We start from the raw sequence: 288,358 nt of genomic DNA, 5'->3' as shown, positions 1-288,358 counted from the left end.
CAATCTATCACAGGACTAATACAGGGACAGACAACCATTCATCCTCATGTTCACAACACTATCTCGCCACACAGCTCTTTCACATTAGTACCAAAAATCTTTTACTCCCTGGTTTGTCCCCATGCTATTCATTAGTTTAGGTAGTTTTTAGTGTTGTTTTCATCCTCTGCCTTCTCTGATTTCATTTGGTTTTCATGTTATTTGGCTTTTCAGGTGCTTACCTCTTGCCCGTGTTTGGTTCCTCCCTCCTGTGTGTTCATGAAACACTATGTGTAGGCAGGGAAAATACTTGTTCAATATACGTTTTTCCATGCTATTGCAGGTTGCTATATTATAAATCTCATGTCTTTGCTCATGTCATATACTCGCTGTTTATATTTGGTAACCGTTGTTTATTGCCTATCGCAGCCAGTTTTACTTACGTTAGTAGTTTTCCATCCTTGCGTTAGTCCTGCCTGTGCTGTTTTAGTCATTTCCTGTGTTATTCTGTTTTATTTTACACTTCGCTTGCTTGCATTTGCAGCCATTGGTCTGTTTACTACAATTCTATTGTCAGACCCGTGTTCAGTTATCCAGTCAACCTCAACAGTATATATTATTCCCAGAGGCGCCGCTTACCATCAAGCAAAGGTGGCAACTGCTTCAGGGCCACAGGCCAGGTTTTGCATGTGTGTGTGTGTGTGTGTGTGTGTGAGGAAGTGCCCCTCCTGATTCCCCTTGCACATGGTGAGCAAGCAAACAAACCTTATGACAACAGCAAAAGCCACAACATGAAAATTAAAAGGAGCTATCCATCTGGGAGTGAAAAAAGAAGGACCAAAATGTTGTTAGTCCAGTCTTAACTAAGAGAGTAAGACACTTAAATATTCGCATTTTTGTTTAGTCGTTTAACATTAGTTAACTTTGCTAGTGCACTGTAAAACCCAACAGTGCATCTTACTAAAAGAAGTAAGTTGTTCTTACTCAGTTCTGAAAAATAGTTAAAGTAACTTTCATGAAGTGTGTTAGGTAGACCCAAAAGTATACATATGATATAATAACTTTATTGTAATAAGTACACATTATGTTTTTGTAACGTTTTAAGTACTGTTGCTTTAAACTGTTTAAGTTGTGCTAATTCATTTGTATTAGTCATCATCCACAGCCCCGCCCCCAGTGTTTTGCCTGGACTTGTCGGCCATGAGACAGGATCCTCGTCAAGAGAGTGGAAAGTACAAGATAAAGTTATTTTTATGTTTTTTTGTTAATGCTTACTTCTAGCATACAAAACGTACATTTATCAGACTGCTTTGTTTTAGTTGTACTTCGTTGTAATTTATCAGACTACTTTGTTGTAGTAGCTCGTAACTTAGCTTGCCAGCACACAATTCCCGCCTAGCGCTGTATGGAGTCTGCCTTCACAATTTAAAAAATTAACGGTTGGTGGCTTGTTTCAATCAATAGTTGGTAAGTAGTCTGATTTTTGCAAACTGCATGCCACAAAACCTTTGGTAAAATCAGTGTTTACGCTTTTCTGACTCTGACCTTTATCAAGTTCAAATGTAGCCTACTTTTGACACAGTGAAAATAGTAGAAAATTTATTTAGTGTTAATTTTAAGAGTTTAACGGACAAGTTCGCCTTCACAAATTTTGAATATGATGGTTAGTGGCATTTTAGTCGCGAAATAATTTACCTTTTCAAAGCTGCACTGCACCAAACCTAAACGTTTCTGACTCTGTACTTTCCAAGGGTTAGCCTATTGTGTACTTCACTTGTGTAAAATTGCTTTATTATTTTATAACGTATAGAGTAGTTGACCAACCTGAATTGAAAATGAACTGTAGTGCAAGAATAAATCTTACTGTTTTCCAAGCTTGTGTTATTCAGATTGACTGTTTTTAAGTGAAGTAAAAGTAAAAACTGTTCTGCTAGCTTTCTGTCCTCATGGCTTTTGTGTTATTACAGTCTGACGATTGAAGGAGCAGTAGCATGCCGAGAGATCATCCAGCACTGCACTAAAGACAACCAGTAAAGGTGATTTTAAAACGATTTGGTATCAAAATGTGGAATTGCAAGTTGTGTAGTTTGTCTAGTTTTTCTACTGCCATAAAAGTCATGTTGTTGAAGCATTATCGGCTCAACCATGGTCAGTACTCCACAATTTCACCCTTACCCTGTCTCTACAACACATGCATGTGTACATTTAATACATTTAATTCATTAAAGATACACATGTCAACAATGCACACTCCCACGCAAAGAAAAGACGGTTCTTATCCAGATTTGAATAATTATGGATTTTGTTGCTCTATGTGTAATTTTAAAAAGCCATTTATTGAAAGCCAAATGTTTATCCATCTGAGGGGGCATTTAAAACGAAAAGAAACTGTTCCATGTCCTTTCAAGAACTGCAATTTTAAAACCAATGTCTACTCAACCTTCAATGCCCACAAATGCAGAGACCACCAAAATTCAACAAGTTACGATGAAGGCATTGTGCAAAGTGTTATAAATGTAGAACAAAAAGATGACATGCAGCTTGATTCAATAGAGTCATCAGATGACAATCAAGTGGCATCCACCAGTGAAATCAGTGGAATTGAGGGTTTAGAAGAGCAGTTGCAATACAATCTGGCTGGATTTTTCTTGAAAATGCAGACCCTTCTCCATGTGTCCCAGAGAGCAACACAGGAGATTATTGAGCATATTGATCAGTTGTTTTTGTTATCACAACCTTTGGTTAGAAAATCAGTTGTAGATATACTGAAAAAGCACAACTGTACATATACGGACAAACTGGTGGATGAGATTTGTCAGGCAGTTTCTGATAGTAATGTTTTACATAAATGTGTCACATCTGAAGGACCACTATCTACAGCAAAGAGGAGGAAATCATATTATGAAGAAAATTTTCCATATGTCAAACCTGTGGAGTATTTAATTGAATCGTCAAAGCACACTTATATGTATGTGCCTATTCTCACATCTTTGCAATTGTTGTTGAAAAAAAATGATGTGCTTGAAGAAATTAAACAAGCACCCACACAGATTCCTGGACATTTCATGTCATTTTGTGATGGATCCTACTACCAGGAAAATGTTCTACTGTCACAAGAGGGACAGAAATTGTCAATGATACTTTATGTGGATGATTTTGATCACAAACCCACTTGGTACCTCAAAGAAAATACATAAAGTCTTTGCAGTTTATTGGACACTGGAAAACTTTCCAGTTAAATCTTGTTCTGCTCTACACTGCACCCAGCTTGCTCTGCTGTGCAATTCCAATGATGTACGCCAGTTTGGGTGTAAGGAAATGCTGTCACCACTCTTAAATGATCTGAAAACTCTTGAAGAAGTAGGTGCCTACATTGAGACTCTTGGTGAATGTCTTAAAGGCACTGTCTACTCTGTTGTGGCAGACAACCTTCTGCCCATGGACTTGCTGGTTTCAATGAGAGTTCAAATTCAAATTCAAAATTCAAATTCAAATTTTTATTTGTCACGTACACAGTCATACACAGTACGATATGTAGTGAAATGCTTGGACAACTGCTCGTGACCTAAAGAAAACAAAAAAGGAAAAGGCTATGAATAAGATAGGAAATAAATATGAAAAATTAAAAAGGGTAAATTTAACTAGGAAGGAATAAAATATAAATTAAGGTTAAAAATGAAATAACTGTACAACACAAATTAGAATGAAGGGTAAATTTAACTGGGAAGAATAAGATAAAATATATAAATTAAAGTTGAAAATAAAATAACTGTACAACAAAATACACAATATAGAACTATATAAGAATGTATGAAGAAATCTAAATATAAATAAATATATACACAATAACAGCAGCTGTACAAGTATTAACCGGAAATGAAGAATATAGTGACCAGTGTTGTGCAAAACCAAAGTCCAGAAAGTCCAGTGTGTGTGTAAGAACCATATGTGTGGGTCAGTACTGTGTGGTGGTGTGATTGAGAGACCGTATCGCCTGCGGGAAGAAGCTCCTCCTCAGTCTCTCTGTGTTGGTCTTCAGGGAGCGGAATCGCTTTCCTGACCTCAGCAGAGAGAACAGTCTGTTGTTGGGATGGCTGAGGTCCTTCACGATCTTCCTGGCCTTGGTCCAGCACCGCCTGCTGTAGATTGAGTGCAGGTCAGGGAGCTCGGAGCGGATGGTGTGCTCAGCTGACCGCACAACCCTCTCTAGAGCTCGTCTGTCCTGCATGGTGCTGTTCCCGAACCAGGTTAAGATGTTTCCCGCCAGGATGCTCTCTATGGTGCACGAGTAAAAGTTCCTGAGCACCTTGGAGGGCAGTTGGAAGTCTCTCAAGCGTCTGAGGTGGTAGAGACGCTGTCGGGCCTTTTTCACCACGGTGTTGATGTGACAGGACCATGACAGGTCCTGCGTGATGTGAACTCCGAGGTATTTGAAGCTGTCCACTCTCTCCACTGGGCACTCGTTGATGACGGGGGTCTGGTAGTTCCTCTCCTGCTTAGTGCTGAAGTCCACTATCAGCTCCTTTGTCTTACTGACGTTTAGAAGGAGGTTGTTCCTCTGGCACCAGTTCTCCAGATTCCTAATCTCCTTCAGGTAGGCCGTCTCGTTGTTATCAGAGATCAGGCCCACCACGACGGTGTCGTCAGCAAACTTGATGATGGTGGTGGAGCTGGTAGTGGCCACACAGTCATATGTGTACAAAGAGTACAGCAGGGGGCTCAGAACACACCCCTGGGGGGCTCCAGTGCTGAGAGTGGTGGAGGCTGAGACATGTCCGCCCATCCTTACTGCCTGTGGTCTGCCAGTTAGGAAGTTGGAGATCCACTGACACATAGATGAGCTGAGTCCCAGATGCTCCAGCTTGGTGGTGAGTGTGGAGGGAATTATGGTGTTAAATGCAGAGCTGTAGTCTATGAAGAGCATTTTAACATAATTCCCCCTTCTAGTGTCCAAGTGAGTGAGTGATGTGTGGAGGAGATGAGAGATGGCATCGTCTGTGGAACGATTTGGACGGTAAGCGAACTGTAGTGGGTCCAGTGTGTCTGGTAGTGAAGAAATGATGAAGTCTCTGACCAGGCGTTCAAAGCACTTCATCACTACTGAGGTGAGGGCTACAGGGCGATAGTCATTGAGAGAAGCAGGGTGGGGTTTCTTCGGGACAGGAACAATGATGGACTCTTTGAAGCATGTGGGGATCACCGACTGAGATAAAGAGATGTTGAATATCTCAGTGAACACAGGAGCTAGCTGGTATGCGCAGTCTCTGAGGATACGACCTGGGATGCCGTCTGGTCCTGCTGCTTTCCTGGTGTTCACTCTCTTGAAGGCTCTCCTTACTTCATGCTCGGAGATGACGAGCACGTTTCCAGTGCTGGCAGTATCTTCCTGGTCTACATATTTCTGTAGGTTTTGTCATGCCACCCAAACAGAAATGCAAACAGAAAATGCTGTTACAGGGAATTATGTAATGAGAACAAAAGATGCTCATGATAATTATTGTGCAAGAGCTTCAGAATGATGACATTAAGGAAAACTATGGTGTTAAAAACACCTGTGTTCCTTCTGACCATCTCTCTTTCTTTCATCCTGTCACAGGCTTCCCACCTGACTTCCTACACGACCTGTTTGAAGGTGTCATTTCAGTGGAGTTGGCACATTGTTTAAAGGTTTGATTTCTAAGAGATATTTTAACTTAGAAGACTTAAACAGAGCAATTCTGCAGTTTCCATACCAACATTCTGACAAAGTTAATCGCCCTCATCCAATAACCTCAAATTTTGCCAGGCGAGGGACCATGGCCAGCACTCTTTCATGAGACACAGGTAAGTACAACTATGTATATAACATTTGCTGCTCATATAGTATGCTGTGTTTTGCTTATAATATTTTTGGAATTCTCTTCAGCTCTACTTTGAATTTCATCGGATCACCAATCAGAATCTGCCACATGTGTTTTATGCTGTGCTGGATGATTATGCTCCTCAGCTGACTGGACTTTACAAAAAGAGGAAAACTGGACGGGTCGGTGAAAGGATGGAGCAGCTTTTGTCGGCATATGGAAAACAGGTATTTAAAAGATACTAATTATTATTCTGCTTGCTTGGCAGTTGCCACTGTTATGTGTTTGTTTATTTATATATATATATATATATATATATATATATATATATATATATATATATATATATATATATATATATTAGGGCTGCCACAAACGATTATTTTGATAGTCGACTAGTCACCGATTATTTTTGCGATTAGTCGACTAATCAGATCATCATCCACTGAACGTAAAAGTACAGCTTATTGCACCAGCAGCATCTGCTCTTATATAACTATCATTAGCTTACAGCTTTAAGTGTTTAAGGTCTGTGCTAACTAAAAATAAAGACAAGATGATAGTTAATTGAATTCTAATTAAATGTGCAGATTGTTTCGGTGGAGTTTAATAAACTCAGCCGATTTACTCAGGAACAAATAAAATACTGAAAAAAGCCAAACAATAACATTTTTAAGTTATCTAAGTGACTTGTATATGTTTAACCTGAGTAGGGCGGTGGGTTTGAAAACGATCTGCCGGGAGTCCGGTGCTCTCATGGCCCCCGGCTAGCTATCGAGCTAGTGGGTAACAGACGCCTCCGAAAACGTCGGAGCGCTTTTGAAAATATGTGGTGTCTTGATAAACTGAGCAGATATTTGAGGTTTACACAGCTACATTCTCGCCTGAAAATATGTTAAACGTTTATTTTGTGACCCAGAAAGAATAATAAGAGTAATATTAAAACTAACTAGCTGCCGCCATTGCTGGGCCGCGCTATGAATTCTGGGACACAGTTTCTTCTTCTTCAGGGTTTAACGGCAGCTGGCATCCTTGTACATGCAGTACTGCCATCTTCTGTTTCAGTCCGTTATTACACTCTTAAATCCTGCTACTTATTCCTGCTTTTGGGATCTTACAAAGCTTCAAATGACGCGTCGACTATTAAATCAGTCGTCGACGATTTTGATAGTCGACGTAATCGTGACTAGTCAACTAATCGTGGCAGCCCTAATATATATATATATATATATATATATATATATATAAGGACACAAACGACATCTATGCAACTAGAACAGCAGTTCTGGCCGGCCTACCAATGTACCTCAGAGATTTTCAAAACATGCAAGGTACTTTGGTATTACAATAATTTGCACATTTGAATTTAAAAAAGGTTGAAAGGAGTTTATAAGTCATCTGGACTTGGGTTGAAAGTTGAAGACGTGAAGTTGAATGACTTATAAACTTCTTTCATCCTTGATTTGACTACCTGGATGAATGAAAAATGAACCTTCACTGTCAACTTAAAACATGTTATGATATATAGAATTTGAAAAACTGAAGAAAGGTGCCTGAACATTTGTATTTATGCTTTTAACAGAGATATTACAGATGAATAATTGTGCACTCTGTATTATATCTTAGGGTGAAATTGAGTTCTATGAAGCCATAGAATTGCTCTGGTTGCTGATGTCGATGAAGAGGAGGTGCCTGGAGGAGTTCCTTTCTCACCACGCCAAGTGTTCATAGACCTTGAAGATCAGTTTGTTATGACTCATCACTCATGGACTGATGCCCTGGTGTCTTTGTTTGGGCTAATCTATGCTCTGCATCTGAGCTATCCTATGAAGTATACTGGCTTTTTTGAGTTCATTCAAGTAGTGTTGCTGAAGCTAGACGATGAGAGAAAGCAACTAAAACCAAAATTGCAGACACTAAAAAATGAGCTTGTGCAGATGATGTTTGTTTTTCACTGGTCACTATATTCGTGCTTTTTCAGTTATCTGTGAATGGCTTCAATAGTTTTATTTGTTCTGGGTAATTAGCTTTCTAAAAGGCAATGTGGAGAAAGCTAAGAATAAGGAGAAAATCCATATTTGACGTTTTGTTTGTGATTGAAAAAAATCTTCACATAGTGTGTAATCTTAAGCTTATTTCTAAAAACATATTTTAGTTACATGGAAATCTTTTGCGAGATAACTGATAATTAGTCAATATGTACAGTATACTTTCATGCTTTATTTTTTAATTGTGTGATGAGTGCCAGTTCACTCGAGGTCTGGGCAAAACTGTTGCGAAGCCACAAATACCTTTGAGAATACTTTTTGTTAGTGACATCCTTAGTTCAGCTGTTTTCTATAGTTGCATTGCTGTAGTGCATGTGATTTCATTATTATACTAAATGTTACTTAAAATTGTGATTGTTATGGCTCTAATTGCCTCTAGACTATTGTTTTTTTATGATGTACACCTATGTATCAGGTCTACATGACTAAATTTGTGTTTTGTACATTTAATCGGTTTTCAAAATGCTACAAAAAACATTCAAAATTCCCTAAAAGTGCAAGTTTTAAAATGCCTAATTATTTGTTATTTGATAATGGCTTTAGCAGTCATAGGTTATGACTGAAAGTATGGTTGTATTCATTCTGTATTTTCTCTGCAGTTAAAGTTAATAAAAACTGAATGGAAAGAATAATAGCTTGGTTTTGCGTTAATAGTACTTGAACCATTTGGTGCAATCGGTTTCCCCAATTGGATTAAGTTGTTTAAATACAACTATTTAAGTTAATTTAACTTAATTTGAATATGAGCATGTAACACTTTAAATAAGTTTGAATAAATACAGCATCTTAGTACAAGAAATTTAATGGTTTAAGTTGAAACATACTAAATACAATGAGTAAATAAACATAATGCATTTGAGTTACATTATCATATTTGCTTTGGGTTCTTGGGACTCTAATAAAGTACTTAAATAACCCCAAACTGTTTAAGTTATAAAACTTGAATCAATTGGTGCAATCGGTTTCCCCAAATCATTTGAGTTAACTTAACTTGTCAGGTTTTACAGTGTGTAGCAAATATGTTAAATGCTTATAAATTTCACCAAAACACCCATTTTTTATTAAATAGTTTATTTTGTGTTTTAATCTCCTGCCTATGTGTTTTGAGTCTATGTGTATTTGTGTGGTTGTGAAATGCATGATGACGTAGGCGTGTGCATGTGTGCCCCAGTCACAGCTCCTTCCAGCGTGGCCGGAGGAAAGCCTAGCAGACATACAACACACACAACTCATGGTTTTCTGTATTTCCATATGTTACAGTGATTGACAGTAAAGAGCCCAGAGATCCAGTACTGTCTCCTGCCTCCTACTTAAAGGCCAGACCACAGGTGTCAGGCAACAGGCGTAACAGGGATTACACTAACATAGCTGCCTAGTTTGTCCAGCAGTCAGGTGACCAGGAGACAGAGCCGGGACACCAGCAGTTGACTTGTAGCTAGTGTAGCAAGCAGGCTAAAAGACTGTAGAAGCTCATAACTACAGTGTTAACATTTCATAAGTTGGTCTTGGGCTTTAATAAACATGGTCTCTGCCATTTTTAGATTAACATTTTTTTCTAGATTTGAAATCAGTTAACTTGAACTGTACTGCTTTTTGATTGTTAAGTGATGTGATTAAAGCTGTGTCGAATTAATGTAACAGAACAGAATTAATACTCTGGTGATAAACGTTAGTTGGATGGCTCACCTGCCTATAGCCCCAAAAGACTAATTATGAACTCTTGCAGTCATATTTTAGAATTCCTCATGTTGTTTCCTTGCTTTTCTCTATTGTGTTGCTTTCCTTCTGTTTGCACTTGTTGATTGTTTCTTTCCCTTTTTCCTGCTCCTCCTTCGAATTTGTTTGCTTCTGTCTGCACGCTTGTGTATGACCACTGACTTTTTCGGATTAAAGATAGAGAATTTTTGGATGTTTATTCTACATTGAATTACACCCATAATTGTTATACTTCAACTATTCGTCATATAGACCATCCTTTAGTTTCTGTGGGTGAGGACAGTCTCCAAGAACCCCATCACAGAAAATTCCAAGACATGTTTACAGATTTTGAGTATTTGATCTTAATGACAGACAAGAGATACAAAAGTCTCCAACGTACGTGTCAAAATGTTTTCATTTTAGATTTTAGCGATACCCTGTTCGCTCGATTTTGTTCATCATAATAGGCAACTTAATGAGGTAGTTATTGCTTATTATCCAGGAATCACTGAAACCTTATTCAACATTAAGTTGAGACTATCAACTGAAAAAAATCTGTATTGCAAGTGTTCCATCTTCAAATTGGAAGAACATTACTATGCAAATGGAAAAAATGGATCTAGTGTGGGTTTTTGCTCCTACATGAAAATGTACAGTAATTTGCATGAGTAATGTGCTTGACAGCTCCCTAAATGAGACACAAAATAGTGTTCTATTTAACACGGTGCATGTGCTGTAGTGTTTTAATGTACATTATGTTTGATTTATAGTAGGTTGAGCTTGAGTAAATGAGGATTAATTGGAAATAATTAAAGTTAACATGGTAAAAAATAAATAAATGAATAAAACCACAGCAGAAAGATTTCCTTCAGGTGTAGAGCTCTTTTCACCGAGCTAGGTGTTTTGCAAAATGTCGTTTTTCTTTCTGTTGCGGTTGTCTATAAATCCAAGTGAGAGTTTCCCTGATTTGTGATTCAGGCAAAGCATGGAATGGGCCAACAAGTCAGCTGTATTAATTATTTTAAGACAGCAGTCTACACTGAAGAACAGTTATTGCTCTGCCGTATGGCTCAATAGATTTTGGCATTAATATGCAACACTCTTTTAACTTTCATTATTAACCTCTGGGCAAGACCAGTGTGCGGATGACACATATGAAAGAAAAGAGACCCCATCCCTCATGTTGAGCTTGAGTGAGAAAATTCAATAGTGAGCTTAGGAAATGAAAAGAGCAGCTTGATAAGAGAAATGACTAGAAATGATTATTTTTTCTATCCCTTATTGTGAGCTGTCTCTATGAAAGGCCACGAGTGCCTGTCACGAGTAATTCTGTTTTCATAGAGAGGTCTAATCCAGGCTCTCCATACTGTCAGGTCCACTGCCTCTCATTGTGTTCACTGCCTATCTGATTATCTACACCATTACAAGTAGCCAGAATCACATTGCCTTATTGTTATGAGTATAATACGTTTCGGCCAGATCTGAGCTTTTCAGAACCATGACGATGAACTTCTTTGAATGAGTTCACCGCCAAGTCCATAGAGGGGCCGTAATGACATTCATAACCTTTCTCTGTATCCACTCGTCATATTTACCTTTGAGCTGTTACTTTTAAAGGACTTTGTTTACGTTGATTGGTAGAAACTGTTGGTGTGGACACTTTGACATCCTGAAATATGAAATACTGTACTACAATTATTGTGGCGATCAGATATTTTTTCTAAAGGGAACAAAACAGTTTCTGAACACAGCTGCAGGAACACCATCTGCTGTGTTTCCATGGCAGAAGTTGATTGACATTTAAGGGCTATAATTACAAAGAGGTATGGTCTGGCTGTGGTCTGTTATGGACACTGATATTTTTGCTAAGATGAACACAAAGGCCCTCAATTGCTTCAATCCGTAATTACTAAAAAGCAGACATTTGCTCAGTGTTGTAATTGTCTCACAAAGAAATGTGAAGGTCAGGAAATGGCACGTATAAAAAATTATGTATGTAACACAGCCAACAAACTGCGCCTAAAATCTGTGTGCTGCAATTTAAAAGCCAGGTTTCATGCTGGCTAATAATACAGAAAGAGTCACCTACCAATAATGCAAAAAAAAAATTGAAACTCCATCAGTATGACATATTTGCTTTTACTAAGAAAACTGTGAAGATATTTTTTTAAATAGTTACTCTATCCCAATGGGACTGGTCTCTTAAACATTGGAGACATTTTTCAAGAGGCTCTTGACAATGTCTGACTATGGGACTACTGATGAAGTATTTCGAGTTGGTGAGTTTGCAGTGTTTTTATTGTTACTGCACTCATCTTTGATCTCTGATTCCTGCAGTTTGATGGATTTTGATGGCTGAGAACAGTGTTAAGTGTAGCTCCCAGTGGGGCATTATGGCTGAAGCTGTTGTGGCAATTAGAGATCTCTGACCGGTCTTCATGCTGAGTGCATATTAATATTGAATCAAATAGTGGTCCTGGAGATGTTTGCTGCATGAAACAAGGGCTTTGCAACTGAAGGATGATTCGGCTGCCTTGCCACACTGTCTTCTGTGACACAAACAAGTACCCTTAAACTTTAAATATCTCCACCTTAAGTGTTTGCATGCTTCATTTCATGTAAGGTTTTTGAGTGAAAGAGAATGAGAGACACCGGAATTTCATGCATGTAAGGTCCCGGTCATGCACGCCTAAATACCAGTCGGTTAACTTCTAGTTGCTAGTAATGAAATGCGTCTCCAACTGGTTGGCTTGTTGGCCTTTCCGCTCCAATCAACACATTTCAAAAGATGAAACTTTTATTTTGAAGGCAAACATCTGTTTTCCAGATTTCTTGTTAGGATTTTGAGTTTATTTTGAGTTTATTATATTATTTATCATTTCTAGTCTTTGGTTTCTTTGTTAGAGTTCTGTCTTATGGTTTATGTCTCTGTGTTCTCTAGTTGCTCTGTCTCCCCTGTCAGCTGTATCCGCTTGTCAAGTTCGCATCTCTGTGTTATGGTTCCTGTTTTACTTTGAAAGTCCATGTCTCATGTAAATGGGTCTGGTTTTGCTTCCTTTGTCTCGTTAGGCCTGATTTTGCCCAGCTGTGTTTACCTCCTGTTAACCATTCCCTGATTGCTCCCTCTGTGTATTTAAGCCCTGTGTGTGTTGTGATTGACTCTTATCTAGTGGTGTGGGCTGTTGGTGTAAGGTCACCTTGGAGTCTCAGTTTTGTTACTTTTTGGAGATTTAGCAATCAATCTGAGTTAGTTACTTTCTGTCTCTGGAGTCTGCACTTTGGGTCCTTTTCCTGTCTGCACACAGCCATTTCATGACATTTCTTTACAGATCATCTTCCATGCAACTATAGGAACCAAAGCAATCATAAAAAGTCTTTTGGTGCAGCCATTTATACCGCTTTGCTATCAATTTTCATGCTAGCGACTGAAGCCTAAGGAATAAGCGACAGGACCTCATGCTACCGTTCATCATAATAAGGTTTGAGGGTTTCACTAGTGATGGGCAGATGAAGCCCCATGAAGCACTGAAGCTTTTCATCCAATTGGTTCACCCCAACGCGAAGCTTCATGAAGCTTCATTTGCTCTAGCAGGACACCTACTGGACGTAAAAATAATAGCTGGCATGAATTTGAAGAGTGTGGCATTTTGCACACAGCCTGTAAATGTCAACAACAAAAGGAGTGTGTAAAACATGTATATTGTAGTGATGGCAGTATACTGTGTATATTTATAGTGGCAGTATGGGAAATGATCATTTGGAAATGCTTGAAATGGAAATGATCATTTACTGTGAGGTGAGGTGTGGTTGGGGGTGTGGACAGTAGTTGTGCTTTTGTAACGTTGAGGTATGGACAGCTACACACTGAGGCTTTGAGCCTCAGTCCTGCCTGTTCACATTTTATTCTGTAAAAACTAAATTTTCACTGCTTTTACGTCCTTTTTAGTGGGGAGAACATAGCTGGGATTTAATGATTTAACAAATCTTTTGAATCCTTTGTCCTCCACAATGCTAAATGGCTGGGAGTCCTCAATCACCATGCTGACCAGGTCTTCATCTATTTGAGATTGTTCTCCTGAGGAAAGACAATAAAGACAAAGCACAAATATAAATATCACATACGTAACTTATAACAGTTGTATAATATTGTTATATTATTTAGTAACATTACTGCATGCTATATTATCATTGCATTTGATGGCTCACCTGGTCTTGCTCCACAATCGGTGTTCCTCTTATTCTCATGCAAAGCTCTGTAGTGCCTAAGCATGGATGAGGTGTTGCTGTTATATCCCAGCTCCCTGGCACATAGCAAACACTTCACCTTGTACAAAAGTCAAGACAGCTCAACATAAATTGTATTGCACCATCAGTATCATGACAATACATCTTCTGTAGAAATTTACATACCTTGTTGGGAGGAATAAAATCAAAATGTTCCCACACAGGGGAGGACATCCTCCTCTTCTTAGCTGGCTCCATTCTCTCCTGACTTTCTCTCCTCACTCTCATAAACCTCCAAACGGTCTCCAAACTCTCTCTAACCGCAACTCTCCATCAAACACCCACATTTTGAATGAAGTCTGAGGGGTTTATATCGCTGTCATATCTCGCGGCAAAGTTCGAACCACTTCATGAACCAGTCACGTGGTACAGCCGGGCAGCGAGGCTTCGGACGTCATCATTTTCAGCTCCTCCCATAAATGAAGCAAGCCTCGATACGCGCTTCGCGGAAACGCCCCCTCCATTACTCGACACACGCTCCGAAGCCTCGATACAGAACGTCCCATCACTAGGTTTCACAATTTACAGGTATTCCTCAGAAGGTCTAGAAAGACGGAAGAAACTCAGTGTTGGCATGAAATTATGTCTCATTTTGTTCACTTCTCAGCAAATGACTGTATTTTCTTCCAGTATTTCTTTATCTGAAAATTGAAAGTTTGCAGAAAAACATCCTGAAGATGGTAACATTTGGTCGTGCAGAGAGATGACTAATGTTTGCAGTCTTAGATGTCAGCGTGACGATATCACTATCTTTTGTGGTGATCACTCAAAAATGTCCAAAATCCTATCTCTCATTTGCCACAAGTTATTGCTCACACCAGAGTTTGGAGTTGGTCTCGTCACCATAACAACCTTGTTATTCAGCCTGATCAGCACACAATGGGCTCTGCATCAATGGCAGCGAGAACATTAGCCTACTCTGCAATCAGCCCAATCACTGTGCAAGCCTCTTATCAGGCTGCATGCACTGACAGGGCCTAAAGCACAATTAGATCCATCTCATGAATGAACAAACCCAGACGCTGACTGCCACATTTAATTTGATTGGGCAAACAGTGAATTAATGGGAGCTCACTGGGAGTTAGACTTGTTTGGAACGAATAAGCATTAGAAAACCTGGTGCAAAGTGTGTTATGAATGATGCCTTTGCCCCTTAAAGGCAGTCATTAGAGCACTTAATCATAAATTATTGCTCCTTGGATACCTAGCAAGTCCTGCTGCGTTGGTACAAAATTTTCTCCCTGGTGTACCTCATAGCCGAGTGTGCACTTTTCACAGTATAAGATCTACTTATAAGACACTATAACAATTTTGCTCTCATCATTTGTCATGCCTAATTTCCTGGAATATCTCTTCTGCAAGATTTCAAATGATGGAAATTTAAGTATTTATTTTGCACTTGTTTCATAATTCAGTGGCATCACAGGCTTGCCACTGTAAAAAATAATCATTCAACACTATTTTCTACACAGTGTCATAAACCTCAGTTACATGAAGTACAACATTTTAACAGTGATGAAATCGCGTTGCTATCACACAGGGAAAAAAGTGTTTGCAATGGCCTTTTCATCAAAAGACCTAAATCCCCCAGAGCATACTTTAAGCTTAATGCCCAGAGCTCAGATTTTGTCAGGAATGGCAGCACATTTGAAATCAAACTGATGATGTTGCATAATCTATTTTTTACCTCAGGATAGGAAACATCAGGGCCTCTCCCTAAATATGTATATTTCAAGATGCAATATGCTTTAGCGAAAAAATGACATACGGAAAATATATTTCATCATAGTTTCAAAAACTTCCGTGGTTCCTACCAATTAACGGCCATCACAGAAGTTGCACTTTGTTGTCAGGACGTGATGCGCATAATCCTGGGAAGTAATTGTCTGGATTTACTGCAAAACTGTCAAATGTGTCTTAAAAAAGGGAATGCAGTTCATTCTCCACATTACAAAGTAAAATGATTTTTTAAAAACATAATAAATATCCAGTATAGATTGTAGGAAATTAAAGCTATGTTTTTGCAACCTGGAGATATTTTTTTATTTTTTATTTTTTTTACTTCACTCTTTGATGTCGCCTCAGTCTATCGTTATAATTGCTGAGACTTCCTGCTTCCTGTTATGGTTGCTGCTGAGCTTCTGTGGTTGAATTCAAATTCTCTGAATCTTAATTAAAACTTCTTCAGTTTTTCCCTTTTGTGAGAGGAGCACCATGTTTAGCTGCATATTCATCATGCAGTGTATTGTGGCTGATTGATCAAATCAAAAAGCTTCCTGTGCACTCCTCTCCAGAACTGCCTGATTGCTGGAGAGTCATTCAAATGCAGCAGCACAGATGAGTTTGTCTTTGTTGCCTTGCAGCTGCCTTCTGCACTCTGATGAAGATTTTTTGTTTTGGTTAGGATATGTTCCTCTGGCACATTTCTTTTCATATTTTAGCCCGCGGAAATATCACAGCATAAGTGAATCGTAAAAGTAACCTACAGCAACATTAAATGGGCTATTTTTATTTCACATTGATCATGATAGTGCTCTAGGCGGTATCTTAAAATAATAATGTACTTGTCTCATCAGTACTTCTCATACAGCGAAGCCTCGGTGAGTGTTTACTACAAATTCCCATGTTAAATATAAAAACGTATCCAGTCAGCTGTAAGCTTTCACCACTAACAGTAGTGGTGGTGTACTTTGATCACTGCTCAGTCATTGTGGGCAATGCAAGGGTTTTGATTGAAATAAAAACAAATAAATAAACATAAATAAATAAATCTCTTCCTGCTTTTTCAAGCTGCTTGCATCTTCCTCACACTTAAAGTGAATACATTATTCATCGGGCTGTGCTCAGAAAATTAATGAGGCAGTGAAAAGGTGCAAAATCGTAATTAAGCACAGACCTCAAAACAAACACTACAACTAAAAAAAAAAATCTCCTCTGAAAACTGTTGCTGTGCTGAGCTCACTACACCTGCACATATGGGTCATAACAATGAGTCTGGCATCACCAAACAGCCAAAGGTGCTGTGCTCCAGGCTGGTTTCCAAGGTAAAAAACCTTCTGTTTGCTCATGATTTTCCAGGCTGACGGTCTCAATGCAGAGCCAATTATTTGAAATTTTGGGAATTATGTCTTATGGACTGCAGCAATTTTATTACTAAGCAAAATATTCTGATGCAGAGTGCCTTGAAATTTAACCTGCCCCGACTCTACCCAAGTCTTTATTCACAAGTTGTTAAATCACAAATTGAGTTAGTAATGGTTATAAATTATTTCCCCTCCGAAACTAAAACTTGAGCTTCATGCAAAAGCCTGTATTTATGAATAATGAAAATAACGTAGTTCATAAATATCACGTGTCCTGCAATATTAATGCAGTGACACTATTTTGGGGGGAAAGAGGGTGAATGAATCAGCAGGCCCTCGCCTGGCAGGACTCCAAAATACTGAAATAAATGGCTGCAGTGTGGCAGTGTGGATGATTCAGCACTGGCAGGTGATACATCTACACTTTAGCAAGCACCTGCATTATGCAAGCATTTGCATAATATACAAGTTTAAGACCAAAAACATGCAGCCTGGTTTCACATGTGCTACATCAATGAGAGGTTTATAGGACTTTGCTCCCATTCGTTTTTCTAGTATCAGCTGTTTTCTCAGTAGGGCATGGAGTAGTAAGGGGTACAGAAGATAGCTGTGCAATGTCGGTCTTGGTTAGTCCTTGTTTAGAAAAACAAAGCCACATGCTGCGTGAAGTTTAAATATGTGATCACTAGATGCACACATTACAACCGACAATCTGCACAGCCATCCTCTAGTCTGGGCCTCCAACCCAGGCTCAAGAAATACATCATTACAAATCTGAAAATTAACTTTTTAAAATTTATTTATTTTTATGATCCCTTTACGTGTTTCAGTATGGTGATAAGACCTCATCAGCCTTTTTACGGCTGAGGGGTAAAAACCATATATTATATATTCTAATAGATTAATTAGGAATAAAGGAATACAAAACCACACACAGGTGAATGTATAGTTTCATATTTTGGCCTCACATTCGTCAAGATATCACGTTTTTGTTTTGTTTTTTTACTCCATCTATCCATTTTTTCCATTCATCCAATTCAGGATCATGAGGTGGCTGGAACCTATCCCAGCTGTAACGGGGTGAGAGGCAGGGTACACCTTAGACAGGTCACCAAACACATAGAGACAGACAACCATTCACAACCATTCATTAGAATGACCAGTTAATCCCTCTCTATTTGTGTCTTTGAACTGAGGAAAGAAACTGGAGTACCCAGAGAAAAGCCAAGGCCAAGCCGAGTTAGTACTTGTCATGTTTTGCACTGGCAGACAGTGTGGGGTGAGGAAGAGGACCCAAATGAAAACATTTGGAACGAAACTATGATTTAACAAAAGGCGAGCCATTTATTTGTGGCTGGGAAAAGGCAGATGCACACTCTGCCTCCTGAGGCAAAACTAACTAGAACTAAACTGGGAAAACTAAATGCTAGACACAATAGACAAAGAACAAAACCTTGAACATGATAAAAACCTGAACATGAAAACATCTTGATGTTTTGCTAGACATATTTTGCCTGTATTGAGTAAGAAGTGGGAAGATGAGCTCTTATAAATGTTGTAAGGCAGAGTTTCTGTAGCATAAATGCACTTCTGGCTTTCATGGATCACAGATTGGAAAACAGAAAGAGCCCTTTACTTACCTCCCAGTTTAGCCTCAGCTTTTGCCATTGCTGTTTCAATCCTCTGTGATCCCAGGGCTGGGTCACTCACTGCAGGCCACTCAATCACTCCTTCACTCGTCGTGTTCTCCATGACAAATAGAGGTGTTCCTGCAAAACTCTCCCTAAACAAATGAATATGTTCTCTACAGTATACTTCCAGACCAGGCCTGCTGTTTTTGCTGAGCCAGGCAAACTGCCTCGCTGTTTGTCACTTCACTGGCCTATATCTCACTCGTCTGGTGATAGGTATTTTTCAGGAAGACAGACTGATACATCAGTCTCCTATTCGCTGCTTGCTGTTCTACAAATAACCTGCTGGTATCTATACATAGCGTTAAATGTACACTTGTTTCAGAAGATAAACTACACATAAGTAGGGTTCCCTTTTTCTAAAATTTCCTCTCCAGTTAGTTTGTATGTTCCCTCCACTATTGCACAGCGGAAAGATATGCAAGTTTAGTTTCATAATAAAAACATGCAAATATTCTACAGCTGTGTGGAAAATACCTCTTGGTAAATTATAGCTTTCATTAAATCGATTTTAAAAAATCTATTTAAATTAGTAATTAGTGTTTTTTGCAAGATATAACTCATTAAAGGTTGCTAGGACACCCCACATAACCTTTGTGACTGTACATTGATCTGGATTACCAAGACAAACACCCAACAGCACTGTTGTTTTTTTCATAAATACAAGAGAAAATCACAATCAAAGAGATCAGACTTGACTGCTGGCTCTGCAAGCTTGACCTGCAGTATGCTCAGACTAAACTTTCATATATTTTATATTCATTATATGAAGTGAAATATATCGAGCTTGAAAAGATTGTTCATTTATACTTTCAGTACTTGACTGAGGCTCCTTTGCCATGAATTACTGCATCAGTGCAGTGTGGCGTGGAGGCTATCAGTTTCCTGACACTGCAGGAGCCCAGGTTGCTTTGATAGATGCCTGGAGCTCATCTATAATTTTGGGCTGTATGTCCTCATCTTCCTAATGATAATAGGATAATACCCCTTGATAATACCCCCATCATTTGCTTATGGGGTTTAAGTGAGTTGGCAAATGTTGTGAAATCAGTTTCACCCCGGTTCTTTTTATTCCTTGGGCATCCAGAGACGACACAAAAAAACTCTTTATTCATCTTCATTCATCTTCATTTAAGCATGCATCTTCTAGAAGGGAAGACGTGCAAGGCCGGTGTCCCTCTGCAGATCTTCACTCCTTTGTCTGTGAAACACAGTTTTGTAGAAGCGACCCCATCATAAAACCCCCATGGTGTGCTGCAAACTCTGTGTTTGTGTGCGTGTATGCACGAGCACGTGAGTGCCTGTGTGTGCGCGTACCCGTGTGTCTATGTGAGTGCACGTGAGTGACTGTGCATGTGGGTGTGGGTGCGTCGTAACAGTCAAAGCACTGTGTGTGTCTCTGTGTACGTGACTTCCTGTCGGTCGTAAAAGTAATCTCCTCGCTACACCAAATTCCTCTACACAACAGAGAAAACAGAGTTAACATATTACAAACACTGAGACCCCCACCCAGGTCTCCCCTGGGGAATTTCCACTCAACATTAACTTCTCTTTGTCTTACTTTCACAGTTCAAAGTGGGGGAGGGCCTCCTAGAAATCTACTCCTAAATTCATGACACACTCAGGCCTTTATTGCATCCAGGGCAGCGTCAGTGTCTCTACAATAATTCTACATCCTACCTACATTTTTAAACTCTCAAATAAGCTACGCATATCTTCACAAACCAATCACCCGCAGTAAAGTATGGTCAGCAAATCACTTGGTAGTAGTTTTGGCACCATGGGTTGGTGCTATATTCTGCTGGAAAAGGATGCTGGCATCACTGCATCACTGAAGCATGATGTGCACTAAATTCTGCAGCATTGACGCAGTCGACCAAGCGCCACCAACACCAGCAGATGTCATGAGACTCCAAATCATTCACTTCAATGGAAACTTCGGACATTTTGGATTCTAGGTGTCTCCACTCTTCATCGCGATCTGGGACCTTGATTTCCACATGAAATACAACTTTTAGTGTAATCATGTCAAGAACCGAAGTTCAACACACACAAGCTGGACCCAGGAGCAGAACACACACACAGCGGTACGAGAGAAAAAATAAACTTTATTATAACTGAGAGTGTCCCGGGAGAGTAGAAGGGAGAAAACGCACGGAACCAGAGAAACCGAGGGACCGGGAGAAGAATCGCGCAGGAAACGCCGAGAGCGGGACCGTGGGAGGCTGAAACAGAAAAAGAAAAAAGGATTATTGGGGTGCGGGTAAACCGGCAGCATACGAGGGGAGGTAGTGTACGCGTCTTACGATGATAGCGGGGCCAAGGGAACCGGAGGGAGGGGTGAGGGTCCGTGGGGAGAAGCTCCAGAAAGGGCGAGGGGGCTGGGGCTGATTGTGATCCAAATTCCAGACAGGCAGGTGGACAGGCTGGTGGCTCAAACACGCCGAGCTGTGATCTGAGTATACAAGGCAGAGTTAGTGTTAGTTCACACGGATAGGTTTACATAAGGGCTTTCCCGCAGGTGTACGTTACCGCTGAAGGACGACTACGGACTGGCGTGGAGCAGCAGGCTGGGCAGGATTAAATGGTCCACCTGGTGATCGCCTGGGATGGGATGCAGGTGTGGAGTCAGCGGCCACGCCCACGGGAGTGGGCATCCCATCAGCACCTCAGACACCGGGCCGCGGACCATGACAAATCAGAAAAGAGTCCTTTGGACCGCTGAACAACACTCCTGTTCTTTTTCTCCTTGGACCAGGTAAGGAGAATAGGCTGCCTCTCAAGGTTGCATTCATTGCTTGTTCACTTTTTCCTACCACACTTTTCCCTTCCAGTCAGCTTTCCAATAATATGCTTCAATACAGCACTCTGAGAACAACCAGCCTTTTCAGCAATGACCTTCTGTGGCTTACCCTCCTTGTGGAGGGTGTCATAATCGTCATCTGAAAAACTGTCAAGGCAGCAGTTTTCCCCATGATTGTGGCTGCTTGTGCACTGAGAGAGACACACAGTATGTATATGGGTTGAACAGCATTTCACTCAAGCTCAAAATGGAATATTCTAATAATTCGAGATACTGGATATCTGATTTTCATGAGCTAAAATCATAAATGCAAACAAAACCTGAAATTTCATGTTATGTGTAATGACTATCTAATATCTGAAAGTATGCCTTTTTGAATTAATGAATGAATGAATCAATGAAATACTGAACTTGTCCACAATATTAAAGGTTTTTGTGATGCCCTAATATGTTATGAAGCTATGACTATAACCTATTTAGATACCCGTGCCCTGCCAGAAAACAGTCAGGTACATAAACCTCAACAGAGATTAATCAGCAATCATATTGTGTTAAGTTCTAATATGTTGACAACATTATGAGATGAGATGAGATAGCCTTTATTTGTCAGTTGCAGGTCTTTTGCCCACAACCGAGATGACAGATGATTATGGTAGCTGCATTGTCGTTCCTAGAGATAGACTTCATGTTTACCATTAATCATAGCCTTAGAAAAGTTATTTTTCAGCATCTCTAAACATAAAATTTTATCAACGCACGTCTTCTATTCATAAAAGCACTGAAGAAGAGCTCCTCATCACCCTTTGGCTTTCCTTGGAGAAACTGCCATTTGGCTTTTAGGAGCCTTTTTGCAGCAATACATTCGTACAAAAAAGACTGATTAAAGCACAAGTTCTCGTATTTACTGTAGAAGACTTGTAAGTAAGCCAACTTTACACTGCCAGGGTTTCAGTCTAAAACTGGCAATTAGAATCATTGCCTAATATGCTGGATCCTTATAGGTCTCACATTTTTCCACTTGTGGGAAAGGTGTGGCTGAACTGATCGAGACCTCTCTATGTTTGCTATAGTTCATCATGAACTCTTTTACCTGAAAACAGTTGGGGGCTACATTTGTAAAACCTGAGCTGAGTTAATAACAACTAGTGTGACAGTTAATTAACAATATCCTGAAGATTCTACGTTTCTTTTATAGTATAGGTGTCAGGTGTCATGTAAAGAAACAAATACACAAAGAAAATCGAATCTGTGAGTAATCTGTTTTTGATATTGCCATTAGTTTTGCTCTAGCTCTCTGCAGGCAGTAGAATAAAAATGTCACTGCAGCACTGACCCCCTTTAAGTGAACACAACACTAATTATGTCATTATATTTAAAGCCTGAAATCTGTTTGTAAGAACAGTTTTCTAGCGCTGTGTGTTTCATCCTGTGTTTTCTCCTGTTCTTGGATTATCAAAGATTCCTTCTCAAAAGCTATGAGAACAGCTACAGGAGGTTATGTTTTTTCTTAAATTTTAAATGCACCATTTCCTTTTCATGTATCAAATAGACCTTGAAATTGTATTTCCAGTGGGAGATGTTATGTTGATAATATAGAGTTTTTTGATTTAGTGTTTAGGTTGGATGGAGAAGGCTGCTTTAATGTTGTAAAAACAATCTCCATCACTGTATCCTCTCAAGATGTTCCTAAATTAGTGATGTGCGATACCAGTGATTTCCTTTTCGATCCGATACCAAGTAAAATTCAGGGTGGTATTGGCGATACCGATCCGATACCGATACTTTTTAACATTAAGTTTTTCTACATTGTATTTCAAATTTTAGCTTCAAATTGATTACAGAACATCAGACTACTTTTTTTTTTACTGTTTAATAATGCAGAATTATTATATACATATAAAAAAACCTGAAGTTGTGTGCTATTTGAACACATAATTTAACATGTCATTTAACGTTTATCTTGTCTGGACATGTCAACAAAAACATTCAACATAATTTAACATGTCATTTAACGTTTATCTTGTCTGGACATGTCAATAAAGACATTCAACATAATTTAACATGTCATTTAACGTTTAACTTGTCTGGACATGTCATCAAAAACATTTGACAGTAACACTTTCCCTTATTCACAGGTTTTTGTTTAGGAACAACAGCATATTTACAGTTTTCCCTCTAAGTCTGCTCCGTTTTTTGCTCACAACCTCTCCTGCTTTTGAAAAGATTCTCTCTGCAGGTACAGAAGAAGCAACAATTCCTAGGTATCTCACTACAAGTCTGCTTAGGGATGGGAAGGTTTGTTCATGTTCTTGCCACCAAACCAATGGATTCTTATCTCGGGGAATCAGTTTTTCCTCTGAGTACCGGCGTATTTCAATGAGTACATCACTGGAAGCTGACCGGTGATGTTGGCTTGACACAACCTGCATGTCAAAATCTGTCCATATCCCTCCTTTTGTTGCAGCTGGACCTGCGGGTGGAGGACTCGGGATAGACCCTGAAGTAGAAGGCCCTGAGGCAGAGCTAACAATAGGCGTTGAGCTTACAGTTAGAGTGGGAGCAGACTGTCCTGTCTGATAGACTTCTTGCATTTCAGTGTGGAGACGTTTCTTTAATACTTCAACATTGTCTTTGTCATGAAAACCAAGGTGTTTAAACCTAACATCCAGAAATGTACTTGCAGCTAGACAGTGAATGCTCTCAATACCCCTGAATCTGCGCTGGCATTGCTGTGCCAGCTGTGTGGCAAGGGAGCTGCCCTGATGTTCACAGGCTGCTACAGCCCTGTGAATGAGTGACACAAGTGGAATCACTTTGGAGACTGAAACATGTTTTTCAGATGAAACTTCCTGTGTTACTTCTTCAAACGGCCGTAGTACAACAACTGTTTCCTTGATCAGGGATAATTCTCCCGCATTTAAGCATAGTTGATTCTTCCCTAAAAGGCAGAGGGCTGTGGTCACGGCTTCATTTTGCTCACAGAGCCGCTCCAACATGTAAAAGACAGAGTTCCAGCGGGTATCTACTGACTGAATTAGCTTGTGCTCTGCCACTTTCAACTGTTGCTGAATATCCTTAAGCTTCTCAGTAGCCTTTGTGCTGTGGTGAAAAAAGGACACAATCGCACGGCATTTTTCCAGCACCTGCACCACTTCTGGGACAGCTTTTACACTGTCCTTTACAACTAAATTCAGTGTGTGCGCAAAACATGGAAAATGCCTCCATCCAGCTTTGTGCACTGCAGCAACCATATTTGCACCATTGTCTGTGACAACTGCAACCACCTTCTCAGTTATGCCCCATTCTTCTGTGATTTGCTTAAGTGCTGAGCTGATATTATCTGCTGTATGCTGCCCATGGAAAGAGTGGGTTTCCAGGACAAATTCTCTCATTTGCCAGTTTTCAATGAGATGGCATGTTACAGTCAAATATGCCTCTGTGGACACTGAGATCCACATATCAGTGGTGAGAACAACACTGGAAGCATTTTGCAAAGATGCTCTTACTTTGTCTTTACATTCATCAAACAAATTTACAAGATGAGTCTCAGTCAGTGATTTTCTTCCTGGGAGTTTATATTTTGAGTCAAGAGCGCTCACAAATCCCTGGAAACCCTGGTCCTCCACTATGGACAGAGGCTGGAGGTCCTTCACAATCATCTCTACAAGGCATCTTGTGAGTGTTGCTGCTCTTGGGGAATCATCTACAAAGAAAAGAAAATACAAAGGGCAAAACAAAAGATGGGGTATACTGCACTGAATGTTTAATCTTTTTAGAGTCATGTATGCAGTCTGTTAAAATAGCCTAAGGGGAAAGGAATTGATAGTTTACATATACTTGCTGTTTTACATAGAATGCTGTGTGAATGAAATTGTCAGTATAATACATAATTAAAGGAATAAATAAGTTTGTCAATACCTGCATTTTAAAATATTCAAATAACTCAGCCAAAAAAATTAAACTGAGTGAAAATAATAATAAAGCTAATAGATAATAATAGTATCTATAAAACGTTTCTCTTATCTATGAAATAATCTTCAACTGAATTTTTATGTTTTAAAGATTACAATGCCTGTTTTACTGCAAGTACTCTGTATATTTTAATGCGACCTAGCCTGTGTACCCAGCATTTTCCTCCTCTGTACCTGGATAGTGCCTGCCTGCAGCACTAAAGGACTCCGCGAGAGACGTCTGTCTCGCCCTAGCAGCACCTGTCCCTCTCCTCTCCTCCTCTTCGGTTCGCCTCAACATGACCTGATCATATTCTGTGTTATGATTAATTCTGAGGTGTTTTACGAGGTTAGTGGTGTTGCCACAACACCTCACTGTCTTGCCACATACATCACAAACCGCGTCTTGGCTGTTTGTGGAGGTAAAATATGTCCACACATGACTTCGCTTGCGTTCGGCCATTGTTTTGAGTGCGCAAGTGCGCACGCCAAGGGGCTGCGAGACATTTATACAGCCGTATTTCGCACATGACTAAGAAAGGCGGAAGAGGAAGTAGTTCCTTCAAATGTAGATAATCCGAATGTTATAGTTTCTATCCACTGTGTTCCTGTTGATGATAAACTAGATATTTACCCTAAATTACTAAAATATCGATATTTTAATGGGAGAATCGATTCTAGAACATAAATGACTGGTATCGGAGGAATCGATATTTCAGGATCGATCCGCACATCACTATCCTAAATAGCCATCTGTGTTGCAGCACCACAAAACTGTCAGTGGTTGTTTAATCATAGAAAATTGGACGTTTTTATTAGTCAAACTCTAAATTTTGGATGACCCGGGGTGTAAGTAAAAGGTGTGAAAGTTTAAACAAGAAAAGATTGGAGCTGCTGATGCTATCGTGCATGAATGTATTACACCAAACTTCTCCTTAGATCACTGTAAATAAGTTATTGATTCCTGATTTATAAACATTGTGGAGGGAGTGAATTTTTAAAACCTCTGAAAGTGGGCATGCCAGGAAAAGTTTGGGATCAACTAAAATAATCAATGTTGATCCTCTGACCCCAGACTCTTTAAAATGTGATATAGATCGCTGTGACATTTGCTACTGATATTTTCCTCCAACAAATGATGATAAATCAAATACGCTGCAGTTATATTTGTCAAAGTGATAAAGAGATACTGGTTAAATTGGAGTAAAAATGGTGGCTTCACGGAATTTATCTATATTCAAGTAGTTGGAGTGAACAACTTTGGACTGTGATGTGATTGGACAAATCTGATGGGACCAACCTGTCTCCAAATAATGGTGGCTCTAAGACAGTTTGACCAAGGTTTGCAAATAATTTCTGTGACATGGACGTTAGCTCGAGGTTTCAACCTAGCTGGTTACAAAAATTGAGAGCTGCATCAGAAGAAATAACACCAAAACGGTGGCTTGCACCAGCAGATGTAACATCATTCACATGGAAACATGCAAGAAAAATATTTATATAATGTATTTTGTTATACAAAAGGAGTAAAACTTTTGCCAATGAACACCCTCGAGATGCATTTTGCACTCAAGCGACGCATCTGACTGTTTCTGGTTGATTGCAGGGAGCAGATATCTCGGCTAGAGGCACACTATTGTGTGAAGTGTATGCTCGAGCTCAATTTTTCCTAACCTCAGGCAAGTTAGAACCATATTTGGTGATTTAAATATACATCGAAATTGGCCTCTCAGTGCGTGGCTCTGAGATTGTGGAACCACATGGATTTTCTCTATCCAATCATTAAAGATCAGACTATGTGGCAGCTGACCAATCAGCAGTTACAGTAGATTAATTTTATGAAACATAATGTTTTAAATTTGTGCTAATAAATAAATGAAGTAAAATAAACTGCATCAGTGATTCATATGGCAACAAGATGGGCATTTCATGCATCATAAGGAAGAAAAATGTTTATAACACATATTGTATTTAACTACAGCTTTTGAACTCCCAAAGGAAAGTCAAGCTTTTCTTCTCTTATTATCACTAGATCTCTTCACTCCTCACTATTTATTTTGCATTCAAGCAATAGGCTACATGTCTGACTGTTTCTGGTTGACTGCAGTTAGCAGACATCCCAGCTAGAGGCATTCTGTGGTGTGAAGTGTATGCTCGAGCTCAATTTTTCCTAACCTGAGGCAAGTTATAACTCTTTCTTCTTTCGAGTTCCAGTGAACGTGACTTTTTATTTTGCAAAGCTGCCTTCCTAAGTCCCAGTATTTTTTGCCAAACTTTGTGCATATCCTTTATATCAGTCTTGACCTCAGCAGTGCTTGTTAAGTGAATCTTTGTCTAATATCTCTTCTTCCTAACTGTCCTCAACACACTGGAGCAGAGCAGAAAGGAATCAATTTGCTGTTGACACTACAAAGCATTCAAATTTAACTAATGTTGCCTGTTTTGTCCATGTTTGCTAATCCTTTTATCAGGTCTGAATTAAATCATCCAGTCATTTTAAACTAGAGCTGGGCGATATGAGATTTTTTCATATCACGATATGTTTTTTTCATTTCAGGCGATAACGATATCTATCACGATATAAGCCAAATAACTATATTTGTAAGATTTAAATGTGCCGTTGCTCACACGTAAAATGTGAAATAATCAGCAGCTTGTTTTTATTTAAATATTTATTTCCCATAATAAGTTCAACAGGGTAGATGTACTTAAGGAACATGAGACTTTTTCAGATAAATAAAGGCAAATATTACAAACTACACAAAAGGCAGCCGCTAAAGCGTTTAAGTTTCAAAATAGAACAAACGAAACAGACTACTAAATTGTCAATTCCACTTAGAAACAAAATATTAATTCTAAAAATAAATCTTAGTTTGTTTTACAGAAGAACAGACAAAACTGACTAACTTTTGTCAATATCAAATAAACTGAGAACTAAAAGGAAATTCTCAATCTCTCCTTGTTGTATAGCTTAGCTTTTCAAACAGTTTTAACAGTTACTTTAGTCTGACAAAAGCCGAATGACGAATTAGCGCTTCCAGTCAGAGACTGAGGCTACGTCCACACGTACACGGGTATTTTTGAAAACGGAGATTTTCCGTTTTCGTTTTAAAAAATAATCCCGTCCACACATAAAGGCAGAAATGAAGGAAAACGCTGCTATGAACATGCCAAAGCAGCAGGTGGCGCTAGATTCCTAACCGTGCAGAAATGTTGGCCAATCAGAAGTCTAGAAGCCTCGGTGGGAAAAAGTAAACAAAGCTGGGGCATAGAAGCAGAACCGAGTCTATGTGTGGACGGACAGTAACTGTGTATATGTAAGCATTTAAACACTGCAGAGAGTAGAATTAACAGTAACAGTATTGTAGAAATTCATTTCACCGAAACAATAACGTGGCGCACAGTGTGACACATGCACCAGTTTATTGTATTTCCAGACTTGCTTTCGGCACAATTTACAGTGCACACTACTCTGTTTTTTGTCAGACTTGAAATAGCCGAAATACCTTCACCCTACGGAACTTCTATGGCTCTTCCGTTCGACAATCTCTCCGGCGTTGGAACCATCATCTGTTTTCTCTTCGGTCACGCTCGGTTGATTTTTCTAGTCGGCACACTCATTTCCTCCATTACGCGCTGGCTCCATTACCCGCTGGCTGCTTCCCAAACAAACACACGTGCGGCTTGGCACTTGTGCTGTACGTAACAAGTCACGCGACGTGACGCTGCGGCTGTGATTGGTTCGGCTCTGCGCTACTTAATTTGGATTGGCTGACCTTTTTTTTTTTTTTTTTTTAAGAGGACAAGAGCGGCGAGGTCTATCGCGATAGCTTAATTTCTCTATCGAGTAAAAGTTATATCGCGATACATATCGTTATCGTTCTATCGCCCAGCTCTATTTTAAACTTACAGGACACCAACATGGATAATTCAACAACATATACTGTATAATACCTACAGTGTATTTGTGTTAATGAAAGCCTCTTTACATCAATGATTAGAAGGGAAGCGATAAACTGAGGTGTCAAAGACCCCAGCATTGCTAGAACTTAGTGGATGGTTTGTTGATGCCTGGAAGCATTGAGTAAAAGTAGCCATTGTTTAATAAATGACCTGTTCTTTGTTTTTACTGGCAGCAATCTGTCTGGCCCTTGGCGTCTTGCTGAGGTGCCTCCAGCCTCGCCCAGGGGCTTTTTTTGTTGCTGCTCTGCCAGATTTGCACTTCTGAAAAACTTTTAATTATACTCTGTGGTATGAAAATACACCGGTGGTGGTCTAACAGTACTTGCAGGGTAAGTACCAGTTAAATATAATAACCGTGTGCTTTGGCCCATATGTCATAATTTATGCCTTTTTATTTTGAAAACAAGATTTGTTGAGGAAGCATGATTTCCTGCTCTAAACAGGTTGATTCTTGAGGTTTTATTTCATCCAAGCTCACTGGCACATCTGAAATACTCGCTGATGACTTCGAGAACAATAATATTAATGGAGTCAATGATAAATAGCTAATCAGTAGATAAAGAATGAGTGATGATAGTCATTAAAGTTTCATGACAAGGTTTTGACATTAGGAGATTTCGTCTATTGATTTCAGAGAGGTCAATGACATTAATTATGTAAAAAAAAAATCTAATGATTAAAATCACACCACCGAGCATGATAAAATTAGAATTAAACCTATATAGGTGAAATTAAATGTAGTCCAGTATGTGGTAGAGAGCGCTTAGTGTCAAGACTCTGGAATATTAAACTTGGATAACCTATAATATTCATTAAGATATTGGACAGCCAAATGCAGACAACTGATACATTTATGGAGACAAAACTAAAACCCTGAGAAAGTGTCTTAATAAGGTTCTTTCCAAAAGTTATGCCATCATTTACTGTTTATATGGTGGTGGTGGAATATGCTGTTGGTCCAAAATCCTTTCTGGTGTGCATTTAATGTGAGAAATGGCAACTGACATAGGCTAACAATATATTTTTATTACTTATGGATGAACCATTCTGAAATAAACCACTCCAATGAAGATAGAAATGTTTCCTTATAGCTGATCAGTCAGCAAAGACATGTACCCCTCACTGCAGGAGTCAAAGTGGTACATGTTTCCTTTAATTTGTCACCCATCTGTAGGTTTCATGTGCTCTTATAATTATGTTTCCTCTTGGCCTGTCATCTCTTACTGTAGCTCAGCTGTTTTTCAGTCACATGTGTTTTGCTGCCAAGACTACATTGCTCATATGGTGCACTATAGACATTTGGGTGTCTGCCTTCATAAAGCCATGGATCATAAAACTTAAGAGTCCCCTAAAACTGTGGCTGTTATTTAATTAAGATTTTTTAAAAAACAGCATTCCCCTTCGGTACAAAGAACATTGCTGCTGACACCAAATAGTCCAGACAGTTTTACCACAGATGCACTGCACTGCCATTCATTGTTAAAATAACTGTTTTTAACATTTGGTATGGGGGAATGCGTGTTTATGAGCAAAAGAAGCAAAATCAGGGTATAAGGCTTTTCGATTCACTTGAGTTAGAACTCGAGGTATTTTACCTTATTTGCAGCTCTCTTGCGACCTGCTGGAGCAGGGGGGCTAGGACTAGGAGGAGGAGTTGGCCGTCCAACTGCGGTCTGGAGTGTGGAGCCTTCCTGCTGCTGCGGAGTCGGGGCGGTCTGCCTCCCCCCACCGCAGGGAAAAGGGAAACACCACCTGGGTCTGGGTGCAGTTCCCCCCTCCAGGGGCGGGGGCACCTAGACCCGGTTTGTAGAGTACGCTTGGGGAGTGTGATCATGTGTACAACGTCTCTTTATGTCTGTCTCCACGTTGGTTGAGTGTGGAGTAAGTGCATATGAGAGCATGAGGGTGGGAATGGATGTTTGTATCTGTGTGTGCCTGTATGTCTGTGTCTATATGTCAGGTTGGGTGTCAGGCGCCACCTCTCTGGGGACATCTCTTTGAGTTAGAACTCGAGGTATTTTACCTTATTTGCAGCTCTCTTGGCAAGAAAACAGTTGCACAAATTAGATGCCATCATCACCGTGGACGGCATTGTAAATTCAGGCAACTGTGTTGGTTTACTGGAGGCTAATGACAAAACTGTGTCACTTGAAATACGTTCAGCAGCTAGGGTTCTATTATGCACCGGGTAATAAAAACAAAAGGCAATATAGCTGTTTAAACTTCATCATTTATCAATGAAGGGGCACTTATTGAAGCTTTAGGAGCAAAGTGGCACAACAAAGACACGGGGCTAAGAGTGAAGAAAAGAAGACTTCTTCAGTTACTTACTTCATTCAAAGGTATGTTCCATCATCAGCAGTGTGTGATGGAGGCAGATCTTTATGTGTGTGCATGTGTCTATTCATATAGTTCTGCCATACAGCATTGTGCAAAAATCTTGACCACACCTCTATTTTTCAGACTTTTGTAATATTTTAAAGTAGTACACCAGTAGTTCTCCAGGTTTTCTGAAGGTGTTTTAAAGTTCTTCTCTTGACGCTGGCTACTTTTTCACCCATTTTCATCCAGTCCCTGTACCAGACTATTTTCAGAGAAAAATGTAAAATGTAAAGGTTTCTTTTTTTGTGTGTGTGTGTGGGGGGGGGGCTGTGTGTGCCTGTGAATCATTCAGAAGGCACTTAATTTAAGGGATGAACCAGATTATATCTACACAGGACAAACAGCTTAGCAAAGAGCCCTTTTAAATTATGTCATTTGGCACTTTGTTCCTGATGCAAAACACATAATTTGTTCCAATGTCCTTAGTTGAATCTATGAAAAAGCAAAACTATCATCTGTAGAATGTATACACCATGTTTGACAGAAAAATAAAACTACTTTTCCACCAATGAGGTGACTTCCAAAAACGTATTAGCAGAATGCTGGCATATCTCAGAAGAGTGTGCCATGTGCCCTTAAAAATTTTGAGGAAACTGGACAAGTGGAGGACAAAAGAAGACGTGGAAGGTGTAAAAAAAACTATCTACAGCAAAAATGGGGAGAAAAAAATCCAAAGATCTAACATGGACCTAGGAAATGCATGTGGGCCTTCATTTGATTCATCTACTGTTCACTAGAGTCTCATCAGAAAGGGTCTCATTAAAGAATGACTGGCAAGAAGTTATTCTTAAGGAAGGGAAACAGGCAGAAAAGGCTGAGGTATGTCAAATTACAAAGAACTGGATTGAAAATCAGTGACAATGGGTCTTATGGTTTGATGAATACAAGTGTAAATTATATGTATTTTTACTCAAAATGTTGATAATATATATACAGGAGGTTGGGAGAGGGAGTTAGTGTTTAACAGTGAGTGTTTACAGCTATCTGTAAAACACAGTGGAGGTTCTGTCATGTTTTAGTGAAGTCTGATTGGCAACAGCTTTATTTTTCGGTATGACAATGATCCCAGACACACTGCCAACGCAGTAAAAGCACACCAGAATAGAAAAACATGCATTATTCTATATTTTTGAAAATTAAACATTAATTGAAATCTGAATAGCTAGTAGTAGTCATACTTCCTAGAGGAGCAGATAACCTATATGAAACTCTTTCAATATCTAAAAGACAAAAAGACGTAAATTATGATCTGAATGTTATTCCAGATGTCTTTCCAGGCATAATTTTATAGAATTAAAGTGATCAAATGTAAGGTTTTTTTGTATCTATATTTGGGTTTTAGACTGTTGTAATTTCAGTCAGAAAATACTGGTGCTTGTTTGCGCTTTCAAAGGCTTGTAAAGGTCAGACTTTAACTTCTGAATTCAGTTTGTGGTACGCCACTTGTCTGTGTACGACACAGAGACTCACACCAGGCTCTTATCAGACTCAGTATGCAGAACTATAGCCAACAGTGTGAGGCATCCTCCCTCCTCAGAGATCAAACAGGATGTGCCTATTCCTCTATTCTTGCCTTCTGTCGGGAGGGCACATGCCTTTATCTACCCCCTCAGCAACCCAGACAAGCCGATGGGCTGTGTCTGTTGACAAATGCTTCACTTGTTATAGATAACAAAAACATGTAAACAGGAAATGGCCAACGGGCAAACCATAGAAATTCTTGAAATCTTGGATTCATTCTTAGTGTGATCGTAATGTGATTGGGTCAACAGGGAAACACTGCTTTACAACATATTTCCCAACGCAGTCGCCAATTACATGATCTGCCACTTGTTCAGAAATGCTCAGAGTCTCTGTCTGATGTTTATCAAAGAAAAATTCTTAAAATTAGCATCTTCCAAACAGATCTCGGGATGTGATGCATTTTTATGTTAGAGCATCGTGAACGGCATATCTCGAAGTTTGAACTGAACTGGAAAGACAACACTGATGTCACTTTTGGCTTTTCAGACTGTCACATTCGGCTCGTGTGAAATACGAGCCAGTGTGTTTTAAAGTCTATTTAAAACACACTGGGTATACCTATAACATATATGCTTCTTGATATTTCAGTGTTTTTGTTAACACTATGTATCAGATGGATGGAAAATGACATACAACTAAAATACAAGCCAGGATATCTTTTTAAGTAAGGTAAAGCTGTAAATTATCCTTCTTTAATATCATGAGCCTTTGGCTGTGAATAGGTGATATTTGTGCATCCAATAAAAATAAGAAGGGCTTCATTGATCAGGTAAATAAAGTCATATTTATGTCTGCAAACAAACCAGGATTTAGTTGCATGGATATTTTAGCCTCATGTGAGAAATGACAAGTACATATTATGGTGTAGAGCTGCTCTGGCCAAAACAAACTATACGTCTTAAATTAAAATGTTATATATATTTTTGGCCAACGCACATCTGCAGTATGCTTCATAGTAGTTTTGAAGTGGGTTTGAGCAATACAACCCTGTCCCCTCGAGTCTTACTGCAGCATTGAAACTCTGGGGTTTCAATGCTGGGAGTAAAATGTAAATAACATATTTTGTATTCCTACAGAAAATCCTTTGATAGCATTTACATCAAAACCTTTTTCTTTCTTTTTTTTCCATGTCACTAGGCAATGCTTAGACGTGTCATTACACAAAAGGTGGCGGCAGCCGGGTCTAGTGCTCATTGTTGCCTGAGATCAGAGAAACCTGTGACATAATGACACTGCTACAGAGAAGGGCTTAGAACACCTGGTGTCTTTGATGGAGATGATGTGATTGCTGCTACTATAATGCAGGCAGCACAATGATGGCTGCTGAACACATTAACCTTCATTAGTGGGCTGACCAGGGCTTACCGGTATAAATGAAGTAATTACAGGTGACACGGTGGTGATTAATGGTAATCAATGGTTTTAATGTGAGGCATCTGTCAAATACATTTGAAGTTCTGAGCTGCTGTGTCCTTTTTGACTACATAATTTTCCATCCCAGAAATATTCCTGCTACATATTTACGACGTGAAACAGCAAATCAAGCTTTTTATTCAGGCTGATAATCAAGTAAGGAACAACAACAGTGAAAGATGTGTGTTGGGAACAAAATTAAAATAAAGCATTTGCATACACCCCCTTGTCATATCTGGTCCTTCCACAAGACGCTGCAATAATAGTGAGAAAACCAGAACAACCAAACAACCTGCTTGAGAAAGCACTTGGTGACAGTGGGAAGGAAAAACTTCCTTTTAACAGGAAGAAACCTCCAACTTCAAGGAGGGGCAACCCTTTTTAAATAATATTATTTTTGCTGGTATTGATTCGTGCAAAGTTTGAAGCTCTTTTATAACATCTGAATTTATGTGTACACAACTCAAACGTCCTCTTCTTTTCAAGCATAGAGTTAAAAATGCATGGAGGACTTTCACACAGTCTGTTTTGATTGTAGTGTTCCTCGAGATTCTAGCCAATTTAAATGGCTAATAAATGTCGTCTGAATTTTCATCAGAATACTGAATAAATGTTTTTAAATGGGAATGATTTTAATGAAACTTTTCAAAAAAATATTTTATAAAACCTGCACAAAACACCCGACAGGCAAAAATGGCGAGTGATTCATGAATGCATTGAAGAATTTAACTGTCAGAGATCCAGATGATTCTAGTGTTGGTTAGGAGAAAAAATGTAAGGAAGGACAGAAGTAAAGAAAGTGAATACTGGACCTATATCACTCCAAATTATTATTTTTTTCCTGAATCTGTCATCAACAGTAGTTCTGTGTGGAGTTTGCATGTTCTACCAGTGTCTCCATGTGTTATCTCCAGGTTTCCTCCCACAGAAATGGTAACTTTAAACTGTTGTAGATGTGATTTCTCTTTAAATCATTATTTATGCAGATTGAGGATCAAAGACTCATTTACAGAGTAATCTGCTTCAGTCAAACCATATTTAAATTACAACAATAAAAGAAACAATAAAATGGCTAAATCAAAAACAGCCAAGTTCCCAGTGGTGATTTTACAAGGTGTGTAAGGATTGTAAGCATAAAAGCTTGTTTGTCCTCTGTGTTGGCCCTGGGATAGACTGTAGACCTGTCCTGGATGTATACCAATAAGTCAGGCTTCTGGTTCAGAAAAAAGACCCAACACGTGTGTTTGGTTTAACATTTATTGACATGACAACTAAAAAAAACAATGGTCTTACCTCCCAACTTCGGATTCCATATATTGTCATTACTATAGAGCAGGGGTCCCCAATCCCAGGTCCACGAGGGCTGGTGTCCCTGCAGGTTTTAGATGTGCCCTTGATCCATCACAGCTGATTTAAATGGATAAATGACCTCCTCAACAAGTCCTGCAGTTCTCCAGAGGCCTGGTAATGAACTAATCATGTGATTCAGGTGTGTTGACCCAGGGTGAGATCTAAAACCTGCAGGGACAACGGCCCTCGTGGACTGGGATTGGGGACCCCTGCTATAGAGTTTCCACCTTCTCTTTTACATAAACTATGTTTACTGAAATATCTGATACTATCTATCTTTTTGGGAGGTCATTCTCTACCTGAGTACATTTCCAATGAGCATTGTCCTAGCAAAATTGTGTTCTAATCAAAAATGTATTTGGCAAGAGAGATTATAGTAAGCCTGCAATAATTTTTTTCCTAGTAATCCTGCTGTCTGGGCATTTTAATTTTCTCTCTACTTTAATTGTCTCTGAATTTATTCTCGACACATAAAACATAATGATGTACAGTTAAAATTCTGCCCTCGCTGCAGAAAGAATGCAGTTATTGTCATATCATATTCAGATATGCAGGCAAAATGCTTGCGACTCGATTTTCCATGTGATGCAATAGCGGTGAAACATCGCCAGTCATGGTCGTAGTGGGTGGTTGACAGTTATGTCCATTTTGAAGTATGGCACCATTAAGAACAAAAGCTCCACTCTGCCAGAAGAGACATGACAACAGTATCGCCACAAATCTGACTGGAGCACACATCTTTCCAATGTCATCTCTGACCTCTATATCTCTTAGCTCAAGACAGATGCATTTTCATGCCTGGCTTCAGGCGCTAATAGTCAATTGATTCATTCACAATATGGCCCAGAGCAGCCAGGTCTCTGATTATTTATTTTCCCCCTGAAAACACTCTCCCCTCTCTCTCTCTCATCTATCTTATTAAAATGTAATGGCAAACAAAACCCCAGTCTCTCTCTATCTGATGGTGCAGAGAAAAACAATTTTAAGGGATTCGTGACGGTTTATAACCCATGGCTCCAAGAGAAGAAAACACTCAGAGGTCTTTGATGAGATAGACCTCTAAATCAATCACTACCGCAAGAAGATTCCTCAGATTGATGTCGGTGCTGATTGACAGACTTCAGATTCTCAGTGGCTGTCAAACAAGCTAACCTTGACCACCTGCTTAGGCAGTCTAGACTCTGCACCCTACTGAGAGCAAGGTACTGAGGGTAGTGTGAAACATACGGTTTAGAGCTACAGTATTTATTTATTTTTTTAAATGTAGGGAGAAACAAGAAGTTAGAGTTATTATAGTATATACTCTAACTTTTACCAACCATTAATTGTGGTGTGGACAAACTTCTGTGCAATGTAAGACCATTTGAAAAGACTATTTATATCTCTGTCACAAGTTTCTGCCAAGGTCATTTTGGTCTTTTCCTTGGAATGTTACTTATATAATCAACTGGCATGTGATCTGAAAATCTAAAATGCATGGCTTTTCCAGACTACGTCTGCAGCTGGTGGTGCGGTTTAGCGTCATTATATTTAGGTGGGGAGGGGGTGATAATAGTTGACCACATTGGTAGGGGCACACCCTGGCAGTACTGAAATAACAGAGGGAAACCTGCCCCATACATTGAACGAGCACAATGTAGGGTGGAGTTATTTAATGTAATTGAAAACTTAAATTGTTCAGACAGAAAAAATTGGAATAGACTTTCATTGGCTTGAAAGTCCCGGGAGATGCATTGAGTCTGGTTATTTAGCCTCAGATGCAGTTAATGCTACAAGGAGAATTCACACAAAATTGCCACCACTGCAACCACCAAGTTGATGTCTAGCATGTAGAGAAGACCAAGGAACGATTCAGTGGAACCCTATTAGGAGGAAATATGTATACATCTGAGCCTGCATGTACCCTTTTGATGCTGTGGGGGAAATATAAAAGTACATCAATGCACCCTGGAAAGAGAATAATTCAAAGAAACCACTGGAAGCTCAAAATTACCATGACATTCATGTCCATGATGAGTGTATGCAATACCACTACCACAAATGTAGCTATAGCAAGATGGTAGTTTAAAATTAGCATATATTAAATGCCTCAGTTTTACCACTTATTTCAATTCTAATTTCAGCAGTATCAGAGCTAACCCCAATATAGATTTGATCAAAAACTACTTTAATAATACTTCTTAATTACTGTAAAATATTCACACTGCTTTGCAGTTTCTCATGTAAAATCAAACCGTTATATCCATCTCTCTGCTAATGGCACTAGATAGAAAGCTATGACAGGTAATATGATATACCATCAACCTATACTTCATTTTATAGAAAACTACTTGGAGGTTTAGTAAGTACAAATTACAGCATGTTGAGCTTTATTTAAAAAGAGGGAACAAAAGTAAGTAAGTAAAATCACACGGTCAGTAAAGTTTCACTGAGCACCTTAAAACTTGCTCTAAACATCATGGAAAAGAATTACCTTTGTATCTTGTCTATCCAGCAATCACTCTGAAGTAAGAACGACAACATTATGGTGTCATTAAAGGAAACATTAGAATGCTACCAAAGACACTTTGCATATCATTAAGGTCTGTGCAGATGTGTGTTCAAAGTTTAATAGCAAAGTAATTGTGAAGGAAAAGCAGCCTAGACCAAAGTGGTGGCTGGCGAATCCCTGGAGAAACGTTTACTTACTTGACTAAGGATTATTACATACTGCTTAATTGAAATGAATGAATTAAACATGCAGTGTAGTCTATCTAAATGTGAGCACCATTAATGACGTTTACTCACTAACTGTGCTCTGGGGTTCAGAGTATATCTGGCTGTTTTTGATTACTTTTGATTTTACCTTTATATTTCACCTTTAAAAACTATTTACCTTGCATTGTTTGGTATCATTCTTTTAAGCACAATCTCCCATGTCTGAATTCAAAGTTATTTTTCCATTTAGACATTCTGTATTAAAACAGTTTATCTAAAATCACACAAAAAAAACATTAAATCTAAGTAGGAAAATATTTTTTTACTGTAAAAACCACAAAAATATAAATTGTACATTTTAAAAACTTCCACTCAGAAACAGCTTTTACATTGCAGTCTGTCTTTGGTAGCTGTTGGACTAGCAACTGTGACATTCAGTAAGGCCCAAAATAAATGACTACACTACACAATCACTACACAAGACAGCACAACACACTAACTATACACTCCAAACATGCTACATGTCACAAGTCTCTCACATCTCAAAACACACTATTGCTATTGCTCTCCATGATTGTTCAACATTGTGCATTTTTCCACTAATAGGAAAGAGGTGTCATGTTTTTGTTGGGGTTTTTGTGAGCACTTTCCGTACTAAACGGCAGCAGTTGGGTTCCATCTGCTGCAACCCAACTGGTTACCCGGGACTCTCCACCATTTGGTCTTAGAACTGCTTCTCGGATGAGACGTAAAACATCTTAAAGAAACTTAAACAAGTCCAGTCACCTTTCTTTCCAAGCTCCTTAGATTAACATGACCCAAGAAGCTTTAAATTTAGTACAAATTTGAGGAACTTCTGGGGGGGGCAGTTTAGACAAGAAGCATGATGAATGAAAAACTCATGAAATCAAAACCAGAAGGGTACATTAACAATCGACCAAATTATTAATGGAAAAAATAACCCCAAATTTTATCCCTAATCAATAATCAGTTTTTGTTCAAACCGTTGTTGCCATCAAATGCAGAACATTTTAAAATGAGCTTCTTGTCTTTTATCCTGTCTTCCTTCTCTCACCCCAACTGGTTGCAGCAGATGGACGCTCCCTCCTGAGCCTGGTTTGGTTGTTTTGGTTTTTCTCTTATGTATCTTTGTAGGGTCTACCTTACAATATAAAGCACCTTGAGGCTGTTGTTGTGATTTGGCGCAGTATAAATAAAACTGAACTGAGTTGAACTCCAATCATCCCTAAGGAAATTATCGGTAAATTAATAGTTTTTAATACATATGTTGTGTCAAGAACCGAAGTTCAACACACAAGCTGGACCCAGGAGCAGAACACACACACAGCGGTACGAGAGAAAAAATAAACTTTATTATAACTGAGAGTGTCCCGGGAGAGTAGAAGGGAGAAAACGCACGGAACCAGAGAAACCGAGGGACCGGGAGAAGAATCGCGCAGGAAACGCCGAGAGCGGGACCGTGGGAGGCTGAAACAGAAAAAGAAAAAAGGATTATTGGGGTGCGGGTAAACCGGCAGCATACGAGGGGAGGTAGTGTACGCGTCTTACGATGATAGCGGGGCCAAGGGAACCGGAGGGAGGGGTGAGGGTCCGTGGGGAGAAGCTCCAGAAAGGGCGAGGCGGCTGGGGTTGATCGTGATCCAAATTCTGGACAGGCAGGTGGACAGGCTGGTGACTCAAAACACGCCGAGCAGTGATCTGGGTATACAAGGCAGAGTTAGTACTAGTTCAGACGGATAGGATTGCCTAAGGACTTTCCCGTAGGTGTGCGTTACCGCTGAAGGACGATTACGGACTGGCGTGGAGCAGCAGGCTGGGCAGGATTAAATGGTCCACCTGGTGATCGCCTGGGATGGGATGCAGGTGTGGAGTCAGCGGCCACGCCCACGGGAGTGGGCATCCCATCAGCACCTCAGACGCCGGGCCGCGGACCATGACATGTTGGGGCCCAGGGCAAAACTTCACAGCCCTCCAGCTGGCACCAAATATTGTGTCCTGTACAACAACAGGTAAAACATTGCTTTACTTAAACACTTTTACTATAGTAAAATTTCATCTAGAAATAAAAAAAAAATACTGAGATTTTTTTTTTTTTTTTTTATCCTAAACATAATTTAGAAATTTATTTTTTGGTTATTTTATCTAACCTTCATGCCACTAAATGGATTAAAGACCATTTGTTAGATAAAGTTGACATTTTATTGCTGCGTTTTGAATTACAGGTTTCATATTTTATTACAATCTGCCGATTTCTGTGTGAGGATCTTGCCAAGCATGACTCCCATATGTTAAAGAAAAGTATGCCGCCTGTTCACCAGGAAAATAATAAACAAAAATAGATCCGAATTTCTACAAAGCATTAAATATTATGAAATGCAGATGGATTGTACTGGCAGCACATCAACACGTATTGGAGAAAATCCTTTTTCAGTCATTTATTTCTCTTCCAAGAGCAGTTTAGAATTCCTTTTTTCTTTTATTGCATTGATTATATTTTATATTTGAATTTTAATTAAACCTTTTAAATAAAATTTGCACCGTCAGTCCATATCTAACTGCCAATCTGTTTAGTATAATGGCAAATTCTGCTTTCTAATTACCCTTTGGGGCTGAACTTGACATTTTGCTTCATTGGATGCTCTTGCAACTGCCATGAGAAGGACAGGGCCACAGTAATGATTGTGTTCTAATAGGTCCAGGAGTGCATACGGGGTTTCTGTTTGTTCGTTTGTCTCCTTGTTTGTAACCCATTTCAGAAGAAAGGTTAACTACCATTCCATCCAATCAGAGATGTTTAAGTTGGCCAGACACACCAACAAAAAGAAAAGAAAGTATTGCTTCAATCCTAATTTCTCTCTCTTCTTTCTCTTTTACGTCTGTGGTGCGACATGATAAAAAGAAAGTACGCCCTCCTGCAATTTAAAAATGTGTCAGGATGTAATAAAAAAAAAATCCAGCCCTATTTAAGGAACCAGGGCTAACCAAGAGCTTTGAGAGCGTTCGCTCTCAGTCAGTTACTGGGGTAACAGATTCTGTGAACTTGCTCACTGACTGGTTTTCTTCAACAAACTCCTGGAGCAAATTGATTTGCAGAAGTTTACTTTTTTTGCAGACATTTAAATCCTAGTTAGACATTTGTTCTTTTTTAAAGTTAACAGGAGTGTTTTTAGAATGGAGACAATGATTACACCATGTATTATCTGATCAGACTCTATATCTTTGTAATTCTGTAACTTGTTGGATAGTAATGCAGCTGCCAGGCTTTCAGCCAGTTCCCTTGCACTGGAACCAGCAGTCACTATTTAAATTAAAGTTATCTGTAGAAATATTTAGACACATAACACATTGATCAATGAGCAATCATTTGTCGTGTTGTAATTGGTCTCACTGATGGAAAAATAGGCGTATGTCTATGGACTGTGGATGTCGGAGTACCCGGACAGGACTCACGCAAACACCGGAAGAACATGCTCCACAGAAAGGCTCCAGCCAAGTGGTGGATTGGACCTTCTTGCTGTGAGGCAACAGTGCTAATCACCACACCACCATGAAGACCTTGTATGTTTGTATGTCTGTTCACTAACTCCTAACTTATTCTAAAAACAGCCAGGAAATATCAGCATCTCTATGGGTTATGGAAGTCGTCATTGTAACATTATTATCTCATGCATGTATGATAACACAACAGTAATGTTAACAGTGCCTGTAATTGTTTTATTTGACTTATACTGTGCCATAAATATGTAGCGTGCAAAGAATAAGAAAAATAAACATCATTAATAATTTGTTATTTAGATGGCAAAAAAGTCTGTTTATAATCTCACTATATACAGTGATACATAATAAATGAACATACATGTCTGTGTTTGCATAAATGAGCAAAGTGAAAAGGCTCTGCAGGCCTGGCAAAAAACTGCCCGGAGGGTGGAAATGTTCAGAGCAGAGTTGTCTGCATAGTGCATATAAAAAAGCCACTTTAAAACACGCTTTCAAAAACCTGCATTCAAAACGTTGTGTGATTCAAACGTTAAATGATGTCAAACCAACTTTTTTAAGGTGCAGTGTCTGAAAGTCAGAGCCTGAATAACAACCTATTTTCCACCGAAAATCACCTGATTTATTATCAGTGGGTCTACCCACTGACTCTGAACCCGATCAACCCAAGAGTTATAGATTCCACAATGGATCAGCAAACTTGGTCTGCGATTTGCATCATTTACCAGCTCATCCCGTCCATATCAGTTTTGAATCCATTCATGGTGGCATATTTTGTCCTTATTCAAAATATCTCATCTTTTTAAATTTATAAAGACACAGCAAAAGCTTTCTGACCAGCATATGGACAGATCTAAAAATATTTGCCTTTACTGAAACAGTTACTGTTTGTGAACTCTTACTATGAGTAGTAGCTCAGAAGACATCTCTGCTATGTCTGTGAAAAAGCCATTATCTATCAGTGAGGGCTGGTATTAGTTCAAATTATAAATGGTGAAAAACCGAAGCAGAGTTTTTCTTTAAATCTCATGAAGGATTTTTATCCAGTAATGGCTGAAACAATCAAATCGTCTATAGGAATGAGTTTGATACAGCCCATCAGTACAATAAATGTTTACCGAAATTATGGAAAAATGCGACTTGAGGGCAGATCTGCCTCTGGAGTCTTTTGCTATCCGGGTAGCCAATATGACAGGTCCATTAGTAAATGATGTGTAATCTGTTTCTCCTTATTTTTATCTCCAGTTGTTTTTTCAAATGTAAAATGAGGATTCCAGCTTCTAATGAAAACTGAAGCTGGCTATATATTGAAAAAAGACCATATAAAATAATTGTTGAAATACTTGCCAGAAAATTCTAATTTCTTGAAAATGGAAAAAAACAGAATAGCAAAATATTAATTTGCATATATGAATTTACATTAATAAATATTTTACATCAGTATTTTATTTTGTGTATGATAATTTCAGAGAGGTCCCAGCTAATTAAAATGACTCTTTTCGTCTCCTGCTGTTTCACTGTTAAACTTTATGACCCACACTGACACACATTCATATTCCTCCCTCCACTGGCTTTACCGGTTGCTGTGGTGAATCCTGGTGTTAGAGTTCCATCGATAATGGTTTTCCTTTGCCTCTCGCGCACGTTCTTAACTCTAGGTGAACTTATTAACTTGGAGATGTCACGTTTAATCAACCCAGAATTGATTCCAGGAAGCATGTTCAACATCTCGGAGTTTAAAATCTCGGAGATGTTGAACATGCTTCCTGGAATAGTGTCCAGCTCATAAACTTTGGTAGATACAACCACAGATGAACAACAACAACACACACCACAATGATCTTAAGCTACTGCTACTCGCTGCCACACATGATGTAAGATATATTAAGCTTCATTATTTATATTTTAACATATTTTAGTACTTAAGTTTTTAAGATTTAGTTTAGTATTTTTAGTAGTTTTTTTATAGTATTATACCTGTTGTTTGGTAAAATGTGACAATACCATAACCTACGAATCTGTGTTTCATTCACATATCAAATAGTTGAACGACAATAAAGCTGAGTCTGAGTAGCTGCTACTTACTTTCTTAATTCACGGGTTAAATTAGTTATAAAGTCATAAGACTGTAATGTAAGACATGATTCTTTCACAAGTGAGTGTCTAACAGGAGTGAGGATGTGAATCCCTGCAGGATATGTTTTATTACTGTAGCTGTGTGTTACAATGTTGCCATGCAGCATCTATTTATTTATTTATTTCACTCTCCAATTTTGCATGCCCATAGGAAATATTCTCACTATGTAGAAAACAGATATTTGTTCATAAACTGGGTACAACAGAAAATATGTTTGTGGTTTTAAAACGAAGGTGATACCAAATAACACCTAGAACTAATGAGTTGACCAAGTATACAAGAAGCCCTGGCCTGCAAAAGCACCAAACAAAAAGTCTTATAACAAAAATGGCCACTCTGCTCTCCTAGCTAGAGAAACGTGGTTTTATGAGTCAACATTATATACAATTTTCTATATGGCAACCTTGGTATTCCACATTCTGCAGTGAAAGGTTCAAAGGAATATTCAGTGAACAATAAACTGGCTGCCAGTTCAGGGTTATCTATGGTTATCTTGGACTATTATGGTAAATGGCCTGCATTTGTATAGCGCTTTACTCAGTCCCTAAGGACCCCAAAGCACTTTACACTACATTCAGTCATTCACCCATTCACACACACATTCACAATATTATAGGTTGGGGTAGGCGATTCAACATAACAACAAAACAAATGTAAATAAAACCTGAAAAATGCAAGAAAAATTAAATTACTTGTAATCTAAACCTGAATGTAGAATTGGGTTTTTGTTGTCAGCCTGGCTGCCAGCGGCTGGAATTACTGCTCTCCCTTTGAGACATTCTGCCTCAGGCGAATTAACTCTGCAGGACAATGTTAAGGAATACAAGAAACACAGGTGTCCACCACTGTAGGCCCCCTTCTTCATATACAAATTGCGATAAAGCGGCCACAGTAAGAAGCACCTGTTGCTAAGACCAGTTTCCTGCCTTGCAGAGAGCTGACATAAAACTTCAGTCTTCTGTAATGGAAGTAAAATTACAAACACAAAGACCTGAATACACCTAGGGCTTATTGGGACACCCGCTTTCGAGCAGACGTTGTGCCGGTGGCACTTTCTCTCCTAATCAATTATCTGAACCCCCAGGTGGCTAACAACTGGGGTAAAAATGTCCTCAGGCTCGTCTGAGTGAGTTTCCTAATTTACAAGAGAGAATTTAACACTAAGGGTAATTTATCGTGTACAGTAAAAGGAAGGGGAAAAAAAAGAGGGCAGCAAGTAAAGGACAATAAAGCTGGCAATTTATCAAAGGTGGACCTGACTGCTCTGCCAGACCTCCTATTAATGTTAGCCCGAAGCTCAGTCCTGACAAGGATTTTGTTGGATATCAAGCCTTAAAATTGTTTAGTTTTTGCAACCCTGCAGAGGGTTATAATTACTATGGCACCATCACCATGGGAGGCAAATGGGATGTAGCTGAAGGTTAAATGTTTTTCCACATGGCTGTGCATCAGCTAACAACAAGAGATCATGACTGAAAATAACCCACATATGTAAATGATTAAAGATCAAGTTATTCACTGTCAACATACACAAATCCTAATAACGTCTTGTATGGTTGAGGGAACAGCTTCCCACCAAACTGAACAAAAGACTTTCGGGTTCTTTCAAATGGAAATATCAGTGTCTCTCTCTCGGGATTATTTCTTTCTCTGCACCCCTATTATACAATATCTATCTATCTAATTCCTAGTAGGTGGATTTAGGCAGCCCCATCCACTATAAGGACACTCACGTAATGATAAGTAAACATAATCTAAAACACCAAGATCAGCAAAGCCCTAATATACACAGTCTGGATGAAATAAAACCTGACAAATTGTTGTTCCAAGTTTTTGTGTTCATTAAAATATTCCATATCAGTGACTTTACCACCACTGGTACTGATACAAACTCACCCACTGAAAAATCAAAGCTTTTGCTTACTGACAGATTAAAACTTGCATGGCTAAAGCTCTGAATGCGACCAGCACACATGTTAGACATTGCAGAAATGCCCAGAATGTTTTCCTTTCATTGAAATGATCAAAACAAGCATTCAGGTAGTAACTTGTGCTGTGGGGGTGTATGTTAGAGTAAAGGTGGTGGAGGTGGAAACTGGTGTGGCAATGATTTCACAAAGCAGTAAGGTCCAGCAACTTAATTAAGTATAGACTTCAGCAAAGCCAGGAACCTTGAAAGGTACTTTTTTTATTATATGAGTGTGATGATTTCAAAGCTTTATTAAGCAAGGGCTCTATTGTATCAGCTGTTATGGTTCTTATTTTTATTATTATGTAAGTAAGTAAGTGCTTATAAATATAAAAATGTATCATGGGTATCCCAGTTGGAAATCCTAATGCCTTAGTGAGGCCAAAAATGCAGAAGACTGGAGGTAAACTAAAAAACAAGCAATTTATTCAGGCTAACAACAAATGACAAAATTAAAAAAGAGTCCAAAAATGTAAAATTAACTAAAATCCAAAAAAACATGAGCAGTCACAGCAGAAAACTGTGAACCAGACACTTTAGAGGACAGTTTATACACAGAGGACCGAGGAAGTAAGAGTAAAGGAAACTACCTATCAGAATAAAACAGGAAGTACCCCAAAGATACTAAAGATGAAGACACATTAAAGATTAAGAGCCACATTAAACAAGAAAATAAAGAGTTAAGGAAATGAATACAGACAGAGGGAGAACGAAGCCAGGAAAAAAAATCAAGACATGAATCAAAAAAATTACAAAACCAAAGCAAAAACACTAAAGCAACTCAAAAGTCTGAAACAAAAACCAGACATCATGACAACATTTTACACTTTTGTTTATCTTTATTATTATTATTAATTTATTTTGTTGTGCAGGTAGAAAACATTGTGTGTGGAGGAATAGTGGGATCACTAGTACTGCCAACTTGTTCTTTTACATTACTGGGAATATTGCGTAGCAGTGCAGTTACTATCATGAAATATCTCCAGTAGATTACTTACATTAAGAATATTTTTCATTATATTGCAAGTTTTCTGGAACAGTATGCAAATTAAGTGTCATATAATATAACAATAAACCCTAAATTCAGCTATTCAGATTTAAAATTGTTGCCAAAGAAAATACAAAAGCCAAAAAGAGACCAAATCCATTTTTTGCCTTCTATAAAGGCTCTGAATGAGTCTCTGAATGATATATGAAAAACCTTGTTCTATAAAAGCCTTCAGGACACAAAGTGATAAAGTTTTCTTATGTAAGTGTTACAAAAGAGGAGATTTGTGGACCAAACTATGAGTAAAAACTCAATTTGAGAAAACAGCCTTAAGAGTTCTAGCACGATAGAAGAAGACAAAAAGGACAAGACAAGAACATTTTCTCTGTACTACATGAGATGCACAATTCCCCATTCACTCGGAAGTTATATTTAACCATGGTGCTGCACAAGTCAACCAGTGACAAAAAATGTCATGTGTTAAATTAAACACCCTTTTCAGGTTGTGTTAGAGACACTTGCTGAAAACGTTCACTTTGCAGCGGGTGCACCTTCACCTTTCAGCCTGCAGGATACTGCTCCAGCATGTTGCTTGATAAGGAAGCATCTACATTTGGAGGCTGGAGGTGTTTTGGTGGCATAAATCAAATGAAGACAAGTTCAGTACTTTGCACCCCATGTACTGCCACAGTTTTAAGACTTTGTTTTTTTTTGTTTGTTTGTTGTTGTTTTTCATTGCTTACTGTTTGGCTTGGTTTAGGCAACCAAAAGCTTGTAGAGACACTTATACAAAGTTAACTTCTTTATTCTTCTGCCATTTGCAGCACATATCTCTGTTTTCTTCACCACTGTTAAGAGTTCTGTGTCAGAGACATTGCTAGCCTCGAATTTCTGGCTGCAGTGTCATGTCATCCATTTAAGTCACTAAAGGGCTTCTATTGAAGTCCACTGGACCATTCTTTATGTTTAAATATGATGCTAAAGGGGTACATAGTGTTTTCAAGCATGATTCCCCACCAAATGTGAAGAGTTCAGAGTGAGAGCGAGTTTGTTATACTGTGTAATTTGACTGAGAATAGTCTCCTGTTTGAGGAGCTCTTAATGAATGAGCAGCTGAAGGGATGGTTTTGCTGAGAGAGCTAATCCTTCACTACAGAGTAAGATACAGAAACACATGAACATGAGCTCAGCAAGGCAATGTGAAAGCTTCAGTAACATGAGAAGGAGCATCTGTGGTGAAGGAGTTGCGAATGTTAGAAAAATAGCAATAATTTGGTAATAGTAGAGAAAGCATGTAGAGGCTGTCTATTTATTTATATTTGGATAAAATGTTGACATATGAAGCATTATTAACGTGATGCAATAGTTTGAGGTAATACTAATTTTCTTTTCCTTTATAAAGTCCATGCTGATAAGTTTTAACTGACCAGGGACACAGGTCAAGATTTTTTTGCATGGCGCTTAAAAGCCCCAAGAAGAACTAGGTCATTCATAATCAGCTGAGCTGGTGATGTTAAGCCAGTGTGTTTAGTTAATCAAACACAGGATAATTAGTTGAGCCAAGAAGGATTCATTAATATAAGACTATAAGCTAAGGTCACAGAGATGTGCACATTTAAACATAGGATGTAGAAGGTCATTCTAAAACGTTTACTGTGACAATGATGATTTAGTTCTTTTAACAGATGGAGGGTGGATGGATGGATTAATAGATAGCTGGGTGGACTTTATTGGATACACCTGCTTACATGCTCGTTAATCCAAATATCTAATCAGCCAGTAACACGGCACAAGTTCAATAAATTTAGACATATAAACATGCTTAATATGACCTGCTGAAGTTTAAAATTAGCATCAAAATGGGGAAAAGGTGACTTTAGTGTCTTTGAACATACTGTAGGAAGGTTGTTGGCTGGTCAGGTGAATTTCAGAAACTGCTGATCTAGGATTTAGAACTGGAATCTCTAGGATTTACAGAGAATGGCCTGGGAAGGAGAAAATGTCCTGTGAGTGTCAGTTCTCTTGGATGAAAATGCCTTGTTAATGCCAGAGGTCAGATGAGAGTGGTCAGACTGCTCTGAGCTCATAGGAAGACAACCGTTGCTCAAACGAACACTCAAGGTATGCAGATCAAGGTATGTAGAAGAGCGTTTTTGAACACACTACACTTCAAACCTTGACGCGGTTGGGCTAACAGCACGAGAAGAACACATCAGGTGCTGTTTTTGTCACCTACACCTACAACAAGATACTGAGGCTACAAATCACTTGGGCTCAGCAAAACTGGACAAAAAAGAAGATTGAACAACAATTCCTGGTCTGATGAGCTTCGATTTCTGCAGCAACATTCAGATGGTAGGGTAATAAAAAGCATGAAAGCATGGATCCACTGGTCATGCTGGTGGTTTTGGTGTAATTGGGTGGGAAATATTTTCTTGGCCCATTTTTGGCACCAAATGAGCATTGTTTAAATACCACAGCCTACCTATAGTATTGGCGCTAACCATGTCCATCCTTTTATGAATACACTGTACCCATCTTCTGACAGCTAATCCCAGTAGGACAATAGACCATGTGACAAAGCTTAAATCAACTGAAATTTGAACATGAAGTGGGTCCACTGTATTCAAATACCCTCCACAGTAACCAACCCTCAATCCAATAGAGCATCTGTGGGGTGTGGTGGAATAAGAGAGTCTCATGATGCATGTGCAGCCAACAAATCTGCAGTAATGTTTTGATGCTATCATGTCAAATTCTGTGAAAAGTCTCTTTCTAGCATAATTTTATCATAATTCTGTAGGCAAAAGGAGTAAGGTATAGCTGATGCGTATATACAGGTATCAAAATTCATGATTTGCAACTCAACTGTGACTTGAAGAACATCAAATAGGAGGTTGCAGCTGAAGAGGTAATAGAGGACTAGATGGAATTTATGAAGATGATTTGTGCTAAAGGTAATATCATCAAAAACACCAAAGAAGAGGTGGGAAAAAATTAATCTTCCAAGAAATGCATTTATTTTTAATGTGTTTTTCTACAACACAGCAATCACAGTTAAACCGTTTTAACTGTGATTGCTGTGTAAAAAGAGACGGAAAACAGAAAAAGAAGAAAACTGTGTTAGATCACTCATCAACTCAACCAGAAAAAAGAAAAGAAAATGAAAGAAAAAACAGAAATTTAAAAAAGGAAATATTAGAATCTGAGTAAAAAGAAACTGAGTGAAAAATGAGTGTCCTTTTAAGTTAACTCTGTAACTGTCTCAACCTTTGTTTGCACGCTGTGTAATGGTCTTACCATTTATATAGGCGTAGCATTTATTTCTTAACATGTGATGCTTCTTTATACTTGTTATCAAAATTAAAAATGGAAAATAGAAAAATGGGTGTGTGTTATTTGTATAATAACTATATAATAATTTTGGATAATAAGTGACACACTTAATGTTAGTTGAACCATTGAAGCAAATATGAAGAGGACAAGGAAATAAATATACAATAACTGCAGAAGGCTCAGCTATGCCAGATATCCTAGTCCCCACTGAAGAGCTGAGTATTCACCAAAATATAATCAGGTGGAACTCTTTCTCTGAGCCACTGGTGGAAAGCAGCACTGACTTCATTTCAGGTAAAGCGAGTTTGCTGAACATTCCTGCTGTTCGTGTCATCACAGACCTTCTGGTGTCATTTCTTTAGTTTATTCAGGATTGTTTTGGGGCACTGACAGATTGCTAAATAGAATTGCACACGTAAAAAATGGCAGACTGGCTGTGAGCACACAAACCCGCTGTATGGAGCGCATCCTAAAATTACATATCACCTTATCACAACAACCATGTCGAATGCAGAGTCCTAATGTTTGTTATATTGCATGCAAAAATTCCATGGCTTTGTGAATACTAATGTGCTTGGATGCCGGGGTGTTGTTACACCATGGAAATAACAGACAGCATCGCTGGCAAGGACTTTTCCTATCTGTCGGTTTTACCCATAAAAAAAAAGTGAAGTAGTAATTGTGCAAAATTGGGTAACTTAATCACATCTATGATGGGTCATTTACAAGTTACAGTTAGAAAATGGCGCTTTTCTTTTCATCATCTGAGAATAAATGCATTAAAAGTAAACCCGTCTACAAAAACAGCTTTAGAGAAATTGAAAATTTTTGACACCAAAATTGTTCTGAGTCACCCATGAGAAATTCCATCTGCCCTCCAAAGAAAAATGCCACTTTCTCGGCAATAACCCTGACACGCACCACTGTTAAAATGGGAGGCCTTTAGGTCCAGCCATTGTCCTGCAAATACACTGAGATGACAGATAATGTGTTTCAGTCAATGCACTTTGACACTGACACAAAATGAAAAGGTACCGTCCTTGCCTCCAGGCGAGCAACAACAAGACGGACTGAAACTAGAAGCTTTCTAAGCACATTGTAGTTATTGTGCTAGTGTGTAGTCACATATCCAAAGGAAACCTAACACTATATCTAACGATATATGCACAAAGATACTATTTCTGTTCTGTGAGCGATTTTCCTCAAATTTGTCAGTACAGAACTGTAAAGTTTCAGTTTTGACTTAATAGCAGCTCAAGAAATGGAAAGCAGATCAGTTCACAATGGTTATGTTTCATTTCATGTTAAATGGTTGAATTATCATTACTATATTCTCCCAAAGGACACTAACTTTGATTTATCCCTTGACTTGTCATTTGGCATGAAATGTCTCGATAACATCTGGTTGCAGATTTTTATGGTGTCATGATGCAAAGATCATCAACTTCAATATCCTCTGTGATTCCTGTAACATTCCCTGTAGCATCACCATCCAGCTGACATTTATAGTATCTTGGATGAACTTCATGAAGTCTTTTATACACATTTGTGCTCCTTTCAGCCCGACTGATACTCACTTTAGCTGATTTGAAGATATATTTTTATCTAATGCCATTAGATAAAAAGCTCATATATTTCACTTTTTTACAGTCCAATACTCTGGTTTATAATCAAAGCCAAGAAAAATTATTTTCTCATCAACCTCAGTTGAATTTTAGTCTTTTTCATAAAACTAGCATGCTAAACTAAATTGTGATGGTAAACACGGTTAATTGTATGCTAAATGGTATGCTAAGGCAAAGATTTAGTTTAGTAAACTAAAATTGTTTTGTAGCAGTTTTTATAAAACCCAACTGCTTTGTTTTTGGTTATTTTCACACTGATATGAGTCAGCTGAGTTTGTAAATATAACGCTTTTCCCCCCAGTTTGGTTTCTTATCACACAGAGCACCAACATGCAACACTACAAATCATGTGAGAACATTTAGTCCACTTATTTACCAGACACACATGTACCAGATGTGTCTGGAGTGGAAGCAACAAAAGTAAATACAGGGAGAAAGTGCTGTGGTCTTTGTGTAGCAGCTAACAATTTACTCCTAACATTCGTCTTTATCTGGGGAATATTTTAAAGTTTGTGTACTCTGAAAGGTTATGGCAGAATGGCAAAAGGCATATCTGGTTACAGGAAGGCATTCAGCTAAGCATTGCAGCACACTCCTAGTAGCTGGGATGAATTGCTGTCGGATCACGTTCTCACCATAAATGAACCTCTCTGGAGTTGACTTGGAACCAGACCCATACCACCTCCTCCAAAGGATCTATCTGCTTCCTTTAATGGTCCGCACCCCGGTGTGGTTACCATGTTCACATCTGCACACACAAAATGCACCAAGAAAGAAACCGAGGAAAGTTTAATTTAAACAGACAAAACAGTGAAAATGTAGTCTAACAGAAGTTATTAATTAACTTATTTTTCTCTCTCTCATTTTTCTTCATTACTAGAAAGCAGGAATTTAAGAGCTTTTTGCTTTAGTGGAAATAGTGTTCAGATTTGCAACCTAAAGAACAGACAGTATGTGGCATTGCTTTACAATAACTGAAAATTTAACCTCTTATCAAATCCCATTTGACAGCTTTTCTTTGAAGTAGTATTTCCTTTTTCAAATCTCCTTGGTTTACAACACACACCAGTTTTTGACTTAATTGCAAAGACCCAATGGAAAACAACACATTTTCTGACTCATTTTTATGTGCAAGCCAGTATTTCTGCTGAACCAAATAGGATGAAAAGAATGTGTCTGGTACATTGGCTCACTAATGAATCTTTAATGGGTATTATATTTGCTGCAAATAACTGTACTCACACACTATTTGGGTTCCACACACTCAACCTGAACAAAAGAAAGGCTGTTTCACACACATCACCAGGTCTCTCTCTTCCAATGCACAGTGATTCATCACACTGAGTATTATGATACTCGCTCATTTGCATATTTGATGCTAATGTGGTGTTTGTTTACAGTAATGAGTACTTGTAATTGGATTTTAATTAATTACACAAGGAACGGGCTATTGGTAGAAAAGGTTTTTTTTCTTAAATTTTTATGTCAGTGATGGCATCAATCGCAATCTCGGTGTGTTTCTTCGGCTCAGAGATGTTTATCATTTCCAGAGAGGCCTTGAACTAATCCGATATCAGTGAATGCGGTAAATGTTTTAGTAGCTGTTGAGGGTTGTCTGTGACTCAGTTCAATCAAATTGTTCAGCTCACGCGTTAAGTATGCCCCGCTTTGCGTTGAAACTCATGCGTCATTTGTAGATACAATAAACCTTTCTGTGCTGCTCAGTCGATGTAGCCAATCAGCTTCCAGCTGGTGTCAGATGAATGCCTCCACATGTGACCACCGGAGTTTCCACAGCATGGCAACAAAACCAGCAGAGATGTGTTGTTTTAAGAAAATAAAATCATTTTCTACTTTCTTTGGTCACCAAAGAAACTAAATTGTGTCATATTCAAATGAAAAAGTTTGAATATGACACAGTTTTTACTCATCTGGTATCAATTATGTGATCGAAATCATAACTGCAAAAAACAGAACAGTGAAGCAACATGTTACACTTTGGAAAACGTGCATATGTGCAGCCGGTATTCATTTTCTCTACATTTTCTACCTGAATTTTAGTGTGAAATTTTCTGCACAGACATAAAAACAGCACGAGTCTTATTTACTTTGGAGGAAAAAAAAGTGATGAAAAATATCTGCTAAAGTAAGAAAATAACAGGAGAGCTCCTGATGTCCCATTTGAGAGACATCAGGTAGAGTAGGGAATAATGGTAAAAAGAAAAATGGAAAAATTATGACCTAATATTGGCATAAAAATCCAGGTCCAGGCACTCCCGGTAGGGTTGGACAAGTAATAAAAGGCCTTTATTTTAGTGGGCCAGAGACATTAATTTCCAAATATACATTGACTGCCTGGACCTGGATTTTTATGAAAGTTTTCTTGGACATATTTTTTACATTTATCTTTTTATATCTCCAAAAATGTCAGAATATTAGTCTTAAGAAAAAGTGTTGGTGCATATCATTGCTTTAGCTATTTTTATATCTTCATGTATATTTTCCTTTCATTTTCTACCAGGTCATCCTGGAGCACTTTGGCTTGATGGTGATATTTGATTCCCTGGGTGCTTTATTTTACAGTTATGCAAGAACTGAACTGTATATAACTGAGGTGCTTTTATGCTACAGCTCAAAAGTTTGGGGTCACTATGAAAATGAGTTTGAAAAGAAGTATTTGTGCTAAATTAATACAAGATTACATTGATTACAAATATGGTACAAGGCAATTAATGATTGTTCATTAATCATAAATCACTAATGGTTTTTAATGGAAATAGCCGCGTGCAAATGATTTTCAGCAGCTACTATTGTGTTCCCGTGGTACACTGTTACCTAAAGTAAGTTTATCATGTTAAAAGGCTAATTGATGATTAGAAAAAACCTTTTCCAATTATGTTAGCAGAGCTGAAAACTGTTGTGCTGATAAAAAAAGAAATACATTTGGTTAATTGAGTGTCTGGAGCACCAGCCTTTGTGGATTTGATTAGTCTCAACAAGGCAAAGAAGAAAGAAAAAAGTTCTGAAAACTTCTTTTGAAACGTGTCGTTAGTTTGCCGCGAGCGTTCTTGAGACTGGCCAATAATGGGGAAAAAATTATGTCTTGAACAGTCGAGCCTGAGGTATTTGCATTTAGAAGACAATGATTTGGGAGAACAAAAGGAAATGCATTGAACAAATGAAAAGATGCTATCTGTGCCACCTGTCAAGAAAATTGGGGGTGATTTGGTGATCACAATTTTACAGAATAAAACGAGACTGTGAAGAAAGAAAACGTTATAGCTCTATATCTATGTTGTCCTTCATCAGCTTCTCTTAGTGAAAACGTTGAATTCATTTTAAATTTTGGTTTTAGCTTTAAAGTCTTCTTTTTTTTTTTAATTGTCTTTATTTTTCTCTTCACAAACAAACAAGTTTCAAAACAATTTAAGATATAGAATGCAATACAATAGAATACAATAGCACAGAATAGCACTTTATTGTCATTGTACATGTACAGTGGGGCAAAAAAGTATTTAGTCAGCCACCGATTGTGCAAGTTCCCCCACCTAAAATGATGACAGAGGTCAGTAATTTGCACCAGAGGTACACTTCAACTGTGAGAGACAGAATGTGAAAAAAAAATCCATGAATCCACATGGTAGGATTTGTAAAGAATTTATTCGTAAATCAGGGTGGAAAATAAGTATTTGGTCAATAACAAAAATACAACTCAATACTTTGTAACATAACCTTTGTTGGCAATAACAGAGGTCAAACGTTTACTATAGGTCTTTACCAGGTTTGCACACACAGTAGCTGGTATTTTGGCCCATTCCTCCATGCAGATCTTCTCGAGAGCAGTGATGTTTTGGGGCTGTCGCCGAGCAACACGGACTTTCAACTCCCGCCACAGATTTTCTATGGGGTTGAGGTCTGGAGACTGGCTAGGCCACTCCAGGACTTTCAAATACTTCTTACGGAGCCACTCCTTTGTTGCCCGGGCGGTGTGTTTTGGATCATTGTCATGTTGGAAGACCCAGCCTCGTTTCATCTTCAAAGTTCTCACTGATGGAAGGAGGTTTTGGCTCAAAATCTCACGATACATGGCCCCATTCATTCTGTCCTTAACACGGATCAGTCGTCCTGTCCCCTTGGCAGAAAAACAGCCCCATAGCATGATGTTTCCACCCCCATGCTTCACAGTAGGTATGGTGTTCTTGGGATGCAACTCAGTATTCTTCTTCCTCCAAACACAACGAGTTGAGTTTATACCAAAAAGTTCTACTTTGGTTTCATCTGACCACATGACATTCTCCCAATCCTCTGCTGTATCATCCATGTGCTCTCTGGCAAACTTCAGACGGGCCTGGACATGCACTGGCTTCAGCAGCGGAACACGTCTGGCACTGCGGGATTTGATTCCCTGCCGTTGTAGTGTGTTACTGATGGTGACCTTTGTTACTTTGGTCCCAGCTCTCTGCAGGTCATTCACCAGGTCCCCCCGTGTGGTTCTGGGATCTTTGCTCACCGTTCTCATGATCATTTTGACCCCACGGGATGAGATCTTGCGTGGAGCCCCAGATCGAGGGAGATTATCAGTGGTCTTGTATGTCTTCCATTTTCTGATGATTGCTCCCACAGTTGATTTTTTCACACCAAGCTGCTTGCCTATTGTAGATTCACTCTTCCCAGTCTGGTGCAGGTCTACAATACTTTTCCTGGTGTCCTTCGAAAGCTCTTTGGTCTTGGCCATGGCGGAGTTTGGAGTCTGACTGTTTGAGGCTGTGGACAGGTGTCTTTTATACAGATGATGAGTTCAAACGGGTGCCATTCATACAGGTAACGAGTGGGGGACAGAAAAGCTTCTTACAGAAGACGTTACAGGTCTGTGAGAGCCAGAGATTTTCCTTGTTTGAGGTGACCAAATACTTATTTTCCACCCTGATTTACGAATAAATTCTTTACAAATCCTACCATGTGAATTCATGGATTTTTTTTTTCACATTCTGTCTCTCACAGTTGAAGTGTACCTCTGGTGCAAATTACTGACCTCTGTCATCATTTTAAGTGGGGGAACTTGCACAATCGGTGGCTGACTAAATACTTTTTTGCCCCACTGTACAATGAAATTGTTGTTTTTTTGTTTTATTGTTTTTTTAGAATAGAAGTGAGAAAAATGTTGATGGTGTGTTAGATACAGCAGATTACCCCCTTAAATACCAAACAAAATAATAATTTCTAAGCGTACTAAAGCTGCAACACAATTCTTTTATCTAATAGTTCACAGAATAAGATTTCACATAAAAATTTGGATGTGCTTTTAAAATAACAGACACCATTATATCTGGATCACCCAGAATAATATAATATCTCAAAGCAGCTGCACCTAGACCAGAATGACCGCTACATACACTACATGAATAAAGTCTACTGAAAGCACACAGTGTTTTGGATTCATGTGTTTTCAGTCCCATGGCCACAGGTGCATAAAGTCAAACAGCAAGCCACGCAGTCTGCCTTTACAACCTCCTATGAAAGAATGAGTCATTCAGAACAGCTCACTGAATTTTAGTCTGGTACTGTAAAAGTGTTTTCCACTGTTGCAAAATAAAAGTATTGAGGAACCACAGCAAATTATACATGAAGTGGAAGATTGTGCCATCACAAGGGTTTCCATGGCTGAGCTGCTGCTGTAGTTATAAAGTGTAAGTCACAGAGTACTTTCATGCATATTGTGTCTTATTTCAACTGTAATAATGTACAATAAGAACATTACAAAGGGCATTTTTTATGAATTATCGTACTTTAATACTTTAAACAGACTAATTAGTTATTTATTTATCACGTGAGTATTTCTTTCACTGCTGACAAACACTCGCCCTGTTGTAACCAATGGCTAGACACTCAAGTTACAAATCTGAAGAAGCTGAAAAGTAATTTATTTGAAAAGCGTGTCTTGATTTTCATTTCATAAGTTTTAAAGGAGTCGAGCAAATCCTGTTTCTAGCATGAAAAGCTGCTCAACCCAGGGCAGGATGAATTTTCTCAAAGCAGAGATGACACGTGCCGATGAAATCCACCCTTTTAAAAAATCGTAACTGGAATCAGCTTATTTGGAAAACCTCGCAGTCTCTCATAGCTCTGATCATATCTCCTGGAGGCTTGCCCACAATACGAAGCGATGCTTTTACCCCCCATTTTCAAGAGAACACAATGGTCTGAACTCCCATCCTCTTAACAAGAGTGAGCAGGAGCTCACTGGAGTGCAATATCAAACCGGCAGCTCACACTCCCAGCTCATGTTGCCATGGCGATAATGGCAGAATCCATAGTCTCCTCTTTGCCATGTCGGTAATTCGGTTATTTTAGCGTGAGAGCTAGACCTCGTCAGTGATACAGCCGAGCTGCAGAGACCACAATGAAACGGGGAATTAAATTCTAATGATGAATGTGTCCGCTTACTACATTCAGCATGATTGAAAGATACAGCGAGAGTGAAGAAGTGTAAATGAAGGAGCTTTAGAAATAATACATTTAAAACTTCATAAATCAACTTCATATCTTCTCATTATGTTCGCTCATACCGCATTTATTGCGGGTAGAAAACACGCATCTCTTCAACTCATACATTTGCAACGGCTATTCCTTCAAATCCCCTGATACAGCACAGAAAACCGTGTTAAAATGCTGAAACTAACTTCAACTTTGAGAGCAAAGTGCTCCTGTTAGAAGTGGCTGTTGTTTGTTATGCATATACACTTTCCTTAAGCAGAGTTATAAAAATAAAATCATTGCAAATGATATTATAGAGATGATTTATGTTCATTACCTTAATGAAAGCCAAACATGCATTAGTACACTGGCATGACTATCAACATGTAGCGAAATCTAATTCTGGCCCAATTATATATAACCAGCTATCTGTGTGTAATCTAATCTTGGAGTTTATCACACCAAGTGATAAACTCTTAAATGCAGCAAATTCCAACTCAGTGTTTTTTAACTGTATATATATGAGGTCTTTACTGTTGAATAACGGTGCTTCGTGATTTACAGCTCAGTATTAGAATAGTTTCATGCACTGGCTGCTTTGTCTTTGTCATTCCCCTAATTAAGAATCCTATAGTTCTGTATTTCACTGTATTCAGTAAACCATGCCAACTTTTGACCAATCGTAAGTGAAGAGTTTAAATTCAATCGCTTGTGAATCTATACAGTAGTACTCACATATTGTATATCACGCTGAAACGTGTCAGGTTATATCAAGCTCGTCTTCACTCTTAGGCTTTCTTTGCCTTCAAACATTCTACACGCTAATCGACTCTTCTGGCAGTGCATGCACATTTATGCTTGGTTTGTGTGTGATTGAGTGATATTCCTTCATCTGCAACAGCCCAACAAGGTAGTCTGTTAAACTGCATGTTCCTCTGGGCACTGCGGCATATGGGAAAGAGGAGCCCCAGCGGAGCACCATATGCCAGGAAAACAAGAAATGCTCATAAATGTTGAATGTGTGGATGCAAAAGTTCTGTTTAAATCTAAATGCAGCAGCGTTGGGGCCCCACGGCTACTTCTGTCATACTGTAGATCTGTATGTGTGTGTTCTGTGAGGTACATAACCGCTGTGTGGTTGGTCTGGTCATGCAGGGTCAACATGCTGCACTGCTCAGTTATCCACAAGTCTCAGTGATTGAGAAAGGAGTCGTATTCTTGCAACACTGTAGGAATATACCATACAAGTGAAAGAATGAGAATGCTGCATCCATATATGCAAAGTTCTTGCAAACACTTGCCATGTAGTAGCCTCCCATGAGATGCCTTTGGGCACTTATTTTGGAAGCTATTTAGAGTAACTTTAATTTCAGATTATTTTAGTGCCATATCTCTTTTTTGTAATGTTTCTAATAAATTTGTACTCTCAAGAAACCATCTGACATGTCAGAAGTTTGTATTGCATTGTTGTCCCTAGTACATCCATCCACCCAACCATTATCTTCCACTTCACTAACGTTGGGGCACAATGGCAGCAGCATAAGCACACATTTTTCAGTTCCTTCTGGGCAAGCATGAGGTATTCCCAGGCTCAGGCCCAAAATATAATCTCTCCAACTGGTTCTGGGTCTTTCCTGGGGTCTCTTTCTAGTTGCTTTCTAATTACTGAGCTATTTTGACTGGCTCCTTTCGACACCCCTGTATCACCAGCTTACCGTGGTGGAGGTTTGTGCTTCCTTGTAATCCCAGGAGGTGTGTTGTCTGGGTCAGTAGCCTCTGGTAGGGTCTCAGACAAGGAGAATTCCTTTGACTTTGGTTAACCTCTCCCAGGAAACCAGAGCCCTCTGCTGGAGCCAGTCCCAGGAAGAGACACTCAATGGCAAGTATCTGGTGGCCAGGCATGTGTCTGAGGGGCGTCTTGAGGCACAGCCCAAATAATAATATGGTTCCACTGCTCTGTTGGCCTACCAACCACAGGAGCAGGTATTAGGTGCAGTGTGAGCTGGGTAACATGTGAAGACAGCGGCATGGACATGTGGACCTACAGCAACACAGACTGGTTTAAGTACAGTGCAAATAAACTGACCCACCCATGTTTTACTGTTGTAGCTCATTTGGTAACACTTAGGGGTCCCAAAGCATCCTGTAATTTCTTCTAAGAAACTGCAGCTGTGAATTCATCTGGAGGTCCTTTGGAAGAACTATGTAAAATAGTACTAATTACAAATGAATCTGGCACACTGTTTAATTGGTACACTTCCAGTTTTGTCTTTTGTTATTTATAGATAGATAGATAGATAGATAGATAGATAGATAGATAGATAGATAGATAGATAGATAGATAGATAGATAGATAGATAGATAGATAGATAGATAGATAGATCGACCAACATTTTGAACACATGATATTTTATTTTATAAGAATGCATTATATTGTCATAAGTGATAAATTGAGGTGAATACAGAGTAAATGCCTACATAAACCTACAATACCTGCAATAAATATCTGGCTCAGTTGCAAAATAAGATTTGAATGTAAAACATCCAACAATTTTAGGTGTATTACAAAAATCTAAACACAGTCTTTTATACTGCTAGATGTTGTTCTTACAAGCACTGACTAAAGCTGCAAAGAGAAGTGAAACACAGTAACCGAACGAAACGATAAAAAGATGTTATCACTTTCCACTTTCTTAATTTACAGTGGCAGCCCATCTAAACCAATAACCATTTCTGTTACAGGACTTGCCAGTGATGAGGCTCATTAATCTCCACTTTCCTTTCCAAAACTGTCTAGATGATTTAAATACACACTGACTGCAGATCTTACAATGAGCATTAGTATTCAGACACTTGTGTGTTAAATCTTATTTTAGCTGTACATGTGGTATTGTGGCTAGGTTCCAGATGTACATTTCATTTCCTTAAATTGAATTATAATAATTCAGTGAATGAAAAAAATTGATTTATATGTCACCAAAAACTAAACCTAAATGAATACCCTAAAATTAGTCAGCGTATCACAATTTTTACTCTACAAGTGAAATTATAAATCAAAAGTTGTGAATGAAAGATTTTGATATGAAATAGTTAGTGAAGCTGTTTGAAGTGGCCTCCTGCTGCATGCTCTACTGGCCCTGTGAAGCAGGCAGCGAAGGCAGTCCCCTTCTCCCTCGATGCACTTAAATCATCCAGCCTGATGAAGACAAAGCAGCATGGAACCTCATTGGAATTTTAAAACTGCAAGGTCCACAACCATAAACAAGGGGCATGGTACTTTTAGGGGTGTCAGTGGAGACGCTGCGTGAGCTATTACTCTAGGGTCCACCACTAACTGGCCAGCAAGTGTGGTTTCTCTTCAATTATGTTCAACCCTGAACCCTACGCTCCCAGCTGGGCGACAGCAAAGAGGATTTTACTCCAAAAGACTTAACAATAGAGTGCTTGCATACATCACCACACCATTCTTACATCGGGAGTTGGGCATTAGCAGCAGACTGCAAATGCTTCACCGGAAACCTCTGCAATTTTGATACAAGGTGCAACATTGTGATAGCAAAGAGAAGCCAACAAAGATGCTGCAAACGTGACAATCTCCATACGAAGCTGCCACCTTGACTGCACGGAATTAATGCGAAATAAATAAATAAAGCTGGTGTTTCGCTCGCAACCTCGCCCCCAAGGGACGTTATCTGTGCGACAGGCCCGGTTTCACGTTGTTCTGAAATGTCAGACACGCAGACTCCAGTGCTGTGGTCCATTCTTAATGATTCAGGACACCAATCAGGCTTGCTCTGTATCTGCCAAACTTCATATTCTTCCCCTGAAAACACACAATAGGCGTAGAGCGGCTTGCTAGCACAGGATAAAAGGAGAGAGAGTGCTAGTTTCAGAGCTGACATAAAATCTAGGAAATTGCCTCTATCCCACAGATCCCCTCAAAACAAGGAGGACCAGATGCAGACTAGGACAGCACTGTCACATGTTAAGTGCCTGCCTCTTCTCTGACATGATATGCTTTTGCAGCCCAGTCTGTGTGGTTTGAATGCATAAACAGGCAGTATGATGTAGGACTGCTAATTTGGGCAGTGTATAGAACGTCTGGGACAAAGCAGGGACAGTAATGAGAGCTGTCATAAATTGACTGAAACTAGGAGATGAAGCATGGGTTTCCTAGAGCTTTAATCATTCCAATTTGTCAAGATTGGGGTGCATCCTGCCGGATCTGTGACTCCTCTTTAATTTAGCACTATTGAAGGAAGCGCTTTTGGATGCTATTCCTGTCAGACTAAGCAGAGAGACTGCGACAGCTTGGCTCAGAAACAGCTGGATTAAAATTATGTCAGAGGGTCCTCAAAGCCTTGAAATGACCAAACTCGAGCCTTAAATCATGAATTACTCAGATGAAGCACACTTCGCTCACACCCACATGATAATTTATGCTTGCAGATGATGTGTAGCGTGGCAAGAGTGAGTGTGGTAACAGTGTGGCCTAATAATTAATGGCACAAAATCCAAAAACAGGGTCCTACTCTTTCTACTTTAGATCAATCTAGTCTAAAAGTTTAATGTCAGTGTGTGTTCTGTTAATATGACGATATCGCCAGGAAATAATCTGTTTATTATAGACGGGTCAAAAATCAGCAGCCTACCAACACGAATCTTTCTAAAAAGCTTATCGTAGCTGACGCTTGGAAAGAGCCTCATCGGTCTATGACACAGTTACTGTCGCAGACAGAAGGCAGCTTTTCTCACCAAGATCTAGACCTGTAGCCATTTTATAATCACCAACTAAATTAAATTGCATGTTTTTAGACTGTGGTAATGACAGAGAGCACTCAAGCTCCACACAGAAAAGTAGCAGGTTTGAACCCAGAATCTTTGTTCTGCTTTGTAACACAGTGCTAACCACTATGCAGTGGTGCAATAGAGTCATTTAAATAAATTATTAATATTTATCATTAAAATTATATCACTAGATTTCAGTTAGATACTTATTTGTGTATATATGTTTACATGTTTTTGCATGAAGGCATTCTACTCTAAAAAAATGTGTGTGACCTCGTTCTCACTCCTGCTTGCGTGCGCATGACCCAAGGGGAGAGGAAGAGAGGCCATGCTGCTTAATCCAGTCAGAATAGCAAACTAGCAAGGTCAGTCAACATTGTCTCAGAAAACAGTTCCAGCACAGTTTAGCTCATTTAAAGTTTATCTGTGGTCCAAGCAAGCTCATTCAGTACTCCATTGTTTCCTGTCTTCTCCTTTCAATCAGTGGCTGCAGCTAAGCTAAATAGCATGTTTTTTACCTTTGTAAAGAGACAGACTCCTGGTTGTATCGACAGACTGTGACTGACAGCTAAGGCACGCTGTGCAAACGATCGGCGCAAGTTCGGCTAAACAGCACCAACGGTGATCCAAAACAGTGTGATTCTGTTATTATTGATTTTGTCTGATGCTCTAAATAGAAAAATGATCAGATAGGCCACTTTCAGGGACTGTATGGTGCCTAATTCTAAGAAACAAGAACATTTAGGATGGCTTTGGTCAACATAGCTGATTAATGGAGGTGCATCTCCCCCACATGCCTCACTGCTCAGGCGCCTGTGTCTGTCAGCACCCCCACCACTCTCCCCAACCCCACTGTAAAACACATGTTTTCTGGTTACTGTAGCCCAAGAGATAATAACAGGACTTTGAAAAGTACCAAGCTGATTTGGGAGGCATTACATCAAAGTCATGGCAGTTGCAACTGTCTGAAACATACTTGTGTTGTTATTACTATTATATTTATATCTATGCATTTAAAATGAGGCTTTGAGAGAGGAGACATTTGGGGTTAACTTTCACCCTGCTGAAGCGCTGTTAAACATGACATTTAATTGCCTCCCTGATGTACGGCTACACTTCTGTAGCTCTTCTGACTCTTACCTCTAAAGTGCAATCTCTGCAACAAAAAGTGAAAGCGACAGGACATATTTAGCTCAACTGACTCTGCTGTTTTAAGCCATCCAAGTATACTACGACTTTACCTATCAGGACATTTACTCACCGGCATCATATCTGATACTCTGTGTGTCAGACTGGCGTTCAGATATTCTCACAATTCCCCCGTTATTATCAGAGACATTGCCAAATCTTGTTTAAAGCAAACCGCTCAGGAGGAATATATATAAATATGTCTTTAGATGAAGCAAGCGATATCTGAGTCTTTGAACATATTATATAAATAAGCAGCCTATTTTTGGAGACTGCCTTCCTCACATCATCCTTTCAGGTGCCCTCAAACAAGAATTACTTGTGAAAGTCAAAGGTATTCTCTGATAGAAGTACAAGGTGCAGTGTTCAATGAGCAAGGCGGCAAATGTTAGACGTTTGTTTATGAGAAAAAGTAGAGGAACATCAGTGGTATTTCTGCTGCCTTTGACTGCAGTATTTTTGTACTGGTACTGTGGGAGCACCGCGGTGCTGGCAGGATCAAATAAAGGGATTTTTAACATGCAGTGTGAATGGCATATTTGTGACACTTTGTGATCACACACACCTGAAACGTAAAAGACATGACAACCCTTAACTCCTTTCCTCAAGCGTATTTTCTGCACGAGGAGTTATTTCAGGAGCTCGTTTCCCAACACAAAACACAAAGGTTGAATTCTGGCACTTTGGAATAAATGCGTCATATAAAAAGTCAACAGCGCTGCGATTTGTCTCATGCAAATGCACAATGTCAAATTAACAGTCTGCAGATAGGATTTTCCTTTTGGAAAATATGTAAATGTTTGTATTTAACACTCACACAAACATAACCGGAGATTTATGTGTATCAAATTCTGCTTCGGTACTAGCAGATCAACGCTGTGCAAAAGAGTATGTTTAAAAATTCCTCTCACACTGTCTGAGTGTAGCTTAAATTTCAAGCGCACTGTTTAGTGTGACTGTGAGACAATGCAATAAACACTGCAAGGTAAACACGTTCCAAGTCCAGAAATAAGTATTTGCAAATATCTGTTGTTTTTCTTTGTATTTTATACTTGCCTATTACTTCAGTGCAGACTCAAATGCTGCCATTGGGATGTCCACAGGCAGTAAATCTACAATCGGCCGTCTAATATACACTACAGTTGACCAGCTGGCTGCAAGATTGTCAAAGTCACTTTTTTGGCCAAACAAGACTTCTGCACTGCTTCACTCTAATCCGCCTGGCCCTTGTGTGTGCTCCTTGGCCTGAAAAATGGGCATGTTATCATTTCTCCTCAGACCGCCGACTAGCTCTGCAGTCCAATTGGAGCAGGATCCCAGGGACCAACAGTGCTCCAAGTAACGCTACTAATGAGTGTGAGGAGGCTTGGTAGCAGGGATCAATGGTCTGAGCTGTTGTGTCGAGAATCAGCTGCCCGAGTCTGACCGTCTGCCGCCCTGCATGCACCACAGCCCTGCTGACACCGGCACTGTTGAGACCTTCTGGGTGACCCTTTGGGCCTGCAGATGTGTATGCTTCTATAATCACCTGTTATCTCTCTCACAGCAGCACCTGAGCCATTGATACACTTTACAAGTAGAAAAGAGGATTTCACATACCTCCTTCTCTCAGCTCTGCTGTCATTATCTACAAAGGAAGTTGTGACACAGTTTTGTTACAGATGTACTCGAATAAGTTGTGATACTGCAGAAAGCTGACAAACCTGTCCTTTGTAAAGGATTTTGTTGTTGCTCAAAAATTGGCCGTCTTGAGTGACGACTTTAAATGGAACAAAGTTTTTGTTTTGGCAAAGTGGTGAAAGGATGCATTTGCACAAGTTAAAAGGATTTCAACCTGAATGGAAAAACTGTGTCTCCGAGCTTTTTAAATCTGCTTTGTAACACTAATTTGTCAAGAGGAAGAGGAAGTGAGACCAAAGCAAAATAACATAAAGGAAAAGAACAAAAAGGAGAAAAGGAGTTTCTAGAGTTCTGGGCTCTGTTAGAAGTGATAGTCAGGTGAGTGACGCAACTTACATATAAATATATAAGTAACAATAAAATATTTCTGCAGATAAAATTTATATATAGCTTTCAAAAAGTCTTGAACCTCCCCTGATTTCTTTAGATTTCGCTTTCAAGGAGCTAGATGTGTGTAATTTTTAAACTTGTCTTGAGCAAAAGTTCTCCAGGCCTTTTTCTTCGGATTTTGGCTTCTTTTCATACATTTTCATTTCAGTCATCGTACCTGAAAGAGAAATATGCTTTGCTGCCTGACACTGGCTTATGAATCATTTGAGAATATTAAAGGTACCTGACCTCAGGGGTGAACAGTGTTGTGTCTTAAAATAAAAGACAACTTAGCTAAGAACCTGTTTTAAATTGTATCTTTAGGCTCTTTGTTGCCAGCAGCTTGTCAGAGCTTCCATAAAAAAATGAGAAAACTGGACACTAGACAAGATAGATATGTACAGGTGATGAATAATATGTGAAAGTCATGTCTTTAAGAAATAGGATAAAATCCAGAAAAGACCTGATACAGGACCTGGGGGATGCATATGGACCTTTAACTGATTTATCTATTGAAGCCATTTTTAACGAAGGGAAACAGATAAAATGGCAAATTACACAAGAGCTGGACAAGAGCTGAAAAAATTCATGGCAACAGATCTCATGAAGTGATATACATTTGTAAAAAAACATGTGGAGGCACTGTTGTGATTTAGGGCTGCATTTCAGGTAGTAGTGTTTGAACAGAGAAAAACACCATGAGAGTGGCAACAGCTTCATTTTTCAGCATGACAATGATCCCAAACACCCTGTAAATGTGGCAATAACACACCTGGATTGAAAAATTATACAATGTAACACTATCAGTCATGGATTGGCCTCCACAGAACTCAAAATTTTTTAAAAGGCAGCAAACACCCAATAAGAAACTCTTTAAATGTCCTTCAAAAAGCCCGGAGAACTATTGCTGCAGAGAAATTACAAGAATTTAGATTGTGTTGTAGAATAATGGTGGTTATACCAATTATTTACTTTCAAGTTCAACAAAATTGTACACTGTTTTTTCCTCTTATTTATGTTACAATAAATACCTGCACCTTTTTCCCATTTTTCAAGCAAAATTGGATTGTGTGATTGTAACGCTGCAGTAGAGATAACAGAGATAACAGTTTGTCGTGAGCCTCCATCTCAGGAATGCTTGCAAGTGCAAATCCATAATGCATTAAACAGAAAACCTTCATCTCTTCATATCTTCTGACAATTTTGACACAAAATCCAAAAACCTTCAGGGGAAATAAATGCACAAGGAAACAATAACCGTGCAGTGGATCTATTTTTCGTCATTGTTGCATCATGTGCTGTCCAGGGAATTTCGCACAAAACAAACAAGTGACTTTAAAGTGCAGTTTGAAATCATAAACACATAGTTGGTCACAGCATTATGTAAAAGCAGCCACTTGCATCAGGCCCAGTTTCAGAATGGATTAAAAATCTTTAAGCGCCTCTCAAAAACAGATTGTGATTTCACTGTGTAACGCCACTGAGTCATCGAGCAGCTCGAGCAGCTCACATGAGTGGGTGGACGTGGACTGCATGAGTGGACTCTCACATGGAAATGAGAGGGAGAGAAGCTTAAAACAGTGTGGAGTGATAATTGGGTTGTCAGGTCACCTTTGTTCAGAACATTTGTTTAATTGCATTATATGATGTACTTTGACATTTCTTGGCTGTATTAGTTGGATATGTTACTAACGACAGCATAAAACTCATTAGGAGATTTAGCAGAGTGGAAAACCGATCTGGATATACTGTGCTGAATCTCTTTATTGTTAACATGCTACAGATTTTGTTTTCTAACTAAATTTGATTGTTTTATTAATACATAAAAAAGTATCAAGGTTGATTAGCACACCGAATTATTTTTGTATACATTTTCTATTGTGAAGTCATCTGCACTCATCAAGAGGTGCACCACATGAGAACTGTAGACTCAGTTTCCTGTACTTAGCTGAGAGACGTGGCACAAGGTGTGGTCTTCTGCTGCTGTAGCTCATCTGCTTCAACGATCGACGTGTTGCGCATCAAGACTGGTTGAGTTACTGCTGCCTTCCAATCAGCTCAAAGCAGTCTGACCATTCTCCTCTGACGTCAACCAGAGATCCGCAGCTCACTGGACAGTTTTCATTTTTTGGACTATTCTTTGTAAATCCAGGAGAAGTTAGAGTAGGACAATTTCTTAAGCTCAGCAGATTCTGAAATACTCAATCCATCCTGTCTGTCGCCAACAGAGATATGAATTGGTAATCCGATTACTTTTTTTCAAGTAACGAGTAAAGTAAGGGGTTACTATTGCAACAAAAAGTAATTAGATTAGTGTTACTTTCCCGTGAGCACGCTGTGTTACTGTGTTACTGCATTACTAAACTGTTGTGATTTTGTTTGTGAGAGCGTTTCTACGGCCCGGCCCGGCCACCGAGCACGCCGCCACGGGAATGTGAAATCCACAGCGAAACCCCCCGGATCCCCCCACTGACATGACCGCTGAGGTACCTGGCAAACATCCACACGCCCCATGCTACTAAACAGGTGACAACAGATTTAAGAGCAACAGGACTCAGTGTTGCTGAATCTTTGATTTGATTGATTTTTTGCTGCGTTTAAAATAAATAAACAATTTTTTTCAAGTCAAAGACTGTTGCATAAAATGTAATTTTTGTTTGATGCAATGTGCATAAAGTTAAAAGATTAAAACTAATAAAACAAGTTTTACAAAGAGACTTTTTCATTTGATTACATTTTATATGATGGATTATGCAGAAAAAATACAGAATTGGCTGAAAGGTCTATTGCTTTATTACGTATTAAGGTTGTTTATCATGCTTTTCAAAGACTAAGTAACTAATTACTTTTGAAAATAAGTAATCAGTATATTAATGGGATTACTTTCTTGGAGGAAAAAAATAGTAACTAATTACTATTTTCAAGTAACTAACCAACACTGGTCACCAACAACCACGATAGAGTCACTTAAATTAGTTTTCTTCCACAGTCTGACGGTCAGAATGAACTTCAACAGGTAGATTTGATGGGTATGCACCTGATCATGTCCATCATCCATTAATTTGACATCACAACCAGTTCAATGATATATACAGGGAGTGCAGAATTATTAGGAAAGTTGTATTTTTGAGGAATAATTTTATTATTGAACAACAACCATGTTCTCAATGAACCCAAAAAACTCATTAATATCAAAGCTGAATGTTTTTGGAAGTAGTTTTTAGTTTGTTTTTAGTTTTAGCTATTTTAGGGGGATATCTGTGTGTGCAGGTGAATATTACTGTGCATAATTATTAGGCAACTTAACAAAAAACAAATATATACCCATTTCAATTATTTATTTTTACCAGTGAAACCAATATAACATCTCCACATTCACAAATATACATTTCTGACATTCAAAAACAAAACAAAAACAAATCAGCGACCAATATAGCCACCTTTCTTTGCAAGGACACTCAAAAGCCTGCCATCCATGGATTCTGTCAGTGTTTTGATCTGTTCACCATCAACATTGCGTGCAGCAGCAACCACAGCCTCCCAGACACTGTTCAGAGAGGTGTACTGTTTTCCCTCCTTGTAAATCTCACATTTGATGATGGACCACAGGTTCTCAATGGGGTTCAGATCAGGTGAACAAGGTGGCCATGTCATTAGTTTTTCTTCTTTTATACCCTTTCTTGCCAGCCACGCTGTGGAGTACTTGGACGCGTGTGATGGAGCATTGTCCTGCATGAAAATCATGTTTTTCTTGAAGGATGTAGACTTCTTCCTGTACCACTGCTTGAAGAAGGTGTCTTCCAGAAACTGGCAGTAGGACTGGGAGTTGAGCTTGACTCCATCCTCAACCCGAAAAGGCCCCACAAGCTCATCTTTGATGATACCAGCCCAAACCAGTACTCCACCTCCACCTTGCTGGCGTCTGAGTCGGACTGGAGCTCTCTGCCCTTTACCAATCCAGCCACGGGCCCATCCATCTGGCCCATCAAGACTCACTCTCATTTCATCAGTCCATAAAACCTTAGAAAAACCAGTCTTGAGATATGTCTTGGCCCAGTCTTGACGTTTCAGCTTGTGTGTCTTGTTCAGTGGTGGTCGTCTTTCAGCCTTTCTTACCTTGGCCATGTCTCTGAGTATTGCACACCTTGTGCTTTTGGGCACTCCAGTGATGTTGCAGCTCTGAAATATGGCCAAACTGGTGGCAAGTGGCATCTTGGCAGCTGCACGCTTGACTTTTCTCAGTTCATGGGCAGTTATTTGGCGCCTTGGTTTTTCCACACGCTTCTTGCGACCCTATTGACTATTTTGAATGAAACACTTGATTGTTCGATGATCACGCTTCAGAAGCTTTGCAATTTTGAGACTGCTGCATCCCTCTGCAAGATATCTCACTATTTTTGACTTTTCTGAGCCTGTCAAGTCCTTCTTTTGACCCATTTTGCCAAAGGAAAGGACGTTGCCTAATAATTATGCACACCTGATATAGGGTGTTGATGTCATTAGACCACACCCCTTCTCATTACAGAGTTGCAAATCACCTAATATGCTTAATTGGTAGTAGGCTTTCAAGCCTATACAGCTTGGAGTAAGACAACATGCATGAAGAGGATGATGTGGACAAAATACTCATTTTCCTAATAATTCTGCACTCCCTGTAAATGTAGAAGCTCAGATATTTTTTTATTAACACTTCACTTTTTAGGTTCCATGTGCTTTAGTGGTAATACATACAAGCTACAATTAGCTTTGGTCATTATAGTTTATGCATTGTGACGTATTATGGTGTGTTTTTCTATTAATTCACAGTATCTCAAACCCCCTTTGGGATGGTCATATATTTTCACATAACACAAAACAGAAGTTCATCATCACCACCATCATTATCTGAATAATTATTGTGCTACAATGATGTTGTTTTTTTCCTCGAGTCTGCAAAACAATGGCATTAATTCAGTGTAATTACTGTTCAAAAAGGGAATTAGCAGATAGTTGTTAAAAGGAGCACTGACAAATAGCAAACACTCACTGCAGTCTCTGAATCTGGGCGACCAAATGGTGAGCCAGTTGAGTACATAATTGAACCAACAAGAAACTTGTATCTACATAGGCTGAAAATGTCACAAGCATCTGTGCTAGATTTGTATCAGTTTAAAAGGATAAGAACTATAAATGGGCTTTAGACATCTGCTCACACGAAACAACGTACAAGCAAATATCTAGAAAATGTCCTCCACTGTGGTAAACAGCCATGTTAGTTGACATTTCTGATCCATTGATTTCCATCATTGGTTCAACCTTTTGGATGTCTTCAGTCTGACCTACACAGGCTCTGCCGGGAGGCACAGTGCCACTGAGATTTGCACAAAGCTGCCTCCTATCGATCAGCGCGAGCCTAAAAATAAAGTTAGGGCCCAGCAAAGAAAGAGGCAAGCAAAAAGCCTGTGTCTACTAATCAATGGTGACCTAGAATGTTATGTCCCGAATCAATAGATCATGTTTTCTTTATGTTTTTTCAAATGATCTTCTGACCGTGTCTGTCTCTGACACTCTCAGGAACTGTGGAGACAAAAATGTCAGGTGAAAACATTAGTGATGTCTCTTGTTGCAGCTTTGCCGACTTTGACAGCAAACCGTTGTGCTCCAATGTCTTTGTGAGTGTTTTAGGGACACATGAATTTCCTGAACTTTTTTGATAAAGTTGCAAAGACATGTGACCTTTTGAAGTGACATAAATATTCACGGTAAAGTGACAGATTTACAGTTTGGAGGTGTTACTCGCCTACTAGTCATTCTTTCATCCACTCATTCTTTATCTGGTCTTCAATAAATCTCTTTTTATATTCCCTCACACTCTCTATTTTTCCCAGTTTCACCCCAGCTTCCTCTCTTTCGCTATCTCTTTCTCTCTCCCTGTATCTCGCAGCAGGAGCCCTGCTCGCTCAAGGCTATGTGCTATCTCCCCATATTTCTCTCTGGTGAATATTTCATCTCGCCTTTCAAGTATCATTTTCATACCGAAACAGCGTGTGTGTGTCCTGCCGTGGTTTTTCCCGCAACCCTTCATTGTGAAACATCTCTGTTTCAGCCGAGGTGACGATCTGTTTGCGCATTTCAGGAGGGCTTTTGATCAGAGAACGCAGATACAGATTATGAATTTTTATCATTGCCCACAGTGACAGTGATTTAAGCTGTCAGACATTTCAAGGCTCCAAATTCTCAACTTAGTGACTCACATTTAGGATCAGGGGATTCCACTTGTTTGCATTTGACCAATTTATATCCCCAGGCTGCGTTTCCTGAATGCATGATGATAATAGTCCAATTCGTTTTTCGCAGATAGCAAAGGAGTGAAATGGAAAAAGAGATGGAAAATATGCTAAAGTCAGTGTCTATGGAATAATGGGTAAGGAGAAAGGAACGGGACAAAATCTCGAGAGCAATCTATGACCTATTCACGGTTATATTTAAATCAATATATGCCTTTATTCACAAATGTTTTATTCATCCGATGCATTCTCCATGGAATCGAGGATAAGCAATAACTTGCATTTGGCAATGCTTCGACCTGTGCATTAATTCAGTTTGACACTGCACATGTGTGTTCTTCTCTATGTGTACTTGACTGCATGTTTTCATATGTCCCGCCAGGAATACATGCCAGGGCTGACGCATGTCAGTATTGTGCGAGAGTTGATTTCACAGACATCCAGCCTCTGATCATTCATATTTCCTCTCTGGGATCACACAGGGCTTCTCAGAACTTATAGCATACATTGTTATTATCACTGAGATGACTTCTGAAGGGGAAAGCAGAAGAGACAAGCAGGGAGATCAAGACAGCAACAGAAGCAGTGACATAAATAAGATTTGGGTAAAAAAAAGAGAGAGAGAGATGGGCCATAAATCATTTAGTTTCCCACCACTCCAAGAACTGATAAATCACCCATTCAGCATTCTGTGGAGTGGCTAGCCAAGACACCAGATCTGGGTTGGGATTCAGGAGAGACCAAATCTGGGTTAGCAAGTAATTTAAAAATGCTGAAACCAGTGGAAATGGGCCTTTGATAGAATCACATGTTCAGCACTTACTGCTGGAAACTGGGATACACACATTGCCTTGCCATAAACTAAGGAGAATAAATGACCAAATAGATCATCTATTTTCATTCACACACTGACGTGTTGGGGCTGAGGTCGCCACTGTGTTAACGCTGACTTTACCTTTGGTTTGCTACAGCAATGGTTTCCAACTTTTTTCTAGTTGGCCATCTGTTGTCAGATAGACTAAAAAAAACCTTCATAACATGTGCTGTCTTAAACTGGCTCTGCACAACTTTCAGCTCAGTGCTTCTCAGTTACAGTTAGGTCAGCATTTCAATCATCCATAACTATTAGGTTTAAATTGATATAACTTTTGACTAGTATTACACTTAACCTCCAAAGTGACTAATTTCCCCCATCAATTTGATATGTTTAACTAAAATTTATGAGCATTTAGCTAATAAAGGGCAATATTTGTATATTTTAAATTAGCATTTCAACTGTTATTACATATTGTTTGTCAACAGTTTAACTGGTAGCAACAGTTATATATAATAATTTTAGGTAGCTACCAACAGCTGCTTATCTAATATGCTAATAAGCTAATAATTTAATTTATTTATCCATACTATTAGCTAATAAATTCAACTATTTCTACTTCCAGACCCTAATATTATTAAAATCATCCTCTTTTTTGGGGGGGTGGGGGGGGGGGGCATTTAAGACATTTATTACATGAGTAAATGATGCATTTTGTTCATTAAGTGTTAGCATTTTGCCAACTGCTATAGTAGAAGTTTGAAACCAGAAGTTACCATGCTTTTTTTAAGGAGTGGGTAGAGTGCTAACCTAACTCTCAGTTAATATTTGCAAGCTGCATGCATGAACTGCAGAGATGCATTAAACAGACACGTATCTGCAAAGAAAAAGATTAATAAATTGCTAGAATTCCACTCACCAAAACAGAAGTGACAAACACGGCAGAGATCCCATTCTGTGACTCCCATGGGTGGAGACGAGGTCTGACAGCTATCAATCAAAGAAGGCATGAAATTTAAAAAATAAAATCCCTGCCTTAAAAAGTTATGTGGAAATAAAGTTTTCACAGGGCTCTGCTAGGCTTCCAGAGGAAATAAGAGCTTAAGTAGCAGCCAGGTGTCACTTATCATGTGCTTGATTAATTCATCATCACCAAGTGTGAACACTTGTTGACATTTTAGCAGTTTGCTGATCTGGTGCTTTCAGCTGCATGTTGCCACAATGCCAACTGGGAAACGTTCAAGACAATTGCCAGTCTTCCCACGAGAGGACATTCCAGGGAATGCCCACTGTCAAATTGTGCTAATCTGATAGAATTTGCAAAAAACCCAAGAGCTACATCTCAAAATATAAAGGCCTCAGTTGTCGTGTTAATTATTAAAGTTGATAACAGTACACTCAGAAAAAGAGTGAATAAGTATGGTTTGTTTTGAAGGTTTGTCAGGAGAAAGCCTCTTCTCTGTAAAAAGAGCATGGTAGCACAGATTAGATTTGCAAAGTTGTGACTGAGCAAACCACAAGATTTCTGGAAAACCTCTGGACAGTAAGAACCAAGGTAGAGATGTCTGGCTGTGACTCGACATCTGTAGAAATCCAAGAACAGTGTATCAGCACAATCATCAAATATCAACTGTCAAGCGTGGAGGTAGAGGGGTGATGATGGGTGATGGGTTCCTCCACAATGAAGTGAGAGACTGATAAAATCATACAAAGAATAATTACTTCAATTATCAATTACAAGGTACTGAAGGTGGCAAAGTTTTTTTGTTTTGTTTGTTTGTTTGTTTTACCAGCCTATACTGGCCTATTTGTTACTCGTCTTTCCATTCATAAAGAACTACAGGACAGGAGTCATCTTTTTGCCGAAACACATTTAGAAATGTGTGTTGCTGTATTTAGAAATCTTTTCGATGTGCATGACATGACATAAAATTGCATGAAATGGAGACACAACAGTGAAGTACATTACCTCGAAGATTTTTAAGGTTTTAAAAATTCAGTATTATTAATTCCAACATTTGTCGCTCATTTAATCTAGTATGCGGCAGTCATGTTGCCATCCTGTCAGCCATGTTTTTTAGTTATGTCATGTGAATGGAAGTCTTCAGTCACATCCAATCATGCGGTTATGTGATAACTGCTGAGGCTGTGAAAACCATCAGCAGCGGCCACGCACAGACACACAAAGATTACAGCTGATATCTGCTAAAACCTGCTGCTCAACTTGACACAAATCCAATCTCTGGGCAGTTCTGTGACTGTGAGCATACACTGAAGCCATCAAGCCAACCGGCAGAGCAGCCAGCCCACGCCTGATGTTCCCTGGATACAGCGTGGAGCCGGGCTGAACGGCGATGACAGATGGGTGCTGAGATACCAGAGACCTGTGAGGCAGTCACTTTCCCCCCACAGACAGTATGTGGTGAGAGCAATGAGACACTTATAAAGCAGGAGGAGGAGACGAGGGTGGGACATGTGAAAAGAGTGATTGGTGGGATGTATAGTGCTAGGCAGCAGGCTTATGATTCACCCAGGGCTATCAGTTTCATAAGTCTCAGGCAGAAGCCGACTATAAGAGATTGTGCTTGCTGAGAGTGCCCTAATGTGAGAGATTTCCCATTTTGACCTGATTAACCATCTTTTCACACTAATCAAATCTGATCAAAATCTGACTCATATTTTATTACAAAGCTGCTATTTTACCTCTCAGAATCAGAGCTGAAATTGTCTTGTTATCTAAGAGCTGGTAATGATAGTTGGCCACAGGGAAATCATTGTGTGAGGTGACAAAATCATAAGGCAGCGATGTAACACAATGTTAGAACAGACTTTTCCTGTGTGCCGCGCTTGTGTCCATTTAGCTATTTTGCTGTCATCTGACAGTTCCCTTTGGGATTTGCAGTGATATACAGTGTGGCGAAGAATATTATGTGTTTAACAACAAAACAATCATCTGAAAAATCAGTGGTGCATCAAAGTGAATTAACCCGATTAAGAACCAGATATTTCTGTGTTATGCTACAGTCATGCTACGGCAATCAGTTTTTGAAGACTTCGACACAAGAAGAATTATTGAGACTGCATCCAATGAACTTGGAATCATGTTGCTTATGAAATAGTTGCTCTGAGGATGGGGACAAGTCTGCAACCACTCACAGATTAGCGTTAGTGGTGATAAAATGACAGTAAGATACATGGAGTGACCTGTCAGTCTGCTCACAGTTTGCAATTGCGTGGGGTCCAGGTGCAAATTAGGCCAATGCCTAGCATAAGGTTTATGCCACAACTGCCCCAAATGAATAGTCTTGGTAACTGTCAAAATCCTTTTTTTATTTTTCTGCAATGGTTAATCCACCAGTATGTGCAAGCTCTTTAATCGAAATTACATTTTTAATGTTCCAGAAAGATCCGCCTTTACCGAACGCTGATCCTGCCCATTCTACTATACGGCACCGAGACGTGGACAATGCTCAAACACGACCTGAGCAAGCTCGAAGTTTTCCAAATGTGTTGCCTTTTGATGCGTTCTCTGCATTTCCCTTCGCGACCGTCATTCGAATGACGCCATCCTCACCAGCTGCAGCAGCCAACTAACGATCGGCGACCTAATCCAGCGCCGCCGACTCCGTTGGTTTGGCCACATTTGTCGAATGGACCCGAGCCGCTGCCCCCATGGCCTACTCTGGTTGACCCGCTCCACTGATTGGAGGGTGCATCAAAATGCACCAAAGAAGACATGGATGAAACAAATTCAGGATGATTTGAAGGCCCTTCGACTTGACCTCGAGCAGGCAAGAACCATCGCCTTAGATCGAGAAGCGTGGAAGATAATCGTTGGTCAAGCAAGACAACCTGCGGCACCTACAGCAGCGTACTGGTTGCGCAGCCGACCACCGCCGCTGGACGCCCGCTAAGGACAAGAAGAATGTTCCACAAATAGTTACATCCGGTTAGCAATTTAACTGCAAAATGACTGACACTCAGCAACTTTACTTGTGTATATACTGTAGCAATACAACCAGAGTACAACCAGTTGGCAGTTAGTTGAGTCGTGACCCTATTGAACATAGATGCTTACGGCAGTCTGCATTTAACAATTATACACCAATTATTTGCCAGTGTGTCTGAGAGTGACTGCACTCAATCTGCATCAGACCACAAAAAGTTGGTCACCACAACTTAAGGTAATTGGTCACCAGTAGCAAAAGACTTCAATGTCATCACTGGGCAACCACAGAGTGTTTTTTTCCTAGTTGCAAGGACAACGCCAGAACTTGGGTGTGTGAGATTTAGAGTAATGGCTCCGTGTCAGATCCAATCAGACTTGAAGTATTACACTGTATATATTCTATTTCATGGCCACACCTAGTAATTAGTGACACCTACAGACATCAGTACAGGTTAAGTATATGATTAATTACCTCTGTCAAAGCGGTTATGTTTTTGGTAGCATTTGCGTGTGTGTCATTCTGTCTGTAAACACAATAGCTTGGAAAGTTTTGACTGTATTCTGTTAAAACTTTGAATATCAAAAAAACCACTGATTTATTTTTACAGGAAAAAATACATCTTTACAAATATATCACATCACAAATGTTTATTTCTATCTAAAAATAAAAATGCTAATTATAGCTTTCAAACACATTTAGACAAAAATTAATGACAATTTACAGCAAAACAAGTGTTAGCTTTGAGTTTTAAACAGATCTGCTTGTTAATTGGCAGAAATCGCCCAGCTCTAAGGGATTTATTGAAAACAGAGTCTTTGCACTGGCAACCGTTTACAATAAAGGTCTTGTTAAAAACAAAATACATTTCTGTCCACTAAAAATAACAAACAGTTTTACTTTTGAACATGTACTTTTGTATTTATTTAGAGTTTGTTCCCTGGAACTTCCCTAACAACACTCATGTCCTAATGAGATGTTCTGTTTGGTCCATATTGTTTACAGTTTCTTCATGTTGTGTTCTATTTAAATACAGCACAAATTAGATGACCAAAGCTATGAATGCGGTGCTTTGCTGGTCTGAAGACCTCTCACCAACCAGACGTATGTGAGCAGGCTGAAAATTAAGTCATTTTACAAAGAATCTCGAGCAATCTCATTTGTCTGTCTAATGGGTGATTCATCACTTGTTATGGTATAATGAGCATAAGACTTTAATTGCATGGACATGACCAATTGCTCTAGTCAAACATTGGCACTTAAAAATAAATGCCTGCCTCTAGTACAATAGATGCTTTGAATACAAGTCTGGTTAAATAAAGGCCTGTCATTTTTCTTCCGATGAAGAAAAAATGCCCAGGATACCATCTGAGGCAGTAAAGGAATAATTGCACTCTCGTGTGATTCTAAACCTAATTATTTTTATAATAGTGTCTGACAATACGACTTTATAGGTGTTGTTGCACTTTTAAAAACCCTTTAGTACACATTAACGATCTGAAACAATACACAAGATCGTATGTAGAAATTGCACCAACACACTGTTATTGAATTATTGAATGATTTTTTTTACAAAAGATTTTATTTGCAGTGTTTTTTCAGTATTTTTGAAGGGCAGCAATATGGTGTTTTTTTTTTTTACATTTCAGCATTTACTAACTGTGGATAAATAAGTGTATTCACATTTCACTTTTCTCAAGAAATGTATTCCTTTTTTCTTTGTAGTCCATGCACACTGCTTGAATATGCAATGCCCTTGTGTCAGAGATATACAGTTTTTTTATTGTAGTTAATGACTGGCATGTATATGAACCTGCTTTGTATGCCTGGACTCAACACTTATGCATGTAATTAACTACTATACTCTTTGTCAGTTTTTTTACCACCTAGTAGCATTTCAGTCAGGTAGGCAGTGGATGCTGCTTTCTGTTTCTTTATATTGATTTTTCTAGGTTTTGTTTGTCATCCAGTTCTGTTCTGAGTTTAAGGTTATTTTGTATCCCTGTAGTTCCCAAAGTGTTCTTGCCTTACATTCCTGTATCTGGTCAATTTGTTGCGTTACATCTGGTTATACTTTGTGTCATTGTTTCCTGTTTTATTTTTTGGTCGTTAGTTTTGAATTCACTGTGTTTGGTTTTGCTTCCCTTGTCTTGTTTATCTTGATTTGTTGCCACTGTGTCTTCCACTTCTCTCATTGTCTTGTGAGTATTGTCACATCGTCCACTGTCCCTGTATCCTCTTTAGTGCTTTGTATTTCCTTTGTTCAGTGTTTCTCATGGTTCTTATTTCCCTCCATGTATGTATTCCCTGCTAGTGTATTTCTGTTGAACTTGTTAAGTTTCATCAGACAGCAATAAAGGCTCACCTTGTGTTCTAAACGTATGTGCTGAGTTCTGCATATTGGGTCAAAAACCTGCCTCCGGCACAGGTTGATATGCAACATATTCATTTTGTTAGTGAGTATTTTGACAGCAATAAGCTTTGCCAAATAGAACAGTTTTATCCAGGTCTAAGACTAAAAATGGCCAGTAGTAAAAGAGACTATCAGTGCAATAAGCCAAGTAAAGCCTCAGAATTTTCTGCAATAAAAAGTCTCAAATACTCACATTGTTTTATTACACTGCACCCACCTTGCAATCCTGGACTAATCTCCAAGATCAGTTAACCACCCAAATCATACAAAGCTTATTTTTCCCTGTGCAATAACCTGTAAAAACAGCCATATTAAAATATTGATTCTTTTTTGTTTTGTGAATTGAAGCAGAAGCGCACAAAGAAACACAAAGTTTTCAGGCCATGAATGAATTTAGAAATAATCATGAGTTATTCAGTACAGACCCTGCATGGACAGCCTTCAGGTGCTTTTTTTAGATATAATAAAAATATACACTGTCTGAGGAAACAGGCTTCTGGATGAATGAGAAGGGAGGGGAGGAAGTACAGTGCATCCTAACTCTCCTATTGCAGCTTTTCATATTCCAAAGTGTCAGCAAATTCACGGTCCCAACTCCATCAGTGTGTTTTATAGCTACAAAAGCTAGAACAGATCAGTGATAGCTCATCATTACACCCCTTGAATGATTTCACAGCCCATAGATTCATTTGGTCCAGTGACTAATGCAGCTGTATGTGCAGTGGAGCCAGTAAAATTCTTGCTGAGGCACATGGTCCGACATTAGTGAAGCAGATAAAGTAGATGCAAAGTCTGTGTGTTTGTGTGTATGTGATACAAAAGCCAGGATGGAGGATGGAAGAGCGTCATATCCGCTGTGAACACAGAAAGTGTCACTATTCACTCATCAAGGTAACATGGGGGCCTTGCAATCTTGTGCCTTTAAGGATTTCAATGAGAGAGCAGGGCGTACGGTGGTGAGAGTTAGAGAGTGCTTGTTAGCCAAGATAGAAACATTTCATTACTACTGACTGGGACCACAGCTTAGACACTCCACTATTTGACACGGAGGAAGCAGTCATCATCGTGTTTATCTCTTATGAGCACACTGCTGTCTGGATTTCTGAATTCAAGGCAGCAGACACATCTCCTCCACATACGCTTAGTTTTTGACTTAAAGCAGTGTAGCATAGTTTACCGGAGCTGCTGCTTCAAGTCTTTCCATCATCAACATTTTCTACGTTTTTGACAGAACGCAGTCTACAAACAGACAAAAGCTTCACTGGCTGCTCTTCTTTGACAGCTGAGTTATGAGAAATAGTTTCTAAGCTTCTGGAGCCGTGCAAAGAAAATGTTCAAATTTTTACAACAGTAAGCTTCAGTTCTAAATATGGACATGAGTAATGCAATGTTATGTGAGCAACGGATCACATGGTGAGAAAATGATGTCTAGTAATGAGCCTATAGGGACGTATCAGCTGACAGAGCAGCTCTCCTCAACCATCTTTATGCTCGTTTCATTAATCTGAATCATGATATCACGAGTTCAGTTTAATCTCACTCTTCTTGTGTTGTTACTTTTGAGCACAGCAGCCCTAATGTCTAATAAAAAAATGCAAAAACACCTTTACTTTTTTTGCCTTGTATCACATGCCAGACATGTTACACCATTTGAACCTACAGTCAAAGCAAAGAGTGAAAGCAAAGAGAGAGAAGAGAGAGTTTATAATTTATTTGCTTCATATAAATACAGCCAGCAGCGTAATATCACTCCATGTGTAATGTGTAAACAAATGTCTAATGAGATCCCTATAAGCCTAAAGTGTGATAATCCGGTCGTTAAGTGATGACGTGACGAATCTTACTTCCGGGCCTAAAGTAGTCTGCGTTTAATATGGCTTTTGTGTTGTTAACATGTTTAATGTTTTGTATTTTCTTCTATTTAATCTCAAAAAGCTCCTAAAACAGTCAGTGATCACTGTTGACCTCCCTCGGCTTTTATTACCACTAATCATTTATTTAAGCTCAGTTTTTAAAACCTTAGGATGTAACTACAGCCCAGCCCATGCAGCAGTATATGAATGACTAACCTCGTATTGTGAATGGATTATCTCAGTTGTTCTCCTGGCTGAAGTTTGGTCCGTTTACAGCATCCTGCCATGCGATTACATTTGTTCCTGACCACTGAGAACAAAAGTTAGCTTGTTTATATTATGCTAACATAGCTGTGTCGCTAGCATTCACGTAGCACATCATTAGCTACAGCTAGCCAAACTTCAGTGACCCTACAAACGTCACTGCTGTTTAGTTTTCTGTCTTCATTTATGTTGGAAGTGATAACAGAGCTGTACGTTTTCATATGTTTCCAAAACCCCGCAGTCAGGACATGCTATATTGTATTTAGATGGAAGCTAGCGAGCTAACTTCCTGCTAACTTCTAACTCGTTAAATGTCATAAATTCCGTTTTCATGGATGCCTGGATGTTAAACTCAATTGTTACACCTGGTAGAGCAGAACGCTGATCATTTTATTAAAGATGAAAGACTTTAGACAGTTTTTCAACTCTCAGTAATGCCATAGTGATCGTTTGATATATGGACCTGCAGCGGAGTTTAGGCCCAGAAACGGCTAGTGACGTCAGACTTAACGACCGGATACTAAAGGTACGCTTATACTCATTGGGCACCTGCTCAGCTGCTTTTTAATGTAGTTATCTAATCAGCCAATCACATGGAAGAAACGTAATGTTTTTAGGCATGTAGACGCAGTCAAAGCAACCTGCTGAAGTTTAACCGAGCATTAGAATGAAAAAGGAAGGTGATTTAAGTCACTCTGAAAGTGGCATCGTTGCTTTGTCTTGGTGAAGCTTAAACTTGAGTGAAGAAAAGTGAAGAGTGGCAAGGACACCACTCATCTCAGAATCAGAATCAGAATGGGGTTTATTGCCAAATGTTGAGCAGGTTTACAACATTAGGAAATTGCTGCGGTGCTTCAGTGCAAACATGCTGTCATAAATAGCACTTAAAATCTATCTATGTAATACTTCTATGTAATACTTGCTTGACAGTCATCATCACAAAGATGATGTTCTATTAAATAATACTTGAAACTAGAGGTGAAATAAGGGGTTACCTATTAGGAAAGGGTTCATATATCAAATGAACATCGGGGTCATTTTACTATAGACTTCTATACAATCAGACATCTCTTTGCAGTTGCTAATCATTGTGGAAGAAAATAATTAAAAGCAAAGTGCTTGCTCATAGGGGGTCATATGATTGTTGGGTTTTTCTCTTTATGTATTATTGTAGGGTGCACCTTACAATATAAAGCGCCTTGAGGCTTCTGCTGTTGTGATTTGGCGCTGTATAAATACAATTGAATTGAAGAATTTAATACGTTTACTTCATGTTACATGCATAATGAATAAAAGCTGCACATTTTACTCCCTGACAACGTTTAAAATAAAGAAAGGCTTTCTAACAGTTTCACTAACAAGAGTGAAAAAGCTTTTAGCTGTTAACAGGTTTGGATTTTTTCTCAACAAAAATTCAGTTAGCACTTTAAGTTTTCTTTTCCGAGCCCATTTCTATTCACTGCTTACACACAAGTTCATTTTTGCGCATTCCTCGCTTCTTTCACCTGAATTAACACCATTCCTCTGCAACTCATTCTGCTTCACTTGCCCCTTTATTTGCAGCTTTTCAAGCAATAACCAAGATCCCCCAGGAAGCAAACTGCATGTTCTTCAGAAAATAGCAGAGGTGTTTCTGTTTTTAATCAGTGTTTTAATATTTATAAATGCTTAAGATTTAGTAAATGTATTTTTATTTTAATATGTAACTTGCATGTAACCAAAAATGTGGCAATCTAAATGTGCAAATTAAACTTTACTGGCTGTGCACTCCAGTGCAGACAAACGGTGAGGTTGTGTTCAAATGCACATCAAGGACTCGCGCTTGACAACATGAGTAGTTGATTCCGGGTCATCCAGCTGAAGGTCGCCACAATCCTGTATGTCACGCTGCTGTCTGAGGAGACTCCTGGTGTGAGGTTAGAATAAACAGAAGGTTATTCAAATGTGACTTCCTCTATTTTGAAATGGTATCAGAAAGTGTCAGTCGTGGTAACTGTTTAATCTTTGATCCTCTTGAGATTCCGACAGTAACTTTAATAACTGTTTATTCACATGCAAAATAGTGGCATCCCTCCTGCATGCTAATGGGCAAAGACGAGCAAGTTTTCAGATTCATTCTGATATCAGGCGCTGTTGACAGAAGCAAAAGAGATATGGTGGAATAAATTACAAGGACAAAGAGTGTGTGCGTGTGTGGGAGTGTGTCCATCTGCACTCGTGCGTCAGAGAAGCATTTTTTGAAGTTAAAGACGACAAGGTTGTCTGTTAAAAGGGAAATAAAGTAATAAAAATGTCGTTTTTCTAGAGTAATAAAAAATGCCATCCGCCATAAACAAAAGAGAAGTCTCCGCCACTCAGGGTGTTTGTACCTGTGTGAATACAGAAGCTACGGCGCTTTCTGACCATGAAAATGGACAATTTTGCTTGTGCCACACTCAATTTAGGAAGCCATAAATCATATTAATAGTTATAAATTTGTGACTTTACACTGACTCTGCACCCCAACATTTTCCATCCGCACGGGCCACCTCACTGACAGCAACACAGCGGAGCAAACAACGTGCATATTTTTAGGAAACTGTGAAATCTATTTTAATTGGCAAACTTTAATGGGTACAGCAGGGCTGTCAGCCTTTGTTCCTGTGTCAGTAAATGATCGTAAAGACCCGATGGGAACAAGCCAAATCACATAAGATTGCTGCCTCTTGCTTGTTGCACTGAGGGAGACGACACTGGCTGAGGAAGGAGCTTTGTTCTTAGCAACCGATTTGTAGTGAAGCAAAAGGCACCTTCACAACAGCTGCTGCTCAGAGTATTGCAGTCAACTGAAAATCAAGGCAGTCTTCATATCTCTGGTGTGGTAAAGCCAAACCTAAACTTTTGACCTCTACTTTTATCGCCCCACTAGACTGTCTCATGCGGCCTGGAATCCTAGAATGTCATATGGAAAATGAATACCATCAACCTCATCCAAGGCTTTGGAGAAAACATCATTGTTTCACTGCACATTGCTGTGATGGAATCTGTTGCGTAGCTTTTCCTTCTCTGCAAAAGATCTGGACATGAGTCCACACTAAAGAAAGCACAGCTCCTGAACTGGTTTGTAGCCCTGGCTCTTCTTCTGTTTTTTATTTACATGTTTACCATTTACACACAGGCTCAAAAAATAAGCAGCTGCTTTAACCCTCTCAGGCTCAAATTAAACTTTTTGTTGCTAATGCACAACCAAGTCCTGCAGTGGTACTTCTGAGTAAAAAAACTCATAAAATATGTATGTGGGGTAATCAGGTTGTTAGTTTTTAACTGTTGCAAATCGGCAACGCCTGCCTTGAGAGGGTTAACTAAATAAAGATGCAGCTAGCATCGTTTGTGGTCGACCATTGTTTACTCTTCTACTAAATCTAAAATATCTTAGGTATGAGAAGAACACACCCAATATTGTTTTGTTGGCTGCATGAAACTCTCAGTGATGAATGACTCTCAGTCATCCAGGTCGTGGTAGTCTTAGCCGACTGAAAAAAGAAGGCAACTGGACTTTTTTATGTTTGTAAAGACGTTTCACCAGTTCTTCAGTCATAAAAACAAAAAGGTGGACAGTCCCACATTTTTAAATCCTAGTGGGGGTGGCCACTTTGGAGGTGGTCTGTGACCCCCTATTAATCATGTGCCTAATCACATGAGCTAAGGTGTGAACACACGCATATGATCAATAGTGGGTCACTGACCACCTCCAAAAGGGGAAACTCCCCACTAGGGTTTAATGCCACGCACCAGTTGGACCTCAGCACTGTGTTCCAGTCAAAAAGTCGTGGATTCATTCATTGATAAAGACTAATATTGCTCTCATTACATGGCTGAAACTGTCATGAATCTCTATTGCATCGATACACGATCATGAGTGGGTAATATGTTTTCTAATTCAGCTGTTGACTGGGTCAGCAGAGAGAAACTTGCATCAAGGGGTTGGCAGCTTGGATGAGATGAGTTCAGGTATAGTTTAAAGATGGTAATTGATATCTGGGACTGGAGTTCTTACTTAGAGAATCCAGGACATGGGTCCATGGATAGTTGAGGCCATTGGAAGGTGAACAGGCTAATATTAAGCAGACCTTTCCAAATGCAGTGGGCCATTTTCATGGATACAGGTAAGTAAACTTTGCAGGTAGTGAGCTCTTTTGCTGTCCCAGAATTACACTCTACTATTGATAATAATCTGGTGGAAAGGGAATGCTGGACATGGTCCTTAAATTCAGGTAAGTGAAGGCAGAGGAAAAACCATGAGCCAGAATCTGAGTCGTGTACTATGAAGCAGGTTCAACCTAAAAAGGGTATCTTTCTGTTATTTGGGTTCTTACTATGAACTGACAATCAGGATAAGCAGTCACACAAAGCTGATTATCAACTTGCTATGTTAGCTCGGCTTTTCCTCTGCGTGTTCACGTGAAAGGGGCTGCCAGCAGATTGGTGCACTGGCATCAGAGCGGCTCATTTTAGAAAGGAAGATAAAACTGCTCTAAAGAGAAATTATGAAGCAGTAAACACATAAAAGAGGTTGAAAGTTGAACAGTGGCTGCAGACAAAGCAGCAATGTGAATGTGTGTGAGAGGAAAAAGCATTGTAGAGTAATCTAGTGTTAAGAGTGTGTGTTTTAAGCACTTTGGTCAATAAGAATGGAAAAGACCGACTATATTAATAAAGCTCAGTCTATTGGAAGCCACGAAGGAAAGCCAGAAGCCCCCGTGTAAGTGAACTGATTTAGCAATATCACAACTCCATCAAAACAGCAGAGCAATCTGATTATAATCAACTATTTCATTAAATTCATGTTCAAAAAGGAAGATTTTTGTTTTTATTCTTTCAGCAACAGGCGTGGTGGTGTTTTAGGGTTTCAGGTTAAAGATTAAATATAAAAACCGAAACCAAACATAGTCTCAGTCTGCATACAAATTTCATATGACATCACATCTACAGTGTGGACGTGCTGTTTGAGGATCATATATTAACATTTATGGAACAATAAAATCGTTGCTAAATTGTTTGCTCTCAACAGAAAAAACTAAGGAATAAAGTCACAGAGGTTCGTGAGATCTTTCGGGAATTTGACGCTATTTTCTTTAGATTTGATTGGTCTGTAGGAGGTGATTTCAAATCACAACATAAGTTACCATGGTGATATACCCTGCTAACAAGTGAACCACAATCAGAACAGAAAAGCCAGGGTTATCTCCAAAGTTACCTAGATAAGATGAAATCCTGCTTCTTAGTATAGAGCTCAGTACAGGAGCATGGCATGTCTACCAGCATCTTTGTCCTCTCATAAATTTTAATTCAGGATCCTTTCAGTAGTGTCCTCTCTCTTTCTCATGTCTCTGTTTTCATCTCTTTTCGTGTTTGTGGTCACCTACACTATTTTTAATTTGACTGAATACACAATAAACCTTTTGCAATTCACAAAACAATGAAATACAATGCAGTGCAAAGTCCAATAAGACTCACGTCTTAATGGGCCTTACTGCTAATTAAAGCCCATTGCGTTGTCTGCATATTGATCAATCATAGCAGCCTGACCCTCACAGCTATACAGTAGGAGCAACATAGGAGTGTTCTTCACAAAGAGGGCAAAAAAGGTGCTGCAGCAATTTTCAGTACAAAGAATATAAAAGCATTAAGCCTTTTGTACTACACCACCAAAACATTATTACAAAAGTGGAAATGAGTACAGTGTGATCATTTTTAATCTGGGCCACTAGTAGGCTACTTATTGTGCAAGCACTGTGCTCTGAAGCTTACATCAAGCAGTCACTTTGAGACAAAAGAGCTGCAGTGAAAACAATAGGTTAGCATTATGTTGGGAGGGGGGGGTAGCTAGCGTTTGTTATAGCTGCATTTGAGAAAGAGAGAGAGAGAGAGTTCAGAAAACAGAGAAAAATGTAATTTACAAAGAAAGATAAATGGAACAACAGCTACAGCATTCATCATTTTGTAAGGTTGCCCACTTAATTGTATCATGCTTTATTCCACATAACACAGAGATGTGCAGCTCGGCGGTGCCAGGCTCTCCATTCTCTTTTATGTCTTCCTCTGAGACATGAATAAAATGTCAGTGTAAAGAGCAAATTCAAGGGACGGGAAAGTAGAAATGATGCTTTATTTCTTTGTTAAAGTCAAATTTAACCAGAGAGTTACAGCGTTTACCATTTGAGGAAAAACAACTTGCTCTGACAGTATGATTACTGCTATTAAAGTGGATCCGCTTATTCTTGAGCTATGATTCAATGGCATTTATTTTAAGTTGGAAATTATGTCTTCAAATCTGACTCTCAGACCCTCTGTGATGGATTTCAGATTGAAATTCATTGACAGATGAGACAAAAAGGACAGCTGATTACAAACTGCCTGTGTCTCTAATGCCTGCTGATATCCTATGTTCATATTTTTAAGGCAAAGACAGATGCCATCTGTTTCCCTTTCTGTCTCATGTTGCTGTCAGAAAAAGCTGAGTGATAAAAAAAAAAAAAATGGTGCAGCAGAGGACTCTCTCTAACAGGCAATGCTGGCTCTCAGCTCCCTGTTCTTTGCCTGTGACAAATGTAGCCTCTAAGTGGATGTGGCAGGCTGTGATCCTGTAGGACCCTTGATGTTGCGTATGAGCGTTACATTTCTTTCATTAACTCCAGGTGTTCCATCCCATCTTTTCCTCCTCTGTCATCTATGGCCAGAGCTGAGATGCACTGCCCGCACCGAGCAACGCTTTCACTTTCCGCTCTGTTTAAACCGAGAGCAGAAGGGCGGAAATGCATGACAGACAATCTCTGTCCTATATGCAGCTACAACACATGGGCACAAACATCAGAGAAATGCATAGGACTGAAACCACAGAAGAGAACCCACTTAGGGAAAAAAACAAGGCTGAGGGCCAGTTCTGAATATGCCTGTGACTGTCCTTGACAAACCTCCGGGCCAGATACTCCTGGGTGGTCCAAGCAGTGTGGAGCACTGAGAAGATTTATCTGGATTGTTGACAACTTCTGCAGCACTTATCCAGCCCGCTCATGTCTCCAAAGAGAGTGTGTGTCACGGCTTTAAAAGTAAAGCTAGTTGACAATGACATGTGGGGTTGTTTCATCTGGTTTTTCACTTTAATTTGGAAAAGTTTTGAGGAAGCACACTTGGAGCGTTGAGGTTTCTTCTCTGCCGAGCTGCAGATTTTCCAGTTCAAGCTACCGTTTTGTTTGTTTAAATACCCATTATTACAGCAGCTATTCTTTCAGAGAGCAATAAAAATATATAAGCGGCAAATGACTAGTATGTAATGAAAATGTGACACTCAGCCACCGAACTTACGACACTTGAACAGCTGAAATGAATGCTGAAAGCATTCTCATAAAACTTTTGCACAGCCTCTGATGTAAATAAATAACTACATGATGGAAGAAGGCAAATATTTAAATGTATCAATATGAAAAGCTTCACACATCTGCTACAAATGTATCAATATAAATAAGCTTCTCTTTTCATTTACATATACAAAGTAACATAAAATGAAGAAATTCAATAATGGGTGAAAGTCCAAGCCAGACTTTTTTTTAAATACATTTTAAACCATAGTTCTCCAGGCTTTCAGAAGGTTTTTCCTTGTATCCGACCATTTTCAGGGGAATCATTTGGTTTGTTTGTTAAGACCTTTTGGAATGATCTATGAATTATTCAAACATAAAAAACGGTGTGTAACTCAAGGGATGAATCATTGTTGTGTTTACATAGAACAATTCGCTACTAACAGTGTTTCACAAAAACACAATTTGTTCCCATCTGTTTAGTTGAATGTCTGAAAAATGCCAAAGATAACAGAAATAAAATATTATTTGGGAATCAAGTGGAAAAAAAGAGTTATTAGCCAAAAACTTGGACTGTTTAGTCCAAGTTTCATGCTGTTAGTGTGTCCTTGGAAAAATTGAAGAAACTGAACAAGTGGAGGACAAAAGAAGTGACAAACCTAAAAAATATATCTAGACCAAATGAACAGTATATGAAACTCATGCCCTCAAGAAATAGGACAAAATCTAACAAAAAACTGGCACAGGACCTGAGAGATGCATCTGATCATTCACCTGGTCCATCTAATGTTCACTTAAGCTTTATAAGAAATGCTCTCAGTGGAAGGTTGGCTCTCAAAAGGCCATTTCTTAACAAAGTGAAACAGTCAGAAAAGGCTGAGGTATACCAAATCACACAAGAACTGGACTGAAAAGCAGCAGCAACAGGTCTTATGGAGTGAGTAATCCAAAATGTTGTATGCAGAGAGGAGGTCAAGAGGGAGTGAGTGTCAGTGAGTGTCTACACCCATCTGAAAAACACGATGGAGGTTCTGTCATGATTTCTGGATCAGGTCAAAATTGAAAAAATGATGAACGCAGAAAAGTACAGTCAGAGTTTGATCCATCATGCAATACCATCTGAAAAGCCTTGTAATTGGCAATCGTTTCTATTTTCAGGATGGCAGTGACTGAAAAACACAATGCCAAGCAGCAATTTTAACAGAGGATGGAACAAAAGGAGCCGACGTCCACATCGCACATTTTTCAAAAAAAAAATCAAAAAATTATAAATTATAAAATTATAAATAATTTTCTATTTTCCTAGCAAAACAAGAAATAATGAGTGGCAAAGATCTTTACACACTACTGTAAGATCATCTAAAATATGTAAAACTGTCTTCTTAACATCTTGTGTGAATAAAAAAAATTAAAAAAACATTTTTTAATTAATGTTTTACCAATATTTATATTTAATTACTCATCCTCAAACATTTGATTTATCTTCCTCCTTGTGAAACAGTTATTTTGGTTTCTTATGTAAGATCGAGATATACCAGTCGCACCTTAAAAATGAGTCGGGGACCATTATATTCAGGTACTTTATTTCACACCGATCATTTAAGGCTCCTTTAGTATTTTGTCCTTGGAATATTTTTCCCACAGTCAACAAATACTGAAGACGTTTTTCAGCATAGCCTCATGCAATAAAAGTAATTCAGTGCATTACAACCCAGAAGCCCCAAGGAGTCTGTTAGACTTTGTTGTTGTGGTCCTTACAAACAGTAATAATCCTTGGGCCTCATTATTGCTTGTTTTGAATGCGTTCCTAAGCCATCTACTATCAACAAAAATGCATTTTAAGAGATTAGTTTGTACCTCTAGGTCATTTTAAACCAAATAACTCCTCACAATTATGTTTCCCTAATTATGATCATTTCATGATTACATTGCAGAGCTCCCTCGCCATAGAAAACACAACATGGTCCTGAGGCTACTGAGGAAGAGAGGTGACAGTGTCACTGAAAGCAATTAAAAAGCTATCAGAGGGAGCTGAAAAGGAAACATTTCCTATTAGGTTGCAAAGTTAACCACTGGCCTGGGCCAAATGTGACCACAAGAGCAATAAGATGTTATTACTCTCTGTAGGCTCTATGTGGCTATTCCTCTGTGGTGCTGGATGCTAAAGTGGACTCAGTAATGACCACTAACAGCATTTTGTGTCGCTCTTCCAAAGACTAGCACATCAGGAGCAGTTGTCTGTACTTGACTTGTCATTGTTCACATCAGATCTCAAAGGCATCTGGTAAGTTTTAAATGCTTGATTTTTCTCTGGTGCCGCACTGATGTAAGGGTTTCTGCAGAGCACCATAGTTGGGATAGTGGGCTGTTTATTGTGCTCATTTCTAGCTACATATTTTTATTCCTGGATTCTGAAATCAAAGCCTATTACGAAACTGATACACCAGGTGTGTGGGAGTGCAGTGCAAAGACATTATGAGGAAATCTCTTCTCAAATCCCAAATCTAGGTGTATTAAACATTGCAATGACACTGGAAAAGTGCCTAAAGCTTGAGCATTTGGCACACATGGGTTTTACAGTCATTCAGTCCTTGACCTTTAAAATCTTGGACATGTTTGTCATGAACATGAATAAAATAACAAAATTGTTTGCATTCAACAACTCATTAAAAGCAATGAAGTACTTATGAAGAGAATAAATATAGAAGCCTGCTCTTTCAAGCTGCCTGTTATTGCAGTTAATCATACAGAACAACTCAGATAAGTGCATTTCCTCCTCAATAGACTAAAAAGATTCGGATTATCCTTTGAACACTCTTTTGGAAGGCTCCTCTGTGTACAAAGCTTTATCATAACTATCTATATAACTATCTATATTGTCTATTGTTGCACATTAGTTCTCCAACAAATAATGACATTTACAAGAGAGCAACTAATAGGAAAGTAGTGCGTACAGCTGAGGTCAGACGTTTAGATACAGTACACACTCATCACGGGCATGAATGTTGTGGTAAACCTGGGACTTTCATGATTTGTTTGAACTGTTCGTTTTCCAGTGTGGCATTGTTGTACAGCATACATGTTTAATGATTTTTAAAAACCAGAACAGGATGCAGAATTTGGAAACTATTTTGGATTTTCTCTAATCCACACAGGCTCGAACATTTACATGCACCCTCATTAAGTTTGGTCCTTTGGCAAATTGCACTTCAACTAGACGTTTTTGCCTTCTGGCATAATTCTGGTTGAATAATCGACCACCCTTCTTAATGAAATTGGTAGAGTTCATTTAAATTATTTGGTTTCCTGGCAAAACAGCCCCAGAGCATGACGCTACCACCACCGTGCTTGAGAGTTGGTACAGTAATCTTAAGTTTAAAAACATGACCTTTATCCCTCTAAATATCCCTCTTGTGCATAAATAGCTCAATAATTGTCTGAACATTTTGGCAGCTACAGATTTCAGTCAAGCCTGACTCTCAGGCCATGGCCATGTAAAATTCACTTCAGGCAAGCTTGAGACTTGGTGGTTCCTGGGTTGTTCATGAACATTCAAATCAATTTCCTCTAATCCAGAAATGACAATTTGGATCTTCTTCCAGATCTTGGCAACGTATTGACACATTAGAATAATTTGTACTCGTGCACTTGACTAAACTGATAGTCCTGCAATTGGCAGTTGATTAGAAATGCCCCGTTAAGTTTCTATAATGGATTTCCCTTGGCCCAACCTCAAACATATTGTAAAGCAAACATAAGCAAAGCAAATCAAGTCATTTAGGTTTGTTTTGCTGAGATGGAAATATTCGTAATCTTTCGATGAAAAAGTCCTGAATACATGTGTGAATCCATGTATTGTATTCTCCATATATATATAGCTACTTCTTTCTCCTCAGCTATTGAACCCACCCATTCGAAATGTTCTAGGCATGCCTGTGAAAGGATTATCATGCAAAAGCCCTTAACTTAAATAAATCCCACTTTCTTTACAGAGTATAGCACTTAGCTTCTTATACCCGGGTAGTATTTTCTGAGATATCCGGTTTTTAAGAGTTAAAGGGATTCAAAGACTGCTCCCACAAGCTTCCTCCAGGTTGTTGCCTGAGCTTCAGAAAATCCCACATAAAGTGTGTGTGTGTGTGTGTGTGTGCGCGCAGTAAGGAAGAGTGCATGAGTGTGGAAGTGTTGTTGACTGTACCATCATTGACACCCAGCTGGCTACAGTCACTATAAGGGGGCTTAGAAGTAAGCTCTGGACCCAGCAGTCGAGACACATAACGTCCCTGAACATCTGTGTGAAGTAGCGCAGATTAAACACACAAAGGCTGGGACACACATATACGCACACACTGCTTGCACTCATTCATCTGTTGATGAACCTGTTTTGCGCCTTGAATGTGAAGGCTGACTTTTAAGTTCTCTCGATAATCAGGTTGGAGGACGGAAAGGAGCCTGTGGCAGCGGTTGGAGTGACAGCATTCACAGCTACATTTGGGCACATGTCACCTCCTCCAGAAACAGCTGCATCTCAGGTACTGTAAGTCACCAAGACCACCCTGAGGGGACAGGTCCCTTCAGTAAATGATCACGACCCAGGAAACATCATTAGGCAACTGCTGTGTGGCAGTGGCCCGTTGGTAGAGCGATAAGGAGAAAAACACCACTGGGAAACGCTTACAGTGCTCTTGGCAGGGGATAATATGCACTTGTTATTCTCAGCAGAGATGTGCATCATTTCAGCAATAAATAAAAAATTGTCACAAACTGGAATACGGAAAGAAGTTGATTTATTTGTCACGATTTTAAATGGACCATTTTTCCAACAGCGACTGCACATGGCAGGTCTGTTAAGCTTTAAATCTCTCCACCTTATAGAGGGGCGCATGTGGCTCTAGCAAGAGCAGCATTTAAAAAACATCATTTACAGGTGCAAAACTGGCCTGATATCAGACCAAACTGTCAGGCTGTCATACTCTGCTTCCATTTGTGGAATCGATTTAAAGGTATGGCAAGAGCAAAGCAGCAATCATCAGCGTGCACGTCTAAACGCCAAACAGTTTTTAGTATTTAGGGCTTATGTCTCATGTCAGTAGGCAAGTGTGAACTTATCTGAATGTAGAGAAGGTTATACTCCAGCAGCTTTGGCCAAACGCATTGCTTATATTCATTCAAAGATGGGAGTGGATCAGCATGGACTCTGAACAGAATAAAGGTTTTTATGTTTGATAAAAATACTTAATAGAAAATGTCAAATTTGCCTTTTCATTTAAATCTTTGTAATAACTCACCTGTTGAAGCCCTGTTAAGGCTTACACTGCTGTCTGGCTTCTTTGTACATGATTAGCCTACTGCTAGCTATCTGCTAGCTATCTGCTAGGAATCACCTCAGCTAACTTCTATCAATTTTTGTGGTTTCGCCTTTTGGACAATATTTCATGCAATTATTATTGAGTTAACTGTACTAACAGTCTGTCCAATGTATCTATATGTTAATAAGTAAATATCTGTGCCTGTAAAATGCATCCATACAGTTTGAAAATGAATCTTTGTAGCATGCTGGCATTAGCCGACAACTTAGCACTCCACTCTCTAGTCTGTGTACGGTCATTTATAGCTCCAAAAAGAATAAAATGTAAGCAGACATAACGCTGAATGTAGAGGCTTCAAAATGTTAAAATAAAGAATTAAAGTTGTTTTTGTTTATAGATTTTGAAGAAATATAGCAAATCAAAATATCTGTTGTGGGATGGACACCCAAACACTGACTCTAGTTCTTGATAACCTACTTTAACTTCATACAGAGCACCTTGTTTATTAGCTTCCTGTTAGCTGGAGAGAATAGGAACCTTAGGATGGCACATATAAAGAACTGAGGAACATGGGAGCCTTTGATGGGACATTTGAATAATCAAAGTGACCATGAATCTAAATCCAGTGTCCAAATGAATCACTTATGAAATAATACAACCCCCGCCCCCAGCTGTAGTTTATTGCATAGCCATGGATTTACCTTTTTTTTTATTCCAGAAGATGCTGCTTAGTCAACCCTCATGGACTGCAACAATAAAATACCAAATTTTAGATTAAAAATAAACACCCGAGCAGAGAAAACAGAGCTTGTGGAGCACAGGATGCAGAGGTAGCACACGCGTCCATCAGGTTGAACATGAAATAATAATAATATAATAATAAATGTAGTTTAAAAGTTATTTGGGTACTGTTTTTGATACAGCTCTCAAATAGTTTGTGTACAAGAACATTCTGTGATCTTTCAACGCATACTTGTACACCTGTTCAACTGTTTGTTAATGCAAATATCTGTAGTCTGAAGGATGACCTGCATCTCAGATGAGAACAAAGGTAATTTTAAGTGGCTTTGAATATGACATTATTGTTTGTGCCAGATGAGCTGTTTAACTATTTCAGAAACTGCTGATCTACTGGGATTTTACTGCACAGCCATCCCTGGGTTTTACTGAGAATGGTTTGAAAATAAGAAAATATCCAGTGAGCTGCAGTTCTCTGGGGACAAAAGCAGCTTGCTTATTTAAGAGATTAAAGTAGACTGGCCAGACTGCTTTGAGCAAAAAAAAAAAAAAAAAAAGCAACAGTAACTGAAATAATCACTTGTTACAACCAAGGTATGCAGAAGAGCATCTCTGAACATTGAAGCAAGTGGGCTATAGCAGCAGAAGACCACACCAAGTGCCACTCCTGTCAGATAAGAACATGAAACCGAGGCTTCACACAGGCTCACAGAACTGAACAAAAGAAGATTGATAGAAGAAAAACATTGCCTGGTCTGATGAGTCTCGAAACTGGATGGAACCGTCCGGCTTTGTGTGAGCAAATGCCAGCGCTGCTGTTGGTGTTGAGGATATTTTCTTGGCACGCTTTCGGCCCCTCAAGCATGTTTTAAATACCACAACCCACCTGAGTATTGTTGCTGACCACATCTATCCCTTTTGAGACCACAGTGTACTCATTTTCTGATGGTTGCTTCCAGCAGGATAATGCATGGTGTCACAAAGCTCGGATCATCTAGAACTAGTTTCTTGAGCATGACAACAACCTGGTGGCTGTGACTGTGAGATCAAGAGGAATGTTTGAAGTATGTTGTTGAATCTATGCCACAAAGCAGTTTCAATTCAAAAAGGAATCCAATCCATCAATAACAAGGTGCAACTAATGAAGTGGCCAGTAAGTGTAGAGTATGTGGAATAGACGGACTTAAGGAAGAAAAAGGCACACGTGCATAAGTGGGTTGAAATCTTTGTGATGATTCTGTACCATAATGGGTGAGATCTAATAGTGTTCAGACATCACAAACTAAACATAGTTTCTTTACCACGTCCTGTGTGTTTCAAAAACAGGGTGTGTTTGCTGCTCTAATGCGGAGTTCTTATCTCAGCTTCTATCTGCAGTTACCATCCCCTGCAGGAGTTTGCCTACTTGATGCTTTTTGTTGCAGGAGAAGTTGTAACAGCATTGATGGGCAGCAACCATCTTTGCAGAATCATTTTCACACAAGCCCTGAAGAAAAGTTTGCCAAATTGTCAGAGCGCACAGAAGAAAACGGCAGCAACGAGCACCGTCTATCGACTGACAGGCTGACAAGTGCCTATTAAGCCCAGTTGAACTGTTGAGGTAAAGTCGGATCCCCAAAAATAGTCATAGACAGGGCTATGAGAAAGGATGTAACAGCTGATGATTGAACGAAATAAACGTGTGCACACACACACACACACACACACACACACACACACACACACACACACACCGATTCACTGAGAGGAGGTGAGATATCTCAAAAGGGCAGATTTGCCTACATTGGTAAATGGTAAATGGCCTGTATTTATATAGCGCTTTACTAGTCCCTAAGGACCCCAAAGCGCTTTACATTGTTTGTGTAATTAGGCATTGAGGTATTTTTCTATAGTGGCAGCAAACAGATGGAATCGGGCAGCTGCAGCCATCTATCAACCATACAAAAATAAATAAATAAATAAATAAATAAAATACTCTTGTTTCTAACAGGATTTGCAAAGACTCACAGAGAACAAGTGTGGGCTGGTTTCCATGGTGAGCAAAGTTAATCAGCTATTTCTCATCTTGCTACTGATTGACACCAACTGAGCTCAGACTACACTCGACATGGAGGGTTGAAGCATTAACGGAAATAACCATCTATCTTTCCTTCTTTTTTATTTTTTGCTTTGACCTTACATGTGAACCTAAACCATTAAACACCTCCCATGTGAGTCAGAAATGAGATGATTACTATCTCGCCTTAATTTGCCATTCCAACATAAGACAGACGTCAGAACGAGCTTCAGTGTGTAATTGCCCTTGTCTAGCGCGCCAGACTGTTGGTACTTTGGGAAAAAAAGAGAGAGAGAGAGAGACACCAGGCCTCCTTCATTTAGCACACGATGAAACTCATTCTCAGAATATAGCGCGAGGTAATTGAGCGATGAATTACTTTTTGCATCAGCACCACTCAATGACACTGATTCTGATGTAGTAATATATTATCTCCCCCTATGTGGTAATTTGTCCCCAAAAAGACATCCGCTGGAAAATTCTCTGACTTTATCAGACTTGAAAACAACCAATCAAACTTTACGAAAAGCAACACTTTTTTTCCCCCTCTCAAATCATGTGAGGGAAGTATGCTGACGGTGTGCTTTTTCATTATGTAAAGTCACGTTTCTGAGTTTGACTTGAGAACGTCGTCTTTCCCTAAAGAGAAGAAATAAATGAGTTTCACATCAAGGAAAGCAATCAGCCCTGGTTAAACCTAGATCTCCAAAAATGTGATTATATCTGCCATATGTGAGTACACACCTCTGCCAAGGATTATAATGGTGGAAGTGGGGGGAAGAAAAAAAAAACACATTTGTCTGTGTGATAATTGAAGCTTGGCAGAGAACTATAGTGTGCAAAAGTCTTGAAGCAGCCTTCATTTCTTTATGTTTTTCAAAGATCGTGGCTATCGTGGCGATCGTGGCTCAAGAGTTGGGAGTTCGCCTTGTAATCGGAAGGTTGCCGGTTTGAGCCCCGGCTTGAACAGTCTCGGTCGTTGTGTCCTTGGGCAAGACACTTCACCCGTTGCCTACTGGTGGTGGTCAGAGGGCCCGGTGGCGCCAGTGTCCGGCAGCCTCGCCTCTGTCAGTGCGCCCCAGGGTGGCCGTGGCTACAATGTAGCTGCCATCACCAGTGTGTGGATGACTGGATATGTAAAGCGCTTTGGGGTCCTTAGGGACTAGTAAAGCGCTATATAAATACAGGCCATTTACCATTTACCAAAGAAAATACGTGCAGTGATTTATTCATTAGTACAGAAGGAAATACAGAACATAAGGAGTTTGTATTATTCTACCAGGGTTTAAAGTCAGAAGCAACACCTGCTGCCATTTCTTTTTCAGTGTAGATGTGTTGTGATTTGCCAATTGTTGATTAATAACTCTTTGGGAATCACTTTGTTTGTACAAAATTACTATTTTATGTCTGTCAGATTCTGTCATCTTTGGCATTTTTCATACATGCAGATAAAGATATTCAGTGTGTTTTTCTGACAACCTGCTACTAACAAAGCACCTACAACTGTTTTTTGTCTGGTATGTGTTGGTGTAGACCTGGCACTGGTTCATTCTTTGAGTTAGGAGCCTTGTTAACCGTAACAGGTCAGTTACATAGCTTACCAAACAAAATCATTATACTGAAATACTGTGATACTGCTACCCCTCAGCCACCTATAGTATCAATTACAAAATCCTACATCATCTTGTTATTGCATACACAAGATGGTCAGAAAACTTACTTTTGCTTTCAGATCAAGGTCCCTGAGACACATCCAAAATTTTTAGGACATTCACCAATGGCATTAACTGAAAATCTTACTGTGTTCTCAGTGAAATTTACCTCTGACTTTGAGGTCTAGGTCACTGAGTTTTAATCCTGTCCAAGGCTTTTAGTAGATACACCTTTGGTATCAACTTGAAGCTCCTATTTCACCTCATTCTCGAGTTACCAAATTCACAAACTCAATGTCCACGCCGCCTACCCACACTGCTGAGGGGAAAAGGCATCATGTCCAAGATCTTCAAAAAGCCCAGAGAACTACTGCTCACAACCACTTTTTAAAAATTTAAAGTAACTCTGGCGCTTGGAAGTAAAACAAAGATGTGAGGACCGGCTCAAGACTTTTGCACAGCACGGTAGCTGGAAGATTGACAGACCTAAAAGAAAAAACAAAAAAGGAAACCTAACAACCCGACATTACATGATGAAAAAAAGAAAGAAATTCCAATGAGCAAGAAAAAAAGACGACCATCTTTATTTCAATCTTTCAAACCTGTAATAAAATGTGACAAACTCAATTCAAACCCTAACGGGAAGTTTGGCAGATAGTGGTAGGCAACTACAGACCAGAAGGCAAGGCGAGGGCATGGCTCCTTTAGCGCAGCTTCACAGTAAACCACAGATAATAACAATTTTCTTTTAAAAGAGAAAAGGTGTGCTTATATTGAGTCGAATGGGTTACTGAACTAGAACCGAATGGTGAAATTACTGTTATTCCTGCTTTTTAAAGGAGCTCTGAGGCAGCTCTTTGGACAGAGCCGGGCGAGCGCGGCCCCAGTTTCGTCTTTATGCTATAAGCTGCCTACCTGCTGACGTAGACACATGTCAGCAGCATCAACCATGTCCTCTAACTCTTGGCAAAAAACAAGAACATTAAAGAAAATCTTATATTGAAGAAAATTGATCTTTATTGGAAAAGGTGGACGCCACGTAACTCGCCGTACCAGCTGAGAGTAAGAATCTATTTTACAGATATTCAAGTTGTGTTTTCAGATGCTTTGAGGTCTCTGCCTCATTGCACCCTAAATCCAGTAAGGTACACTGTACTGTGGAATTTTCATGAAAATGTTATTACACTGGGTGTAGAGGATTTTGGGAACACTCTGTCTTTTTATGAAATAGATTGGTCTGGTGAATTAAGGAGGAATCCATTATCCCTACTTGATTTCAGCTATTACACACACTTTAGTCACAAGGAGAGGGTATACAGGATCTCTATGCCTTGAGACCAACAAAGGAAAAAAAAAAAAAGAACAACAACAACTCAGCAGCATAAAGACAATCCTAACGTTCTACATGCTCTGTGTACATCTCAGGGCATTGGGATGTAAACTTCAAATGTCAAATGAATTGAATATAGAAACCGGTGATGGGGGATAGCCTGAAATATGGAAACAGACAGAGCTTGTCTGTCTGAGGAATATGACTTGTTAAGATCCACAGGAGCTACTGGTGCATGTTATGGCTTTTGCTAGACAGGTACAACCTGTCTATATAAGGATATTTTTTATTTGTTTTTACCCAGTTGGTCATGTTGGAAGGAAATGGGTTAAAAATGTCCATCTGCCGTGTGTCGGTATCACAGCGAGTGATCCCGATTATTGTCCCCAGTCTTTCTTAATGACAGCAGATGGCTGACAGAGAAATGCGGTGAAGTGCAGAACTGTCTGGGCACTTTGTAACCCTTTATAAGAAGAAATATTTTTAGGCAATAACACAGAATTAAAAACAAAAACTGCACATTTCAACGATGGCAGATTTTCCTTGTTGGGCACTTCTTTTTCATTCTACACGCGTCAATAACAATACACAAGTCTACACAATGGATTGAGGGCAAATTTAAAGGCAACATCAATCAGTTTCTACTACTGTAGGATAATATAGAAAATGAGAATTAAAATGAAAAATAGTTCGGTATGCGACAAAAAAAAAGTGGTTTCAAGACACTGACCTATGAAATCAGGGTGTCACACGTCACATGGAATTAACCACTGGTTGGTTGGTTGGAATCATAATAAATAAGATGGTATGTTTGGTTCGCAGCCATCCCTTCTTCATGTGAACAGTGTTTACACTCCATCATTAAAGAGGCTGTTTACTTTCAACATAATTCAGTGGCTTCGCCAAGCAGCCGACCTTACACGCAGACAAAGAACTCAAAGATGGAAGAATAGTCTGTGCTAGAGGGGCTCTGAGGGGAAGTGAGATGAAAAACAAAGCACAACAGTAACACATTGATATGTCTTTGAGTTTCATGTCACTGCATTTGACTAGGCCTATGATCCTCTATCCAGCAGGTGCCCCTGTGTTAATCGGTTTTCTTCTCTTCAGGATCCTTCTCTCCAACGTCCTCATCCTCTTCTTCTGGGCCCTCCAGCGCCGCAGCACGTTGCCTCTCCTCCTCCTCCTCTTCCTCCTCCTCGTCAGTCAGGCCCTCTCTCTTCGGCGCATCTATGTCATCCGAACCGTCATCAGACTCAGCTGTGCAGATGCCATAGCACATCAGGCTAATTACGCCCAGCGGTAGGCCAAACAGGAAGCAGCCCAGCAGTGGAGAGCTGCGAAACACCGACTGATGAGGGAAAGAAGACAGCGAAAGATGAAAGGAAAATTAAGAACGCGAAGCACGAGGGGTGAGGGAGAGTATAGGGAGACAAATTTGTAAAAGACACTAATACAGTAACTTGAGGAAAACACTGAAATAATCCAGTGAGAAAATACAAGAGAAAAATATATAACCTTAGTTTTATCTTTCAGCAACCAAACACCACTTTAAACACCATTAACTGCAAATAAAAGATTGATGAATATCTATGAGGGAAGAAAGTTCACAAAATAACTTTTCGCAATAGTGGCATCCTCTTATGGTACCACACTCAAACTCTGTTAGCGCATTAGGATTACCCTTCCTCCACAAATGTTTGTAAAAGCAGACAGCATGGCCAAGAGCTCGATTTTATACCCCTGTGGCAACAGGTCGAAAAGCAACTGGATTCAGTGATTTAGAGGTGTGGCCCAATACTTGTATCCATACAGCGTACCTTAAACTTGCATTGTTTCTAACAGCTGGGGGGGCAACTCTCTGGTTTCGAAAGGTCTCACAGAACAGAAGTCCACGAGGAAGTGATCATTGTTTGTCATTTGATTTAAAAATTTGAGTGAGAATTATTTCCAGATAGGTTTCTAATTACTCAATCGCTATTTCCAGTGTTGTTTAATATATTGTGAAGTTAATATGGAAAATTAAATTATGCTGAAGTGTCTTGAACGTGCACCAGATGGCGACAGCTGTGGTTGCAAATAGAGTCCTGGCCCTATAGAAGTCTATATATAAAAAAAAATCTGTCTTGATGTCTGTGAACACTTTCAGTCACCCATTTATGGTCATGCTGAATAAAAACTAATTTTTAGTGTGTAGATTTGGTTCAAATCTACACACTCATTGGCGAACGACTTGTCATTAATGGTCTCATCCATCACCATGCTCTTGATCTATCTGTATGTCTGTCTGTCAGTCAAAACATTTATGTGCAAACAATAATATTATCCAAGAAATCTGATTTTTTCTTCCTTCACTAACTGATCATCGTTCACAGGATTAATTTTGTTTTCCTTTCTATGGGGAAAAAAAATCTGAAATCCAGCTAGCTTCTCAGCAAGATCCACGCATGACACAGACAAGAAAATGGGGAGTAAAAATTAAAATGAATACATCTGTACACAGTAATCTGAGGTCATTCGCAGAAATAACCAGCTACACTACTAGCAAATGGTAATAAAAGGAAAGTAAAAGGGATGTCAAGTGAGTATGAGGACTGCTTAAGACAAAACAATCTGCTAACAAGAGGTAAATGTCAGGCTAAATCAATATCCAGCAAAATGTCAATTCGGTCCGATTGTCTGTCTACCACGACTAACAGCTAGTAGGAGTGATGGTTAGTTTATGAGCTCGGGGCAAAATATAATGAAACTGCCACATGTACTTTGACATGTGCACACATTATCGGAGACTACAAGGGAGGAAATATGATAAATAAGACCCTAAAGCTCAGTTGTGGTCCAGAGGTCCCACGATGAGTCAGTGCTGCAGTTTCTTAAATTCACACACTGAGACTTGCTTACTTGTAACACAACCTGTTCAGTCCAGTCCCATAAAAGCATCACATTGCTCTCAACAACCAGTGTTTGTAGTAGCAAAGAGCCTGCCTTTAGCTGCAGAAAGTTAAGCAAATTCAAATCAGATCTGCAGATCAAAACACTTTTTCGCCAAGTTTGTAACTTATTCATGTATTCTATCATTTACACTACATGTTGTGTAAGTTTTTAAAAAGCTGGTCTTGAAACATTTCCATACACTCACGCAGGGTTTAATGTTTTAGTATTAATTCCACTTCTGTCCTGTAATTTTCAGATGCTTATAGTGTGTTAAACTATTTGTATCGTCTGCTGTGCCGCTTGTTTTGTTTTACACCAAATGACCATATTGGAGAGCGTTGGCCTTCAATCGAACATCCTTCATGTTTCTTTTACCTTCTCATTTTACAAACTCAACTAAGATGAATAAAGAAAAATCAAACACGAGCACAGGCCCACCGTTACGCACTAGTCTTTCTGAAGATACTGCCTGCACACACACTGCCCTGCTTATTACGGGCTCACCTCCCACCTCCCTCGGCTTTAGTGCGTGCGAGCACATTAAAGCCGAAATTATGCTTCCATGAATATCAATGTAAATCTCTGCAGACCTGCACAGAGCATGATGCTATAGGTAACTACAGGTCACAAGCTGGCTAATCTCGCTTATGAGACGAAGATGAAACGGAAATGAGCAAAAAGCTGCTGGAGGAACGTGACGCAAACCTCTGTGGACGCTACATTTGTCGAGACTGTGCTTTCCATCCTAATTACAACCTTTTCATTTTAAATTAAACCAGCGTTAGTGACAAATTTGCACATTTATAACAACTACATTTATCCTTGAGGATCACTTAAGAGAAAAATCAAAGTAAACACGCAGAGCCAACAAGTTGCTCTCTGGTAATAATTAAGGCACCCCTCATTTCACATCCATGTTTTCCACTTTGATACAATTTATTTCTAATATTTCTTAAGCACTCCAGTGTAATTAAATCTGTTTTTTTTTTCCTTTCAGGAACACGTGAAGCACAATTCAGATGATCTTAATGTAGCAAACTGCATCAGAGAGAATCCACCTAAAAGGGCACATTCGGTCCCAACTCCTGCCAGCCACTGAGCTGAGAAGAAGAGAAACACTCACGTTCCCTTCAGTCGTTGCCACAGGAAGAGGAATGGTAATTGCCGGTGCTCTGTGATGCTGGATGAGGGAAAGGATGGGCATGCTATGCTAACACAGCTGGCTATGACTCATTGGGCTTAATGCGCTTGCTTCTTCATGCTCCTGTCAGACATGAATTTAAATAGGCTCTCTAGGGGCAAGGTGATGGCTGTTGCCTATCTCCTCTATATTATATCATGTCACTGTAAGCAAAACTAGACTGGTGATACTTCCAGCTTGCTAAATTTAGGAAAGCACAAGTCTCACATTTCATTTCTCTTACAGATGTAAGTCAGACCCTTGACACAAGATTTTTACTTTTAAGCAGCCAATAGAAGAAGTCAAATAAAGATCCTGCATTGTTGCTTTTTTAGCTCAAAGAAATACAGCTTTTCTTTTGCACTGAAACGTTTACCCATTGCTCATCTGGCTTACTTTATCACTGATTTCATTTAATAACCCGAGAGTCAAGCCTGATCTGACGCACGAAGAATTAAACCTTCAATTAATATCTTGTTAAAAGGCTCTCGTTTGAGCTTTAAGTCAAACCCTTTACTTCAATCTAACATTAAAGCATGCGATTCTCATTTAGACATGCTCCACATGGCTTTAAGGACACTGTTATGGGCGGAGCAGAGTGTTAGTCGTGGTTAAAGTTCAACCATGCCTGCTGAGAGGTATTATTCACAGCTGTATTTACATTCCTATCACACCCTTGGTAAAATAAACACTAGTTCTCCCAAAAGAACCAACTACTTAGAGTAAAAGAAGGAGGAGAAGTTCAGCCGCCTGACCCTCTCCTCCCTCAACACTCCACCTCCATCTGCTCTGCTGTTTTTTCCCCCCCTCTCCCTACGGACTGTTTACTGCCTGTACTGCATATTCTCAGTTGTACATCCAATCTTGTCCTCTAAATGTTGTTTTTCCTCAAAGAGGAAAAGTGGAGTGCACAGGGGCATTTGTTTGACATTGTTGCAGAGCAGCTTGAACACAGAGCATTAACCCTAATTTAGCAAACGCAGTCAAGGTGAAGCACATTTTGAAACACAGCAAGAATATTATTCCATAACAGGGGCAATTTGATATTGTGCAGCACGATAATGCTGCGCTTTAATTGTAGAGGTGAAGCCTGGTATCCTTAAACAGGAGAGCGTCCTCTGAGTAGCATGTCGCATAGTAAAATTACCCTGAAGTAATATTAGCTTGAAAGCTAGATTGGATAATCATCTGCAATACTCTTATTTGACAAACAGTAAGTGTTGTATGTAATGTGAGAATCCACAGAAAATTGTTCCAATTGTATACAAGCCATTAGTTAATAGTTACAATTAGCTGGTGAACACAGAAAAACACATTTCCCCATGAAGGTGGTGGAGACCAAAACAGAACCAAAGCAGTGCAAATATTGAACTTTTGGCCACTGTATGCTTAAGTCAACTTTAATACAAATCTACGATACCGTCTGTCAAAACTGAGAAAATTTGTCAAAAGGTTGTTTAAATCTCAGAAATGTATTGTTATTTATTAAATAAACTGAATTACCAGTTTTATACCCAAATTTCAGCCGGCATACTGAGTCCCTCTGAGAGGTCAGCATAATAATGAAGCATAACATTCAACCACTTAAATTCATTTTTAGGAATGCAACTATGCAACGAAATAATAACAACAACAATAATAATAATAATAATATAGTTTTGGAGCTTGATTCTTCATGAACAGGGCACAAAAAAGACATGATTGAATTTTAGTCATATTGTTTCTTCAGTCCTGAGGAACACTTGATGCAGACATCCTGCAGACTGAATTATTTTACGCTCTTTTGTACATATTTATTGCTTTTTGGTGGAAATCTTAGATGATGTTTTGTATTTCATTTCACTTTGAACTTGAGCTACATCCTGCTTAGGCAATATTCTCTGATTGAAATCTCACCAACTTACCATAATGGTGGACCTGGCATCAAAGGCAACACGTTTGATCCTCTGAATGATGCCGTCACCTCCATATGCCTGCAGGAAGACAGAGTTTAATGGACACAGATAAGCTACTACGTGTAGTCTATCCCAGTTCTATAGGACATGCGCAGGGTTTCATGCACTCTTCAGCTTGGCAACAACAATTTGATGCAGTTACCTGGAAGCATTCCCTAAACCACAAAACAATCAATAAATCAATAAAAACTTCGCAAACAGCAACACATACTATACACAGACTGAAATATCCAGGTTTCAGTTCTCCAGTCATGTGCTTAGTACATTTCAGACATTTTAAATAATGTTTAATTAACCGCTTCCTTGCACAAAATTATCTAATGTGCCTGACTCTAGTTTGCTCACAGTGCAGCAGTTCTGCTCCATCTGAGCTCATTTATTGGCAAAAAGCACCGGGGCAGCCAATGAGTGATTTGTCCTGATGCTAATTCATCAGGATGGCCAATTAGTGAGCTCCAACTAAGCAGGACTTCTGGAAATAAGCTGAAGGTGGGGTATGAGACAATCTTTGTGGATGCAGCTGCTGAACAGACTAAGCACAAATTGCATGACAACTACGCAAGGTATCAGACATCCTTATGCAAAAAAACCAACATATAAAGAAGTTGTAGCTTTTTCTTCTTAATTGAAACGAAGCAAAGGAACGAGGACTTAAATATGGCAGCAGTGAGTTTAAAAAAATAAAATAATTATTCCATGAAAACCAGGTGTAGCGATGTGACAGACTGCTAAGGTAACTCTGTTCTTGAGGCTGGTTCATGCTTCACAGGAGGCGAATTCCACAAAAAACACACCCAGTTTTCATGTTTTTTATACTTCCATTGAAAAAGCATTAAAGATTCACAAAACTTGATCATGCTTGGAGCAAAAAAGCTCCCTACACTCCACAAGAAAATCCTTGAAATCCACTTCTATTCTATGGTAACATTTTTTGTGGGGCAAAAACTTTATTTGGTGCATTTCTACATGAAGGACAAACGGGCCCTGAGACACCACATGGCTGAGATTACGAGCCTGACGTGTAGAGGCTGAAACTGTCCGGGGCTTGGCTAAAACTGGACTGCAGAAACATGGTGGTTTCTGTTGCTGTTTATTTGGTGGGAGGGTGGTTTGTTTTGCCAGGCGAAAAATAGCCCAGACCATTCTCGGAAAAAGGAAAAAGACCTTTGGGTGTTTGGCTTATGGTTTCATACATCTGGTGACTTTAGCGTAGAGTAGAGAGAACGATGACATTTATTTTCCAGATTAGTGCGCACACTACAATACAAAGTCATGTAGTAATCTCAGTGTTTGGCTCAGAACATAGAATTATTGCAGATAATCTATTCAAAAGGGAATGCAATATGAAATCTAAACATGCAAAAAGGAGATTGGAAAAATATCTCATCTGATAAAAAAAAAAATTTCTGAGTGGGGGACTTAAAATGCAAGGCAACATGCTTGATTAATGAAGATTTGGTGTGATTACAACAGTACAACATAAGGTGAAGGGGAGCGAAGGCTACACCAGGCTGAATACATAAACAGAAAGCAGGAAAGGGAGGCAAGGGAGGGGAGAGGGAAGGATTTGGACCTGTGCAGAACCGTTCAGAACACTGCTGATGAATTGGACCAGCTGCTCCATGCTTTCGATCGGCTCACTGGGCAGGAAGTACTGCTCGTTGGATGTGTTGAGGATGATAACGGAGGGAACTGTCACCTCGCTGAGGAAAAAAACAGGAAACACGGCTTTTAATCTTCTTAACCCCCACACCTCAGACTGCCATTATCAAAGAGCATCATTAGATGGGAACAAATTGTAGTCTTAAAGAATAAATTGCAACACAGAGAATACAATAGTGAGATAAACAAACCCTTTGTACTCTGAGCAACCCAACTTTTCCCATGGGTTTTCTTTCAAACAGAGAATTTTTCTTTCCCAAGGAAAAAGGCGATGCAGTGTGGCCCATTTCAGAGTGGCATTTCTTCCATCTTTTATACAAAGAGTGTGCAACTCAGGGGTTTTATGGGTCTGTGCCGGTCACAGTTAAAGAGACCTTTACAAACTAAAACTGACAAGTGAAGCCCAGGGAGTCCAGAGGAAGGCAGCTCTGCAGCCACACCGAGACACGTACAAAACATATACTAACTACTCCAGTGATCTTACAGGCTTTGTTTTAACAGAAAACACAGAAACAGTGACACGCTGTACGCTGCCAAGCCGGCTCATTTCGACAAATCAGCAGAGGAATTACAAAACTCAGTGAGATAGGGAATAAGGTCATACAAACAACCGATCCCTCTTCCACACGTCTCGCACAACACCAAAGCCTGGCTTAGATAAGGTATCCTAGTGCTTAGATACACACATGCACACAGGCGCACAAACAGTCCATCACGGCGCTGCCACCTTACATCCCCGCGGTGTTACTCAACCCAGCAACAAATTGCACACACACGCACGCATATCCATCACTGTCCCAATCCACCACCCCGCTGAAATCAGGAGTGCAAACATATACGCCTGTGCGGTAGAGTCATCAGTGCCTCACTACTCTGCCCAGCTGAGTTCTGCAATCTCTCTCTCTCACACACACACAACCACACACACATTATGAATGGGTATTTCCATCTGACATCCAGCCTACTCCAACAGATGGCACCCATTTAAAATAAATATGGATTAGCCTAGGTGCCTCAGTTAGTGGGACTACTGGGGGTTCGCCACCATAATTAAGGGTCATATATTCTACCATTTGCACACATTCTTCTTCTACTGCAAAAAATGGTTTCTATGCAATTAGGGCCAGTGGTTTTGTTGTTGTTTTTCTTTTATGTACCATCCTACAAGATCTGTACAAACTGCTAAAGGAATTAAAGTAATAGTGAGCTCATTTCTAGTCTAGCCAAAATTCACTATTCAAGTAATAACTCGGGATTTGGGGGAATTTGCATATTAGATAGAAAGTTAGACGATAAGATACCATTACATGTCTTTGGATTCACTATGGAGCAGGAGCTGAGAAACTATTGGTATTCATTAGAACTAACACAAGAAGCACAGACTACATGTAGGGATGGGTAGATGTGCTCGGTGCTCGGTCTTGCAGCAAGCTATCAAATACGGTGATTTCTCGGCTTTTAAAAAAAGGCTATGCGTCGCCAGGTGTTTCATCAGATTCGAGGTGTTACCTCCTTTGCACAGTATCACCTTAAAGCACTTGTTGCTGCTGAGTTTGCATCTTTTGCTGTGAAGTACAGCCAGACTTTTGACCGCTTCGCCTTGGGCATTTTTAATCTGTAGCTCTGCTCTAAAAGAGCATACGTACCTGGGCCCGCCTACTATCCTTGGAAAGGTAAAATGATTGGCTAGAATCCAAAGTGTATGACATCTCAGGAAAAAAAAAAGCACTGAAATAAAGCACTGAAATAAAGCACCGAAATGTGCGCTGCTTTTCGGTCTGGTTACTACCGTTTATGTCAGAACTGGTGCCATAATGACACTGGATACCGGTACCCATCCCTAACTACATGAGAGTCCCATCTTGAAGACTTGAGCCAAGTTTTTTGTTCGTCAGCGTATTGGAGCCACTCTACAGGCAGTCTGCTAACAACCAAAGCAATCACAAGGAGGGTTTTGGTACCTCTTTACGACTGCCAGCAACTATTCGTCATTCCTCCTTTCTCTGGAGGCTGGTCAGTGCTGGGGGGTGACTGACCAGTCTCGATGCCTGCCTGATTAAAGCTTTAGCAATCAATTAAACAATGACTTCTACCTCCAACCTCCAGCAACCACTAACCAACAGTTGTCTAATACTGATTTATCAGAAGCTGTTCCTTATATTCTGAACAGGGTTGTTGTTCATTAAAAATTCAGCAAATGAATTTTAACAAACTAGTTATTAATTTACTGTGAATACAACCAAAGACTTCACAACTGTCTGCTCAGCTTTAGCATGTACTCGCCTACATGTGCTGCAGCTCAAGCTGCTCTGCTGGGCACAATGTGATTACACAATTTCTAAATTATGCAATTTTCGGCATGTCTTGTGCTTTCCCATTGACCCTTTGTGCACATTGGACAACATATATATTAATACATTTTTGAAATATTGACTTTAATGCACTAATGTTAGTTGGTGTTAAAAAATGAAAATAGAAGTGAACAAATTGTGCACAAATTATGTGCAGTTTACACATTTGAGGGCTTCATGTTATTTTATTTCTTTTTTTTTTTAACAGGACTCATTAGCAACAGTTCATCAGTTTGTTTTTCTCAAAGTTTCCTTTTGCGCTTTGTTACCAGAAGCATTTTCTGAGCATTAATTATTGTAAGAAGGCCTAATTACTAATCCCAGCTGTAAACTATGATAATCATTATCACAGTATGTCCAGAATATACATTTAGGATGCGTGCCAACATAAAATCTGGATAAATATCAATTTAAAGTTATCAGAAAATGATGTTTGCTGACATCAGGAGGTCGTTCATTTGGATGTCCAACTGGAGAAATGCCTTTCGTAATCATTCCCATTCCGATTACAAGTCCTCCCTCGATATTGCCAGTTTTCAGTCAGCTCACATCTTTTCACGTTTTTCACAGCCTACAATGCATCCCATATAAGGGGTTAGAGATAATCCTACATTTAAACAGAAACAAAGACGACCTCAGACTTTGAGTGGTTCTCATCTGGTATGTGTGTATTCCTGAGTGTGTTTGTGTGCCTCTGGTGAAAGCAGAAGCAGCCTTACGCCAGACAGACTGCTGCCAGAACACAGTAATCGCTGTGATGACAGAAAGAGGAATAAAAAGCCATCAGATTTATTTCCATGGCCCTCCTAAGGGAAAGGATTAGTGGACATTGACAGGCCAGGATTTTATTCCTCAAAGGAGGGCAATTAATCCTGCGCTACAGCAGCTAAATTCAGTCCCCTAAAACCCAGGAAAAATACATATTGTATGTGCTCATACAAAATTAGGAAGGCTAATCACCTCTTTTATCCTTAAATATAAACACCGCCTATTTTCAACTGTGCACCAGAAGCCTGCTGGTTCAATGTAGTTATATTTCAAGCCATAACTTCTACTGTACTCAGTGACACACTGACTAAATTACACAGGACTTGGGACACCATGTCTGCTATAATCTTACTCATACAAACAATAACATGCTCAAATTAAAATAACATCCTGCCGCGGTCGTTTTACGCATGCAGATTCTCACACAAAATTATACAGACACACATAATTAGATGCTGTACGTTAGTAGACACAAAACAGACATGCCGACTGCGACGGCCATCCTGGTCGTAGTGGGGTTCTGCCTAATTAAAAGGAAGGGATGTCAGTTTCAAGGCCTCCCTAAGCATGACACCCTAACAGCCAGCCTCAGCTTGGGCACAAAGTTGCTGCAGCAAAGGGTCTAACTGCATCATTAGCGTTGCTCTTTGGCAAGCTATTAGAAAAATACATGACCGCTATAGATTTAATCCACGCACAGCCCGCTTTCCCTAAACTCCTCACATATTCATCTCAATAGGCTGCACTTTCGCAACCAGATTTGCATGAGCTTGTGGATCTTTGTGCTTTTCCTGGGTGTATGCTGGATGTAGAGGGGGGAAAGGGGGGTTTAAAGTTTCCAAGAGCACTAAAAAAGAAATGACAGTCTGTGTAATTGACTTCTCCACAAGAGAGCATCTTTAATGGCAGAGGCTGGCATTACAAGTCAGTGCAGACCTGGATAAGTAGCTGACAGAAGGTAAAATGAAGCTGAGAACGAGGAGGATGACACGAGAAGAGAGAGGGAGGCTGAATGTGAGACACTTACCCCATAATGAGGCTGTTAATGTAGTCATTCCCGTCCATGTGGCCAAACTGGAAATCTCTGGAGATGCAAGAGAAATCAGTGGCATGAGAAAGCGAAACATTGCATCCAAAAAAAGCTGAGTGAAATGAACTCTTTTTCCTGTCTCGGTGGACTGCATGACACTAGCACAAACTGGGACACAAACTTCAACGCACAATAGTATACAGCTATGAAAACTTGGTGAATGAAATTACATGTTCTTGCTATTGGAAACTGGAGAACGCTTTAACAGAGGAGGGGGGGGGGGAATATCCCCAAAGCTCCATTCTGTGCCATCTCCTGTTTCTCCTCATCTTTTCTAGCACAGAAAAGACTCAGGTGATTTATCTAAACGATAAGGTAGGAGGAGGAATTCAATTTGTATCTCATTGTGCTGCACAATGTCTGAGCAAAGTGTATTGTGGGCAGACTAGGAAAGGGGGTTGCACAAGTCCAGGAAAACTAGGAACTTTCTCTGAATGACTGACTGTGGAGGCCTCTAGATATATATTATATTCATTCTGAATCACAGCAACATCTAGGGCATTGGTCCCCTGGGTGCTAAACAATACTGCTTGTGCTTGACATGATTATGAAGAAACTGAACTGTATAATATAACCACTGGATGCAATATAAAAATCAGTCTGGGTTACTGATAATCTTGCTGACAATAGTGGGCCTGACTGGGAATAAAGCTCATCAAAAAGTCAGCTTATAACTTCAATGCTATAAGACACAGATCAGGCACTGTTAGAAACGATCCAGATCTCAAAGACTGGCAAAACAACCACTGAGATACGAGACTGAGGCACAGAAAATATTAAATTAAATTCCATTCCAGTTTTACTTTGCTATTATTAGTACTTTTCAGATCCGATAAATTAAACATTTACAAGTCTCTTCACCATGTATGTATATCTTTCCACTGACTCTCCTGGCTGGAGGAATCATGGAGCACACTGGCCAAAATAGTGAGTAACCTACCGAGAGCCTTGTATATGTGAGAGTAGAACAAACTGAAGGTAAGTGTGTCCAAACTGTTTGCGTTTTTATAAAATATTCCCTTTGTGGCAAGGTTTTCTAATAAACTTTTTTTAAAATCCTGGTTGTCTATATTGACTTTATCTGCAGTTCTCACTGAGTATTTTCAAAAGTCAGAGCACAACCAAAAAAAAAGAAATTCCAAGTAAGGTGGGCGTATTTTTTCACCTATCTAAACTCATCATTCTGACCATCATTATACTTGGAGCCAAATCCCAGAGGGTGTTTTTATGCTAGGTAATGAGTAATCATAAAATAATCTTGTGGCCCCGTCATCTCATGGCACACAGTTCTTAGAAATGCTTTAAAAACAAAATGTTTCTGTGGGCTGAAATTAAAAGATGGGACAAGCAGTCAGGGTTAAAAAACAAAAAACAAACAACAGTGAATTCATTCTGGATCAGAAGCTCCACCCACCTTCAAAGCGTTCTGCTTGTTTGAGCAGCCAATCAGAAGACAGCTGGCTTTAAAGGAAAGGGGAAGGGAGCTCAAACAGCTTGTTGCAGAGAGTGGATGAACTGAGGTGCTGCACCAACACCCAGTGCAAGGTCAACAAGGATTATTTTCAACAGTTACCATGAAGCGTATGTGCAAGTTCAAGAAGGAAGATCTGTAATCACTCAGCCGCCTGCTTTCCCGGGTACTCGGCTGCTAGTCTATTCCTTTACATCACTTCCACTTTCTCACGCTGTCAAACTTAATGATGACATCATCGAGGCTGTCCAATCATCTTCTTGCCTGCATTTTGCGTACTTTAAATCTCTGTGCTTTTATGTCTTTCTGCCTTTTGTACAACCCACCTCCTCCCCATCACCATCTTCATCTTCACCACCACCAGCTTCTAGACTTCAAGGGGTCCTTCACTCCTATCATAGTCTAATTGCCAAACAGTCTGACTGAATTCTGTATCTCAATAAAATCATGTTAATTTCTTCCAACTGATTCCTACTTATTGAACAGAATAGTTCGCCTAACAAGCAAAAGACCCCATTTCGATTGAGAAAAGAGACACAAATCCCTTGGAGGTTTTGTCAGGAAGGACATCCCGCATAAAAATGTGCCAAATCAAACATGCAGTGCTGCCCGCTGTGGCGACCCCTTAAGAATAAGGGAGCAGCTGAAAGAAGCCACACAAATCAACTCTAGTAGAATGAAATAATAAAAATACAGGCTGCAAATGAGCATAACAGGGTCACTTTTAATACATTCTTATTATGTGATTATACTAAATGTGTATGAGTAAATGTTTTCATCTGTCATTACATTCGCAGTTCAGATGAGGGTTTAAGAGGTAGGATGAACTGCTGTTTACTATGGTCTTTTTTGAAGACCTTTTTTTAAAAATTCATAATACTTGCATTAATTTAGTTTTGCCTATTTACACCAACTATTCATAAGTACTAACCTGGATGTGTTTCTGCTCTCCTAGTGAATTAAAGATCAATGCTTACTTCCGTTTTAGTTTCTTCTGCAGCTAAATTCTGCTCTGCGCTTTCTAGTAAATAACTTGTGCTACGTCGCTGTGGTTTGTGACAGTCAAAAGAGTGACACTTCAGAGTTGGTCATTTTCACATTATTTTTAACGGCAGGGTTTCTTGAAATGTTGCAAAAGTTTCCTTTAAAAAAAAAAGAAAAAAAAGAAAAAAAAAGGAGCGCACAGAGTCGTTTTTGGATAAAAACCTCCAGTTGAGGCAGACTTTGTGACATTGCTTGTCATCTTGTCATGAGTGCTGTAAAATATAAAGGCATACACAATGACTGGTGTAGAGTGACAACCCAGCCTACACGCCCATCAAAGTGACAAAAATCAAACTCCGCCACACAAACGTGGGCACGAGTCCTCCACTGCCCCACACCAACATTTCTGCAAATGCTACAAACTGAAGGTGAACTAATACTACATCAAACGGCACCAACTCATTCAAATGTCAGTCACCCCCTATGCTCTGTTGACTCTGTATGCTGGCTCCACCCACTAACAGGGGCAACACTCGGCAGCTTGTAATTACAAGTACCGTTTAGGTGTGTCTGAACGCCGCAGGCAGCTCTGATCTCAGTAGGGATCTCAGACTCTGAAGCCTTCAAAAACAGCGCTGAGTAGTGTGGCAGACAGTAGTATAACAGATGATAGGGATCTGTGTAATTCAATCAGTCTTAATGGGCATGCCTGCAGAGTGAGAAGCACTTTTATCATTACGGTTTGAGACACACCTCTTCATTCAAAAGCAGAAATGTATCTGATGAAGCAACGCGGTCAATGACAGGACACAGCGAGGAACTAAAGCACTGCATCATTATGCAAATGTATTGGACTTTTTTTTTTTTAACTAATCTTTTGTGGCAATCCACCTGGTGACTGACTCCCTGCTGACAGTGATCAGAAATGAGGGTCACATAAAGAACAGCAACCTTTGAGCTCATTTTACCTGAAGCCACTTCAGCAAAAAACCCCGTTTGCTTCCACCTGGGTGCTGTAGGGGAAGGATGACCTGCCAACTATAGCGCACTTGAGCAAAAATAACAATAGTGGCAGTGTGAAATTATGCATTCAAGTGTTTTTTTATCCTTTCATTTGCCTTGTTACACTGGCTCCTCTCCTGTAAAAGAACAGGTCGAGCAGCACAGCGCGTAACATAAATACCCCATCTCCAGTTGTTATCGCACAATTGGAGGCAGAGAAAACAGAAAATTATGCATTAATACAAGCCGAGTTGTGTTTCTGAGTGACAGCTGAAAAGAACACCTATATTTGGAATCTGACATTTTGCATAATTACGTTCCTACTGAACCTCAACAAAAACAGACGTGCCCTGACAAAGGTATAACTTGCTTGTGAGTAGACAGGCAGCGTTCCCCAGTGAGCGCAACATCCTAGAATAAATGTATAAATTGGATCTCCGTCTTTGACCTCATCATTTACCCGTGCCTTACCTGTTAAAGTGTTCCCGGTATTCCTTTGCCACCCTCTGCATCAAGGTCTTTAATCTAAAAGCAAATTAGAAGACAGAGAAATACCACACGAGTTGGAGTCTAACCTTTTTTTAGCTGTTGGCTGCAATTTGTAGGCAGATGCAAACAATAATGGTCTTATCTGTATTTGAAAGCCATGCACTTAAGCTCAATTATTGTGGTGAGAGTGGGAGTAATTTATAAGAGTCATGCTTTTTAATTTCAGTGTTCTTTTGTACCTGCCACTCTCCTCTGTGGGGTCCTTCTCATCGATGATTGCAATTGCCACCAGTTTGCCTGAGGTGGAAGACAAGGATTACAAATCAGTCAGACACACAAAAAGGACGGTGAAAAGACAATGGTGGGAGGGTAAGAGGTTCCGGAGGAGATCTATCACCTCTCAATAGGGGAAGAAGAAAGGAAGGGACACGGCGAGCACTTTGCTCATTCATCACTCAAACATTAAGCTAGCTTAGGCTTTCTGCTCGGCTGAATAGGAAACAAGTGGTCACTTTGTGGTGGGAGAGCTATTTCAGTGCCATTCAAAACCCAAACCCACAACAAATAGATCTGCTTAAAAAGCACAACAAAAAACTGTTACACAACTTTAAAGGTTTGTTACTCGGCCTGATATGCTTTGATGCTACACGTCCCTTGCTGCTTGGGTGAGAGTGCCAGCCTGCCCCCTGGTGGTCACTCACGTTGATTAGATGCCAAGAATGAGGTTATATAAAGAAAGTTGCCAGCTTTGCATCAGGAGAAGGAATAATATTTAACATGTATATTCAGTGAAATTATACTGTATATCTAAATAACTTTGATTGCAGATTTTCTGTAACTGCTGGTGGAAACAGAAAATCAGAGAGGAAAAAATGTTAATTTATGGTTCAGTTGGTGTTTTTATTCTTCATGGGAATACAACCTGTGGAAATGTGTATAATTAACTCTGTGCTGTGTTTGAGCATGAGCACAGCAGCATCATTCATCTGTGTATTTCCAGGAAGATTAGATTGATTCTGCACAACTCAAGTTGGAAAAGGACAAATTAAGTTTTACAATAAAATTGCACTACCATGCAAGTATTATTTAGACATTTATGGAGTATTTTTTAACAATGTAGCCAATTTAATAATAATTTACTATGGCAAATAAAGCCACTCAAGTGCAGCAGTGTTCAAAACCTCTTTGTTTTTCAATCCTCTACATGTGGCAATTTCACTAGTTACATATGCTGATAAGCATCATAGGCTTCTTATTTTCTATGAAGGTGACAACAAGGTGTAGTAAGTGCAATTATAAAAGTGAGTGCATTCAAGTGATTAATGAGGGATTTCTTCACATAAATATCAAGTCTGCAGATTTAAAAGGAAAACAGTTAATAAATTGACTTTTGGTTCAGAAGCCTTGCGGCTCTTTCCAGAGGATCGGATGTCAAACATCAGATTATCCGAAAGGGTCTGTGGGGTTAATTAAAGAGCTAAAAAGACTAATCCTATGTGAAAGGTGGGTTTTTCACAACCTGGCAACTTAAAAAAGCTGAGCTTGTGACCTACTCATAATTGATCCAGAATGCATTAAATAGATCTAATATTAATAAACGTATTAGTGAAAACTTACAACCGGCACACCCATCGAACATTATATTTACCGTGTTTGCACTGTGTCGTTATTTATTCAACCACTTTTTGAAACCACTGATGTTTCTCAGCCTGCTACCCTCTGGCATCAAAGCCCCTCGTTCTGTGAATTTAGTTGTAATTTTTGACCCACAGATGAAATGAAGAACCACTGGTGTTATTTTCTACAGCTTCGACATCCAATACTTCCAAGCTCTGTGATCATAGGGTTGTTATTATATCTTTTAAACAATCTCCAAGCAAAAAGATCAAAGCATAGAAAAGATATTTTTCATGGCTTACATGTAGACAGAACTTCTGAATCCCTTACTGCTCAAGTCTCAAGTCCTTTAAATTCCAAGATTTTGTAATAATAGCTTTAAAAAAAAAGAATTCACATATTCTAAAATGTCGTATTACATTTCTATCAGGTTTCTATTCATGTTTGACCTGCAGAAGTTGTTTATTCACTAGTTCACTGCCTCCATCCAATAACGTGTGAAGCAAGTTGGATTCTAATGGGTTAAATTAGAAAATCTGCAAATTAACCGCACTATGAAAGCGCTTGCTTACTATTTATCTTCTATCCCCAAAGAAAAACCTTCAATGTTTCTTTACACCGCAAAGAAATCCAAACTGCTGCCTTTTAATTTTAAAATCCATGTGTTGCATGTTTTTTTGCTTTCAGTATGCTACCAATATAGGTCTCATGTGCTCTAAATCTTAGCCCATAAATTACAGTTTCAAACTTTTCAATGGTTTGGTCACACTGGGGCTGTCGCGGGTACCAAGTTCTGTGTCAGTGTGACTTACGATGTGTTGGAGCAGGGATTTTACAGCATGAAATGTCACTCCTACAGCTCCGCTGAGCCCAAGAGCGTGAAATCTGATGCTTTGTTGAAAAGGCTTCAAAGACAAGGCTGGCAAATTCACAGATACACATCAAACTTAACAATGTAGCCTTTAATCAGTTACAGTGTTTATCCAATTAAGATGCTATGGAGACCGTGTTATATGCAGAACTGTTAAAACTAACTGGAAAGCCTGCTATATGGATGGGCCAGAAACTAAAACTGCACACAGTAACACATTTAAGCAACATTCAACTGTTGAGCATCACTGATCTCAGCAACATCAGCACAAAGGAGGAAAACACTGTATCTAATATTAGAAAGCACAGCTTTCTCTGCACAGACCATCAATTTACTGCCGTTTAAGAGGCAGTTTGTATTTCACTCTTGAGCTTAAATTTCCTTTTAGAGGAGAAGTGTATGTACATTTAAACAAGCAGAACATGGGCTATATCTGGAGGGAAGGGATACTCTTTGCTACCTTAGCCCTGGATATTTTTACTGGATTTTTTAAAAACCGCAGCTCTATGTTGTTTGATTCTTAAATATAAAGTTGTTAAGTGGAAGACATGTTTAGAGATTCTAAAATATTAAGGGGTTTTACAATGTAATAAAATGAGGCAGGCAGTCTGAGCAAAGCCATGTATAAAGTGCTGATGCAGTTCAAATGATATAAGCTGGTATTCAATCTGTAATCACTTTGGTTCCACAGTCATAAAGATTAAAAAGGACACACACATAAAAAAAACACATTAAAAGTCCCACATCTTAGGCTCACAATTAACAAAATACAGCCCTTTAAAAAACAGTCATTCTGCAGAAAATTGATCTGTATCTATTCTGATAATAAAGCAAAGACATAAAATGTCCCAGTGCTGGGTTTTTAAAAGTGATCATTGGCTGCATGTCTTGTTTTCCATGAAAGGAAACTGAATATTTTGAGGTTTTCGGTTCATTCTTCTATTTCTCAGTGAAATTTCAGCAATTAATCTACTAACCAAAAAAACAAATGAAACTAGACCCAGAAACTCACGATTCCATACATTTTGAAGCAGGATATTACAGTACTGTGCAAAAGTCTTGAGCCACCTGTCATTTTTGTAAACTTTGCTTCTAAGGAGCAAGACTTTCTCCAAATCAGTTTTAAAGTCCTCTCATGCAATAGTTCTTCAGGTTTTCTGATTATTATTGTTACGTCCCTCTGCAGCCTCTAATCTGCTCAGTGTGTTCAGCTGGTGCTAATTGGCCACACCTAGTCAGGTGTGGATAAAAGCATACCTGAGGCAAGCTTCCCAGGGAGCTCACTAGTCTTTGCCTTGGTGGCACCAGCCATTTTAGCCAACCTGTCCATTTTAAGATAAAACCTCTTTTCACCTACACGCTGGTATTAGTCTCCTTTTTTATGTTGCAGCTTTTGAGCCGGGTCGTAACAATTATTCAGAGGAATGATTGTTTGTCAAGTTCAAAGCCCTAACATATAAATAATTCAGGCATAAAAAGGCCACCTAACTCAAGGGTCTACATATGACAGTTAACTTGGCAGGGAATCTTAACTGTATTTTCATTATCTTCACAGGTTTCAATAGATCACTGCATCTATTTCTCATTTTCTTAGCAAAATCTAAAGAAATTAGGGGTGGCTCAAGCCTTTTGGACAGTATTCTATTATAAACCCTAACTAAAGTAAAAACAATGTGCAAAGGAAAATGAAATTCAGGAATAAATACGTTATATATTGAAAAAGAGCATACGCCACCTGTTTCCCCCAGCTCATACAACGTAAAGCCATCAATCTGAAGGTAACCTTGGAAGCGCTCCTTGTTCACCCACAATGATAAGCTACTGTCCTCGTACTCTGCAACACAGACAGGTAAAATCTTTCAGAAACAGAAGCACAGAGCTAATCAACATTCAGCCCAAAGACTGCCTATAATAAAAAGGGAAAGCAGAAGAGTGTATTGATGGCTGGAATGTAAGAAGATCAGCGTTTGCCACCTGTATGCATTCTTGGGGAACAAAGAGCAAGACAGAAGCTGAGCAGTCACAGCCATAGGTCAGATAAACAATGACCAGAAACTGTTTTGACAGCCAGCTGCCTCTGGCTTAACAGTCAGGCAGGGTATTCAAGATCTGAAGCAGCACAATGATCTATGACTCAGAGCGAACAGATTGGCAATCGATGGAGATGTAAACAATCAAACGCAACAGATGGCCAAGTCATAAATCAAATAACAGTTTGTTTAGCTTTGACTGTTCACAGTCACATTTCCAGATTAATTACTATTTATCAAATAGATGGCTGTCAAGAACATTAAGAGGAAAAATACTGTAATTTTCATTCACAATTGATGCCTTTTCCCCCAAAATGCTGGCTAACCTGACCTAATTTTAACAGCTAAGGAAAGAAAAACATCACATTTGGTTTGTAAATGATTCTGCAACCATACATTTATTTTTAACACATCTGGAGCAAATGTATAATTCAACAGATGCAACAAGAGAAGAAAAAAAAATCCTATCAAATGCACCATATAAATAAAAAAAAATAAACAAAGACAGAAAAATAAAAAATTACTTCCTGAATGCGAGCCACATGTTGTTGCTCCTCTAACATCTGGAGGCAACACGCAAACAGGAAGCAGAGAATGTCCCTGGAGGGTATAAATAGGGTGTAACGAAGCTGCTTAAACAACACCGTTTTCTCCAGCTGAGAGGCTACAGGACGCTCATAATTGATGTCAAATGTAGCCGGGACCTTATTATGACACGTTAATAAGTTACCGTGACCTTTCGCTACCATCATAGTAATTACAAGAACACTGATGACTTTTAACATGATTCTCATCCTGCAGGGCTCCAAGTGAGCTGGAAGCATAATACTAAACATGACAAGCTAAAACCTGGAACACACTTTTAAACCCCCCCCAAGGTCGTAGCTTACAGTAGTATTAGAAACTATTCCTCAGTGATTATACTGTGCAAAGGGAGCGGAGCCTTGCTGTTAAGACTGCTGAGTCAGTGGATAGGGCAGACATTCCAGAGAGTTCTTTCCACAGATGTTCTGGCTTTACAGACAGCATGCAGCTTCCCAACTTTACCCCAGAAGCAAAAGAAAGCTCGGAGGCCCCATACTGGGGTTGTACAGCCTGATCCACCTCTACACCGACTGAACCTGCTTCACCTTGAAACAAATTAGAACTGCTTTCTTCCCGGGCGCCACCCTCACAATCTCCATACTGCCCTACAGGAGCCCTTCAGCCCAGAGTTCACACAGTGGGAGGTGAGAGAGAAAGATGAGGGGGAATATAAACAGACAGTGGGTGGAGTGAGGATGATCCAGTGTCAGAGTTTGGAGCAGAGGGAGGAGGCAGCTCTGACACATTTCAAGGATGAAGGTTAATGGCACAGAAGACCTCCAAGACAATGCAAAAAGTGTAGAAACAGAACCACAGGGGGAAACGCATAGAGAGGGGAGGAAGCTGCTTCATAAAGATAACTCAGACAGCGTACGATCCAGGAGAATGACGTGTTGAAATGTGACACAAAGCTCGGTGTAATGATGGGTAATTTGCTATTATAAAAAAGAACACATAAGGTTTAACAAAGAAGATGCGTTGGCTCAACTACTAAAAGGAAATAGGAATACAACAACAAATAAAAAGAGTGTGATATAAAAATATTTTATGTATTGCTCAGTTATAGGATCGGGTAAAGATAAAGAAAAAAAATGATGCTGTCAGTAGCTAGCAGCTCATATTCATGTAAGGTAATGCTTGAGCAATCAAATCAAACAAAGCTATATCGGTTATAGTTAGTTATATTATTTATAGTGAAGAAGAAGCCACTGTTGGTGACAAATGCCACATGAATAAAAAAATATAGAAAAGTGGACAAGAGCCATGTAGTAAGTAGACTTACTACTAAAGTAAATTCACTGAAGTACTTCACTGTATTCCTACTTTAATTACTCCACTGTAATTTGCATGCAACTGCAGAATGTGGAACCCCGACTTACGAATACCCCATTTAACGAAAAATTCAAGTTATGTAGGCACTTAACGGCAATATTTCTGCCCGTGTTACGGCAACATGCCCGCATAACGAAATCCGCTGGCTCTGATTGGCTGAGCCCAGAATGCCTACAATGCCTTCCGGATCATGTGACAACCCCCTTGGCTTTCGTACTTGCGCTTCGCTATTCCACTTAAACGGTGTATTGTTGTTGCAGTTAGCAATTAGCCAATAGCCTATCGGTCACTCAAAAGGCGCGATGGGTGCTTCGACTTAAGAAAATTTTCGACTTACGAAAGACCCTTGGGAACGAATTAATTTCGTAAGTCGGGGTTCCACTCTACATTATGTACTTATAGCTCAGCAATAAATTAGTAATTAAACATTACACCAGCAGCTGGAACAATAATTTGATCATTTTGACCTAATAATTTGACAATAATTAAACATTTGACTTATGTTAATCATGTCTAAATACTTTTGTCCACTTTCCAAAAACAATTATCCAAAATAAGATCGTGAAATCCACGGTCACAATTTACATGCAGCATCTCTGCCTTTTTTGCACTTCATACCCCATCTCCCACCCACCACTCCTCTGTCCAAACAAAGTAAAAACAACAACCAGTTTCCATCAATGTCATTCACGCTGACCTTGCCAACACTGCAGATTGCAATAACCAGTGAAATGAAGGCTGACCGTGTGCGCTGTACCAAAATGTCATCATTGTGTTATCACCTGTTTAAGTGTGATCTTTTCTGTCATCACATTCACAAACTGTTAATCATCCTGTCATTTACATGATCCCAATAAACATATGCAAACACATTCGGCCTCACAGCTGGCAGCATTATGAATGTTTCCATACAAGGAGTGGAAAGGCCAAACCATTAACCACTGAGTCAGATTAACAGGAAGCCTTATGTGGAGCTCTGAGCATTAGGAGGACTCAAAGACCCAAAAACGTGTCTAAAGACTGTTGGCAAGTGAAACAGTTACAAATGCCATACTGTGCATGCTGACATATATGCTAATTATATTTTTCTGCTTTCTTACATGTTGCCCAGTAGCTTTCAATGCAGCTACACAATGATCAAAACCACTTGGCCTTTGAAGCACAATAGCAGAGCAGACCTGTATAACTGTATGAAACAGAGGATTTGGATAATTAAATATGTATGAGCTTCTGTGTTCTACTATATCTTAACAGTGCTTTTCAAAGGGGATGCCGCTATTTGTGATGCGCACTAAAGCAATCAAAGCTAAACAATAACATGTCAAATATCATTTTACACAAAGCGAGAGCTTGTGTTTGGACAGTGTGGTTGTGCTCAGTGGGACCCGTTCTTTAAAAACAAGAGTGCACAGCAAGAACAGCAAGTGTGCAGTGAATTTCTAATGAGTACTTTGAATCTGTGTATTCGGAAAATACATATGAAAGCAAATAGTTGGCGGGGGGGCATGATCAAAGTCGTTAGAATATCTTGGCAGCTGTCGGCCTCTAAAGCTAGAAGATAAACAACAGTGCAGCAAAAAAAGAACGTGTCAGTTTCACAGTATAATACTCACACGCTTGACTAAACGTCACAGCCTGCCATAAAACAGTGTCACTAGGTGCCTATGCAAATGGGCTCATAAGTTTAGCCATATAAAATTTTCTGACTGAACACCATGCAAAGTGAGGGCAACAGCAAACCATATGAGGTGTGGTTGACTCATTTATTCCTTCATCCAACATTTAGCCAGAAGACCTTCAGGGAGACTAGAAGCATACTACAGCAGATGGACAGAAAGCCGAGGCTGAAGGCTATAAGTCTTTAAAAAAGCGAGGCAAACCACTTTCTTAAATTTCTCTTTTGCTATCACTTGAGGTAAGTGTCTAATGCTTAATGACTCAGTTTCTGTGTTACTATACTAAATAATCAAAGTTTTTTTCTTCTGCAGTTTACGAACGACTGAAAAGGACAAAGAAAGGAAGGACACAACCATGTCATTTTGCCATGCTGCTCCTCTCCTCAGTCCTTGACAAGTTTAACACACCGTCACCATGGCAATGCTACAGATTCATCACATCCTCCGTATCAGAGTCCTAGAGGACTCTGCAGAGTGTGGAGTTTTTGTGGTTAACATCTACTGTGGCGAGCCTCTTCTGCTGAGATTCTGGTGCGTGAAGCCCGCCTTCCGAAATGGTCAGGTGGAGCAGATGGATGCAAACGCACAGACCGCAACGCAGATGGATTTTGTTCTCCGGGTCACACACCGTGCGCCTGACCTCCCTAACAGCCACTACTGGGGTCCGTTTGTGTTGTCGCTGTGCCTCGACGCTCTTCGCTTCCGGTTCCGCCTGCCAACTCAGGCCCAAAGCGGCAGAGAAATACAAGAGATCATGGAGGAATGCGGTGAACTCATGTTACTGCGCTGAAAGCTTTCAATTATGACCTGAAAAAGCAGATCCTCTAAAGCTTTTACGCATCGCAAATGTGATTTTCTTTTTTGTCTGCTTTGACTCGATGGCTGATGCAGCGATTCACCTCTTGGCTTTGACTGTATACACACTACCAGCTCTGCGCTCTTCTTTGGTCGAATCTGCGGTCTCGCACGCCCACTCAAGCCAGTTCATCCACCCTGGCCTGCTATGTATGTCCGCCCAGAGACAAACTGCCACAACATCACTGGCCTAACCACACACACAATAGTGGGCAGAGCCTGGGGTGCTTTATGATGGGCCAGGCACACCATAACTCAGTGTGGTGAGGATGAAAGAGCAGCGGCAGGAACGGGAAAACTACATGAAGACAGCTCTGGTTACAAAGTTTATGTGAGAGGCGAGAAGGAGGAGGGAATAGCAGGCGGGAGCAGGAGACAGCATGGCACCCTACTGCCCTCTAGTTAAGCTATTAAACTAAACCAATTGAAAAAAACAAGACAACAGTAGTGGACAAAGCCTAAAGCAAATAAAATACTTACCATCATAGGTAAAGTAGCCTCCATCTTTAAAGACTACGACAGCAGGAAGCTCTGGCAAAGATACTGACTGTTGAAAACACAAAAACACCACTTTAGACAAAGATCCATAAATCATATAAAATATGTGAAAAACTCTTTGTACTGGGAAAAAAAAACATCAGCGCTTGTAACGTGTGCAATCCCAGGGCAAGAGACATGCTCAAAGAATCTAAATACATTATCTCAAACTAGGAAAATATAACTGCATGTGTCATTCCCAAGTGCATTAATGACATGTTTGTGAGTGTATCTTTGTGAAATTAATTTCATACTTTCTAAAGACGAAAGATGATCGCCTATTCAAAGCATTACCTCTGGCAAGGCTTCCTCTGAAGCAGAGAAGAAGTAAGTATAGACGATGAGCTCAGAGGCAGCGTCGTTGTACTTCTCCTGCAATAGCAAAAAAAGAAGGAAAAAAAAAAAAGGCTTTCGGTATTCAAAGATTGTAAATTATCACTTGAAGGTATTGCATAGAATTAATTCTTTCTTATATTATGTCAATGCTGCAGCATAGCATTGCCCCTATGATGCAGACTTTTGTGTGGTTGCTAAAGAATAAAAGAATGAAAGTGTATTGATGTAGGTTGCTTACTTTGAGAGGAGAATCCCCACCAACATACACAAAAAGCACATCGTGCCGTTTCATCATGTGCTCAAACATCTGCTTGCTGGGAAGGGCTCGGACGGCTGGTCTGATGGAATAAAGAACAAACAAACAAACAAACAAACAAACAAACAAAACATAGACAGGAGTTCATTTTGATAAGTATTTAAACCTCACAGAGTACAACAGTGATGTGTAACGTCCTAATCTTGGTTTCTGTGCTGCTAGCACCACCCAGTGGCAGTTCAAAAAACCACTGCAGTCCTCAACCCGTCTCCGAGCCAAGCTTTTGATCAGCCCCTCTGTCACGGATCTAGTTTGATTTCCCTCAAGGAGGGGAGAAATCTGTCAGGCTCACTTGATACAGTGGTTTAAAGTGGAGCATCAGAGGCAGAAATCCATTGAGCTATGAAACAAATATGGCCTGGGTTGATAAGCTGCCTTAGATGGTTTTCATTTAGCTTGGCATGTCTTCCTGTGAAATAAGGGAAGTTCTACTCGGCTCTCAGTTTCTCCTCATGTTGATTTCCAAGTGTTGTTTGAACCCTGTAACTTACCCTGCCACCCTGTTGGCAAACTCTACAATATCATCTTTTGTCCTCGGTCCCTTGTAATTGTAGGCAAGATCACCCTTTAACCTGAAAATAATAAGAAAAAATAGTGAAAGACTGAATATTTCATTGAAAACCCATTCAACACCTTTCACTGTTTTGTGCCAACAGAATGACACCGCTTGCATATTTATGTGAAACTGAATAAAACGGGAATTAACTGCTTGGCAGTCATGCATTCAGGATTTGTATGAAAAAAGAATATTATGCAAGAGGTGTACGTCGAACTAAATTTTCTGATTGGACCGCTCTTTTGACATTTTAGAGTAGATTATTTTTGCTGTTTAAGCAACACAAATATTTTTTTCCTTCTACTGGTTCTTCCTCATTTTATATAGCAGGTGCCAATTTTTTGTATGCTTTTCTAATGTAGTGTTGGACCCACCTTTGCCCACTTAAAAAATCCTAAATTAATTGGTGGCATAGATTCAGTATAATATTGGAAACATTCCTTACAGATTGTTTACCATGTTCATATAAAACCAGTACACGATGCTACAGAATTGCTGGCTGTACGGCTCTCCCTTTCAACCTCATCCCAAAGGGGGTTTTGGTCGAGAGCCGAGGCGAATGGAACATACAAAACCCGCTGGCATGTCGATGGAACCGGCTTCAGATCATGTGTGCTTTGTGAAATGGCGCCTTACCCTGCTGGCAGTGGCTATCAAGAGATGCACACGGTCAGCAACAATACTCGGCTCGGCAATGGCATTCGAATGATGTTCAGTTGGTATTAAGGGCCTTAATATGCGCCAGGGAAAAGCATTCCCCACGCAATTTTACCACTAACCCAGCCTGAAGCGTTGACACAAGGCAGCTGGATGCCAAATCGTGACCCTACCATCTGCGCATTACAGCAGAAATCTAAAGTCATCGTACCAAGACATGCTTTTCCACACTTCAGTTTTGGTGAGTCACAGGGAGTGAAGCCTGGTTTGGTCTGGCCAATCAAGTTTCAGCGTGTTACGCATACTGAGATACTGATCTGCAAAGCAATCATGCTCAAAATAGTTGCAGTCACTTTTCTTTTTTGGGGGGGGGGCCTTAACCAATCAAGCAGTTCTCCTCTGACCTCTGTCATTGACAAGAACAGCCCATCACTGGATGTTTTTGTTTTTTATATCTAATTTTGTAAACTATGGAGACACCTATTGTAAGTTAACAGGAGTTAGCAATTTTTGAGAAACCATTGCAATAAGCAGTTTTATAAATCCACCTGTTCCCTTTCATGTTATAGGTGTCTCATATGTTATACATTGAATATAAGATATGTGGTATATGATGTGAAAAGAAAACAAATTGAAAACCTAGAATTTAATGCCAGATTAAGCCTTTCTTTTACAGACGTTTCCATCATAATTTTGAAACTCTGCCCATGTTTTATATTAACATCATACCTTTACATATGAAATGAATGCCTTTAACAATAAAAAGCAAATTATCTCACTTAAAAGTCTGTGACCAACATCTGAACTTAAAAACAACAACCTGTCATACAAACAGCATGTTCTGGTGAAACAGCACCTACCAGGAAAACCCTGTTCACCGCAAAGGTCAACTTAATCTAAATCATTACACCTCCAATAGGGGAAAAAAAAAAGACAAATGACTTTACCTAATTGAGTTCCAGCCGAGAAAACTGCTCGAGTCGAGCTCTTACAACAAGCAAAATGCATTAAGGATTGCTAAGGTTGCATCAGCCCACGGCGCTTAATGAACTCAGGGGGAAACAGAACTCTAAATCAAGTCTCCTTCTGTCACCAAGGGAGGTATCTCGTGTTCTTCGATGGATGTTTCATCACTTGCTTGGTTTAATGTTATGAACCCTGCAGTGATCTTGTGGCACTTTCCCAAATGAGCTTGATGAAACTAAATGGGGAGCCCATTATGTTAGTGTGCTGATAAATGATTCAGCTTCATATAAATGGAGGGAACTCTGCTAAGTTGCAAGATCATTTATCTCATGTCAACATGAGCCCTGCCGTTAAGCAGCTGGTGTCTACCTAAATTCATTCATTTTATAATAAAAAAAATGGCACTTGAATTTTAAGAAATGATTTGAAATAAATTAAATGGAAAGTATGCGCTAAAACATTTGGACAACTGCATTTGTAGTTTCACAGGTACACTCAGATATACTGTAAGAAAGGCATACGAGTGAAATCAAGAAGCTATTGCTAATTCCAATGACTAAAGGGAGTTTTGCACAATCATCCCACAAGAAATGTGTAATTAACAGCACTCTGAAGTGCCAAACTAATATAATTTTTTTTCAAAATGTGTGAACTGACTTTGTTACTTGGTTATGCCTTAAGGAGAAAGCAACAACACCTTATTCCCTCTTGAATAATTTATCTAAGGGCATCTCCAAAGGCAAGGCAACAAGGGAAAAAGCATCTTTATAATGACACAAAATACACGCAGGTACACTTAGATACAGGAGGTTACAGTGGGGGTGGGGTGGCTGAAGCAATAGCTAGAGTATAAAATATAAATAATGCAACAGCCACATAACAAATTACAGTCCAAAATTACTACATGTTGGTGAAAAAAAACGCTCCTCTGATTAAATAGTGAAAGGAAAATTACTGAAGCTTCACAAAGACAGTGTTACCTGCAAAACAACTTTAATGGAATAATTAAATATTGTGTTCAAATTTAATTAACCTTTTAATAGCATATTACTTTTTCTAAGCGCTCAAGTATAATAACTTGTTTTTAAAAAACTGCTTGGTATTACTTCCCATAAAGTCTATAATGAGTGTGGGATATATTCAAATCATTTAACTTCATCTTGCATCTATACCAAACTAAAGAGTGGTACTTACAGTTTTATTGTGGGGTAACCACGAACACCAAACTCTGATGCCATTCCTGCAACACAGAAAACAATACAAATCATACTTGCTTTTTTTGAAAGGCTTAATCTCCACATCTTGAAAGACGTCTCTCTCTTTGAAAGATTTTAATACCCTCTTGTAATCGTCTTAAAGGATTCAAATGCTCTCCTAATTTAATCTCACTGCAAAAATTAAGTATATCTCTCTGAAGCATTACAGATTCAAAAAGAAAGATGCTTTCCTGTGGCTGGAGAATACGTGTCCATAGATTAATCTTGCAGTTAGCAGCTGCTTAATAAGACACAGAACTGTTGCATTTGTAGAGGTATAATTTTTACTCTAACACACTTGTAATATTGCTGTACCAACATCCCTACACGTCACACAAATGTCACAGTAACTGGCATTAATACTCTAATGTTTATATTGAAAGCATCATGATGTTGAACAACATGGTCCATTACAGAGAAATGTTGTCTCTAGCACATAAAGTAATCACCTGGGGGCACGCAAGCTCCAGGGGAAGACATTAAACTGCTACATGATTTACTCACCAGAGTAAGCCGTAGCATCCATCTTTCCCACACGAACCGGCGACCCTGAGCTCTTCAGCTCAGCTCCTACCTCATGCCATATTGGCTCTAGTTTTTTACAATAGCCGCACCACGGAGCATAGAACTGAAAGAGACCACAAGAATTTAAAAAAAGCATTCTTTAGATCATGTACAACCTACTGTGAAGTCTTTCATATAATCATAAGCTATATTAATAGCGACCTTAATATTGCGCTGTCAAGATTCACCCCATTGTTGAAAGGACAAACACAGCTGAGTTAAAGCATTATTGGTAATTAACAGCAGATAAAAAAGGAAGAACAATTGCAGTTGTTTAATTTTAAGCTAAGCTTGAAATAGTGGTTCAAGAACTGTACTCATGTCATCCCGTTTTCAAAGAACAGAGAAAAGAGAAGGTGCTTTCAGCTGGTCCTTTATTTCCCAACGGTTCACCACAGAGGATGGATCCGCATATTTGATTTGACACAGATTTTATGTCGGCAGTCCTTCCTGATCCATCCCTCCCATTTATCAGGGTTTGGGACGCTAGTATATTTTCATATTTTCTACATTGCAGAAGTCTGAACTTCATGATGTCACATTAACAGTACAGATGCAGTGTCTTTAGTACCGGGGCAAAACAAAGGCAGAGTTGTGGTAAAAATAAGGCACACCCTGCTTTTACTAATCAAATGCACTGGTCATTAGCAAATGTGAGCACTGCCATAGAAACAGACGTTTTTCCTGTCTGGAGCACTGACACTTGTTTGCCAGGAAGGAACGACATCTGCAATGCAGTGTCTAACTGTTCTTAGAGAAGGAAAAGCTGCTGTCCATCTGTGTTGGAGAGGCTATATGACCATTTCCAAATAATTAAAAGTGCATCATTCTACAGTGAGAACATGGAAAATTCAAGACAATTGTTAATCTTGCCAGAAGTGGACATCGCGGCAAGTTCACCCCCAGAGCATCTCAGACTCTACAGGCCTCAGTTAGCATCTTAGATCTTAACATTAGTTAACAGGCTGAAGTATGGCTAGTCGTTCTACAAGCTAGTAAATCAGTAGACACTGGGGTGTACTTAATTTTTCCACAAACTGCTTCTGCATTTTCATGATTTACTGATAATGACACTGTGTGATATGTCACGTGCTGCTGTCCATCTAAGGTTATATTTACCAAATTTTAAGACTTGGTAAGGAGAGCATTACTTCTATTATGTCCCAATATAAAAAATGTAGAATTGGCAAAAGGTCTAACTTTCTTTTTGCCATGACGACACATTAGCTACCTCTAAGGGAGACTATAATTAAATGTTAAACTCTCTCTTTTTTAATATCTGTCTGTTTGCTGGTAAGATTTATAATACATCAAGGGTTAATGAAATATCCACAGATAATCCTTATGTACCCATATGTCTTCAAAATAAAAGCTGTTCTAACATTTTCAGCACATTTATAGAAATATGTCAAAGTAAAATATATGCAAAGGTACAGGACTTTTAATTTAACTGATTGAGGAAAGGTTGAGTTTATGTGAACAATGTAATGAAGTCTTAAGAGCTTGAAAAGAAGGCCACTGGACTTCTTTTGTCAAGCTCCTGAAGCTACCATGACCTGGACAACTGAGAACCTACACAGACATAACGTAATGAAGTAAGTTTCACAGGACAAGAGAAAATAAAATACTAACATGGCACACTATGCTTACCAAACAAAAAGAATAAAAGGCCATTTAGGATAACTAAAAGACAGGTACTGTAAGATGAAACAGAGTTCATGTGAATGAAGGAGAAAACTGTGACATCTATGTTGTCAGTGTTAGGTCATGTTAGCTTTTGACCATTTAATTTGCCTTTTTGCATCTTTTGCATGAAATACACTTCAGCAATGACTGACTTTAAGTCAGACTGTGTTCCATTTCCTCCCTTGGAGGAAAAAGTGCCAGACCATCATTCCAGAGCACGCCGGCAGCACTAAACGTAGGGTTTAACAGACAGGCATGCACAAAATGACGACATGCTCATTAGAACAAAACAACCCGCTAAAGATTGCACGTCACGTCTTATTCCACCACCACAAAAAGATCTTCACACAGAGGTGAGATAGTAGCATGAGAAAGTATGATTCCCCATGCTCTTAATCATCACTTTAACCAGAGGGCCATTTAAGGTACCATTGCATTTTACAAGTTAGGCAGTTATGAAGCCGGTATGACACACCGTGTTTGTCTTTATCAGTGGACGTTAAGTATGTCTGAATTTATGAATAACAAAAAGTAGTGTATTAAAGGTTTGTTTTATCTGGTCTCGTTTAGTGTTTGGTTTTTGTCTGTTTTTTAATCATCATTTTTATTGAAATGTTATTACAAGTCTATTATATTATATGTGTGACTATTACATGTCTTATGTAACTGGTTACGATTCTTTGTATACTTAAAACACTGGTTTGTATCTGCTCTCTTGTGCAAGTTATTTTTATGGCTTTTTCGGTTACACCATATTTTTCCTGTACTAATTTTACACATTGGTGCTTTATTGTTGATTTAATGGCTAACCTAACATGTGACCATGGGTAACAGTTACAGTGGTCTTTCTCCACTGAAAGCCAAAAGGATTACAAAACAGTTATTATGGCAATAAAAGACAAAGATTCAGTGTTAAGCAGAACTTGTTGACTAATTTTACGTAAAAGCCTTTTGCTCCAGTGATTGTCTGGTTTGTTTGAATTTCTTTTTAGGAGCTTAGTTTCCACAAATTACACAACATATAACAATTTCATCAGTATAAGAAAACAACACAAAAATAAAACTAATGTCACAATTCACCATGGAGCCCATAACGCGCAGCAAAAGCAACTTTTGCTACTTTGGGTGTCGACACAAACCCTGCTTTAAAGCTCTCAGAGCCCCCCGGCTTTGCCGTGCATGCATGACTTCTCATTCACTAATCACAGGGGACTGTTTGCACGACCCCCTCCCTTATGACATCCCACCCAGACTCCCATTGCTTCCGCAAGGGATGATTCAGACAGTGGCGTGCTGGATATGAAGTAAACCATAGCTCAATGGACCCAGGTTAGAGTGTGTGTTTGTGTGGGTCCATAATGTCAAACTCACATCAACCAGCCAGACGTCATTCACTCTGGTGTCTTTAAATCTATGGAATAGAGAAAAAACATAGTTGTAACCATTCAGCTGAGACTAGACAGAAATGACAAGTTCTGACAATCAAATAAATCACATTAAAATTAATGAATAATAAAATCAAATGAAATACCACAAAAGACTGAGTATACCATATGGGTAAATCTCCCCACAGCAATCCAAACTCATATTTAACGTAAGAATCATATTCTCACATTTAAACTGCTGACATCTGGGGGCCTGAAAAAAATCAATTAAAGCCTGTGGCGTGCAGACTACTCTCTGCCCATTGATGAGCTAATGTTTAAATTGTCATTGGCAAAATCATGAAAAATGTTCCAATACAAAGACAGGCTTATTACACACAAGAGAGATAATCTACAGAGACTTTTCACCACAGGCATCCAATTAAAAAAAATAAAGCACTGTGCAACTAGAAAGAGAGGAAATCAGCATCACCACCATGTATTTTTTTTTCTGCTAATGCAACCACTGCAATGTGGGCACTTTTTACCATACAGGGTTTAGAGCATTGCTAAAGTACAGGAAGTAGGAGCAGTGAGCCACTTTGCATCCACACGGAGCATGATTTCTAAACTCGGAAGTTGCCGTAGCAGGAAGCTGAATTGGTGAATCAGTGAAGGGGGAAAAGCACATAGTAGTGCATCACTTACGTGTCATCTAGGTCTTCAACAAATGCAAGCACCGCTGAACTCAGGAAAGCCGCTATAACTGTGACGGTAAAAGAAAACACTGAAATCAGACAAGGTGTTTATCTCAATGTGAAGCTTTACAGCTTTAAGGTTTCTTTTCCTCCCCAGCATTAAACCTCATGACTGAAGCATCACCAGCTAAAGCTGTCGCCCCTCCGGCTAACTGTGCTTCAGTTTGAGCCGCATTTTCACCAACGGCAGCTGCTAGGGGCCTTTAAACTGATGCTGGGATAGCGTGTGTGGTCCACTGTTATTCATACAGGAAATACAAAAGCTGAACATACCTCCACAAGCCAGGGAAGCTTTTACTTCTGCCATTGCTTCGAGTGGAAACAGCAAGCAGGAAACAACCGCTAAATCGACCTCCCTCCGCGCATGCGCCGGGTTGCGCAGCCTCCTGAAGGGGTTACCAAACAAAACGGTTCCTCCTTTAGCTTTTTTTTGTAGTTTAATTTTGTTTTAATAGTATTTAAATCACTTTTGATCTGTACCACTTACTACATTTTTTACAGAAGATTTTCATCGACGTTTACGCCATGTTTACGGTCTATTTTTTCCACTTTATGAACGTACACAAATGCAAAAATATAAGTATTTATACTGATGAAACTGCAAGTCAAGGTTTGTGATGCAGGTCGTCCTAATAAACAGGTGGTTAATAACAAATAATTAATGAATATTTATTGTGTTATGTTCAATTTAGTTTTTTATTTTTACATTCCGTTGATAGAACATTTTTTCCACAGTTAAATAGAATAACAAAGATTATCTAATGAAAACAACACAAGATATTGATGTTGATCTTTCTGTTTGTTACGGGGGGCCTGGTTGCTGTAATTATTTACTTCATCTTGTTGCTGTTTCTTATTTTACAGTTTTCCCTTTTTTTTTTAAATCAGCAACCTTTTAACTGTACTGAATTTTGAAGAAGCGACACTGATGATGACTACCTGTACCCACCATCAGGTGTCGCTCTAAGATAACGGGCAGCGGGCCAAGCACCTCAATGCCTGTGTACTTCCATAGAATAAAGTGATCATATACAATAAATATCATCAATATTACCATACATCTCTGTCTTCACTTTCTTTTTAGTAGCATCTTAAATACATAAACATTAAAATACTACCAGAATAAGAGAATTTGCCAGTGATTGCCGTCCAAATTTGTGCACTGCTTCCAATAAGGCTCCAGCAACTTGGAATATTTGCTTCTGATATTCATATTTACAAATCATGATTTCCCAACCAAATATTCTCCACTTCTTTGAGTTTGTGGATGAGTATTGTGCACTTATCACTGAATGCCTCTGAATCTCATATCCAACACTAATGATTGTAGCCACCTTGCTTCTCAAGTTACCCACAGTCTACATCTGCCGTTCTACGACCCTAAGGTCCAATCACTTTGTGCACAAAAGACATCACAGGACCATTTGTTTTATTGAAAACGTTTATTTGTTTTGAGAAGGTTTTTTGAATAATAATTTGTAACCAATACTGAACATCTTTAAGGTTATCAAACATGTTTGCACATAAACTTCATCTTAGAAGTTTATAATTAAGATTCATATTTACAAACCAAAGGTTCATCTCACGTATGACGCACACAAGTAAATATACAATACATTACAAGGCATAGAATGGTTGGCTTCACAGAATGTGGCTGAAATTTACAAAATAAATAAGAATATTTTGTGTAACTTTATTTTCCTATTGTCTTCACTTGTCTCTCTTCAAACCTCTGGCTGGCACACCAGGCATGTAGCTTTGTTTCAGAGTTTCACTGGCACTGGAGTACCAGCGTTGTGTTTTTCCTCATTGCATTGAATGCGTTGAGTACCATTTCAGAACTTCATATTCAAAATAAACTGAATGCCATAAGCTTGCAAAAGAGTCGTAAAGAAGGCAGAGGTCTTGCTGGAGTTTTCATTATTAAATATGAACGCCTATGCTCGTTCATCAATATCAGACAATTTCATGTAGAACAAAATCTTGGTCCAGAAATTTTAGTGGGAAATTCCAGTTTTTTTTCGCACCTTAGACAGAAATGCTTATATACAAAATCAGCACGTCATTCTTGTTCAAAAAACAAGAAGAGAAAGCATGAAATACTTTTGTATCCTGTGAAAGAGCTGTACTTTCTCACGGGGTGAATAGTGATCATGACTGTGTTACTAAACAGATTCATGTGGAGGATCGCCATGCTGACGGCTCATGTGCCAAGTTTGTGGAGGGCTGAATGCCTTTGTATTTGGAAGGGCAGGAACCTGGACACAAGCTGTTAAGTTACATTGTAAGGCCACGGTGACTCCTGCAGTGACAAAACCGCTGAAGCAAAGACAGCTAACACAACACAAATATACATTTTTAGCATTTGGGTCACATTCAAAGCCTCTGCAATGCACCACTGAGTTCTCAGTTTCAGAAGTAAAAGTGCCCTCCTTATAGTACAAACATACAAAGGCGTGAATTTTAACCAATTGTTTGCCTTGCTTCACAACTTTTCCTATAGAAACTTGTAGTACAGCAAAGTTGTTTGTCTTCTTTACATAAAGAGAGGACTTGTTCTGTAGACTCCCACACTCAGCTGTCTGACTGAACCCACTCATGTCATCTTACAAAAGTGACCTCAATGGAGCCTTTAAACAAAGCTTTCTTTGCCCCATTTTATCACTCATCAGAAAACAACAACAGCAGAGACATGATTCTGTTTTCCACAGGCTACACTCACTCTTGACACCAAATTATTCCTTTATGGGCAAAAAAAATGAGCATTTTTATGAAGCTACATGTCTAACATCACAATTCATAATTCAGACAAAACTAATACAAAAAACGTCTCATCAACATCAAACTCGGCAGCATTTATCTGAACACAAAGCAACAACATAACAACCAAACTTTGTATTTTCTTTATATTATTTTAACTGACAGCAGTCCAAGGCCCAACTGAAGCATGAAAAGGAATCTCCTGCTGATGTTTATGCTGCTGGAGGATAAGATAACATAATTCTTGCTCAATTCACCATCATAATCAAAACCTCTGTGGTTCAGTCCTGGGACAGATGCAAAATTGAAAACCTTGCCCCCCAGTTTGTGGACTGGTGTTTGCTTTGACTGGTCAAATAGGACTCAAAAAGCACTGCGCACACTTCAGTGCCTTTAATTTAGCAATTGCAACAATTTGTCACAGGTAACATCTCCAAGACTAGCTAAATTCCACAAGTGTCTATCATCAGAGCCCATGTTTTCTAGTTTCATTCAGCTTTCAGTGTACTGTCATACCAAAGATCCTGCTGCATGACACAGCAACAAAATCAGAGTTTTCCTGTGAGTTTTAAGCTTTTACAAAAAACTTAATGCAGGTGGAAACTGCACCACACAACAACAACAAAAAAAAATCCTATAAAAATCTCCTTAACTGTTTTTTGTCTTTTTTCCTAAGTGGCATCACTTCAGGAATCAGAGAACATGATAAACCTTAAAGATCCATCTCTTAGGTCCATGAGAGAAAATCATGAATGTTTCCATAAATTACTTTTGCTTCTTAATTTCCACTGTTGCGTAGTCGCCACTACAATCACACCCCAACCTACAGATTTTAGTTCTTTTAAGTTGCCAAACAGCACGTTAAAAGTGTCACTGAGGATCTATACTGTGTGGCTGCCTCAGGTACATCATCTGAAAGCCTTTTGAAGTGGGAAAAAAAAGTAAGGCTCTGGATGAGGCACATCGGTGATGTCACATAAAGTGGATGAAAACAAAGGCGTGCTGCTGTAGCGCTCCTCTAATACTACTGTGCAAACTGTACACCCAGCCAACTCCAAAATGACCAATGCTTATTTAAAAAGTTCTTAAAGTCGCTGGAATAAGCAGCAGCTACGTGGTGTGCAGCATTGCATAGTTGAGTTCCACTGAGGACTACATATTACAGCGTGACAAGCCATCATCGACAAGCATCTGGTAGATCAATGCTCATTCCAGGATGTCTGTTTCAAATGGGACCAGATGGTAGTAGGAGAGGTTGGTGACATATGCTTCTGTTTCTTCATCACACACATCTGTTTCCAATGGCAAAAACTCTGTTCCATCTTCATACCTGGCAATAAAATGAAAGACATACTGGGTTAACCCAGGCCTGTGTAGTTTACCCCAGGAATCAAAGGTGTGATGTAAGTGTCAACATCAAAACACTGACAAAACCTTAGAACTGTGCTGCCATTTATGGGTGATTTGCATTGTTTGTGTTTCTGTGAAGTACCGAGAGGAATGTGTTCCTCTTTTGCTTTCTACACACACCCAGGGAAGGAAGAGCTGCACAGACACACTTCCTGTGCTATGTGAAGCGGGTGGAGGGTCCTGGGGTAGGTTCACATTCTAGGACCTCTTTACTCACCAAAGCATTTATTGTATACACTCAAAGGCAAGCATGGAAATCCTCACATTTGTGAGAAGGCAAGTAGGTAGTTTCTTACTCTGAAGTGGCCTTCAAACCTACAACTGTGTTAAACTCACTCTGGCCCTTAATGTGATTTTAAACATAGCTTTCTTGCTCAGTAACATATGCAAAGGCAGATATAATTAATGACTGAGCGATCCTTATACTCACGTATGTTCTACAGAGTCGGTCGATGAAGGTCTCTCTTTTTCTTCGGGGATACTGTGATCGAACACGATGGTTTCTGTGTTGGCCAGACAAAATCCATTGGACCGCATGATTTCTGGAAAATGCAGAGAGGAATATTACATCATCCTTAAAGAAATCATGAAAAATAACTGAAATGTAGTTATATTCACATTAAATAAGTATATGAACCTGATATCTTGATTGGACTGTCAAAGCATGGCTGGATTCTGTGGACTTTGTCGTTCCTTAGCACCTGATCCAGGGGCGACCGCTCAAAGAAAGTCAGCATCACCTCTGATCTGGAATACTAAAGAAAGAGGTTTGAGTACAGAGCTGATGTGCTCATGTAAGAAGCTTTTATAAGTTTATATGACATGCCATCAGATGAAATACCAACCTTGCATGGCATGTTGATTGCATTCTTCAGTAGCCTTTCCACTTCGTTTAACTTCTCCTCGATGTCGGTCGCTTCTTTGATTTTCACCAGCCCTGAAAGAAACAAAAAGAACTCTAAATGATTGCGGTACGCTGGATTTGGCTGCTGATTTGAATTCCTGTCAGTGAAATAAAGCTCTATTAACTTGATTCCTTCGATTTAAAACCATCCACTGGATCTCCATGAAGTGTTTTACATCCGTTCATGTCACAGGCCGCCGAGGCAGACCATGTGTGGGTTAGCGTTGAGGACCCAGGAGCAGACAGAGGCGAGGGGATGAAACTTTAAAGCCCAAAAATAACCTTTATTTTGCTAGTTGCAGGTGATAACATACAGAGTTAACTGAGAAAATACCGAGTCAAATAAGACCTAGAACTACAACTTAAACTGCGACAATAAACTATGATCAGACATGGGGTAAGAAACACAGACAACACGACGCTGAACACAGGAAGACTGAAGACTTAAATACACACATGAGGTGATCAGGAGAAGTGGAGACACATGAGGACACAGCTGACTCGAATGAAACAATGACAACACAGGGGGAAATTACACAGGACACACTAACATGAGACACGGACCTTCAAAGTAAAACAGGAAACATGACAGGCACAGACTAGACACTGAACTAAACCTAAGAACAAACCCTTAACCAGAATAACACTGAAACTTAGGATTATAATATTCAAAACAGGACAACTAAAGAATCAGAAAACAAACCATAATAGAGAAAAAACACCAAAATACAAGAAACTGAAAATACTGGGTCAAAATGACGCAGAACCATGACAGTTCAAGAGCCCTGGATGATAAATAGTCTTGCTTTTAGCCTTTGAGCTTCCTTTGGGGTCAAACATTTTCCTTAAAAGCATTGCATTATTATGACCTATTCAATGTTACTCACTTCACCTGTCAGTCTTTTTAATGTTGTAAAAAGTGTATCGCAACAACTCTAAGACACAGTGAAATTTGACGTAGCGGTGCCTTTAGTATAGATGTTTTTGGTGAGCCCTTATCATTTGTACATAGAGACGGATGTACAAAGAAACTTTCCCTCCATGAAAAGGCCAAGTGTAACTATTTCTGCACCTAGAAAATGAAAGAGGGCAAGCTCTACGACCTTTACAGCCATCACTGTGTTAGCTTTCTGTAGGTCAAAACACAAAAGCCAGACAGATTTTAATTCATCCCAACTCTTGAAAAAGACTGGCTCAAATGCAAGAGTCCTTTTTATTTCGGTAACCTTTTTCCTCACAATGCCCCATGATATTTACCTCTCGTAGGAGGAGAGAAAAACAGACCACGTACCATTGTCCTTAGTGTGCACCCTGCTCTTGCTCTAACACTGTAAAACTGCCACCGCAATTGCTGGCATTTGTATAACAGCAGTAATAACAGAGGAAAGTAATAATAGGTGGTGGAGTGGCTGTAGAACAATGTCTGTGATAGCACGCTAATCCTGCATAAAACTAGGAATGCAATTTAAGAGGCAGTGGGAGCGTAAAATCAGCACATTTGGTAATAGAAGGCTACCGCCGATATGAGTGAGCAAGTCAGCAGAGCATCATTTACAGCCAGCCTGCTGACAAAGGGATGTGGTGAGGAGAATAATGATGAAGACTGCAGCCACAGGGATGTGGCTCTGTCTGAACTGACTGGGACAGATGAAACGTAGTCACACAGTGGTTACATGGAAGCACTGAGTAAGACGACCTCTATGCACACTCACAGGCTCATCCATTTATAATGACCCACAGTGATGACATCACATCCTGGGGGATGTGAAGAGTGATGCGGCAGTTGAATCATGACTAGGTGCCCAATCTGAAGCTTGTGTTGTGCCCTCCTCCTGTTTAACTTGCAAAGTCCTTTCGATATCCGTTTGCCAGAGCGCGGTGCAAGAACAGATACGAGTTTTAGGCGAAGGATGTCAAACTCATTTTATATCGTACAGCCCACTTTGATCCTAAGTAATGAAACTCCTGTTTCTGTTAGTGTAAAGAAGCTTAATTACACATTTATTCTCTGAAATATCTCAATATAAGGAAGTGAAGTACAATTTCAATCCTACGTCTCAATTTTTCTTCGCGATAAAGAAATGCAAACAAAATCTGTCAGCATCTTTGGACTCAAATTGTAAGAAATAAATGTGCAATAATACAGAAAAATTCTGGTAGTGCATTGCCCAGCCTGACTTGTGATTATAAAACAGAAAGTTTGTGTTCATTCACAGAAAGTTATTTTAAACTAAAACAGAAATTTCCATCCATTCGCTTCCGCTTATCCTTTTTTTCAGGGTCGCGGGGGGTGCTGGAGCCTATCCCAGCTGTCATAGGGCGAGAGGCAGGGTACACCCTGGACAGGTCGCCAGTCTGTCGCAGGGCCAACACACAGGGACAGACAACCATTCACACTCATTCATTCGCACATTCACACCTAGTGACAATTTGGATTTTCCAATTAACCTATCCCCACAAGCTTTAAAACAGAAATTTCTGTTGTAAATAGACACATCGGCCATTTAATCGTTTCTCACTTAGTTACATTGGTATGGTATGAATGGCCATAGGGGTGTTCTTTTTAAGTAGAGTTAAAATGTGTTCTTCACATTTTAGTTCACTAATTTTCTTCAACGATCTTTTTTGTTCTTGATAAAAACAAGACGATACCTAAATAAGTACTAACGCACAAGGAAAAAGCAATGATGAAGTTTATCTACACTTTTGTCAAATAAAAAGAAGAAAATGTTCAAGAGAGACAAGATCCAACCAGAACTAATTAAGATGTGTAGAAAGGCGGGGCAAGTTTGGAAGTGATTCAATCAGAAGTAAACTCCTTATGCAGTTAGGTTAGACACACACAATTTGATCTGGCCCCGGGAAACAGGGTGGGAACAGGGGTTCAGCTAACTCCCGTGCTCCCTGTTTCTCATGAAAATGTGACAAAATGTCAATGTTAAAAGTAGACAAATAGACATATTACAAATTTAGATGCACTTTAAGATGTTTTACTACTAAAGCTAGTGATAGGTTTGTGTCAATATTCAGTGTTGTAAACATGCAAAAATTAGATAAATGTGTTACAGATTGGTCCACTCGACCAGAAAAATCAGGGAGTAGTGTCAGTAAATAAAAGCAGCTCTATGGAGAGCAAGTAAAAATTGTTTAAAATATGTAGCTGAAGTCAGAAAATAACCTCTTGGATTAAACAAGACAAGCTTCACAATGTTGGAAATGTGTCCATAAAGTTCATTAGGTTGTGTTACAGTTGTTCATATTAATTCAAAACCTCGGGAGGTTTCAAGTGTGAGTCAGCAGTCAGCAGTTAACATCTTAAACGGAAACAAAGCCTGGATGACAACGTCACTGCGGAGACTTCAAACCACACCCTGTCTTGTTAGTTGTTATCCTCGGGGACAGATTTCAAAGTTTGTGTCCACTGATGTAGTGCAGTAATGTTATAAATTAAATGAAAAGAAATACACTTTATTGCATGCACGCACGCAGTCCATCAAGGAATGAATTATGAGGAATAAATCATAAGCATTTAATCTTAGAGATTTGGAGCGATCAAGCTCACAAATTGCTGTTCTTTTCTTCACAGTCTGATCTTAGCTGTGTCTTTGCACATAAATATTTTCAAAGTGGGAACTAGTGGGTAGGGGTGACAACGATGGGACGTTTTTCACTGCATAATCTGGAAGACTGCGTATAACACCAAGACTCAAACGTGTGTGATGTGCCAAAGAGAAGTGTGTGCGTTTCTGCCAGTTGTGCAAGTTGTAACCACTGTTAATCTGGTGTGTGTAGCTTGATTATGTGTCTAATTAGAGAGTGCAAATTTCAGCACGCAACTGCTGCTATCAGTTGGCTTCATACGGTGTTAATCAGTCATAAGGCCCAATGTCGTGTAAGCATGTTATTGTAGATGACAAATACTGATTAATGTTCATTTTAAAAATCACACAGCAAAACTTTTGGATGAGAAAAAATATTCATTAAAGAAAGTTTGGGGATTTTTCGGGAGCGGATTTTGTGCCATAGCTTTGGAAATCACTCTAACACATCAATATTAGAGTGCTTCGCTAGATTACTGACATGTGTCTCATGAGTTTAACCCAGGATGTCTAATTTTCTGTGTTGGCTAGAATTACATGGTTGTAAACTGATTTTTCTGCTTGGACTTTCTGGTTACAGTGGTCCATGCACTATAAATAATTAAACAATGCTGTCATTGGTGGTATAGAGCAAATTATTCTACAGTGAAACCATTTTCACTTTACCCTACAGTGACCTCACAACCAGCCATTTTGGCTCTTTTTAGTTGTCTCTTAGTAGCTTTCACTTTTGATTACTGTACTTCTATTTTTAAGAAGAACATGTGACTGTGTTTATTTACCTGGGGCTGCTAGTTGGTAAAATGTGATCAGTAATCAGTAGCACTAATTGTAGTCATTATAAAGGTAGATTATTATAAAATGCCATGGTGACGAGAAGCTCTGTAATATTACAAAAAATAGAAGCATGTGTACAACAGGAACTCAGCCGTCCCCACGTCTTCCTCATGCACATTATCTAGTCATCCTATGTTGTAAGAGCCACATTTCACAGTTATCTTCTGCAGGGATCTGATAAGCTGCAGTCAGCAGCACAGTACTTAATCATTCAACCACTAACATGCCACAGTTTGTCAACACATTATTCCCGAATACTTCTGTCATCAAGCCCCAGGCATGGTCAGAAAGAAGATGTTACTTTTATTAGCAAGAAGTTGGCCTGCAGCAACAACTTGGTGCAGGCCATTTTAATCTTTACACATGCACACTATATTTCCTGTAAAATCTCTATTTGCAGCCGCTACGTGTATGCGGCCATTTGTTTGGTTTCACAAAGCTGCTTTGTGAAAAGCTGAAATGGCTCAGCTTGATTCAGCTGTCGTTAAGCTGGAAGTTAAAAGAAGACTTTGGCATTTCGAGGAATTTCGTTTCTTGAGTTATACTTGATGTTGATAGTGTTGCACGTCCAAAGCTCACCTGCCCCTCCGAGATCATTGATAAATGCAGCAATGTTGTTTTGTATTGAGTTTTCTTGATTAAACAACTATGTTAAATAGCGACGTTTACAGATGACATGAGAGCAGATCGTGTACCTTTGAAAAGTGCTAGGTTAGGTGAATTCTCCTGTCTGTAGCCATTCTGAGCACATTAATGATCAAATTGCCTATTTTCTTCACTCTCATCTAATGCAAATTTTGAACAGACAATGCATGCACATCCCATTTTAAATGTCAAATTGCATGAAAGTGATGTGCACATATTCCTTTTATTATACAGTGCATTATAGGTAGTCTGCCAATTTAATAGCCTCTCCACAGTGTCAAAGTGTCACCTTCGCTGCCTACAGAGTAAAAATTGAGGTTGTATTATATTGTTTAGCATTCATATATTACTGTTAAAAAAAAAAAAAAAAAAAAAAGCCTAAAATAGAGAAACTGCTTGAGTAGGCAACAGAAGCTGACAGTTTGTAAGAGTGATTTCAACGCTGTCTGCGTCTACATTCCTTGATCATATCTAGCTCACATGGAATGTGAGCAATCGCTCGCTGTCTGTATGCTCATGGGGTCACATGTAAGGTAAGTGTGATGAGGCCCTGGCAGACCAGCGGTACTAAATATGGGAAGTCCACTCCTCCGCAGTCGCCCTCTTTCTCATCATGACATAAGTCTGAAAAGCTCTGCACGCCTTCCTTGTTGCCTAGACGCAGCACAGAAACAGGAAAACATGACCAGAGCCAGAAATTGTGGCAAAATGGACTGAGAAAGGGCAGACCTATGGTTTTGTTTTTTTTCTCCCCTCAAGATCTTCAATCAGGGCAGCAATTAGATGGCATGCAAAGGAAATATTAAAAAGGGATAGGAATTCAGGAATTCCTCAATTTCTTTTAACCCTGTGGCTCACAAGCCGTCAATGAAATGCTCAAACCAGTTTCAAACACTAAAATGGTCTTGATGTCTCCTTCAGCTTCATTTATCATTGAGCTATAATCAGCATGAGAGTGACAGACGGAATAAAGAAGTGAAAAGTGAGTCATGAGATCAAAAATGTCTCGTCCCAAAATGCATTCCACACTGCACTGGCTGAGGCGAAGCAGCTAGCTGTCAACAACTCTGTCAGCTATTTTAGTGCCTGAGCAGGAAGCCAGCCTTTCCAGTCCCAGCTAAAGGGATGTCTCCAAAACACTGGTATAAGCTCAGCAAGTAGACACGAAAGCAAAGTGCCGAGGGGGGGGGGGGGGTCCTCTCTCACACAGGAGAGGCTGGGAGTTTTGCCAAATTTGTGACAGTTGTGGGGTATCCAAATCCTGAACGCTGGAGGTTCACACATAGTATACCAAAAGACTGCCGTCTGCAAAGCACTGCCTTATATTTTACTGTTTAAATTACCTGATATCAGTAGCACAAAATCTTTCACATTCAGTTTTGGACGAACGTTTTAGTTATATTTACTCAAAATTAAGTGAAGTAATTTAAAAAACAAAAAACAAAACAAACAAGTTATTTCTGCAGTAGTTTGTGGCTGGATGGCTCTCCCGCACTTCCATTTAAAAATAAATAAATAAAAATAGAAAGTGGAAAAGAGTGCGGGAAAACCACTAAAAAGACCCCTGGATTAAGCCAGACACAGGTGGTTCAAAGTGACTGTGAAAGGCAAATATTGCAACATGGTCAAAGACAACGTAAACAGTATGCTTTGGTTGGATGCTCAGACACAGTAAAGCCAAGCTTTAACTTGAATACCCCGCTTGCTTTTGAAGGAAAAACCTTCACTTTCATATCTTTAAAAGAATCACCAAATCTGGAGACATGCGATGGCAAAATAGTGTGTCAAATAACTGATGTTAACCTAAAATGCTACCATCTGGACTAACTGTTTATATCTCAACAAGTTTATATTTCAGCACCCATCTTCTGCAAAACTGTGTACTTTTATCCCTCATAATAAAAAATGTGCATAAGCAATAGAAATATTTTTGCCGTGGCCTTTGATCCAAGTTTTAAGCTACCAGAAAAGACTTGCTCCAGCAGCAAGCTGTAAGATGTAAAGAACAGATTTCCACACTGAAAGTCTGCATTGGTACTTAAGGATCCCCATAGGGAATCCAGCTCCCACAGAGTCATGGCAACAAATCTTACACATAGTGTGTCCAGTCTTTTAGGTCCTAAATATTGACATAGATTAGAAACATGCTGTCAGCACAGACTTCTATTGATGTGACATCCTAAAGAGCACAATGTTAATTATTAACCTCCAAAGCTCTGAAGCCTTTCAAATTAGAACCAAGCCTTTGCTGATTAAGCTCAATATTTTTCGTGTATTCTGCTTTGTTAATCACCAGCACTTTAATCAGCCCTATGGTGTCAATGGATCATTTGCAGATCTGGATCTGACTGCAATGCACAAAGACAACAACTTCTGTACCAGCTCTTGCAAAATGTAAACAGGAATATAATCTGCAGGAGGATTTCCTTTAGGGAGTCCACCGCAAACTCAAAGACAAACTTTTCAATTAGTTAAAAAAAAAAAAAAAAAAAAAAAAAGTGGTCAGTGCTGATTTAGTTCGAGGTAGCTTCATATTGCTGAAAAATGCTGCAAAAGTCTGGTAAATAGTAGAAAACTGAGCTTCAATTATTTCACTAATTACATAGAAATGCCATCTGCAAGTTTAATTGCTTGAAATGCCAAAATTAGTTTTCTTTGTTTCGGGACTTCAGAGTAAATATTTCTCTTCTGGAATCTGAAACTCGTAGTGCTAAAGAGGACAGGGTGGCCAACTTACTTCCTACACTTACAGTATAAATGCAATAGCTACGCTCCTGAACGGGAATATAATAATAGAAATGAGTTATTTCTGATACTGCTCGATCATCGCTTCCTGCCTTGTAGATTAGTAACTGTCACATGTTATCCGCTGTCACACCAACCTTCTATCAGTGGAGATTTGGACAGATCTCGTCTGTCCTCCGGAAAAGACTCCACCAGTCTCCTAAACAGCCGCCCGAGATCAGAGTAACTGCGATGCAAGTATAAAATGTTCCTGTCAGACCACTCGGTCCTGATCTCGAAAAACTCCTCTTCCTCTCCGCTCTGACTGATAATAAGTCTCCGGATCCCGTTAACCCAGCAGTCCCGGACGAACATGTTGACCAGGGACGTCCCTTCAAACACAGCCGATGCCATTCCTCCAAGCCGTCAGTCCAGCATGCTGCGGCGGGCCCGGTGAACAGCAGAATGAGGTGTTCGCGATGACAATGTCAAATACATAAACAAATAAAAGGCAAGGCAACTTTGGTAACTTTTCGACCAGCCTCTGTGTCTGAGCGGCAGCAGAGTGTGAGCGAGAGGAGGATGATGGCTCAGCCCATCACAGGCGTAATCTCAAACGTGGCATGACTTAAAAAAAAAAAAAAAAAATAGACTTTAGAGCCAGAGATAACGCCCCTGAAAAACTGATTTGGTAATATTGATCCAAGTGCGGGTTTTTTTCGTCAATTATTGACCAAAAAAAGAGAGAAAGAAAAGATCCAACACTAAACCCACACCTCTCAGAATAAGACACTGCTCCCTCCCTCTTTGCGCTTCCAGAGCATTTAACCTCACACTTGGATCAGCAGTTGCTTTTCTTTCAGCGCAGTTTCCTCCCCTCTCCCTCCTTTCTTCCTTCCTTCCTCCTTGACTACAGGCTATTATTATGCAGGGAATGCAAAGGGCTGTGAGGACAAAACTGTCCATCTCCTTGTGTATAATCGGGATCGACAGGTTCAATCATTCATTTTCTTTTGCACACTGTCAACTAGTTATTGGTGACCCTGCATGTGAGGTCGCTGCTGTGTATTTCCATAAAAATCAGCACTCCTAATCTTGAAATGAGATGTTTGGAATGAACCACAGGGAGAAAAATGCCCAGAAAGGAGTCCAAAAACAACTTTTGAATGGACTAAAGGTCCTAGTTCTTGGCAGTGAGAAACTTTGTGTGTTTTCTTGCAGTTGTTTGTGTGTCTTTGTGGTCTTTGCATCTCCATGAGGTCCTGTTATGGCTTTGGGGAACTGGTTTGTATTTCTGTGGTCATTTTGCATCTGTCTGCAAAAAGTTTGTCTCTTTTCATTTTACGCTCCTCTCTGCAGTCATTTGATTACATTACACAGAGAACAAGCCCTTACTGTCTGAATCTAGTGAAGCAGGCAGAAACACGGGAGGGCAATGAAATTGTGCTTCTCCAAGATTCTTCATTTCAAACTATTTTATAACTCCCGTCTTCACAAAGTACTGGTATTTTTTGCCAATATGTAACCACAGCAAAATGATGCGCTGCTCCATGATGTTGATCTTGGGAGAGAATAACCTAAAGAGCTGATTTTCTCTGCATTGCTCACTGATGTTTAGCTGAGTGGCGAGACTGGTTAAAAGAGGCTTTGCAGGAAGTCAAAAAGTGGCGAATCAGCTGTACTAAAAGACAGTGGGGGAAAGGACTGTCTGCAAACACTTCTGGTAAGCAATTCATAAAAATTCCACGCAGGAAATAGCATGTTAATAGCTGGTAAAAGCAAGCTGTAAAACACCCCTTACAGTACAGGAACACAATTGCACCTGCACACGTAACAGGAATCATTACAGAAAAAATGAGAATTGTTCTGTTGAGATTGGTGAAAGAAATTCTGAGATGTGTAATGTGCACATCACGTTTTATGAGACAGAGCAGGTGGTTGGTGCAGAGTCCGCCTTTGTGCCCCGTTTGTTGCTCACAATTGTACCTTTGTGAGTGACTTAGGATCATAATGGCAAACACGAGCACTCCCAACAAGGAAATCGAGCCAGTCGTGAAAGTATAAAGTTTCAATTTGCCACATTGAAGCTGTCCGAAGAGGATCCCTTCATATTTAACAGTTTAATATCAAGCTGTTTCATAGTTCCTCGCTGCCAGTGAGCACTCTTCATTATCATACTGTCTGCACAGAAAGGCTGCTATGGAAAAAGACTCGAGGGATTCCCACTTCACTGGAGGTCCAACATTGTCAACCACAGATAGAATTTCATTTTGCACTTCCCATGAAACATTTTTCCCCCTCTAATTTACAGTTTTATTATCTTGAAGCCTACTTACTGAAAGTGATTTCCACAAATATGAATAGCCGTCTCTTTGAAAGTAAGTAGCAGAGTTACAGTCCCTGGTCATAAAGACGCTGCAATCTCCTTATAATGTATAATACTGGGTAGCCAACAAGTGTCCTATAGAGGTGGCCAATTATTGATTTGTAAGAATATTGTTTAAAATAATATAAAGACTGAAACTAACCTGGTTTAAACCCCATTTCAGTTTTCCACTCTATGATTCAGATGCTTTTTGGGGTACTTGGATCCTCATAGTACTTTGTTTTGTTTGTACAACTGCACATCCCTCCATACATCTGGTATGGAAACATATTACATGTCCAAAAGAAAGCATTAGAAATGTTACGGAGCATCGCACGAGGCATACAAAATTAGATGATCGCTTGCGTCGCTGGTTGTTTACGCCAAGAACTGGGATAAAACACTGTTCTCTCAGATTGCTAGTCACACAGTACCAACCATTAACCTGCATCATAGCTGTAGCCGAAATTACAGAGTGGAAAGAAAATGACTGTCATTTAATATCATAGTCGCTCTGACAAGCACTGGATGTTGAATTGTCACGTGGAGGCGTGCCATGTTGTTTCATCTATAAGTGTTCGCAAAGGCATCCTGAAATGTAACAGTCTCAGTTAGCCATCTCTTTAGCTTTTTAGAGGCCAGACATTAATATGAAGGTTATGTTGCACACCTCTAATGTCTGATCGTGTTTAAATAACCAGACAGACGTGTCCAAATTCACGCTCACACACCAAATAGACATGAAATAGAGGGAAATTTACAAAAAAAAAAAAAAAAGTGCCAGTGTAAAAACACTGATACCAGGCTGTCATGTAGGGAGAAAAACACCTGCTCTTGGCCTCCTTTACTCGGTGCTCATAGGACAGACCCATCAGCAGAACCCAGTCTTTATTATGAGGAGAGTTTGTTTTGCATGACTACAGCACTATTGTGTTGCAGAAATCTATCCACAGATGGGGTTACCTTGTGTCAGAATGACACATGCAAAACACACAGGAATCAATAAGAGCCAAGTTGTCATTGCTGATAACCAGTGGACAGCAGAGGTGAAAGATGAGAGGAACATTTCACCTATTAGCCTGGGTGGTATTTCAAGTAGATACATTCTGTCTCCTTGAATGTCAACCCACTTTTTACATTTGTATTAGTTGGTTTAGTGATATTAACTTTTTTGCCATTTTTAAAAACATTTCATATTTGTGTCCATCATTTTTTGCTTTGATTACTTCTATACAAAACCAAAAGTGAGTTGCAGTAAAACAAGAGTCTGCAGACAAGCCATCAGTTCTTTCACATCCAAATGCTACTATAGGCAAAAACACCTATATGCTAAGATGCAAGTTAGGATGCTCATCACAGTTTAGCATTTTAACTTCATTTGGGATGAATGTTGAGCACCTAAACCAGGTTCAACTGGGCTGTTTTGCCTTTTACTATTGCAAATTAGCTAAAAATATATTCTTAGCAAATAGCCCAACCTATTAAGATTGGAAATGACTAAAAACAAAATGTTTCAAAAGTTAAAAATAAATCAGAGAACATGTCAGACTTAATTTGTTAGAAAACAACTCGCTGTGCTGCCATTCTGTCAAGTTTCCTACTGAAAAAGAGTTTAGGGGTTTCTTTTCTCAGCTATAAGCCAAGTGTGGAGATGCTACGAGCTACATATTTCATTTTAAGCACGAATGATTATATTACTTGAATAAACCACCTCGGTATAATCAGAAAGCCCCTTCTCCCCTTGTGTAATAATGGGATACGTCTGTTTTGAGCAGGGCTTCAATCTGTGGTTTGGCCACATTTATAGAGTCAGCACATTCTACCCCAATACCTCGCTCCAATATACGAAATTCCTCTGAAAGCATAAACTTTAAAAGGAAAAATAGATTTGCCTACTCACTCTTACAGACCGTTTAAGCCACATTCTAGCACATTTGTCTCCCATTACAGTCATGAGAATGCCAAAGCTCTGTGAGGGAAGCCGCAGGAGGGATTGATCGGCTTTGGTTTATCAGATGCATGGGTCCCCAACTGCAGGCCTCAAGGGCTGGTGTCCTGCAGTTTTTAGATGTGTCCCTGATCCAACACAGCTGATTCAAATGGCTAAATGACCTCCTCAACATGTCCTGAAGTTCTCCAGAAGCCTGGTAATGAACTAATCATTTGATTCAGGTGTGTAGACCCAGGGTGAGATCTAAAACCTGCAGGACACCGGCCCTCGAGGCCTGGAGTTGGGGACCCCTGGTCTGATGCATGAATGACATATCATCGGTATGTTTGTGTTTCAGTGTCCTCACAGGACAAAAAGGTTTGAACAAAGCTGTTTTTTTTCCTTTCTTGAAATCATTTAGACAAGAATATTGAGATGAAATCGCTCCATTAAATATAATCACAGTGTAATTATAGCTGGAGCCAGGAAACAGTGATAGGGAATCAACTAGTCTGTCCACACTATGTTAATTCTGGTTAAAGCCTGGCTTTCTGTTTCTCTTTGCTTCCAGTCTGATCTAGGGAGACAGTAGCAATGATTATACAAGGTAATCTCAGTGTTTTTAACAGTTTAAAACTACACGGTAAAAACAAAGAGCATCATTTGTCAGCTCTAAGATTTTGCAAACGAGGGCATAAAAAAAACTGTCAAGGCTTTGAAATTGGGTAACTTCAACCTGAGGTGAACAAAGACGTTATTTTTCACGCTCTGCTTCATTTGGCTTGGTTTTTGTTTAATAAATAATGACATGGTGTAATCGATTGATCTGAGGGTGTACTTTAGTTTTACCATGTCTGTGTTGTATCTAATGCGTGTACGCGCCCTTAATGAAAAGGAGCTTGTGATTGCAACCTTTTTAAATGATGATCACACCCAATAAATACAAGTTTAGGTTCAAAATAATTCACATGAATTAGGCAGTATTATAAGATACAGTACACTAGTTCCACTTTGTAATCTGGGTGGTTTTACACTGTTTATTTTGTGACGCAGCTGTTGGACCTACAGCACTGCTTAAATATCGCCATTACAGGCTTTGACTGTCACCCATATGCAATTTTACAGCTATGCTTAACTAAGCACTTGAGAGGAGTAAAATTAAGGGTTTCTGCAACTCCTGTTTTCTAATTTGTTAGCTCTTCACAGACATTCTCCTCTCTGCCACACCCTGCACCCACAATGATGGTCTTAACGTCCACAATTAACTTCAAGTCACCGCCCAGTCTGGCTGAAGGTACAAGACTTTCTTGATTTTAATTTAAATTAGTATAAACCTAAAAATGAAACCAATGACGAATAACACTGTTCCTTCTGTTTCAATAGGCTCCTGGTATTCATGTGGATGTCTTTTTGACACATGCCACCCACCTAAACACTGCAAAGTAAGCACCCCACACCATGGAAATGGCACTCCACCCAAAACGGCACAAAAAATCTGATTCCAAGATTTCCAGATCCCAGTACTGATCAGGCATTTGCAGTGCACAGTGGAACACACCTAATGTCCATTGCCCCAACTGGTCTGAGCTGTTTTTGATTTCAGAAGGGGGTTTTCTGGTTGTTCTCATCCTTTAAAGCAAACATCAACTGAATATGCTTAGCTCATACTCCCAAACCCACTTCTTTGCCCTTGTAAATTGCCTGTCAGCCCTTATTCTCTCAGAAAAGTAAACAAAAGAGGCTCGTAAAGCAAAACTGTTAAGAAGACGAGAAAGAAAAAATATGGATACATCTGTCAGGCAACAAATGACATCTGCTTGATAGGAGCAGGCGTTCTTCTTTTATTTAGAAGAGCTGCCTAAGCTTCACATTGAGGAAGTCATTCTGAGCTATAACTCTATCTTTGTCTGCAGCAGCAGCAGACAAAACCCAGTGAAGAGTGCAAAGGCTAGGGTGACAGCAGGTTAGCAAACTGCCTGAGTGTCTTTAACAGGCTCTATAATGGACTGCGGTTGTCTTCAGCGAGCATCTGTTGGACCCCATGTTTTATGGCTCCGTCCTTATTGTGTCTCCAGTAAAGCCCAACGAGCAGAGAGCTGAACAGTCAAGGTAGACTTAATGTCTGCTTGGGGTTTTTTTCTCAGGGAAATACGAGTTGCAGTCATGAATCAGATCTACCGTGTCAGTGTGCCTTTATTTGTGAAATGTCCATTCATCAGTAATGTGGCTGCAGATCTTAAAGCACAGTGATTGTATAACTGTGCAAAGGTGCAGTTTTTACCCATGCTAACAATTCAATTCAATTTTATTTATACAGCGTGAAATCACAACAACTATTGCCTCATGGCGCTTTATATTGTAAGGTAAACCCTACAATAATACATACAGAGAAAAACCCAACAATCATATGACCCCCTATGAGCAAGCACTTTGGCAACAGTGGGAAGGAAAAACTCCCTTTTAACAGGAAGAAACCTCTGGCAGAACCAGGCTCAGGGAGGGGCGGGGCCATCTGCTGTGAGCGGCTGAAGTGAGAGAAGGAAGACAGGATAAAGACAGGCTGTGGAAGAGAGTCAGAGAATAATACAGGTAACAACATGTCCATGTATCAGTATGTGGTTGATCAGCCCATATGTGCATTATGACCTTTTAAACAAGTATTCTCACAAGATGAAACACATTTTTCATCAGCAGCTTGTTTTGCATATGTTGTTCTCTGTAATCACAATGATGCTGATCAAATAGCATCAAAATGCTAATCAAAAGCATCCCTAGAAAAATGAAGACTGGAGCTTTAAAAGACATAATCACTAAATATGAAGGAAAACAAATTTGGTATAAATGAACTGGTTCAACTTAGGTTCTTAGGATTTTGACATATACTGCAGCTAGCCACTGGGGAACATTCACAATATCTTGGCTTTGCCTCTGGGTAGCTGGCATGTTCACAGCCCTATCCAATCTGGCTCTAACTCTGTGACAAATGTTCTGATTAAGGGTCTCATCATTTATGGGTATGGATCGAAATATAGCAGCAATCACCAGGACGCTTCGGACTTTCTCGACTTGAAACAGGATCTTGAGATCAGCACCTTCTCTCAAAGTATGTAATCATTACTTATGCTTCTAGCATTACAGCTTACTGCTGCTATTATTCGACACTTGTGCCAAACAGTGAAACGGTACATTATATGTTCTATATGCTCTCATTAAAGTCAGATTTATTCTAGATTTACAGTTGTACAGATGTAAAATTTAAGCAGATTTTTAACCTAAAATAAGGAAATAGGAAATGTTAAAATAAAGTTTCCTGCATCTGAACAAGGCCTGACAACATAGTTTTATGGACACTCTGGTATCTTAAAACTAAATGTTCTTAAGCTGCTTTGTTAAGTCAAATGAATACAGTAAAAAAAGATAAATGATATTAATGAAACGCAGGTGTCAGAAATTATTTTAGGCAAGAACTTCAAGCTTTACACAATATAAGTAGTTACACACCTCATAAATCATACAATGTAAGACAGACTGGTCTTTAGATTGCACGGCAGAATGGAGTATACAACATTTGCCTCGTACTGTATACTGCCATGATTTACTGGGCACACTGGGATGGGGCTGTGAACTAATGGAATATCTAATGTCTCTGTGAAAGAGACTTTAATCAGTTGTGAGACCTCCAGCTTGCAACTTTACCATATAAATCTGAGATAGGCTGCACGGCAGAAGGCCCAGGCTGTGAGTTACAGGCTCTGTGTGTTTATACTCTGTACATACAGTGTGGATTTACGTGAGAGGGGTTCCAGTAAAACTCAAGTCGCGTTGGGTATTTTTCGGTATATGCTTGTTGTACTTGTAAACAAAATCTCAGAGTACTCAAACATACACAAATCAAGATGTCATCAAACACATGATGATAATAGTACCATCTGCAGTATCATCATTTGCCAGAAAATCTCATCCCATCTGCCAGGATGTCAGCATTAATGCCGTTATGTCTTCATGCTTCCATTACTTCGTCACTGTTGTGGAGCAGCCACAGGTGTCTCACAATACCACAATTTACTGCTTGATATAAAACTGTCACAAGTGGATAATGCCCAGCCCTTGAATGCGCTTGCATCCGTGAAAGTCATGCGGTTTCACAGAGCTGTGCGCCGAACAGCTCGCAACTTTTTGTGTTGCGAACATGATGTCTCACGTCTGACCTTATTTTGCATTTTGTATGAGGCAACACGATAAAGCAGATGTGGTGTTTGGTGTTTTTTTTTTTAACTCTGTCTTTCAGAGTCACATGCTGTTTTTCCCCTTTTCAGAAGGATTACCACTTTCTGATACTGGACTTGTTCTTGTTTTTCCAGGTCTGATGACTACCATAAGAAAAAGGCTATTTATAGAAGTGTGTAGAAGTGTTGAACCGCTGAACATTTCTGTATTGTTTGCTAGGATGTATGGAAATATCTTTGCTAAGTTGTCTGTCATGTGTAGGCACTATACTGGTTCATCCCTTGTGCTATGTGTCTTTTTATGTTTGGATGATTCGTAGGTCAGTGTTAAGTGGCTTAACAAGCTCACACAAAAAGCACATTCCTCTAAGGTACAAGAACCTGACCAATGACCTGAGGATACTGTAAATAAAAGGCAATGAAGTTCAGGCAAAGAACTCAAGTATCACACAGTGACACGCTTTTACTTGTTCTATTTTTACCACAATAATACTAAGTAACTTCCGCAAAATCATTGCTGTTAAAATGTTGCACTGGAGATAAAACTGTAATCATTCATGTGTCATTCTGTTGAATATTGGCGCACACTGAGGTGCGCAATCATGATGCGCACGAGGGGTTTTCAGCAACCACATGAACCACTACAGATGATCCACCTGTAATTAACCTCGTGAGCCATCGTGTGGTGAAAGCAGACCGAACAGGCTCCAACAGCATGTCCTTTGCACGACTATGTTTTCAGTCTTTCTATAGCCAATGTGGTCATTTAAAATCCTGTATCCAAGTCTTCAGGTCGCCCATCTATTTATACAGAAAAAATACGAAAATTCAAATAAGATCAAGGACATCGTGGGGTATTTGTTATACATTTGTCTTTATTATCCTTTATTTGTCCAGGTGAGATTTAAATCTAATTTCCAAGAAAGGCCTGGCCAATAGGGCAGCAAAAGCTAATACGACACATAATAATATAACAAGTAAAAAACAAATACTATATTGCATACAGACAAGTGAGCACAAACGTGTGAATAATACAAAATAGCAGATCATTAAAAGCCACATTAAAAACAGTCACACTGGCTAAAAGAGCTATTCTCTCGCTTTAAATATACATACAGGACAACACATACAGTACACAAACAGTAAGTATAAATTTAGAGTAACGCACCTTAAAATTTCTGGTTAATCACTTAATATCTTGAATTGCGTATCTCAGAACACTATCTTACTCTGCAATTTTTCCATTTGTACGTTAGCATTTCGACATTTTAAGATAATAACACGAAATTTCAACATTTGCAACTTAAAAACTTTGGTTAATAATTTTACATTTCAAATTGCTTATTACAATTTTTTCACTCAGAAATAATTTGAAATTTCGAGATACTTAGTAGGTGAAAAATTTGACATAATTACCAAAAATTTATAAATATTTTAATTTGGCAGTTGTTCAGGCAGGGGGTGTCTGTGTGTAATGTAAGTGGCTAATCTCCAAAAGTTGATTCTGTTCATCTGGACGTAGCGTTTTGTGGGAGAAACGTTTCGTCACTCATCCAAGTGACTTCTTCGAAGAAGTCACTTACTTAGGTAAACGTTACTTACCTGGATGATTGAGCATGCATCAAGACGTAAGTGGCTAATATGAAAATTTCAAGTTACACAAGCACACACTCTAGTGGACAAAGAACAGACTTCAGTGCACAAATTCTGACTGCGATGCGCCGCCAAAACACCAGAGGAACGTGTCAGTATTTTGATATCATTGTACCCATGTGGAGAAAGTAGCCGAAGAAGAAAAAGCCCCCTCAGCTGAGGAAAATGGCCGACGTTGAGATGGAGATCTCGTCCAGGAGAATGAATAATGGCAACGAGCACGTGTAAGTTATTAAATTACAGATACTTAAAGTTTGTGGCAGTAAGTTATAGGCCTCTTTCAGGTCGAATATGAAGGGAAGTGTTATCATTGCCGGGGCTAACGGAGTAGCAAGTTCACGTTGTTGCCGGGGCATGCTCACGATAGGCTAACGTTCTTGGCTAGCTAGCTAATGTTCTTCAGCGCGGCTAGCACTAAGTTTCGGTGATAGCATGTAGAAGTGTACCTCATCCGCGTTTGTGTGTATTTGCCTCAATAAAGTGTACCTGCTAAGCCACACGCAGTGTAAGGTTTGTACTCGCTCCCAAGCAGCTATCATGTAATGTAAGTTAGCATAGCAAAAATTATTCAGTGGATGTAGCTGCTTAGCACTAACTTTGCTAAAGACGGTTAGCATGTCAGAGCTAATGAGTGAAAATCATCTTGGCGGTCTCGCTCGGAGAAAGAGGGAGCAAGTGAAGGTTACACGGGGATTTACCGAGTGTCACTCTCTCATCAACGAGCGATTCTGATCAGTGTTTCTACAGCTTCATGCTAAACTGACCACGTTATATAATCCCGGTGTGCCCGATGTTAAACACCTTACGCTTACCTAAAATGGTACACTTCGGGCGATGATGGGTTAAACTCGGAAATGAATGTTGTGTAAGCTATGAACTGATTTTTAGACTAAATGTTCACAATGACTGCAAGTTACCTCGAGGAAAGAATAGCTATCTTTATGATCTTTTTATGTACATGTATTAAAATTAAAACTACTGATCACGTTGTATGATGTTTGTTACTGTAAATCGTGTTCACTTCATTGTGTATTAAAGAAATAATAATTGTTTCCTATTTTTCCAGATTTAAAGGGGAAAAAATAATAGTGCCACAAGAAGATTTGATGTGTAACTGAAATTTTTAGTTGATTATCATAGTGTTTTATATCCCAGACACTTAAACTTAAGCACCTGTCAGTATTTTGGACAGATGGCAGAACTCTGTGCGTCTCATTTTCTGGGATGTTATCAGTTGCATTCAGGGTCAGGCATTGCTATGGCCGTGTGTTCCTACTACCAGTCCAAAAACAATATTTGACACAGTTGTGTCTATTTTTTAGACCTTTGTTTCCTTTTGACTTCAGTCAGCCAAATAATTTAGCACTAAAGCAATTAAATATTTTTTTTTTGAAACAGGAAGCAAGATCTGGAAAGCCATGAACGAAGTGGAAATGAGGACAGCGGCGACATATCTGAAGAGGAGGAGGAGGAGGTAGGGCTTGACAATGTGAGGACCTAAATGCCATCAAGTGGTGTCATCTCTTTTAACACAAAACTCAGACTATACCAAACTGTGCTACTATAACTTGCTGTAGGATCAACTTTTACCAAAATTTAGTAACACTTTTTGTCTACATCAGTCATTCTGAATACAGTCTAGGTTGGTTAGGTGGTAAAAACTCAAAGAAAACAAGATTATATCTGTTTACACCATAACTAAGAATTACAGAGATCATCTGTCAACTAAATTGATTGTTATCCTGGTATGTTCACATCCTAGGAGGAGGCTGAAACTAATGGCGAGAAGACAGAGGAGGGGTCCAAACATCACAGCAGTAGCGGTAAACACAAGCGGAAAAAACACAAGCATCGCAGTAAGCACAAAAAGCACAAACATGCCTCTGATGAGGACAAGGACCGCAAACGCAAGCATCGTCACAAACATAGGAAACACAAACGCAAAGAGGGCTCCTCTCCCTCTGCCGCTGTCCTCTTTGGCTCCTCTACTCATAGAAAAGCTGAATCTTCTCCTTCTTCTGGAAATCCAAGTCTGGATGACAGGGCCTTGCTGGAGGATTTGGAGAAACAGAGGGCCATGATCAAAGCTGAACTTGACAGCCAGTTGATGGAGGGAAAAGTTCAGTCTGGCATGGGTTTGATCCTTCAGGGGTATAACTCTGGATCTGAAGAGGATGGAGATGCAAGGTTCAGAAATGGAGAACCACGACAAAGGGGCAGCTCAGGTAAACCTATATCACCCAGAGGAAAAAGTGGCAAATCTAGACGGGACTCAACAGAGGGCAGTAAGTCTAGCTCCAAACGCCATAGTCGGAGTAAGTCTGCAGACAAGCTAGCCAAGGAGTCTAAGCAGGACAAGGTGACCAAAAGCACCAAGGACACAGGTGTAAAAGACAGAGGGCGAGGAAGGAGCAGGTCAAAAGACAGGAAGGGTTCACACAGCACTGATAGGTCCAAGGAGAGAAGGAAGTCCAACTCTCCTTCCAGCTTCAGGGGAGAGCAGAAAGTCGGCCGCACTGATAAACGGTCCTCTCCGCAGCGGGATGACAGACCCAACCAGGAAAGAGTGAGCCGACGGTCCAGATCGCCTGGACGAGAACGGCCAAGTCGCTCAGACGCTGACCGGGACAAACGGCCAGCCAAGTCACCATCCAAGGACACTTCTTTAGGAAAGGAAAACCGCTCCCCTCATAGACGAGGGGCTCACAGCCCTGCAAGGAAACGCAGCGCTTCCCCTCGCCATAGAGATGCCCGCTACCCTTCGGCTAGTGCCTCAGAAAGGATATCAAAACAGAGCCACTCTCCATCCAGAACTAGGTTCTCGCCCCAGAGACGCCGTAGCCGCTCACTAGAGGTCAGGAGGCGAGATGCTGAGAGACAGGAATCACCACTGAGGTTAGTGCACACCTCTGGCTTTTCCAACGTTTCCCATAATAAGCTGATTGTGACAGATGACAGAATTGTCTTTCAGTTTCAGATGAATAAAAGTGAGTTTGCAAAAATGTAAAATATTTGAGTGTTCATTTATAAAAGCTAAAGATTTATTTATTTATTAATTTTTTTGTAAACTGGAAGATAATGATATATTTAACTTAGTTTAAATGCTGATCCAAAGTTGCGGAGAAAAAAAAGTCTTGAAGGCGCAAAAGTAAAGTTATGACAGATTTTGAAATATTATTTTTTATGTTCTTCCAGGAAGCGCTCTCGGGCAGATGTTGGACCAGGCAGAGACCGATCGCGTGATACCAGTCCGAGATCATCATCTCGCCGCAGGATGAGTCGCTCGCCTCTAAGACGACGGTCCCCATCGCCACGCCGCCGCTCCCGCTCTTCCCCCCGCAGACGGAGCAGGTCTCCACTGAGACGGAGGTGATGGCCGCTCACTTTTCACTCAACTTGTCTACATGTGACAGAAGACATTATCCCAAGTCACAACAAAGCAGTTCTCAAAAGTCGCTGGAGAACTCTTGTGTTTCTCTAATTAGTTTTTGGTGGTCCAACAGTTGTTTAGATATGAATTCTGTTTATATCCCTGTCTGCTAGTACCTTTCCCCCCTCTTTTCTTTTTGAAGTAAATAATGATTCCTGTCATCACGTCTGTGCCTCACAGGTCTGGGGAGAGAGACCGATATGGTCGACTCCGACAGTATCGACGCTCAATGTCCCGCGATCGGGAAAGAAGACGACGCAACAGAGATGAAGACAAGTTCAAGGGAAGTCTCTCAGAAGGCATGAAAGTCGATCAGGAGTCCTCAGAGGAAGAAGTGTAAGTAAAAGTGATATAAAAACTAAGATCCGATCGGGTTCGCCATACAGAGTTCAAATTTGCTGTGAAACGGTGTGGTACGTCTCTGCAGCCATTCATATCAACCGCTTTTGGTGAATTAATGCTGGCACTAATGAATCAAAACAAAGTTGAGTCCTTAGCATTTGTAGATATTGATTAGAAATAAGACAATTTTTACCATCTCGTCTTTGAGGACGTCCATGATCTGTAGCTGATATCATATCCTGTTTCACATTAATGCATCAGGGCACGATTTGTTGCTTAGTCGTTAACAGGAAAGTGTTTCCTTTGTAATTTTAATTTCTGGCATGTTTTTGCAGTTTGGAGGATTTTGATGGTGAGGAGATAGATGAAGAAGCTCTCATTGAGCAGCGCCGCCAACAGCGCATGGCCATCGTCCAGGTCTGTTTATACCCACGCTAATTCATGTCTGGAATTTTTGTAACTTCTATAAGTGGATTTGATGAGTGACCTTCTTACATCAGCTGTTCTTTCCACTTTACAGAAGTACAAAATCGTGAACGAGGACACCAATCAGACGTCAGAGCCCAGCAGCCCGCAGAGCAGCACGCGTAGCCGTTCGCCCTCACCCGATGACATCTTGGAGCGAGTAGCCGCAGACGTGAAGGAGTACGAGCGCGAGAACGTTAACACCTTCGAGGCCAGCATCAAAGCCAAGCACAACCTCATCGCCCAGGAGAAAGATGGTAATGTTCCAATCAGAATGATGACTGTTAGCATACAAGGCCAACTGAATGAACCACACTGTCAGCTGTGAGCATCCTGGTTGGCTGCAAATTCAGGGGATCTCTTTAAAATAGTCTAATGGATTATAGGAGGATGCAGATATGTTCTTTTCCTTCTCCTTGTTAGCATGGAGAAGGACTTGAATCTCTTAAAGACTCTTGTATGTTACCCTATTACCTGCTTGTCACAATAAGAGCAAGCAGAAGCCTTTGAGATTTTTTTTTTTTTTTAATTGTTATTAGTATTTTATTTATGTTTTTTAGCTGAAATGTTATTTCCAGAACTACTGCAGAGGTTGAAATCTACTTTTTCGCACCTGACACTGGCAGGTGTTTTGGCTGATCTGAGCATAAGTGGACAGCTTAAGCACAGAAGTGAATGCATTCAGGACACAGTAATGTCTGATTGCTTGAACTGCAGGAGGTCTGGGTGTGTTAGAGCCACTTGTTTTTAGCAGCGTGTTCTTTGATGTGTCCTTGGCCATACTACATCACTGCATACTGACCTGACATCCTACAAAGTATACTCTCTTCCTTTATGTGCTCCTGAATTTTATTATAAAGTTAAACAGGCAGAATGAATGAATTAAAAGTGGGAGACCCCGTCTGTATTGTTTTGATTCTGCCATAGCTAACATATGAAATGCATTGCATTTCCCACCAGTTTAAATCAACGCATTTGGTCTTTGCGACTGTTTGTTTTTTGTTTTGCATATGAAGCGGAAGAATCCAAATTTAAATACCAGTGACCGCTGAAAACACATAACAAACACAGAGCTCATTTAAAATGGTCAGTTTTAGGCCAAATACAAACGTGCCTTCATGTGTTATCTTAGCAAAAAGGAGACAGCTTGACCCAGGTAACGACAGACTGTTCTGCGCTGTCCTTCCTTTACTTCCACCCCTCACTTAAGCCTTTGAAATTTTTCTGAAAAGAGATTTGAGTCGCTGCCTGTGCCCACTTGATCACTGAAGAGCACAGTCTTCTGTGAGCATGGCGGAGAGATGAAACCTAACAGTTAAAAGCTCCTTCTGTCAGAGATGGCAATCTTTTGGACAGCCTGTTCCCAGTTTTCTGGCTGTGATTTTTGTTGAAAGCAAAATGGCACTTTTCAGTTTTTTGTTTTTTTTTCTTTCTTTCTTTTGGTTTTGTCACGGTCCCTTCAGCAGAAATGAATCAAATCAAGTTTATAAACGTGAAATGTGATTAAAAAGCGTTTTTACATTACTTGAAATTGGAGCTAGGACGCTGCATTAATATTGCTTCCCTGCAGTTTGGAACAATTTGGTATTTTCATTTTAACACAGGGGCATGTTAAAAAACGTCCAGTACAGGAAGTACACATGTCTAAAAGGGTATTTGGTGGCTCGTTTGTGTGAGAAATGCAGCGTTTTGTGATGCAGGGATTTTAATTTTGTTTCTTTCTGTCATGTGTTCATTCAGTTGCTGGCTTGTAATCCAAAGCCTGGTGTCTCTGCCACCTGCAGCATGTTTTGATCTCTGCAGAGTATGTGAATCAAACACAAGTTCCAGATATACTGTTTTTTACAACATGCTGAATGAGCAGAAACTCATCTTTTGCTGGTATAATTTGTTGTTGTTGTTGTTGTGTGTCTCAGGATCTAACCCGAAGAAGCCTTCAGCTCCAGACATGTTTACCGAGTCAGATGACATGTTTGCTGCAGACTTTGACGTAAGTATTTAAATACTGAGCTCAGTAGGGCATCTTAAAATCTTCACTTATTTTTAATTTGTGTCTTTGTGTCGTTCTTCAGAAGAGTGTAAATTATTGAGGCACACCAGTGAATTACTGACCTCTGTTTTTTTTCATGCTGTTTCTGCAGAGTGCCAGGATGAGAGCAGCAGGTGTAGGAAAGGACTTCAAGGAGAACCCCAACCTCAGGGACAACTGGACTGATGCTGAGGGTTACTACCGTAAGTGTTTCCTTTCTGTTAACTGTAGGTTAAGGTGACATTTTATGCTTGTTTAATGTCACCAGGAATGAAGGTTGTAGCCTGTTTGCGTTCGTCGCACATCAAAGTTTGTTTTTAAGTGCAACGAGAGACTTCGTCTCAGTCATTTTACACATTTGTAAATTGTGTTGTTGTTTAGGAGTGAACATCGGGGAGACGCTGGACAAACGTTACGACGTGTATGGCTACACTGGACAAGGTGTGTTCAGCAATGTGATCAGAGCCAGAGACACTGCCAGAGCCGGCCAGGAGGTGGCAATCAAGATCATCCGAAACAACGAGCTCATGTGAGTCTTCCCATGAATGCCAGCATTTCATATGTGAAAGTTATTGATCTGTTTAAATACCGTAATGGCTTCACTCCTGACAAGATGTATGTTTGAACAGGCACAAGACCGGATTAAAAGAGCTGGAATTCCTCAAGAAGCTGAATGACGCTGATCCCGATGACAAGTTCCACTGCCTGCGCCTTTTCAGGCACTTTTACCACAAGCAGCATCTTTGTTTGGTGTTTGAGCCTCTAAGGTACTCGGAGAGAGGACATCACATTCATTTTCATCATATTTTGAAAGGTGTGCTTTTCATCAATTACCTCAGCATAATTCATGAGTTTGTAAATTTTTCATTTGTAGCATGAATTTGCGAGAGGTGCTGAAGAAGTACGGTAAAGATGTTGGGCTTCACATCAAAGCTGTGCGTTCCTACAGCCAGCAGCTCTTCTTGGCTCTCAAGCTGCTCAAACGATGCAACATCCTCCACGCCGACATCAAGCCAGATAATATCCTGGTATGACTCAAATGCTCAGTCATCTTAAATCGGCTCACAGAATGACCAAAGTAGTTGTGCCACGTGTGATTTCTATTCATGTCTTTAAAAGGTGAATGAGTCAAAGACCATCCTGAAGCTGTGTGACTTTGGTTCGGCGTCACATGTTGCTGACAATGACATCACACCATATCTGGTCAGCAGATTTTACAGGGCTCCAGAAATTAGTAAGTACCACTATTTATTCTTTTCTTTAAATATTCACCATTAATCAGCTCGTTTTAAATTTGAAGTTTGCTCATAATTTCTTCCTCAGTCATAGGAAAGCCGTACGACTATGGCATCGACATGTGGTCCGTCGGCTGCACTCTGTACGAGCTTTACACAGGCAAAATCCTGCTTCCTGGATCTTCCAACAATCACATGCTCAAGCTGGCTATGGACCTCAAGGGCAAGATGCCCAACAAGGTGAAATTGCATCATATAATTTCAGTTCCTTTAGTGATTGTTTCCCCTTTTCTAGATGAAGGGAGATGTGTTGCTCTACTGTGCACTGTTCAAGAAGACTGATGCAATGTTTTGGATTCTTTCCACAGATGATCCGTAAAGGATTGTTCAAAGACCAGCACTTCGATCAGAATTTGAACTTCTTGTACATTGAAGTAGACAAAGTGACTGAAAGGGTAAGGTGTTCTTTCTTGCCTCTAAACCATTCTTTTTCTTTTTTTTTTACATGTCCCTCTATTTTAATAGCAGTTTTAAAAGTTTTATATTTTTGTTGCTCAACACCTTTAGGAGAAGGTGACAGTGATGAGCACCATCAACCCCACCAAAGACCTGCTGGCAGACATGATAGGAGGCCAGCGGCTGCCTGAGGACCAGAGGAAGAAGGTAATGCAGCTGAAGGACCTGCTGGATGGAACGCTGATGCTGGACCCAGCCAAGCGCATCAGTATCAACCAGGCTCTGCAGCACCCCTTTATCCAGGAGAAGATCTGAAACGCTGAACACCATACACTCCCAGAGCAACACAGACAGAGCCAACCACTAAACCTGCTCTGACGGGAACTCTGCAGTGAGGCAGACAACTCACAGACTGTTCAGAATGTCATGGATTTTTTTTTTTTTTCCGTCCTCAGCTTCATTTTGTTTATGGATGCATAATTGTGTTTTATTGTAAATAGATCATTGAAATGGTAGCCATTCTTGAAAACATAGGTTTGTTTTTTTTTCTTCAATTGTCACTGTAAACTTTTCCCTGATATCCAATGAGTTACAGTTTCTTTTTTAATTTAACTGGCATCGGAGAAACAGATGTTTAAAAGAAAAATATGATTCCTGTAAATACTGTGTATGTCTATTGCATTAACAATCTCGAGCAGCAGACAGTTGAATTTTGTCGTAGTTGCAGACGTCCTAACATAAACACACCTTTCCTCTTTTATAACCACATTGCTCATTGTGGGGCGATGCATGCTTTTGAATGTGCACCCTTTGTGCTATAGATTTGCGTGGTGCAGGCCTGTAAAAATGCTCTGTATGTGCATCAGTGTCCCACATGTGACGACGACAACCTCCCCGCTCCACCACTAACCAGTCCTCGGGTCTCGAGGTCTGAGCTGAAGGAATAGATGCATATTATGGACTCCTTACAAAAAGTTTTTGTTTTGTTTTTTCTTAATTTTTAAAGCAGGTAGTCATTGTTTTCTGTTGCCGGTCGATTCCATTTTTAACCTTCCTCTCCCTCCAGCACTCTGGCTAGGTCGTGGCTCTTAAGGCTCTCACATTCAAGTGCCTCCTGTACGAGCCTAGTGTGTTAAAACACCAAACAATGCTGGCCGATTGAAGCCAACCCCACCTCTCTTCCACTGTTGTATATAGTCCATAGTTACTGTCATTTCATGTATGATTTGTTTTGTTTCAAGTAAGTGGTTTAAAAAAAAAAAAAATCTTGTGATTTCAATAAAGAATAGTTGTGGAAACGCTGCTGAAAGAGCACCTTCAGTATAAGAAGTTTTTAGTAATAAAATGTTTCCTATTGTATACCAAACACCCTTTCTTCATTTGAATGTGATGTAGCACTGTTCAGCTTGTTTATCCATAATTTTAATGGCTTTTCTGGTGTAGAGATGCATGAACAGAATTGAGAATGGAGAGGGGGGGGGTGTCTTACTTCACAGGATCCTCCGTCTCCGCTAAGTGAACTCTTAAGGATGCAAAGGGGGTGTTGGAAAAGGTGGCAAGCTTCCTTTTTTTTTTTTTTTTTTTTTTTTTTGAGAGGGAAGGAAAAAATTGTTGAGACAGCCGCAGCCTCTGAGCATCAAAAGTAAAAGCGCTCCATCTTGTATCCCATTGGAACAATTTAAAGGTCTCTTGCTCTGCCTCTCCGCAGTCTTAACTGTAGCCTTCGTTCTCGTTGTATGATTGCACTTGTGTCGAGCTCCTTAAAAGCATAATGGGAGTCTCGCTTAGAAAAGACTCCGATTTTTTTTTTCTCGCTCTGGAAAGTCAGGCGGGGAGAGAGGGGGGGGGGGGGTGGAAGTGATGCAAGATCTCACTGTGCTCACACTAAAAGGACTTCTGATTGGAGCTGATGGGCTGTCAGCTTTAAGGGGCCTGTAAATAGACGTGGGCTATAGACCTGCTGGCTTTAATCTCAACATAAATGAGGACGTGACTGCTTTTAATGTGAATATGTAACCAAACATGTAATTTATATCCATCAACTTCATGAGCTCCAACCTTACAGTGTAGTCTCTGTTGATGATCAAAAGAGGGCATCAGGAACACTCGCGCTTCTCTGAATGAATTTACTCATGTTGGAACATTGTGTTTACTTTTAATGGCAGAATATTTCCACACAGTAGTCTGAAGTAGCATCAGACTATTTTATTTTGTATCTTGCAGTCTTTTTCTTCTTTTTTTTAAATAAACTTGCACAATATTGTTCCTTTTAGTGACTTTGATTTATAGTAAATTGAGGTGGATGTGTGCAGAGTTGCTGAAGTAGCTCGGTTTCTTATCTTGGGTTTGTGTCTTTATGAAAACAGGCACAGAGTTCAAAGCAATATGTTTCATATAATATCAAAATCGCAGTATAAAGAAGGGAAGACACTTAAAATATAATTTCCATTTTTATTAAAACCATACAAACATTTGTAGTCAGTTATAAAAGAGCAAAGTGGCTCTTCTGGCGGAGGGGCAGCGCTGGGCACTTGAAGCTCCGCTCTGAGCCAGATCTGCCTGGCCTCTGCCCAGGGCCTGGGAATCCCTGCTATCAAAGTCAGTTCTGTATTGGCCCAGGATATCCCCTGCCCTAGTTCCTCTGCTAAAACTACAGCATGAGTAATGTATTTACAATATATATATATATATATATATATATATATATATATATATATATATATAAATATAAAAGCACAATAAATGTGAAAACAACAACGGAAAAAAAAAAGAAAAGTAGAATGCATTTCGCAAATCTCAACTTTTCTGATATCCAGACTTTTCTTATATAAATGTTCTGTGATTTTTCTCTTTTTTTCAGACCCCACAAGACACTTTACATGTTTACTTTTTATTCTTTTCATAATTCACAATGGAAGATTGGCAGTGATCTCTTTCTTTTCTGACAGGCAGATACATATAAGGCACATACCTCTGAAATTTCCTTCTTTCAAAGGGAAATGATTTCTACTTCTTTGAAAAAATGAAGAAGAAAAAAAAAACACACAACAAAACCAAAGAAAGTAAACACCATCAATGCACAGCTACAAAAATGACCAAAAAAGTACCAAAAAACAATAAAACAGTTTGTACCTCACCGCTTTGATGCAGAGTAAAAGGTAAACTACTCGATATTCTGTGTGCAGTCACACAAGACTGCAAGGCAATACTAACACTGTTGACAAAGTCACTGCAATACTTAATGGCAGTACACATTCTGAATTTAAGAGCTTTGGAGAGAACGATACGCATGATTTCCTATAAAACAAAACACGTCACTGTACAGCACTTTTCATTGGGAGCGGAAAACGCTGTGTGCTGTGGACCGCCATCAGTTATTAAGACAATTCAAAACCATAGAAAGTACTCAAATCAATCCATGTAAGCATCTTTCGTTTTTTGTTATTTCTTTTGTTTTTCTTTTAAAAAAAGCACCAAATCAAGGAGAGAAAGTCCATTTACACATCAGCTTCGAACAACCGTGCAATCCAACGTCAACAAAACAAACAGAATATAAAAACAGTTATATACACTTGTGAGTACCTTACCAGACTAACAAAATCAAGCCATTTAGATATTAAGTAGACAACAATCTACGGCGCCTTGAAGACTCGGATGTGTGGTCCGCGTTTTGGACTCGATACCGTGTCGAGGAAAAACACCACTTGGCAAAACTTGGTAGAAGCACTGAAACATTTACAGCTTCGCAAAAGGAACGTACAAACAAAAACGTAACAACAAATGTAAATATACCACTTGTTAAAACCTATGATATATAAAGTTGCTTTCGGGGCCTGTTGAATTCATGACCCGTGTCTCACTTCCTATGATGACAATGGATTCATCTGCTTTGTACCAGTGGGAGCGGTGCACGACTGATACGTGGGCACGTGGGCTAGTCTATGCACTCGTATAGACAGTGTTAAATGTTTCACTTGAGTACATGCATTTATTTTATTTATTTTTTTACCGACAGGGCGTACAGCAAAAACAGTAACAATACACAGAATACTGATTCAAGGGCGTGAGCTTTTGCTCACCATCACGTAGTTTTACAAAGAGAAGGGCTTCCAAAAATAGCCTTCATTCCAGAAAAGGAATATAACTATTTATTTATACACAATTTTTGACACATCCCGTTTCTTTGTAGGATGACATTTTTACAAAATAAAAAAGCAAGGGCTTGGCAACTGCCTGTTTCAGAACACTTCTAAGTACATAAAGTTCTCATAATTACCGCTTTTAACTTTGTCTTCACATACACCAGAGTTTTTCCTCTTCCTTTTCCTTTATTTTTCTACGGGAGGAGAAAGCAGAGAGCAGCTACTGTATTATAGCCAAGAACTTGCTCTCCTCAGCAAGGGTGGTGAGGAGAGAGCTCATATCTCCGATGGCCATGTTGTTTAGGCCAGGGACCACACTGTGGAAGGCAGCAGATGCCCGAGGGGTGGTGAGGCGTGAGGAGGTCCTGGACAGACCCTGGAAGACGGAGGGACTCAACGCTCCTGAGACCAAGCTGCCCTGGTCATAGCCATCCTCCAGCATGGCACCGAAGTCCAGACTTACCCCTTCATCTAATACACCGGGAACACTACCGTCCACTGTGCTGGTCACCTGATCTGCACCAGGGGAGAGAAGAGCAACCGAAACCCCGTTGCCGCTTCCACCACCTTGTCCCTCAGATGCAGCTATGGAGTCCAACAAGCACTGATCTTCCAGAACATGGAATGTGGAGGTCTTATGATCTGCTGGTTCGTAAGAGGGGCAGTCAACAAAGCCCTGCTCTAAGTATCCATGATCCTGGGACTCCAGCTTCAGCCCAGAAACTTGATTCGCAAGGGAGCAGCTCTCGCCACTCCTCTGCAGTTGTGCTTGTTGAGTGACGCAAGATTCGTTTTCATTGGTGCTCCCGGGACTGAGGTATTGCTGGGTTCTGCCCAAGTTCCTGTTGATTGGTGGATGAGGAACATGTACCGGGCGATTGTGATGAAGAGCAGACCCCTGGGAGAGGCTGGGGAGGTAATCCATGGAGGCTCTGCTAAGGATTAGGTTGTTTCCTACCTGGCAAGAGCTGCTGTTGTGCTTCTGATGGAAGTGGCTCTGTTTTTGAAATCCGTTGGAGGCCTGCTCTCTGAAGCCCTGGGGAAAAGGTCCATTGCTGATCTGTGTAAAATTAGACCTATTAAAGTTGTTTGTAGAGTTTTGACCAGTACCTCTCATTTCCAAGCAGGAGTTAGGTGATGTCTCTAGCTTCACTCCAGGGTTTACGCAGCAAGCACTTTGAGACTGATTAGCTTGGGCGCAACTGTTCTGGAAATCAACGGGTACTTGCTGCTGAATAACCATGTTTCCAAACCTGCCAAAAGGTGCAGACACAGGCCCGTGTTCTGTGCTAGGCCACCTTCTACACTGCGAATGGTGGTTTTGATCCCTTGGAGGACACTTGTCAGCACTCCCAGAGCTCACTTCATTCCATTGGATGGGAAGTTTACTGGGGCTCTTCCTCTCTCGTAACTGTTGCTGCTGCTGCTGAAGACTATGGGACCCAGGGAAGGCCGTATTTGACCCCGGAGTTTGGATCTGGTCTATCTCCTCCATAGATAGGTGGGAGGTGTCCCTTTGGCTAGAAGCTATTTGGTCCTCATTGTGCATGTGGGAGCCATTGTCCAACTGAACTTGGGAGTGGAGATACTGCACCAGATCATCTGGTAATATATCCTCATCCCCAAGCAACAGCTCAGCCTCCCCATTGTCCTCCATTGCCAGAGCTTCTAAGGCCGCTTGTTCCGCAATGCTAGGGGTGTATGGTGAGTGCTGCAGGCCTCTGTGCAGGTTGCCTTCTGAGCGCGTGTAGTTCTGTAGGTTCAAATTTCGAGACTCAGGCGTACAGTGCAGAGCAAGAGGCGGAAGAGGGTGGAGGTTATTAAGGCTGCTGAAGCGCTGCACCGGAGGGAAACTACAAGTTTCAGGAGCCTGCGTCCGCACTGGGTCGCTAGCCCTCCGGTTTCCACTCAGTGGTCCCTCACCAGGGTAGAAGACCCTCCTCCTATTACCTGCATGTCCCGTGTAGCCATTGCTGTACCCACTGGTGGCGTCACTGCAGCGAGGTGGCCTGACTAGAGGTGGCAAACAGTGGTTGCTACCACCCTCATCCATCATGGCCATGCGGGTCTTCAAGCTCATGCGCTCCATGTTGGGTAGAGGCGTAGGAGGTGGGCCACCTGTTGCTGCTGCATACTTGGCTTTAAGGTGATAGTGCTGGGCTGGGGTTAAATTGAGCATCCCTCGTGATCCCCCTCCTCCTCCCCCAATGCCTACTACTCCCCCACCTCCACAGCCCCCAACTGAGAACACCCCTCCACCCCCTCCTCCCACCCCACCTCCATACTGGCTAGCTTCACTGGACCGACGGGAGGCATCGGTGGAGATGGGGTCGTAAGAGTCGGTGGAACTGAGGTTGTGGTGGCGGCGGTGGTGGGCGGCTGCTGCCGTGCCCTCGCTCTGGGAAGCCTGGCTAGAGCGACGGCTGGAGAAGCAGGGGGAGATGCCGGAGGAGCGCCGGCTGCTGCTCAGGTAGGCTGAACTGGTGGCGCTGCCGCTGCTGTCACGCCGGTCTCTGAGCAAGTTGAGCACTGTTAGCTCTGTGCTGCCCAGCTCAGCATGAGCAGGTGGCTGAGGGGCAGACACCCCCCACTGCCTGCCCAGACAGGTTCCTGGGGAGACACGCAGACAAAGAGATGGGAATGAGAAAAGTTTGGACACGATAAAGAGAAACGAGGGGAGGGGGGGAAAAAGTGTGGTGAAAACGGGATATTAGTCAAAGATGATGAGAAGAAGCCAAATAAGTTAAGTGTAAGTGTGGAGAGATCTTTCAAACAGATGTTACCACAGACAACTGGCAGCAGTTGGGCCATGAAACATCACATTACATGCTATTCTCTCCGATATGATTTACAGCTTGATATGGTCTTGATACCATTTTCCAGCAGAACAGTAAATTTTAAGCATTTGTTTTGCCTGAATCCTTCAGCCAGAAGATGAAATTCAGGATAATTTATCTCTGTGATTTGTGTGCACGGTCATGGTGAGGTGTGAATTCTGTTTACAGGTGCTTTTTAACTACCATGTCTTTAAACCATTCCATTATAAGAGGGGTTTTTTAATCTTCACAATCCCATTTGAGCTTCAAATAAAATGGACAAAATGACATTTAAAAATGTAAAAGTTTCCCTTACCCTTCCCCAACATGTTGGGTACTGCAGAAGCTTTGGGGGGCGGTGTAGGGGACAGGGGCCCCAGCCTGGGCAGCGCTCCATTCACCTGCTTCAGCCTCTCCATCTTGATGTGCTCCATCCATCGCAGAGGGCGGCCGATACTTCGCCTCGCCTGGAGGGTCAGCATGGCCGCGGTAGCTGTGGAGACAGTGGAGTCCATGATGGGGGCTGGCTCACCCTCACACTCCTCCTCTACTTCCTCTTCGTTTTCCTCTTTCTCTTCGTCCTCCTCCAGCCCCTCCCCTGGCGAGCGTCCGGCGCTCACAGCAAGCTGGACTCCACTGCTGGGATAGGTGCTGATGGGGGACTGGTCACTGCTGCATGTAGACTGACCGCCAGGGCTTGGCTGAGACGTCTGATGCACGCCAGGAAAGAAAGAGAAGAATAAGAATAGGAGAAGAGAAGTGAGAAAAAAAATCAATATATTAGTTAAATAGTTAGAAACAATGACTCCAGGTTACACAGGTGAAGATATAAAGCGTTACAAATGATAACAAATGAGCATGCACTCTAAAATGTTGGACAATGATCATTATTCATGAAAACGAACCATTATGAAACACAACTGTAGTCGTGTGTGTGTGTAATGATTGTGTGAAAGTTACTTTTAATCTTTTGGGGAAAAAAACCTTTAGTTTATTTAAGTCTATAGAAAGTTGGACCTTAAGTCATACAACCTAAAAACTTTCAGTGTATAAAATCTCCACTGTCTATAGTACTGTGCAAAAGTCTTGTATATTTGTATAAAAAAGCATTTTTGCCCCCAACAAGTTGATTCCTAAAGAGCTATTAGGCAAAAACTTATATCAGCATATCTCAGCATGGTGTGCAGGATAAAAGAAAATGTGCCAGTTCTAAAAAACAGTACAAGAAAGTATACAGAAAAGTACCATCAGATTTTCTTTGACCACGCAATAACATCTGGAAAGCATCTGCTTGGTAACTGTTTCATTGTTCCGCATGCCAGTGACTGAAAAACACACTGCCAATGCAGCATGTTGTAAGTGAATGGGACAAAAGGAAACCAACATTCAAAGACGAGCCTTGAATGCTCTTCAAGAAGTCTGGAAAATTACCCGAGAGAGTTCAGGTTGTGTTGAAGAATATCTGTGGTCTGTTTTTGCCCTGTATACTGTATTTCCATGTTTACATGCACCTATTTTCACTTCCATAGAAAAATATAAAAAAATTAGAGGAAACTTAAGACTTTTGTATATATTAGCCGATAGTTGTACAGATGCAAAATGTTAGACGTATATTGAAAACAGAACATCACCGAGTCATTGTTTATTTTCTGTTCAGAAATCTATTAGAATACTTGTGACCACATCTACTGGACCCTAACACGGTCTGCTCAGCTGTGGTGCTGCATGAGAAGCAGACGAGTATTGTACACATGGAACAGAAATCACATAGTCTGTGGATCACCAAGCATCTTTTTTGTAACAGAGGTCGAATCAAAAACTCCTCTCATATGACCACATCTGGATAAAATAGTCAAATATCTTTTTGAGCTACTGTTTTTTGATTTTATTTAATGGAATGTTACAGATTACATTGCAGATGGGAATAATGAGATCCTTTTTTTTGGCATCAAGTTGAAATAGTGTTTAGTGCTTTTGATCCTGTTTACTAGTGATTAAGTTTGGCTGCACAGTGCAGCCCTGAGCAGTATCAAGCTTACTTTCAGTGCCCTTGCAGTTCTCCCCAAAGGCATGCTCTCAGCTTATAGTAACACAATGTCTTTGGTCAATATCAAAGTGTCGTACAATGCAATAAGAACAACAGTCTTTTTATGAATTTAAGGGATGAGAGAAACCAGGAATGGGAACCCATCTGGCATGTTTTAAAGTCAACAAGTGGAGCAGTTGTGACAGGATGTTAAACGTTTGATGGGAAATAGGACGATGAGCAAAGAACATGAGAATATTTTACAAATAAAATATAAAGTGATACCTATCTCACCTGATTACCCACTGTCCTTAGAAAGGCAAGGAGAGAAATGCCGAAGCATTGGATAGAAGGAAACATGTACTCATTAGAAGATTATGGTGTTAAACGTGCATGGCCCCTATTAAATGCTACATCAAACCTAAATACTAGGCATTCATTCACTAAGTTTAAGTAAATAGTAGTCAGAATGTTAGAAAGTTAAAGTGCAGGAATCAAAATGAAGTTAAACACATGCGAGTCGGCAAGAAGGATACAAAAGCTGAAGTCTTACCATGGGCTTCTCTGTCTTGACAGACTTGACCTGCAGACAATCGTCCTGTTTTGAGGTAGAGTGGTTGTACTCCCTTTGGTCCGTATACCCGCCCAGCGGAAGTTGCCCTGGCGAGCGACCCTGGCCGTTCCCCCCAGGCTCCCGGGGCTGGGGCGGCGGGCGCGGGTAATCGCCCCGCTGTTTCTTGGTAATGTGCGCCTCCGGCCCGTGTACCGTCTTAACATGCTTCCGTAAGGAGCTTGGATCTGTGTAGCGTTTTGTGCATCCCGGGATTTTACACACATACGGTTTCTAAGAGAGAGACGAGAGACGAACATTGAGTTTGTTTGTTTTTCTTTGTTTTTTTTGGCATGTTGAATGTGTGAAAGAACCTGTTGGCACCTCATTTGAGTGTGTTCGATTCTGATGTTTCGCCCGGTCTGATGCATTGGAGAAAGCCTTGTTGCAGCCTTCGTGTTCACACACGTACGGTTTCTCTCCGGTGTGGGAGCGTAAGTGAGTCTTCAGGTTTTCCAGACGAGAGTAGGCCTTGGTGCAGCCTTCAAACTGAGGAGGCGAAGACAGTTTCACTCACACATCACATTCTTTTACCACAAACGTCGCAATAATGTGACATCAGCTGAGTCTATCTGAGCGTCCCTTACTGTGCACTTGTGCGGTTTTTCCCCGGTATGCCTGCGCATGTGGACCACCAGCATGTACTGTGCCTTGAAGGGCTTCTGCTCTCGAGAGCATTCCTCCCACCGGCACACAAACTCCTTCTTCTCTCCGTGGATGTGGTCATTGTTGATGTGCTGCAAAAGAAGATGAGAGAATTTAAAACGGGACCGCTCTCATGAGAAGTGGAACGTCACTTTGCGTCGAGCGTATTTGTTTTTCAGCTTGAGCAATTTTTTTCCCCTCTGCAACACATAGGGGGAAATATAATATTTCCTTTGGCAAATCTCCATTTAATTTCTTCAGTCTCCTTCCTCTACAGTCTTTCTCTTTTTCACAGTGTATTGAAATCTGCATAAAAGCAGGCAAAGAAAAGGCAGACGTGTGAGTCTCGGTGTCCGATCTGAACGGGATTTTCAAATAAAACCCTGTCACTTCGCATCACACTGGGCTCGCGCCCCTCCATGACAAGTGCTGACAGTTGTGCTGCCGTGGCAACTTCCAATCTGAGGCTTAGGAAGACGGGGGAGGTGGGAGCGAGGTGAGGGGATAGGGAAAGAAATCAAAAGTTCAGTCGAGGCGTTTGAAATGCGAGGGCTTTACAACTCCAGCCAAGCATTATATCTGCAAGTACCACCTTTCCCTTGCTCCATCCCCTTCTCTCTTCCCTTTTACTCCATTTTTTTTCTTTTTCCTCACAAACTGTCTTCTAAAATGGGATAAGTGGCCTAAGTTACAGAGGAATGAAAGAGAAAAGGCGAGGTGGGGGGGATGTGAAGATGTAGACGCTCTGGGGAAGAAGTCAACATCTGGCTCTCTTTCAGAGACAACAGTGTGTGGTGGCCTCTGAAGTGTCTATCCGAGAGCAATTTAAACCCACAGAGACAGACAATATCCTGACTGAAAGAAACCAGTATTATTACATTCCTGAGCAGCAGAGAGGACTCTTTATACCTTTAGGGTGAACGAGGAGGGACAGAGGAAGGGAGATGAATACATACTTGACTTTGAACGCTCTTAAATCTCTGGGAAATCCAAGATTGTCGAGCTATAAAACATGCAGGACCAAAGCAGATAAAGTACCCAGGGTCATTTACCCTCCAGGCATGAAGCTGCCCTGACAATGTCATCTTTGTACCTTCTCAGTTCCTCGCTCACTGGCTAGATCATGACCCCAAGCGCAAGCATGACCATGACATCAGAGAGACGCCGCGCTTCTTAAAATCATTCTTTTATTCTGACCCCAAGCCTTTCCCTTCCCAGCAATACTAAAGGATGAGTACCAACAAATGAGTGAAAACAGTAACAGCAGAGCGCAAAAGCAAAGAGTAAAATTGACACTAATATATCGGCAAGGAACCGCCATTATTCTCACTTGACAGTTTTTAATTTTAAAGTGACAAAACAAGACTAATTCCAGGGGAAATGATTGGAGCCTGATTGACCATGGACGTTAGCGAAGTTTCCCCAAGATTGATCTTCTCCCCCACCTTGGTCCGAGCTTCGGAAAAACCTGACTCGTCTTCTCTTTTTCTTCCTCTCCGTGAGGGAACCCCGGTGGCAAGCGATCGGTCTGTTGTGACCAGCGTTCAATATCAGCCGGCTGAGAGCGATGAGGAGAAGGGCCGCGGCGCTGGATCATGCCGGTGGATGGCACGGCGCAGTGCGCGCTCGCACACACGGATGGATACGCAGTCACACTCTGTTTGTACAAAACGAAGGAGGTCGTTGACGGGCGTGATGCATGAGCCTCCGGGCTGACAAAAAGGGGGACAGGCAGCACGGGGGAGAAGGGCCGCCGAGAAACCTAATGGCAAGATCTAATGGCAATTCTTATTGAATCAATAATCTCCATGCTGAGCAGACAGGTCCCGTTGGCCGGCTAAATCGACAAACAGGTGCTGATAGCGCCGGCGCGGCAGGTTATTCATCTTCCCCCTGCCAGCTTATCGGCCAACAACTGTAAAAACGCCACCAAGATGGATTTAGGAGGGAGTCGCACAACAGGGAACGCAAGGGACACGGACACAGGGGACAGTGAAGCCGTCTGTGACATATGAGGTGCACGCGCACACACACAGAGGTGCAGGCACTGTTTTCTTGGTCCATATCCTTGTTTGGTTCAAACAACTGTTTAAAATAAACATAAATAACCCGAAAATACACAATTGCTTTACACTCCAATTCATGTAAACAAAATATGTAAAATAACTAATATATATCCATCCATTCGCTACCGCTTATCCTTTTCAGGGTCGCGGGGGGTGCTGGAGCCAATCCCAGCTGTCATAGGGCGAGAGGCGGGGTAACTAATATATATATAAAATAAAATAAATTTAAAAAGCATGATTTGTTTCCATAAAATACTCAAATGCTCATGTCTTATATGCATTACTAAAACACAGGATCAAGCCACTCTCTCTTTTTTTTTCCTTGCATTTTTTGCCGTTCCCCACTTCAGTATCCATCTCCATGTCTCCTTATCAAACCCTCTCTGGGACATAGCCTCCACGCATTAGAATGCATGCGTGCATGAAAAGAGGGCCTGTTTACAAGGCAATTTCACTAAGCTGTGGGACCCGCAACACCGTTTAGCTTTATCAAGCGCCGCCTAATAAATCATATGTTCCTTTGTGATGTCAGTTGGTGAAGTGCATTGTGTAAAGAGAGAGGGGGGGGGAGCGAGAACGAAAAAGGCAAAGAAGGGAGGGAAGGAGGGAGGAAGTAAATGGGAAGTGAGGGGGGTGGGAATGAGTGAGTGAAGGAAGGGAAGAGAGTAAGTGAGGGAGCCAGATTTGGCATGTGTAATTCAGCACACTCTTTTCATCTTAGAGTATGATACTCTAGACAGATAAGGGGCCTAATCCTTCTCCTGATCAAAAAAAATCTGCATTTTACCAATTAAAGGCCTGCGCCAGCAGGCGGGAGAGGGTGTGTGGGGGACTGCCTTCAGACTGCGCCTGCGTTTATCTCCCTTTAACACTGGGGAGGCGCGCAGCAGTCACCTCAGCGAGGGTGCACACCGGCTGACCAAAGGCAGCTCCCCATCTAAGAACAAGGACATCACAGCGCCACCTATGAAGCTGACCTGGAACATAACAGTAGGCTCTGGAGGATGCAAAAGGCTTTATTAGCTCAAAAAAAAAAAAATTGCACGCATGCAGACCACCAACTTCTTCAGACACCCCAGTTTAAAGTCTGTCATATCTTCCAAAACAAGCCTGCTATTTGTGCCTGCCTGCAATACTGAGAGAGAAATAATTCAGAAGCCACAATTGGTTTAAGTACTGATATCCAGCATCACCTATTTTTTTCACGTAATTCTAAAATAAACAGGCTTTGAATAGGGAAAAAAGCTGAAGGGTAAAAAAATGAATCATCGAGTAAAACTGCATTATATGCAAGTACCTTAAAGCCACTTTTTTCAACATCTTTTCAGTGTTAAATTGCGGCAACAAGGTAGAGTTTGATTTTAGACTTCTCATTGGTGAAGGATCGGTAATAGATCAATGAAAAAATAAAAGATTGTTCAGCAAGGCCATATTAGGGAATTTTGGGAGTGTGGGGTTCACATCTCCGGCGACAAACCCCAGCGAAAAAAGCCTACTTCAAGAGAGACATTAAAGAAGCCACCAGGCCTTATCTTTAAAAGTACTTCCTCTGAGGGGGAAAGAGGGGAGGCAGAGAAAATGAAAGAGAAAATGAGAGAGGGAGAGGTTTGTGTCACCCCCACCCTCAAAAAAAAAAAAAAATGGGGAAGCAAAAGAATGTGTAGCTGAGGGGAGAGTGAGATGGGAGAGGTACAAAAGAGTTGAAATGTAATAAATGAAATAAATACAGCAAACGAAAATTGACGCCCGCCTCGCTTTTGCTGACTGGGTAGGCCAGATAAGTGAGCCAAATTGCACAGATCTGATGTTTATCTTATCGGCGGCACCGAGAGCGCTTAAACGCAGATGATAAAGGAACGCTGTGGCGTGTCATGGTGAAAGCACGTTTGAGAGTGTAAAAATATGCATCAAGAGCACGGCAGGAGTGCTTTTGAACAAGGTGGAGAGCAATGAGGGTGGTGCAAAGGCTTAATTCTAAAATTAGGCCAACCACAAAGAAAAAGGAGGGAGGGGGGATTGGAATCAGTGAAGCCGCCAGTTTTAAAACTTAAAAGGCGTTTACGGTATGACGGCGACTCTTAACACAGTCGCTGTAGAAAGTTTGTGTTGGTTGAAAGAGTTACAACCAAGGAGAAAAAGGCTTTTTTCCCCCTCATCATGTTTTTTTTCCCCAAAGCCATTTCAGAAGACAAGTACAGGGGGAAGGGACGCTCCATTGTTTAGTTATATGGAAATCCCCCCCCCCTCCACCCCCAGCCCCCAAACCCCTCCCCAATGTGTGAGAAGAGCCACTGTGGTCCAAATACTGTACTTATCCTATTACTGAGGGGGGTGGGGGTGCGGAGAGATAAGAGCATTTTCCCGTCCGCTCTGCTGAATTAGAGGGCAGGGATTCTGTAGGCGAAGACTTTTATTGGCATCTCTCAGCATATCTGCATGTGCATAGAAAATGAGAAATAAAACGTAATATCAAAAAGTCAAACGCTGGAGAGGCGGATGGAAAAATGGAAAACTAATAAGGATTTTGTTAGCGTGTGTCTACACGGCGATCTGATAATAAGAGCGGTTTGGCGGGGTTAGGCCGGATAGTATATGTGGAGGAATGAGAGGACACGGCTTTGTTCGAGTGGCCACCTGGTGTGACTAAAGAAGGTGGGTGGATGTGGGCAAGGTTTTCTAATAATCGGCCATTCTCACCTCCTCTCCCACCACCTCCGCTCGCCCCCCGCCCCCTGAAACACGGGGCAAGAAGTTGTCAAGATCCTCAACCTTTGAGCTGAGCCCTTCAAACACGGGAGGCAGCCCATTCCGTGCTGAGGATATCAATTATAGATAGGGGTTACCACCGCGGCTGAGGATTGCAATGTCAAGACGGCAAGTAGACAGCTGTGGAGAGCTGAGGATCTTTCTATCAGATGTGTGTCTCGTGCGCACACGCACACCGTCCCCTTCTATTGTTGTAATTTCATCGCTCGCTCTGAACTTCTGCTTCCTCGACTTAGCTGATGGCCGAGCTGTTCACGGGCCAAAGCTAATGGTGCCAGTGTGAGCAGCCATGGCGGGGGTGACACAGCCGTGATGTCATTAATATTTAGCTTTACAGCGAACCCTCGGGCACAAGACGATGAGAGCCATCCATCTCCCGGGCTGTGTGAGAGTTCAGATAACAGACCGGAGGGCTGGGTGGGGGGGTTCGGCCAAGTCAGTGTAATACACAAAGCTCACTCTGGAAGGCTTAACCCTCCAAATCAGTTTGCACCGTTCAGCTGTGTGATGTGCTTTTCAGCTTCTGAGCCCATTACCACCGTCCACGGATCTCCAAAAGCATTATCCAGCGGCAGCAACAGCCGATGCCCGCAGCTCCGACCCTGCTGCAGCTGCTGCTGGTGTTCAAACACGCAGGCAGAAGTTGTTGGCTGATAGCAGGCGTTGTCCAAAATAGCACAGCTTCTGTAGATTGTGCTAGGACGTACTGAGCTTGAGAAAAGGGAAAGCAAAAACCTCTCACAGCATAGAAAACAAAAAAAGCAGACTGGTGGTGGTAGCTCTGCTGCGTCTTACAGATGCAAACACCCTGTTGTGTCTCGCTGTTTGTTACCTGCAAGACAAGCTGCTCCTGTCAGAGAAGTGCAGAAACTTCTCTCCCAATAGTAAGCCATGAATGACACCTGAGTGCAATAGCAGCCATTTGCTTAACAGCAGCAAGAAAAAAAAGTGGTGAAGTGACTGAAAGCAAATATTCTGAGCACAGTTTAGTGACATTATGTGTAATTTATGGAACTGCAAATATTTGCGTATGGATTTCTGTACAGACAGGATACAAAGAGGGATTTTCACCCATTACAAACATACTCCCGTGCTGCTGGAGGAGGATGGCCTGGTCGAATGCTGATGGGTTAAAATAAAAATCCAAAAACGAAGCATGAAATGTACAGACAGTGGCGGCAATGGTCACTTTTCACAGTTTGTGTTATAAAATCGCTCTTCTCTGCCACTGGCTGACGGACCAACAACAGTCTATGCAAGTCCAAGGCTGCAGGTGGATGGGCAGTTTCAAATGACAATGAAATTTTCTCCAGTGAAGCCACAACATTGACATATGAACACTTTTTTAGTTGATATGACGAAATACTAAACATTTTTGGGACTAAGTTGCTTAGTTGCGTGTCCAGGAGTTATGTGCAATCCAAGCAGCAACTTCCAGGCCTGCAGTTTCTTGAATGGCCACTAGAGGTGGGCCCCAAATATGAATACCTATGCAACGCTATCCTGTGTTACCATGAAAAAGGCATCACCTCAGCTACTTCAAGTTGTAAGATAATACTTTTGAAGTATTTTTAAGGGAAGTGTCTAACAAAAACTAGGGAATCTGTTCACTAGTCTGCTGGGTTCTGTTTCCATCTGCTTATCCAATGCATTTTGCACACATGCCAATTCTCTTTTACGTTCTCTGTGGACAGAAGCCAGAAAGCTTCCAATAATAAAAATCTTGTCCTTTGTCCACATACTGTACATACTCATATTCATACATCTGCTTACAGGCATTACCTGTCAAATAATATGACAGTCTACAAAAGTCTGTGAGTGACATTGTAGCATTTATTTCTGTTACTAAATACTAATTATCAGGTATCTTACACAAATAGCTTTCCACGTTTGGTTAAAATGCTAAGCTGATTTTTTCCTGAACTCATGACCCTTTTGTTGTGACTCAAACTGACAGTATGAGCACAGTGAGACTGCAACGAAAAATTGTTTTCATATTAGGTCATTTATAGTTATTTTGTTGAACACTTCTTGTGATTGTTAGTGGGTTTTAAAATCTACTCACTTGTACTAGCTGCTCCTGCGTGTCAAACTCACGGCAGCAGTTTTCCCAGTGGCAGTTTGTCTCGTAAACTACCTCTGGCTCCTGTTTGCTCTCATCCTTGTCCCCTTCCTCCTTCACCAAAGTCATACCGTCGGGATTGTCCTGAGGAAAACAAGTTTTAGCACAACAATCAGTATCACCGGCACAACATGCTGAGATAAAAGTTAGAAAGCAAAAGTAACCGTTTCCTCTTCCTGACATCCGTCCATGTAAACCTGTCACAAAAGCCATTTTTCACATGAAAGGCACAGCCTTGAAGGTTATTGGTTAGTGGTGTAGCCGCAGTGCCCCCGCACAGCTGACCTCACCTGGCTGCCTGGGAGAAAAGAGTACAGGGCGGAAATGTAGCGCTGAAAGCCCCTCTCTGTTTTGGTGGTTTTTATACGACAAGACTGGGGTGAGTATTTGAGGAATCTAACCCCCTCTTCCTTCCCTAGGCTGCTCTATTAGCCCAGACATATTTCACTGTCACAGCTAGATGCCGGAGTAGAGCAGGGAGTTGGAGACGGCTTTAAAGGAGAGCCCGGGCTTCCACTGCACACCTCAGGCTCTTTCTTCTGCCTGAGAATCGACCCCCGTAAGATTTTTCCTCCAGATGCAGACATTTACTCTTATCACACTTCTCTTTCTTTACCCCAGCCATTTAAATTCAGATTAAACCAAAGCAAAAACAATTTCCTACCAGTGTCCCGAAGATCAATGAATAGTTTTGCTTCGGAAACTGAAACTGATTAGAGGGGGAAAAAAGGGAAAATCAGCCAGATGCAGGTAAATAAACACTAAACTGTGGCTGTTAGGCTTGCCTATTGTTGTAGCCATGTTGGCAGGTGACCAGCAGCTATATGGGCTTGCTATATGGGGGGGGGGGGGGGTCTAAAAATAAAATCAAGCTGGTGGGATTTTGCAGTAATTTGCTTCCTTTTTTCCCCAGAATGTGTGGAGTTCTCATATAAGTGAAAAATACCTATTGAGTCAGTAAATGAAAGCTAATTTTGATGTTTGCAGTTAGTGCGGGTGACTCCCACCTGTATGCTCACCACGCCCGGGCTTGGCAATTCTTCCTCTGGTTTCATTTTGGAACGTTTGTGGTGCATCGGGTCTCCTGTGCTGCTCACAGCGGATTCACTCGTTGGTTTGGCCTGTGAAGAAATATTTGAATATTTACATGATTACATTATTAGATTGTATTTCTTTGAGCCTAAAGTGTCACTGTCTCGACTATAAAGACTATACTGTACAAAAATCTGATCAGACTTTTTTAAACTGGCCACGAGCAGTAGCTCTCCAGACTTTCTGAAGGTCTCTCAAAGCCTTTCTTTGGACATTGGCTGCTTTTTCACTGATTTTCAGTCCAGTCCTTGTGCCTGACCATTTTCAGTGGGTTTTTTTTTCTTTGTTTAGCCACTAGGTGCCAAACTAAAAGAATGAGCCACTGTTGTGTCTACACATTACAGACAGCTTAGCAAAGACACATGAAGCCTCAAGAGAAATGAGGAATCGTGGCTTTCTAGAAGTCAGTCTTGAAGTCTTGAGGAAGTAAAACGGGGGGGAGAGGAGGGGGGAGCCTGAGGTTTGTCATATTACACAACAACTGGACTGAAAATCAGTACAAACAGGTTTTATGTAATTTTTTTGTTCAAATCATTGCTATTATGTATGGAAGAGATTTAACAAATGGTTCAGTATCTACAGCCATCTGTAAAACACAGTGGCAGCTCTGTCTGTATTTCAATCAGTGGTGTTAGGGAGCAGGAATTATGCCTGTCAGTATGACAATAATGCTAAACACACTGAGAGTGCAGTGAAGCATACCTGAATAGAAAAACACCTGGCGAAACACTATCAGTCATGGATTGGCCTCCCCAGAGCCCAAACCTCAACATTACTGTGAAATTATCTCATCAGAGAACAGAACAAGAGGCATCCACCATCCAAAGAAGAGCCTTGAATTACTTTCCAGAAGCCTGAAGAACTACTCCTGAAGACTACTTAAAGAAATCACAATAAAGCTTGCTAAAGTGAGCTCAGGCTGTGTCGAAGGATAAAAGCTCATTAGAATTGTATAAATCGTGTTCTTGCCTGGAATACTCTATTTCCATGTGTGTTTGCATATATATTTAGTTAAATAATTGCACCTATTTACCATTTTCTTAGCAAAACAAAGAAAATGAGGGGGGGCTGGCTTAAGACTTTTGCACAGTACTGTATATTTTTCCATTTCCTCATATATATTTTTTTGTTTTATTCTTTATGGTATTATTAAAAATGTATGCGATGCTTATAAGTCAATCAGTCATTTACTTAATCAGCCTGAAAAAAAAAAACAACCGTGGTTGAACCTTAACGATTCCTGCAAGTCCCAGACAAGAGCTTTAACCGAGCTAATGAAAAGCAATGCAATTCAGTGTATCACATTAGCTACCCTAATCATTGCAATTAAAAAAAAACACATGAACCAATTCAACCAATGAATGACCTGACTTTGGCCCTGGCTTAAATATGCCCTAGAGGGAATTCTTGTTACATATCAAGCTAGAAGAAATAAAAGAATTAACAAAGAGTTTTTAAACTTCTGGTGGAAAAAAACAGGCAAGTTCTTCTTTGACTTTCTATTCCTGAAAATGTTTTTTCCCATAATTTGGAGTGTTTTACAGAACTCTCCGTTCTCTCAGTCTCCTCAGCATTTGTCCAATATTTGATATTCAGCTGTGGCCTCAAAGCAATATTCTGTTGACTCTAGCAAAAGGGAAAAGGCAATTTTGGTGTGCCCGATTTGAATGAGGCCTCATTTGTGATAACATACCGGTAAAATTCGAGGCATGGGACACAGCAGGGAGGATGGGTAATAAACACTGAATATTCACTTCAAATGCAGGCCCGCACATACAGTAAGGGCTGAGGAATGAGAGGAAAAAGTCCCTTTGGATCCATCCATCCATGTCAATATTCCCTCTCTATATTCTTGTTCTCTCTCTAGTGATTAATGGAGTCAGCAGTGGGATTCTATGCTAACAAGCCCCTTGTTGTTTGCTGCAGGCGGGTTCTGGGCCACGCTCGGCAGTCTAAAAACAAGAGACAACACAAGTAGGAGGAAACTCCCAGGAGAGGCACACATGGAGGGGGGGATCCTGCCTATACCACCTTAGCTCGCTGCATTTCCCTCAGATGTGGCTGGCATAGACGCTGCTATCTATTACCTGCAATGATGAATCGCAGAGGCACTAGCCATCGCTCTCACCTGCGAGGAGTCGTTGGAGATGACTGAGCGCTCGCTGGCACTGAGTCCAGATGGTGGGATGCCAGGCATGGGTCGCTGGGTGGCAAAGGCTGGTGTTGGGTGGATGAGAGGTGGACTGTGGCCAAAGGCAGAGCCAACAATGCCCGGCTGACGGCCCATCAGCTGCTGGTGCACATGCAAAGCCACCGGGGTCGGAGGGTAGGCGAAACTTAATGCTGGGCTGGAGAGAGCACGGGGAAACAAAAAAATCCTCACTAAACTACTTCACTAAAAAAATCAGCTGTAAAAGAAATGAGGCAAAAAAGGGGGAAAGATAGTGAGTAAATGGATTGTTCTGGATAGCGCCTCAATCCCTGAGGACAATCTGACAGGAGATGGTGCGGTAATGCTGGAACCACAGGACCGTCGACAAATCCCTGCCAATGAATGTTCAGCTTGTTAACACAGTGAATTATCATGTGGTCTGTGTAAGGCAGTATGTCATTCTTCCACCAGGCAAATGATACACACGATAAATAATCTGAGGTGTATCTTATAGCCATGTAAATTATTTTTTATCTACTGCAGCAGAGTTTGTTTTTTTCCCCTCTGTAGCTTCTTAACCTGCAACCTGAGCTAACTTTTTGTGGATGATAAAAATGCCAGAAGCGACCCAGAACCTCTCCTGGGGTCTGTATAACCACGGACGGACCTCCAAATCAACACAGATCTGTGTGGCTCCGAGCACAGGCCTCCATTCATCCTGCGCTCTGACGCTTTGCTCTCGCTGCGACCCATATTTCTGCTGATCTTATTACGAGCCGAGTGGAAATCAATGAGCCGAGACACATTTGGGGGCCCATCCGCTTGTCATATCACTCATCAGTCTGTTGGCTTTGGTTATTTGGGCCCTGACACTTGGACAGTGGCTGAGTGTGCAGCGTGATTGATCAGGCTCTTCTTACAGATTGCTGATCAATGGCTGTGGGTGGGGCGATGGATCTTTCCTTTTCCCTTCTCTACTCTGCTCTTTCGCTTCCCTTTGCTAGTCTCGGTTACAGAGGCGTGATGTATGTGATGTTTCCGTGAGGTGCACCGGATGACTGACACGAGCCGCCGGGGAGGCAGGCTGACTGGCTGGCTGGGAGATCGTCACCCACGCGGGGCCTTGACATGGACGATACGTACACACTTATTTCCCCACCACCCCACACTTCTGGTACACTTTTGTTGTACACACTGATCCTATTGAACTTTATGGAGTTTTACTATGAGCATCGATGGCATCGGAAACACCACGTACAGCATTAATCCTCCCCCTGGGGAGAGTCAGCTGTTCCATCCATTCATTCATTATTGACACATGTTAGTTCCAGAATGCCCACCTTGAAAGAACCAAATGCACAAAGCCCTTCTTCAAAAGTGACTCACAACTGAGTGATTTACTTTTAAAGTAATGGTCAAAATCTTTAGTCCCTATTATGGGTCAATCCCACAATTCCTTTCATGGGAGTCAATCAATGTAGGCCAAGAGTATAGTAGCTTGTCTACTAGTTTGATCCCTCCTAACTGCATGTCGAAGTATCCTTGGGTAAGATACTGAACCCTGAGTCAGCCCAATGCATCTATCAGAGTTTGAATGTTGGGTTAAAATAGGGGAAAAGCACATGTGAATCGGGCTTGTATGAAAGCACTTTGTGTGTTACAACTGAATAGAAAAGCACTATAACTTCCACTTGTCCTTAATTAGACTTCCCTTTCCTCTTCACCATCCACATTTTCCACACAAATACACACAATACAAAGATATCAGACCATTCAAAATTCTAATAACAAATAAAACGATTAATCAGGAGCTATAAGAACATTCAGGGCAGTTTTTACCTGATGGCCCCAGCCGAGAGGTGACCGTAAGAGCCGCTGGTAGACGAGCTGGAGCGGGAATTGTTGAGCATGGTGACGAGGGAGTTGGGCGAGTTGCGGATCATGGTCTGCAGGTCAAAGCTGTGCTCAGAGAGGGGTGAGATGGGCAGAGGGCGTTTCCTGCTGGGTCGCGACGGAAGCCTCGGGCTCGGGAAACGAGAGCCTGCGGGGGATGAGGAAAGAGGTGGAGATTGAGCGCCAAGTATCTGGGTTTAGAAAGACCGGTACACTTAAAAATACACCCATATCCGAGCATCAGTTAAACTCTGAAAATGTTTGAAATGAAACGAGCATTTGCTGGTTTTTACACTTTTTTTTGCATCCAAACTCTAACCTAATCTAACCCCAACAGATGACATTTTTGTCAATCATCAGACAAAAGGCTCATCTGAACGAGTATTCGGCTGTCACTTGATGCACTGCTTGCATTTCATCTATGAGAAAACATGCCTTTTATGTTGGAGAAATGCTCCGACTGTGTATGGTAATATTTAATCAAGTCCAATTTGACTCGTTATTCAAATGCAATCAGTGTTGACTGGAAATACGAAAAAGGGGGTTTGAAAAGGTAAAAGGCGGAAACGGCGCAACCATTCTCTGCGCACATACAATGAGCCACGGGTAGAGATTAAAACATGACTTTTGTTGTCTTTTCACATGGAGATGTCACAAACAAGACAGAGAAAAACAGGGGGAGATGGAAGGAGGGGGAGAAAAAAAAAGCGCTGAGGGGATGTCGTGCTTTGTGCGTGAACTGACACAATGACTTTGTGACTCGAGATTTGGAAATAAAACATTTTGAGTTATTTTATAAAGGCAAACAAAACCAGCTTAGGCAGCCCCGATAACCCCCCTCCATATTTACGTCCCCCACAATCCATCCATCTCCCAAATGTAAATGCTCCATCTCTCGTTTGACACATCCAGCGATTACAGAACACTCCATTCACATGGTAATCACAGTGTGTGTGTGTGTGTGTGCGCGCGTGTGTGTGTGTGTGTGGATGCTGCTCCAGTGGCAGCAGTGGTGTTCTGGCAAACACAGGCCACGTAAGGAGAGCAACGCTGCCTTAATAATGTCACTGTATGGAAAAGCCATCTTTTTTATGTGTTTCTGACGGGGGTCCTTCACATTGTTAAACACAGCGAGGAACACCGCATGGCACATCTGATTTTGCACAACTTTGCGCGTCCTAAATTTGACACCAGCTGACACTCCACGCAAGCAAGAGCGGCGAGCAAGAGGGAAAGCGTCTACTTGTGGTGAATTAGGTGAAGGGGTGGGTGGTGGTGTTTGGTGGTGGTGGGGGGGAATACAGCTGATGAGATGGGTCTGTGTCCCAACACTGCAAAATCTCATGGGAGTGGTATTTATTAATGCACAGCCCAAATGATAAATCAGCCAACCGGGAAAGACCGAGACAGAAACGTGCTGGCTCGTTGCGGGACTGTCCCTCTAATTTCCTCTTGATTTATGGACGGGATGGCTGGTTAGTTGCCCCGTCATTAATTCTCACGGCCAGAGAGGGTTCAGACGGGCAAGACTGACTGGCGGTGGAAATAAAACGTGGCTCCGAAGCTGTGCTTGAACCGTCTCGAACACACCTGAGGGCCACATGAGAGGGATTTTATGAATATAGACTTTTTAGTGTGATATAAACTTGATTTTAGAGATCCAAGGACGCTGATATAAACGAGTAATCTGGTCAAAATCTCTTTGTTTGTGAACAGCTGTTTGCTAAAACTACATTTTTACTTTATATTTTCTCCATCATTTCTCATAAATAAGCGGTATATTAATATTTAATACACAGTTTACAGTAAATAGTAATGTAGCTTTAGACAGCTAGAGTGTAAAGGACATTAAAAGGTTTAATAATTTTCACCGCGTCAGACATCATAACTTTTTCTAAGATGTATTTTATATTTAAAAAGCTGTTTTCATTGTTATTCATCTGTTTACACACACGTTTCCACTTAAAGGTGCCTATTGGAGAGTTATAGCAGTAATATAACAGTAAATATGTTTGTATGCTTACAGCTACCTTTTAATGTATTATTAATATTTATGAAATGTTTATACTGCTTATGAATTCCAAACAGGAAGTCTTAACGTGCTACCATATAATTAATAGCTACAATTAATCAGGTTACATAAAACAGCTCTGGTGTTAAAAATGCTAAAATGCTGCTAAAAGCAAGCCTGTTTATAAGAAAAACAGCCAGCTGTTAGTGGAGAATAGCAAGGAGATTAAAGTCAGCTAATAAAGACCACAAATAAAGACTTTATGGCAGTGTAGACTTTAGTTTTAGTAATCTATGAGAGCTATGGTGCTAATTAGGCAGTATGAGCATAGACAATAGCCCATTAGAGCACAAACAGGCAGGACAGGCCCATTGTTTCATTAGCAGAGCGCTCTCTGAAGGTAATTAAACTGATTTGAAATTGACTAAAATAGCTGCAGTGTCGTACTAGCCCAGATTATCAGCGAAAGCCTCTTGACAGACGCCGCTCTTTGTATGTGGTTTTTTTTTCTCTGAAATCCAACCAAAGCTTTAAAGTGTTAATATTTCAGGCGCAGGAACACACATTGTTGAAACATGATGAGTTATTACCAGCAATGATCACAGGCGATTTTTTTTAAAAGTGAGGAGCGCCGCATCTCTACTTAAATTTGGCCCTAATTGTTTTGTTTCAGTCTATTAATCTTAAAAAGTGACACAGAAGAAAGGATTTCTGCAGTGATGAATGGTGGGACATTCCAATTCCCACTTAATAGCAATTAATTTTCTGATACCCGCACAAGTTTGGCTAGTTTTAATTAGTTTGTTCTGAGGAATCGGGGGGAACTTCACCCCGGATTTCCATGAAAGCGGCGTCTGACTGACTAAATACATTCTCATCAAAGGGAACGGGGTGAGGCTGTCCGACCTTTCTAAGATTCAGTGTGCATTTAATTTCCTATTTACACTTTAAAATAACTCATTAGCATAAGTCCTCTGCACACAGACCTGAGCCGAACACATTAAGACAATAGCTCATTTAAATCATGTCAGAGGAAAAAGTTGCAGATACCTCCTCGCCGTGGTTGATCTATATATAGTACAAGATAGGTGAATTATGAAAGTGCAGTTTTAAGGGTTGAATTCCCACTGGGGCCACTCATGCTTAAATGTGCAGGTATGTAGGGATGAATGTGGTAGGCGTCTATTCACTTACGTTGTAAATGTCCAGTTTTGGTGCCTAGTACAGTTGACATATAATTCCCAATAAACTCAGAGCCACTGTAAATCACAGAGGTTATACTCTTAATATCAATAAGGAGTCTTTGAACTTTTACTTTTATCTGCTGGTTTAGTGTTTTAATCGCTAAGAATGGAAACCGCCTCAGCACCATTGGTAACACCTGCTTTAAAATCCTGGTGGTCGGGCAGAGAGATTTAGATAAAGAACAATTATTAAAAACATTATTAACCACCCTGATTATGTTCTGTCATCTGAGTTTAGTAAGCTGTTCCCACCAGTACCCCAGTGCAGAACAAATAGACACTTAAAATCCTTCATTTCCTCCGCTTTTAGATCACTTACCTCTAGATTAACCTTTAGATTTTTTAAATCATTTTTAATGTCTTTGTCAATCTGTCTGTTTATTTTATGTATTTTTTCATGTATTTTACTATTTATTGCAATTTTATCTCTTGACTTCATTCTTTGTTGATCTGTGCCTTCAAGTGCAACACTGTAGGTGACTAGAGTTTAGTGTGATTGTGTGAGTAGGTTGTGTGGATGAAGTACAAAGCTGCCCCTTTTGTGGGGAGTCTGAGTGATATTCAGTGGTGTAAAACCTTTCACTTTTTAACTATATTTAATCAGGGTTTTAACTTTGTGAACTGCAAAGCAGATAAAATGTGCTTAAGTGGATGAATAAAAGCCAAAAAAGAAAAAGCTGTCTATATTATTGACTATTTTTTATAATGAAAGTTCATGAAATCCAGTATTTCTTATGGACGCAAAACAACAAAAAAAAAAGAGATCAAACAAGTTTTGGATGTATGTAATGGGGAATGTGTGTGAGGCAGTGTTTTAGTGTAATCCTAGAATTATTAGATATTTATTTGTTGTTTTATATATGAGACACCTCTGAGCGCACACTTACTGTCGATCGCCTGCAGATACTCCATGTGCAGGGCGCTGGCACTGCTAGCCCCAGCGGCGGATGCCACTGACGGTAGGAGGTCAGACGTGTAAGGGCTGCGGTGGCCCGCCAGCAGAGCCATCTGGTGGTAGTACTCAGCTGTGGTCAGACCTGTGTGAGGGGCTGGAGGAGAAGAAAACAAAGTAACCAAAACATAAACTGATCTGCACCCACGGAAGAAACACTTAAAAGAAAAAAAAAAGGCTGGGTAGAGGCGGAAGAGGAAAAGAGAGAGATGCAAAAGGAAGGGGAAAAATTATTAGCGAGTTAGAAAAACATGACAGGCTGAGCACCTGCACTGCGTTTTAAGTCTGCATTCATTTACATTAGATGATAATCAGCTCAGCAGAACAGTAATGAGCACATTAGCAACACCATCAAGTTTAGCAAAACAGCTGCACAGGGAGCATCACCTGAAGTGGGGAGCCTCACTGGGGATTACCGGATGCTTGCTCAGAGATTACAGTGAGTGTGCATTAGTGTTTGATTGATGCATTCGTGTTGTGAACACCAGAACCGATCGCCTTACAATACAATGCAGTTTTTAAACAGCCTTCGCTCTTCGTGCCGATCACCCGGAGAAAGGGCATGAGCGTGTACATGAATATATATATTTACTGTATGTGTGTGTGGTAAGATTATGTGGGCTGGTGCATCCTTTGCCAAACACGGCGCTTGTGCTGTGCGCATGGGGGATGCAGATATGCAACCTGCTCCTCGACTCTGCACATTTAAACTCTGCAGGAAACAAAAGGCCTAAATCTGCCCAGATAGATCTGCGTGCTACAATGTCTCTCTTTTTCAAGTCATTCCCTTAGTTATAGAGTACTGTAAGTCCTTGAACCATAGCCTAAAAATAAACATCTGGTGGTGGGCTTCCGTATGCAAATATTCTAAGAAAGAGAGAGGAAAAGACTAACACTGTGGTTTTGGATGCAAATATGGAATCGGTTCAGACCACTGAGTGCTGCAGATCTTTTTTTCTCCCCCAATTGAAGAAATAAAGAGAAAATAAATAAAGAAAGAGTGTATGAGGAGATTTCCTCTTAAGGCTGGCCTGTATGCCTGCAGAACACATCCATGATTGGTTAAATGAATGGCAGAAAAAAATTCTAAATTAATTCGATCTGGCTTTTATGTCTTCAGTGGAAGGGGGGAGTTTCTTAATTGTCTCCAGTGTTCCGCCTTAGCTTTGCTTTTGCATTCAACCATAATGTGTCCCATTCAGGAGCCGTGCGCAGAAAAGAGCTTTGCAGAATTTCTAAATCAGAAACGCTGGCATCCGAGTGCGATCCTCGGGGCAAAATGGGGGAGTGGGGGAAGGCTGTCGGTGTGGCACTCAATGTAGGGAAGGCAGAGACATGCCTCAGGACTCCGTGAGCCACCGGGTGCTCCAGCATAACAATAGGAACAGGGGCGAGCCTAACTCTGAACTCGGTCTCATATAGAAAAGAGAGAAATATTGAAGGCGGGAGGGGGGCACAAAAAAAGAGATGTGAAAGCAAATGTGTGGCAGCAAGAGGGTGGCACTAAATCCCACCCACTTTAAATCTCCATTAGATTCTGTTAATTAATTCATCATTATTCAAATGTACTTTTTGCTGGGAAAAAAAAAATCTTTGCATATTGAAGGAGGCTCCCTGTAAGCGCGGTGATATACTAACAACACAAAAGCTGATGGGTTAATTAATCACCGGATTGATTAAAGGAGTAATTAGGTGCCTCATTCACAATTCACAGCATTATGGAGTGAAAAGGGGATCATGTGGTAGGTTGGAGAAACTATTTTGATTTAAAGCAATCCGAGACCGGCGCACATTATTTTGCGGTAATGGAAAATTGGAGGGTAGAGAGTCGGAGCTTCGGTATATCGCTCTAGTGCACGAAAAGGAGCAAGGGGGGGAGGGGGGGGGGGGGGGGGACTCTTGGTCGTTACTTAGTCACAGCTTTCAACAGACCTGGATGAGAAGAGGTCGAATGCACGGGTGCAGAGGAAATGTCCCAGCTATTTGCCATTTCAGAAATACACTTCAGTGCAAGGTTGTGGGCTAAAGTGGGTCTCTGCTGCTGCTGAAGTACCAAAAGGCTGATGGCTGAGAAGGTGAGGGCCATAAATGATTATTGGGACATTTGGAGCTCTATGAGGTGAATGTAGATGTTTGGCAAATAAGATCTTACATAAAAATAAAAGATATTGTTTTTTTAATTAAAATATGACCAAAATCATGATGAAAATAACTCAATATGTTTATTATTAATTTAAAAAGTTTTGTTCTTTCTCTAAGTTGCTAAGACTTATTTTATATATTTATAAAATAAGGTATAAAATAAATGAACTGCTACACATCAGATCAATTGACTTCCCAATTAAAATCCATATTAAGATGTAAAATTGCTCTCAGTAGGATGCGATACGAATCACCCCCCTTTACACCACCAAACTGTGAACTTGAGCCCGACCCTCCCTCCGTGTGCACGGTGTAACTGTACGTGACCCTGCCGCTCACTGATGCATCCTCCAGAGGTCTCCGACATGACTCACAGATCAAAAGGATTAGCCTCCCTCCAATCTGAGCCCCCACCCACACGGATGGCGCTACACTCATAATACTCCCATCTACCCGCTCCCCTCACTCAGATAGCATCTCGCCAACCCCTGGGTCTTAATAGAGATGGATCTGGTTGCCTCTCACCTGACCTCTTTTGAGCTCGAACAGGAATTAAACGGATACACACAACCGAGATTCCCCCTAATAGCAATCGAACCTCCGTAATCAATTCCAGCCGTTATTTTTAAGGGTCTTCTGAGGCCTTATCACCCTCTGCTGGGGTTGTGTGCAGCTGAGTGTGTGAGTGTGCACGCGTCATGCGTTGTGTGTGCGTGTATCAGTTTATGTTTCATTTTACTCACCATCTGCAGGGCTGAGGCCCCGGGTGGCTGACAGAACGGAGATGGAGGGGCTGCTGTGGAGGGAGCGGATGTAGTCCATGTATGGGTTGATGTAGGGGTGTGGATGGTGGAAGGGCGACTCAGCCCCCACAGACGGGTTCCGCTGGGGCGAGATCCGGATGAGGGAGATGTCGGAGAAAGCTGGACTGCCCGCCAGAGCAGGAGGCCTGCAGAGAAGAAAATATTAAGATAACATGACACATATGATACAAGCTCAAATCACAGGTTTTCACTAAAGGCGTCACATAAAGGGGGGTGGTATCGTGCTTTTCTTTATTTTCTGGCATTTGAACGCTCTTAGAGGGGTTCCAGTGATACAATAAGGGATGAAGTAGTCGCTTAGTATGATGTAATAATGAGGAAATATCATTAAACTGTTGATCTTAGCCACAAATCTCTGGCCATCTGCACAGAAACCTGCACCCACCAACCTGCTTTAAAAAACATCTGTTTATGAGGGGCAGCCAATCAGATTAAAAGCTGACTTAAAATGAGAAGAACAAGGTTGAGATGAATACGGATTATTTGAAACTGTGACTCATGCAAAGCTACTCAAGAACCAAAGTATGGAGCTAGAAATTTCGGCATATTTTTTTTTTCTTTACAGGAAATTTTTTTTGAATAATAAAAAATATATGTGTAGAAAGGAATATTAAAAACACACTGTTTAACAAATGTTTATCATTTTTTTAATATATATTTATATATATTTGAAAAGTCACATATAAACTTGATATTACAAAACTGAATGAAAAAATAAAAATAAACTAAAGGAGGCTTTCTGTAAAGAATTGAGTTGAATTGAATTTATTTATTTTTATTATTTCTTATATTTTTGGGGCTATCCTGGTACGTATTACTTATTTTACTCTTTTTTGTGCACAATGCTTTGTGACCGTTTGTCTGTAAAAAGCATTTAATAAGTAAACAACTTATTTTTCTTTTGGTATTTTTAACCTGATCTAAAAAGTTCAGCAGAAATTAGTCAGCTGTTAATTTGATGGATATATGGAGCTGATATTAACAGCAAATGGGGGGGAAGTAAAAAGCCTTCTTTTTATGTATCTATAAATAAAAGTAATATTTTAAAAAAATATATTTATTTAAAAATTAAATTTAAAAATTAATAAAATTAAGAACATTTTTATTAAATGATGATTTCTTTAAAGTGGCCCTAATATCTCTTCAATCTTTGACTTATAAATGAACTTACTTCAATATTGCTGTCACAGACTCCCTCTATCTGACACCATTTAGAGACCAGTTAGCCCATTAAAGCCAACATGTGTACAAGAATAAGATCTTTTGATTCCACTATGTTGTCATTTTTGAGTAAATTAAACATAAATAAGTCAGTTTCGCCACAGTTGAACCAGGGACATCAGGCTTGTTTCAGCCTGAACATCCAGGGGCCTGTTCTTCGTACCGCGCTAAGTGAGTTAGCTGGATGAGATTGTTGACGATTTCGCGTGATCCTGGATCGTTCGGTTCCCCGAAGCCCATCCGGGACTTGCTGTCATAGCAACAGAGCCGTAAGCGTAAACCTGCTGGGGAGCAGGTTTACTTTATGTAAACAGGATTAGATCGCGGCCACGCAGGTATGTCCGCGTCATTCATACGAAAGCAACAGCGATATTCCACCACTGTTTCACCTTAAATAAATAACATCAATGTAACTAAAGATAATGCAGCACTTGATCCTTTTATTGATTTCACACAGATACATACAGGTCATTCCCTAAAAAAGGGAAATGTACTATTAACATTCTATTACATGTATGTGATTATTACAGATGTAATTCATATTTCAGAGTAGTAATTGTAAATTACTTCGTGTAATCAAGATGAGAGACCACGGCTATAAAAGCGAAGGTGGATTTGGGAAGTCTGTCGCAGTCATATCCTGTCCGTTTACGCGAGCAACCCATTGCGGAAGGTGCAAGATTGATAAGGAGAGTCCTCAGAATTCAGCGTATATTGCGGGACAGACAGGATCCTTTAGCTCAGCGCGACAGTGTGCTCATAGAGAGATATCGATTTTCCCGTGAGGGTATTATTCACTTAACCAACTTGTTGACGAGGGGGTGCAGGACCACCACCTGTCTTTTTTTTTGCTCTGCCCTTTTCTTGGTTGCTGTTATGAACAAACAAACAGATCATTCCAGGGTCTCTTTCCAAGAGACGACAAGCAATATAAGTGATAAATATTACCATTCTGTAGAATATTCTTATATTTCACTTTTACTTGTTCCCATGTTCTAGTGGGTCCTGTTGTGGCTCTAATGTGAAAGGGGATATAATATAACATATTATAATATAATATAATGTAATATAATATTGGATAATATGGTGTGATATGATAAATCTACCCTACCGCCTACTGGTGTTGGCCAGAGGGGCCGATGGCGCAATATGGCAGCCTGGCTTCTGTCAGTCTGCCCCAGGGCAGCTGTGGCTACAACCGTAGCTGCCTCCACCAGTGTGTGAATGTGAGAGTGAATGAATAGTGGCATTGTAAAGCGCTTTGGGTGCCTTGAAAAGCGCTATATAAATCCACTCCATTATTATTGTTATTATTGAATTACTTACGCGTTTGATTTGTCAGCAACTTTCTGCCAGCCCTCTCTCCTTGCTTTTGCAGCCTTTGCAGTGTTCCCTTGCGTTTTAATTAAACTCTGAAACTCCTGAAATCCCTCACTCAAGAGTTCTTGCTCTGCTGCCGAAAAATACCGAGCGCGCTCCTTCGACATTTTCGCCGACCAATCAAAGGGTTGCCGATCAATGTTTCTACTATCGATGCGTAGCCCCTGTTGGGCCACCCAGTGATCTCACATTACTTCATCCAGCTATACTAATCGTCAACAACAGGTGTGTTCGGGGAACCGGAATAGCGAGCTCAGAGTTAGCGCGATGATTTGGTCTTGGATGTTTCATTTGATCTTGGATGTAGTAAGCGACGTACGAAGCACAGGGCCCAGATGTTAATTCGATTGGCAGACTGGCAGTGGCGAGACCAAACAAATAGACTGTGACACTATCTCTCTCCCTCCATCTGCAAAGCAGAGAGGAGAGTGCTGCATTCCAACTGCTCCCTACGCAGACATTTCCTCAGATCAAAGGCAGCTTTCACCACTGCGTCTTAATCAGAGGGAAACGTTAGACCGAGCTCACCGCTAGCCAGGGCCAGACAAGCAACGCTGCGCCGCAACGCTACATTGCTCAGATGGCTTCGAACTTGGCTTGGAGATGAAACCGTGTACAGAATTGCACATGACGGATACAATTTTGTACAAAATCCACTGGCAAGTCTCATACAAATTCTCATTCTTTAAATAGAAAATGTGAGCGCTATCAAGCTTCACTTTATCAGAAACCTTTACTATCAAATTTCTCTTTTCTGCGAGATGTGAAATAAAGTTGAGAACAATCAGGAAAACTTCTTAGCAGCAGAGTTTGAGATTAACTAATTTGTGCCCACTTCTTATAATTGGTTAGGAGCGCCTGGAAACTTCATAATGATGGCCTACACCACAAAGGCCTTCCCCTGAGGATGTGGAGAAAGCCCCATATCAGGCAGACATTAACGGGCTAAAAGATTAGACTGAATTAGCCCCTCTGCTTCTCTGGGGCTCCCCGATGGACTGGTCTACTGTGACAAAAGACCCCAGGAGTAGGAAAGGATGAGCAAAAAGAGGGAGAGGAAAAAGTCTGGCCCAACGTTTGTTTCGCAGTGACCTTGAGCAAGGCCAGAGGGAGTGGAACAGCCCAATTACGACCTCTGCCCCATCCCCTGTTCCCCTCCTGGCCCCTTCGTCCCTCCACTTCACAGCCCCCCTAATGAAAGAGCTCAGGCCAGGGTCAATAATGAGCACTGAGGAGTGGAAACGACACACACACCCACTGAGGAGCAGACCCAGAAACACACAGTCACACGTGAACTTCTTCATCTTCAGAAGCCTTTCTGTAATTAGACCAAAAAGGGGCTATGGGGCAATTTTAAAGGCCTGCACTGCGGTCGACAGTGTGACAACATGTCTCGCGACGCTGAAGCAGGTGGACGGGAAAAAGACGCCGGCGCTCTCCGGAGGAAGAAGAGAAATCCTGAGCAAAACCTTTTCTGTTTGAAGTGCGCAAAGGTGGCGACTTTCAGGCTCATACCTGACATTGCAACACAAACGGTCGTGGAATTTTTCTCCACCTCCATATGATTGGTGTCTTTTTGCACGTCAGCTGGAAGAAATCTCCTCCTCGCCGAGAAAGCCATCGTGAGAGCAAACGGGCACTTCAAAACAGGTGTGCGAACGAAAGAACGTGCTCACGATAAGCAAGTCATGTGCCCCCACGCCACCATCATATGCCTCATTTGCAGAGATCACAACATAGCTGCAGGGTGATGTTTGCTTTCTTGTCACATGGCAGACCTTGAAGCTCGTACACGTACGCACTCGGGGGAAATATGTAGCACGGGGGAAACTGAAAAAACCTGCTCTGTCAGTCATTAAAGAAGAGAAACGGACATGCAAACACACATTTTTAACCATTACCTGCAAAAAAAGGCATTTGGTTAGCAGCAAAGTAAGCACAACTAATATCTCTGGAAGCATTTTTCACATTTTCTGTGTTGAAATAAAAACCCAGGAGGAAGAGCAGAGGAATTTCATGGCCTGTTTGAGGGAAGCCAGACATCCACTCTGGCTGCCATGACACTGATTAAACCTGTCATGTGTTGGCTGCGTCCCCGTACGCCGGCCTAAGCTAAATGCCTCTACCTTTACTTAGTTTTTTTCCAATTAATTAAAAATAAGATCAGAGCAATCGCCTGCATGGCCGGAATACTGGTGGGAAAATCGTGACAAATGGAAGAGATGACTGTGAACAGTAGTCTCAGGGAAGGGAAGGAGGGAGTATGTGAACATATGACCTATGAATTTGGGAGGGAAGGGTGGACAGGGAAGAGTTAGGGCAGAGGGGGAGTTGGACAAGGAGGGAAGGGGGGAAAAAAAGACGTCTCAAGGGGTCCGCAGCCAGGTGTGAGGGGATTTAAGGAGGACAGCGGAGAGATTGATAGTTCGGAGGAGGTTCGGCGCGTCTTTAAAAGAAAATGCAAGCGAGTGGCCGATCCTCCGTGCTCAGCTGCTCTCTGTAGGGCCGTGATCATCTCAGCATCTGCCAGCATGCATTAATCAACATGACAAAAGGAAGCAGTCTGACAATGTGCAGCGTGTGTTTGCAGGAATGTTCGCCCTGTGTGTGCGCTAATGTGAGAGTAGGTGTGTGGGTGCGGAGAAGTAGCGTCTCGGATACACCTGATTTGAGATTTACATCAAAGTTGTCCTGCAGGGTTTTACATACTTCTTCTTAGAAGAGAAAAACTTCACTCTTCTGCGTCCTTCACAGGTTTATAAATTCCTATTAACCCTTAAAGAAGACGTCCTGCAAAACGGGCAAAAGGAAAGCCTGAGCTCCTGACATATGGAAGCTATTTCCTTTCACGTGGCCTTTCTTAAACCAGCCAGCTCCTCTTTAAGGCATCGCATGTTTACACGGGGCGGTCTGTGGATTTTAAACTGTCGTCTTATTTCACCCAATGAATATACACTTGCCAAGTGTAAATATGTCCCCAAAAGATTTTGAGTTTTTGTAGAGTGGGAGTGTCGAGACCTTGAATCTTTGTTTGGAACAAGATTATATCAACACTAATAATTTTTTTTTTTTGGAGTGGGGAGAAAGCGACAGAAACATGCATTTGCGGTGAAGGCTGATGACTTCACTTAGGCACACAAGGTATCATTGTGGTGCAGCAGCCTGACCTGGTGGTATTGACATAGCGGTGTGCTAAAATAGGAACCGGGCTCTGTAAAATACTTTTAGCTCAAGCATGAAATCGTTGCGCATGAAAGAAAAAAAGATGAACATTTCTTCATGTGTTCTTTGGTGACCAGCACAGGAAATTGGCGAGTCCAAATCCAATAACCCAACAACTGTATTCATGGACCTTCAAATTTTCATCTGTGAGCTGCCAGTCTACTCCCACAGAGAGTCGCGAAAGAAAAAAAAAGGCACTGAAGCCAGCAGTCATGACCCTGCCGAATTGAGAGGAAGTCTTACTAAAACCAGTCTGTACACTGCAACGGTTCATGAGTGCTGGAAAATGTAGCTTTTCCATGACACAGGCCAACAATTACATTGATTCGATGTCACATTTACAGGGGAACTAATGAATATGAAATAGCATAGATGCATCTCATGTTCACACTTAACTACTGCCTGTAGCTGCAGCTATGAATAATAGTATACTGTAGCTAGCTGTAGCTCAGGAGGTAGTGCAGGTCACCCACTAATTGGTAGGTTTGTGGTGCTGATCCAATCTGTATGCAAAAGTGTCCTTGGGCACGATACTGAATCCCAAGTTGCTTCAAAGTGTGAAAGTGTGAATGTCTATAGATAGAAAGCACTTAACCATAGAAAAAGTGCTTGTATGTATGTGGGCAAAGTATCAAAGTGCTACATAAGAACCAGTCCATTTAGCATTTAGCTATTATTACATATACATTACATATTATTACATAGTCCGGTGTCATTAACTTGATAACAAGGTTTTTTCTTCTCTCTTTACACTCGTAAATGCAAATTATAAGCAGCCAAGTGCGTGGAAGAAGCTCAAGCTAAAGTTAGTGATGGCTAATGCTCTAGACTTGTAGACAATCAGTATTAGGGGCAACAAAGAACTGCAGTTCCCTATAAGAACACTTGGTGGGCTGGCTCCAAAAGTCAGTACATTCCCACACACTCACCTGCTAAAATGTCCACTTCTAGACATCTTCTAAACATTTTAGCTGTAGCCTAACTGTAGCCTTTTTAATGAGTATGCTAACTTTCATAGGGATGCTATGGTTAGCAGCTTCGCCTCACACAATAGAAGGCAACTGGTTCAAATCCCAGCTGACGCCATTCTGTGAGGATGTGAGGTAGATAAAGTGCTACATGAATGAGTATAATACATTTCTTTTTTTAAAGATAGGTGCTTTGTTTAATTATGTTAACAGTATCTGTAGCAGTTTAGTATGATAGTATGTAGTATGCTAATAGATAGCAGCTACCTTGGTCTGTGCTATTGCTAGCACTACACTGGCTCCAAAAACCCCTGACTGTGATTACTCTAAGCACCTGATTGATGGTAAGATGGGAAAATATTGCTTTAATATGTTATAAGGATGGAACTTTATTCACCATATATCAAAACCTGAGCATGTTTCCTATCCATATGCTCCCCTACTGTCAAGGAGTGCTGCCGCAGTCAGTCTGAACAAGGCCTAACCCATCACAAAGGTCTCTGTGATTCTATTATTTTCTCTGTTTGACACAAAAACATTGCAGTACTGTGAACTGACAGTTTTTTGTTCTCTCTTTTTTTTTTTTGCTAACAATATTTAGTAGCAGATGGATGATTTAGTAACAGAACACTGCACAGGACTTCATATTAGTGAAAAATAAAGAAGCAGTTTACACACACGTGGCCACAAGGGGCTGAGTGAGGTGGGAACTGAGAGTTTTAGAGGGAATTGGGATCTGTCAGGTGTCAGTACCTCTCCTGACCGAGGCTGACAGCATCACATGCCCACCTCCCCCCCTCAAACCTCACCTCAATCTCACCACCTCATAGAAGCCGGCACTCCCACCCCCCTCACCCCACCCACTCTCAACCCTCTAACCCACCCAGCCACGGCACAGCACTGCCACCGCTCTGAAAGCCTAAACCAGAGAGGTGGAAGAGAGAGGCTCCTGACAGCGGAAACACAAGCACTTTAAAGCTCCAAACCCTTTCACTGAGATCAAAGGGCCATAGGAACTGAGCCAGCTGAGACCCAAGGAGAGAGGAGAGGGAGCTGAGACAAGGGGAAAGAGAGAAGACAGAAAGAGACTGAGAGACACAAACAGAGGAAAGAGAATTCAGGGGTTCCTTCATTAAGACTTCATTAAGACCTGCAGCTAACACACATTCCAGTGCAAACTGGACTCCCTCTTCCACAGCAATCCTTCATGGCCTTTGTGACAAACCATTTTTCTTGGGATGACGAACAGAATAATAAAAAGAATTTTCTCCACACTGCGCCAGTAAGAGTCGTGCAGTGTTTTGTCTTAACTTTATTCTATTGGTGCCTTTTAGGCAAATATCTGAGAAAAAAAGGGCTTTTTATGTAGTAAATTTTACTAACACCCCTTCAAAGAAATGTGTTCTCCACTTTTTTTGCTTTTGAAATGCTCATTATTATCTTAATTGCCCCATATTAAAGAGAAGGACCTGTACAGGTTGTATCCCACCTTTTCCTCTATGGTTGCAGTAATAGACTCCTTTAACCCCAATGACCATGAACAGGATAAGCAGTCAAGAAGATTAATTGCTGGAAATAACAGTCGTATGCAGTATATGGATGCACCTAAGCTCCAGACTGGTCACCTCGTCAAATGTTGAAGTTTAGAAACTTCAAAAATCAAATGAGTGATTTATCAAATAAGGCTGAAATACTCATTCTTTGGCCTTTACTGTCAGCACCATCTAATCTGAATTTCCTCGTTGCAGTCCAGCAGCAGTGTCTGCTTTAAGCTTTTCTTCTGGGCAATGCAGGCGGCAGAGCTAGCAGGGTATGGTGAGGTTGCCAGGCATTCGGGGTAAATATGTTCCCCGAACGCTGCGAGGGCTCTGCGTGACCCTCAGACATCAAAGGCCTGGGTGGGTCCGAGGGGTGGGAAGGATTTCTATTCATGGTCACATCAAGCAGGATTCCCTCTCTGCGGGATACCTCTGGGGGCGTGCCAGACATTCCCATACACTGCGTCGTCAGTTCACACATACTCTCTGTGCAGTTCAATTCCCAGCAGTCTCCTTCAATCCCCCCCAACTCCTACAAGTGTGCGTTACAGTCACATTCACACGCAAGCAGAAGATACACACTCGTTCTGCCAGAACGGCATATAGCTCATCTCTGTGAGCACGTATCACTCCACGCCGCTGGAGCGGTAAGACATGTTTATTAGCAGGAGTCAGAGAGTGTGACAGGGTTGAGTCATAACACACGGGTCCAGGTGTCAGCGGCTCTGGTTGAATCTGCCACCTCTGTGAACTCCAGAGGAGTCATGAACCTTAAAAGTTGAGTCACACGTGAAAAATGCTTCTTGTTCGAGATCAAGGCGAAACGCTCAGAAAGAAAGGGACTGGGCTTTATCGAGAAAAAACAAAAACACAAGACAGATTCAAATCTTCTCACCACTCGTGCTGGTTTCAAAATGTGACTGAAAACAGTCGTCGTTTTTGAAAAGTTTATATTTGGCTTTGCCACGCAGCAGGGTTGGTTTTTTTGTGTTTGCTTTGTGTTTTTTTATTTTGTTCACAGGCAGTTTTAAAGCCTTTTTTTTTTTCAACGAACTGCAATTAAACGTAATTTCAGCCATCGCGATAAGAACGTCTACCAAAACGAATCAACTAAGTATACGGCGAGAAAATGAAAACATGAAAGTGAAATTGCACAAAATGAGCCAGGCCTTTTTTCCTGTAATTTCAAGGGGGCTGGAATCAGGGAACAAACATGAGCTCAGGGGAAAAAAACAAGAAAAAAAAGAGGATTTTCTTGTTTCTTTTTGGTCGTCTCCCATGCTTGATTTTGCTCTTTTACAAGTAGAACACCTTCATCTCTGTGCGCAACCAATTACGTACTTGATTGCTGTTTTTTCCCCCTGCTTTTCTCTTTTTTTTCAAAGCGAGAGAGTGAGTACAGGTGGAATTAGCTCTCAGTCAGTGTTTTGAGTTCCTCTGGCATGCCTCGGGCAAGAGTGAAGACAGGAGGGGGACTCCTGGGTGTTAAAGTGTTAAACTTCTGAAAACATGGAGGAAACACATCTACCTTTCTTTTCCCTCTCAAGCCGTGTCTCGATGGCCCCGATGCCTTTACACAGAAACTCAGCTGACGCCTGCAGCTAAACAGGGTTCAGGGTTCCACACCCCATCGCCCTAGCTACCCGACGAGTCAGGTAATGAGCATGCGTGCCTGCGTGTACGGCCCACAGGTGAGGGGCGGTGTTGGAGAATGAGTGTGGCCCAGGGGCTGCGAGGAGCCTCGTGGATCCGTGAGACAGCTCCGCACGATCCCCTCGCAATTCGACACGTCACACTGGGCTGCCGAAATGAGCAGCCGCACGGATGGGCCTGAGCAAATCACAAACAATACACAGCGCTACAAGACAGCAGAGACACACTGCTGGAGATGGTTAATCCTTCAGACAGAGATCTGAGGTAGAACAACAGGAAAAAAAAAGGTGGGGGTCAGGAGGATGAGGAAGGGAGGGAAAGCCGAGACACAGAGGAAGAAGAGGAAGAAGCAGAGCGGGAGCATCAGGTAAGAGACAGAAATATGTGTTTCCTCCTTGGCACTAAAAATCTCCTTTTCAGAGCGAAATCCATCACGTTTTCCTAATACATACTTCATGCAGAGGAAGGGAGAGAAAAGAAAAGCCGGACAGAAGAAAGGCAAGCGCTGGTGGGAAAGTGAACAGACACAGCCTACTTTATTCTGCCCATTTCATCCATCTTGTTGGGCTAATAAAATGTCAAGTGGAGTTCCTTGATATTTAATCATGAAGGGGCCGAATGCGTGGCGGTGCCAAGCGCAGGCTCGATGAAGCTTTGGGAAGCTTAAACACAGACCTGAGGAAATTTTGGATAAACCCAAAGAGAGGGAGGACGTTTCACAAACCTCGCTACCCAAATGAAGCAAAACTGTTAAGAAATAGGAGATCCTAATAAGGGAAACTTTTTTTTACTTCCTTTGGCTCCAGGAACAAGTTTCCCAGCTTTACTCCATCCCCTTGAAAAAAAGTTAATTCCTAATTTAGTCAAATCGGTCAGAGAAATGATGAAAATGTGACAAAAAAAGAAGAAAAAAAACCTTGCTCTGTCTTATAAGCACCCTGCAGCTGCGTGCATGACTCTGCATATTTGCGAGCAGCTCCCGCCGGACACTCGCCATGAAAACATAAATAAATAAATGAAAGAACTTCACAAGCTGACGCCCTCTCAAAGAAAAGAGAGGCACCATGGGAGACAGAAATAGCAACGGGCTTCTCTTTTGACCCGCGTTGCAAACTGCACTATTAGAGGAAACCATCCTATCGGGCTATCAGATGTAATGGACGCCACATCTGATAAGGGAGATAAGGAAGGGCTGAGAGAAAAGAAATCGCTTTATGTGATATGAATTAATTTTCACTGGTGAGGAAAGTGTAAAAGAAGCGATTTAAGAAGAAAAAAATGCGATTCAGAAGATAAACAAATAGAGAAAGGGAGGGGAGGAGGTCCAGAAGCTGTAATGAACTCATTTCCTCCCAGCATTAAAACTTTCATTGGTCTTTAGCACAATGACTAAAAGCATTCTTGTAACCGACATGTGGGAATGTTTTGCATTGTTGCGTTTGGGTTCCCTTCAATCATTTACCCAAGGCTCGACCAGGAGAGTCGGAGGCGAAGGAAAGAGGGAAGAAAGGAAAGGAGGGACTGAGAGAGGATGGAAAATGAGGAGAGTTGGCGAGGATTTATGACCCTGTTCCCTTGGTCTCGTTACTTGCTATAACTGGCCCCCAGAGTGGGATCGCAGGGTCTGGAGCTCAGAGCCCAGAGATCAGAGTAATGGAAATTCCACATTTCTACACTGCTACAGCGTGACGGCTTTAGGGCACAGGTTGATTCGAAAAAAGAAGAAGAAAAAAGAAAGAAAAAAGAAGCTGAAAACTGACTCTCAATTTTTTAAAATCTGGAAGCAGAATTGATTTTTCTGCATTAGGTAAGAAGCAGCCTTTCTGAAGCTCGGTGATTCCTCAAACGCAGCAAAGGTGCGCTTAAGTGATGGCTTCTTCTGCCGGGAGGCTCTTTTAAACGCGACTTATATGTGCGGAGCAGACACCAGCCTGAGGTCGGGGAGGCGATGTGAGGCGGCACGCCATCTGTGCTGGGGTTGTATCTCGGGCCCCGCCAATGAGAGGAGGGTCTCGTAAAAGTGACACTCGGCCACACCCACCAAATAAGCCACTGCGTTTACTTCTCTACTCCGCATGCACCATAGCACGTCATGCAAAAAACTGATTTTTTTCAGAGATTACTCGATTAATCAGACGACTTACACAAAATTAATCAGCATGCTTTTTCTTTACGCAATTTCTTAACTATGCTTCTTATTTTTCAAGCTAAAATACCATAAAGTGGAATTTTTGTTACAGTTGCATTCTGAATATTTGGTGTTTCATCATATCTAATGAATGCATTCCACAATAGTGACAGAGACTACTAAAATACAGTTAGCGCTGTTATTTGTATATAAATGCTTTAATAGACGCCTTATTTTGCAGACGATAAATTGTCAGACGTCTGAACAATGTGGTGCGGACAATGAAACCGGTTAGCGGCAAACACAACAAAGAGCAGGAGTTTAGTCTCAATATCATATTAAGGAGGACAATAAAAGTTGATGGATGGCGATCAAAATAACAACAAAAAATGGCAGCGGAATAAATGCTAAAATTATTTCCAAGCACGCGTCTATCTGCGTATGCGAGCAAGGCGGCACCAGCGCACACACACGCGCGTCCAAACACACACACAGCTGTTGGCACCTGCCTGTTATCTCTTCCCCTCAGACCTGGTTTTTCATTGTGCTCCTTGGGAGAGCTACAAATTGAGATCTCAAACATGAAGAGGGGGCAAATGACTTGTGTACGGGAAATCAAATCCACTAATGTGTTACATGTGCAAATTCGCAGGCCCCTCGTATTAGAGATTCATGTATTCCTGCTTTATCAGAATGTACCTTTTTCAGAGCCGTTTTCAATGGAGCCTCAAATTAAATTCAACCAAACACAGAAGAGAATATAATTAATAGGGAATATTTGTCGAAAGGATAACCAGACAGGAACTGATTTGCATTAATAAAATGCTCGTGAAAGGGATCAGACTGGAAATGCTGTAAATTCTTTGACAATTCCCGTTTGCCTGAAAGACGTATTAAACCAGTAATGAACTATTTAAAGAGGATTAAAAACATTTAAAAGAAATGCACGTGATATTTAATAACCAGGGAGACATACAAATATACACACAGCAGCAGTAGCAGCAGCCCTGGCAGCAGTGGCCCCAGCATAAGTAATCCTAGCCTGGTAAGTAGAGTTTTGGAACATGTCTTAACAGATCTCCACAAGTAATGACTCAACCCTAAAACCTTTACAGGCCTTGTCAAATATCTGCTGTGCCAAACTCGTTTTTTCCCCCCTCTTTTTTTTTCTCTCTCAACCTGCTGGATCCATCATTCTCAAACTACACAGGTGCCTTCAAAATATCACGGTCCTGTGCACAGAGTGAAGGAGGGGATGGGAGGCAGGCTACACTGCCCATTTAGGGTTCTGAAACTAGTGTATTACAAAAAAAATAGATATACTGTAACTTCAATCTGCCCACATTTCTGCTTAGGCATTTATCTCCTTTCTCTCTAAATCCTGAAATTGCCTCAGAAAAAAAAGGGGAAAAAAAAGAGGGGGGTATTTTCCTCCTTTCTTGCACATTTTCAGAGTGGCGCGCAACTTTCTTTCTTCCCCTGCTCTTTTTTTTCTCCCCCTCCTGTGAAAATTGAAGAGGCTTTATGTCAAATATGGCTAAAGCCAGCCTCTCCATATCAAACAACGCAGCGCGAAAATTACTGTGGCGATGATAAGGCTGCCAGATAGAGTGGGAGAAAGAGAGCAAGGGGTGGAGTGGTGGGGGGGGGGGGGACTGAAAGGAAGTGACTCTACTCAATTATACTGCAAAATTGGTATGACTGAATATTTTTCATTCAGGTGACTGATAGTATCAGTGAAACTGCAATGCAGATAAATAAAGGAGCCTTCTGTCAAGAATAAACACCATTAATCATGAAGCCAGCTACTGCGTGACCGCCTGTCCCCCCGACTTACTCCACTGAGAAAGTATTAAAGAAGGGGTGGGGGGATTGTGTGCATGTGTGTGTGTGGGGGGGGGGGGGGGGGGGACTAAGGAAGGGGGCGGGCCGGTATTGGTGACTCCACCAGAAAGGGGTGACCTATGAAGTCACACAGAATGGGTTTTTTGGACAGTTAAGAGAGGAAGATGAAAAAGCAGCCTTCATCTTTCAGCCACTGCTTCCTGGTGACAGAAGCACATCTGGATGGAGATTATCAGATGTGATGGTGGAGCGGTCATTTACACCGGATGCAATTCATGGCTACCCTTCTCATTCTATGTTAGTCGAAAACAGATTCAAAAGTGAATAATCATAAAAAAATCTTTACATATATTATTTTTCTGTAGAAAATCTGGACTGTATTTTTAGAAAGTGGCTGAAAAGAACATTTTAATGATTAAACGAGGCCTCAAATCGCACTGTAAGTAACGCTCCGTTTCCACCAGCTTCTAGAAAAGATACGGCAGGTCCTTTTTTGTCTTTTTATTGTTGATTGTGTTATTGTTATGCTGCTTGTGTGCACATCTGTGTGTGTGTGTGTGTGTGTGTGTGTGTGTGTGTGTGTGTGTGTGTGTGTGTGTGTGTGTGTGTGTGTGTGTGTGTGTGTGTGTGTGTGTGTGTGTGTGTGTGTGTGTGTGTGTGCAACGTATTGCGATGCTCGCTCTCATCCTGTCTGGAAGGAGGTGTTGAGATAAGGCCGTGGTCTTTATGCAAAGCAACACTCGGCTCCTCCGTGAGCAGATTGGGCGCTCTGACAACAGTTTATGTAAATAACAAAAGGAACTCGGCGCACATCTTAAAGAAAACAACAAAAACCCATGCGGGCGCGCTCAGTGAGGAAAGCGGGGAGGAAGAAGTGCGTATGGGGCGATGCGTCCGAACTCTTGCGTTTTACTTCTGAGCTGATTGGATTTAGAGGGTAACAAGGTGACTCAGTCAAGTTGGTGCCATGTTTAAATGAAACAAAGCTTGAGAAGCAACAGCTCACGCAGCCCTGGAGCCAATTAATTCCTCCCTGCTTCATCGTTTCTGAGCTGAGGTTTTGTTGTGATGACAGAGATGTGCCACAACTCTCCCCCCACACCCTCCCCGGTCCTCCAGAATACCTTCTAGTCAGCCCTGCAGCTGAACAAACACTGGTCATGAATGAAATAACCACACAGGCCGGGAACATGGAAACACACCCGCAAAGCCCCCCACCTGTACCCTAACTCCACATATAGAGAAAAATAAACCGCTTTACTTTATTTATGAGACACATGAGTCCTTAAGGTCTGTTAATATCTTGAGAATAGAGAAAACTGACAGCATCTGAGCTAATTTTGCATTTTTTGGGGGGGTTGGACGTATACAGTGGGGAATATATATGCATGTTTTACTTTATAGGAAGGGAAAGCAATTTAAAGTAATAGTTACCACAAAGAAAACCTTTCATGAAAAAAATCTCTTTAGAGTGCTCGTTTACTTTTACAGCTTTATAGACTCTTTAATTGACTCCGCTGGCTTGACTAATTCTTTTTTAAATCCACATACGGTAAATGAGCGAAAGGTTGTGAGTCAATTGCTTATCCCCTAAGAATGTTTTGTCGTTTTAGTGGCCCCCCATTCACAGCACGAGGGCCCGGGACTCCAGAGTAAATTCTGATGCCGATAATTGACTTGTGACGAATACCTCTGTTTGTTCTGCACGGTCTCCGGGTGACCCAGAGCCGGCGTTGAGCTGCATGAGAGGGCTGTTTTGTTTTTCTGTGTACCGCGGTCAGGCAATAAAGCTGGAATGAAAGGAGTGGTCTCTTCTGTTGGAGCTGGCCTCACCCCCACACCCCCCACCCCACCACCAAACTCCCATTAAGCCAAACCAGCACAAAGGGGACCAAAGCTCCCATGGAGAGCCTGCTCTTCACAGATCAATGTGTTTATTTAGGCAGGAAAGACTCTTTCTCTCTTTGCTAAGTCTGGAGTTAAGCTGGTTCCAGACCAGAGACACACACAGACACACAGAAAACTGGCCAAGTTTAAAGGAGGAAAAGACTCCAGCTGATCCCGGATCAGTGCAGGACAGTAAAGTTTAGGTTACTTCAGATAAAAAAGAAAGAAACCTGTTAAACGCTTCTTGTTGGTTGTTGGGATTAGCTTCAACTCAGACTGAGATTGTTGAAACTCTTGTTAAGTGCTGTTCTTGCACGTGAATATAAATTTCTCAGTAAAGAGAAATTGCCCCCCACCCCCCGCCTCCTCTCCTGACCCCGAGGCGTTAATATTGAATGGCACATTGGTACCTTCCCCACAAGAATTCATAAACTAAACGATTAGCCTCTGTCTGTAATTGCACTCTCCCTTGCCTAATAGGGGCGGTGAGGTAAAGAGGCGAGAGAGAAAAAAACAAAGGACAGTTAATTTGTGATTTCCTCTGCTCATTTGAAGGCAAATTAAGTGTCAAACAGCTAATACGGAGCATATTTCATTTTATGAGCTTTTAATTTAATTCCACCGCCTCATATCACTGGAGCCCGTTAGCTGCGCTGCTAACGCCCGCTCCTCGTCTGAAAACGAGGGCCATAAATAAACACGTTTCAATTAGGCCCTTCACAGTAATAGGATATGATTCTGTTCATTTGCCACGTACGGATGGTGTATGTGTCATTGTGGCACAGAGGAAACAAGCTGCCGGGCGCTCGTGGTGTTTTTCTCCGGCCACGGATGCCCGGTGGTGGCTGGCTTGTGTGCATGGCGGGGGGAAGCCGGCTGGATTGATGGAACTGCCGCAGGGCCAACCCAACTGTAATTACAGGCCCTAATGAGAGGTTGCATGGGGAAGTACTGCAATAATAGTCCCTGTGTACTTAGGCATATCTTTGAGGGGGCTAATAACGATTAATTCTGCTCACCGAGGAGAACTTGTCTTAAAACAATTCAATATTTCTCCATAAGCCGCCTCCTGTCCTCCATTTCCCCCGAGCGACAGCTATACGTTGACTGCCTCGCGTGGGCTGCCTACAAGCAGCATTACCGAGCAGAATGCATAGCTTAAATCCTGGCAGAGATTTACGCTTTTGCGGTAGTTTCACAGTCGTAAAGTTTAGTTGCTGAAACTCGCTCAAAACCTAAAATCTGGGAGTGTAATTAACTCCAATTTGCCATCAGGTGGTTGGACGCAGCTGTAATACCACAAGTGATGAGCGCATCTTCCCACCAAGGAATTCAGGGCTGCTTTTTTAATCAAGCAGGCAATATTGCTGCTTCCCTGTGCAAAAGAATCCAAAGTAGATGAGAACAATTTCTGCATGAAACCCACGTAGGGCCCGCAGATAATGCGCATGACAGTGAGCTCACAAGACTTTATTTAAATAAGGCTGGCCACTCAACAGCTGTTTTATAATCATGACAAATAGTTTCCCTCAGCGCAGCGTGTCATATTAAACAGCTCCACGTCTAATGGTTTGGATAAACAGGCCCTAAGTAGCGTGGCAGGAGCATGGCCGTGTCTCCAGTGACAGCAAACCAAGCGCGCAGATAACTCCCGTCCGGACAGAGTGACTGAAGACACCGTTGCTGCGTAACTTCTCCCCCTTAATTCAATTCTTCAGCTCCGTGTTGTCCCTCTAACCCCCCCCCCCCACCCCCGCCTGCTTCCTCATTTTTCTCCTCCTCCCTAACCTGCTGCTCCGCTTCGTACCAAAGCGCTCCTGACGGATAACAAGCCCGGCTGTTTGTTTGAGCTTATGTTGCCTGAGCGTGTTCGCCCCATTATCTGCGCATAAGCTAAATGCTAAATTATATTTGCCATTTTGTTTGCAGTGACACGAGGCATCAATCACCTCCCCTTGTTTTTTTTATTTCCTCGCCTCGACCCCCCCTTCCTCCTCTGAGCAGGAGACGAGGGGTTGAGAGGTGGGGTGGGCCGGAGACGGGGGTGGGGGGGACATAAAAAATTCATTACGCTTAGTGGCACATCAGCAAGGGAGAGATATGACTCCTGAGGAGGAGAAAGGGGGGAGTTGATAATGATGAAGAATATCAAACATAATGCGGCCCAAGTAGCTGCCCCATCCAATTTGTCCTCGTCGCACGCTGATCGCTTCCTCCGTGTCGGCGGGTAGGAAACAAGCGCCACAAGGACGAGGACTCCTGCACTGTTTGGATGCAAAGAATACAAATGACCGAGAGAGTAGAAGAGAAGGTAGTGACTAATAGTGAGGAGAAAGGAGCAATTTGTGCATGCGAGCGAGCTCGCTGAGCACTTTGAAGTTCTCTGCTGACCTGGCAGGCACCATCGGACCCACTCCACAGGGGCAGACTAAAGCAATAAGAGTTACCCTGTTTATAATAACTTACCACTGGAGAGCTGAGATGGCCTCGCTTTTACTTCGCTTCAAAACGAATCGAATGCACACAAATGCGATTGGAAGAGGCAGGGAGGTTACTTGTACACAGTTCATGTGTCAGGAGCTCATCTGTGTCTGTCAGAGATGGGTAGATGTCAGCAGAGGCATTGCTTCCTTCTCTTGACAGGGCTTGATCACTGCTCTTATGAGAATTGCGCGCTCCCAGGCTTCCCTCGCCCTGCTCTCATTTCCCTGTCTCTGACACATGTTCATTTGCGTGTCTCTGACATGCGGATCATGTTGCGCACGTACGGGGCCGTGGCCTTTGATCCTGAAAAGGCAAAGAGAGGCGCCCCGGCACCCATGAGGAGGATGCTCCACGCCCACAGGCGGAAGGAAGTTTCGAAGCTCGATTTGTATCGCCGCTAGTAGCGGACCATGCGGCTGAGTCAAATGTGTTCTCCTGTGTTATGATCAGCAAAATTGAAGTCTGCGGTTTTGTGCTTGAGTGCGAGACACTTACACGTGAAGAGGGGGCACAGGCGAAGGATCGTAGATGTACCGTCCCTGGGTATGTCTGTCGTCGATTGGCACAGGAGGGTGGAAGGTGGGGAAGAACTGTGGAGCAGCTGTGCGGGACAGAAAAGATAAGAAACATGAGCTGTTTTTCTTTACAGTTTATAAAAGTCCCAGTTCTCCTAAAATACGTCTGCAAGTGGATCCATTCCCTCCTCGGCTAATCTAAATAGCAGCAGTAATGAAAGGCAGTGGTTGATGGCTATCTTTCAGCGGACCCACCCAAATGAGACCTCATTAAAGCTAAAAGCTGCGCCGCTCGAAAAATGTTAGCTGAGGAAGTCTTTGTACATGTCTCAAGGCTGAGAGAACTCAAAATAAACAGGGATAAATAAGCGTAGGAAAAGCAGCCAAATGGCACATTTCTCACCGTGCCAAGCATAATATGGTTTTGTACAAAGGATAACATTTGAGTACAACCACTGAAACGAACAAAATGGGAAACAAAAACATCCTTTTCCATCTTGGTGTTTTATCACAGAGAATCCAGAGGCTTCTTTCACTCTCTCACCCCCCCCCACCTCCAGATAAAACATTAAAATATTTGTATTACATGAGTTTTCAAGCCTTTTCTTTACTTTTACCCTCTCTATTTTAATTTTTACAGCAGAAATTGAAACTGCCACAACCAGGCTGACTTTGCACACGTACGCACTCATCGTCGAACCCTGACTTGCACTCGTTGTTATATAGTTGTAACTTGAAGCTGAATTTGTGTGTCGCAACCGTGCACCCACTGTTGGACGAGTCGAAACAAGCAACCAAAAGGTGCCTGCTTAAGTTTTGACACGTTAGGTTAAAGTGTGTATATCAAGGCAGAAACAGCAAATGACCATTGCGCACGGATTAACTGCATCTCACTGCTAGAACATTAGCCACTTTATTACCTGTGTTACTGAGACCAGTGCCAAGTTGCATTATCATCCCCCCGAGGCTAAGCATGTGTCAACATCTGTATAACGTCACGCAGCAAGTCTCTGAGGCTGCTAGCTATATATATATATATATATATATATATATATTTTTTTTTTTTTTTTTATGGTTGTAAACATTTGGAAGCGTGAGCCAAAAGGGCACATTGCCAAACGGTGAGGTGCCCAACAGCTCCACGAGTGTTGAGCCATGACAGATTCAGCTGCATCGTTGGGCAATACACCAGGTGTTGATCTCGGGTCTCTGCTTACCTCATGGCTCATTTATTTACTGGGTTAATCACTGCCAGCTTGGGGCAACAGCTACAATTGAGAGGTGGTCACTTTAGTTTTGCTTAGGCTTACAGCTTTGCAATGTATTGAGTCTTAATAAGAGAAATGAAGCAGCAGAAACCAAGCGAGAGAAAAATCTAGATCCTAAACTAAGTGTCAAAGATCTTTTTTTTCTGGGAAGCTCCCAGAGCTTCAGTGATGATCAACACAAACAACCTGGAGCTTTAGCCTGCTTTAGTCTGTCTGAAGCAGGAGAGCAAGGCTTTCCGTTCAGTTCCAATCATTTATCTATATCTGGCTACAAATCAGAACAACAGTCATCTCAATGCGAGACTCAAGGTGCTCTATAGTGTAAGGTAAAAACCCTACAATAACATAGAGAAACCCCAACAATCAGACAATACCCTTTGAGCAAGCACTATTCCCAACAGTGGGAAGGAAGAAAGCTCAACCAGAAGCAGGCTCAGGGAGAGGCAGCCATCTGACGTGAACGTTGAGGAGTGAGGGAAGGGAGACAGGGCTAGAGGTGAGTGAAGAAGTGCGTCATGGGAAGGCCCAAGCAGTCTAGGGTCACCTGATCCAGCCCATAATGGCATGCTTTAACAAAAAGGAAAGCTTCAAGCCAAACTAGAAGATGGCTCCACAGAAGAGGGGCCTGAAAGCTGATGGCTCTACCTCCCATTCTACTTTTAAATACACTAGAAACCACGCTTAAGCCCATTAGAGACGTGCTCTAATGGGGTGGTTCATCTGTGGAGACGCACAAGTTGTTTTTTAAGAAAAGAAAGTTGCTAAAACTGAGGGCAAAGTTGCAAAGTTTGCACCCCTGCAATGATGAGTGAGAAGGATGCCAGTCAGACTTCAGGATGAAATTGTATATATTTACCCCGTGTCCAAACAGCTCTTAAATCCAAGTCATAAGTCAACTTCTGCATCATGCTGTATAACAGTACGCTATAAAGTTCTCCAGTTTCACAGAAAATTTGTTCAACAAGTGAAGAGAAAACTTAGGCAAACTTCTAGAAAGCACTCGTGGGTTTTCATCCTGTTTTTCACAATAGCAGAGATAAGTGGTAAAAGCCTCCTCCATGCAGCTCTGGCAAGTATCTGACCACTCCGTCTCTGTCTGTTTGATAGTTCTCTCCTGATGACTCAGTTTTGGCTTGGCTCACCTCAGCTGATTCCAGAGCTGCTGAGGGCGGGAGGGATGAGGGGATGCTGGGATGAAGGGATGGGCTGCTGGTAGACAAGAGCAGAATCTGCTTTGTTTACTCTCCACAGCTCCACTCCCGGGCTGTCGGCCCTTGGCTGTCAGACTCGGAAATGAAGCATCAGGTTTACCAGCGTCTATGGGAGTAAAAGCTTCATGTTCTCTAATCTTACTCATCCCTGCCCACATAGCAGGAACTTTATTATAGCCTCTGTCATGTTGTGCAATAACAGACAGCTACTGAGGTTAAAAAAATGTGCTATCAATTTAAATACTCCACCCCTTCACCGCTGCAACGTACACCTTCATTCCTACATCCGCCGCTCCTCGTTGAATTACCCAGATCCCCCTTTTGTTTATGTCTCTGGAGCCACTCACTCAGCACAGCCCTGTACTGAAACAAGAGCCTTTTTCTCACTCCTTCCCTCCCTTCCTTCCTACTCTTTCTGCTGCCCACGACTTTACAGCATGGCAAACCATTCCGCTGAGGTTTATTTAAATCCAAGTCTGAAGTTTACTTTACCACGGCCCTATCTAAATAGAGCCTGCCACCTCTTTTACACCAAGCACAGCTCCCCATTAGCAAGGCAAACCGACCCGTGTCACTACAGGGAATGTATACAGTCACGAAGAACAGAGAGCAGAGAAAAAGAGGGGAGAGCCTCCATCCTGCAATCTATCTCCAGTGTTTCCTGTAGGGACTCCTTACTGTTTACTCCCAAACTAAATTGCCCCTGCTTCTCTGGATATTCCGGGTATTCTCTTTGTCAAATACAGAATACAGCTGGAAGGCACACGGGAAGCCAAAACACATGTCACAGTTTTTACCTTCCCACTGTGGCCACACACACCACGGCCGCTCGAGCATTCCTAAAGAAAGTGTAATCCTAACGGTTTTTCTCCCTGTTACGTATAGTTAAGTTAATTATGTTTTTAAAGCATGTCAGCCAATCAAATACTGAGAATCAGGAACTTTTTGTAGTAGCATCTTTCATAACTTTCAACTAATTCATTAGCTCTTCAGAGCTCCTCTCGAACATTTTAATGACCTCTGTGCAACTTTTCAGAGCAGCAGTGTTCATTTTTGTTTTGCCCCCCTCTTTTTTCAGTCTTTTAGGAGAAAGGATGGAAGGTATTAAGACATGATCACAAATGGGTCTTAATGAAAGGGCAATTAGAAGCAAACTTTGACCAGGCTCATTAATTCTAATTCACACAAACACTCTGTACTCAGGACCAAAAGCCAGCTTCCACCTCATTAAAGAGAGGATGGTAATTGACTTGTCCTTTATTGGACACTTGAATAATTTCAAAAGAATGGGGTGGGGGGTGGGGGTGAGGACGAGGGGAGGATAAAGCCTAAAGCACATCATTTGCAATATCCTTATTGGTTAATCTCCTTTCATAGTGGAAGCTTTGGCACAAAGCGTCTTAAACGTGCTCCGGAACAAGCGTGAGCTGATACTTTTGCAGAATTTGAGCTGTCACTTGCAATTCTGATTTGGGTGTTGATAATACAAACAATTTCCCCTTGTTGCTCTTTTGTTGTCAACTCAGCATTGTGAGTTTATTGTCTTGACGGCAAAAACCTGGGCTCCTCCTCTCCCGCGGTGAGGGTTCACTGACTCTGCTCGCACAGAGTGTCACCCGCAGCCAAGGACGAAACACTCCACCATAAACGCTGCACTTCTCATCGACGCTCCACTGCGAGAGCACAAAGAGCCAGTGACAGTTTGTCATAAGCGACTAAGGCGGAGTGAGAAAAGGGCTGCTGGGGCCTGCTCCAGAGGTTTGTGAATTGCTAATGTGGAACATATGAAGCCTGTGCCGGGGCCGCGAGTGCCAGATTTCATTATGCCACCTCTTTCCTCGCTCGTGATCTCACTGTTCAGGCATGCTCGTCTGCAGCAGGGCCCACAGTTAGAACCCAACTCTGCAACACTTTGCAGCGCGTCAAAGATGCTCAAGACTTTGTGTATTTGCACGTTTAATAGCGCACGTGTGTGCCGCTCCTTTCTGGAAGTAAGTACAAGTGGAAAAGAAGACAGAGAGTGTTATACTCACTCCTGCTACATTGTGACTTCTAGAAATAGATGATGTGAAACCCAGACAGTGCTTTCTTCGATTGGTCCATTTGAATAACTTTTCAAGCTAAAGGAAATGAATGTGTTTAAAGGAGAGACTACAGTGGTCAGGTCTTTGTACAGCTGTTTTTCCAGCTTTCTTCCATTCCATCTTTTTATGGAATAAAGTCATCTATAACTGATTTGTCTAATAGCGTAACCCCACAAAAGTCCCCATATTAGGAACTGCTACAATAGCTGTGGTTAACTCTTAGCTTTTTACTTTTTGAAATAAACTGAGCACAGGAAAATGCATTTGTGGGTTTGCAGGAATGCATTTCCTTACATCTGTGCTAAAATTATATGTTTATTTATTTAAAATAAATGTATTTAAAAGGAGAGGCTGTGAAGCCAAATTATTCTAATGTATTGGTCAACGGCTAACAAGTCGTGAGTTTAAAATTCAATGGAATTTTATTGCTAATAAATCAGTCGACAAAGTCCAGCTCAGCAACATTCCTGACAGATTGGTCGATCCGATGCTATTTCGATGCTATTTAAGCCTGCCTACAGTTGCTGCATATCTGCAAGCCACTTTGCAACCCCATCTCCACCCCCAGCTTCTTTCATGGTGTGCTCCTCAAGCTTTGATTATGCAGCACATGGACACATACAGCTGGAGACACCACGTTTCTCTTATACTTTTTCTTAAAAGTCTGCTTGAACTTTTGGGTGGATGAGTCTGTACGGTCACAAAAATTAGGCGTTCATCCGGACGTCCACGGGGACCCTTGCACTCACTGTTTGATTGCAAGCAGACGCTAAAAGACTCACTGACTTTTTTTTTTTTGCACAGACACAGAGCAGGAACAGGGTTTGTTGAATACAGGGCTGAACCTGTAATCGATATCACAGAGATTCTTAGTATTGTTTTAACTAAGCTAACCTTACAAGATTTACTTGCGACATTTGGTGCTTGCCAGGTGTTATTTTCGAACCCTGCTTCCAATATATAAAATTGTAAGAGTATTACACCATATTTTCCTCTTTATGGCATATCTGCAGACAAGCTTTACCGTGAGTACTCAGAGTCTGCTCGAACTATTACATGATTGGTGCGTTTAACACTTCTGATCACACTTGCTTCCAGAGATGTGACGCTGAGCCTCTCATCATTATCAGGCCGGCCAGAGATTGAAAAAAAAAGCCTTCAACAGACTATCAGCAGACATAGTTTGGAAGCTGCCTCTAAATTCCCCCTGTGATCAATCCTTTCACACCCCGCCTCTCATCATGTTTGCTTACACTGAGACCTCAAGCTGTTTGGACATGTAAATAACACTTTTGGAGACTGTTTAGCTAAGCTCAATGGGAGTTGCTGTTGACTTTTGGAGCGCTTTGCTTAATTACAGGTCCCAGATTGTTTCAGGTCTAATGGCCTAATTACCGCTGTATAAATTAGCCTAATGTTCGTGCTGTGCAGAGCTTTCTCCGCTGTATGTAATGCTCGGGCACGAGAATAGAGAAAGATAAAAACAAGCCTTTATTCAGCAAAGACCAACAGTGAGAGTGAGGCAGAAGAAAGAAAGCAGAGAGGTTAAATAAAAGAAAAATGTTAAGTGTTGGCTTGCCAATCTCTCTGCCATTCATCATATGTACGAGGCTGGCAGATCACACTCTGCCCTTCCTCTGTAAGTCAATAGATTTTTTTTTTTTATCTTCTCTGCTGTTCGTGCTTTCTCTGTCTCTCTTGCTCAGTTGCTCTCACACCATTAAACACAAGCAGTCTTTCTTTTGGTAAAAAGCAATTAACACAGCGGAAAAGAAAAACAAGGCAGAGAACGGAACACGAGCGTGAAAGAGAGAAACGTCTGCACGATAACAGGCTTTCTGTTTGAGCATACATTCCATCGCTACTCGCTGTCAGACGTCGACTGAACAAGTCAGTCAGTGCCCGCAAGTCTGTGCATATTTGCTCTGAGACTTAATGTTCAAACAGATTATTTATTTGTTAAGTACTGGGTCTTTTTATTTTTTCCCTCCAGGGGTTTACTTTGCTCATACACCACCTGCAGGACATGCAACAATTCCCTGCCAGACTTTATCTCATATTTTTAGAGGATTTACAGATGACTACCCATTAAAATATGTATCCAATTGCAGGACATTTAGACATAAGTTACACAAATAACTCAGCAGAGCTCCACAGCTGCAAAACATTTACGAACCAGAGTCGTAATCTTAACAAATTGCACTCCAATCTAAGGATTTTTTAATGCTAGAGAGTGGAGCTAAGCACGCACACATCTCTGCCAGGGGCCCCCAGCACTACCCAACCTCAGCAATGCACCCTCTTTTTTTCTCTTCCCCTGTATCCTAGTAAGGTTATTTCACTGGGCCTCTCTGGAGCACCCATCTATCTCTTACATTTCCCGAATTTCTCCAGATTGGGATAAGCCCGGGAGTAGAACAAAGAGCTACGCGTTGGCCCTCTCCCCTCACTCCCGCACCCTCTCTGCCCTACTCCACCCTCCAGCCTCCTCTCCCCGACTCGGCTGAGAAAAGACGCAGCAGTTTACCAGCTAAAACTCCACACTACACCTCTCTCTCCCTCCACCTCCTCCTCTGTATCTCTTGCATCTGTCTATCTCCTTTTCGCCAAACAATGACGACTCAGATAAAAGGGAGTCGATTTAAACCTCAGGTTAACTAAGCAGGACTTGGCTACATTTATTTTGCTTCAGCTGCATGATTTATTCCACTCAAATTCAAGGCCAATACTGGGCTTGGAATTTTTTGAGATCTTTATTTAGAAAAGAGTCCACTGATGCATTTAAATGCCTGTATTAGAGAAAATGCACGATAAACTACTCTGATACAAGCCGAGGTCGTATTAGAGAGTGTGTTCACGACTGTCCATGCTGCATCAGACTACCAGGACAGTCTGACCCTCTATGCGGTTCAGTGTCACATCACATCCTCAGGCCTCTATATGCAGGTGATACCAAAACTGCATGTGGCTGTGTGACAGTGACTGCGAGGTTAACACACCTGCATTCTAATAACACACAGACTGGACGCCGCCGCCTGGGGAAAATGGACGACTATTCAATTTTGACTCACGCTGAGAGGCCACTGACCGCAGCAAGCAATGTTAATGTAGTTTGTTCGCTAAATGCATTTGCTGGTAGCCATTGTTGCTGTTAGTTCACCTCTGGGTCTTGATTAAGATTATAAATCCCTCACAGTGAGTGAGAAAAGCCCGATAATGTGACTTAAAGTGGGAAATACAATCTGAGAGAGCTTTAAGTATGAGCAGACAAAATGCATCACATTACTTAACCGCAAAACACTCTGTTCCACTTCATTTTTTTCAAAACATGACCTGGAATCTTTTCAATGTTCTTCTTCCTCAATAATCTTCAATTTTCAAATCCATGATATTATATAAATGCTGGTGTCAAAGAAATGCGTAGCAGTCCTGTGGCACCTGTGTCTTGACTTATTGCTGGATGCCAGGAGATAACACTGCGTGTTTAAACCTGCCTCTTTTTCTGCTCATGGAAAAATTATACTTTCACATACGTTTTAATGGAACACTTTCAAGAAGAACGTGCTAAATATAGTGTATGTGATGAGCTGGAAATGAGAACTGTCTCACTACTGACATAAACCTGGCACCGAGGCCACGGGCCACCATGCATATTTGTGATATGCCGGCAGCTTTGACTGCAAGGTATTTGACGCCCTGGGAATGAAAACAAGCTGGCAAGTCGAAAGCCAACGTGAGTTAATTTTCATGCATTTTTCATGCTGTGAAACCAGCAGCTAGAACATGTGAATTAAATCTAACTAATCATCCATTTTCATAACCACTTATCCAGTGCAGGCTATCCCTGCTGACACAGGGCGAAAGGCAGCGTATGACCTGAACAGCCATCGTAGGACTAACAGAGAGACAGATAACTCACATTTGGGATCCCCATTAACCTAACATGCACATCTTTGGACTGTGGGAGGAAGACGGGAGTTCCCAGAGAGAACCCATACACTCAAACTCCACACAGAAAGGCTCCAGCTGGCAGGCGGTTTCAACCCCATGGCCTTCTTTCTGTGAGGCACAAGTGCTAACCAATGCAGCACCACTTGATTGCCCAAATCTTTTATCACCATAAACATTCAAAACTACCAGTGCAGTCCTTTAAATATCTAGCTCAGAAATGGCTTTTTCTCCCTGGGCTGAGTGGCTGTTGCTCTATCTTCCACTGAATCCAGACATTAGACAAAGTCTGCTCAGGTCTCTAGAGGTATGTGGCCATTATTTGAGGCGGGTGGAAGGAAACTACGTGTCACAGAGTAAAGACAAAGCCCAGTGTTACAACAATCAGACAAATGGCTCCTGGGCTCTGTAAGACCAAATACAGTTTGATGCCTCTGGACCATTTGGGTCTTATGAGTAAAACACCATCTGTAACTCTGAGTCTCCTTCCTCTTCACTCTTTGTACAGTGTGCTTTGCTGTCACCTTACCCTCTCTTTCACCCTCTCACTCTTGCATTGTATTCCTAATTCCTTCAGTTAATCCCAGTTTCTGTCTATCTCTGTTTCTTTGCCTCTCTCGTTATTCAAAGCACATCCTCCCCGATCTCTCCCTCTTTCCCTCCTCACAGCATCCCTAAACAAGGACAAAGTTGTAATCCATTTACTACACTGCTGTCAACAGATTCCACCCAAATAATCCTAAAAGACTCAGAACCAGGCCTAGGTACTATCAAGGGAATGGCAGGAACAAGGAGGCGGAATGCACAGGGGACAGATGCAGGAAAAGAGGGAGGAGTGAGAAGAACATACAACGGGTGTGGAGGAGTACAGACGGAGGGAAGTTGTGTCACAGTGATTTGAGTCTTTGTCACGCAGGTGGCGCCCAGGGGTTCCCTCAGTCTGGGCAGAGAGACAAACGGAGGCCCATGTAAACCTTAAAGAGGATTAACCCTGCCGGAGCGCTTTAATGAGACCTGAAAGTGCCGGGCACCGGAGAGCCCCGCTGATTGAGCCGCGCTCCAGTCGGATCCCAACGGTCCGCCGGCCCAGTGGCCCAGCAGCGCTGCTGCAGCCCCGTGGCCTACAGCTGCCCGCTCACACTGAGCCACATCAAAGCGGCCCGTCTGGGAGAACCCCGAGATGGGAGGGAGGGGGGGAGGGGTGGGCATGAGGGAGGTGGGGTGTGTGCGTGTGTGCACGCAGGAGAGGTGGGAGGAGGGTGCCTGGATGGAGGAATCCCTTATCTCGTCCTGAGAGGATGCTGCTCTGTGGTGCGAGATTGTCTGGAGCTGCCACCTGTCCCAGGCATCTTTGAAGGCAACACTAAAGCCTGTGATGGGCCTGACCTCCTTGAGCTCCCATTCTTTTATGTCTCTCTTCATTTTCTGCTTTGTTACACCCCCCCACCCCCTACACTCTCTACTGCTCTTCTCTCTACTTCTTAGCCCTCTGTCTCACTTACACCCTCATACTCAGCCGTGCCTCCCTTTCCGTCTTTCTCCTCTCTCCAGCGATATCTTCCACTTCACCACGCCGTTAGAAACATTTTAATTATACTATGTTCATCAGCCTCTTCTTCATGTAGAACAATATATACTTGTGACCCTCCAGAGACAAGAGCAAGATACGGGTTGTTGGTTGGAGGGATAAGGGTGCTTATCTTTGGCACTAAGTGAGAGGAATGCAAATGAAAAAAAAAGTGATGAGATATGGATTCAGAAGAAACATGTTGGACTCTATCATACTGGTGAATACGGGGTAACTCAAAGCGGAGAGGAAAATCTTGTGATATTGTGGCTTTAACCGGAGAGCTGAGGAGAAGCCCTCATGGGTATTTAGTCTTCTTCTTTTCATAATTTGGTGCTTAATGTAAGCAGGAGGGAGTGTTTATTCTCCTTTTGGATGGACAAGACACAACAAATCTTCATTTTTAAGCTTTCCCGTCGACAAAGCGCCATTGTTCCTATTTGCATCTGCGACTCGATTAACCAATCACATTGGAAAAGAGGGTAAACACACTGGCAGATGATGCTACAACGGCACTGAGAAACACTGAGAACATCTTCAGTCCTCTAGAAATTCTTCTTAATTCTTCTTAGCTCCTTCACATTTAATCTCGTCATTGTTAATAGGAACTGCTACTGTTCAGAGATATGCCGTTTTCACACACACACACACACATCAGCTTTGTGGTAAAAGCACCGCATGACCTTAAGATGGTATGAAAGTGCATTCTTGAAGCACTTCAAACTCCGCTTAACCCTCTTAAATCATCAAGAACTACAAAGAGGCACATGCATGCGAGAATACTGCCTATCTTACGGTGCGAGATGCCTCTAATAAGCTGTATAAAAGGGGATCATCTGATTATCCCTGGTGTGCTGGACCAAGGGGCCACGGCAGAGCACAGGCCCATGTTGTTCTTTTTTGATGAAAGGAGGTGGATGGAAGGGATCCCTTTCCATCGCCTGCAGTGTGCCCCAGGCTTCTCTGTGCCGGCACACCACTGGGGGACTGCACCATGCCACCACGCTCAAAAAGCCAATATTGAAACAATCACAAAGACAAACACTTACCCTTGAAACAGGCACGTGTCCTCTCACCCCAGGCTCTCCTCAGTTGTTTGAGGGGGGGGGGATGTTTGAACCTGCATCCAAGCCGGTTGTCACATTTAAACCAACAAGAGATCAGAAAGTTTGTTCGGTGAGAGCACTCTGCTACTTTTTTCTCCTCGTACACATGCACACACTTTATACTTTACATTATACATAGCGCACAGTGCTTCCTCTCTCTGCCACGTATAGAAAGGCCCTGTGCAGTCCATACGAAGTGAGCGACCAAGGACTGTAATTAACTGTAGCGAGGCCAGGGCCATTGTTGTGTGGATCACGTACAGTTTGATGACAGCTAATTCAGTTCAGTGGTCAGCTGCATTTTGATATAGAGGCAGACAGAATGACGCCGGGGCAGCGGCCGGCGTGCTACGGCCGAGTAGACCTGAGATCAGCTTGGCGCAGCGGTTCAGAGTTTAACCCCTGTGACTGGACACCCACCCCCCTCTCCCTATAACCATAAAATCGTGGAACAGGTTTTATACCACGGCTCAGCGTTCCCGGTAGCTTTCCCCAAACACAGGGCCAGTATGATCCATGCAGTCACCTTTGACCAGGATCAGAGAGCAGGATTCCTCCGGCCAAAAGATCCATACCTCCACCGCCTGTGCTTAGCTCAATTGGTTTCTGAGATCAGTCAAGGACAGCAAGGCTTTGGTGTGTGGGGATTAAGCCCTTGCAGCCAGATCTAGGCTAGATTTTTAAGGAGCTAAACCGAAGACTATTGAACTGATAGTTATCCATCACAGCCTGAAGATACTTGCTGTGCCTGCTCTGCCCAGACTAGATATAACACAGCAACAAAACTTCTCACTTCAGGGACGAAATTCTTTAGCATCATCTCTAAAGCTTTGCAAATTTACTGGTTGCATTCATCAACCATTCAGAGTAGTTTCAACATTTGTAAGAAAGCCATTGAAAAGCACGCGATTTAAGTCCCTCCATAGATGTGTTTAGGCTGGCAAAGAAGGGAAAGATGAGAAACTTTAAAAAAGAAAAAAAAGAGGATCCCTTTGGAGGAAGCAGAGATGCGTCGCCAGCAAGTGGGCTCACTGTTGCTGCACGACCACTGACCGGCTAATCAGCACACAACGTAGACAGATGTCAGCGCACAGTGTCGCATTCACACTTCTACACAATTAAAGATCTTAAAAAAAAAGACTTCTCCCTCATTAATCCTCATCTCAATCCTTTCTCCTTATCCTGCAGCAAAGCCTCATGTATTAGCGTTGTGGTAAGAAGGATATGGACTCTTATCCAGTGTTTGCCCAAGAAAAGCGGCTAAGACTCAGGCATCACCACGATTAGCTAATGCTAACAATAGGAGCAATGTTTCCTTGGTGCCTCCTCTTTTCTGCGCTGAAGTGGGTGTTAAAACCAGAGTAAACAGAGACTTAGGCCAAGGACATAAGAAGAGTGGGAGATCACAAGTCTGGGTGAATAGCGCAGATTTACTCAGAGCGCGAGGCCCTGAAGATAAACCCCTCTTTCGGTCTCTTGTGGTTGCTCGACTCCCACACCTCCCAGAGCTTCGCCACCATGTTAACGACCCATCGGCCAGGTGTGGTGAGGCTGCAGGTGCCATCGCATTTAGGCACATTAAGCACTGACACACACTAGCGGTAAGAGTAATCGGATTTACCTGGCTGTCTGCTGCATGGCGTGGAGCGCTGTGCAAGCGCAGCACAATGGCTTAGGGCCCCCTCTCCATCACACACACGCACACACCTGGGATGAATTAAGGAGGTGACAAAGCCCTCATAGAGAGGGACTGCCACAGGAGAATTAAGTGTGTGTGTGTGTGTGTGTGTGTGTATGTGCAAAATATGTGTGCTCAATTGTGTACTGAACCAGAAACCAGAACAGGAGCCCGTAGCTTTTTACACCTTGTAGTGCAGGAGTGGCGACAGATGCTATAGGCTCCTGGTTCAAAGCAGCCGAAGAGCAGGGGTTGGGGAGGGGGTGGCAGAGGTTTAAGGGGGACCCCTTTCGATCTGCTGACCCTCAGATCGTCAGAGCTCATGGGGATTGAGCTCTGGTACTAGGTTCAATCAGACAGAATGGGACCGCTGCCTTTAGGAACTCCCCATGTCCTCAACACCTGGGGCCAGAAGGAGGTGTTTTACACAGCAATGCTCTCATCTCAAATCATAAGTCTTCCTGAGCGAAGGAGAGATCATAGAAACATCAATGAAAAACACCAGAAGTTACTGACACTGACCTTGTTGGTGTTTTCATTCTTCCCTGAACACCGGGAATCAACTTTTTGTGTAATTCTTAAATGTTTGTGTTGTTTTTCTTAGTTTATTAATATTTTCATCATGCCTGTGATAATTTGGCAGATCCCAACATGATATGTAAATTGTTTGTTTTTCCTGGTCGACACCAGAAAAGAGAGAAACATAGTAAATCCTTGTCTTGAAAAACCAAAAACTACAAGAACCTTGCTGCAGATGTCTGTGCATCATGCCTACACGTGCCTACACATCCCAGCATCACTGCTATCACAGTCCTCTACTCCTGTCTGCTCCATACGTCTGCAGTCTTCCACCCTCTCGAGTCCTCGTGCACGAAGAATTCCTCTTGAAGCTCTACAGCCCTTTTGACTTTTCCTGCTGCTTTTGAACTCTCCATTTCAAGACTGTGACTTTTCCACATGACCCCAAGCCTCAGACTTAACCCCCTCCCCCCAACCCCCACCCCTCCAACCTTCCTGACTCCTACCCCGAGGCTTCAGTGGTCTGGAACCACCAGAGTTCCTTCACACATACCCACACACATACATAAAATGAGAAGTGGCAGTGTTGCTGAGTTAGGTCAGGATGTAATGGGCAGTAATGTTCTGCCCTCGAGGGTTCTGTCCAGAGAACTGCCTGGTTTTAAGTAACCTTTACCTTAAAGAGGCACCTTGATGACTCTCAGGCACCCAACCACGATGGAGAAGCAGTTAATGAAGTGGCTGAATAAATAGAGTTACAGTATAAGGTTGGGGTCCACTGGACTTTCATTACTGCCGCTGGATTAAAATCCTTCTGGCGCACTCCTCCTGCTCCCTTTCAGCACCAGTATAACCAAACTAAACAAGCTATCACATCAAATCCTTGTCTGCAGTTAAAGTCCTGGCCACCAGATTAACTTCCAAATCAGCCCCTTTGCTCTCCAAACACCCTTCTCCAGCATTTCTTTTACTTAACCGCCGCTATGTGTCTCACCTTTTCTTGGAATTATCTTTGCCAGCTTCCTTCCTTCACCCGATTCTCTCGGGCTTTGTCTCTGTGAGTCTCTCTCGCACTCTCTCCCTCTCTGTGTCTTCCTCTCATACAGTCTCTGAGTCCCAGAGAGACCGAGAGGCAGAGTAGGGGGTGGTGAGGTTTGACTCTGCGTTGCTTTTGGGCTTTGAAGTGTGTGTTGATGAGAGAAAGCGGAGTACTGTGTTCAGACAGGCCCCTAATGAGGGAATTAAGAAGCTACGCTGGCCGTTCCCCATACTAACTTCCCAAGCGCAACACAAGGCGAGAGTGCGTGCGTGCGTTCACAAGTGTGTGTGCCTGTATCTGTGTGCAGAGGAGAGACGGAGTGTAAGAGAAGGGCTAATCTGTCAGACTTAATCAAGCATCTGGCGGCCCTGCCTCTCACCTACAGTAAAAAGGGAAACTTGGCTTCAGCATTACGGGTTCTGCAAGCATGTCCTTGAGCTGTGTAGCTTCTCAACTTTACACGTTAAAGTTTCAAGTTTACCATTTTAAAATGAAGTGAGCGGCTCTTGTGTTTGTGGCTCGCGGACTTACGATAGTGCGAGTCTAGGTAGCCGTTGCGAGGGTCCATTGCAAACAGCGTGCCCCGGTATGGAAGTGCATGGTCAGCCAGATGTGGCAGGGAACCGTGCTGCTCCTTCTTGAGCAAGGAAGGGCGTTCCTCCGTAGACGTAGAGGGCTCCTCATTTATGCTTCTGTCAGGGACCTGAGAGCTGATGGCGTTGCGTCTCTCACGGTGGTAAGGCGTGCCTGAACTCTCGTCCTCTGCGTGGACATGAAGACAGAAAGACAGGAGAAGAATCCAGTGTTATAAATTTGGAAGGGCAACACATTTTTCTTTTAAACAGATATCAGAATAAAAGCTGTAGCTATGAACGCTGCTCATGTAGTGGGGGAGCTCATAAAAGGAGGAGCTGCTTTGCACACCTGAAACCTATGGTAAATCTGCCTTCCTTCAGCCCCTGGATATGAGAGTTCAGAAGCAGTCAGCGTATGAGCAAACGGACACCATGGAGGAAAAAATTCCAAACATCTGAACAAGTGTTTAAATTCACATCTGTCTTCTCTTTTTATATAAAAATAAATTCTCATGAAGAAAACAACTCAGGCGTTCAGTCAGCATTCAAAGATGCCCGTTAGCAAGCATCACTGGCTACACCAACCCCACCCTGCTTCAGTCTCCAACCAACCCCCACCTTTCACTCTTAAACTAAATCTTTTTCTCTTTTTCTATCTGTGTCTAAGGGGGAAATTAGGAGGCCCTCTGGAGAAAGCTGCTTGGCATGCTGTATAAAGCGGATAAATGTGGAGCTGAGTTCAAGGGCTAAGCTCCACCAGAAAGACCTGACCTCTGACCCCTTGGCTTGACCTCTGAGATGACATATATAAGGGTCAGTTATCCTCGTGACCTGGTATTAGCCCTTTCTGTAGTCTGATACCACAGAGACTAACTCAGAAAGAAACATGCCATCAAAAGTATGTCATTTTTTTTCAACTGGGTTGATTTAATCTTTAAAACAGGAGGACATAAATCCTGCCTGATGATTTAGGCCCGGACGTCATGATGCTCAGGGGCAGACTGAACTGGGATATTTTAGTGAACAGCACTTTAATGTGTTTGTGGGAAATTCTGCAAAATCACTGGTGACATGCTAACTAGATAGGCAGGCCAGACCTTAAAAGAGTGTGATTGTTTGTACGTGGCCTATTTTAAGAATTATTTTTGTTTTTATATATTTTGACATTTTGCACTATCAAAAGGGTCAAAACATGAATTCCAAATGATCTTCAATAACACGTGATCTTAGGGACTTGGGTACTTTCTTAGGTTTTGCTTTGAACTGAGACATCTGTATGTTATAGATTCAAAAAAATCATCATTTGTCAAGAGCAAGCCCTTGCTTTTTTGCCCTGAGCCAAATCCTTCAGTTCCAGCTTGTGTTGCCCGCAGGTCTCCATGTTCAGCCCGGGTTATATGCAATTATGAGTTCACCACTAAGGCTGCTGGTCATCAGTACACTCCAATGTTCTTTCTTGTATTAACGCTTCTCACCGGGAACCTGGCAAAATACCGTTGTGCTGGCGCCAGAGGTACTGCAGTATTAGCAGCCTAACAGCGTGAGCAGCTCCCCCACTATGTGCCGCAACCCAACAGCATCCAACTGCCAATTAAGAAACAGAGGCGAGGGCCAGATTAAAGAGCGCACTACCTTAAGCACTGAAGAGTGCTGCTATAGAGCTGTAGCACTTCACAGAAGAAGAGAAGCGATCAGAAAGGAGGAGGTTAAGAGAGAAAAACAGAGAGGGAGAATGAGATTGAGAGAGGCGAAGAGAGCGAGAGAGCAGGAGGAGCAACCCAAGGGTCCTGCTTTTATTCCCTTCACTCTCCCACATCCATTACCTGCGTTTGGACCAGCGTGCCCTCGTGCAGCACTGGCAGCAGTTTCAAGGATTCTTAACGCGGAACTGACAACCAGAGAAGCAAGGCGCTCTCATCCCCGGGAAATGACAGTGTCAGTTATGATATAAGTATTTAATCCTATACTGCACAGCCAGTGATCTTATTAAGGGAATAATGCAACTTATACGGTTAAAGCTGGATTAATAGGTCTGCGCTTGCAAAGCGCAATATTAACATAAAGGGATTTCAGAATTGGGTTCATCTCCTGACATGAATTGAGGAAGTCGAGACTGTAAACTATGCGGGGAGCGAGCGATGCTAAGGGCAGAGCGTGTGGCTGTGTGCAGCTCCGGCTCCTACTGTGCACGCTCAATTCTTTAACATCCAGAAAAATCTAGCATTACATCTGGGAAAGTAGAAACTTTCTACATATTCATGAGCTTGTTTTTGTACTTTCATACATATATTTGATGTTTTATAAATACATTCATCACTGGGGCTTGACATGGTGTAGCGTGAAGTTATGAAAAACTACAAAGGAGACTCAAGCGTTTACTTTTTAAAAAAAAAAATCTATACTTTACATTTCTATTTGCCAACTATTTCAGTGAGCACTACTCTTCTTGTCCTCAATCTTTCGTGTTCTGTCTTTTTCTTTCCTTTTACTTTCTCGGTGACCCCCACCGCTATTCAGATGTGTCTTTCTCCCTAAAGGGAGGTCAAGCGACTAATAGTTCAATCACAGCACTGTCACAGTACCACCATCCCCCCTCCAGTCACCCCAGCAAGCCCTGGGTGGGTTTCATCATTCTACCATATACCACCTAGAGGGAGTTCATTACATCAGTTCATAGGACCTTAAAGAGTTAAACAAACACTCTGCAGCACAAGGGTCAATTGACTCCTTGACTCCTCAGTGGAGGAAAGAGAGTCTCTGGTAAGGTTTTTCTTCTATGCTGCTTGTACCTGGCGAGTGGAAACTTTTTACATCCTTCTAACGTGTTGAGCATCTGTCAAGAAATGAGGTAATGAAGACAGAGAAGACACAGGTAAACACATGCAACTTTGAAAAGTTCAACCCTGCAACACTTCTCCAACTCTGACCATCAGCCCAGCAGACCCTTTCCCCTTTTCCCTCCCTCATTTTTCATTCCTCTTTTATTTCCCTCTCTTTTCCCATGGTTGCCGCATCCAGTCCTCTACCAGTTTGCAGGTCTATTCAGCCCAACACAAAAGCAGCAGGCCGGTCCTCTGTGGACCAGAGGAAAAGCATGCCTCTCAAAAAAACAGAAAAAAGAACTATCCCGCTCTCTCTATGGTGATTGAATTTCTTAACATCTTTTCAAAAAGCGCTTAAATGCCTGGAGGCGAGAGGAAGAAACAAGCTAATGGTGGATGGGGAGCACTGAACAAATTTCAGAGCCCTTTCCTGCTCGCGTTTGAGGTTGAAAGCGAGCTCCTGCCTTTCAAGTTTCAAAGTCCTCCTTCCTCCCGCAGTGTCACTGAAGGATTTGAAAAGAAGGTAATTGTGCTCACTGCCGTCCTGATCAGAGCACACGCCCCAGCTCTAGTATTTCAGGAGCTTTCTCTGCCACTATAATGGTACCTGGTGCTCCATTCCTGCATTCTTCCTCCCTTACTACTCTTTCTCCTCCTTCTCTCTCTCTCTCTCTGACCCTCTACAAATGCACTCTGTATTGCTCTCACTCACTTGGTTTCTATCCTTCTTTCACCCCCAGCAAGCCGCTCATTAAATCCTAAAACCCAGGTTTCTCCCTTTTTTCCTCTTGTCTGGGGTGTCTATTGTAGGATTCTGGTTCAAATACCTTTCAAGAAAACCCTATGCATGGCCTTTAATATGGCAGTATAAAAGACAGCGTGGATGCAATGACAAAATGAAATTTTGAAAGAGATAATGAGATATGGAGTGGGGCCAGTACCTCTTAGAACTGGGCCCTGGGACAAGAGGGGGGCTAAAGTTAAGGATGCCCAGCCAATTCAAAGAAACAGCAAGTGAAACAAAACGCTCAGCTTGTTGTTTTTGAAGGCATTTTCTAGAGGCGCAGGTTAAGAACGAGGACTGTTGTTCCTCCACATGCCAATCGGTCCCTCACTCCCAACCGTCTGATTCGCCTTCTGGCCTGAACTCAGTCAGAGTCTCCAAAGTTGGGACATGCATGTTGTACAAAGGGCCATTGCGCACCATAGTTTCCCCCATCCCCAGTTACCACTTTTTCTAAAAGCTCAAAATATCAGAAGGGGTGTTCTTGTACCTCTGAGCCAAAGCCAGACATGCGCTGTATTCCACCTTCGAACTTCTCAAAGCGCTTTTTGTCAGTGGCACAAACACGTTTTGGCTGGGGAGCACATGGAGAGCGAACAAGGAGAAGAGGAGTGGAGGATATGCGGTGAAATCACAAAACACTTCTTCAAAGCTCCTCTCCTCCTGTGCAATAATCTCTTGCTCCCTTTTTCTTTCTCTTGCAAATCAACTCCCGGGAAAGACTCAAGACTCCCCAATTAACAATGAGAGGGGGAAGAAAAATTCCAGCAGCTGGCTAGAGTTTAATAAGACTACCTCTCCAAGCAGCTTAGGCTTATGTACCTGATTCACCGGCCCTGGCATTGGAGCTAAAGACAGAGGGAATCATTCACGATTAGTGCAGGCTGAAATACGAGGGAGAGAGCGAGAGACCGTTCAAGCTCTACCAAACCCAACAGCAACCGCGTAGGGGATTACTGCAATTGTGTGAGGTATTTTTCTGATCAACTTCTTGGCTGATAGGCTCAATGCCACAAGGAGCTCGGGGCCTTCCACAGAACAAGGTTCAGTTATGCATTATGTGAAGGTTAGCGAGCCTTGATGTATCTGACTAAAAAGGTTGACTTTTGAACAACTTCCTTAACAAAGACATCTAAATGTCAGAAGGCAGAATGAGGTCATTACTCTGATATCTGTGGGCAGGATAGTTAGCAATCCCCCAGTCTAAACGTCTGGGGAACTTCAGCAAATATAAAAGTTAGCTCCCTCTCACTCTGCACTCGTGTTTGATTCTGTCTCTGCAGAGTGAACCCGCTGTGGTACATTATTTAACTATCAGTGCCTGATTGATGCTTGGACGAATTGCAGAGAGAGGTCAGGATGTTCCCTCTCCTGGTTAGCAGTCTATTGTCGGCGGCTGATTTCCCACACAGCGTCCGCAAATGCCCTCTTCAATATTCATCTAGGCAAATTTGACGACTCCCACATCTCAATTTGGCTCTCGGCAGCCTACGCCCCAGCCCCCTGCTCCACCACTCGCGGTCCCAGCTTGCTCTCTCTGCCGCCGGGGGTCTTCTGGGACGCACCCAGAGCCTCAGCATCTCACAGTCCCAGCCTCCAGGCCCCGGGGCTGGGGAGGGGCAAATCAAAGCCTGCTTGGCTCCTTTCTCTTTCCTTGCGCTCACCTCAAATCAGCCTCACAGCAGGGTTGTGTCGTGCCAAGCCTCCGCCTGCCCTAAGCTACCCCTTATTCACCCATTAGGGGCACAGGCCCACCGTAGAGCTGCCCGAAACCCCACTACCATTTCATCAGGGCCACATTGTGAGGGAGCAATGAGCATCGCAGTGAGAGAGCTGAAAGCCCTGACTGTAAAAAGCACACTGATGCCTTTTTGACCACAGATAGTTACAGCTTTTAAGGTTTTTCACTCAAAGGGCACCTTGGCCTGTATTCTTTGAGGAATCAAACACCAAGAGATGCATTTGATCAAGGCTTCAAAGCAAAAAGATGCCATTTAGTGCTCTGATTGGCTCATAGACTGTATTAGCATTGCTTCAGACTGTCACAAGCCAGCTATCATCAGCCATAACCTGTTAGACCTTTGTAATGTCCTCCGCAACAATATAAAATGATTATGTGCTAGGGCAGATGAGGGCATAGTCATGTCCGCATGGGATAGTTTGTCTTCGAGGGTGGATCTGGGCACACTGCCCACCAGACCAGAGTGGGCCAGCTTTCCACTGGGCCATAGCACTGGAATCCCGCTTCTGACACCACAGTGATCCGGACCAAGTCTGTGGCACTCAGATTAGGGACGGCTCGCCAAGAGAAATGAATATCCAGCCAAAGAAATGCAGAGCCAACAGTTGGGATAAAATTATAAAAAAAAATAATACAGTAATTTCAAGCACATCAAACATGATCCAAAATTCCACTGTGGCTATATCTCACCTTTTAGTATAGAATAAGAATTTATAAAGCTCTAAGCATGAATAATCAGCTTTTATTAGCGCAAACCTTGTGCATTTATAATTCAAATCCTTTCATGTAAACAAAATGAGTTTTTACGTAGAGAAACACATCCACACATTGGGGTAAAGGTTTGTAAGAGCCTTTTAGTGCATTGCATTGAGACATTGAGAACCCCATTAAGATAGTTTGCCCACACTTACTGGGAGTTGGATAATTAGACACTTCAAAGGCACCTGCCCGCCCTCCCAGGGGAGACAGAAATCGCCGCCCCACGACCCGTTTAAAAGCATGTTAACTCGTATCTGAGGCTAGCAGGCTAATTTAACTTTTGACATTTGATATCTGAGGAATGAGAGAGATCAGCCATTTAGCTGGAACAGGATTACCCCCCCCCCGTACACACCCCTCCTCCTCTCCCACCCGTTCTAACCAAACCCCCCCCGCTCCCCCAGTCAGGCCGGATTCATTAATTTTCTTGCTGCTAAGCACTTTATCAATGACTAGTGAACATCTAAGTCCAGAGTGGACTCTCTCCCTCCCTCACTCACTCCTCCATGGTGATTAAGCCCGTGGATGTTCAGATCTGTCTGTCTAATTCACTGCCTGTGCTGTTGCTGCTGATCTCTTCTCACACCTGCAAAGCAGCTAAGAAAACAGAGGTGAAACTTTTTTGAGAGTCAAGCTTGAACATCATTCATACCGCATCCAATTTAAACGGCATCTGACGAGGTCAAAATGCCAGAAACACTTGTACAAATAGTACAGCTCTATTGCTACTCAAACACATGTCAGCTCGTGGCTTTTATCATGGTTATGACCGTTTCCTCTTTTACTATGCACCTTATAAATAGGTGAAGTCGTTCCAGAAGCCTCTACTTTGGAAACTGTATTTAAAAAGCACTTCCCAAATGATTTAAAAATGCTCTAACAGTAGGAAGAAGGCTGATCGCCTTCATCCTATTTCAGTGACTGAGTAGACCATTTTCCACCGCACAAATTATCGTGCAGTTTTAGGGTGGGTCACAGCTTTGTGCACGTTCCCTACTGCAGGATGCACAGTACTTCTTTCAGAAAAAAGAAAAAACTGCTGGGGCTCTATGGGGATTCATTTAGGTTGAAAGCAACCAGTTTTTTATTTATAAATTTAAAGAAAATAGCAGTAGCAAGAAAAAAAGAGATGGCAAAGAAAGGTTTGTTGGCTTCTCATGAATTGAATGCGGGGAGATGTCAAGAGAAATCAAGAAGAATAGGTATACCTTACTTCAAAAAAGGACTATAAACATCCTTAGGATCACAACCTCAAGCTCTCCAGATTAGGAAACTACCACATGTTACAGTTACAGCAATACAGCGACAAATGCTGCGTTACATTTGCCTCAGGAGTCGGATGCTGAAGCTGGGAATGACTTAATTGCGGAATTGAGCTCCTCAGAAAGGTAGAACATTCATCCACCACAAGAAATACAGAACAAAGCTTTTTTTTTCTTACACTTAGCACCCCTGCAGCACACTCATGAATAGACCCTCATTAATGCTCTTCTTTAAAAGTTTAAGGACTAAACATACCAGCGCATTACGCGAGCACAAAACTGGATTTTAGCATTTTTTTAAAAGTACTGTCAATATTTACGTAGCAAGCACATTGTATTTTGAGAATTTTGTAACTGACCTGTTGCGTATGTATTTTGCAGAGTTTTTCTTGTCAGCATGCAAAGAAAATATTTAAATCAATCATTTATTAACGTGAGCAACAAACAGTTTAGTGCTAAGTTTGTCAATATTTAATGCAAGAAAGAAGCGTGTCTTATTTTTTGCGCTTGATATTTTAATTAACTAATAACCTTGTTTCCAAAACGATGTAACTTTTGTAAATGACCCGTAAAACTAACCACACCTATAAGCACTATTTGGGGATTGCTTAACCACGCTCAGCCTTGCTTAATAAACCCTTACAGTTTTAGTGTTTACTGTTCTACAGCCGCCATCTTGGCTTACTTAGTCATGTTGGTGGGGTTGTTCCAACTTTCTGTCTTGAAAATTCTGACTTCCGACTTCAACCGGAATGCAGTGAAAGCTGCTAGTGTCGATGCTTAGCATACAGCAGGGGATAGCATCACAGCAAGCAGTCTGGAGATACACCCTGAAGGGCAAATGACTGACTAAATACTGTTTTATCAAGAGTTTGCTTCACATAGCATACAGCACAAGCAAGCTAGTCACCGCATCGGTACATTTCTAAAGGGGGTTTACTGGCCTGTATTTAAACACACAGCAAACATTCTTTCCTCCAAAGTACGCTTTGTTGTGTTCAGGCTAAGCTTGTTGAGAAGCATAAGGTTTGGACGTAATTCAAGTTTCTTATCTTAGTTTGTACAAACTGTTAGCTGACTTTTGTTTAGCTTGCTAATGTTGCATGCTACATAACAAGCAATCAACCATTGCAATGCAATTTAGCAGGCCAGTGGAGTAGATTCAGTTTTGGACTCATGCAGGTTTCTCACGGAGTAGCTCGTGATTTAGTTTATCTCACCAAACACCTCATGCGAATACCCTTTTTCTGCCTCCTCCTGCTTTCTGTCATCACTTTCCCCAATCACAATTCAGCTGTCGCAGTTAAATCATTTTCTGTTTAAGCTGCAAGATGAATGAACTGCTGATTTCAAACTTGTCATACCTGTGAAACTGAACAGTCAACCAACGTAAGTGAAACAAACCTACAGGGATACATTTACTTGTGTTTATTTAAAGTACCTCTCCAAATATATTTAAATTTAGCTAGCAATCATTGACATATCACAGTTTGGGAGTTTTGAGGGGAGTTAATTTGCAACCATAAATCTGCATTAGTCCCAGTCTCATGCTTTCTGCTGAATGTCTACATTACAGGTTGAATCGGGGGCTACATGTGAGTGTGACGGATCTGGGTTAAACGAACAGCATGCCTGCAGCTTTGATGCTGCAGCTGGTAATGCTTACAGTTTCTAACCCATCACATTTAAACGCAAAGGTCTTTTTTTTTCAGAGACCATGACAATCAGAATTCCAAACTACAAGCCAAATGCCATAAAAATAAAACAACTCAACAGACTCACTTCACTGTGCTCCCACAATGAGGGGCTGTTCTTTGGCACGCACGTTAATCCACCCTGGCTTCAAAAAAGTGAATCAACACTTTACTTTTGCAACTCTAATTATCTAAAATAACATTGGCCCATTTTCCAGTTTAATCGTCAAGACTGAGCAGCTAACAGTTCACTTCATAAAGATTTTCCAACATGCTGTCATTTTATGATGCTTAATAGTCAGGCCACATTTCCTACAGAAGACCTGACCCTCACCTGCCCCCAATGTGTGATATCAGCGGGAGTGCCGGCTTAATAACAGAGGGTAGTTTAGCCCTCTCCTTCTCAAAATAAAGGTGAGATGTGGACAACTTCATTATAGTGTCTGCTGCAGGCAGGGAAAGCCCTGCAGATTAGAGGATCTGCCATGTTGGCCAAACAGACTTAACCACTGTCTGTTGGGAAGGGGCTGAAGGTTGGAGGTGAGCGAGGAAATGAAAAAGCACAAGATTTCTATGTGATTAGATAAATGCCTCTGTAATGCGAGAGAAAGCACAATACACAGTGAAACTTGCAGGTGTGGACAATTTATGGGACTAGCTGCTGGAGAAATGGTCTCATATGTCACAGGTTAGATCAGACAGGATGCGTAAAGTATGACTGAGGGGCTATATGCTCGTTTAACGTAAAGTGTAGTATGGAGTATAGGGAATGTTTATCTGAGAGGATCCTGGAAGTTAAAGATTGTTTGTACATGTCACTCTTGAGTGACATGTACAAACACAAAAACCATAATTTTAAAGTCCACGACTTTAAAATTTAAATCCACTTCAGACGAGTACAGTCAAAGCAATGTTGTGGGTGAACTGAGACATTGTGGAAAAATTGTATTGTTACTTGTTCTAGAGAAATATGCAATATGAATAAATCTGCTCCAAAGGACCATCTGCCAAGTTTAGCTGCAGTAATATTTAGAGCACCAAAACTTTAATATTTATATGTGAAGGACTCACTTCTCATGGAGCAAGTCAGGTTTGTTTTTTGAGGACGATGAAGGGGATGCAAATACAAATACTTAAAATGTGAAAAGTGGAGCAAGCATCTTTGGCCACATTGTTACAAAAATAAACTTTTTAATGGATACTTAGCTTTTCTTAAAATGAAACTATGATGTCAGACTGATAACTGACCCAGATTTAGCATCACCTATCAAATGCATATATATTTGTTTAAAAAATATCCTAAAATCTATAAATCGAAGCCTTTACCATTCCCTGTACCGTTCCACATTCTTCTATTTGACCAGATGTATTGCAGTCTGTCCTTGTGTTTGTTTTCTCGACCTTTTCACTCCTCGTTTTTTCCTCATCAAATCTCCTCCGTCTACACTGCGTCCATTTACCTCACTTCCCATTTCCCCGACTATTCCCCCCTGCATCTCCCCTTCCTGTGGATGTCCCTGCTCAGTAATAAGCTCCTCTCATGTATGACCTCTCCTGTCATTCCCACCACTGGAATCCTCCTTCTCTAATCTCTGCATTACTTTTACATTAATCCCACACTCGGCCGTTGGAGCTCATGTGACACATTGCCATCATAAACCGCTGCTCGAACTGGAATGAATTGGTGTGATGAGGTAAAGCTGACTTAAAATGCTTAAGGCTACCACAGGATTCACCTGTAGCCTGTTGCTTTTCTTTTTCTTCTCCATCCTTAAGTCCCCCAATTTTCCCTCTCAACGCCCCAACTCCTTCAGTGCATTTTCACTCACTCCTGGCCTTCAGCTCACACTCCAAGCCTACTTCCTGTTCCCATGTCTTCCCCAAATCTTCTCAGTCTTCCTCCATCTCCTCTCATCCCTTTCCCCTTGCATTTTCTGCCTCTCTTCATCCACTACCTCCCAGCACCTCCATCCTTCTCCCTCTCCCCTTTGGGCCGCAGTGGGACTGTTGGACTCACGCAGCCACATGCTGAGCTCCTCCAGAGCCAAGCCAGAACAAAGAGCCCATTGAGCCGAGCAGAGACATAATGGGCCGCCTCTGACAGCACCGAAGATGAAGTCATGAGGTCGCCAAACAGTTAATAACGACGACCCCATCCTCCAGCTGCACCAAATGTGCGTGTACAGTTTTGGTGCCGCTGAGAAAAGTGAGAGAAAACGAGGGTGTCTGCAAGCACGCATGACTGAGTTTCCACAGTCTGCAACGCGTGTGTACATATCTTAGAGCATGTGGACGGACAAAAAGCTTTTAAGGGCGTAATGAGATACTCCATGACACCCAAAAATGTGCTCAATCACTGCGTAAATACCACAGAGGAGAGACAAAACCATCAGAGAATTGCACTTTTAGTTTTGGCCTCGCTCCAGCTGCAATGCAGAACACCCACCCCACCACCACCACCACAACCACCTCCCCCCCTTCTTCCTCATTGGAGTCTGTCTGGCGCAAAGTCTGACATGAGACACATCTCCCCGGGACCGGAGCTGTCGCTGCAAGGCCCACACTCTGAACATCATTAGACTCACAGCTCCAGGTGAGATCATGCAGGGTAGCAAAGACCGGAAGATCCAAGTGTATTTGTGTCTGTGCAAAAGCACGCATGCTGGAGATCTGGTTCAAGCATTCATCTCCATGCCACTGAATGACCGTGGCCTATTAAAATGCCTTTACAGGACCACTTGCTTGTCAAGAGGCCTCCGGGCTGAGTTGTGCGCGGGATAGGGGAGGGAGGCAGAGCGGGCGGGAGGCGGGAATGGTGAAAGACAGCTATGCAATTGATTAACATTAGAAGGACTTGCTCAAGTTCAAATTGCACGACCTCCTCTGCTGTAAGCTACAGACGTTTGTTTCCCCGCAAGTAGAAAGCTTCTTTCAAACCCTGTCTGTGCTACACATCTGAGTTCAATTCTCCGCATGCCCTCACTCTGAAAATCAATTCCTCCTCCTCTCCTCTGCTCTTTTCCTCCAGGTCTGCGAACAGACCAGGGCGAAGGGATTACACTGTCCCTCCCCAGATCCGAGCAAGACAACAAATGGTTCTTATCAACTGACACCCCCTCTGCCGTCCAGAAAGAAAAGGCAGAAAAACTGGCCAAGCCGCTTCAGCACGGATGTGTTCTCTGGGTTCTGTCTGCCAATCGTGGCAACTCTTTTCACACTTAAAGCCTGAGCTATTTACGAGAGCCCTGGGAGAATACGTGCACAGCACCGGAGGGTGGGAAGAACTGAGGGGAGAGAGTTGCTGCTTCTCAACCTCTGCTTCTAATCAATCACCAGAAATCACTGCCATGGTTTATGGCCTTTGATCCTAGCTCCTCTTTCGCACTGGAAGGGAGAGAGTTGGGCAGAGAAAGGGGAGGGAAAGCACAGGGAAGGGTGAGAGTCAAGGCCCAGAGGGTGTAGAGGTCAGGGGAGAGAGATTAGGGAGTACAGAGCCTTTTGCGCTCTCAAATCTGAAAGCATGTCTTGATTTAATCCAGTGAGTTTAGAGCGCAGAGCAGCAAATGGCCTGGAAATATCTTTCATGCAAAAAGCTAATTATAAAAGGCAGTAAGTACCTCACAAAGGTAAAAAATATAAAATATATTTAAAAAAAACTGACTCTAGCTCTTTGTGCACATAACATATGATTTCACAACTCTATAATATATTAATAATTTTATATTTTTTGGCTTATTTATGTATTTATTTTGCAGAAAACAAAGAATCCACAGGTTATTCATAAGCCAACTAGCTGGTATTATTTCTGAAAATGTTTCACTGTGCATAATAAATACATCTTTGTAAATAAAATCAAACTATACAGACAATATCGAAGCCTATTTTTCTTTTATATAAAATCCAACCCTGGTGGCAAGGCCACTAGTTGCCCCTTCATCCAAAGAGAAGAGAGCAAACAAACCAAACAGAGAAAAACACGCCACAATAAATCCTCCCGGTCGGGTCGTGACACTCCTGCTTTGTTCCTCCTGGCAGGTGGGAGGCCACTGATGCCTCCCGACAAATGGGCAGAATGGTAGAATAATCAACTACTGTTTCCCCACTTTATTGGTTTATGGGTTTACGGGTTTACGAGGCCGCCGGCCTCGCTCTCTGAGGGGAGCAGCAGGAGCCAGCAGGACCTTAGATACAGCAGATTGAAGCTGGTCAATACGCACCAATCCTCTCTCATGAGACAAGCTGATCTGTCATTAAACGGCTGGTCATTGGTTTAGACTTGCATGACCTTTGACCCCTGGGCCTTTCTGGTAAAAATGACCTCGGGTTTGTTTTTGTTTTTTTAAGGAGCCGCTGTGACACGAACTCTCACAACATATTAAAAATCTAAGACTTGAGATGTATGCATGCCATGAATTCGAAATCATTTAACTACAATTTGTTTTAGTATCTAAAGATACACACACATAAAAAAATACCCCACAGAATTCAGCATCATTGCTGAAAGACAACATTAACGTTAAAAACAATACTGAGATTTTTAACAAAAGCTGAGATTGCCAAACTTACTCGAAGATAAGGAAAAGGGGTAACCTTATCTAATACGGTTTGCAGACTTCCTGGTTTAGACTATTGCTGTGCATTCACTCAGTTTCCTTTGCAAATCGGTAAAAACATGTGGCTTATTCAGAGATGCTTCTATTGATTATCATTTCCTGTTTTTGTTTTTTGCCCTGTCTCTTGTCTTTGTGGTGGATCTCAGCAGTTGCTATATTAAGTCCAGTGTTGTTGTAACAGCTGGCTAGCACAAAAAGAAGATCTACATTGTAATTAAGTTGATTTTTGTTCTATCTACAACAAGTAGCACTAAGTGGAAAAAAAAAAAAAAGATGCAATTCCACTACAGCTAAATTGTGGTGGCACCACTGCAGTGTTCAGAAGTCTTGAGGCGGCGGCTTATATGCATCCTCCAGCAGTGAGGGAGCAGCGAAGCCCCAGCAGGCAGATCTGGGCAGGCAGAAGTGTGCCAGACGAGAGAGGCCAGGCAACGCTGGAGTGGGTTGGGCTGCTGAGGTTCCCCTCCGCCCTGAGTAGCAGCGAGGCTAAGCTAATCCTGCGCCTCAGGCCCCTGTGAGGTGGCTCTGCCAAAGACTGTCCTCCTGCTGCTGCAGGAAATTGCCTTCAGTGCGGAAGTCCATGAAATGGCTATGGCTCACCAGTGAAGGCAAAGCACATCCGCCTCGTGTGCACATGGTGATTTTACAATTCTACAGGTAGCTTCAATATTTATCTTTGAAAGCTCATAATGTACTATCATAAAAGAGCATGCTATGGTTACATTTTGTCACCTTCTATGTATACCTTCTAATTCTAACACAATGTGTTTTTATGCATTTCTATGTATTATGCATGTAGCATACAGCGGTCGTTTGACACTTAAAGCCACTTTTCCTGTGTGGGGCTGCATGTCAGGGTCTATAACGCCTCCTCCATTGTGCTGTTTGACCCACGGGCCAGGCAGCGCTCCCATGAGGTCCCTTATCCCTCCATCAGTTCTTTCTCATTAGCTCCCACAGGCAGAGCCCCCAGCAGGATAACATGAAGAGGCCCCTGCCTTCCTCTTTGGTCCCCATAAAAAAAACATATAGCACAAATACAGATGACACAGATCACCTTTTAGGAAAAGAAAAAAAAACAACAGTTCAAGAAAACAGCACTTAAAATATTTAAGGAATCAATCCTCCCGTTAGATCTCCTCATTATGCTGAGTCATCTGATAACAGTTATAGTCAGGCTGTGTTTGAGTGTTCCTATTAAATTTATGCATTCATGAATAACTTTCCTTTATGGTAGGTATTGTTCTTTTTGTGTGTGTGTGTGTGAGTTTGTGTGTGTGTGTGTGTGGGGGGGGGGGGGGGGGGGATAAGCAGCAGGGACAAAAAAGTGGAAAGCAGAGGTGACAGCATGAGGAGGGAGGAGGAGGGGGAGGAGATGGGGCAGGACACAGTGGAGAAACAGTTGATTATGAGTCCCATCAAGTGATCAATGATTTCATTAATAAGACGGATCATGCGGCTGTCATAGCTGTGACAAGGGCTGAGGGATGATCCGCTCCCAGTGCTCCATTTCAAGCCTCCCTCCCTCCCTGTCCTTCCAATATTGCCTCCCTCTGCCAACGACAAGGGAACGCCAAGGAAAGAAAAAAAAGGGGGGCTGGGTGTTCGTGGGGATGGAGGGAGGAGGGGGTTAGTCATGAGGGAGGGAGCAAATGGAGAGGGGGGAGAAGAGGGAGGAAGAAAAGTGAAAATCCATTTTGAAACCCATTTTCAATTAGGGGTCCACAAGCTGTTATCACAGGTGTCCCAGAATGGGGGCCCGTAAGTGAAAATGTCTCCTATCCGTTTCTGAAATGAAACCTTATCTGGGAGGCACAAAGATGGCGGGGACAGCGTATCTGTAAATTACTTTCCATCCCTGCTGTTAACGGGAACTTTATTTCTGTCAGATGACATTCCCCTCTATTTACTGTTGATCATTTAAATGGCTGCCTAAAAAGAAGGAGGCCCCTCACTCTTCCTCTATCACCCCCCCTCCTCACCCATCTCTCTGTATCATTCAACCTTGTCTGCCCATCTCAAGATTTTTTTCCTTTTTTTTCAGTGTAGTCAAGTGCTCCTTTTCTTCTTTAAACACTTTAGCCACGCTCTCCATTTGCTTGGGGATTTCTGCAGTAACCTACACGAAAGCCTAACATTTGTTGCCCTTTAAGGCTTAACTTGTTTGCCTTCTGAGACCCTCACTCTCTCACCCTTTTAAGCACGCCCATTAAAGCATCCCAACTCGCCCACTTAATAACATGCTTTGCAGAGGCTCTGCAGTCGAAGCGGCGTTCAATGACAATCTTCTAAACTGAGCCCGCTTTTTCAATTCCCATCCTATTATTTACACTCGCTCCCTCTCCTTCCCTGGATCGGCAGCACTCATATCATAAACGTCCAACCAACCAGAAACTTTTACTATTCTTTTTCTCCTTTGCAAATAACCAGTCCTTTAGCTCCCCCACCCTGTTATTTATTTATTTATTTTATTAGCAAATTATCCCATGACGACAGGATTTATCCAACCAAGGAGCATGGACATCTTTTTTTTAATCGTAGGACCTAACAAAAGAATCAAGGGACTTTGTGGTCCACCTGCCTGCTGAATGATGAGGATTGGCGGGGAGAGACACCCCCACCCCCCTTCATCCCCACCCCCCCTCATCTCCAAACCCCTCCTAAAGAGCACCAATCACAGCATTGTTGTGGCACAGTCGGCTCTTTTGAGCTGTCACTGCTAAAAGGAGGGGACACAGAGATGAATGGTACACAGGATGAAGCCACCATTTAGCTAACCATGTGGGAACGCTCTACCAAGACTCAATAATTACTCCGGGGCCTGTTCATCCCGGACAAACCCAACTATGGAGAAGAGAGCAAAGGAGCAAGGAATGCTTAAGTTGGAAATTATCGCTGCAGTGCACACGAAGGGAGGATTTTGCAGCTTAAGGTTATCATCACTAATAAGCTCTGATCAGATCAATACCCGTTTCCGAGCTGATTCACGGTCACAGAAGACGTCTGTGCTTCCTGGTAGCAGAGATATCTTTGGAAACATGCGCACTAACCAGTCCACCTGCCCTCCCTAATTGTTTTCCACTTTTCACAACTTATCATAGCACGCTATTGCCAGGCACTCCGTGGGGGTTTCTGCTGTGCTGAGATCAGGGGCCGCTACTCTGCCTGACGGGGGGAAATATTTTGCCGGCCCTTCATAAGATGAACCAGTCACTGGGGTTCCACAGCTGCTCACAATTACCTTTTGTTTGGATGGATGCATTGGGGCAAGGGCTACGAGGGTTAAAGTTGAGGCGAGTGTAGGGTTACACCTGATAAGAGGTTATGAGTTCTGGGGCCGAATGGGGAATGTGCTGTAATTATAACCACACAAAGAATGTGTAAGCTATCTTATGATTCAAAGAGAGAGATTGAGATCTAAAAGGGACCTTTCTCTACAGATAAGTATCATCCCTCCCCTCGTCAAGTGAGTTATGGGACTACTGTATTTTAGGGAGTGCAAAGTCGTAGCACGCCCTGTGACGTGGCAAACGGGAGATTTTTAAGACAAAGCTTGCGCCGTTTAGAGCTGTAATTATCAGCACATTACTAAGAAAAATCCACAATCACGGTTCCAAATTACAGCCATGCTTTTTCCGTAGTAAACTTTTTCTTACTGTCCCTTTAATGAATGAAACAGAGCCAGCCATCTGGGAATGAGTAAGAGTGAGAGTGTTCCCAAGATGCTTCAGGATGCATTAGCTTACCTACTTCCTGTGATAACTTCCATATGGAGAGCAAGTCACAGCGACTTATTTACCCCTTCCTAGACTGTTTGTCTTCCGTTCACACTTGGAATGATCATGTTTGACATCAGCAGAATGAAGAGGAAGTCACAAAACACTCTATCAGGCCACCAGCTCTGCCTCCGAGAGTCAAATCTCCATACCCCCAAAAACCTTCCAAATCCTCTCACTGCTAATGAGCGCAGCTGCAGCTTAGGCCATGGTGATCTCAGCTCCGATTTTGTTATGACTTTCATTTGAACAAAAGAAAAAGTCTAATATTTCTACTCCAAGGCTCAGAACTGGGAATGAAAGGCTGAATGACGACAAGCTTAATTAAGCGCAAGCTCCGTGCAGCTTTTAATAGCAAGTGTTAAAGACATTGCTAAGTAAACATGTCAAAGTTGCTACCAGTGAGCATTGTATTTGACTCACTGTTAGCCATGAAAATAAAGAAAGAGTTATGTCAAAAAAACAGTGGGTGTCTAAATCTTTAGATGGTCGTTTAAGTCCTATAATACTCGTTGGACTGCCGGTTAGTTCAGTGGCCCTACAGCTCGAACATGTTGAGTGATGGTCGCTGATACATATAGACTGTAGATAGAAGATGGATGTAGACACCATCACGTCACCCTTTGTGGACTTTATTGTGACCTTGCAGCAGTCATTGTTGTGATTTCATGGACCAATATGTGATCGTATGTCTTTGTTATTAGCTAGTACAAGCTAGCTTGTTAGCAAAGTGCATCCATTGCCTGAAAGGATGCATCACACAGAAACAGATACCTGCTAACTAATGCTAAGTTAGATACAAATAAAATACATGCATAAAAACTGGAACACTGACTACTTTGTTGGCCTGTTAGTACAAGTAGCTTCATTTATGACTAGCAGACAGGTAGCGGTTACATAGTGGCCTAGCGGGAAAGTGGTAAAGAAATCAAATATGGGAGTGAAAACAAAAGTCATCCAAAGGTTTTGCACCGTCAAAGGCAGCTGCGGGTGCCTTTGGTTTCAGACTATAATACTGGACCTTTTTTTCTACGAAGGTTTGAACTTTGAGAGTATTTAAACAAGAGAGAAAAGCGTGAAAATGTTCATGCCTGTCTGAGAAAAGTTTATAAAGTGTGTAGTGAGGGGTTTTACAGCCTTAAAACATCATTCCTGTAGCACTTCACTTCCTGCGGCGCATGCATTGTAATGTAAATTTTGCTGACAAGTCTGCAAAGTCATAAAAAACAGACATCTTCACAGACCCTCATGCTAACTATCTGATGATGAAATGTCCATCATGCAGACCCAAGTGGATCCTATTGGATCCTAGTGAACTTGTGGATGCGGAAAGCATAATCCCAGTATAAGTATTCAAAATGTTAGGCCGTGACACAATTAGAACCAAACCCAACGCTTGCAGTACCTTTTGATACAAACATTCAGAGGTTCTTGTTTCTTTAAGTGTAGTGTATGTAATGAGGCTGCCTGTCAGCAGCAGTCCATTTTAAGTATATGCACTGCCACACTATGCCTATGACTTAAATGACTTCTTAATAAGGAAGTTTATATTTAAGTTCATCAATCATTTTGGGGTTGTTTGTTTTGTTTTTTTACCTTTACCGGGGCATCAAATTTATTATTGAGAACCAAATTTCTCTTTTCCCAAGTACATCCATATTTCTGCTGTAAAACCCGGTCTTGTAAGTCTAAGACAACTGTAAACCAGTTACAGTTTGGAGCTGGTGGCTATTTTTGGAACTGCAGGCTTTGGCACTTAATTTTTCAGCCAGGAAGTGACATATTGTAACCAAACTCACAGAGGTCTGAAATTCATCTGACCAAAAAATGCTGAATAACAAAAGCTTTTGTGACTCTAGCAAAATAAAACATGAAAATGGATAGGAAATTTTCATTCAGTAGTATGTTCATGCACACATTAGGATAGCATTTGTTATCTGATCTGGTTAACCTGAATGCACTTTTTATTTTCAGTCGTCCCAGCTGAAAAAACAACACCTTAATATAAGTTGTGTGCATTGCATTCCTTCAATTGTGGACTTTTATTACTCAAAGAGTAATCTGACTAATGGGGCGGCTTGTGGCTATATTACGAAAGATCAAAAGGTTATTGGCACAAATTACTGCAGCTCAGTTAGAGGTGACTTGTACCGTTTGAGGTGGTGCTGGAGGCCACTGCTTTCTCACTGATGTCACTTCGTGCTAATGAGCCCTTGGTAGCCACGATGGTCTCCACCCTCTTCTTCTTCTCAGCTGCTGAACTGGCCTGGGACTGGGTTTCCATGACGATTGTTCATTCCTCAAGACCTCATGGAGACGGGATAACTAATGGAGAAAAAACAGAAGATAAACCCGGTGAATGCAAAGATTAAGTTTATATTTAGAAGATTAATAAGTTAGCAATAAGTTTACTTTTTCTAATGTTATCTGTAGAATGCTTCAGAAATAGACTGTGAACCCTGTGAGGAAAACTTCAGATCCAGTCCTCCCTTTTCATGGTGCCCAGAGCACACTGAGGGTCAATCCAGGAGCTCACACTGATTTATTTTAACTCAAACCTGCTGGGCTCTGATCTGCTTGTCAGGGGCCTGATTTCCTTCCTCGCTAACTGCGGTTAAATATCCAAAACCAAAATTTAGTGCGACTGTTTTCAGCTGTCACGCTAAACTTCTGACATCTTGTCAAAAACACAACAACTCTATAAACAGAGTGCGGCAGGACATCCCGACTAGGTTTTATATCTCAGAATAGAAGTAAAGGCAGCTTGTGGATATACTGATAATCCCACTCTAGCAGTCTTTCCAAAGAGAAAGGAGAAACCTTAAGGGGATACCACAGAGAGAGAAACATTCACAGTCCTGAAAAAACAAGGGTTGTTTGAAGGCCCTTTTGGGAATATCATGGTGCCGGGCAATTTTTCTTTCAAAGAATAAAGGTGGTTCAAGTTAATACTGTCTGTGGGTTTAGAAGGGGTTCAGCCAACAGTCTAGCAGACATGCTGCTCAGTTCAGCACCTCAGAGGCTGTCTACAAGCTCAACTGTATCTAGGTCATGGAGGTCTCTGATTATGGAGACAACATGGTGATACACCACAACCACTCATTTACACAAAGTATAGGACAGTTTCATTTGGTCCGTTACAAAGCCTTTACTTAGACCCCGTAATTCTTGGATAATTACTGGAAATATTTAGTCTGACTGATTTTCTTTACAATAAAGAGCAGCTAATTACCCAACTGTACTATTTAATTGTCCTCCTCTCTGTAAACACGCATGGATACAAAGGCAGTAAAGTCAGCTGTGATGCAAAGAGAGTAGTGCTGCTCAAAGAAAGAGGGGGGCGAGCTGATTTTTACCAACTCCCCAAGGAAGGAAGGCAAGGGGGAAGTGGTGAGGGGTAAACTTCAGACAAACACTGTGCGCTTTGTTTGTTTTTTTCCCCACCCCCTGAAAAACCAGAGTCTGTCATCCATTCTGACCCGACAACAACATCTGTAAGCAATTGCTGCCTTACAAAAAAAAAGGAGAGGAAAAAAACACAATGCAATTACACCACTACCAATCAAAACAGAATTAAACAAGAGCTTGTCCTCTAATCACTCCCACATGAATACATGCGTAGCCGTCATCTCCAACCAAAGACATTTTTGTCCTACTTGAACTGATATCATCTCAAATCACTGCTGCATGTGTTTGATAGAGTGAATGCTTTCATTTCTGGGGTGGGGGTTAAGCAGCCTGAGCGAGTTATAATCATTAGAGCGTGTGCAATACATGTACAGTGCTATGACAAGGTATGTTCCTCTTTCCTGATTTCTTAGTTCTTTACATATTCGTCACACTTATGTGTTTCAGATCGTCAAGCAACGTTTTATATTAAGTAACTTAAGTAAAAATTCAGGTTTTAGATGATGATGATTTTATCCAAACCAAACTGGCTCTGTGTGAAAAAGTAATTGCCCCCTAAACCTAATAACTGGTTGTGCCACCCTTGGCAGCAAGAACTGCAATCAAGAATTACGTTAACTGGCAATGAGTCTTTCACATTACCGTGGAGTAATTTTGGTCCGCTGTTCTTTGTAGAATTGTTTTAATCAGCCACATTAGAGGGTTTTGAGCATGAACAGCTCGTTTTGAGGTTGTGCCAAAGGATCTCAATCTGATTTAACTCAAACTCTCCTGAGGTCACTCCAAAAACTTCACTTTGTTCTGTTTTTTTTGTTTGTTTTTTGTGATATTCAGAGGTGGACTAATCTAAATGCTCTTGAGCTTTCGAGACACAAACTGCTGGCCGGATATTCTCCGGGAGCAGAATCCATGTTTCCATCAATTACAGGAAGTCCTGAAGCAGCAAAGCAGCACCAGGCCATCACACTACCACCACCATGTTTGATTGTTGGTGTGATAATATTTTTTATTAAATGCTGTGTTAGTTTGATCCCAAATGGAGTGGAATCAAAACCTTCCAACGAGTTCAGCGTTCGTCTTGTCATTCCACAGAACATTTTCCCACATTTTTCTTGGAAATCATCAAGATGTTTTTGGCAGACTTCGTGTTTGTTTTTGTCAGCAGTGGTTGTTTCTCTGGAATCTCCCATGGATGCCATTTTTTCCCCAGTTTCTTTCTTATTGAATCATGAACTTTGACCTTAACTGAGAGACGTGAGGCCTGCAGTTTGTTAGATGTTGTTCTTGGTTCTTTTGTGACCTCCTGGTTGAGTCGTCGATATTAAATTTTGGTAGGTTTCACCATTGTTTCAAGTTTTCTTCATTTGTGAAGTATACTTGAGAGCCATGATGTTATGATTTTTGAGATCTTTTAAACAACTTTACTTTCTCACACAGGTTCTGTTTAAATGAGTTCTTGATCAACAGGTGTGGGGTTAATCAGGTCTGAGACTGGCTAGTGAATTTGAAGTCTTTCTTTCTAAAAAATGTGGTTAATCTCACTTAATTCATGATTTAACAAAGTGAGATAATTACTTTTTCACATAAGCTCAGGTAGGTTTGGACAGAAAAAACAGTATTTTGTATTTACTCAGGTTATCTTCGTCGAATATAAAATTTGTTTGTTGATCTGAAACATTTAAGTGTGAGAACTGTGCAAAAGACATCAGGAAGGGGCAAGTACTTTTTCGTGGCACTGTGCATTCATATTAAGTTCGTGGGTGCCACTCGTTCACTTCATCAGCATAAAGTCAAACAAGAGCACGGTGAGAGAAAACTTCACCATTGCCCCGGTGAAACTGTCATTACATCATCTGTACAGCTGAACTTGGGTAAAATCAGTGAAGGAGAAAAGAACAAGAGGAGTCCTGAGCTCCCGACATGCTCGTGTGCCTAGCTCACATAAACATGTGTGTATTCCTATCACACCCCAGGTGAGTCAGACCAAAGCAAATGAGCTGAAAGTGCAGTAAATATGAGGTTCTGGATTGGGGATCATACCAGAAGGGGGGTGGCTGAGGAGAAAGCGGGGCATTCCACTGGTCGGGCAAATATTCACAAGTCCAAGCCACTGAAGCGTGTCTGACGGGCCTTTTGTGCTCCACAAGGCAGGCCACAGTTCCAAAGCAGCAATTAAAAGCAGGACCTTTTCACCCATAATCCCTCTGACCTGGACGCCCACACCCAGTCGTGCAGATGTTGCTGTCTGTGCCCTCGTTTTTCGTGCTTGCTCATTTTTACCCCATCCACAAACACTCAAAATCATACCCTCACATAGACACATCAGTCTATGTTTAGAGAAAATTTACAGCTTTTTTTTCCCTTAACGTAAAATGTCAAAAGAAGTTTTAATTTGCCATTTGGCCCTTTGACCCCCTCGCAAGAAATCACGTTGCTACATTTACACTGTGCATCACAGAGATAATCACCTGTACGTGGACTTTCTTACAGCCCCACAGTTGTCTCCACAGATCCCTGGCACATACAGAATGACTCACAAGTAGGCGCTGGATGCCGTTGTTAGTCAGAATAAATCTTAATTTCACATTAATGTTTCTGCCATTGAAATGTCCTACACCCAATTAGAAAAACGAGGGTGTATCATTATTTGCGTTCAACTGTAATCCCTCCGCACAGAAAGGGAGGCGATTAAACAGGTTTAAAATGCCACAATTCAAAGTGTTCCCTCTGAAAAAAATGAAAAAAAAATCTTATTTTATAAGCACATTAAGCAAATCAATTTAACATAAATTATACGCTTCGGTGAAAAAGGCACTGAGTTGAAAGTCATCTGCAAATTGTACACATCAAAGTGAAACACTAAAATAAACTTTTGCCTTTGATAGAAAAAAAACTGTTTGCTTTCTTTCACGCAGGCTTAAACGAGCACTAATGCTATCAAAAAATCACCGCTGTTTGTTATTTAAAGCCTGCAACTTCACAAGTTTAATTTTATAAAGCTGCTTTAGGTGTACCTGCGTGCTCTCATCAGGAACACATTTGCAATTGCATGGCACACGCACTTACACATGCACGCACACAATCAAAAACTGGAGGACATTTATATATAAACTCTTGAAGTGTCTTCTTAGATTTGGCAACATCCCCCCCCCCCCACAGACAGGGTACTGTATTTGTGTTCATTTCATTAGGGCGACTGTTCAGTGTCGAGGGCCCCCCGAGGGGGAGACTGGCAGCACCGCAGCATTCATCATCATTACATCAGCGACCACCGAGATCTGCTATCTTAGGCTTATCAACACTGCACAAACGCACCGCGGCGCAGCGAGTTAGAGGGGAGAGATGGGAGATGGAGACGATTGAGGGAGATTGTGAGCAAAAGTGGGATAAGGGAGAAAATGAATGGAGAAAGGGAGGAGTGTGAGACTGAGACTATACGTGCACGTGTGTACGGGTGTTCACGTATGCACGCATGCGTCCGTGTGCACCTCACTGCGCCCCTGCGTGCCTGCACATGTTTTCCTGCATGCACAATGTGTGTTTTGCACGTCGCGCAGCTATGCCAACAATATTAAAAGCTCCTTCACAGCTGGAACAACTAAAACACTGAGGGGCGAAGAAGAAGAGGGAGGAGGAGGAGTGTGAGCCCTTCGGCGAGATTAGCTGAATCTAGCAATAAAACAAAGTGTGCTTCCTATGGACTGCACGTGTTTGCATTGGATCAGGTCAGTGTGAGGGGATGAGATGCCTTAAGGAGACTGTAGAGGTTCTCGGTGGTGGTTAGAGGACCTGTAATGGGTTCAAAACCCCTACTGAGGAGGCGCAATAGCTTCACATGCTTAGGCCTCGTGTTCAATACTGCACTTTTACAGCATGCCCTTGGCCCTGAAGGGCAAAGGGGAAGGGGCTGGGGGGGGATTTGGGGGCTGGGGCTCTCATTCACCAGCAAAAACTTAACATTGTGCCCAGATGGCACTAAGTCTGGCCTACAGCTGATGGGGACCAGACTCTCAAGTAAGGGCCATTTAGCAAGAATTAGTCACACCCTGACACACACACACACACACACATATCCAATCCCAGATACACACATGCAAACTGGTTTAGTGCTTGATCTTCTCACCCTTTTTGTGCAGTGTGGCATGTCTGAGTCATTAAGTTTGTTAGTCATTTACACGTTACTGTGTCACGTGTGAGTTCAGCTTTTTCTAGTTACACTGCAAAGCTTTATTGAGACTACTTATGAATGACAATTTGATGTTTTTGTACATTTTAAACATACTGATGTTCATGATTTATCTTTATATTAAAGATACGTGGTCTTAAAAGCATCCCATCAGCAAAAAAACAGCTTTCTACCACAAGTGTATTGCACAACAATTAGAAAATGGAAAGCCTGTTTCAAATGAAGACTGATTTTATTTGTATTTTATTTCCAAGGACAAACAGTGCAACAACACAGAGCATCAGTAGCTTTCACCACAGTTAATAAGATTATCCTCGCATGCGTCTTGGTCCCTCAGACCTCTCCATTTAAGATGCTTTGGAGGGCTGGTGAGGGACCTTGTGTGTTGCACAGCAGAATGAGCCGAGCGCATCTTACATTCCTGGGTAACAAACCCACACGATGTAATCACGACGCTTACACGACGCCTCTTTTGCGCTCGCTACCCAGTAGATAAGGGGCAAATAAAGCGAGCACCACAATGGAAGCCTTGCTCCTTTTCCCCACAGCCCCATGCTTATTAGATTGTTTATTTATATATTTTTGACTTTGCATTTGTTCACGAACCACTTGTTTCAGGGCAAGTGGGGCTGTGACAACTGAGACAATGGATAATACGGGCAGCTTTGATGCTGCGGTGGCCCAGTTATGCAGTATCGGTTTCCCTTGTTCCTATCCATTTTCTTCCCATGCTAAAACACAGAGCCTTTGTTTGATCAGACACTTTTTCTGATTCTTAAGGAGAAGGAAAAGATGCTTGTTCAGCCGATTACTGAAGCCTTTCGCAGACAATGCAAACTAATACTTCAGCAAAATATCCCAAAGGTCCTTGAAAAGAAGAGAAAATGCTAGACTTGTTTTTTTTTTTACTGCACACCTTATTTTTTATCTAAAGTTTTCAAACTAATTGTTGCCAACTGCAGCAGCCCGCTACACTCTTAGCTAAGTTTTCCATTCAATTAGCCCGTGCACATGGCAGATATTATAAAGCACAGGAGAACGGGCCTCCAAACTGCAGCGAGAACAGCTCTGTGTCTGTGGAGGCATTCTTCATACATGTCATTAAAAGGCACTCTACGCTATGCCACAACCAGAGACGCAAGAACAGCATCCTTCGCTGTGCTTTCACAGCAAAAAAAAAAAAAAGTAAATGTTAAACAGCGGCTGTATGTAACCCATGTGTATGTGAACACGGCACGGGAGGAAAAGAGGAAATGTTTCGAGTAGATTTGACAGTATGCGAGACCGGCTGTGTAACAGTATGTATGGACGTGGATGCATATGTTTCTCTACATCCCTTTCAATATGCAAGCGCAATCACTGTGTGTAGAACATGAGCAAGAGAGGGGGGGTGCCCAAGGGAGGGGATGAGTGGAGGAAGTGAAATTCCTCCTCACACACATCTTTCTCTCTGCCTCTGTGCTCAGAGGAGGATCAAGCAGATGGAGGGTCCTGTGTAAGTGGAGTGGCAGCACGTATGATTTTGACAGTAGATCTTCCACTTAGCCCAGGGGACTGTAGAATACACTCCTCTTATCCTCTGCACCCCAGACAGAAGTCAAACCAGCGCTGTTTGCAGCAGCTGAACTACCGAGTGCAATCCGATGGCTGTACAGCTACAGGTTAGAGTGTTATTGTGAAGCTGTCCTGCCCACTCGGACTTGAATTTCCTCCTCTTTTCAGTTCAGTTTTCCTCCTTTCTCATTTTGCTCGCACTCCCTTTCTTTCCCTCCCTCCTTGCTTTCCTTCATTCCACTGTGTCATTGGAATAAGTGTTGAAGTGGAATGAGTCAGTGCCGCAATGTGATTAATGACGTGCTCTGGCGTCTCCGGGGCCGAACGCTAAAAACAGCCAGGGGGCAGCGTGATAATGCACAATAATAAAGCCAGCAGACAAGCAGCCAGGCAAAGCAAGGCCTATTAGCTAGCCCCATCAGGACGGCTAAGTGAGAAATTAGCCCTTCCCAAGCTTCGCCGCAATTCATCAATTGCCGCGCCTGAATCCCCCCTCAAGAAGTCATAATGTTTACTTAAAGACTGGCCTCGATGCCCCAGCGGCGAGCTTTATTGGCTCTTATTAATTCCCGCCCTGGCCCTCGCGGCCATGCCATTTAAACCGAATTAAAGGGGTGAAAATTGGATGAGATGAAGTTGTCTTGGTGTTGGGCTCTCGTATGATAAAGCCGGACGTTAACGGAGGAAGACTTGGAAAAAAAAAATAAGGAGGGAGGGAGAGAGGGAGGGAGGGCAAACAAATCGGCATGTAAAGGAATGCTGAATGAGGCTGTCCAGAAATGTGCCACAGTCAGTCAAAGGAATGCATGGAGAAAAGGAGGAGCACTGCTTTAATGCTAGACTTCCTGTGTAGATGGGAAGTGATCCAAAAGGGTAGCACTGAGTCACATATTCCACAGATGGAGAAAATTATTAGGATTTTTTTTGTTTGTTTGCTTGTTTGTGGCTTTGCATTTATCTTCCATCACAAGTCATTAAAAAATACCTTAAAATAGGGTCAGCACTTCAACCTTAATTCAACATGTCAGTAATAGACAGGAAAAAAGAGGCGAGGGAATGAACTCACATGTGCAGGCTTAAACTAGCAGGACTCTTAAGCACGCTACCTTTGTCATTACTGATTACACCATAGTTGAGAATATCTTATTTAAAAAAACCATGCATGCTAAATCTGTGAGTCTAGATCCTTAAAAGTTTGCATGTCGGACTCCTTATCAGACAGGATGAGCAATATGAGGAGTCCTCCTGATTTTTAAAAACTTTCCCAAACTTTACACACTACCCGAGTAATTAATACATCCTAAAAAAATTAATAAATAAATAACCAGTGTAGTCTCTATTGTCATATATTTCTCTGACAGTTGCTGCTTGCAAAGTTTCCACCTCAGTTTTTTAAGTGCAGTTGCACTGAGCCCTGCGTTGCCGTAAGTGCAAGTATACAAGTTAAGAGTCTCATCTATGCGAGCTGTGAGTCTGTGTTGCTGGATCGGCGGCAGGTGAGGGTGTTCTATAGAGCAGTGTGGAGTGTACCGCAGCGGAGGTGTGAGATCAAAGACAGCTGAAGCTCAGAGGGAGTCCCAAAGACTTCTAGCTCCCTGACGGCTCTCCCCACGGCAGCGTCGGGAGACAACTCTCTCCCTTCACTTTCATATCAGCCACAGATTCCCCACCACCACCACCACTACCTCTCCCTGCACGGGCTCATAGGCTCCACACATGCACACACACACACACATACACACACACACACACACACACACAGGCAGTCTCCGAGGATTTGCTAGTGCTGCCAAACCTGTATCCCACCACCTACAGCAACACTCCTACACACGGAAGCGCGCACGCACACTGCTGCGCGCCAGAAACCCGTGCATCAAAAACACACAGGATTTTGAAACACCGAGTTCGGAAGAAACTCTCAGCCCAGTGAGAAAGACTCACGCAACTCAAATACCAAGGCAATATCACACGGCACGACGCCGGGATGAGATGCCTTAACCTAACAGTACTGCCGAGTGTTCGTGGAAATAAAACTTCCCATAAACTCCAAAGAGAGCAGGCACAAAATGGCCCCCTGAAAATCCCCAGCATAGAAACCGAGGAACAAGACTTGTCGTTAGACAGACAGCCCCCCCCCCCCCCCCCCCCCCCCCCCCCACCGCCTGCCAACTTGATTGTGAAGAAGCCAAACATCTGGGTGTATTTACTTCATTCAGCTGTTAGCAACCCCATCTCAAATAAATCTGGGAGCTATAGCGCCATTTCTCAGGACAGCTCCTAAACAAACACACTCGGCTCGCTCACCGCCGCATGTTCGAGCGTCTCCAGCAGCCCGGCAAACGCAGGCAAATACATTTGCGAGGAGGAGGAGGAGGCCTTAATTGGAGCGTTTGACGGGCGCCTGGGGTTAATTGGGAAGCATGGAGAGCAGCTGGCTCCACCGTGGAAGTTGAGACAGGGATAATAAGTTCACCCTTTGCAGGAGAGACAGTTAGTGATGAATCAGATCAGAGGAACAGTGTACTGTAATCATCCTCACATCTCCCCTCCTCCACCTTGCACTCCTGACAAGCAGAGACAACCTGGCTCCCAGCTACGCAATCTGGCACCTATCACACAGGACTGGCAGTCGCAAGGAGATCACCCAGCAATGCTTCACACACACACACCCGCGTGCCCGCACACACACACCTACTCTAACCTGGGGTTCATTCAGCTAATCACTCACACACACAATAATTCTTACCTCTAGGACACGGAACCTAGTTTATCACTTCACCGGTCGATGTATGTAAATCTCTGCAACAATGTGTGTACTAATGGCTTATTACCCTGCGTTAGCTGGTTTGCATTGATCTCTATGCCAGAGGGAGATGGAGAAACTAGAGCAGTTCGCTGCTCATATGTACCAAGCAGGACTATAATCACATTCCAGCTTGTTTCAATAAAAGACAAACATTAACATAAAGCATCTCAAAAAACACGCTAAATAAAAAAAACCTTCACCCCATCAGTGTGTGCAAGAAAAAAGGGATGGGGAAAAAACTTTCCTGGATTACAGGGTAATCAGGGCCATATGGGATGGTTCTGGGTAACTGTGTGTTGCTCTGAAGTGCACGACTTGTGTTTGTCTTTGCACATTATGACTTTCTGAATAAGAAAACTTTTTTGTTTTTTACAGAGGATGAAAATGCTCAGCGATTGCACATAAAGAAAAAGAAAGTAGCAGCAGCAGCAGATAAAGGGTTTAGCTTTAACACCAAACTCAGTTCCTTCGGCTGGGAGGGTGGCTGAGGGAGCATTTGGAGCTGAAGGAAGCCCAGGTAGAGTCATAGGCAGTAATGGGAGGAGACAGGGACTTAGGGCGCCACACAAAAGCCAGGCTTTATAAATAATTCCAAAAGCTAACAGGATCCCTTGTATGTGTGAATCTGTGAAATACATTCACACGTGAATGCACACACACCCACAGACACACACACACACACAAACACTGCCACCAGGGGGAATAGGTTATTCACACCGCTCCACTGGGGCTGTTGAGCGTCTGACCTGTCTGGATTGGTAAATTTGACCAAATCTTTTTTGCATAGATGATGCAAAGAAGAAAATAAGTCAGGGAATAGAAAAACAGAAAGGCCCATTTTTCCAAGTCAAACACACACACACACATTTACACACTCACTCATAATGCAGGGCAGCAAAGCACACCGGAGACCTGTCTTGTAAATCTCTTTGTGAAAGCAGCTTTGGGGGGTAGACAGGGGCTTACATACTGAACCCTGAGGTAGAGCTACAGACTCCACTCCCTCTAACCCCCCCACGGTCTTTCTCCCTCTCCCACACACATACTCTGAGCTCCCATGTTCTCTTTTCCTCACTTTCCATCTACCCCACATTTCCTCCACTTTTCTTGCCCTTCTTTCACCTTTTTCACTTGTTCCCTCCCTCCTTCCCTCCCACCGTTCTTCCTTCTCCCCTCTCTCCTCCCCTCTGTCCGACTCGGGCTCCAGAGCGCTGGTCCTTAGCCCCCGCAGGCTCCCGTGGCGTTGCAGTGACTAATGTCCTGCCTTTGCTCAGACAATGAGTTTGAGACTGAGCCGGGAAAGTGTTGAGGAGGGGAAAAAGACTCTTGCACCTTTGACAAATGGAACCCTTCGCACTCCCATGCCCACTGAGGGAGCTTTTACAATGTTGCGCTCCACGCTCCACGTCCTCCAAGGGACGACTGCGACCCACAAAGCCGCATCTGGGGGAACATAATGAATTCTTTGGGAAGTCTAACCTGGCTTTCTTCATGAATAAGATATATTTCCAAAGCATGTCGACCCCTCTTAATAAAAACACCAGTCTGGCAGGAATAGCCAAAGCCGTTTTAGGGCCCCATGTACACGTTAATATTTCTGTTTCTCGATAAATTTTCTCAGGCCTGCTTCTTTCCAGGCCTGTCACTGCAAGGCCAGCCCAACAAATTCCCTGGAAAGTAGAGAGGCCACAGTGACAAACTGTCATTAAAAACGGCTCGAGTCCATCTCTTTCAAGGAACTCAAACTCTTGCTCGCTCCCTCCTTTTCTCCACGCACCCTACCCCCCATGCAAAACTGAAAGGAACCGGGCTTTGTCTGAGGAGCAAAGGAGAGAGGAATCCCCCCCCACCCCTCTTCTCTACAACCCTACCTCCCCTCCCAGAACCCTGTTCCTCACTCCCTGCGGAGTATTGTTAAAACACAGCCCCCTCTCTTTCCGTGGCCCGGGCTCTTAAAACAGCGTGCTTTGCATGAGAAAAAACGATTAGTCTTCAAATGCTGCGCTGTCAAAGGAGGGCTCTTTCAGGTTCGGGTAGAAATTTGTTCAGATAGTAGAGTTCCCCTTTTGTTTTTCCAAGATGAGGCATTATTAGAGCCAGAGTTTGTTAGCATTCATTACTGAAAAGAACACACTAAAGGGGTTTATTTGGGATACCCGCCCCACACGCCCCTCCTTTTCCAACTTGCCCCAAGTCCACGGCAGACGGAAACGAAGGCGGCAGAGCGGGTAAAGAGGTACTCATCTAAAACATGTTTGGAGAGCAAAGAGAATGTCTGGGCCTGCTCTTCTTTCAGGTATTAACCTTGGGATTTATATGTGACATCCAAACAACAGACACCCCCTTGACCTCCACTCGGGGACTCACCAAAGCTCGGCGATAACTCCCACTGAAAGACAACTACAAGCAGCACGGGGCTGCAAACACACAGCGCGAGCATCGTTGCATGACAACACATAACTTAATTACTGCTGTGAGTGCAGGTGTTTTGTGCAACAAAATGCACTACACAGGGCTCAGTTTAAACAGTTATGGCAGAGGGAAAAAAATTAGTGCCCAAACTGATGCCTCGGTGCAGCCTAGCCCCACACGTCAAGAAGCAGCGGTACGTGACGGATCATTGTTCACAGCAAGCGGCCAGTTCATCTGTCTCCCAATCGCCACCCTTGACAGGAAAGCACAGACCCCCTCACGGATGCCACAACCGGCTCCCATCAAAGCTGACACAATGCCACATCTGCACTAAGAAAGAGCCCCCACCAAACCCGCCACCGCCCCGGAGCCCCAGGAAACTGTCTCTTTAGGCGCACAAACTTTACACACAAACAAATGGGCCCCCGGACTAAAAGCACTTCAACTCTCGCTGCTACACTTCACACGGCGGACTTAAAGACATTTTTACAGCAGCTACAGCAAACAGAGGAGGAGATGAGCGGCAGTCACACGCAGGCGTGACCTGTCCGCTTCTCTTCCAAAGTGTGCGAGAAAAGAAAACACCAGTCACGAGCTGGCACACCACTGGATCCTCGCACACAAGCCCGCGTTTCTGCCGCAATAAAATTTACCGTCTCCTACAGCAGGCTTTATGTCGAGCTGTCAAACACAGCTTCATCTACCGTAAATCCGAACCACTTGATTCAAATTTATGTGAATGTTTCCCCACCCCCACCATTTTTTTTTATTGCCGTTTTCTTCACCTCACTCTGGGAGGCAAATTGTCAGGTGCAAATGGACTTTCCAAAGGACGAAAGCTATAGCAAAAAAAAACTTTTCCAACTTTTTTTTCCTTTTTATTTTTCATGCAGTTAAAAGACGAAAAAAAGACAGTAAGAAAGAGAACAGCACACACACAAAAACAAAAAACTGTATGAATGAGAGAACAAGAAAGAGAAATAAGAGTGTGAATGAGCACGAGAATGCATGTGCACTCAGAGTACGACTGTTTTTGCTGGCTAGCAAACACCCAAGTGAATTACAATCCCTGAATGCGAGTCATATACATATGTGAAATTACATTTTTCCTTTCTCGAGTCTCATATCGCCTTCATCACTATTTTCCCTCCCCGCCATACGCCTTATCCAAAGACATCACCCCTTGGCTTGAAAGGTGCCTTTAGCAGACTCCTTGAAACAGCGAGTGAGGGTCCCGCTCTGGGACAATGATGGTTGAGGTGGAGGGGAGCCGGGGGAGCAGGAACACATAGCATATTAAATCTGCTGGCGGAGCTGGGTCGTCCACGCACAGAGCCAGAGAGCCAGATCTGAGGCATGCCCTGAAGGGATGGCTGGGCCTGGGGATTAGGAGGCCAAGGAGAAGCCCTCGCACACCCGAAGACCCCTTCTTGTCTCTGCTCATACGCAAATGCATCCAGACATTTTGACGCTCCTCAGGTTTGCTGTCTCAGCCCAAGTTTTCAGAGCACTCCTCCGTGCCTCACAAACTGCACTTACACACACACACACACACACACACATTTCCACCCGCTCTCATGAACAGCCTTTTTTTCCCCTCAATCACTACCTCTGTCTGACTTGTCCTCTTTCTTTCCCCACTGTGTCTGTTTCATTTGATGTCAACATATCAAAGTACCAAATCATCAAAGTAAGAGAGTAAGAGATTTCTTTTGGGGGCCATCTATTCAACTACGCCAGCCGTATGCAAGGAAAGCAACAGCTAATCACAATGTGAGCTGATTTTTATTATTACATAAAATGAAACTGTCAGTTTTATCCTCTCAGGAAGTTTTAGGAAAAGTACAAAAAAGCGAGGGAAAAAAAATCAACGAACCAACAGCAACCTGCAGGAAAACCCACAAAGTGAGCACGATTACACAAAACCCTCACATCTGTGCTCATTATCTAAAGGATAATCAACTTCCCTCACATTACCCTCGTTTTAACAAAACATTTGCCACCTCTTTGAGTGCTTCAGGTCGTGGCATTAGCACAACAAAACAGCTCATTAGGGCTTCTTGCATACAAACCTGATAACAGGTATACTTCCAACAGGGCAAAAAAGGCCTGAGGATACAAACTGCCTGTAACTGTGAATGTAAGGCCCTTACAAAGAGGAGCAGGCCATACCTCAAAAGCTAATAGCACATCATCTCCCTGCATTAACATGACATCCCCTATTCTGCCAGGTCACCAGGTCACAGGTGTCCTCGGCCAACGTCCCCATGCATAAAAGAGAAATTTTTAAAGTTGAGATAAAGCAGCACGCTGCTGCCGCCGCCGCTGATATCTGACGGACCGATTCCTGCAGAGGGAAACGTTATCCGCCTTTTCCTCGCGCGTGGAGTTATGAAGCACAGAGCGGCAACGATACATCTTTCCTGGCTACAGTAAGCGAATGGCTCTAAGTTGTGCATCTCATTCCAGAAGATTAGCATCTTAAACAGTGCTGCATTCATCCTTGCTGCTGCATTGTAATGAGACAAAGTCCTTTATTTGGAAAAGGTGCACCACTTTCAGATAGTATCGTGCGAAAGCAGAAGCAGCAAAATTAGATATACACACAGACAGTGTGCAGATTTATCTTTTACAATTTTTCACAAGGTGGACTTCCTTTCTTATGATTTATTATTTATTAGATATTTGGAAAATATATATTACATACATTAGATTATTGTGTAACTATAGAAATTGAAGCCATTATTTTTTAATTGATTTAACCATTTAAAAATGTTACATATTTTGATCTATCAGCACTGAATTGTTGATTAATCGTCAAATTTAAATGTGATGTCTTATACTGAAAATAAAATGACAAGGGCCTCCTATGATGATATACAGGGAACAATATTTATCGGTGTAATTTTTTTAATTACCAGTATCATCTCAAAATGCTTAATTAAGAAGTCACACGCCATAAAAATACATAAATACATGCAAACAAAATTTAATTACAAATTGTCCTCAAGTTGTCATTTTAAAAATAAAGCTTAGGCCTAAAATTTTCAGATTTTTAAGGCCTGACTTGTCTGCTTTTATTTTTTTTAACTGAGTGCAGTGGTAAATTTTCCAGCTTCAGCCCTGCGAATGTTATTTTGTTATTATTAATAAAATAGAATGGGGGAAATATTAAATGACAGTTTATGTGACAGTGCCTATTTTATTTTATTGGACAAATGTTACCAAGACCTGCAAAAGCCCCGCTCAAAGCCAAATGCTCAGACAAGATGAACGATGAGAGCAACCTTATAAAAAAAACACCCAAAAGGAGATTTTTTTTTTTTTTATCTGTGTGTCCTGTTAAACATCTTATTTCGCATGCGTTCGCTCGCTGCTCCGTCTCAAGGCAGCCAAACCTCCGTTAATAATTTGCCATGTGCCAAAAAAAAGAAAAAAGAAAACCCACACACACATACACAACACTCACAAAAAAAGGGAGGATTTGAGCTGCACCGCATGGCTGAGCACCTCGGACCCTCGTCGTCTGTATGAAACCCGAGAGCAGAGGAGCAGATAAAATGTGGAACAGCTGGCGAGGAACAGGAGGGAAAGTTTCAAACAAATATCTGCACATGTGGAGGCTCGAGGGTGGGGGGGGGCTCCCAAACGTTTTCATGTCCTGGACCCCCAAAATGAACACACCAGACTTCTGTTCCCCTGTTCCCACATTTTTTTTAAATCTGCACAAGCCCATGTGAGAGCTTTCTATTCTTCTTCTTCTTCTTCCTATAATTATTATTATTGATGTAACTTTTTAAATGACACCTTGCATGTGAAGTATATCCATCACTTTTTAAATACTAACAAACTCTAATCAACTAAAATACAGAGGATTTATGCTTTATTTAATTTTGCTTGGGTCCCCCATAAAACCTCCCCCATGGACCCCTGCAGGGCCACAGACCTCAGTGTAATGGGCTTAAATTTCTCTGAGCACATGCGCATGCCTTCAAACACACTGTGATGTACGCTTAAATATGTTCTTTCTTAAGGGGAAGAACATCATTTTAAAAATTTTCCAATGCAAATCAAATTGACAGAAGCTCTGGAGAGTCTCTTTAACTACGTCAGGTTAGCGGATGCTGACAGGGAAAACAAAGATTTATATGAAATCATCCAAATACTTTAATTTTCTCCGTTTTTATAACTAAAAATAATTTCATGAGGAAATTTAATGTTATAATTTATTGTCAATTTTTTTTTGAGTTTTTCCAATTTTAAGTCTCGGCTAATTAAATATTACAAAACTATAAATGACTAGGTGCTCGATAGTGAAGCAAGGGGAGGTCAAAGGTCAAGGGGAGGGTCAGCCACAGGTTTTGGGTGGATTGAAATAAAAAGTTGAACATGTATGCCGTCACTAAGTGTTTCCCCGAGTCTCTCGCTTGTTAAAGCAAATCAATAACAGATCCTGAAATATGATCACAAATGCACATAAATATGACCCGCCCCCCCCCCCCGGTCTCATCCCACGCCACTATACACCACACCCCCGCGCGCGCTTATTTGAGGTCCAATAAAGTTTCACTTCCAAACTCTAAGAGTGTTTTTTCCCCTCTCTCTGTCTTATTAAACTTTACAAAAACACGTTTTTCATTAATGTGAAAGTTTATGCAACTGGTTTGAAAATGCACATCTGTCTGCGGTGGATACTTGTTAAGTCTGCCATCCGGGGGTTTCTAACAACCGACGCTTCTTTCACAGATTAAATCACAGCCGGGCCGAGCGTAAAACAGACAGTGGTGCATTTACGCTGTTTCTTTTTTCTTTCTTCTTTTTTTGGAGGGGGGAGTCCCTGATCGAGGCTTTCTTCGCTAGTTTCATAAACTGTTCTCGCAGTTGGTGCACTTCACCTCTACATCTGAACTTGTATGAAATTCCATCGTTTTGAAATATGAAACCTCCGCTGCTTCACAAACTCTGAGTGGCTTTCTCAACTTTAAAAGCAGACAAACGAGCGCAACAATGTTCAGAAAGAAAAAGAAAGTGTATTTGTGTGCGGTGTGTGCGAGCTTTCAGCAGATTACTTACTTCTCTCTGGGTGAATTCCCCTCTAATTCTCGACTTTAAAAAAAATCTTCTCAGGCGAAAAAAGAAAAAAATATATAGATGTGTCTTCTTTCCTCTTCTCCTCCTCTTCCTAACTTGCAGATGTGCCTCTAGAGTTGCCTGGGAGTTTTTTTTTTCTTTTTTCTTTTTTTACGCTGCAACTCCAACTCCAAAACGGCGCTGCCAGACTTTTTCCTCTTGTCTGTCTTTCTCCTCCTTCTCACAGTTTGCTGTGTTCAACCACCGCCGGACTAACACCATCAGCCTGCCGATAATATCTGCCGATAGCAGACCGCAGATGTGCGTAAAAACAACATAAGCGTCAGAGAAGCGCATGGAGAGTTGTTATTACATTTAGAGCGGTTTTTTTTTTTCGGGAAGAGGGAGAGAGAGAGAGTCGAGAGAGAGAGAGAGTGAGGGCGAAGTGTGGGACTCCAGCTGCTCCTTCCCTCGCTTGACTCCTCCCTTCGGATTGCTCCCTCCTTTACTCACTGCCTACTCCTTTTTTATTTTGTGCAGGCTACCCCTTTCTTTCTCTTTCTTTCTTTCTTAGTAAGCATTTTAAAGACTTGTTCCTCAGTAGTACTATTTCTGTAGTAGAAATAAACCTAGAGGGGAGAAAGAACAAAATAAAACTGAAGTTTCAGTCCTTACACCACAAAGAAGAGGAAAACAGGTCCAGGTTAAGCATGAATGGCTGCATTTTAGGGACCAAGAGTTAATTGGATCCAAGCTTTAACTAAAATAGCTGAAATAATCTCATAGATCTCAGTTGAAAACACCCACTTTTTAATGTAGAAACTCATACATACATTTAACTGCAGATTTATGAGAGCCTCCTGGGCTCAGCCTTCAGAGTCATACCTACTAATGCTTCAGCAGAGGGAAGCCCTCCTGTAGGGTTAGGTGTAATCAATATACATAATCAATATACAGGGAAATTATGTGGTAAGAGAGGTCTTTAGGGTGCAGTTTCAATCAATGAAGAGGTGGGAGTTTGGGAAGGAAAATCAACCGTTTAACCAGCATTTGAATGTGTGTGTGTGGCCGAGAGGTCAGGTCCGTCAAGTCTATTTGTTCCTCATTGTAACACACATCCAATCGGCTGCTGTGACAAATGACTAAACCGTTTGATTTAAAGACAAATATCCGTCTTTTAAGGCTGCCTTATAATCACTTTCCTGACACTTATTATGCTGATAAAGTCAGCAATGACTAATTACCGCCCAATCAATCAGAGCTCAGGATCTTCTGTCACAACTGTCAACGTCTTTGTCATCGTTATAAGTGTCGGGATTTTGACTTTGTCGCAATGTGAAGATGGATTTCGGATGTCAATTAGAAGCAAGGTGACAAAACTGTAAACTGTGATGAGTGTGTGAACGACTATATTGGTTTTCATGGGTGTGAAGTTTCTTTGGCATCCATAAATTTTTTTAAAAGATATTTATGTTTAGTTATTATTTTAAGGGGAAACAGACAAAATAAACAAGGTTAAGAGGTCATAAAACTAAATATAGAAGTGTTCCACGTGCACAAGAATGGAGTATGAGAATATGAATAGAAAACGCTCACGTCTGTAGCTACAGGAAGTCGGGCCGAGAGAGGAGACAGTCAAAGGTGCTCTGTAAGACAGCCGCTAATTCTCCTGTCAGTTTGTCAGGCGGTGCTCATCTGGCCCGGACTACACAGAGATAAAGTCCTTGTTATGAATCTCTCAAAGAGAATCCAAGGAACGTGGTAGTAGAGGTGGGAGGCTGGGGGAGGTGAAGGGTGGAAAGAGGATCGGGGCGAGGTAGGGGAGAACAAGAGGGTAAAGGAGGAGGGAGGAGGTGCACATGGGCATCAGTGGGGTTAGCGGCTCCCGAAAGTATTTCATCAAAGAGGGCCAGGATCCTGGGGATTGAGATTCTGCCTGGAGGCAAGTAACCAACGGTCTCCCAAGAACATATTCCAAAGTAGGACTCACAGAGCCAAAGCACACATCAAAAGCGCCTCTGTAGCCAAAGCGATTCTGGAGGAGAAAGAAAGGGGTTCAGGTCCCTTCTTGGCCCTCTTTAAGCCCCAGATCTCACCCCAATTAAGAAGGAACTACTGTTTGTTCCAGACCCTGAGATCTACAGACAGGGAGGTGCGCTCACTAAGGTGGACGCTCGGGCATGCTCACAAACAGGCACACAAACACACACCGACACACACGCGGGATGCAGACATCTTATCCCTGCGCACCCAGTCTTACTTTTCACCAGCTCACAATCGAGAAGGAGCGCCGTGCGTTTAAGATCAGCATCTGGGCTCATTTCTCAAATAATCACCAACCCCGCAGAGCGTGTTCCCAGTTTCAGATGATCTCACTGAAATAAAATGTAGCGCTCGGTTTGTCCGCGTACTGTATGTTACACATGTAACAGTAAATCAATACTTGGCAGAGTGTTGCGTAGGCATTTGGATTATTTTATTTTTTTGCCTTTAATTCTTCTCTGGTGGACAGATGTCACAGTGAAATGGATACAGCAGAATAAGCATATTATATCCACACAGATGTGACCGCTGGAAATGGAGCGGCTGCATGAAACAGAGGAATGACAGGGGCGACTGTACTGTTTGCTGCAAAATGGATAAGTTGTATTCAGATTACAGAGTTTTTGAAGTGTTTTCGGCTGTAGACAAACACAGGCCGAAAGTAGTGAGGAGCTGAATGTGAGTCAAGTTGTCAGTAAGTTTTTACTAAGCAACCAAGTCTCAGCTGATCTCTGCCTTTACATGACACAAATTGCAGGTTATTAAATCTGTTTATGCTCACAAAGTAGTATTTTAATCTTCTCGATTGGAAATAAGAGCTAGCAATTTTAAAACTAAACTCCAAGACTTAGGCATTTGGTGGCTGCTTGGTTACAAAACTTACTATTCAGTTCTGACTCCATGCCCAGGCTTTCCCAGGGGTTTATGTCTAAAAAAATGTTGTACATAATATAAGAAAATAATCACAAAAAGAGTGAAATTTTAAAATATACATCTTATAAAACATGTTGATATTAACCAGTCACCATCATTTTTTGTCAATTTTATCATTATAAGAAGAGAACACTGCACTTTCTGGAAAAATATTTAATTGCAGATATTAAAGGGAAAGCAATAAGCCATTAGCAGTGTAGTTTAAGACAAACATCATTCACAGTATATAGTGCCAGCTCGATATATTGGGTACCCTATATGTCCTTCAAAGTATTGGAGTTCAGTGCACTGTTATTCTGTATTGAGGAGCCATATATATCTCAAAAATATAAGCGTATAAAAGCGAAATGTGTGTGTGTGGACACGTACCTTAACATACAAATGAGCAAAAACACAGATTTCCTTTGCTTTGAGGGGCCTGACCTTTTAACCTGTGACTCCAGAAGCTTAGGATAGTTTGATAAAATCCTGCAAAAATGTTCAAAACTTCTAAAAACTCCCAGCAGAGAAAATCGACCTTGCTTCAGCGTTGCTTTGACAACTCGTTTGACTTTGCACAAGATTTTCTTTGTAACAAGAAACAGAAAAAGAAGACTTTTCAATCCGTAAACATGAACACCTTATCCCTCGTGACTTAATAATTACATATATTTCATTAGTTAAAGGTTAAATTAAAGGTTTGTTTGCCCATATATTTCCTGCCTCGTGTTTCTTCCCTGTGTAGTGTCTGTCTAATACAGGCCCTAATGGATTTAGTCAAAGTGTTCGCTTTCCTCAAGACCACAAATCTGCCGAACCACAAACGATGGGAGCAATCTGACATCTGCTCTGTTTGCCAGGGAAGATCTGGGGGCCGCAAAGGAGAGCGCCAGCAGCCCCTAATCTACCGTCAGGAGCATGTTACTTTGTTCAGAAGTCTCCGCTTTCAATCGCTCTTTGTGTTGTTGTTTTTCCTGCTTTCAGTTTCCTCACATGTCCTGTGCCTGTGCACACTTGTACACTTAGGACACACTCAAACGCAGCACTCCCAAACCCCCCCACCCTCACACCCGTCTTCTCCTCTCAGCATCCCTCCTTTTTCCCCCCTGCCGGAAGGTATCGGGTGGCTTGAGTGGGCCATTAGTGTGAATGACTGATAAGACTCTTAGCCCCCAATAATCAGGGGGAAAAAAATGATATTTGCAGTTATTTTGAATCCGTCAGAAATAATAAACCCAAAACTATATCCACTTGGGCTACTTAAGCAATTTCCCTGTGATAACATCCCGTGGGGATTTCATGTGGATTCCAAATGACGACATAATAAAACCACGACGCCTGCACCCCCTTATCAGGCTGGATTAAAAGGGAATAATGAAACAGAGAGAGGTTTTTGAGCCTTGTGTGGTATGAATATGATTATCTAATGGACTCCAATGGAAAGGCATGTTAATGCTACTTTAACGCGAGACCTTTCCCAGACTATCTCCTGCCCCTGGCTCCTCCAAAGACCCTGTCTTTCCTCCCCCCCACTCGACCCGTTTCTCTGCCTCTTTCTCCTCTTCCTTTAAGTTTAAATAATCGTTCTGCTATTTCCACAGAAGTCATTATGCTCTGCCGTCTATCTGTGCATGGACGTAGGCATGGGAGTGATAAATCCTCGTTTTTCACACTCTTTTCCAGGCTGATTGGGCTTCGTTGGCCTCTTAACTTTCAAACAAAAGCACTCTAGGCAATTTATCAACATTCAAATTTTTTCCTTTTTTCCCGACGTTGTTGCTTTAAGAATATGGGTCACTTTCATACGAGCTTATAGCAAACTTTCCGAGCATCCAGTCGGATATTACACGATGCTTGCTTTGAATAAGTATTTGAATGCTCGGCCAAAACAGCCTCAGTGTGAATAATCCCCGGCTATTTAAAAACAGTTTTCCAACACCGTTATTCAGTTTTAATTGTGCGCTCACTGCATGCACATCTGAAGCTGTTGCACCTTTGTTTCAAGGGCAAACAATTACCCGTCCATCACCAAATGAAGATTTACGTTGTGCAGGTTTGCTGTCCAGCTTCTGTTTAGATGTCAGACACATATCAGCGGTGTATGTATTTTGCAATGGGTGCCGACTGATTAAATGCACCTGTTCTTTTGATCAGTAGAAGAAGCCCCTGACCAATTCAGGCCCAGAGTGGGGGGTCATCATCGGGCCCATTAGGGCCGATAACACTCCTTGAGCTCCACGGTCAAGTCTGTTCTCATACAGCCGAGCACGCAGCAGTATTGTGGATCAGCGCACACATCCTAAGAGCAGACTGAGCTCCCACAGGACACAGTTAAAAAAAAAGCATCAATATTTCATCAAACTACTCTCTCTTTCTGGTCCAGATCAAAGCCTCGACTCCCACAGTCCTACAGGTAGAGATGGCTCTTTTGTTTTTGCTCCTCAGGTAGAGCAGCAGTCAGACTCTGTTCGCTTTTGGAAATCTTGCAACGCTCAGCCCATCCATCTCGCCGCTTGCTGCCTCGTTTTTGGAAGAGGTGGTAAAAGGCACGAGTAGAGACTGTGAGGGTGAAAACATGTTCCAGAGATGTCCAGAGATTGAACTTCTTGGCCTTGTAGTGCTTTATTATTTCCTGTTTTTTTCCTTTTTCCACTTTTGCCCATAGTGAGACTAATAGTAAAAACAATGCTGTTGTAATTCATCTTTTAGAAAGGCTTCCCAGCTTCGGTACTCACTGATACCTGAACCATCATCCTTTTCCACTGTTTTAGTGCATGATTCCTATTGAAAACGCTATAATTACAGGGCTGGCATTTGTAATAAATTACAAAGTTTTGCATAACTAATCAAATTGGTCCAAAGTACAGTAATGTAACAAGTTACTGCTCTTACTCTTACTTCTCTTTTATTTTTGAGATATATTATAAAGTGCTGCCAGTGCTGGCTTCATTCTCACCAAAATGTGTTTATGCAATATTCTCCTTTCTGTTGGATTTGTGCAAATTCTCGATTAAAGAGTACAGCAGAAACATCTTTTGCATGCCCGCCATATGAATATAGAGATTAGTGCTGCTATTTAGGCATGTGTACGGTTTAAAGCTACATAACTGATAATATATCTTCCATAATTTTGGTTTATAGCAAACATAGTTTTACAATCAGATCAGATGTTTTCAATCAGATGTTTTCCAGATGTTATTGCATGGTGGATCAAAACCTGATGGTGCATTTCTGTATTTATACATCCATCAGTTTTTATCTACTGATGATCTACAACACTGCTGGCTGAAATCCGAACCATAACAGAGCCCCCACCATGTTTTACAGATGGCTCCACAAACACTGATGACAGGTGGAATCCAAATTTTTTCCATAAGACTTGTTGCCACTGATTTTCAGTGCGGTTCTTGTGTAGTTTTACACACTTCAGCCTTTTCTCCCTGATCCTCTTCCTTAAGAATGGCTTCCTGACAGCCACCCTCTCACTGAGACAATTTGTTATGAGGCTTCAGTGAACAGCAGATGGATCAACTGAAGAGCCAGATGCATCTCTCAGGTCCTGTGTCAGGTCTTTGCCGGATTTTTTCCCCCTGTTACTTAAGGACAAGACTTTCAGATGCTTGTCGTCTGCTGCAGATAGTTTTTTTAAGGACAGACATTTTTCTTTTGTCTTCCATTTGTCCGGTTTCCTCAAACATTTTAAGGACAAACTGCACACCATGCAGAGATATGCCAAGTCTGGGAATCCCCTTATGGGCATTCTTCATGGATTGAGCTAAGGCGATGTCAGTAACAAAATGTCAAAAGATGCATTTTTTTGTTTCTTTTACTCATCTATTGGTCCATTTGTTGAGTGTAATGCTTTTGTTGTGCTCAAAAGACTCACAACTCAGTGTTAAGTGGTTTAGCAAGGACTGGACTTAAAATGAGATTGCCCAAAGAAAAATGTTGAAGGACTCAGAAAGCCTGGAGAACTACTCCTCAAAACCTCCTTAAAAATGACAAGAAATCCTGGCTCGGTGGAAATTAAATATAAAGAAATGAGGGTGGCTCAAGATAGACGTTTGCACAGCGCTGCAGTAATCAAGCATACATGTGCACAAAGTAAAAAGTACAAAACAGTTAACTGTACAATTTTATATTTTGACTTTTCTTTTTGTTTAAGACTCAAATGAGACACAAATCTTTGGGTTTGTGTCAGGAAGGGTATATGGTGTAAAAAGCCTGCCAAAGCAAACATACAGAGCTACCCTGAGTCATGACTCCCTTGTAAATAAGAGAGCAGTCAAAGTAGCGGCTAAAGTCAGCAGATTCTAACGATAAAGCAGAGAAGCTCACAAGTGCACTTGCTGTACTAAATTCTAACCAAACTACAACCTATTTTGTTCTTCAGGGCTAACCCATTACAGTCTGTGTTCATTTTTAATATACATATTCCCCCTGTCTGCAAAAAGAGTGCAAAAGTGAATATTAAAGTGGCAGCTGTTAGAAACGATGTGAAACAGAATCAATGCGTAAAAAAAATGCGTTGGGTTCACACTCAGCACCCTCACAGCAGGCAGCTCTTTTCAGTGAAAATGCTCCGAAACTGTGCTGTTCACCACAGAGGCATCAAACAGCACGCACAATAGCTAGATAGCTAGATTCTAAATAAAAGCTGTTGTTGTTGCACAAGCGCTTGAAGTTTAAATGAGCACCTGGTTACTAAGTTCAACACAAAAAGCATTAAATATGTCAATTTTCTGCTTTCAATTTGCACCTGCTGCCTCCAGAAAACCCACTTTCAACTAAACTGGAGCCTAAAAAGGTAAACAAAACAGACATGTAAGAGCTGTACTCACTGTATAGTGAGTTTGCCATTCGATAGTATTATCCAAATGTTTAATATACATTATTACCTATAAAGTGCACTCAAAGTACCCAACAATGCTTTAAAAAAAGAAGTGTGCTACATTACAGCGCATTACAACACAACCTGCTAGTAAGGAGGTTTTCTTTAATAACTGATTGTTATAATATGTATTTTTTCAATAATTAATGGATATAAGGATATAATATAAGGATAAGTGCAAGAAAATAGAAGGATGAATGTTAGTATTTACTGCTGTTGTCTGTCAGCTTTAAACTGTGTGACAGCAACAATGCTATGAGTGGCAAATGCTGGAAACAACATTATTTTTCAATTATAAGATTTTAAGAATATAGGACATAATAAAAAAAAATTCTGATCCTTAAAAGGTCTTAAAATGAATGAAATACAACCTCAGATCAACTACAAAACATTGCATGTGCCTAAATTAAAGCCTCCAAACCTCAAATAAAAGCAAAGGTGTGAAGACTTGTGGGCCAAAAATCCTCCATAATAATGTGAGAGACTGATAAAGTCATACAGACAACCTTCTGCTAAAGGTTCTACAAGATACTGAATCATGAGCCGTACTGTATGTAGCATGGTTTAAGTGCCTTTATAAGCAGTAGTGAACAATAATTTATTTAAAAAAACTGATTTCAACAAACTCACCTCAGCAAACACAGAAAATGCAACCATTTCAGGCATGAATGCTCGGGCTAGTTGTTATTTATCTAAACAGAAAACAGTTTTTTCAGGGGACACGGCAGATCTGTGTTCAGCGTTTCTTGGAGGACGTCAGATCTTCTGTGCTGTCGCACTTGCTCTTCAGTAGTGGTGAGATCAGAGCTGCGAAATGTACCTAAACACAACTCATCTCTCTCCATACTACCTTTGCTGTGGCAGATGTTTCGACGCAGACTTGAGCCCAGGTGTAGACGCTTACCACATCCTCACTGCATCTCTTACACCTTCTGCACGGTGGAGGCCAGTTTTCCTCATGACCAGCAGCACAGGAGCTGGTAACTAAAACGATGACCGAAATGCATTTATTTTATTCGTGAAAAGTCAAATTGCACGTGAAGATAAGGATGTAGGTGTTACCACTGTATATATATAACATATAAAATAAAAGAAGAAGGAAAAGAAAACCTGTCTGTGTTGCATGCATTTACACTACAATTTCATTTGTGAGATACTTCTATTATTACTTGAGGAACAGTGGATAGGTTTTCCTCTCCACACAGAGGATAATATCAGAACGTATGTGGTAACAACAACTGGCATGTGCATGAGCCCTCAACATAGACTCATAAAAATTTACATAGGTGAAGCATTATGACGAAAAAGCTAATTTCTGCAATAACAGGGTGCTAAATATTTTTTGCTGCAGGGCCAGATTTGTTTCCCGCCCCAATGTGGACATAAAATGTTGATTAGAAATCACTATAATAAGGTTCCAGTTGCATTGTATCCTGTAACAAACTTTGCAGCAAGCAAGAGTAATAAAGGAGTCGATACTTAGAGTTAATGCAGAATTAGTTGGATTGTTCCTCCACAGGATTCTGTAAATTTAGGGTGGAAAATATTTAAAATGCACTTAATTAGAAAAATTGGATGTTTAGCTCTAAAAACTGAAAATGATCCATGTTTTCTTTCTTAAACCAAAATTTTACTGGTAAAAAAAGAGAGCTTTGTCTTTCCTATTCCTGCATTTTATGTCAGATTATGTTATCAAACAGGTAGATCAGTTATTAAATTGATACATTTAATTTATTATAATAAAGAAGTGTAACTGGTAGTAATTGTTCACCATTAAAAAGAATGGCAGATTTTATTTATGAGAGCCAAGAATTATGCAAAGCGTGATTTTGCAAATAAATGCACCTTGTCGTGCACTGAGTGTCTACACATGGCTTTGTGTTCATCATTATAAGTGTGCAAATGTCTTTTCTCCCCTCCACCCACTCCCACCCCTGCATCAACCCCGGTTTTCTCTGTCGTCCCTGAACACACCGGGCCCTCTCCTCCTCATCATCAGCGTCAATCTGTGGCTGTCACTCGGAGCCGGACAGTGACTAACGACACTCCCAGTCAGTCAAACACTTATCACCACACAGGTAACACACAGGCCTGGAAATGACTGACATGAAATGGAAACGTCTCTCATTCTGTGGGCCCGGGAGCTGAAGTGAAATATTAGCTGTGGGAGAGATGGCGGATGATAAGCGGCTCCTTGTTTGGGCTGGAATTGCGGAGGTCCAAGTTCTATTACATTTCTTCTGTGTGTGTGTGAAGCTGCTTCTTGCTTTCCTCATGAACCAGTTTACAGCAACAAGCTTTGAATTTAACAATGAACCTAACTTCCAGCATAAGCTTATTTGTGACTTTCTCTAGCAGTAAATGGAGCTCAGAGCCGGTGGGTCACTGCTGATATGTAAGCCATTGTCCCTGCAGCTTTCGGATGTCCATAAGAAACAGACCGCAGTCTGCTCAATGTCAGTGGGTCACATATGTTTCCACTGTCTCTCCTATTACTCACAGACTCCACAGTATCCTCCCTCCATCCCTCTTTTTTCTTTCTCACTCACCTCTCCTTTATGCACACACGCACGCAATTCCCCCTGTGCAGAAAGATGGATGGGATGTTCCCAACCACAGGTGCTGCTCTACTTGTGAGTCTTTTTGCATTCTTCACTGCACGATCCAGTCCTGCTTTTAGAGTTATGTATGGCAGTGAGTTCAGTCTGTTTGTAGCTCAGTGGGAATGGGCTGATGTTCAAAAACAAAGAAAAACTCACTGACTTCATATTTAACCCCGCTTTCCCAGACTTGGTCTCCCAACCAAAATCGCCACTAGATGGGGTTGATTTCTTTTCCAACTTGTCTGTTTGCTGTTGACCCTATTGAAACCTAAACTAGGAGCTTTCTGCTGTGCACATCACACCACCTTGTGGCTGATATTAGTAGCAGCCTGAAATAAAACAATATAGCAAAGCTTTTGCTGTATACACTAGCAGTTTGGTACTTTTATGGCAGTAATTCCCAACAAAAGGCCTGTCCATACAAAGAGTTGAGGGTGTTGTAATGTTCAGTGTGTTTGTAAGACAAATATATGCACAAATGGGAATATAAATTAGTGTTATTCAGTAGTTCAGTAGGTTTAAGATTAATTCTTTTCTCTTCTCACACTAACTGGCTGACCCTCTCAGATATATCAGTAAACCTTTGGAAGATCAGGGTTTTGCAACATCAACTGGTAAGAATGTATGAACGCTATGAAGGAAAAAAGACATGAAGCCTAAAAACATGCAAATCCCTGACAGGCACTCACCAGCCCCTTTGTTAGGTACAGCTGTTCAGCTGCTTGTTGACACAAATGTCTAATCATCCATCACATGGCAGCAACTTAGAGTACGTACACATGTAAACGTGGTCGAGACGAGCTGCTGAAACTAAGCTTGAGAATGGGGGAAGAAAGGTGATTTAAATTGCTGTCAGTGTGCTGTGGTTGTTGGTGACAAACTGGTTTATTTCAGAAACTGTTAATCTGCTGGGATTTTCCCACAAAACCATCTCTAGGGTTTAGAGAGAATGGTCCGAAAAAGAGGAAATATCCAGCGACAATTCTCTGTTTGAAAATATCAGGAGAGAGTGATTAGATGACATTGAGCTGATAGGAAGGTAGCAGTAACTCAAATAATCGCCTGTTACAACCAAGGTACGCAGAAGAGCATCTCTGAACGCACAACATATAAAACACTGAAGTAGATCGGCTACAGCTGCAGAAGGTGCTACTCCTGTCAGCTAAAAACAGGAAACCAAGGCTACAGCAACACTCATCAAAACTGGACAATGGAAGATTGGAAAAATGTTGCCTGGTCTGCTGAGCCTTGAATTCTGCTACAATATTTAGATGGTGATGGGTCAGAATTTCCTATAAACAACATGCAAGCATGCCTTGTATGAGTGGTTCAGGTGGTGGTGTAATGGTGTCGGGGGAAATATTTTCTTTGCACATTTTGACCCCATAGTGTCCCCATCTTCTGTTGGCTGTTTCCTCTTGGATAAAGCAGCATGACACAAAGTTCAAATCATCTCAAACTGGTTTCTGCAACATGTCAGCGTGATAACTGGCCTCCACAGCCATCACAGGTCGATCCAATAGAGCATCTTTAAGATGTGGTGGTTCGGGAGATTCACAACATGGATGTGCGGCACCTTGTTGAATCTGTGTCGGAATAACCTTACGTTGCAGGGTGTGCGTAATAAAGTGGATAGTGAGGGTAGACTAACATGTACAGTCAGCACATCCTATGTTAGCTCTGCAGTTTTGTTTAAATCAGTAACAGGAAACTAAAACAGGGCATTTAAGCCCATCTAATGCCATTTCATTGTGCGTGTGTATGCATTAGATGTTACCTTAATAAGCTATAACAACTATTTTTCCTTGTAACCCAAAGCCCAGTGTAATCTTTCACTGGATCAGTTATGAAATAAAAACACTGATGCAAAAAACAGATCTTCACTTCTGCTTCTAAGACAAACCGTGGGACTGACCCCGACTTGAGAAACTGAAAAACCTATAACGAAGCACTTCATCTTACCACAGTGCTGCGCGCCCCTTCGGTTATTGCGTAACATTCTTTTCCCTTGAATTCATATGACCGGGACATTGAGGACATCTGTAGGGAGGCCTCAGCTCTGCATTTAAGCGGGAACATCTTGTTGTTGACTTGACTGATGGTTTCCTGTCGTGAGATGAAGAAACAGCACAAAAGAGGCACTTGAAAGAACGTGTCTGTGGTCTCACCTGAATCCAGCAGGTATGTAACTATGCAGCAGTCTCTGTGGTCACCTTGGTGACCACAAAAGCACCTCATATTTTGTTTCCTGCAGCTAACAGGTACTTTGTGGTGTGCTTTGCTTCTACCACCTGTCTCTTGTTTTTGTCTTCCAGCACAGGAATTTGTATTGTATTGGTTAAAAATTTAAGATCAGGTTATCTGACATCTGCTGCTTCTGATTGTGGGCGCCGGGAAGAGTAAACAAACCTCTCGTAGCTCATCAGCAGCAAATTTAAATGCCAGCTTACTGATACTTGAATGACTTGATGTTTTCAGGCCAGATAAGTTAGAAACAAGCACTACTATGCAGGGATTGACTTGCACGTGCCATTAAAAACTGCGCATATGTGTATTTAGTGCACCCTGCTGAAACGTTACCTTTTGCATGAGAGTGGAGCTGCAGTAGAATTGGAAAGTTTTTCAAGCTGTGACACCTGCCTGCACGGATGTCTGTCACCTGTCTGAGCTACAGCCGTTGTGAGACCGCTGTGGGAAATGTCTTTCATGGCAGTATGAATGGCTAACGTTAGCTTTCGCTGTGAAACTGCCAAGTCATACCCAAACAAGGTTCAATCATAAAACAGTGTCAGCAGACAGGATGGCATAGACTTTTAATATGAGGATGTGTACTCAGATCGAAAACAGTGAACTTGCCACATTCGAGTATGTTTCCCACCACACTAAATACGTTATACTAGTGAAAGCATTTAAATACTTCCCCAGGTATAAACTGCTGATCTCATCACTTAGCCCCTGCAGAAAGGGGTACTTGAACCGACCGTTGAAGACTCATCCTGTTTGTTGTTGTGCGGTGAAGTATTGAACATAAGCAGCATAAACTGGAGTATGAATCGTTTTTTTAATGTTTCGTAGTCATTTAAAGCAGCACACAGCAAATACATGATGGAACAAATGTTTAAAAAAAATACAAACAGTATTTACAGTAATGTACAGTTTTTACAGTAATTTCAGATAAAAATGTGCCTGTTACTGTCAGTATGTGGTTGAAATTAATGTAAAGGCTTTTTTTTTTTTTAATTGTTGTTACTTTTGAAGTTGCAAATGCCATTGTTGCTCCTCTAATGTGGAGTAATGCATGAAGAACATAGGGGAAAACATGAATTGGGCTCAGATCTCAGGTACGGTTAGGGAAAATGGGCAGTTATATGGAAAGGGCAGGAGTAGTATCAGTGTCTGACATGAGAGAGGGGCGTTTGGGAACTGCCTGCGTTTTACTGAGCCCTCCTTTGCTCATACCTCCAATGCAAGTCCTCACCATCCTTTGCAGGTCTTGTCTGAACCGAACTCCAATGAAGACGTAGAGGAAGGGGTTGAGGCAAGCGTGTGTATATGCCAAACTTTTGGCAACCTGTCCAGCTATATCAAAATTAATTACAGTGTCACAATCTGTGTAAGTCATATTAGTTGCCTGTCTGGCTTCCACAATCAGCAGGCTATTGTAAGGCAGTTGAGAGAGGACAAAAACAAACACCACAGCAAGGATGACACGGAGGGCCTTGTGCTTTTCAAAGCTCTTGGCCTGCATAAGTGTGCGAATGATGACAGAATAACAAAAGAACATGACTAGTAGAGGAATGCAGAAGCCCATGCAAATCTGCAGGGACAGCACGAGGATCTTTGTATGATTGTTTACATTGTTCCAGTAGACCATAGTACAAAATTGCATTTCTTGAGATATCTTCACCTCGGCGAAGATAAACTCAGGGAGTGTGAGGAGAGCAGAGACAAACCAGACACCAAGGCAAGCAAGTTTGCTGTAGAACAGCCTCTTTTTCTTTAGGTTTTGGGCCTTAATAACTTGAACAATAGCAATGTATCGGTCCACACTAATGCAGGTGAGAAGAAACATGCTGCTGAAGAAGTTGATCTTATAGACAGCGGACACTATTTTGCAGAGAGTGATGCCAAAATCCCAGCCTTTAATGGCATCGACTGCCCAGAATGGAAGCATGCACAGGAAAAGGAGATCAGCCACTGCCAGATTTAGCAGATACACATCGGTCATTGTTTTCAGGCGGTTGCGCACAGTGGTGTAGATCCAAACCACCAGCAGGTTACCCACAGCACCCAGGATGAAGATGATCCAGAAGAGCGGCGGCTCGTACTGCCCACGAAACTCTCTGACCCAGGTTCTGTCACACATGCCTGATTCGTCAGTTGGCAGAGAATAGTCCTCGGTCTGAAATCAGAAAGCAGGTTTTCTCGTGAGGTATTAAAGACAACTGTTTGCAACAGATGCACTGTCTTTTTGTCTTGCTTTGAGTTTCCTGTCATGCATTTTTTTTTTTATCTCTCTCTCTCTCTCGTTGAAACCCAACTCACTCTCTCTTGGTTACTCGTTGGTGGTTACATAAGATAACATGTTTACAATGGGAATACAGTGAAATTACATCAAACACTGTCTGTGACGTGCAAGCTAACCAGAGTATGCAAAAAAAACTGCCGTCAGGTGCAGGTGCCGTGTCTGTACTGGAGAAACCACACTACTGCACAGTTTCCTGCTGCTATCCAACCCTGAGGCGAAGGGGGGGGAGTGCGAACGATCCCGAGGGGCTCCAGAAAGGGGCCCCCTGCAGAACTCAGGACCCCCAGAAGCATGGCATTTAGATATAGGGCAAAGATAAAAAGCGGCGTCTTGATGTTGAGATACAATGGAAAATTTGATGCGAACTACAGCCGTGGCTCTCTGTGGTAATTTAGTATTCTAGAGATGTCTGCTTTAGATAAATCGACTACACTTGGGTCACTAAATGGATTCTTTTACACTTTCAATAAAGATATATAATGGCAAATAAACAAACTCAGGTTTTGTGTACATACAGATTTTTAAACAGCATCTTAAATTAAGTTTTACGGTATTTTTGAATACTTTAAATACAGCAAAACAATACAAAATGTCACTTAAGCACTCCATGTGTAAGCAGGCAATACTAAGAATGGCAAGTCTACTATATATAGAATACAGACATTAGTGTTTATGAGTTTTTTCAAAGTAATACTCACTGGAGAATATGTTGTTTCATTGAAATCACTGAAATCCTCCATGATTGCTACAAAGGAACCAGAAAATGTTCAAATTAAAAACAAGATTAAAAACAAGATTAAAAAAATAGATTGCAAAAATAAAATAAAAAGTAAAAAATAAATAAATAAAATAAACATTAAATAGAACAAACTAAATATAACCTGGAGCTGAACTAAATGTTAAATGGAAACATCTTTTCAGCAGACCAACAAATTACTTACCCGCTCAGTAAGGCCGTAGTAAGCAACTTCACAGTCACAGGGTTGTCACTTTTACCAAGCACGACTCATCTTCACTAACTTATATGGTTTCTCTGCAACCACAGAATCACGTGACGATATCAGTTCATTTCCCCTCTAGGCCTTTGTTGATGCACGCGCATGTCTTTATTACAGCTAGCAGTACTTCAAAAACTAGCATCAGACATGCATGGTTTCAAACACTGACAACGTTGCACCAGTTTAAAGGAGAAGTTGTGATTTTTAGGCTGCACCATCTGAACCCTGACCATCAGGCTGGAACCAAAGCACATTCTCTCCACAGCTGATTGGGTTTGATCGAGTCGTGGCCCATTTTGTACACACAGGTGTGGAGCACTTAGAGCAGGAGATGAGTGATGCGTGAAACTGAAAACCAAAGTGCGATTAAAGCCTAAAGCTAAAAGATCGTGGGCGCTGCTGTTTCTTTGCAGTTTCAGTGGTCTGAAATTCAGACGATGTGGGCTTGTGTCAAAATAACAGTATGTGTAAGCCTTCTTGTTTCTTATTAGCATGTGCTCTTACTTAGTAAACAACTCATTGTCTGCATGAGAGAAACCGTGATTTCCCTTTGAAGTATGAGGAAATCAAATCTGGGAAGTAAAAAGTTCGTTTGGTAATGCCTAGACTAGGCTAAAGGGAGTTTAATAAAAAACATGATCATGCTGGATGCTGACCACAGTGGTGCAAAACAAATGAAGAAGAAAGTCCCTGACATACCACCTGACATCCAAACAAAACTGAAAACATAAAGTCATCTCGTGACCCGGGATGGAAGATGATGATCACACTGTGACACACTCATCAACAAGAGCCTGACACACTTTGAAAATGATTATAGATCAAATTATTGAAATAGTTCATCTGTTTTTGCTTCCTTATAGGGTTCTCTTGGGGGACTATTTTGACCTCTCAGAAGGCCCTCCGTATGACTGAGTGTGTTGTATTCTCAAAGTTTCACTTCCTGGCCTGGATTCCTTAGCACTTGAATCAAGAGGATGAGCGTGCGAGCCATTACCTCTTCAAATTTCTACCAATTGCTCACTGGTTGCGTTTCTCGGTTTTGATCGGCGTGAGGCACGAGGAAATGAATATGTCATGATCAGTATTTACCTTCTGGGAACAGACTGTTGAAAGTGTAGCAGCCTGAGAGGTTTCACTCACTACTTGCCATCTACCAACTGCCAAAGTGCGGCTAATTGCATGGCTTTGATCTGTGGGAATGAAAAGCACCATAGCAGAGAGACCATTACATACCGTCAAACGGAAAGTTTCGTTGGCATCGGTTGATGACGGCGCCACATCAGGCTCCAAATTGAAGATGAGATCACCTTTCGAATCTTTGATGCAGTGGCTTTATTGGGAACTTTCTATGAAAAACAAACCAGTGGACATAATAAGTGCGTAATCAAAGTTTAGTGCCCTTTCAGTATCAGTATCAGGGTCAAAATGGCGAAGTCATACATCGCAATCCATCAATCTCCAATAGCTGTCATAGAGTGAGAGACAGGGTACAGGTAAGGTCAACACAAAGACGCAGACAACCATTTAACAAGTGCAGTCAACTTAGCTTTGCTAGTTAACCTACTCGTGTTTTTGGACTGCGGGAGGAAGTGGGAGTAAACAGAGAGAACCTATGTAGATGCATGAAGAACACGTAAAGTCTGTGTCATAAATGTTGTTTGATTCAAACTTGGGACCTTTCTGCCTTGATGCAAAACTGCTAACCACTGCACCACTATATGAACCACAAATCACATACATGGATAATAAAAACAAAAAACTTGCTTTGAGAGTCTTTTCACTCCCCCCGAAAAATGCTGCATAGAATGACAACGCAATCATGCAGTGTTTCAGTGTTCCATGTAGCTGTTGTAGATTGTAACCACGGTTATGCATATTTAAAGGTGACTAAACGAGGTAGTTTACCCAACACGACTGCAGACTGCCGCCTGAATGACACACTTTAAGGCTTCATGCATCTCATGACATCTTATGACATAGCTCTCACTGCTGCTGTAGCCATGGGCGTGCTTTGTGTTTTCGTTGTTGTGTAACACGTGTGTGTGTGTGTGTGTGTGTGTGTGTGTGTGTGTGTGTGTGTGTGTGTGTGTGTGTGTGTGTGTGTGTGTGTGTGGTGAAGGTTTTGTTCACTGAGGCCCATGCTCTTCAACCTGTGTGGTGTGTTGATAGTAATGTCTGTCATAAAGGAACCGTTGCGCTGAGCCGTTAGCTGTGGATTACAAGAGTCTTTTAAAACAATAAATAAAATAATAAATTAATAAAAAGCAAGTTTCCTGATTAATTAAACTGTATTTGTATTTTTTGTGCTTGGACTGAACCAATAAATCAAACTATTTAATGCACATGAAATGCAAAGGAGATTTTGTTTTTAAAAGTCCAGGAAAAACCAATAAAACTAACAGATCTGTTTCTGAACATTAAGGATGAATTTCGATGGCACAAAATAAGAATTATGAACCTTCTCCATGCTCTGTTTTCAGGCTTTAGAAAATCTAACCTGTGACGGCACACTTCGCCCAATCACACATCTTTTCAGCCGTATCAGGTGTGATGTGGTGGCACTGCGGTTCAGGCAGAGGTCTTCCAGCTGTGTGTGTGTGGTGGCGTTTGTTCAGGCCAACCGTCAGTACTGACCTGCTTTTGAAACACACACAAATGGAAAGGAGAGACCTCCAAGGCTGACTTTCAGTGGTGTGCTGAATATAGGAGCAACCAGCAGCTGCCAGCTCAGCCTTACCTGTGCCAATCTGAGCCACTGAGCTGGATTTCTCATCCATGTTTTCACTTGCGGAGTATTTTATCCAAAATGATCAGAGAAACATTTGTGTTTTAGTTTTAGTGATTGATAAAACTGAAGTTATTGTACTGGGCCCTAAAAAATCAGCTTCCAGGCCGCTCTCTTTGGAACCAGCTCCCAGACTGGATTTCAGAGACAGACACTTCTCGACTTTTAAGGCCCAGTCTGCTGGGGGGTTCCCATGAGGCACTGAGTGTTTCTTCTTCACTTACCTTTTTCACTTTCTATTCGTTTACACATTACTCTGCATTTCCTTATTAGTTATTATCCATCTCTGGCTCTCTTCCACAGTGTGCCTTCTTTTCTGTCTTCCTTCCATCACCCAACTGCTCATGGCTGCCCCTCCTTGGGTCTAGTTCTGCTGGAGGAGCTTTTACTTCTCACTGTCACCAAGCGTTTGCTCATGTGTCTGCATATTGCACCAACACAGCGCATCACTTCCTCATTCATATGTGGTCACTTGCAATTCCAAACAACAAAAAACCCACATGCCAAAACGCTGAGGCTCTGAGATGTGCCTAGAAGTCAACTGCTGATGTCATGCTGCAGTCTGTGGGATATTCCCATCATCATCTGGTGGGAGAGGCGTAGAACAGGAAACCAGACGTGGCATATTCTGCTACCTTTTCTAAATCTCCAACTCTGAAGAATATAAAGCAGGGAAAACACCCTGGAATGACCATGTATACAACCTGAAACAAAAAAATACTAGATCTCTCAACCCAATCATCCCTTGTGGGAATAAAAGACTTTGAACATGTTGTTTTGATACCTATTCATGTCAACATAACAAAAAGGCATGAAAAATCACAGAAAGTCCAGAAACAAAGGATTGTCCCATTTGTAAAAGCAAAGTAAACAGTGTAGTTTCTGTGTTAAGTTTTGTAGCGTGAAATGAATTTCCACTGTGATAGACAAAGTCACAAAACATAAGCAACAGATTCATATGACAACCTGACTTCTCTCTGATTGATGGGGGAGATTAGTCAACAGAATGAACAAGAGGGGGAAAAACCTCCCAATCACTTCAGCTAAACCCGGATTATGTGTGTTACACTTACAACTGGAGATCCTCGTAGCACAGAGAGGCAAACTTTGAGTTGTTTTGTGAACTCAGCATGTATGTGCCATTTTATTTCACAGAAAAAGCAAGATAAAAAACAACTGCGTTAAGCAGTTATTCTCAGAAGTGACTAAAAGCTGCTTCCAGTATCTCTTTGTCGTCATCTGTCTCATCTCTTAGCAACTGCCAGTTACTGAGTGACATCGAGCGGGCCCGGGAAGCTGAGATATGCAGGCCTGACCTTTTTACAACAATGTTCCCACAGTGATAGTGAGGTAGCCGGCGTCACAGAGATAAAGGCAGAGACAAAGGATATGAGAGAAGGGAACCAACCTGGAAGCAGCAGTTGATGTAACAATGTCAAATAAAACATACCTACTGGTTCCACGGTGTTATGATTCTGCCACATTATGGTTACTGGGGCGATTCAGAAATCTTGAGAGACGGCAGCGTTGTTGAGTTTGTCTTTTGTTTAACGAATCCAAGCAACATGGATGGATTAACAGACAAATGTAATATCTCAGCTATCAATACACTGCCATACACCTTTACACTTACATTAACATCACCTGCAGGACAAATAGTGATCAAATATGGCTTGTGATACGTGACTGCTAAATCACCCTAGTACAAGTTCAGGGCAAGATTGAACAGGAATGTTACACTGCTCTGTAGTTACTGAATGCCATGTGGGTGTAAATATGCCAGCGCTAACATCGAAACCTGAGATTAGCGTAGATTGCCGCAGTCTTTTCTTCCACTAAAAGTCCAACCATCTTTGTTTTAGGACATTTACAGTCTGAAACTCTCCCCACCAGCACCAGCAAATGTCTGCTTCATGATTCTGTAGAAAACCAGAAGCTTCTGCGTTGCTAGTGAAACTGAGAGAACCCCTTTGATGCCTTGTCAGTGAGCAGGAAGCTGTTCTTCACCAGCTTCACTACTCTGAATTAACTATTGCCCCATACTGTGGGAAAGTGCTGTGACTTCTCTCAGCAGTGCAAGAGACTCTGCTTGGTACATACAAGTCACCACTTCCTGTGCCTGCTGCTGTGATTTATTGTCAGTCTGTTGTACAGCAGCTTAGCTTGTGCATCCTATCCGAACCAACCAGCGGTTCTCAATCCCCGTCTTGTTTACTCTTTAGCTGCACCACAAGCACGCGACTACATGCAAATATAGGGCAAGGATTTATTTATTTTTTTGCTAAACACAACTTTCATTAGGTGGTGGAGAAGAAATAATGTAGATGGCATCTTTCTGAATCAGAGCAGCGCTAATGGGTTTTAAAGCATCATCATTGTTATGAGTTTACAGCTCGTATAAGCACGTAGTGTGTTTCTCACCTACTCCCTCCTTCAACACGTATGAAAGGAGGACCACCTCATGTGCATAAGTTCTGTGCAAGATGCATAACTCACATGAGTTTAATTCAGGACGCTGTGGCTTTTAAGGGTTTCAGTGAAAACAAAAAGGGTTTGACGGTTGACTTGCTGGTGACCACTGTTTCTTATTTTGGTGCTATCTTGGTCTACTTTGGTTAGGAGAAACAGGGAAACAAAACACATGTTTCTCAAGATAAGCAAAGCAGATTAGATATGGTAAACTCTACAACAACAGCAATTCTTTTGTGCAAATAATATCAGTCAGCACTATTATTACGACTATCATCAGAGAGATTTACCTCATGGTCATTTTACCCCCCGGAATCTTCTTAACAGGTAATTTTTTTTTTTTTTTTTTTTTGGTGGTACTTTACTAAAACCCCTTGCTGATTTAGCATGAAATAATACAGAATCCATAAACATAATAATACTCCTGCCCACAGATTTGTAGTTAAAAACATGTAGTTTTGTGCTTTGTTGTTCCTGGGTGTCTTAGTGTGGCAGCATTAGCATCTAGTCTTACTTACTGGCCTGAAAAAAACATACATGGGTCAACATACAAAACACAATTGCATCTGTAACTTGAAAAAAGGGAAAAGAAAAAATATTTTAAGTACTTGTGAGTAACCAGTGCAGTGACAACAGGCTGCAAAGTCACTGACATCAAGCACCTGTTGCCCAAACGGAGTTTTTTCAAGGTTATAATGAGATACATTTATTTGTGCATGTGTATTTTTGTATTACTGCATTGTGGCGCCCCCTGGTACAGATTACACAAACGTGCCGTGTGTGTGGCATGGCATTCACTACATCGACTTTTTTTTTGTTTTAAATGAATAGGGTGAGTATTTTTAATCAAACACACTCAACTCCCACGTTGTTAGGTGGACCTATTCAACAGTTTGTTAAGGGGAATCTCTAATCATCAAATCTGATTTTCAGAAACTGCTGATTTACTGGGATTTTTCCACTCCCGTTTACAAAGGAAAAAAAATAAAAAGAGAAAATATACAGTGAGTCCCAGTCAGACAAAAATTCCCAGATGCTTTGAGCTGAAAGGAAGGTAAGTTACTCAAATAACAAAATATGTAGAAGAGCATTTCTGAATGCAGCACACATCAAACGTCGAAGCAAATGGGCTAAAGTTGGCATTCCTGTTAGTTAAATGACAGAACACCAAGGCTGTAATTGACATAGCACGACCAAGATTGGACAGCAGAAAAACAGAAAAATGTTGCCGGGTCGGATGATCCTCTACAATATTCGGATGGTGGGGTCATAATTTAGTATAAACAAC

The 288,358-nt window shown here is 41.4% G+C and overlaps 5 protein-coding genes and 4 long non-coding RNA genes across 13 annotated transcripts; 4 read left to right on the top strand and 5 right to left on the bottom strand.

The window, feature by feature from the left end:
- Positions 1 to 917: 917 nt before the first annotated feature.
- On the top strand, positions 918 to 8,488 carry LOC106674659 (uncharacterized). The gene is made up of 6 exons (XR_003024566.2): positions 918 to 1,446; positions 1,947 to 2,015; positions 5,576 to 5,646; positions 5,765 to 5,802; positions 5,885 to 6,046; positions 7,446 to 8,488. It is a non-coding gene; the product is annotated as an uncharacterized LOC106674659 (long non-coding RNA).
- Positions 8,489 to 40,005: 31,517 nt separating this feature from the next.
- On the bottom strand, positions 40,006 to 53,049 carry LOC106676781 (uncharacterized). The gene is made up of 4 exons (XR_001342445.3): positions 52,912 to 53,049; positions 40,502 to 40,721; positions 40,275 to 40,424; positions 40,006 to 40,193 (listed from the first exon to the last, which is right to left on the bottom strand). It is a non-coding gene; the product is annotated as an uncharacterized LOC106676781 (long non-coding RNA).
- Positions 53,050 to 99,983: 46,934 nt separating this feature from the next.
- On the bottom strand, positions 99,984 to 134,988 carry tmx3b (thioredoxin related transmembrane protein 3b). 2 transcript variants are annotated; one of them, XM_004551931.4, is made up of 16 exons: positions 134,876 to 134,988; positions 134,553 to 134,610; positions 133,852 to 133,891; positions 130,735 to 130,858; positions 130,169 to 130,214; positions 127,287 to 127,367; positions 126,718 to 126,817; positions 126,438 to 126,515; positions 126,087 to 126,153; positions 120,864 to 120,962; positions 116,880 to 116,937; positions 116,623 to 116,676; positions 112,632 to 112,688; positions 108,397 to 108,526; positions 106,773 to 106,841; positions 99,984 to 102,105 (listed from the first exon to the last, which is right to left on the bottom strand). In XM_004551931.4, exons 1-16 carry the CDS (start codon positions 134,907 to 134,909, stop codon positions 101,842 to 101,844), a joined length of 1,359 nt encoding a protein of 452 aa, XP_004551988.2. In that variant the 5' UTR covers positions 134,910 to 134,988; the 3' UTR covers positions 99,984 to 101,841. The 2 variants fall into 2 exon arrangements, with proteins under 2 accessions (XP_004551988.2, XP_024659515.1); XM_024803747.2 differs by lacking the exon at positions 120,864 to 120,962.
- Positions 134,989 to 136,025: 1,037 nt separating this feature from the next.
- pxdc1b (PX domain containing 1b) lies at positions 136,026 to 148,304 on the bottom strand. Its single transcript, XM_004551932.4, has 5 exons — positions 147,640 to 148,304; positions 139,618 to 139,709; positions 139,410 to 139,527; positions 139,203 to 139,314; positions 136,026 to 138,692 (listed from the first exon to the last, which is right to left on the bottom strand). Exons 1-5 carry the CDS (start codon positions 147,893 to 147,895, stop codon positions 138,569 to 138,571), a joined length of 702 nt encoding a protein of 233 aa, XP_004551989.1. The 5' UTR covers positions 147,896 to 148,304; the 3' UTR covers positions 136,026 to 138,568.
- A 3,725-nt stretch (positions 148,305 to 152,029) lies between these two features.
- Positions 152,030 to 156,458, top strand: LOC101482913 (uncharacterized). 3 transcript variants are annotated; one of them, XR_013100353.1, is made up of 7 exons: positions 152,030 to 152,117; positions 152,973 to 153,070; positions 153,160 to 153,218; positions 154,094 to 154,139; positions 154,244 to 154,365; positions 154,774 to 154,879; positions 156,138 to 156,458. It is a non-coding gene; the product is annotated as an uncharacterized LOC101482913 (long non-coding RNA). The 3 variants fall into 3 exon arrangements; XR_013100354.1 differs by lacking the exon at positions 154,094 to 154,139 and having other exon boundaries at positions 154,261 to 154,365; XR_191213.2 differs by lacking the exon at positions 154,094 to 154,139.
- Positions 156,459 to 157,724: 1,266 nt separating this feature from the next.
- prpf4bb (pre-mRNA processing factor 4Bb) lies at positions 157,725 to 166,978 on the top strand. 2 transcript variants are annotated; one of them, XM_004551934.6, is made up of 16 exons: positions 157,725 to 157,879; positions 159,054 to 159,129; positions 159,418 to 160,550; positions 160,851 to 161,024; positions 161,266 to 161,421; positions 161,763 to 161,844; positions 161,948 to 162,149; positions 163,809 to 163,882; positions 164,034 to 164,124; positions 164,303 to 164,450; positions 164,551 to 164,688; positions 164,796 to 164,949; positions 165,041 to 165,155; positions 165,245 to 165,396; positions 165,525 to 165,611; positions 165,724 to 166,978. In XM_004551934.6, the coding sequence occupies exons 1-16, from the start codon at positions 157,821 to 157,823 to the stop codon at positions 165,925 to 165,927; spliced, it is 3,045 nt and encodes a 1,014-aa protein (XP_004551991.3). In that variant the 5' UTR covers positions 157,725 to 157,820; the 3' UTR covers positions 165,928 to 166,978. The 2 variants fall into 2 exon arrangements, with proteins under 2 accessions (XP_004551991.3, XP_004551990.3); XM_004551933.4 differs by having other exon boundaries at positions 159,054 to 159,144.
- Positions 166,979 to 168,060: 1,082 nt separating this feature from the next.
- gli3 (GLI family zinc finger 3) lies at positions 168,061 to 266,280 on the bottom strand. The gene is made up of 15 exons (XM_004551935.3): positions 265,842 to 266,280; positions 248,554 to 248,727; positions 228,908 to 229,138; positions 213,937 to 214,042; positions 195,035 to 195,240; positions 192,085 to 192,246; positions 187,889 to 188,090; positions 186,026 to 186,245; positions 183,813 to 183,926; positions 182,749 to 182,889; positions 175,794 to 175,943; positions 175,531 to 175,695; positions 175,150 to 175,440; positions 172,887 to 173,280; positions 168,061 to 172,364 (listed from the first exon to the last, which is right to left on the bottom strand). The coding sequence occupies exons 2-15, from the start codon at positions 248,684 to 248,686 to the stop codon at positions 169,975 to 169,977; spliced, it is 4,905 nt and encodes a 1,634-aa protein (XP_004551992.2). The 5' UTR covers positions 248,687 to 248,727; positions 265,842 to 266,280; the 3' UTR covers positions 168,061 to 169,974.
- On the top strand, positions 202,033 to 203,144 carry LOC143420324 (uncharacterized). The gene is made up of 3 exons (XR_013100143.1): positions 202,033 to 202,250; positions 202,357 to 202,402; positions 202,508 to 203,144. It is a non-coding gene; the product is annotated as an uncharacterized LOC143420324 (long non-coding RNA).
- Positions 266,281 to 279,334: 13,054 nt separating the features above from the next.
- On the bottom strand, positions 279,335 to 281,820 carry ccr9b (chemokine (C-C motif) receptor 9b). The gene is made up of 3 exons (XM_004551936.6): positions 281,757 to 281,820; positions 281,514 to 281,560; positions 279,335 to 280,689 (listed from the first exon to the last, which is right to left on the bottom strand). The coding sequence occupies exons 2-3, from the start codon at positions 281,553 to 281,555 to the stop codon at positions 279,652 to 279,654; spliced, it is 1,080 nt and encodes a 359-aa protein (XP_004551993.1). The 5' UTR covers positions 281,556 to 281,560; positions 281,757 to 281,820; the 3' UTR covers positions 279,335 to 279,651.
- Positions 281,821 to 288,358: the final 6,538 nt, after the last annotated feature.

This window comes from Maylandia zebra, linkage group LG9 (assembly GCF_041146795.1).
Source record: "Maylandia zebra isolate NMK-2024a linkage group LG9, Mzebra_GT3a, whole genome shotgun sequence".
Taxonomy (NCBI): Eukaryota; Metazoa; Chordata; class Actinopteri; order Cichliformes; family Cichlidae; genus Maylandia; species Maylandia zebra.
The sequence above is the reverse complement of the archived record's forward strand: the minus strand, read 5'-3'. Positions and strand labels throughout refer to the sequence as shown.

Coding starts and splice junctions, on each gene's coding strand:
- prpf4bb (XM_004551933.4), top strand. CDS start 157,821: ATGGCCGACGTTGAGATGGAGATCTCGTCCAGGAGAATGAATAATGGC. Junction 165,156..165,244: donor TTACAGGGCTCCAGAAATTA/GTAAGTACCACT, acceptor TTTCTTCCTCAG/TCATAGGAAAGCCGTACGAC. Junction 165,397..165,524: donor AGGGCAAGATGCCCAACAAG/GTGAAATTGCAT, acceptor TTCTTTCCACAG/ATGATCCGTAAAGGATTGTT.
- gli3 (XM_004551935.3), bottom strand. CDS start 248,686: ATGGAAACCCAGTCCCAGGCCAGTTCAGCAGCTGAGAAGAAGAAGAGG. Junction 229,139..248,553: donor CTCCAGCACCACCTCAAACG/GTACAAGTCACC, acceptor ATGTCCACGCAG/AGGACGAGAGTTCAGGCACG. Junction 183,927..186,025: donor TCTCCAACGACTCCTCGCAG/GTGAGAGCGATG, acceptor ATTTCTTCACAG/GCCAAACCAACGAGTGAATC.
- pxdc1b (XM_004551932.4), bottom strand. CDS start 147,895: ATGGCATCGGCTGTGTTTGAAGGGACGTCCCTGGTCAACATGTTCGTC. Junction 139,528..139,617: donor CAATCAACATGCCATGCAAG/GTTGGTATTTCA, acceptor CTCTTTCTTTAG/TATTCCAGATCAGAGGTGAT. Junction 139,315..139,409: donor CAGTCCAATCAAGATATCAG/GTTCATATACTT, acceptor TGCATTTTCCAG/AAATCATGCGGTCCAATGGA.
- ccr9b (XM_004551936.6), bottom strand. CDS start 281,555: ATGGAGGATTTCAGTGATTTCAATGAAACAACATATTCTCCA. Junction 280,690..281,513: donor ATGAAACAACATATTCTCCA/GTGAGTATTACT, acceptor TTCTGATTTCAG/ACCGAGGACTATTCTCTGCC.
- tmx3b (XM_004551931.4), bottom strand. CDS start 134,909: ATGGCAGAAGTAAAAGCTTCCCTGGCTTGTGGAG. Junction 126,516..126,717: donor GTGGGGATTCTCCTCTCAAA/GTAAGCAACCTA, acceptor TTGCTATTGCAG/GAGAAGTACAACGACGCTGC. Junction 102,106..106,772: donor ATGCCAGGTCCACCATTATG/GTAAGTTGGTGA, acceptor TTCCCTCATCAG/TCGGTGTTTCGCAGCTCTCC.